The sequence below is a fragment of the Zalophus californianus genome, chromosome 11 (assembly GCF_009762305.2).
Source record: "Zalophus californianus isolate mZalCal1 chromosome 11, mZalCal1.pri.v2, whole genome shotgun sequence".
NCBI classification, from domain to species: domain Eukaryota; kingdom Metazoa; phylum Chordata; class Mammalia; order Carnivora; family Otariidae; genus Zalophus; species Zalophus californianus.
In genome coordinates, this window is record NC_045605.1 from 7,697,085 (window position 1) to 7,985,442 (window position 288,358).

The following is a 288,358-nucleotide window of genomic DNA, read 5'->3' on the forward strand; positions in this document are numbered from 1 at the left end:
ACCAGTTTGACATGTGCTCACCATGTATTTGTATGAGAATCCTTTATAATTCATAGAAAATTATACAAAGACCTCTTGAGGCCTATCTGCGCCTCCTCACAACCGTTCCATCCTGCGGCAGTCAAGCCTCTGGCTACATAGGTGGTAAGCAGAGATAATTACACCCAGTACCTCAGCCACACGACTCTCATCCGTGTAATAATACCCTTTGGACAACGGTTTTTAGTTACTTAAATTAAAAGATGAGGTGTGTAAACATCTTTAACTGTAAGCGCTGTGTGGAGTGTAGAGTGTTAGTGTAAAACACGGTAAAACTGATTGTTGATGATCACTTCTTGACAAAATCTCCACCTTAGGTAATAAAGCAGAGGTAGAATTCTTATTATGTAGGAATTGCAGACTGGGGCTAGATTCTTTGACTTTCCCACTTAGAAGACTTATTTTTAAAAAGCAGATGTATACAGGGGATTAATCTTAAGCCTAACTATGATGAATGCGCTAAAATGAATGTGCTTTATTATAATCTTTTATGTTGGAGAAACAGTCCATTGATAACCACCTGTATTAAATCCTTGAGAAGTAGTGATGGGTTGACAGTTTCTAGCCTGTAATAACTACAAAAGGAAGCAGATAACAATACAGAGATGAACGTGGGCTGGAAATAACTCATTTCCTTTTTATTGAAAGAAAAAAATGAGCAATTCTAATAAAAGCAAAAGAAGGAAAGTACCTGTCACTGAAAATGGAAATACAAATTGTTTACTTTTTTAGAGCAACATCAGTTCTTTCAAACCACAGAGTTGCTGGTAATACTCCAAAACACACTGCCACATGGAAACCTGTTCTGAAAGGGAGAATAGCACTCTACCATGATCAGCTTACCCTTTACCTCAGCTAAACTGAGATATACATAGGAATTTAAATATATTTTGTCAAGCTCAAAAAAGTTTTTTACGTATTTCTGGATAGCCCAATCTGGTTATTTTCAAGTATGATCATTGGCTATATCTTGCATGATAGATAAACCATTTCTTAAGCATGGGAGAAAACACTTAGGAGGAAGTTTTTTTTTTTTTTTTTTTTCAGCTTTCATTGTGTTTATTTCCCTTTCATATAAAAGTTACAGGTTTGAAATGTCTGCAGGAAGATTAGGAGGAAGTTTTAATAATCCCATCAGGGTTCCATTTAACAGAACTCTGCCGTGGGGAAGTAGCACACTCTGGCTGCTCAGTTTTGAGCTGTGTCCTGTACGACCAAGTGAAATTGCCAAAGGATTCCCATGTGTACAGTAATTTCAACTGATGTGGTCTACCTAATCAGATTTGAATTACAAAATCAACAGTGATAGCTCCTCCCTTTTATTAAAATCCAGTCTCTCCGAACCATGAGAACTATGGACTCTGAAAAACAAACTGAGGGTTCTAGAGGGGAGGGGGGTCGGGGGATGGGTTAGCCTGGTGATGGGTATTAAAGAGGGCACGTTCTGCATGGAGCACTGGGTGTTAACACGCAAACAATGAATCATGGAACACTACATCAAAAACTAATGATGTGATGTATGGTGATTAACATAACATAATAAAAAAAAAAATCCAGTCTCTGGGTGCCTGGGTGGCTCAGATGGTTAAGCGTCTGCCTTCGGCTCAGGTCATGATCCTAGGGTCCTGGGATCGAGCCCCGCATTGGGCTCCCAGCTCAGCGGGGAGCCTGCTTCTCCCCCTGCTCATACTCTCTCTCTCTCTGTACTCTGTGTCTTGAATGAATAAATAAAAAAAATCTTTAAAAAAAAAATCCAGTCTCTCTTATCCATGTTATATTCCAAATGCCTGGAGGAGTCTCCGGCACACAGTAGGTGGTCAGTCAGTAGTAGCTGATTTTTTTATATGAATCTCCTATGAAAAGACTTACTGGCTTGCCCACCACTGTTTCCCAAAACGTTTCTGGGGTAAAACAGCAGGGGCTTGTGAGAGGAGAAAACCCCGGGTTAGAGCCTTGGATTAATAAGCATAATTATGTTAAATGAGTCACTAAACTAAATAAAAGCAAATAGGTTCTATACCATCAACAGCTTCCAAGGTTAAAGGCTTAGGTTATAGCTCTTATCAGGATGATGAGGAGACAAAGTTTCAAGTGTTTTTAAGTCTTCGTTACTTTTGCCAGACAGTTGAACTCTTTAGAAGGGCAAGATGATTATTTCTTTTGAGAATGCTGCCAGATAGCACGAAACTGAAAATAAAGTGCTCATGTCCCCGGCAGGGGGGTGGGCATACTTTGACCTGGCGCCCACCTCTCCCAGCTTCTGCTTGTGTGTCCTGCATAGTGCAGTGCTCAATGATCAGACCTTTAGAGTATGGAGGTTTCTTTCATTGTAAAGGGCAGAGAGAGCATGGCCCTAGAAAGCTGACTTTTCTGGCTTTTTCTTACTCTGCCAGAGACTAAAATGTTCATCTAACTTGCACCATCTCTCGGCCAACCAGCTGGTTGCATTTGTGTAGGAATCATGCACAGCCTTGGAGCTCTTCCAGAGCCCCTGTGAAACCCCATCCTTGGGGGGTCAGAGCCTCATCTTGATGTGGTTAATGTGCACACCTCAAAATATCCAATATCAAGCCCAGAATACATGCCAAGCAGCAGGATAACAGAACTTACCACAAGGCATTAGATTATGAAACCACCTGTTGGCACTCATTTGTCTCCATTATTACACAACGTTTTTTATGCTGCAAGTCCAAACCAAAAGTTGTTTGGAGAGAGAGCAAAGGAAAAGCTAAACAGGAAATAAGTAAGCCAACAGTCATCACCTAATGCAACTGCACAGAAAAGTTGAAAAATATTTTAAGTGTTTTCAAAATGTTTGTAGATATCAAAGAGCCAAACCATCTGGGTGAAACATTCCATTACTCTTCACTTTTTTGTAGTTTTGAACTAGAAAAAGCTCATCCCTGCCCAAGGTAACATACTTTGCACTTAACACCTCATTCAAAACTTCCAAGCATGTTAAGTTCTAATTAGTAATAAAATCTAGAAGTGCATGGCTATTAATGTTTTTCTTTTAAACACTTGTCCGTGAGGCTTGAAAAGGAGAGGGAGTCTCCGTATCCAACTCACATGGCCTGCCAAGATGTAAATTCTCTTCTAGCTCCTCCCTCTGTCCTGCCCCTCCCCCTTTCACGTCTTTCCCTTTTTACATTCACCCAGCTCCTTCAAGCCTCGCAGCCTTGAAGGAGCTGGGTAATAGAGGAATTCTGATTCTCAGGGGTGCTCTGCCTCCGCCCTGCCACCTGACCCTACCCTTTCCTCTGTCCACTCCTTTGTGTAGTACCTGTTATGTCCCTCTTACCCAAGATGCCTTCCACATCCAATCAAAGACTAGCACTGAGTAATTAACAGGAGAGAGCTTATTGGTGGAACTTCTTAGTCTTGAAAGAATTGGCTAATTTGGTCATCTGATAAACCCAGACTGGAGATGAGGGGCTATGGTTTTGGACAAGGAATGCTTCGGGTCAGCTTCTGAAGACTCCGGGGTCACCTGGAAAGCCCCACGTAGGGACTGGCATATGAGACCATGTCCCATCTAGGGGGAGCAGGGGCCCAGGGTGGGGGGTAGCAGCTGCTATTTCTCTCCAGCCAGTTGCCAAAGAGGAAGACAGGCTGGTATTTTCAGATTTTTTTTTTTCCCCAAGAGAAGCTGGGACCCAAGTTTTTATGTGAAATCTCCTGATTGTTACATGTTTGCAAGGATTTTAAGTTTGGTTTGTTTTTCATGTTATATGGGCTGAATAAAACAGCCACGAGCAGGAAGAGTGGATTCTCATCTCGCAACCTCTGGTCTAGAGACCCCGAGAAGTGGGCTAGCTGTGTCCTAGATTATTAGCACTTTATACTTAGAAGGCTCTGACATGTCCACATGGGTCTCCTTCAGTGAATTTGATTTTCAAGTTTCTTCAAAATTCGTCACCTGCTAAGGGATTCTCTGGGCTTTGGAGGCTGGCCAGACCTGGGGTGAGCCTGTAAGCTGAGCATGGACTGGAGTAGATGGCGCCCCCACTCTCAGGTGTCTGCCCGATTCTAAGATGGCCTCCAGGCTGCAAGGCTTCCTGAAGTGTCTGCATCCTCTCCTGCACCACATGGAAAGGGCCCAGTGTGTCATCCAAGATCTCACCAAGTCTTGCTTTCATAGTCGTAAGAACCCTTTAACAAGCCTGGATTAGAACCATCGTCCATTAGGAATGATCAATCTGGAAACAAACTGAATCATTTCACATTCCACATCCCTTCCTACAGCACCTGAGAGATCCTGAGATCCTGGTCTAGTAACACAAAAACCTTGTGGTTCCCTGGATACATCCTGCAGTTTTGTAACTCTGCATTTGCTTAGCCTGATCCCTGGAGCACGCTCCTGCCTCTTCTTGCTCGGTTAACTCTTGATCCTCTTTTAGACCTGTCTGGAAGTGTTCTCTGAACTCCCAGCGGGGGCCCCCAGGAGATGGTTCCCTCTTAGCATTTTCCATAGTAGAGTGTACTGAGATTAGCTGTTGGCTTTGGTCTCTGCCATTGAGCTCACACACGTCCTGTGGACCATCCTGCCCAGACATGGTGCCTGACACACACTAGTCAGCAGACACTCCTACTGAAGTGTTGGAAAGCAGGTGTCTTTGTGCTTAGGGGACAAGCCATGTGAACACACACACACACACACACACACGCAGTGAACATATAAAGTCCTAGATATTCCAAACCCAGGAAGGAGTGAGATATGGATAAAGGGGCCCCAGTAACATTACTTGTCCCTGGCTTGGGCATGTGCTTTGTCTTGGAGTCCTTTAAATGTGTTTCATGGTTCCTAACAGTTAAATTTTTTCCTTGGGTTGTTTTATTTTTCTTCATACTTTGGAAGGGCAGAGATTTCTGATCTAATAAAGTGTGTGACCTTGGAAGAGGAAGGAAGGAAAGAAGGTAATATCCACCTACTTATTTAACAAATTTTCACTGAGCATCTACTAGGTACTGGGGATTCAGCAAAGACAAAACAATTAAATCGCTGTCCTTACAGTTTACTTTCCAGTGGGAGAAATGGAAAACACATGAAAGTATAGGGTATTTTCAATGGTAAGTGCTTTGGAGAGCCATAAAACGGAGAAGAGGGATGAAGGTGCTGAGTGGGGCAGAGCGAGGAGTAAGGACCCGTTTTTTTTTTTATTTGACACAGAGAGAGAGAGTGCACAAGCAGGGAGAGAGACGGAGAAGCAGGCTCCCCGCTGAGCAGGGAGCCTGACTCGGGGCTCGATCCCAGGACCCTGAGAACATGACCTGAGCCAAAGGCTGAGGCTTAACCGACTGAGCCAGCCAGGGGCCCCAAGGACCCGTTTTTAAATAGGGTGGTTTCTGAGGTGTAACGTGCTGGGGTAGACAGGGCCTAGGGAGTGGGCAGAGACCAGGGGAGGCCTAGAAGGGTGGTCAGAAAGGTCAGTGAGTGGAGAAGGGGAGTTTCCAGGTGGTGCAGGCCCCGTAGGCCATGGTAAGGACTTGGTTTTCCTCCATGGAATGGAAGCTGCTGGAGGGTTTTGAGATAAACAGCCTGACGTTCTGACTTACTTACCAAATGCCCAGCACTGTCCTAGGTGCTCACGTAAGCTACCTCACTTAATCTTGTACAGTACCCTGCAAGGTGTGGTATTCTCATCAGTTCTTGGGTGTGGACTTACATGACCTTCTCCAAGGTCAAATAAGCAGTAAGCTGGGGAGCCAGGAAGACTTACCCTCTGTAAGTCCTGGCTTTGTCCTCCCTAAGATAGGGTTACCTATAAGCCCTATACAATTATTGTGAGAATCAAATAATAATGTATATAATAAAACTCAATAAATGGTAATTTCCTTCTTTATCCCAAGGTCATGCACACAAGAGTAAAGGGAACACTAGGGGCGCCTGGATGGCTCAGTCGGTGAAGCCTCCCACTCTTGATTTTGGCTCAGGTCATGATCTCAGGGTTGTGAGATTGAGCCCCCACATGGGGCTCCACGCTCAGTGGGGAGTCAGCTTGAGATTCTTTCCCTCTGCCCCCTCCCTCCCTCTCTCTGTCTCAAATACATAAATAAATAAATCTAAAGAAAAGGCAACACTCGATAGGAGACCTCCACCTAGCAGCACACCCATGCACTTAATAGTATTTCCTTTTCTCCCTGCTATCTCTGGGTTTAGTTTATCTTTATATTGAGCCTGTCTGACTGCTCTCTAAGGCAATTTCTAGTTAGAAAGTTCCTTATTGATTCTACTTTGTCTTAGACATTTGTTACATCCTCTTAATGACCCATGGAAGGTAGTGCACATGTCGGGGGGGGGTTTCCTCAATGCCCAATGGATGATCTCGGAGGTTAAATGCCACTGTCACATTCAAGTTTGATCGGGTCAGTGGTCTTGCCAAAGGGGCACGGTACAGTGCATTAGGGAAGGTCTTGGGAGTTTCTGAAGATGAATGTAAAATAGAAAACGTCACAGCTTCCCAAGCAATGCTGGAGTGATCCTGCCTCAAGTATGTCAGCCTTATGACTTTATAATTACCTTCTGACCTTTACTGACTCTGACAGTTGTGAATCTTTTAAAAAAGAATTCAAGAATATTACCATTATGCAGTTGCCTAGAAACAGGGCCTAAAATACATCTGGCTTTAATAGAAGAGCTAAAATGAGTTTTCAGTTTTTGGCATTGTCTCTCTCTTTTCCCTCCCCACCCCTCCCCCCAACCCCCCTTTTTTTTGTATCAACCACGAATTGCAGTCGAATTCCCCTCTAATCCTTTCTGAACTGTCCGAGGCCAAAATACCTAACAGAGGGAGCATTTTTGCATCACGGGGAGCTTTAGCTACACTGACGTGGCATTATGAACCCTCATCCTCAGCCTTGGTCGCGCGGCATGTATAGAATAAGTGTTGTCAAATCCCTCACCACTCTCCCTGAGGAAGCTTTTGCCAGCACTCCTGGCAATGCTGGGAGGAGACCGTATTTGTCTCTGCATCAAGCCATGTTCGACTGCAGGTTGCCAAATGGCTGCAAACATGTTTCTGACCCATAAAAATCTGTTCACCTCTCCTCACCTCCAGGCTCATCCTCACTTCTTCTACTCCTCTCACCCCCGCAGTGGTCAGTGTAGAGCTGGTGGGCATTGCAAACACAAGCCCTCATAACCTCAGGAAAAGAGAAAAAAGGGAAAAAAAAAACATGAACAAGAAGGAGACACAGAACATAGTCCATTTCTTCCATTGTCTGACATCACCTCCAGGCTGTTTTGCCAAATGTGCCTGATCCTGAGAACCACCTGAGGGCTGTTGAAAATGACTCATTCCAAGCCTCTCCTCTGAAGACCAATGCAGTAGGCTTGGTGTAGAACTTGGAAAGCAGCTTCTAGCCGTCACCCTGTGTGATTTCTATCAGGAAGGTTTAGGAAACACACAGGCCAACAGGGTAGAGCCTGGGCACCTCAGAACTGCAGATGAAGCTCTCTGTGACCTCGCTCCAGACTCCACCATTTCTTGCTCACACTTTTGGCTCCAGACGTACCCCTGCTATGCACCACCCCACTGCACGACCCCAGGTTTTGCCTGTGCCTGCTGCATGTGACCCCACAGGCTGCACATCATCTTCACCAGGCTTCCTGTGCATGAAGACTCTCTTCAGGTATCCCTTCGTTGGTTTCTGAAGCACCTGCCCTGGCTTCTACTGCAGGAACAGCACCTACCAAAATGTATCAGAGTTACAGGCTCACCTGCTACTATCCCATGTCCTGCTTTCTCTAGCTCACCTTTACCTCGGACTCCTCATTTGAAATGTGAGGGACCTTGCATGTTCTACATTCGTGAGTGCCCCAGTCAAGACTCCTGCCAGAGAGCTGGGCACGTGGTGGGTGCTCCCTAACTCTTTGTCGATTAGCCTCTGTCTGTGACTGGGATCTCCTGGACGGCCATGTCTTTCACCCCTACAACCCTAGCACCTCATTCTGTGCCCACCGCTCGAATGTCAGTTGAATAAATTATTGAGAAACTTGACTTTATAACCAGGCGTGCGTCCACTCAGGGCTCTTAGAGGAGGGGGCATTAAGCAGATGCAACTTTGCAAGGGGAAAATGGGGCCAAGTAGGGGTAAACCACAGAAGCCTGTTAAAGGGTAGAGGGGAAAGAGACACATAGAGAAGAGAGAGGCTAAGAGCACAGGCTTTGGGAGGAGATAGGTGTGATTTGGAGACGTAGCTCTACTGCTTCCTAGACGTGTGACCTCCGGCGGGTTACTACGCTCTCTGAGCGTCACATCCTCAAGTGTAAAGTGGGGATAATGGCTACTGTTTCTTGAGCATTTATTATATGCTGAGCACTTTGCACCCATTAGCTTGTTTGAGCCAGACAGCCATCCTATAAGAATACTAGCCCCATATACCGATCACCCAGGTTCAATAAATGCCAGCTCCTAGTGATCACTGCTTTGTCTATAACCTCAACCCCTTCCTTCCCCCTACCCGCCCACCCCACACCCTGCTTCTTGTCAAGCAAACCTCAGATAGACTATCACTTCATCTGTCAGTATATTTAATAAGGTTTTGGCAGCTTCATCTGCAGTTATTCTAATAAGTAAACAAACTTGGTTCTGGAAAGGAACACGGTGGAACACCTTGCCTGTTGTTGCCATTCTTGTCTTTCAACTTCTGAACTGCCTTTCTCAGCCCACCGATGAGCTGATACCCTGACCAGCAGGCAGCCCTGGGGTGGGGCAGTGAGGCGAGGTACCCTGGGCCCCACCTGAGAAGGCTAGGCCAGTGGACAGCGTAATAGGAAGTTCTTTTGCCCTGGCCTTGTACAGATTAACTGGATCAGGATGCCTGTGATGATCACCACACGCCACAGCCAAGCCAGGCTCTCCCTGAACACACAGGCCGCCATGCCTATGACTGACCACATGCCAACCAGCCGCCATTGCTTAGCAGAAAGCAGCATGCTCTTCTGGGGACTGTTCTGAGACCACCAAGACCCCTTTAGAACTGGTCTCCATTAGCAGTAATGAACTTTGGCAGCGACACAGGCAGAACTGCAAAACCATCTTGACTAAATTGTTGCTTGATCCTGTGACATCAGGCTATCATTCTAACTTGTCAAAAGTTCTTTGCATCCTAAATCTGAAAGAATTCCAAAATACCTGAGTCTAAAGTGAGCAGACAACGGTCCTGAATATTTTTCCTTCTTTTCGACATGGATGCCTTTGCCATTCTGAGTCTAATGTGTTGTTTAAAAGTTCCTTTTCTTTTCTCCCAGAGCTCACGTTGCTACTTAAGCAATTGATTCTAAATAGATTGGGTCACCGCTGCTCCAAAAAGAGAGCAATCCTTGTATAAAAGGAAATACGGTCAAGCTGCAACTTCCAAATTCTCTCTGTAGACGAGTATCGGTTCCTCTTGAAGGGGACTCTGACCCTCATGGAGTCTCCTAACGTAATCTTCAGGATGGCTGTGAGGCAAATCTAGGTAAGCCTGGAGCCAGGGAGAGATTTACTTATTTACTTATTTCTGGTAGCATTGCTGATATTCCTATTACACTAAAATTTCTGAGGGAGACCGTATTATGTAACCACTGCTTCAGATAAACACCACCTCCAGTCTTTCTGCTGAGGGAGGGCTGCTCTCTCCTTGGAAATGAGCTGGAGATTGTCCCTGGTGAGCAGGCAAGTGCCACACTGCTTTCTCTTTGTGGCAGAAAGGTTTTGACATCACCCCTTGGTGTGAATGGGAAACCAGTAAGCCTCCTTATCTGGGCTCTGCCTCAGGACTAGCAGAGGTTTCTATACCACCATGTCTGCACCCCAAAGCGTGGTGAACAAGTAGGTGATAAAGTTCTCGTTTAGAGGGATTGCTGAAATCCTGTTTTTTTTTTTTTTTCTCAAAGATTTTATGTATTAGAGAGAATGAGAGAGAGAAGGCATGAGCAAGGGGTGGGGGGCAGAAGGAGAAGCAGACTCCCCGGGAGCAGGGAGCCCCACTCAGGGCTCCATCCCAGGACCCCACCATCTGAGCCAAAGGCAGACGCTTACTGACTGAGCCACCCAGGTGCCCCTGAAATGCCTGTTTCAAGACATCATTAATCTACTCACAGAAAGACTGCTTCCACTACCTTTGGGTACAGTTGTGTGGGTGGTGTCTGTGAGCTCAGTTTCACTTTTAGTTCAGAAAAATCTAAGGCAAAAAGGTGGCCCTGGGGGCTCCTTCCAGTTTAGTTAACACCTGAGGACCAACAGCCCGACTCGTCCTGATTCGGCTTTACATCAAGAGACTGCTTCTCACCCGCGCTAGGAAGTTTGATTACATTGACAAAATTAACAGTAGCTGCCCTAACAAACAAACCCTAAACCTCAGTGACTTAACACAAAAAGGTTTCTTTCTCATATCCATGAAGTACAGTGTGGGTCTGGCTGCCCCCACTGTCCTGCAGCAGGGCCACCTGAATCAAGGGGTTCCCAAGTGAAGAAGAAGATGGAGGAGGAACCCTGCTCATCGTCCATTGGCCACAATCAGTCACACCCCAACCTACCTTCAAGGGAGGCTGGGAAACAAATACAGGGTGAGCACTGGCTTTTTTTTCCTGTCACATTGACTATCTAATTCCATGATTTTTCTGTTTTCCAGCAAGTCACTGACACAACTGTTGAACAAGTTAAAGTCAGGACAACAGCCCTGAATACACCACGAAGTACCTTCCTTCCTGTTTTTTGGTTCAGAAAGCACCACCATCCGTACTCCGAATATCCAGCTCCACTGTGGGTGGCAGGTTAGGCTCTGGATCCCGGCAGGGGGACTGTCAGGGCACTTGCCCTAAAGGAATGCTATTCTGCACAAGACTCAGGGCAAGAAGAATGCTTTCTTTTGCAAGTAACCAAAACCATTGCTAGAAGGAAGGGACTGTGAAAATAGGCTGGGATAGTTCTCTTTTTGTGGCCGCCATGTATATATGCTCATTTTGCTCCTCTCTTGAGGTAGGATTCCAATTCCTCACTGGAGGATGCATTTTGTCATTCTGTGGCTCAGTTCCTAATGGACACAAGGAAGGTAGTAGCTATAAAAAGTTCCTCACAAGGCAAAGGAACTACCAAAAATAAAATAGAATTCTTGACCTATGAACAGTCTTTACCCTGGCTGAGATTGAGGCTAGCCACATAGAAAAGTACAGACAGGGAAAAATTTAGCAACTGTCATAAGTCAAACAGTCTTTTCTACAGCTTGAGACGCAAGTAGAGATAGGTGAACTTCTTATCTGGTGCAACTTTGTGTGAATGATAAAGTGAGAGGAGTGTACCCTCCAAGGGTATACCATTATCTTGGAGGGATGATGGTTAGGGGGATGCAAGATTTTTATATCGATCGATGTATCAGAAAGGAACCTAAATTTAAAAAGAAGGAGGGGTCCTTGGGTGGCTCTTGATTTTTGGCTTAGGTCATAATCTCAGGGTCATGAGAGCAGGCCCCACAGTTTCTCTCTCCCTCTCTCTCTGCCCCTTCCCCACTTCATGTTCTCCCTATCTCCAAAAAAAGAAAAAAAGAAAAAAAAAAAAGAAGGAAATAAAAATGGGAGGAGGAAAAAAGACAAAGACTTTTTTAACTTCATAGTTAGCAAGCTTTCAAACCTGAGTATGATTATAAGAAGTGCACATGTATCATTACTTGCTAGGAAAATGAGTTGCGATCCAATGCTATAAAGCCTCATATCATGTGGAGTAGGAGTGAACAGATTTTCTGAAGTGTGGTGGCTGGACTTTTATCACTTTTAAAGACATTCCAGATCTGAGGTGACATGGTGAGGGGGCTTTCTTTCTCCTGGAAGAGGTTTTCAGTCTATGACCCCGATGTCACTAGAAGCACTTCTGGCCCTTGAGATCTAGGTAATATCTTTCCGGAACATGTTAACATACTAACACAACACAATAACACTTGTTTTGCTGCCGATGGAGGGCCACTGAAAAATTTCTACCAATTCTTAGGGACTCACCTTCTCATAGTCCTATGCACTTATCTTTATGCATGCTGCTTTGGCCCTTACCATGTTGATCAAAACATGAAATTTAGCCCTTTCAACAGTTTCCAAACACACACACACACACACACACATACACGCACATCAAACATTTATGAGCATGTATTTATAATTTTAAGACTTTACTGAAAAACTGGGTACTGAAGTGAATGCACACCAAATAACACTTAAAAAAAATCTGTTTTGTGGAAAGATATACACCATATTGTTAAAATGGCAATTCTCCCTAAATTGATCTATGGATTCAACACACTGCTAGTCAAAATTCTAGAAGGCTTTGACATTTTTTTTTTGTAGACATTCACAAGCTGATTCTAACATCATATGGAAATGTAAGAGATCTAGAATAGCCAAAACAATTTGAAGTAGAACAAAGTTTGAGAACTTACAGTATCTTAGTTCAAGATATATTATAAATCTACAGTAATCAAGATGTTGTGATACTGGTATAAAGATAGTGATATGGATCAATGAAACAGAATACAGAGTTCAGAAACAGACTCACACGTATATGGTCAATTGATTTTGACAAAAGATACAAAGGCAGTTTGGTAGGAGAAGGATGATTTTTTAACCAATGGTGTTGGAACAATCGGTATCCATATGCAAAAATATGATCTGTGATCCATACTTGCTCCATGTGCAAAAATGAATTCAAAATGGATTATAGATTTAAATGTAAAACCTAGAATTATAAAACTTCTAGAAGAAAGAATAGGAGAATACTTTCGTGACCCTGAGTTCGGCAAAGATTTTTCAGCCATGATACCAAAAGAATGATCCATAGAAGAAAATAATAAATTGTACTACATCAAAATTAAGAACTTCCACTTCGAAAGATAATGGTGAATAGAATGAAAAGTAAAGCCACAAGTTGGAAGAAAGTATTTGCAAATCACATATCTGATAAAGAACTTATATCCAAATTTATAAATAACCCAAAACTCAATAAAACAACTCAATAAGAAAATGCTAATGGACACTTCATCAAGGGAGATATATGGATGGTAAATAAATACATGAAGAGATGCTCAACTTATTTTATTAGAAAAATGTCAATCAAAGTAAATGAAATACTACTACACATCTTTCAAACGTTAAAAATTTAAAAGACTGACAATACACGTGTTGGCAAGGATGTGGAAGAGTTGGAATTCTCATGGTTTCTGATATAACCACTTTGGAAAACAATTTCTTAAAAAGCTAAACATAAAATATGACCCAGCCATTCCACTAATAGTGGAAAGCATATTCCGTACAAAGACCTGAACAGGGATGTTCAGAGTAGCTTTATGTGTAATAATCCCAAACTGGAAACAACCTGAATGTCCATCAACAGGTGAATGATAAAAAAATTTGATACATCGATACAATGCAATACTTCTCAGAAATAAAAAGGAATAAATTATTGATAGGCATTAAAACATAAATGAATCTCAAAATAATTGCACCAAAAGACACCAGACAGAAAAAAAAAAGAGTGCATACTGTATGATTTCATTTACATGAAATTCTAGAAAATGCAAATTAATCCATAATGATAGAAAGAAGATCCATAGTTGCCTAGGGTGATGGGGGATTATAGAATGGCATGATGAAAGTTTGGGGGTGATGGATCTGTTCACCATCTTGATGGTGGTGATCGTTTCAACCTATAATGGTATACTTTAAGTACGTACAGTTTACGTCAATCATACCCCATTAAAGCTGTTGTTAAAAACCCATTGTAGACTTTCCTGTTCTCCAGAGTCCTATTTTAGGCTTCCCTACGACTGGGGAATTCTTCTCTTGGCCTTTCCCACATCATTCTTTGACTCTTTTCTCCTCCCCTCCGTTCCTTCTCCCCATCCACTTCCTTTTGCTTCGACTATGAATTTCTTTCCCTGTCTCAGGCTGAGCACCCTGCCCTCATCCCTGAACTCTGAACCTGGGACTCCAGCTCAGACCTGAGCCCTTGGCCTTGCCGTCCATCTCATGGAGGTTCAGACTTCAAGTTCTGGGGCCAGAGTGCATGGATTTACAAACTCTGCTCTCCCGCTTCCTACCTGGGAAGTCAGGCAGGTTACTCACCTTCTCTATATCCAAGTGTCCTTATCTGCAAAACGGCAGTGAAGTCAGCAGTACTCTTATAAGATTTGCTGTGAGGGTCAAATGAGTTAATAAATACAGGACACTTAGAAGAATACTTGGCATCCAGTCACTATTCAATACATGTTAGTTGTTATTATTACGTCTAGGACTTAAAATCACTTTTCTAAGTTCAGACAGTTCTTTCCTTAAGAGGAATTAGAACAACAAAGAAGGAGTTAAATAAACAGTGGTCTATCTACTCAGTGGAATATCACATGTACCCTTAAAAATTCTTTCCTATGAGTCTATAACAATTTGGGGGACATGCTTGTTAAATAAAAATAAAGTAGGCTTCATAATCCTTCAAGCAGTGTCATCTCAACTATACTCAAAAATCAAAATGAGAATCATGCAGAGAGTAAAGAATGTAAGAAATTATACTGAAATGTTAACAGTGTTGTCTTTCATAATGGAAATTTTTTTTTTTTTTAAAGAATCCTCCAGTTACTAGTGAATACCTCTGTGGGGGTGGGGGTGGGGGCTGTGCACACTATATACTTTGATTAGTTAACCTCTTATCTAGACACACCCTGAGTAGGAAGCAGTGCCAGGCAACCCAGGGCGGAGGAATATGTTAGGATGGGAAGGGAGAGGATACGAGAAGAGCTGTGTGAAAGACGACACTACAGGGAAGATGGGAAATGCCAAGGAAATGTTTGCTTTCCCCCTGTGCTTGGAGGCAGCCGCATCCACGGCCACACCTCACGCTGGCCTGGCCAGCCAGCCTACTGCTGGAAATCACCCCGGTGTCATCTTATGTGAAGACCCGGTTATGCCATGGTGCCGACGCTCATATTTTTCTTTAGCTTGAGGTCTCTGACTATGGGAAAGGGTATTGCTCATTCATGATGATAATTGCCGAGAACATGATTAAATTATTAATAAGCTGCTCAAATCATTTCCTGATCTTCCATCCCGAGCAGAAATTCAACTTTTGTCACACTGACAAAATTTTGATCCTAGTTCATGCTGTAGTTATATATATTTAATTGCAGGGAGAACACAACCTTCCTCTTTTCTCCTTTCCTGATCTTCTCTTATTTGGTCTGTGATTTTCTGGGGTGAGTAATTTGTTTGCGTGATCACATGCAACTCATGGGATGAGGCAATGCAAGGAGTTATCTAAGTTCTTGGGTGCCGGGTTCTTTGTCACCTGGAGCAGTTGGTAATTTTAGCTGGATGCCTCCCTTCATCATACTAATTAGACCCTCAGCACTGTGGGTGGGGCACATGGGCCATGAACTCATGTCCATGAGTTCTACCAGGGACTCTGGGTATCAAATTTCTGTCTGCTAACTGCACCTCCAAGGCTAGGAAACTGGAGACAGCCCTAATGCCCATGGGCACCCATTCACTTTTGCTCAAGAAATCAAGAAAATAGAGTTACCATTATATAGGCTGTAGGCTAGGAAATGTGGCCTCACTCTTTGAGGGAGCCAACTGATAAAAAATATTTGGAGCATTCCCTTGGGGGCAGCCTGGCTATAAACCCTCCAAAGAGCCCTGGCAGCCAGCCTGAGGTATGCCTACATTTTCTGCCCAGCTGGAGTGGGAAGGTCCAGGCTGGGGAGAGGGTGCTCCTGGTCCCACTCTGCCACCACACTGAAGAGAAGTCACCACTCAAGGCAATCTGAAACAGCACACTTTAAACAAAGTTATTTTAATTCTGCCCTCTTGTTAAAACATGAAGGTGCATGGCATTGGAAAACAGAAGAAGTCACAAAACAATATTTTGGAGTATTTTCTTTAATGTTATTTCATTGGCCTTTTTTATATAGTTGAGCACATATGATGTATCCGACTCTTATGTCCTGCTTTTATTACTTTACATGAGTATTTTTCTATAGTGTAGAGAATACTTGGCAACCATTGGTTTTGATGGTTGTTTAGATTCTCCTCTAGTTTCTTTAGCCGTTCTTCAATGGCTGGGCATTCAGGTTATTTCCTATTTTTCAGTATTATGAATAGTATAGCAATGAACACCTTTGATGATAAAACTTTTTCACATTTCAGACTATTTTGTTAGCATAGATTACCAAAAGAGAAAGCTAGGACCGGGGATAATAAACTGCGTTAAGTGTCAGGCACTTTATATTCATTAGATAATTTCATTCTCAGAATGCTGCAGGATCTGTATTATTATTTTCATTTTACAGATAAAAGAAGGCTCCAAGAATCACATACCTATTAAGTGGTAAAACTGGGATTCAAATGCTGGTTGGTTTGATTCTAAAATGTATTTGTGATGGCTAACTTTATGTGTCAGCTTGGCTGGGCCCCAGTGCCCAGATATTTGGTCAAACATTTTTCTGGGTGATTCTGTGGGGGTGTTTTTGCATAAGATTTATATATTTATTTATTTTTAGAAAGATTTTATTTATTTATTTGACAGAGAGAGATACAGCGAGAGAGGGAACACAAGCAGGGGGAGCGGGAGAGGGAGAAGCAGGCTTCCCGCAGAGCAGGGAGCCCGATGCGGGGCTTGATCCCAGGACCCCGGGATCACGACCTGAGCGGAAGGCAGACGCTTAATGACTGAGCCACCCAGGCGCCCCAATAAGATTTACATTTAAATTGGTGGACTCTGAGGAAAGCAGACTGTCCTCCATAATGTGGGTGGGTCTCATCCAATCAGCTGAAGGCCTGAATGGGGTGGGGGCGTTGGAGAATGACCTCACCAAGCAAGGGAATTTTGTAGCAGATGGCTTCTAACTTGAATTGCAACTCCTGGCTCTTTTCTGGGTCTCCACACTGATGACCTTTGGACATGAACTGTAGCATTGGCTCTTGTGGGTCTGAACCTGCTGGCCCTATAGACTTTTGACTTGTCAGCCTCCATAATTGTGTGAGTCAATCCTTCAAATAAATCTCTTTATATGTATATACATATGTATATACATATATTTATATGTATACACACACACACACACACACACACACACATTCTATCAATTGTCTGGAGAACCCTAATAGGACATTCTCTCACTAGAATATTTTTAAAGTTTTTGATAGTTATTTTCAAATTGCTTCTAAAAAGGCTTAACAGTGAATACTCCCCCCAGCCATGTATGAGAGGATATGAGCTGACAATTCACAAAGAGGAGGAATATAGTGCATGAGCACCTGTCTCAGCACATTGGGCATTCATCTTTAAAAAATTCTATTTATATACAATATGAAAAAGGACATTTCAGTGTTGCTTGAATTCATATTTTCTTTCCTGACTAATGTAGTCAAGCATTTCTTTATAATTTTTTGAACAGATGAATATTTACATATAATTTTTTTTCTGTTTTTCTTTTTTAAGGATTGAGTTTTTTTACACTGAAATTGCTGGAGTTTATTTTGATGTAGAGCGCATGATGAGGATCTGATTTGGTTTCTTCCAAAATGGCTCATCTATGGATCTAATACCTTGCATTGTCTAATCCACTGGGCTTCAGTTTTCCCATCTGCACAATGAGAGGGCGGGTCTAGACATGGTCTTCAGCTCTTACTGCACATTAGAATCACCTGGGGTACTTTTTTAAAAGCATAGTTGCTTGGGCAACTAGAGTTTTTGTTTCAGCTGGTCTGGGGTCTGAATTGGAGGTTTTTTCCCCCTCTTTTCTGGTCTTTTACATTATTTAATGTGTAGCCAGATTTGAGAATGACTGAGCCACAGGACCATGAGGTCATTCCACCTCTAAAATCCAGATTCAATGGGAAACCACTGTGACACCAAGGGCCCCTGCTCTCCAGGCTCGTGGAATTTGGAGAACGTGGCAGGAAATGGGGACATGACCTCTCCCTCTTCCTTGCTCCCTGTGACACCTTCCAGAGACTGCTGGTCCACGAGGACACTGGCCCAGCTCTGCTCCCTGTGAAGACTTCCAAGCATAGAACCCAATGATTCCTCAGACTTGGATTTCCATGGAAATCCAATGTTGGAAAAATCCAACATTGACAGGATTTCTACAAAAACTTTGCCACAAAGAAATCAGGAGCAGAGCAAAGCCGTGTTATGTTTCCTGTAGGGAAAAATCAGGTTCTGGTTGATTTTGCTGCTGATTTTTGGTCCATTGCCTGTCCTTGCCCACCTCTGTAATCCAGGGATTGTCCCTGGTCCAGTATTTCTGCCATCCCTCACCCTCACTCATCCCAACTGAGATACAGTCTCCTTGGGAAGTGGTTCACAAGCTTGGCTGCACATCAGACCCCGTGGGAAGCTGTAAAAGATACTGATGCTTGTGCCTGAATTCTGAATTAACTAGTCTGCAGAGGGCTAAGAGCATCAGTGTTTTTATAATATTTCTCAGGTGTAGTCAGATTTGAGATCTACTACCTGGCAGGTGGTGGTTGAACTCAAGCTGCGTTTAGAGAAATATTCTTGAGAAAGAAAATCCTAGTCAAATTAATTTTTGTTTTTGGCAACATGGGGAAAGGGGGGGTGAAGTAGATGGCCTGGTGTGGATAAACCAAAATGAAGGGCCATCCAGAGTCCCTCCTGATGGCAGGAGCATCCTCTCCGTGCCTCTCTGCTCAGGGATACAGGGGGCGGGGCAGGTCCAGGAGGACAGATCAGATCTGCGGTTCATACGCTACGGGAGCACGGTCTAGAAGTGGGGAATAGCGGCATGATTTCTGCCAGACTACTGCTTCCCCTAATCTCTGGGGTGGGCAGATGGCCGTATTCACTCCTCACTTCTCTCAGCCGCCCCCAGCTTCTGCCCATGAGAGTGGCCCCTGAAAAGAGTTCCTGAAAGGGAAGTGCCTGGTGTTACCTGTTTGGACATTCACAAAAAGAGGTCAGCAAACCTTTAAGGAGGCAGGATTTTCCTTCAAATACACCTGAAAAAGCGTTTCCAGTGCCTTGATAACAGTTTGCATCTTAGCTAAATATTTCAAAAGATTGCCTTTCCAACTTGGAAGAGGATTTCCTTAACTTTAGGAAAGCTGGAATGAGCTATTGCCAAGGCAACCAACAGGCAACCCTAATATTTGGCCTCAGCCACGTTAACCATGCCCAAGTCAATTGGAGGGGTCACACGGAGGAGGGAACCAGCCCTTCTAAGTATCTCATCTCTGCTTCCATCCTACCACTTCCCTTCTGCTCTTCAGGTAAAGGCAGTTTACTTCTGACAGCTGGTTCTGCAGCTGTGATGCAAACAGGCCCTTTCCTCTTTCATCTCCTGGTCTGAGACCGCTCCCTTATTAACTACATGCACTGAGTCAGGGAAAGGGAGCTTTATAACTGGCTTTCAGGCGAGTTCAGACAAATCAGTCTTTCCCATCAGCTCTTCCTGGATAATGGCAATAGCATTTTGACTGGCCTCTCTGCTTCCATGTTTACTCTCTTACAAGCCAGGCTCTTCATGGCTCAGCCAGTGAACTTTTAAAACAATAATCATGTCACGTCACCCCCCTGCTTAATTTCCACTAGCGGGTTTAAAAATCTCGATCAAGATAAAATCCAAGCTTCTTATGAGGCAGGCCCATGGGGCCCTGTGACCTCAGGCCTCACTGGCCCTCAGCCTTAGCTCCCCCCAGTCCCCCCAGCTAGCCCACTCATGCCGTGCTTTCTGTTCTTTGTGATCCTCGTTTGACTGTTTCATCCAGTCCTTCCTGGCTCCCTGATCTGAGTGCTGGTGAGGCGGCGACAACCTCACACTCTTCTCTAAACAGATTAACTCTCAGGTATTTCATGGAAAAATCCAACATTGACAGGTATGCCCAAGTCTGTAAGATGACACAAAACGTGGCCTTACCATTAGATCACCTGGTCCTGGGAAAGATGGGAAAAGAAAATGGAGGGAGAAAATGGGAGCCTTGGGGGAGAGGAAAGTACAGAAACTGGGTGCACAAAAGATACGAGGAGAGTTACTGATAATATTGTCGTAAGATTTAGTCACTGTGTATGAAACGGTAGATTAATTCTGGGTAGACTGTGATGAGAAGCCATACTGTATTCCCTACATCAATCACTTAAATATATACAACAAAAAAATATAGGTAAAAAACCAACAGAGGAAATAAAATGGAATAAAAATTATATTAAAAATTAAAAAGACAAGAAAAGGAAAAAGAAATAACAGACGGGAAATAAAGAAACAAAAACCAAGATGGCAGACCCAAACTCAACTGTATCAATAATTACAATAAATGTGATATTAGTTTCCTAGCACTACCATAAAAAATGACCACAAATTAGGGGGCCTAAAGCAGCAGAAATTTATTCTCTCACAGTTTAGGTGGCCAGAAGTACAAAATCAAGTTGCTGGGCACCACTGGCTCCTTCTGGGGACTCTGAGGGAAAAGCTGTCCCATGCCTCTCTCCCCGTTTCTGGTGATCGTTGGCAATTCTCAGTGTTCCTTGGCTTGTATCTGCGTCACTCTGATCTCCTCACATAGTCTTCCTCTCTCTGTGTCTCTGTGAGTGTCCTCTCCTTTTCTTACCAGTCATTGGTTTAGGGCGTGTTCTGATTTGGAATGATCTCTTCTTAACTATCCTCTGCAAAGTCACAATTTCCAAATAAGGTCACATTCTGAGGCTCCGGGTGGACATGAATTTTGTGGGGACATTATTCAACCCACGTAAATATTAATGGGTTAAGCACTGATTAAAAGGCAGAGACTATCAGGATTAAAAAAAAGCAAGACTCCACTATTTGGCACTTAAAAGAGATATACTTTAGGGGTGCCTGGGTGGCTCAGTCATTAAGTGTCTGCCTTTGGCTCAGGTCATGATCCCAGGGTCCTGGGATCGAGCCCTGCATTGGGCTCCCTGCTCCACGGGAAGCCTGCTTCTCCCTCTCCCACTCCCCCTGCTTGTGTTCCCTCTCTCACTGTGTCTCTCTCTGTCAAATAAGTAAAATCTTAAAAAAAAAAAATAAATAAAAGAGATACACTTTAAACATAAGGACAGATTAAAAGTAAAAAAAAAAATGGAAAAAATACCATGCAAATTGATATGTGACTGTACTAATATAAAAAAAGGAGTTTTCAAAGTAAGGAATATGACTAAAGAGGGATATTTCATAATGATAAAAGGGCCAATTCATCAAGAAGACATAAAAATACTAAAAGTGTGTGCACCTAATAACAAAGCTCCAAAATATGTAAAATAAAAATAGATGGAACTGGAGAAAATAGAACAATCCACAGTTGTAGTTGGATATTTCAGTATTTCTCTCTTAGCACATTATAGGAGATGAAACCAGTAATGATATGGAAGATTTGAACAACAGCAGCAACCAAGTTGTTTTAATTATTATTTATAGAACTTTATATTCAACAACTGAAAAATCTAAATCTTTTCAAGCACACATGGAACATTTACTAGTGGACCTGGGCCATAAAACAAATCTCTTTATTTTTAATATTATTTTTCAATGACTAATAAGACTCAACAGTTTTTCATATACCTTTGACTATATTCTCTGGAAAACTGTATTTTTGTGTCCTTTTGCAAGTTTTTTTTTTTTAATTGGGTTCAAACTGCATTAACCACATGATTTTGAGCTTGTCACTTTGTCTGAATCTCAATTCTTTTTTCTATAAATTGTATGCTCATTCATTCACTCTTCATTCCTGCATCTGGCAAATATTCATTGAGTACCAATATGTGCTTCTATTCTAGATGCTGCAAATACAACAGTGAGCAAGACATAAACATCCTTTTTCTCATCAAGCTGACATTCTGATGGGAAAAATCACTATCTATCTCACAGGGTGATGTCATGTACATGAAAGCACTTCTGCACTATAGAGAAAAAATATGAGTGGTTATGACTGTTACTATTTTATCTTTCAACAATGGTGTGATTAGGAGGACACTAAAATATCCTCTGTGTCTCTAAATAGCAACTCCAATGTTCTTGGACTTTATATTACTGACGTCTTTATACCAGATCATTTTATATAAGAAGAAGGAAAAACAAAATTTATTAAGATTACTAGCTTATTAAATGAACAAGTCATCCAACAGGACTCTTAAAGTACTTAGGTATTGGTTGAGTTTAATTTTTATGTCAAGAGAAGTGTCAAAATAGGCAAGAACATGGGGAAATTGCCAGTGGAGACCAAGCTGAGAACCGAGGCAACACCCATCCCCTCTGCTGAGAACTGGGACTGAAGAGAGAACAGAAGACAGAAGTCTTTAGTCTCAAAAACCAAAAACCTCCACTGGACCCTCCAGTTAGACTGCAAGCCTGATGAAGGAACAAGATGGAATTGGGTAGATCACTGTATTCCCAGCACCAGCCACAGTGCCTGGCATACAGCAGTTGCTTAACAAATATTTGAAGCATTATTTAAGTGCCTCCATTCCAGGTGTTAGAGTTCAGCTTTAGCAGAACTCCCCCCATGGTGCTTATGAGGGGAGAAGAGACAGGACTTCGTGTCAGACTCCAGAAAACTGCACATGTGAACCAGATAACCAGCCTTTCTGGAAAAGTACAGAAACTACAGACTATCTTTAAAAGGCCTTTCTATTTTAGGGTCAAGAGTCTGAGGAGGAAATAAATTTCCAGAGACCCAGTGACATCAGAGATAGAATGAAGTAGGTCCTTAGGACCCAGGAATTGAGTTTAAGAACAGATCTCAGAGGAATGTGGGTTTGTTGTTGTTGTTCAGTTCCATTAGGTTGCATTCACCACTGTAAACACATACATCAGGAATACTCAGTAAGAGGGAACTCATGTTTTGTTGTTCACATTTTAGTGAGAAAAATTGCCATTCGAAAGTTGTTAGCCACTTTTCTGCATTAGTAAAGATAAATCCCCTTGGGAAGAACCCCTTGAACACTGACTTTAAATGATTCAGTTATAAATTATATGGGTAAGGAAACAAACTTTCTTGGTAAGTCAACAAAGTCTGTCCCAAAAGACTCTAGGGACTGAGTGGGCAAATTTGCCTAAGAGCCAAGGAGCTCTCTGGGAGAAATAATTAGAAAACTTCACCCCCCTCTTTTTTTATATAACAGCTTTATTGAGCTAGACTTCACATATTGTAACATTCATGCTTTTAAAGTATAAAATTCAGTGGCCTTTTGTATATTCATAGAGTTGTGCCACCATCACCACAGCCTAATTTTAGAGTATTTTCAGTACCCCCACCAAGAAACCCCATACTATTAGCAACCCCTCCTCTCTCTCCCCTTTGCCCTAGCACCAGGTACCACAAATTTATTTTCTCTACCTATAGACTTGCCTATTCTGGACCTTTCGTATAAATGGAATCATGAAAAATATGGTCTTTTGTTTTCTTGCTTCTTTAACTCAGTATGCTTTCAAGGTTAATCCATGTTGAAGAATGTATCAGTATTTCCTTTTTTTATAATAATTTCTTTACTTTTATTCATAGTTTTATCAACCAAGTAAGAAAAGGACTACATTCCCTAGACAATATTGTTTTATTTTGCCTGTTTTTTTTATTGTGGTAAAATATAACATAACTTAGAAATGACCATTTTAAGTGTATGGTTCAGTGGCATTAAAGCACATTCATATTATGTAACCATCACCACTATTCATATCCTAGAACTTGTTCATCATCCCATACTGAAATTCTCTACCCATTTTTTTATTTGAGAGAGAAAGAGCTAGTGGGGGAGGGGCAGAGAGAGAGGGAGAGAAGGAATCCCAAACAGGTTCCACACTCAGTGCAGAGCTTGATGAGGGACCCTGAGCTCATGATCTGAGCAGAAATCAAGAGTTGGATGCTTATCTGGCTCAGCCACCCAAGTGCCCCAATTCTGTACCCATTTAATAATAACTTCCCATTCTCCCCTCTCTCTAGCCCCTGTAACCACTGTTCTACTTTTTGACTCAGTATATTTAAGTATTCTAGGTACCTTATATAAGTGGAATCATACAATATTTATCCATTTCTGTTTGGATTATTTCCTTTAGCATAATGTCTTCAAGGTTCATTCATGTTGTTACATGTATCAGAACTTCCTTCTTAAGGCTGAATAATATTCCATTATGTGAATATACTACATTTTTTTTTATCATTTATCCATTGATAGGCATTTGGATTAATTCCACATTTTGGCTATTATGAATAATGCTCTTATGAACGTTGGTGTACAAATATCTGAGTCCCTGCTTTCAATTCACTTGGGTATATATATATATATATATAGAGAGAGAGAGAGTATATATACATATATATACTCTATATATATATAGTAAGGGAATACAATTTATATATATGTATATATATATATAATTGCTGGATAATATGGCAATTCTATGCTTAATTTTTTGAGGAACTACCATGCTGTTTTCCATAGCTGCTATACTATTTTACATTTCCACCAGCAATGCACTCCACATCCTCACTAATACTTGATATTTTCTGTTTGGATAGTAACCATACTAATGGGTGTGAAGTAATATCTCATTGTGGCTTTGATTTGCATTCTCCTAATGATTACTGCTGTTGAGGATATTTTCATGTGATCATTGGCAATTTGTATATCTTCTTTGGAGAAATGTCTATTCAAGTCCTTTTACCATTTTTGAATAGGGTTCTGTTGCTGCTGTTGTTGAATTGTAGGAGTTCTCTATATATTCTGGATAGCAATCCCCAATCAGATATGTGATTTGCAAATATTTTCTCACATTTTGTGGGTTGCCTTTTTGCTAATTCCGCTAATGATAGTGTCCTTTGATGCACAAAAGTTTTTTATTTTGATGAAGTACAATTTTTCTACTTTTTCTCTTATTGCCTTTGATGTCATAGCCAAGAAATCATTGCCAGATCCAATGTCATGAAATTTTTCTTGAATGAATTTTGCAAAGTCTGTCTTCTTTGTCATATGCAGCCACTGAATACTCTGCTCAGTTGTCTTAGTGCTCAGCTAATGATTGGGCAAGTGATTTCCTTAAATGTCCCCTTTGTTGAGTGGTTTTGCATGTATGTTGGAGCACACATTCAATGATTAGGTGGGAAATTTACAACTCTGCCTTAGCTTTTACTTCCTCCTTCACAGAGCCTCAAGGTCAGCTAAATGTGAGAGATTAGGGTCATCTCAGATCTTTGCTGAGTATGCTTATAGCCCCGAATGTGTGTATGGCCTTCTAGATTCTCAGGAATATGCTAGGAGCTTTTCAGAGAATGCTATAGACATCTCACTCCCCAGTTTTTCCTTTTGAGATTTTTGCTTAGGGTCTGGTTAGTCCCAACTGGTATCATCTCCTCAGATAAGGACATTATTAAACAATTGCTGCTGATTTTTTGGGGGTGGGGTAGGGTGGGGACAAATGGCAAGGGATATGACTGTTTTCAGAGAGAAAATTCCGAGTTAGGTCAAATAAAGATGAGCTCTGAGAATGGAGTGTTTTAGGGAGCTGCCAGACAAATCAAGTAGTGAAAATTCTCTGGGGATGGAGCTTTTGGGAAGTCCCAAACCCTCTCTTCCCTCTCAAGTGACCCACAGGGTGGTTGCTTTTAACAACTGTGGTCATTATAAGGGCATTGGTTTTCAAGGTTGAGTAGCTGGGAGGCAGAGGGTGGGAACAGGGCTAGTTAGAATGCCACAAACCTTACTGTTCTTACCACAACCCAGCCTTTTTTTTTTTTTTTCCTGGAATAAATGTTCCTTGGAGTGTTGCAAAACCTCAATTAATTTCTAGAGTCCTGGAATTGTTGGTTTTGCACATTTTTTGCCAGTGTTGTTTTTGCTTTTAATGGAGGAGCAGAATTTCAGAGGCTCTTACTCTGCCATTCTACGCATGCTTCAGCCCCTCTAGTTTTTAGCTTTGATACAACGCTGAGTGAAGAAGGGCATTATGAAACCACCCAAGGATGCTTCCAGGGGAGAGGAAAGTTTGAGCCAGTGATAGAGACTTAACTCCAGGGTGTCACTGATGCTGGAATCCCTTCTGGCTCTGGGCACTGTTGAAGACAACTGGATGTGTAAACACTGGAGTCTGGTGCTATCAGGATTTTGAGTAATGGATCCCAGCCTGTGGTGAAGAAGTAAACCACCTAAAGGCCAATGTACATAGGCCATGTTTATCTCACTTCCATAACACCGAGGGACCCTGTATAATCCCTGGAGAGAATCAGGCCAACATAACAGGCCCATAGAAACCCATCCACAGCTGAATCAATCTTGTCAGGCAGGGGACCTGAAGATGGGAAATGAGTCTCTTAAGATGACCACTAAAAATGTAGAACTTAAATCAATAATTCTAAGCAGAAATCCAATAAATTTAAACAATTTTAGTCAGAACCCTGCCAGTGAAGAGTAAATAGATAAGTAATCATAGTGCTTAGAAGACTGTTGTTTCCTCTCTTGCTGTGTTTGTCTGATGACACTTTACAAAGTCCTAGAGCCTCTCCGGAGTTGACCAACACCGTGTACATGTGGCAGTGGGCTGGAGTTTGGCCATGGACAGGGGACTCGTATCATAGCGGTTACCACCTGCTCGTCCTTCCTCTGTACCAGACACTGTGCTTCTCACAGCAGAATCTGCGACTGGTGCTGATCCATGATCTGTTTGTTAATGGTTCCCAACAGTAAGTATAGAAATCAACAATAAATATTTAAATATTTTTGTAGCAATTTGACACTGCTGCCATTTCCAAGCATGTGATCATTGTTTAAGCATTTTATTTTTGTTGTAGTTTATAAAAGTTTCAGTCTAGGTTTGGAAAAAAAAAGAAAACTCCAAAACTGGTCCTTCATTTCAGATAGTTGAGAAACACTGTTCTATAGTGTTATTTGCATTTCATAGACGAGGAGACAGAGAAGCTCAGTGAGATGAATTACTTGCCCTGGGTGACACAGTTAGCAGGTGCTGGGATTTGAACCCAGTTGACTTGACTTCAAGGCTGCGGTCTCAGGGACCGTGCTGTGAGCCCTAGGACACTGCACTTCACCCCATCGACAATGGACAATTGTTTGGCCTCTGGTTGTGGCAGCATGCAGCCCTTAGAAACTCCCTCCCCATTTAATGCCTCCAAAGCCCTGTATAGAACTTGAGCTCACCTATCACTGGGCAGGAGGTAAGCAGGGGGCTGCCAGCAGGGCCTGGAGCTAGGGTAGAAGGCTGGGGCATAGGTATTTGTGTTATTAATCACTTGTGGCCAGGAAGCCAGGGTTTCCAGCCACAGAAATGTGGGTCTAAGCACTTCGCACTAATTACCATGGTTTCACAGCTGTGATCAATTCACATTTTCTCACTTTGTGCTTGAGCCTCGTCTGTAGGGACTGATGTGAAGAGGTGTAAAAATAAGTTCTGTTTCCAGCCAGATTAATTATGGGCCCGGCTAAGGCCCCAGAGCGACTGCCTGGGCTGCGAGATTGATTGACTCAGCCCCAGGTCCAGCTGCAGGAAGGCCATGCTGGCCTGAACTGGGCTGTCCGAGGAGGGGAAACGGGGGCTGAGCCATGACTAGCTCTGCCTAGCACCCAGTCTTGGCTCTCTCAGTGCTGCCTCCATGCAAGGGCCCTTCCTCTCTTTCCCCACCCACCCAGCTGAGTCACGGGCTGGGAAGATGAAAATGGGGCAAGGTCTGTAAAATGCCAAGGCCAGGATGTGGATGTAGGGGATGCTCAGCAAAGGCGGGTGTTATTGTTATTAGTGTTATTTACTTTTATTGTTACTAATTTTTGTAAACATCTGTCTTCTACTCAACTCTGAGTTCCTTGAGGACAAGAACTGTTTCTTATTTTCTTTTATTGCTGGGACCCAGCGTGGTGCTAGGCATGCTGTAGATGTCCTATAAATGCTTGTTGAATGAATAAATTACTTGATTAAATTGAATCCAATTAACATTATTTCCTCCTTATAACTAATTCATTTCACTTGTTATTGGCTTCCTTCCCCATAATATCCATGTCCTGTAAATAGCTAATTAATTCCCAGATGGGCTTGCCCCATGATTTGTAGAAAGCCAAGCTAAAGTCCGTTGGCTAAGCAAGACATCTTTCAGTTCAGTGGTGGCCCCTCTACCCTTTTAATTCATTCCCACACATTAATTCAATCCCTAATCATTGAGAGCCTGTTTGGATCGGGTGCTGCGTCAACAGCAGGAAGGACACAGTCCCAGACATCGAGTTGTGATCTGATTGGGGTGAGCACACAGGAGGGACCTGAACCGGGGCTTGAGGGGACGAGGAAGAGGTCCTGAGCAGAGAATGGCTCTGCTGAGTGTTGCTGGATGAACTGGAGGAGGTGAGTGGGGCTGCGGAGGTGAGCGGGAGCCAGGCAACGAAGGCCTTTGTAAGTCTTGATGGGGAAGTTGAACTTCATTTAGGGACAATGTGGAAAGCTGGAGTGGTGGGGAGAGGTGGGAGCTTTACACTCTTGGATTTGCAGTGTAGACAGCTCACTTTCACCACAAAATAAGGGATGGACTGGACTGGAAGGGAGAAAGCCTGGAGGGGAGACACAAGTTTTGTGAGGTCAGTTTTAATAGGCTGGGTTTGCTTCTATAGAAAGCCTGAAAATCCAGCACCCTCTTTGTTGCCACGGTCTGAATTCTGACGGGCTCCTCTTACTGAACAAACAGCTGCACAAACCCTGATCCAATCCACAAAAGGCTTAAATAAATTATGTCAGTACTCCAAAAACTAGCAATATGGCACTTCGTATTTCATGAGGCGGTGAGTGAAGGGGGGTTAGAGGTGTCACACTGTGTGTGTGTGTGTGTGTGTGTGTGTGTGTAAGCACGCACATGGATGCACTTGCGTCTACAGAGGTGGGGAGGTCTCCTTTTATGAAGGAAGTAGACAAATCTTGGAAACAGTGGAATTTATTGCATGAAATCTGGAGAAGGGGCAGGCAAGAGGGGTGAGAGCTTATCAAGCTAGCTAAGGACATGTTGAAGACTGGAGCTTTCTGTGACACGGAGGGCAATGGTGTGCTGTGAAGTCAGGGGGGTGAGCAGGCACGGGGTGTGTGCTGGGGGCAGAGCACAAGTCAGTGTGTACTCTGGATAAGTGATTTTCAAGCTGCTAACTGAATTATAAAGTTAAGAAATGACATCTCTGAGAAACAGCTGATCAGGCTTGCACACTTGACCTAGACTCAGCAGAAGTCACAGGCGGTGGGTAAGGGGTGAGGCTGAGCGATATCTACGGTCTCGTGTGCAAAGAAACAATTGTGGGTGAGAGATGTAAGTGTTTTCTATTCCTGCTGACAACTGGGGATCAATACACTGAAAATGCTATTGTTGGGATGAAATGTTTTTGCTGAAACAAAGTCTTCCTAGGAATTTGTGAAGGTTCCCCCAGGGTGTCCCAAGGGAGCAGCTTTCTGAGAGCAGGGGTCCCTGGCCCTGCTGGGAAGGAACCCAGCAGAACTGGTGGCCACAGACCCTGTCTGAGTGGTCAGGCTGGTCCAGACCACCTTGCAACAACGTGGTCCCACTGGAGCCTGCAGGGAACCAGCAACCATCATAGCCAGACACAGTGGCAGGGCACCTCTGAACAAAGGTTTGAGCTAGCCAAGAATGGGAGCTACTATGATGACGAAGATGTCCTGAGAACCAGCTGTGGGCCAAGCACTGAATTAAGCATCTGCCCTAGCTGATTTTACTAATTCCTCAGAACAACCCCTTGTGGTCAATACTAAGGAGATCCCTGTTTTGCATATGAGCAAGCTGAGGCTGAGATAAGGTAAGTAGCTGTTCAATGTCACTGAAGGAAATATATTCTGGGATATCTGTAGCCCTCAGCCTCAATTTCCTCCTCTTCACAGCATATGGAGAGATGCTTTCGTGGGGGAGGGTGGGACTGGATTTTCTGCAGCAACAGCTGCGTCCATGGCATAGATTTCAGGGGCCATCCTGGCTTTTGTCCTGATGTCCTGGCCACTATGCAAAACCCATCCAATACATTTCCTTCAGGCTGGAGTTAGCCAGAATTGGCTTCTGCCACTGGTGACGTAATCACGGGCTGGCAAAGCATGGGGACTTGGGTCCAGGCAGCCTGGCTCCAGAGCACATCCCCTCAGTTGTTCCCGACCGACTGCACCCGCGGGCAGTGGCAGGCACAGAGCTGCCTCTGGGGAACACGCAGTGTGGACAGCAGGGACTCTGGAAGGGGCGATGAGGCCCACTGAGAGGTATTGGGAACTGCTGCTTCTCTGCCCAAGAGTGTGCATCAAGGGCTAAGATTCCATGTTTCCAAGTTCGGTGCTCACCATTCCATCTGTGTTGACATCTTCTGAGAGAAGCACAGACGTGGTGACGTTGGCTCCATGTCCTGATGCTGTGGGAGTGCTCAGGCCAGGAGTTCAGCTCCCAGGGTGGTCCATGGAAGCCACAACCACAGCCCACCCTTTCACCCCTCTTGACTCTAACTAGCCTGCTCACAGACTCCTTTGGCTCCTTTGCTTTCTCCCTCCCACTCCTCGAAGGGCCTGCTACCAGCCACACAAGCTGGGGTGAGGTGCCATCCGTGGCCATGCTTTCCTCTCTGCAAACTGTCCTGGGAAGAAAGTTTCCACTGCCAGGTAAAGGAGGGTGAAGCTTCAGGAAGTAGGTGAGGGAGAGTGGGAGGGGTTGGGTGCTGCAATCACACCTGTCTGGGAGGCCTTGGCCCACGTCTCCCTCACAATGGCTGCCTCCAAGCAATTGTTCTCCACTGATCTTGGCTTCTCTGGTTCCCCTGAAGATTGTTCTGCCTCATTGGCCAGATCGGCCACATAGGCAAGCCAGTTTGGTCAGGAAAAGGCCAGCCTGATCATTTCCCAGTCTGGTGTGTTTTCTTGCCCAACCAGGGTTTCTTCCAACTGACTGCATTTTTTCCTATTTTTCCTGGCTTGTTACATGGCTCTCTGGCCCATCCTGTGGGCATCAGGCTTCCTGGAGTCCTGAGTTCAGCGCCCTGGGAAGTCAGTGAGGGGACCCCGGGGAGAAAATGGGGCTTTTAAAAATATTTCTGTACTTTGGGGCGCCTGGGTGGCTCAGTCGTGAAGCGTCTGCCTTCGGCTCAGGTCGTGGTCTCGGGGCCCTGGGATCGAGTCCCGCATCAGCTCCCTGCTCGGCGGGAAGCCTGCTTCTCCCTCTCCCGCGCCCCCTGCTTGTGTTCCCTCTCTCGCTGTGTCTCTGTCAATAAATAAATAAAATCTTAAAAAAAATCTTATAATGCCATTTCTTTTCACTTGATACAATATAATTGGTTACATTCCAGTTATTTTTATTTCATTTTTGAATAGGTGACGTATGCACATGGTTCACAAACCTGTAAGTATACAGACTTACACAGAGATATGTTTCCTTCCCAGCCCTGCTCCTCTGTGCCTTTCCCCATCAATAACCACTACTTAGAATGTTTTTAAATGACTGAAATCAATCTTGCAAACCAATATTCATCCTCCCCTAGGCTTAGCTTTAACTTAATTTTATCCCACAGATTTTCTTATATTATCTTTTGAGATGATTTCTTTAAGAAAAATTAAAAATACATGTTACATAACTAAGACTGTGTTGCCATCTTTAAAATTCTTGTCTCTCTCTCTTTTTTTTTATAAGCCATTCTCCACTGATTTCAGATGGTCTGATAAGAGCTTTCGTGTCTCAAAATCCCAGAAAGATTTGTTGAGTGTCAACTTGGATCTTAAGATACATGTAGTAAATGATCAATACCATGGGAAAACTTAGCCAGGGTGGCATTCAAATGTTAAAAACCCTAAAAAGAATTTCTGGCTAGGCATGCTCCTTGTCTGCACAGGGTCTCAAACTGTCAGTTGGAGTGTGTTCTATTAGACCAAACAGAAAGATATCCGGGGCCATGGTCTCCTTGGGAAATGCTTTCAACTCAGATCAGCACCGCCACATACCAGGTGTTGTGCCAGGTGCTGTGAAGGGGAAAAAATGATTTTGAGGTAGTTCAACAGCTGGATATTTTGACTTGGAGTGGCCATGCCTCTGGACTTCTCTCCCTGGTCTTCTCTTTAAAATAATTACTACTTTCTTCTCTTTCCATCTGAAAACAAATTTTCTATTCAGAGTTCCCAGCAGCACAGGCAGGACACCACTTCCTAAATTGGTCCCAAAGTCACATCACTTTACTCTATGCATGGCTCTGAGGAGATAAATAAAGTGTGTGACTTTGTTTAATCCAGTGTTTCCCAAGCTTATTTGACCACAGAACACTTTTTGTGTTCAAGAAAGTGAAGTGAGATGTTCCAGAGACCCAAGCTTGCATCTTGAGTGAAACTAGTAAGTTAGCAATCTCCAAGGTGGCCCTCAATGATTCTCACTTGTGATATTTGTGCCTTGAGCAGTCTCCTCCCGTGCTGTGTGACCAATGTGAAATTGAGCGGGTGGTGGTGTGTGACTTCCCAGGCTAGCTAATAAAGGGGGTTGTGGCTTCTCACTTGTTTTCTTGGGCACTCACTCTGAGGAGAGCCAGTTGTCATGTTGTGAGGATACTCAAGCAGCTCTGTGAAGAGTGGGAGGGAACTGAGGCCTCCCATCAACAACCAGCACCAACTTGTGGGTCAGCCACCTTAGAAGAGGATCCTCTAGTCACAGTCAAGCCTCCAGCAGATGGTAGCCCTGACCGACGTCTTGACTACAACCTCATGAGAGACTCTGAGCCAGAAGTACCAGCTAAGATGCCCCCAAATTCCTGACTCACAGAAACTGTGAGAGAGAATAGATGTTTATTGTTGTTTTAAGCCACAATGTTTTGAGGTAATTTGTTATTCAGGATTGATAACTAATAAAATTGGGATTTTATTAGTTATGTTTCCTCATCTGTAAAGCAGAAATAATAGTACCTTCTTCGTACAGTTATCAAGCCATTTTTTTTTATTGTGCCAATTTTTAAAGGAGAAAATTCTTGACCGATAGTATGTGATCAATAATTGGGAGCTATTTTTTGTTAACTCATTCAGAACATTCTTTTTAGTTTCTCTCCCCTTAAAATCTCATTCTATCATTTCATTTTGCTATTTATGCTTATATTAGCTGTTCCAAATAGATGGAAACCTCCTCATATTTCTTTTGTGTCACTTGACAACAGTTTGAAATGGTCTTTCACATTCACAATATCAGCAATAATAGGTGGCCTCCAAAGGCTTGTGTTGTTGTGTCCTGGAAGTGTCTCCTTTGGAGATCTTGCTGATAGCCACTACCCTGCTACAATCACCCTACAGCCAAGTGTGGAGACTAGTCACATGTTTATGACCATTAGACCACAGGACAACCTGGTTTGTAGCCTTGGGGACCCCATCTTGCCAGGTAGGACAGGTAGATGGGATTGGATAGGAGGATATCATAGTTGACAGTGCTGATGTAGAGCTTTAGGAGCCTTACTACTCAAATATATAGTTCCCACTTCTGCGAAAGCCCTCAAATCTCTTCACTTGTGTCTGTTCTCACAGCCGCCCCCCCCAGGCCGGGTTATTATCTTGCCTGAACTATCATGATGGCTTCATCCTACCTGGTCTTCCCGCTTCCAGGACTGCTCCTCAATCTTGCAGTTAGAATCATCGTTTTAAAGTTTACATTTGATTACGTCACTTTCCTGCTCCAAACTCTTTATCATGATTTATAAGACCTTGCAAGATCTGGTTCCTATCTACCCTTCCTATCCCACCTCCTCACACGTGTCTATTTGCAGTTCCTGAATGTGCTAACTTCCTTCTAGTGTGCTGAGCTTTGTACATAATTTTCTCTCTGCTCTAGGTCGTGTGACATATGAAGTTCCAGAAGGTACCACCACACCCCCACCACCAAAAATCCACAGCTCCCTCATTCCAGACATGCTGTAGCTACATAAAATCCTACCATTCACTGGTAGCGACACCCAAGAGTTTAAGAGACATTTACTCCTGTTAGATGGCAGGTAAGTGGCATGGGGCAAGCGGGTGGGGGTTGGAGAGGGTCACAAGAGTTTGGTTTCTAGGCATTAAAGGCTATACTGTCCACATGATTCCCAAAATCATTCCAATTGACTGGGAACTATGGCAGATTGGTATTGGTGGGTGAAAGTAGTTAGAAGTGAATGGAAAGTGGACCAGATTAGAATTTTGGGATGCCTGGGCCAATGCATGGACTGGACACTTTTTCTGAACTCTAGACCTAAAAAAAAAAACAATTGCCAACAGGACATGTCCACTTGCTTGTCCTACAGGCACCTCAAACTGCACATGTCCATGACCAAACTTATCATGGGCTTTCCCAAACCTCTGCTCTTCTGGCATTTCCTATCTTCATGAATTAATGGTGCCATTCATTACCCAGTCCGTGAGCCTGAAAAACCTGGGTGTAACCATGTCCTAACCTCTGACATAGTCACTCATGATGTCCTGCATATTCTGCATGTTAAATATCCCTTCTTAATTGGTCTTCCTTTTCCACTCACAATTGCTGTAGCCTTGGTGCTGAGGATCCTCATCTCTTTCTCAGATCATCGTTACAAGAGTTTCCCAAGAGATTTTCTGCTCCCAATTGTGTCTTCGTCCATACACTCCCAGAATGATCTCTGGAAAATGCAAATCTCTTCTGATTAAAAGTCCTAATGACTCTTTTATTCCATAAGATTGAGTCCCAGATCCTTGTCATTACACACAGGCATCTTGATGATGTGCCCTCGCTTCCTCTGTAGCCTCACCATCGGCCTGCACCCTGCTCCCATCCTACACTCTGGCCATGATGAGCTCCACGCTATTCTACTGTTCCTAGACCAGACTGTGAGGTCTCACCTCTGCCCAGGGCCTTTCTCACCCTCTCTGCCTGGAAAGTCTGTTCGCACTGTCTACCCGCCCCACAAACACCTCCCCCTGAGGCACCTTAAAGTCTTAAAAGAAAGTCTTGAAAGATCTCTTAAGACGCAGTACAAGCACCAGAGGCTTTCCCGACCACCACTCGGTCTTCTCTCCCTCAGATGAGTAGTTGACATGGTGGGTGTTCCCCATTTTAGCAGCAACTGACTGACTGGGGGAGGGCGTGTGGGGGATGGAGTTCAAGTCTGTTAGGCAATGGTATGAAAAATTTGCTCAGCGGAAATCATCAGTGGGAGGGAGGGTGATCCAGGATTAACTCTACTTTGGATTTGGCACCAACATTTTGGCCCTCGGCCTATGTGAAACTGGAGTGGGCCTGGAGGATATGAGGCTGCTGGCTGGAAGAAATCAGTCTGTGGGACAGTAAAGGATGGCAGACATCCTCTCTGGCCCCTCAAAACTTCCATGCTTCTCGTTTTGGTGTTTGTGGAAATCTCAATGTGAGTGTGTATGTGTGTGTAGTGGGGAGGGGAGGATGGGGGCAGGCAGCAGAGGGAAAGGGAGAAAGAAGAGAGATTCTTGAACATATCGCAGCCCAAGGCTTGGAGGGGGTGGCCCTCAGAGGGGAAGGGAAGGGCCAGGACTCTGGGTGGGTAAGGGGGAGGGAGAGTGTCTTCCCATTTAATAGCTCCTACCAGGTCACTTGACATTAAGGTTTGTACCTCCTGGCACTCCCAAACTAGAGTTCTATTTCCAAGTTGCCTTAGAAAATCCAAGGTGTGTGCATGGTGGTGGTGGTGGTGGGGCACATGTACCCTCCTGCCTCTTGCCACTAACCCAATACGCTACGACCACAGGGACCCATTGCTCTACAGCAGACACCCCGATCTTGCGAATGAGGGAAAAGTGAGCATACAAAATGAAGGCTGGTGTGTACAGTCCCACTGCTGGCTCAGAGGGAGTCCAGTGGGGACCCTTGGCAGGGGCTGCCCTTGCGTCAATCCACTGGGACTTGCTCACGAAATGACGGTGGTGTGTTCCTGAAGAACACCACATTTTTATTTAACCAATTCAAAAGGAAGTTAACTTTTCCCGAAGCTTCACGTAATTGGAAACATGCATTCTGGCAAAGGGGGATGGAGAAATTCTTGGTACAAGTCCAGCAGAAAGGCCAATCTCTCACCCGCTGGGCCTGACAGAGGCTGGCCCGCAGAGCCTGGCAAGTTTGGGCGGGAGACGGAGCCTAGCGCCTGGCGTGCCTGGCAGGTCGCTGCGTGAGTGGTGCAACATGGCTGCACAGAAAGGCCGAGAGAGCTTTGTCAAGAAAAGAAGGGGGACGACTGACTGTATGGAGCCATCTTCCCCAAAGCCCTAGCAAACCCTCCCACTGAGCAGTGTAACTCTGACTGGTGACATGTCAGCCACTCAGAGTGTGACTATGACAAGCAGGTGGGGGACGCCCACGTGGTGTAGGGGAAAGAAGGGCGTTCTGTCTGCTGCTTAGTAATGCATTTCTCAGCTCTTCTAAACCCGTTTCCTCGTAGAGAAATTGGGGGGACACTGAGGCCTAACCACAGAGCTGTCATTAAGGTTGAAAAATTACTTATAAAATATGCATAGTATAGTCACTGGCACTCCATACCAACGATAAGTAACGTGATGATGTGATTTCCTCCTACTATTGATCAGATCTTGTTGGCTAGCTAATGGAGGGAGAGGAGACACCACCAGAGCAAGCATGGAAGGTCCTTGTGTGTATTTTGGTGCCTGTATGTCTCCCAAGTTGTCACCTGCTCTCCCATGTGTAAGCGCCCCCCCCCCCCCCCCCCCCCCCGCAATGATGTCTCTACTTGGCTTGACTCTTTGCTCCTTCTGACCTCACTCTCGGAGCTCTGGCCCAGTCTGCCTGGGGCCCAGATCTCCACACCCGTGCTCTCTGTGCTTCTCACCTGATCCTGATCGGACTGCTCTCAGCTCCCAAGGCCATGGATGGCTTTTTTCTCCCTTCTGTGACTGCTCCCTTTCCTGCTCCAAGAAGCTTCCAGGAATCATTACAATGATGGATGGCAGCCTGCCTTCTCCAGCACGACCTCATTCCTAGATTTGAGAGAAAGAGTTTCTCAAGGGTGAAGAGCCAGTCTTTGTAACACCCAGGCCTGAATTCTAACTCCGGCTTAGTTATTTACCAGCTGTGTGACTTTGGGCAAGTCGCTTAGCATCCCTGAACTTGAGTTTCTTTAACTGTAAAGTAAGAATAATAATAGCAGCCTCATGGTGATATTATGAAGATTTAATTAGGATCTAGCACTTGGGAAGTGTCTGATAAATCGTAGTTATAAGAACAGTTATGCTTATAGGTGTATACAGGTGTAAACGTCTGCATCATCCATAACCTCTGCACCTCCTCCCATACTCATCTTTATCCCTGGGGCCACAGAAGAGGTGCACACACCCTACAGCCCGGTTACTCTGGTGGGACCTGACTTCTAATTCTGGTACTGCCTCTAACTAGCTGGGTGACCCTGCAGAAGTCACCTCCTAGAGCATTTTCTCTGGGCACTTTGCTGAGGTCTGAGCATAAAGCAGGCACTCCTTCCAAACTGAGTCAAAAGCAATGCGGTGTTGGTGGATGCAGGGGCTAAGTAGCCAGGGTCCTAAGGTTTCAGAGCTGTCAAGACTGGGCTGTGGGTGAGAATGGAGAGGGGCTGCTGTGCTCTGATTCTGTTTCTCCTCCTCCAGCTTCTTCTCCAGACCCTCCTTTGGCCACAGCAACCATGCAGGCTGCAGGAAAGAGGCTTCTCCAGCCTTGGGACAGCCTCTTCCCTCCCTGAGCCTGAGGCTGCTGCAAAACTGAGGCTGATTGTTTCCTCAGAGTTCCTGAGCTTCTGCCTTTGTGGCAGATAACACCAGGGTTCCTGGGAGCCTACCTTGTGCTATGAAGGGTATTTACCCCCTGGATCAGGCCCTTGGGGCTGTAGTAATCTGGGTATTGGATATGGGGACTCCTGTCCTGACACATGGGCAGAATGCTTGAAAATCCAGGCCCTGGAAAGCCAGGAATAAGATAAAGCTGAGATGGAGGGGTGGTGGGGCCAGACGCATAGCAACAACGCGAGAGAAAGGAGCTGGTAAAGAAACATCAAGATCCCCACCATGTGTGGCACCACTTTAACATTTTACATGTATTTGTGCCTCGTTTATATTTCTACAACAACCTATGAAATAGCCCTGTTACCAGTCCCATTTTAGAGATAAAGAAGTTAAGGCTGAGAGTTTGCGTGACTTGCCCAAGTTCACCCAACTTGTCAGTCCTAGTGTCAGCATTTGAATCTAGGTCTTTCTCACTTCACAGCATAAGCACTGAGCCACTGAGCCATACAGGATGTTAAGGGGACATTCAGGCTCGTGAGGGATAGACACCATTATCCTCATTTTAGAACTAAGATCCACACTTCCCCAAAGATTCACATCAGGGATCTGAACCCAGCTCCATCTCAAGTCATAGCCTGCGTGAGATCAGTACCTCTCCATCTCCCCAGCTGATGAGGTTCCCTCGGGACAGGGCATGCACAAGTGGAATTTTGTGGTCCCTGCTTTACTGAAGACTTTGAATCATTTTCAGTAACACTGACCACTTTTGCCAATTTAGTAAAAGAAGTTTAACAACAAAAGGAAGCATAAAATTTATGAGAGATTTGTTTAATCTGGTACTGTATTACAAGAGCCATTTCAACTCACTGAAAGTATGAAAAGCATTTTGCATTTAAGCAAACAAGTCTTATAAGTCCACTGATAATTATGCAATCCCAAATTTATGGTTTCTAGTTCTCATTGGATGAAATGTGAAGTAGAACAATAAACTTGTCAGATTATGACAAATTCAGAGAGGAATGTGAGGTATTTATTAAAGCAACAGGCATTAGTGAAACGGACAGTTTGGGGCCTGATACTTGAGGATGAGAATAAAAATTCTCAGAAAACACCAATATTTCTGCAAAAGCAATATTCATTAACATCTGCCACAAAAGGTCAAGGGACCTAGAAAATTTGCATAAAAACAATTAGCAACGAGGGGGGCAGTTGAGCAGGGAAACCAGGGGGCGGAGAAATGTGAAATGCCTTTAGAAGGTCTGGAAGTCTTCCATTTCATATGCGTAGGCCAGGGGTTTAGTGGTTTAGAGGTGACCTGGGGCCATTCCCCAAGTGGACTTCACAATATACCCCTGTGCGGACCCTGAAAAGATGGGTTTTTACCAGTGCCCCAGATCATGGTGCAGTCTCCTGAATTTTAAAGACAACGGTTGATTCAAGACTGAAAAACAGCATCAGTAATACAATTCTGCTGGTGAATAGTGTGCAGGCCAAATGCAGTTACTCAACCCATCTCATGAGACACTAATTTGAGACTTTACCTTAGAGAAATTATAAATGGTAGGCGGTTGGTGACAACAGAGAACCAGGAGTGGGGACAGAGATGGCTTCAGGGCAGAGTGTTTGGTGAGTGTGCCCAGCATTACAGTGGTTTCCAAACAGTTAATATTAAATAAATGAGAGCACTCACTGAGAGGCCAGAGACCCTTGATAAACCTGGAACACACTGGCTTCTCATGCACATATACTCAGGCTTCTCAAAATCTACACAAGCAAACCACTAATGGCTATTTTTAATGCAAAAATACCAAATATTTGCTTCCTGCAGGGAACCTCAGTCTGGAGGGTCTCACTTGTTTCTCCCTTGCCTGGGAGCAGCCAAGTGTTGTGTTTTCCCAGGTTGAGTTGGGGGAAAACACTGTGCTGCACAAGGCAGGAGCAAATGCCATAAGGATACTGGGCCATTGCAAACAATCTGTGTAAATAAGGTGGCTTAGACCCAGGGGGATACATGACAAACTCCTGCACACACCAGTCCCCATTCATCTCATCAGTAGCTTGTTCTCTGTCACCCTGGGGCTGTGAAATCCATTTATATGACATTCCTGGTCAGTTACAGTTAGCGGAGTGAGGGCCACTCATGGACACATTAAGTCCCAGAGCAAGATGAGAGCTTCTGATCTAGCCTTCGTACTTTATAGACTGGGAAATCGGTACCCAGAGAGGGAGAAGGACCTGCTCAAGGTCACACAACCAGTTAGTAAAAAAATTGGAACTGCAACTCAGCTTCCCTGACTTCCACTGGGTAACCAACTCATTTTCCTAGGCTTTCACAAGCTTTCTGTTTGACTTCATCTGAAGGTCTTCAGAGTATAGTTTGTATCTTTCTTCACGATTTCAATAAGTGAAGAGAATATAGTTTTCTTTGAAGCCTGAATTTTTCGAAGCCACAACATCACGCTCACTTTCATACTGTACCAACCATGTGGGAATGTCACAGAAATATTTTATGTTGCTTTCCCAGCTCTGATGGCCACTGCTGAAGTGGGTGGGTTTATGTGGCCATATTTGGGCCACAGGACCCCGTTTCCTACTCCTAATTCATAACTTAATTGACTTAAAGAGAGCTGGTCCATCAGCTGGACAGCAAACAAGGACTCTCTCTCTCTCTCTCTCAAAACTTGTTACCAAGAGACTCAGAAACCATAGATAGATGATAATGAGCATTTGAATGAAAAGGTTATATGGAGTAATAGGCATTATAGAGCAGTCTGCACTGTGAAGTGGGTGAAGAGAGCACAGCTGCCTGGGGCCCTGGGCTCCCTGAGGCCAATTTTGTGCCCACAGGGCCTGGCTGATCACCTCTGTACTTGCACCAGCTGGTCCTGAGAGTGAACTGTCCCATGTGACATAGCGCCTTGTCTCAGCAGGCTCACAACCTAACGGTGCAGATAAAATATATAACTGAATATCTGCAGATTCTATTTTGGTGAGTCTGGAAAGGAACTGGATGTTCTATTTTAGAAGATCCCCACAATCCTGAAGACTAGCCAAGATCAAGAACATAGATTGCCCTGAAGAATAAAGTCCTCGTCTCTTGCAGGCCCACATTCCCTTCTATGCCTTGGCCACTGCTCACCTCTTGACTCCTATCTCTTTCCCAGTCCTGCTTCAGAATTTTGGCTTAGAACCTAGACTTTGCTGCTAAACATTTCCCCCTTTGGAGGGAGATTTTCTCTAAAATATGGGGGTATGGAGAGAGATTTTTCTCTAAAATACAAGGTTACGCAGGGTGGTGTACCCTCAGGGGCATCCTCAGAGGGAGACTCAGTCGTGCTGCCTCTGCATGCCCCCCTCCACCCTGCTGCTCTCAGTGCTGTTTCTCCCCCCGGTGGGAAACCCTCCTTCCCACTTACAACCTAATCCTTTCCGTGCCCCAAGACTGCCTCTGTTAGCATAGATGAGTTTCCTCGAGGGGTTGGGACAAAAGAGAAGGAATTCTAGCATCTGGTTTCCACACCCTGGACGTCCCTCGGGCCCCATAGGGACAGCATGGGAGTATTTAGGTCTTTCTCAGGGGCCACCCCGGGTCTTCCCCTGCCTCTCTGCAGCCTTTTTCAGGCTGGTTCTCTGCGAAGCTCCACTCACCTCCTTCCGGAGTCCTCACCCTTTCCCGCAGGGAGGACCTCATGCTCCTCCTGTCTGTGTGTCTCCCCGGATCTGAGCTGTTTCGGGTGGAGGAGAGTCCTGGGCCTCTGAAGGACAGAGGACTCCGGTGACAGAGCTGTGTGAGGCAGTAAGGAGGTGAGGCCAGTGCTCCTGGATGCGTCCTTCCTATCCAGTTTTCTCTGGCGCTGCAGGCTCACTTATTTTTATTTTTATTTTATTTTATTTTTTTGAGTCTATTAGTTAATAGAAACATCTATCTCAAAGAATGGACACTTTTTAGTGAAGCTGGCAAGTACCATCTTAAGCTAAAATGAGAAAGTGTTTCCTTAATTAGCAAGACACCTTCTATTTCCTCAGAGCCGGGAGTTCCTGTCAGGGTAAGGAAACCACTCAGCATGTGGTTTCTTCCTACTCACTGGTGGCTTCCGTAACAATGAAGAAGCCACAGTATGCTTTTGGGTTACTCTCTGCGACACCAGGAAGGGCGTCCGGCTCACATTTCTGATTCTTGGATCATCCCACTCTTCCAGACTCCTTGCCCCTCTATGTTGCCTTTGTTCTAGCGGTTCCTACTACCCTCAGTGTTTCTGTCTTTTAACTCTTTACTATGCTGACTCCTGTCTAGTCCCCTGACCATGACTAAATATTTTTATTTCTCATAGAGAACTCTGGTAGTCACTACTTGGTAAAAGAAAATTTGAATGTGTGAGGTAGCACCTCCCCCTAGAAGCATTTCCTGCCAGCCTCCCTGCTCCAGGCATTTCCCCTCTGCTCTTACGGACCCCACAACTCCCTGCGTGATGCACTGATCAAGGTCAGTTCAAGGGCTTGATGATGGAGGAGTCACCGTGCCTTAGCAGAGGCCCAGAGCAAAAAGTATCAGGGCCAAAGAATGATACTGGGGAGACTCCAGCATGATTCGAGATGGCCATGAGGGAAGCAGGGGAGCAACTGAGAAGCAGAGGACAATGGACAGGGCGAGAGCAGACAGGAGGGGCCACACACGGCACCGTGGGCCGGTGCAGAAGGAGAAGGACCTCCCCGTAGGGACAGAGCTGGTACAGAAACTGTGAAGAGAGGAGGAAAAGAAGGAGGGGAGCCAAGTGTATGTCTTCAGTTCTATTGGCCTGGGACCTGCAAATTTTTTTGAACTGTGAGTTCTAATAAGACAAAGATTTTACTTTATAACCCAGTAGACATATATCATATCCTACCTGGGGACAAGTTTCACAAAACATGCATGAGAGGCCTTGATATTTTCTTTCCTATTCTCCTCCATTGCATTCCACTCCATCTTACCCCATCTCCATCTCATCTCATCCCATTCTCTTTCATCACAAAAATGCTGATAGACTCTAAACTGATCTTATAACCCATTAAAGGTCAAAGCCACAGTTTGTGTGTGTGCGCGTATGTGTGTGTTCTTTTCCAACATTCTATTTTGAAAAAGTTAAATCTGTAGAAAAATAAAAGAACAGAACAAGAACATACATATACTCTCATCTAGATTCACAAATTACCATTTTGCTACATCTGTGCATACTTTCTGCATGTGAAAATAACATATGCATGTATGTATATAAACATGTGTATTTATGCACACACACACAATCTACATCCCTTATTCACAGTAGTTATATTCTATAAAGTTGCAGCAAACACTGAATTAGCAAATACTGCTCCTAGAGGAAATATAGGGTTAGGTTCCTGCAAGCCTCTGATCACATTTTCATTAACCTTGTTTTATGCATATTTTTGTTTAAAGACACTTTATTAAATATATGTTGTTGATTCATTAACACTGAACTCACAGCTGATAGCACTATTATAACTCACGCCTGAACAAAGCTTATCTAGCACATGAATTTTCTCCTTACAGCTCATTACAGACTTCCTGCAATTAGGATTCCCTAGACAGCACTGGAGCACTATGCTGGGCACCATTTTAAGAAGCAAAATCTCAAACAAAACAAAACAAAACACAAAAATATGGAAAACATGGTGCTAAATAGACTGTGAAAGGGATGCTTGTTTTCGGCATGAAACAGGCGAAATGAAGGCAGAGTGTCGCCTTGTTCAATCTCCGCTGGGAATGGGCAGCTTGTGGGACTCAGTTTTCACATGTCTGCAGGTGGCCCCAAAAGCACCATAAGTATTGATTTGGGGGTTACAAATCAATCTTAGCAGGCAGGCAGGCTTGCAAATATGGGATCTGCAAATACTGTGGATTGATTGTATGTGTACTTGAAGGTTGCAGACACTGTATCTCTTCACCCCTGAAAGCAGCTCTGCAGAGTAAGGACGTTCTACTATGAAACTCCATGACCATTATGTGCCTCGGGAAAGCTAACTGTCATCCAATCACATCATCTGATATTCAGACTTCTCCAATTGCCCTCAAGGATTTTAAGGACAGTTTTTGGGGGACCAGAATCCAATCATGGTTTGCCCCCACCTTGCATTTAGTTATGTCTCTTTAGTCTCCTTTAAACAGTCTCACACCTTTTTTTTTTTTTTTTAATGGAACTGACACTTTTGCAGAATTCAAGCCAACTGTCTCTTCGAATGTCCCACATTCTAGAGCTGTCGGATCACTTCCTCATGATTCCATTCTGGTGATCACTGCCTAGGTGATTTTGTGTACTTCTTTTGGCATACCAGGAGAGGGCTCCTGACGTCAATTTGTCCCTCTGCTGGTGAGGCCAAGTTGGACTCCATGGTTAAGGTGATGACCCATGGTTTGGAAAGCACAGCTCTGTGAGATAGAGGCAGTACTGTCAGCTGCAGGAGAGGGGAGGTTGAAGGCCCGAAGAGAGGAGACAAGGCCAGGAATTACTGTGTGACGAACGGCACAGGAAGGCCAGGGCCGGCCCTGAAGAGCCACAGTCTCCCTCCGAGGGCAAAGGGCCTGCATTTGCTGAGGAGCCTTTTGCTTGCCAAGAGCATGAAGAAACACAGTGTCAGTGTCTGGGGACTGAGTTTTAATTTCCAGTGAAATTGGGACAAAGTTCCTTTAGGCTAGATATAATTTCTTTTTAAGCCTTGGGTTCAGAGACTTGGAGTATTCTAAATGTTTAGAAAATTGTTATGGGTAGTAACAAAAGCCAGAATAGCTAGGTGTGACATGGTGTTTCTTTATGCCAGCGCCACTAGATGATTTAACATTTCACATGACTGTGGTCAAACCAAGTCTGAATGGAGCAAGCTTGAAGCATTTCTAGCACTGCAGCTAAGCGGCCAGGAGCCCAAAGTGACAGAACTATGGTTTACTCACCAGCCTTAAGAGTAACCTTTGGGGCTGGTTGAACTCTCAGACACCACTTGGTATTTCCTAACAATGATCAGTAATGCGTTTGGGAAGCCCGTTCGGATCATCCAATTAGACCGTGTTTTCCGAGGGGCCCTGGCAGGGCCGAACGGACCTCCTCTTTCTTTACAAGGCAGATTCCACTCTCCATCCCTCACTTGATTTCTCACAACAGCCCTGTGTAGGACCCCAGGCCAATGTGACTGTCTCCGTGTGCAGACAAGGAAACTGAAGCTCACACAAGTTAAGGGACTTGGGCGTATCACAAAATCATTGAATGGCTGCCATGTATAGAGGCCTTGACTTTCCAGCTAGGCATCCTTCCTACTGGGGCTTTGGGAGTTAAGCAGGAGTGACAGGCCATTTATTGGTTGGGAAATGCCCCCATGAGCCACTGCCAGCTTGTGTTTCCGTATTGGACTCCAGCAGTCCTTGACTCATCAGAGAGAGGCTCCGTGTGGTCAGAACTGGTCAGAAGGCGCCCACTAAAACCCTATCGATTTTCCACAAAGTCAGGAGGGCTCACGCCACTTGTCCCACTTAAAGTGGTCCCATAACTCGGGTTAAGACCAGAGGCTTAGAGTAGGACCAGCACTGGAACCCTAGCTCTGCCTCTTACTAATGTGTGAACTTGAGCAGGTTATTTAACCTTGTTCAGCATTAGTCTTCTCCTCTGTAAAATGTGGATAATAGGACCTCTCTCTAGGTCTTATTATTGATGAAGACTTGAGTTATTACATGTAAAGCACTTAGATGAGCAGTGAGTGCTCTATAGTTATTAGCTGTTATTATGTAATGTGTTTAGTAAGCGCTCAAACAAAAGACATTGTGGTGGCACTGGGGTACTTTCATACGTAGTGGTTGCTATTTGCCGATGTTACTGAGCACTGATTGTATTTTGTGACATGGCTCAAAGAGGCTAAAGAAACTTCATCAAGCACAGAAGCCCACGATTTGCACTTACTTATGATGTGCTTCATGGGATGATTTTCCATCTTGTCATCAGCATGCACTGAGGTAAACGCTGGACAAACAGAGATAAGAGATATGTTGCTTGCCCTCAGGGTTCTTCCAATTTGGCCTGTGAGGGAAGAGTGCAAAAATTCATACATAAAAAATAAAAACCAGGTAAGGTAATGTTCGGCCACATGGAGAGGGTTGGGTCTCCTTGGGGTCCCCTTGGGAGAATGGGGGAGGCAAGAACCAGGGCAGCAGGGCAAGGTCAGGTAGAGGAAGTAGACAGCAGTAGTGCTTCTGGGTTTGTATTAAGCCATTCTCATACCCTCCTTACTGACCAGGGATGAGAGAGCCAGCTCTCAGTGACAGGTCCCGAACTGGTGTGACCTCAGAGGACCTCGCAGGTGTAGTTACCCTGTGGTCAGCTCAGAGGGTCTAGGCAGCTGGTGTGGGTGTCAGTCAGAGTCAGTCTACACATGGGTCAGGGCAGCTCTGCCCAACTATTTATCTATCTGTTTGTCTGTTCACCCAGTTATCCATCTGCTTGTCCATCAACCCACCTATCCACATGTTTGTTCATTTGTCTATCCATCTCTTCATCCATGTATCTGTGTATGTTCATTCATCCACCATCTACCAGTTCATCCATCTATCTACCATCTTTCTGGGCGTCTAAATGTCGTTCTTTCCATATTTCTATTTCCCATCTCATTCTATGAGATTTGCAGTGGATCACAAAAAACACATAACATAATAAAAAATAAGCAAACACATGCACAGAGGGATAGGAAGGTGTAGAATGAGAATAGGGAAGTAAAACTCAGACTATGTTGGAAGAACATAACTGGTTGCTGCAATAGTTACAAATTTGTCTGCTAGTTATTTTTATGGTTATCTTCACTGAAGTAGAGACAATCTACCATGTGTTCAGGGGAATAAAGCCTTTTTCTCTTGTTCTCAGTTCAAAAAATACTTTATCTCATGAGGTTTCCTTCAGTTTCTAGGGAGAGGCAGCAGTCTGGTGGGTCCAAACAGTGACTTCTAAATCGGACAGGCCTGAGTTCAAATCCTGCATCCATCACTGAACAACTGTGTGACCTCAGGCAAGTCACTGAGTCTCTCTGAGCCTTACTTTCCTCATCTGCAAAAATGGGATAACTGTGGTGCCTAGCCTCACAGAACTGCAGTCCAGATTGAATAAGATTGCGTGTGTGTGCGTGTGTGTGCGTTTGACATGGTACAGGACACATAGTTAGCCTTCAGTACAAGGCAGCCATTGTTACTACTGAACAATCAATCTGTTGAATGTGGTTGGGAATTGGCATTCACTCGGCTTCTGCGTGTAGAAACTCTGGGGAGAGTCAAGGCCCAAGCACCTGTGACCGGGACAGTGCCTGCTAGCCCCGGATGGGTGGGAAAGATTCTCATTCCCCACAGTTTTTCCTGTCTGGTAGCAATCTGCTTTTTCGCAGCCCCCAAGGTCCAGGCAAGGTAGAGGGCTTGGTCCAATTGCTCTGACCCCATGGCCCCAGCTGGAAAGCAGAGACTTAGCAAGCTGCTGAGACTCACCTAATCTCCCAGCAGCCATTCCCTTTGCACTTACAGATGATTAATTGCATAGGAGAGAAGGTTTGCATCCCTCTCCTTGGCTGGGATTCCCTCTATCCCTCAAGTCCCTCATAGCTGATAGTAATTCACTCTTAACCTTGCAGTCTGCCTGGGCCTAATTTGCATCTGCAAAGTTCATGTATCCCAAATATGAGTTGAACCACCTCCCCTTAGAGACAAGGGGTGGGAGGCAGGGGCAAGCAGGAGGTGGTATGGCTTGTTCTGTCTGATAGCAAAAGCCATGGCTTAGTTGTGAGTATATTTGTATGTGAGGGAGGACAGGGTGAGAGTAGAACCATTTCATTTTGTTTTTACTTCTAAGTATCATACAAATGGCCTCTGGAATCCTCTGGCAGCTGGTGGACTTTGATTCAGCAAGCAATGAATTATATCCTCCAGTCGTGAGTAAAATTACAAATATCTTCAAGATGTTCAGTGCTCTGGGAAAGGGCAGCCAAGGCTTGTTGGCTCTGTGGGTTGCCTCCTGTTGAAGGAGCGAAATGCAGTACCTCTCTCTCTGAAGAGGAGAAAAGGGAGAGTGGGGAGGGATGTGGGAGCAGGCACCCACAACAGAGAGACCAGAGAGAAGTTTGGTTTAGGGACACAGCCGGGGCCCAGTATGGGGTAGGATGGAAGGAAAAGCCCGAGTGAAGCACCATGGACTTCCTCCAGGCTCTGCAAGTGATACCCACACCAGTGCGTGTCTGGGAGCATCTGTGTTCATCAGCACTTAGTAGAATGCATGCTAACTGACAAAGCCTCCTTCATCTCAGCAGTAACTATCTGCCAAGTCCCCCCATGTGGGAACAGACGGCTTAGGATTTGTAGTCACCAGAGCAAGATAAAGACATATAGTGGCTCCAAAAAGATCAATTATTCACTCAGCAAAGATTTGCTAAAAAAAGAAACCTAATGATATGCTAATACTGAATAATGCATTCAATTTCTATTATTTGAAAAACTAATACAGCCAAGGCATATGCCACTGGGCCCCCAGAGACCTCTGTTGAACACCCATTGTGTTGAGACTGCATATAGTCTGAGAGTTGAGGCTTGGTCTTCCCCATTAGCCTGTGAACAATACAAGGGCAAAGATTGGGTTTTGTTTATCTGGCATTATAATGGCATCTCCTCTCTTCAACACTTTTCTTGGCTTGGTAACTAGTAGCATTTAGTAAAGTTTGCTAAATGAGTGAGATGAAGTTAACCTTCTCTTGTGTCTGTTGATGGGGTCAAGCAAAGGCAAAGATAAAGAGCACTCACCTTTTAAAAAATTACTTTCCTGGGGTGCCTGGGTGGCTCAGTCGTTAAGCATCTGCCTTGGGCTCAGGTCATGATCTCAGGGTCCTGGGATCGAGCCCCACATCGGGCTCCCTGCTCAGCGGGAAGCCTGCTTCTCCCTCTCCTTCTCCCGCTGCTTCTGTTCCCTCTCTCTCTGTATCTCTCTCTGTCCAATAAATAAATAAAATCTTTTAAAAAAATAAAAAAATAAAAAATTACTTTCCTGGAAGGGAGTTTTGGCTCTGTCCCAGCTCACCATTGTGGTCAATCTCAGCTGCAAGGCACCGAGCCCAGTGCCTGGGAATTGACCCCTGGGAGATATCATCTTAAAAATATAGCTACTAAATACCTGTAAAGAACAGATATTGAGATTTGTCTGGGGATTTCAAAAACAACTCATTGACCTAAGAGTATATGATTTCTAAAAGCAATGAAATTTCATCAAATACATATTTAATATATGGAAATTCAATAATTTGCTAGATGAAAGAGAAAGAGGGAAAGTTGCCCAGGTGTGCATGTACACATGCAAACACACACACAAACACACTTACATGATGAGGACCATTCTCCCTCCCAATCCACTCAGTGGTTATAGACCTATGAGCAGGTAGGAAATGAAAATATGTCCTTTCCTCAGATGGTCTCAGTTTTTATGAACCTTACAGAGAGGGAGTGCTTTGTCACTTCAGTGTTGAAAGGTTTTTTGTTTTTATTTTTGTGTATTTTTTTATTAAAGATTTTATTTATTTATTCGAGAGAGAGAGAATGAGAAATAGCACGAGAGGGAAGAGGGTCAGAGGGAGAGGCAGACTCCCCGCTGAGCAGGGAGCCCGACATGGGACTCGATCCCGGGACTCCAGGATCATGACCTGAGCCGAAGGCAGTCGCCCAACCAACTGAGCCACCCAGGCGCCCAGTGTATTTTTTTTTTTTAAACATGACTCATCTATTCCCATTTCATACTTAGCTGAAGAAACAGATCTGTTATAACCATGAAGGAAACCAGGGCTCTGTTGAACTTACTGAGAGATGTGGTCTCCAATATGGTACTGTCCTCAGGAATTCCCAAGAGTGTTTTTAATCATTTGTGATTGTATAAATTCACTTTTAGATGCATAAAATAGAAAACTCAAGTGACTTAAGCAAGATGATTTCGTTCCAATCAAAAGTGTGTCCACAGATAAAAGTGGGCTGGTGACTCCATCCATGGCTGTTAGGGCCCATTTGTTTTTGGCTCTTTTAGTATCGGCACACATTTCCAACTCAAGGTCACCTCAAGACCCAGAGTGACTACAGAAACATTTCAGAGCCCACACTCCATGCAAGGAGGAAGAAGGGAAGAAACACCAAAAAGGTGACCTTCCCAGCCAGGTAAACCCGTCTAAAGTGCTTTCCCAGCAGCAACGTGCAATGACTATAACTTATGTATCACTGGCCAAACCTAACTTCAAGGGACTGTAATCCTATAGTTATGCATACTGTTACCCAGAATAAAATTGGGGTTCTATTAATATGAAAGAAGAGGAGAATGATTATTAGGGAGGCAAACAGCCTCTGTGCCAAAGTGAGTTCCTGCTTATGAGTTGAGTTCAAAATCCAACTCTCATGGAAGGTAAAACTCCAGAGCTAAGTCAGAGCCCTTCAGGTCCTCCTAGGTGGTCTCTGACTTGCTGGTTCCTGGAGGGCAGGTGTGCTGACCAGCCTGACAAGGTGTGAGTTTGCTCTGCTCTTTGGATGGAGAGAAACTAGCCTTGAGGGCAAAGAGCAGGTTTCTTTATTCTCATTTCACAGAGGGAAAAACACCTGTGGCAGTGGTAGGTTCTTAGGGGAAAGGGTTAGAAACAGGGCGGGCAGGTCTGAGGGGAGGACAGGCAGGCAGGGCTTTGTTCATCGGAGATGGGGGTGGAAGGGGGACCTTTAGCGCTCAGATAACCAGTGGTGAGTTTGGGAAGTCTGCTGTTGAGGGTGTGTGAGAGAGCATTTTAGGAGTGTCCACGTAGGGGATGGGCATCACGCCATTGCTCTACCCATCCACAAAATATATCCCTGTTGTGTCTACCCTGGAGTTCGCCAGCTTTCTCTTACCAATTTACAACTCTAGTGTGACTTTGGTCTGATATTCCCTCAGAATTATTTGAAAAAAAAAATATAGGCTGAGAAGATAGCAGAAAGGTACGTAGGACAAGATGGACAATGATGTTCAATGCAGCACTGTTCATAAGAGGAAAAAGCTGGACACAACCTAAATGTTCTAAGTGTTCATTAATAGGATATCAGTTCAATTATGAAATAACCGTCTGAAGAATGTTATGTGGTCATTAAAAAAGATAGATATATAACGTATATATCTATATGCGTTATATATCGTTCATATATCTATGTGAACATTTATATGTTCATTGGGATACGATGAACCCTGTGACACAGAGTGATAAAAAGATCACAGACCCCAGGGCGCCTGGGTGGCTCAGTCGGTTAGGCGTCCGACTCCTGATCTCAGGGTCTTGATCTCAGGCTCAAGTTGGGCCCCACATTGGGCTCCATGCTGGGCATGGAGCCTACTAAAAAAAGAAATCACACCCACCCCCCGCACCCCCTGCTTGTAGTAGGATTCCACTGATACACAATGTTGCATGTATAATATACGTAGGGCAGTATCGCAAAGGATGTTTTCCAAGATGTCTGAAGTGGTGACATTTTAAATAATCCTTTACTTCTTTTTGATAGTTTGCTATAGCAATTGAACATACCGACTCTGTGTTGTTTTCACAATCTGAAGAAATTAACTGTTTTATGAAAAATGCACATAAGTAAAAAATTGGAAAAAAACTCACAAATGGTCACATTTTTTTTTGTTGGGATCATAGATGCTTTTTTTTTTTTCCTCTTTTCTTTTCCCCAGATTTTCTGTGGGGTGGTTATGATATTTAAGATAGGAAAAATGAATAAACAATGTTCTAAGAGTATAATACTAATGATTGTAAATGAATTTGCACTAACAATCTTGTATCCGCATAATTCAATGACTGTCTGATCAAGCCAACAAAGGTGTGGGAAGGGGATGGGGAAAGACTTTAAGGGATGTTCATTTCCAGCAAATAAATAGCTGCAAAAGCCTTGCTTGAAATCACCAATCAGGGAGTTGAGAGGGACCCTGTAGGTTATCTCATCTAGTTCCTATTAATGCAGGTTTCTTTCCTTTATATTCCACCAGAGGGGATTCAGCCTTGCCTTGAGCAACTGCAGTGGCCAGCGAGCTTGTCACCACGGAGGTGTGTTAAGTCCATTGTTGAATGGCTCTATTTATTATTTCAACTCCCTCTCCTTGAGCTCCTACACATTGTCTCTAGTCCTAGTCTGTGGGGCAACAAGAGGCAGGTCTTGGCAGTGGCTTTCAGACTGTCTTCTGTGAAAGCCAGGTTTCATAAGGTTGTCTCCTCTAACTGTGCAAGAAAAGCAAAGCAGGAACTGAGGACTTCAGCTCAGATCTGGGCTCATCAGCTGAGACCTACTAGGAACAATATTTTTATTGCCCTGGACCTGGACCTCTGTTTACAGATGGGGTTCACACGCCACCATTCCTGCTGCTAGATATCTCCTGGGGTTCCTACTGCCTAGGTCAGACAGGTTTTTGCCCATTTTCGAACCTGGTTCTGTAGACTTCCTGCCAACTTTCTGAGCAGAGATGATTTTCCAGTAAACCCTTTTCCTTTATAAGTTAGCTAAAATCGGTTTCTGTTGCTGTGGTCAAAGAGCCCTGGCTGATACAAAGAGATAGAATAAAGCCCTCTTTATTACAAAGAGATAGCCCATTGATGGCTCACACTGAGATTCTGGTTTTCCAAACTCATCCTTAACCCACTCTGCCAGACTCCTCTATACCAAAGCTGCCTAACCTAAGCTAGAACTCTCCATCTGTGCCTGTGAAGGTGACCTTTACCCTTTCATCAATTTCCATTAAACTTAACTTTGTTGATTTGGTCAATTTCTGTTGAGGTTATTTTTAATGTGGATGACTGACCCAATTGGGGTATTCTGGGACCCAAATTTCCAATGTGTGTGTGGGGGGGTTCCCCACCCCAACAAGCAATTCCTAGACACCCTGTTGGTGTCCGAGAATTCAACTCATTCTGACACTATCTTCACAGAGATAACATCAGATTCCACAGATTAAGGGCTCAGTCCTAGGAGACAAGTGCCTCCATGCCCCCAACTTTGGACGCCAATTGCAATGGTTATAAAAGGATAGAACAGCAGATGGAAGAGATGCATCGGGCCAGGTATATGGGAAGGGTGTGGAGCTTCCTTGCCCTCTCCAGGAATGTCACTCTCAGAACCTCCATGTGTTCACCAACCTGGAAACTCTCCAAACCCAATCCTTTTGGGTTTTCATGGAGGCTTCATTACATAGGCATAATTAATTAAATCATTGCTCATCGGCAATTGATTTACCCTCCAGTCTCTCTACCCTTCCCAGAAGTCAGGGTGTGGGACTGAAAGTTCCATCCCTCAATTGCACTGTTGGTTCTCCTGGCAACAAGTTCCCATCCTTAGGTCCAAAAGTCACTTTATTAACATAACGAAAGACACCTTCATCACTCTCATCACTTAGGAAATTCCAAGGGTTTTAGGAGATCTGTGCTGGGAATGGGGTGGAAGGCCAAATATATATTTCCTACTGTAAGTCACAATATCACATGGGCACTCATGTGTCTTGCTTCTCTAAGTTTTTTTGTGTTATTTGCAGACACCATCATTAAGAATCCTGAGTCTTGGGGCACCTGGGTGGCTCAGTCGGTTAAGCGGCTGCCTTCGGCTCAGGTCATGATCCTGGGGTCCTGGGATCGAGCCCTATGTCTGGCTCCCTGCTCGGCGGAGAGCCTGCTTCTCCCTCTGCCTGCCACTCTGCCTATCTGTGCTATCGCTCTGTCAAATAAATAAATAAAATCTTAAAAAAAAAAAAAGAATCCTGAGTCTTTGTCCAAGCACTGTTGAAAGAAGGCAGTCATAACAACAATTTAATTTTAATTATGGAATATTTTGCAAGTACAGAGGAGTATAGAAAATACCACAACACATCCACATACCTACCATCCAGATTTTGCCATATTTGCTTCTGAATTTGATAGCGGCAAGTGATGGTGAGAATGTGGGGAGTATAAACTGATACCACCACTTTGGGAAGAGACTGTAGGCAATTCAAATAGAGTTAAAGATGGAGGCACCCATACCCTAAACTGAGAAATCTCATTTCTAGGTAAGTACCCTAAATAAAGTCTCTCACACAGCACACAGAGCTAAGTACACAGGAATGTACACTGTAATAACAAAACACTGGAAATGACTTAAACGGCCATCAATCTAGTATATTCATAAAATGAAATATTGTTATTAAAATAAGTAGGTAAAATTTATCAACATGGATAAATCTCAGATATATAATGTTGAATGAAAAATAGCAAGTTGTAAAAGGATACACCTAGTATGAAATCATTCATGTGAGTTTTGAAAAAGAAAGAAAAAGCACAGTTATTAAAGTACTTGGTGCTGCAGATGACCTCTGGGGTCACACTGACCTGGGTCAAATCCTGGCTTCAAGCTTTATAACCACAGGCAAGTTGTATAAACTCCCTGAACATCAGTTTCCTCATCTAGTCAGTGGGAAGAATAATAATAGCTATTTTATAGACTTGCTGTGAGGAGTGGATTATATTATGTACCTAAATTGTTCAGCATAGTGCCTGGTATGTAATAAATGCTGAATAAATATTAAATTTTGGTTCCTCTCCTCTTGCTGAGGCCAGTGAAACATAAATAGACACGGGTGGGAGTAGAAAATGGTAGGCGGGGGAGGGCAGGGAGGAAGCTAAATCAGAGCTGTATTCACAACTGGCGCTGGGAATAGCATCACGGGAGGGAAGAACACCCCACGCTTGGGAAAGTGCACAAAAGCAGAAGGCAGGGAGAGAAAAAGCTGGAAGTGTTCAGGGGAAAACAACCCAACACAGCAGGTGATTCAATCCAGCAGAATGAGCTGGGAAGCATGGCAAACGGGTGACCAAGAGAAGAAAACACATTTGCATTCTTGGAAGGAAATGCAGTGGAAAAACAAACCCCTGGACTTGGAGTAAGCAGGCTTGCCCTGAATTCCTCCCCCCGCCCACCCCCCTCCCTGCGGGGCTTCCCAGCCCTGTGGTCCACCTGCTGTGGATTACATCCTCCTTAACGCTCTTCAGCTTTACTTAGGTTTCTGTCTGGAAACTGATGGAATAAAATGGTCCATGCTTCTCTGGAAACAGTCTTCACCTACCCTACCTGTACATGCTGTGATGACCTTACAAAGTCTTATACTGATTAAAACCCCTGAAATGATGGTGTGAGTACTTTCAGAGAGAACTCACTGCTTCAGGTGGAGAAGAACAAAGGCTGGTCAAGGAAACACTCATTCCTTTTTACCTTGAAAACTGCTTTCTATTCACCGAAAACACTTTTCTCATTTCCTATCCGTTCTCACCCAGTGGCTTTCAGGGTCATTTTTCTGAGACAGAGTTCAAAAATTTTACCATTCCTCTGTTTATAGCATTTAGTGGCTTCCCCTTTGTTCTCCAAATTTAAGACCAGTTCCTTGGTTCAACCTTCAGAGAACCACCATACTTTTACTTCAACCCCTTTTTCTAATTGTTCCAATTAGTTTTCTCTCGTTTTCATCCGCCAGCATCTCTCCCGGGCTGACTGCTCCATCGCCGTGTCCTGTCTCCCCTCCATTCACACTCTTTTCCCATTTTTGCCCACTTCATCCAGGGAAGGTTATTTCCTCCCGTTGCCACCTGTCCAAATTCTACTCATCCTTCACGGCCTACTTCATGTCATTTGTTTTTCTAGAGTCCTCCTGGACTCACTTTCCTTCCTCCTGGGCTGGACATAACTATTCAGCTCAATTTTATTTAAGAAACTACTGAGCTAGGTCGGCATGAGGGAGAAAAAAAAAATAGATGATCTGTCTCTTCCATCAGCAGCCATCTAGTCAGGAAGGCAGGCACAGAACAGACCCTAAACCACGTAACAAATGAGACATTAATGTGATCGAGGACCTGCAGGGCTGCCAAGGAGTCCCGTCCTCTCTTGCCTCCTAACTTGTCTAATTCTTCTCTTGGCTAAACTGCCCTTACCTTAGATTTCCTTCTCCACACAACTCTTAGAATCATCATTTCAAAAGTCCATCAGATATGCCCTTCCCCTACTTAAAACCGTCCAGAGCCTTGCCGTTGTACTTGGAATAAAATCCAAACTCCGCGCTCTGATTTATAATGCCCTTTAAAGTGGCCCCCTTCCCGCCCTCTGGGCCTTGCCTCTGCCACCTCCCTCTCCCCCTCTGCTGTACCACACTAACCGTTGGTTCCTTAAACAAGGCAGAGCGTTTTCCTTCTCAAGACTTTGCACCAGTTCTCCCTTCCTTTATCTGCACTACCCCCTCCTGCTCACTCTTAGCGTTTTAGGTACCCGTTTCAGTATCGTCTGGTTGGCGAGATGTTTCCCTGACCCATCCTAGCTTACGTCACCTCCCCACCTGCTCTTAGAGCTTATCGCTGCCATTTTTCCTGTTTGGCTGTTTATCATGTGTGTCTTCCACTAGTATCAGCTGTGTTGTCCACAGCGCAGCCCCAAGGCGTGGAAAAGGGCCTGATGTAGGGATGGCACTCAGTAAATATTTGCTGAATGAATGAATGAATGAGTGAATGAATGAGAAGATTTCATAGAAGCAGACAGTGGAGGTTCACTAGGACAGGGAAGGGCATTTTGGGCAAAGGGAACAGCATGCATGAAAAGGAATGATGAGGGGAGTGGCTGAGACAGCCTTCTGTACTTCCCAATTGCAGCACTTGCCCTCGTCAGTGGGACTGCTTGCCTAACTGGCTGTTTTTTTTTTTTTTTAAAGGTTTTTTTTATTTATTTGACAGAGAGAGACACAGTGAGAGCAGGAACACAAGCAGCGGGAGTGGGAGAGGGAGAAGCAGGCCCCCCACCAAGGAGGGAGCCCGATGTGGGACTCGATCCCAGGACCCTGGATCATGACCTGAGCCAAAGGCAGACGCTTAACGACTGAGCCACCCAGGCGCCCTTAACTGGCTGTTTTCCCCAAAGACTGTAAGTTTCTGAGGGCAGAGGCCTTATCTCTTTGTTGACCATTATATTTTCAGTGTCCCAGCCCATCATGGGCTTCCCATGGTTACTCAAGGAATGAATGAAGGTTCTAAAAGGGGGAGCAATGGGAAATGAGACTCATTGTTAAGAACCTTAAGTGTTGAACAAAGGAGTTTCTATTTTATGAAAAATGGGGAGCATTGAAGTCTTTTGTGTTCTTTAAAAAAATTATCTATTTACTTTTTAACTTTTTAGTTTTGAAACAATCATAGATTCCCATGAGGTTGCAAAGGAAGGCCCAGGGAGGTCCCATGCATGCTTTCCCTGGTTTCCCTCAGGGTTAATATCTTATCCATCCACAGCACAAAACCAAGGAACCGACATTCCCACAATCCCACAGAGCTTACTCAGGTTTCACCAGTTTATGCGCACTAATCTGTGTGTGTGCATGTGTGCAGCTCTATGCAATTTTATCACACGCATAGCCTTGAGTAACTACCATCATAATCGAGATACTCAACTATGCCATCACCACAAGACTCCCCTGCGTCACTGTGTTATAGCCATACTCGTGTCCCCCAGCCCTAATACTTGGCAACCACCAATCTATACAACTATGTTATTTCGTGATTGTTACATAAAGGGAATCAAACAGTACGTAGCCTTTGAGAATGGCTTTCTTTTTTCAGTCAGCATTAGTTCCCTCAAATTCATCCAAATTGTGTCATATACCAAGAGTCTGTTTCTTTTCATTGCTGGGTAGTATTCCATGATATGTTTGTTTAACCACACACCATTTAAAGGCCATTTGGATAATTTCCAGACATTTTTAACTAAGGGAATCGCATGCCAAGGTTTGTCTCTTAAGACAGTAATTCTAGTGGTGGAAGATAAGAATTGGACTGATATGGGGGTTAGAATAAAGAAAAGGAGACAAATAGGAGGTCATTTCAATAACAGGAGAGAATGAGTGCTGGAACCAAGGAAGCGGCAGTGAGGATGGAGAGGAGATAATGTCAAGAGACATTTCTGAGGTGAGACTGACAGAAAGGGGTTTGTGGTGGATTTGAAGTAGAAGGTCCAGGAGGGGAAGAGGTCAACTATTTGTGGCTTGAGTGTTTGCAAGATCAGCAAACTATAAACTATGAAGTGATATTCAAGAGGAAGAAGCATTTGGAGAGAGGATATTGAGTCCTATTTTGGACATCAAGAGTGTGTGATGCTCAGCAAGACCCAGGTGGAAATGTGCATTGGCTCCGGAGAGCATTCTGTGCAGGAGACTGAAGAAGAAGCTATTAGAGCACAAGTGGCAGGAAGGCGAGCAGAGGGCCAAGGACATAACCTTGGGGAACACCAGTGGTTAATGCTACCAAGATACCAACACAAGGGGGAGAGGTATTATTTTGGCACATAGGTGGTCACTGTGTGTTCTCTGCAGGAGCAGATCTGCAGACAGAAGCATGGTGGGGCAGGTGAGGTAACAAAGGAGAGGTGAAGCAGTGGAGGCAAGAAATTTAACGTGAGCTTTTAAGAAGTTTGTCAACAAAGTTTGAGAGAGAGAGTCAGGGTGAGACAGAATCTGCCGGTACTCATCAAGAAACCCAAGACACCAGGCGCTTTCTGTGACCATAGGTAGTAACATCATAACCCATCAGATCTGTCTTTCCTGTGAGTCCACACATGATCTTGGGAACTCCCCTTTGCCACTGTGCTCAGGAAGGTACTACCACCTATCAATCCAACTAGCTCTTGACTAAAACTTATTTGCCTTCTTGGGGGTAGCCAAGGAATGTTGCTTTAAGACTACAAGGAATGAACAAATCTGTCAATTTCAAATAGGCCAGTAAATGAGGAGAGAAAATGTAGGGAGCATGGGGACTGGCAGAGACGATGGAGCAAGGTCTCTGCAGCAGGGGAAGAACATAACTGGAGAGGTCAGTCTTGGAGGAAGAATTTTTCTTTTCTCTGAGTCAGAAAGCAACCGGGTAAGAATGCAAAGAGGTGATGGTAGTTGGGATGTGCAGGGGAGGGGGGCTGAGGCAATTTTCCTAGTGCGGTGGGAGATCACTATAGTCAACAGTAAGACAAGAGGGACTGATTGCTTGAAGGGAGAGATAAAGATCCAGAGCAACCCTATTTCTCTGCAGTACCAGTCACCAACTGACATGCCATATCAGTTTGCCTACACTCTACATTCCCAGCATTTGGAACAGTGCCTGAGACATAGTAGAGCTCAATGAATATTTATTAAATGGATGAAAGAATAAATGAGGAAGAGCAAAGTGACTGCTAAACCTCATGGAGGGCTCAGCTGAGCTTGGAAATAATCCCTCCCTCCATATATATATATATATATATATTTTTTTTTTTTTTAATAAAGATTTTATTTATTTGACAGAGATAGTGAGAGAGAGAACACAAGCAGGGGGAGTAGGGGAGGGAGAAGCAGGCTTCCTGCTGAGCAAGGAGCCTGATGAGGGGCTCGGGGGATCCCAGGACCTTGGATCATGACCTGAGCCGAAGGCAGACGCTGAATGGCTGAGCCCCGTAGGCGCCCCTAATCCCTCCCTCTCTTGATGGAGCTCTCTCATCTGTGCTTGTCTCTTGCTGCCCTGTATCTGCACTATCTAGAGTCTCACCTTGTCCTCTGTTCTGCAGTGAACATCCTTCAGAGCCAGTCTGGTATGTCACAACACAGTAGGTCCTCAAAAATTACAGGCTGAATGAATGGATATGTGAACGGAATGCTAAGCAGCTCTGGTTGTTACAAAGGTCCTTTTTATGTTGCATCAAAATCCAGCTTCTTGTGACTGCTATACATTGGTTGAAGTTTTGCCATTTGGATACATAAGGCCTGTTTCTTCCTTCTTTACATAGATCTTCAAGTATTTGAATGGCTGTGGCATCTTCCCATATTCTCTCCAGGGTAAAGGCACATGATTCTTGTTTTTATTTATGTATTTATTTAAATTCAGTTAATTAACATACCGTGCATTATTAGTTTTAGAGGTAGAGTTTAGTGGTTGATTCATCAGTAGGCACATGATCCTTGTGACTGTCCCTCATATGACCGGTTTCTAAGCCCCCGGGTCTCCCTGGCTGGGGAACTCCTGCCCCCCAGGGGCTGTTTAAATATCATTCAGCTAACCCTTTGTGCAGAAAGCATGCATCCTTGGTCTAGAAACATATGTGTTTGCGCGGAGGCCCCTTTCTTATCATCCCTTCCTAAGGTTTTAAAGTCTATCTCTGTGTGAGATCCAGTGAATATCCTAAAATCAGGAGTGAGTCTGTCATTGGAGCTTACTTCTATGCCAACATTGAAGAATCTGTCGGCCCAGTATGATGGGTGACCCTGGTCCTATTAAACCAGCTGCACTCTGCAGAGAGTTGTACTTTATTCCTTTTTGGACAACAGTGAGAAATGACCGGCAAGAACCTCTGGTATTCACCCTTTGAGTTTTAACAGATGAAGATAATAAGTAAGGGGTCAGTATATCCCTGGGGTGAAGGACAGAGAGAAGCAGCTTTTTCAGCACCGCTATACAGAGAGGCCTTTTGGTTAGAGTTGTTTCGCTGAAACTCTTCATTGCCTTCACCCCTGAGGCCCAGGCTGCTGGGGGAGTTCATTAGCTCAGATCTCAGGTTTCAGTCAGAGGGGAAGAAATTGGCCTCCAAGGAGTAAGGCCATAATCCTTGTGGCTAACCCAGCATGGGCCATTTAAAAAAAAAATTATTGAGATATGATTAACATACAACAAAATATATAGATCTTAAGAGTTCAGTTTGAAGAGTTTTGACAGTTCTAGACAACCTATGTAAGCACTACAAAAATAAGAGAACATTTCCATTACCCTCCAAATTTCCCTTACATCCTTCTCGAATCAATTCTACCACCCTCCTAACCACTCTCTGACTTCTATCACTGTAAATTTGTATTTTCTGTTCCACACAAGTGGCCTCATACAGTATGTACTCCTTTGGGTTTTCTTTAACTCAACACCAAGTGCTTGAGATTCTACCATGTTGCTGTATGAGTCTGTCATTTACTTCTCTTTAGTGATGAGTAGTATTCCACTTCATGAACATGCCATGACTTATTTATCCATTCTTCTATCACCGAACATTTGGGTTGTTTACTCGTTTGGGCTATTAGGAGTAAAAGCTGTAGTGAATATTTGTGTGTAACTCTTTGTATGGACAAATCTTTGTTGCGCTTATTATTATTAGGTAAGTATCTGGAGTGAATGTGTGTGTAACCTTGTAAGACGCTGGCAGTTTTCCAAAGTTGTTATACCATTTTGTACATGCCCCCAGCAATGTAGGAGAGTTCCAGGTGCTCCGCAGCCTTTAGTGATGTCACTTTTAAAAATTTTTAGCCATTCTAGTGGGTATGCATTGCTATTCGTTGTGGTTTTAATTTGCATTTTCTTGTGACTGACGATGCTGAGCAGTTTTTCACATGCTTATTGGCCATTTGTGTATCTCCTTTGGTGAAGTATGTTTTCAGGTCTTTTGCCCATTTAATAAACGCACTGCCTTTTTACTCTTGATTTGTACGGTTTCTTTATATATCCTGGATTTTTCAGATATTGGCTGTGTATATTTTTTTTCTCTCAGTCTATGGACTCTCCATTTATATTCTTAATGATGTCTTTTTAGGACAGATGTTTAATTTTGATGTTATCAATTTTTTTTGTCATTGGTGCTGGGCAGTCTAATTTTCCCGTGAGAGGTTGTTTTCAGCCAGTAGGTCTAAGAGCCCCAGAATCTGGGATAATTGCGAGTGGGGTGGGAGTGGCAGAACTTTATCTTTTAAGTGCACAACAGCCCTGCAGCTTGGTATTTTGAAAAGACTCAAGGTTAGTGAGTAGTCCGGAGGTCTAGATTCAAGCTCTGGCTCTGCCACTTACTAACCGAGTAACCAATTCATTCGTCTGTAAAATGGGCAATCACGCTTTTGCTTCGCTGACATCTTAAGGGCCTCTGGATAATGGGATTCAAATAAACTCTGAAATTCACAGCAATTCAGCAAGCAATCCAGAGTATGAGAGTAACTGCCACTCTTACTGTGTCCCGCCCTATTCCAGGCTGCGCTCCTACTTGGGTTACTCCCCTTCTCTCCCTTCAGTCCTCATTACTGAGCATCCTTACATCTTTCTTGAGGGGCAGGCAGAAAGGAAACATTGGAAAACTTAAATCCATCTCCTGTTATTTGTATTTCCAGAGAAAAGTGCCCGAAGTGCGCCAGTCCCCTGGGACTGCGTGCAGGTCCCGACGCTCTGTGTCATGGGACGGCTGCAAGCTGCCAAAGCATCTTGCCCTTTCTCTCTAAAGTTTCCTTTTATTATGGCTCCTTGCTTTTCCACCAAAATAACCTCTCACTTACATGATTTTAAGTAGTCTGTCAGGAGACAGATCTTGTTTTCCCACAAGTTAACGTACTAGGTTCATGAGTTACAAGTAAAAGTAAAGGACGCTGCTTCTCTTGCCGTTAGCCTGTGCAGTTTTATAATTGGCCTTTCTTAACGTTGAAAATGTTGTGGTGATCTCCATCCCCACCTTGGAGGGGCCCAAGCAGGTGGGGGCCCCTGACAGGGAGTTCCTGCTCACTGCAGGCAGAGCCTTTGAGAAAAGGTATGTGGAGGGCAATTTTCTCTTGCTTCAAAGCACAGTCCTCCTTCTTGGAAGGAGCAAAGGAAGCAGGCAGGAACTCTTTATAAAGTAAATTGTCAATTGGTGATGGAAATGATCCGTTTTCTAAGTTTGGGGTACTTGGAAAACACCTACAGCTTGTGGCTTCGGACTCCTTAGACCCGCAAATGTCAAGATGGGTCATTCATGTGACAACTCATCACATTTGCCTGTGATGTGATGTGATGTCACATCACTGGCCAAACCCGAGGGGCCCACCAGGCGGCGGTGACCGCAGAAGCTGGCCCACAAATGAGAATGCCACCTCTTCGGGCTTGGCCTGGAAGCTGTCCTTTGTTGTCCTCCTCCACAGGGGCTTACAAAGTGTAAAAGCTCCCTATGCAAGTCAACACTCTTGCTTTTCACACCTCTTGAGTTTACAGAGGAGCCAAAAAACGCCAGAGGAAATATTTAACTCTAGGTCCTGTCCCTACCTTGCGGTGGGGCCTCCAGGGTCTGTTAGGGCAGGTAGCCTGTCTGAGACAGACACCTTGTAAAGGTTGAAGGGCTGGTTTACAGTCCTCACGTGGCCACAGCATCACTAAACAACAAGTCCAGAAAACAGCGTGTTAAGGGAAGTGACAGGGTCCTTAAGGCTTCAAAGGAGGAGTGGTCTGTGTTCCTTGTGTGGATCTGAGAGAGGAGAGTTGGGAGGTGAGGGGAGGCAGCAAAGGTAAGAAGCAGCTGGGTGTCATATTACAAAGCTGAAAGGAAGAAGTGGAGAAACCAAGAACATGCAAAAGAAAGATCAGAGAGAGCTATTATTATGTAATATGCCCATTGCAGACAGACAGGCGGCACTGGCCTTTCATCTTTCTTAACCTCAGATTCCAGAAAGCCTTTGCTGTAGCCTGGTCAGTCACACACAGGCACAGGCTGGGGTGAATGTCAAAGTCCTGGCAAATTCCACTCTGGACAAGAAGGTAAACTTGAGAGACATCTGAGACTTTTTCAGGTGACTGACATACTCAGTTATTGTAGTTATCGGCTTCCCAAAATTAACTCCTTTCTGTTGCCCCCACCCTCTACACCAAGTGCTTCAGACCACTAAAAGGCAGTGGGAAAATGGGTCTGCTGCCAACAACACACAGCAACTCATGCAGGGCCCCAACCTGCCCACATACTTGGCAGACACCACCCTAGACTCATGCCAACTTGAGCTGAGTGAAAAGTGAAAACCCAATCCATCAAAGAGTTGTTTTGTCTACATGACACCATACCAACCAGTTGTTTACATTGGTGCCACATGGCACCAAGGGCTGTTCTGACTGGAATCAGCCACTCTGACACCATGCGTGGCGCACAGCCTGCATCTGACACCATGTGGAGGGAAGGTAGAGCCATAGGTGAGAGAATCCCTCAGACCCAGACCAAGTCAAACACAACCAACCTGAACGAGACCTGGGTGCTGTTTCTGTACTCTTGCTGTTAGAGGAACAAGTGCTGTTTTGTCCACTGCCACAACTCTGAGGGTAAGCACGGCATCCGTGGTTTTTCCTGAATGGAAAGTGTTGCAGAGGGCAAAAAGCTGAAGGACACTGTGCCGTGCTTGCAACTAAGAGAATTAGAAACCAGAGCTGAACAGAAACAGATCCTCAGCTAAGAAAGTGTTTGGCATTTGAGAAATGTCTTAGAGAAGCTAGTCTCCGGGTCACAACCTGGACTTGGCTTAACCCAGTTGTGGGTTCTCAGTGAGCCTCAAATGACCAGCTTCCCAGGTAGGCAAATGCAGGGATGAACGTGGACCACGGAGAGAGCACTGAGGAACGCCCTGCCACTTCCTAGCTCTGGAACCTGGGCCAGATGTGGCCTCTCTGGGGATCATTTGAGGTTGGCCTGATTTCTTAGGTCACTTCAAATGGCTCTGATTCTAGGTAATAATCTTTGGACAAAAGCTAGAGAAAACAGAAGGAAAAAAGACCACAAAATCCCTAAGACGTCAGATTATTTCTCTCTCACATGCACACACATACAATGCTTTGAACTTTTTGAGTTTTCTCACTCACCACATTGCCGGTCATGCTCTAGCCCTAGACATCCACAGAGCTCAGCGCCTGCCTCACCTCACTCTCCTCAACTTGTTACCTAAACGTGCCTTCTCAGGGGCCTTCACTGGACAGCTGATCAAAAATTTCACCTGCCACTTCCATCTCTCTTCCCTGCTTTATTTTTCTCCTTAGCACTTACCATCATATAATACAATAAATATTTCCTTATTTGTCTTGACAGCTTATTGTTTGCCTTCCACACTAGAATGTAAACTCCACGAGGGTCAGAGTTTTCTCCCTTGCGCACGGCTAGCTCACCATTGTACCCAGCTAAGACAGCACCTGGCACATAGTGAGTGATTAATATGTATTTGTTGGATGAGTTAGCAATTGTTTCCTGTCCTTTAAGTAGAGCAAATATCTTTCATGAACACATCAGGACACTGAGGCTGAGTGTTTCTATGTTCCTGACTCCTAGCTTTTTGAGAAAAAACAAAACATTTCCAATGACTAGGTTTTTGCTTTTTTCTCCCCTCTCCCTCAGGTAAGACAGGAAGGCTGGGGGGACTGGAGTTGGGTATCCCCCTTCCGCCCCCATCCCAGCATAGAAGGCTAGGGTGGGCTGGATTTGAGTACAACCATTCCCATTTGTTGGTTAGGTTCTGGTAAAATAGTTTTCCTTGAGGGCGGGCCTTGTTAAAAAGAACAGAATGCTCCAGGCATATTTTAAAATGGCTGTTTTTCTCTTCTCCTTGCTAGGAACATGAAATTCTTTTCTTTCCTTTTCCTCTTTTTTTTCTTTCTTTCTCTCTCTCTCTCTTTCTCTCTCTCTCTCCCTTTCTCCCTTCCCTTTCTAGAAAGAGCGAATTCCAGGAATTTTTTATTGTTTGACTGATAGAACACATAAAAACACGCAGAGAAGTCCCCAAGGAAATGATGGTTACATTTCATTGTTTTTGCCCTCTGGTCCTTTGTCTTCTAAGCATTTATTATATTTTCTTATAAAGATAATAGACATTTATTTTTACCACAAATGCAATCCAAGTGTGAATAAATAAAGGTATCATCTTTTAATATCTGTCCCTTCCTGCCATGTTCCTTTAAATGGAAAAAAGAGCTGAGTGCCTCTTCGGAGCCTGTTTGGCCATAGCTGTCGCACCCATGGTTTTAAAAACAGACTGTAACGTACGTTCTCAAATTCCTTCTTGAACTACAGCTCATTCTGTTAAAGAAATCCTGGGAAAGAAGTCCTATTGGTATTGTCGATACTTTCCCAAAAGGGAGGATGGTACCTGGGCTGAAGGGTCTCCCGCAAACTGAGGACACTAGGAAATTGTGCAGAGGCCAATCTTGTCAACAAGAAACCAGCTCCTTCAGTCGAAGCTAGGAGAATGCCACCCACCGTGGCTGACCCAACCATGCCCACTGGTCCATTTCTTGCTGCCAGTATGGCTCCTGTTACAGCACCGCTTGTGATGAAGTGCCAGGGATCTTCTTTCCCTTTGATTTGAACCAGACTGCAGTCAATAGTGGAAAATAAACCTCCCCAAACTGTAAAGCTATCTCCCAACTGCAGAGCCCTGGTTTTAACAGCTGCCAAACTCCCTCATAGTCTGTGGTTTACTCCCACTGGAGAATTGCAAAAACCTTTGATTGCTTGAGAGGTCCTGCCACCTGTGGAACCCATCCTAAAGGCTCCACCACAATCATCTACAATTCACCAAGGGCAAGGCTGCCAGGCATACTCCTCCATCTCAACTCCACCTGTGCGAGAGATCTTTTTCTGATCTTTACCATGAGAACCTGGTAGGGCTCCTGTTAATAAAATTCACAAAAATGTGGTGGTCTTCTAAGACTGGGCACCCCAGAGCTTTTAACTCTCAAACTTGTACACTGAGCCTCCAGCAGTATGTCAATTACAATGTAAATTTTCTGATTCAGGACTGGTTCCAGCAAGGGTTTCTGTTTCTGGGCTTCTGCTCTGGTAAGCTGCCCTTCTCTGTATCCACCTGCCCATCTCTCTAAATTTGGGGGCAGCAATTTTCCCTATGATCTCCATTCTTTGATGGATCTGAGAAGAACTGTTGATTTTGTTTGTTCAGCTTTTTTCTTGTGAAGAAAACTTTCAAACTCCTTACATGCCAGACTTTTAAAAAAAAATTTTACTGTTGAGTTTTGAGAATTTATATATTCTAGATACTAGTCCTTTGTCAAATATATGGCCTGCAAATAATTCCTCCCAGCCTATAGCTTCACATCCTCTTCACATGTTCTTTCAGAGCACAAGTTTTAAATTCTGGTGAAGTTCAATTTATTTTTATGAGGTCCAGTTTTTTCCTTTTATAGATCATGATTTTAATGTCAAATCTAAGAACTTTATACCTATCCCTGGATCCTAAAGATCTTCACCTGTTTTTTTTTTTTTTTAACTAAAGGTTTTATGTTTTAAAGTTTACATTTAAGTCCATGATCCATTTTGTATAAGATGTGAAGTTTAGGTTGAGGTGGAGGTTCTAGTTTTGCTTTTAGATGTCCAAATGTTCCAACACTGTTTGTAGAAAAGGTTACCCTATCTCTACTGAATTCCTTTTGCACCTTTGTTGAAAATCAGTTGACTATATTTGTGTAGGTCTACTCTGTTCCACTGGTCTATTTGTCCATCTTTCCACCAATACCACACTGTCTTGATTTCTGTAGTTACAGAGTAAGTCTTAATATTGGATAGAGTGATCCCTCTCACTTTATTCTTCTATCAAAAATATCTTAGCTATTCTGTGGCCTCTGCCTTTTCATATATTTTAGAAGAAGTCTATGTCTACAAAAGTCCTTTCTGGGATTTTGGTTGGGACTGCATTAAACCTATATATCAATTTGGGAAGAGATGACATTTTACCATGTTGAGTCTTCCAACCATGAACACTGCATCTCTCCATTTATTTAGGTCTTATCCGATTTCTTTCACCAGAATTTCATCAACATTTTATAATTTTCAGAATGCATATCCAATGCATGTTTCATTAGATTTTTATTTATTTAATTTGGAGCGATTATAAATAATATTGCTTTTATTTTCTGCATATTTATTTTTTTAAAGATTATATTTCTTTATCAGAGAGAGAGAAAGCACAAGCAAGGGAGAGGGAGAACGAGGGGCTCCATCCCAGGACCCTGGGATCATGACCTGAGCAGAAGGCAGACACTTAACTGACTGAGCCACCCAGGCAGCCCTATTTTCTGCATATTTATAGCATATACAAGTGAAAATATTTTTGTGTGTTGATCTTGTATCCTGTGACCCTGCTAAATTCAGTTATTAATTCTAGGAGGGTTTATTTATTTTTATTTTTTTGGTAGATTCCTTGGGATTTTCTATGTGGACAGTCACATCATTTGCAAATAGTTTTATTTCTTCGTTTTCAATCGGGGTATTTTTAAAAATTTTTCTTGCCCTATCCCAGCGGCTATGCCTTATAGTAGTATGAGGAATAAGAGGAGTAAGAACAGACATCTTTGCTTTGTTCCCAATCTTAGGAAAAAGCAAGCAATCTTTCATCATTTACTATGAGGTTAGCTGTAGACTTTTTGTAGCTGTTGAGATAATTTTCTTCTAATTTTGCTGAATTTTAAAATACACAAATGAGTGTTAAATTTTGTCAAATGTTTTGTGTCAATTGATACATTGTGATTTTCCATCTTTAGCTTGTTGATACAGATACAGATTGGTTTTCAAATGTTAAACTACGTCACATACCTGGAAAATAATTCTACTTGGTTATACTGTTTAATTCTTTTTATACACTGTTGCATTTGGTTAGCTAAGTTTTTTGTTTTTGGCATCTAAGTTCATGAGTGATATGGGTAGGTAATTTTCTGTTTTTGTACTGGCTTTGTTTGGTTTCCTTATCAGGGTAATACTGGCCTCATAAATGAACTGAAAGTGTTCCCTTCTTTCTATTTTCTTGAAGACATGATGTAAATTGGTGTTAATTTTTCTTTAAATGTTTGTTAGAATTCTCCAGTGAAACCATCTAGGCCTAGAGTTTTTTCTTTAGGAGACTGTATACGTATTTATTTATTATTATTTTCAGAAGCTTTTAAATTGTGAATTCAATTTATTTAATGATTTTAAGAATGTTCATATTATTTGATCTTGGCTGAAGTTTGGTAATTTGTGGTTTTTGAGGAACTTTTCCATTTCTTTTAAGTTGTCAAATTTATGAATGTAAAAATTACTTGGGGTAATCTTTTATTATCCTCTTATGACCACAGGATCAATGATGATACCCTGTTTTAGTTCTAATACTGGTGATTTATATTCTTTTTAAAAATTTTTTTGCCATCAGTCTCAATAGAGGTTTATCGATTTTACTAATTTTTCCAATCAACATTTTGTTCTACTGATTTTCTCTATTGTTTCCTATATTCAATTTTACAGATCTCTATTCTAATCCTTCTCACTTCCTTCTGCTTGTCTTGGGTTTATTTTACTCTCTTTTTTTTCTAGTTTCTTGAAGTAGGAAGTTAGCTTATTAAGATCTTTCCTTTCATGATGTAAGCATTCAGTATTAGAAATTTTTCTCAACACTGCTTTAGCAGTATCCCACATACATATATATATTTTTAAAGAATTTATTTGACAGAGAGAGACACAGCGAGAGAGGGAACACAAGCAGGGGGAGTGGGAGAGGGAGAAGCAGGCTTCCCGTGGAGCAGGGAGCCCGATGTGGGACTTGATCCCAGGACCCTGGGATCATGACCTGAGCCGAAGGCAGATGCTTAACGACTGAGCCACCCAGGCGCCCCAGTATCCCACATATTTTTGATAGGCATTATCATTTAGTTCTAGGATTTAGAAAAATTTCCCTTGAAATGTCCTTTTTACCAATAGATTAATTTTAGAAGTGTGTTTTTAGGTTTCCAAGTGTTTGAAGATTTTCCCGTTAGCTTTCTTTTATTGATATCTAGTTTGATTACACTGTGCTCAGAAAACATACTCTGTATAATTTTTTAATTCTTTTAAAATGTTGATGTTTGTTTTATGGTTTTATTTTGATTTATGTTCCATGGGCAATTGCGGCGAATGTGTATTTTGCTGCTGTTGGGTGAAGTGTTCTATAAATACCAATTATAACCTTTTGGTTCATGGCACTGATGAGTTCTTTATCATTGCTGAGAGAGGAGCACTGAAGTCTTCAACAGTTTTTATTTATTTCTGCTTTTAGTTAAGTCAGCTTTTGCTTTACATAGTTTGAAGCTTTGTTGTTTGTGCACACACATTTTAGGCTTGTGATGTCTTCTTGGTGGATTGAGCCTTTTATTGTTATATAATGTCCCTTTCTGTCTCTGGTAATTTTCTTTGCTCTGAAGTCTACCTTACCCAATTTTAATATAGACACCCTTGCTTTCTTTTGATCAATTTGCATGGTATATCTCTTTTATCCTTTACTTTCAACCTACCTACGACACTGAGTTTGAAGTAAGTTTCTTATACATGGGATACAGTTAGGTGGTTTTTTATTTTTTAATCCACTCTGTCAATTTTGTCTTTTGACTGGTATATGAAGATCATTTGTAATTAAGGTAATTTTTGATATGTTAGACCTAAAGTATGCCATTCTATTATTTGTTTTGAGTTTTTTTTTTTTTTTTCCACTCTGGTTCTTGTTCCTTTTTATTTGCCTTCCTGTGGGTTAAGTACTTTTTAGAATTCCATCATGATTTATTTACGGTGTTTTAGAGAGATATGCTTTCCAAATATATAGTTTTTGTAGTTGCTCTAAGTATTACAATATACACATACATAGAGTCCCGTCTCACTAGTATCAACATCCTACCACTTCAACTGAGTATGAGACCCTCATTTCCATGTAAGTCCTTTCATTTTTCCCACTTTTAAATATCATTGTCTTGAGCATCAAATGATGCTATAATTTTAGTTTCAGGCATTAAATATGACTTATAAAACTCATGAGAATAGTGTATCATTAAGTATTCTTATTTCTTTCTGCTGTCTTTTCTTCCTTCCTGATGCTCCAAATTTCCGTCTTTTAGCATTTACTTTTTGTTTAAAGAACTTCCGTTAGCTAACCTTTAAGGGTATACCTGTTAGTGACAAATTCTTAAAAGTTTCCCTTCATCTGAGAATGTCCTTATTTCCCCTTAATTCATGAAGGATAGTTTCACTGGATATGGAATTCTGGGTTGACAGTTCCTTCAGCACTTGTAGAATGTGTCACTTTCTTCTGGTCTCTGTGGTTTCAAACGATAAATCTGAAAATTGGTGTTCCCTTATAGGTAAGGTGTCATTTTTGTCTGCTTTCAAGATCTTTCTCTTTGTCTTTGGTTTCTAAACATTTAATTAAGATGTATTTTTCACTTTTATCTAGTTTGGGTTTTACTCAGCTTCTTGAATATACAGATTTGTGTCTTTCATCGAGTTTGGGCCATTTTTCAGCCACCATTTCTCTGAATACTATTTCAGCTTTACCCTCTTCTTTTTTGAACTCCAATGATACAAATGTTGGGTCTTTTGTTATTACCCCACAGGTCCTGACCTATATTCAGGGGTTGCGGGCCCATGGACCATTTAATTTTCAGAGACTCTGTGGTGCTATTTTGCTCTGTTCTCAGCCAGAGAACGCTCTTTGTCCCTCAGGCCTTACGTTCCCTTGGCTCAGTGCTTTTTGTGATAGAGGCTTCCTGTCCACACTGTCTGGCTGTCTCAGAGTCTGTGTGGGGAGGGGAATCTTATACCTGCTGGGGCAAAGATGTTTCCCAGGCTGAGCTGCTTGTTCTGACTGGGTCCCTCTTTCTGTTGTTGCCTGGCTGTTCTGGCATCTCCCAGCAGGGAAGGGAGGATTTCAGGCTGCAGGAAAGGATAACTCTCCCCTTGGCCACTTATTATTGGTGGGGCATTCATCTATCCCACTTGCTGGTGGCATCTAGCTTACCTAAAGGTGTCAGAGGGACTCTGATTGATCGGGGGGAAAAATCCATGTATCTGGGCTGTCTTCTGTTGCTAGGCTGAGAAAGGTCAGGTCTTGGTCTCCTTTCTTTTGGATGAGGGGAGATAAGATGCTCAGTTATTGTTGTTTCTCTAGTCGTACAGTTCTGAACCAATTTACCTTCCTCTTACCACCATTTAGAATTCCCCTTTGGTTGTCTTTTGTATTATTTCCAGGATTTGTAGTTGTACTTAGTGGGGAGGAGATGGGAGACACAAGTCTACACCACTTTCTCTGGAACAAATTTTTAGCTCAATTATTTTTTTTATTTGTCATAGCTTTCTGAATTATTTCCAATACTGGGTTATTACTTTTTTATATTAGAAATATCTAGCCGTTTCTATAACTTAGAGTTTGGATTGGTTCTCATGTATATAACTGTAGTCTGCTTTATTATGGAGGAAGTTTTATTATCATCCCTATTTTAAGGTGAAAGGCTGAGAAAAAAGAGCCTAGGGTCAGAATGAGGCACTAGCTGAATGTACTCACCATGTAGGGCTACTGTGAGCATTAATGAAATAATGCATTGATTAGCAGAGCATGCAAGTGCCCAGTGAATATTAATGTTAACTTTCTTCTACACAGCCCAATTTTTTCCTTAGTTGTTTAAAGTTCCTGGGGCAGAAACAATCTGTTTTTTTGTTACCTCTTATCCCTAGGGTCTAGAAGGGTACCTGGTAATAAAAATTAAACTGCCTGAATAGCATTTATATCACGTGTAACACCTTCATCTCCCCAAGACATGCTCCTTCCCCCTTTTCAATCTTCTTCGAACTCCTTGTGACTTCCGCTTCTTGTCCGAATTAGCTAGCTCATCCATAGCTTTCCTCCTCCTCTATTTGCTGTGCCTACAAGCAGTAAGCTTCTCTGAATTCATGTGTTTTGATAATTGTTCCTCAGTCATCTCATTCTTGAACAAAGATATAAAATGTTTCTTTTCTTTCTGAAAATCTTAGGCGGTAACAATCACGGCCCCTGTGACTTGGAAGAGTATTTCTTTATACCATCCATTTTACTTGCTTAGAAACAGGACTACCTCCTAACTATAGGTTTTAAGCCAACTTATTCACTCTTCATAGCAGATCAAGAAGCTGCAATAAGTCTAAATTTTATTCTAAGTTACCGTAATTTAAAATCAAACCTATATGTAAATAGTTAATATTTAAATATTAATGTCTCCGAAGCCTGCACTTTATATTGCCATGTAAAATAAAACCAAACTCCAGAAAACGTATTTACTTTGTCCTAACAAATCAAATAAGTTAGAAAAACACTTTGAACTATCTAAACATGTATGTATGCCCCGGACACACGATGCACAGTAACATGTCCTATACAAAGTTAGGAACAATATACATCTGATACCATCCTCTGTGTATGTTTCTTTGGGACTTCAAAATTTTCCCAATTATACACCTTCTGCCAAGTCTATCATACATCTGACATTATGCAGAACTGACACTCAAGGAGTTCACTGTGTTTAAAAAAACCCCACAAACAATAAAGATGAAGGATTTATACTCACAGGTGGCTCAGAAAATGAGTAGGACTCATACTTGGGGCAGACAGCACAGAACTCAAGAGAACTCTTCCTTTCAGCAGGAAACTTAGCTTATGAGATATCCTGATAACCAGAATAGATATTAAAGAAAGTTAACATTTTACCTAACTTTATTATTCAGTTTTTTTTTTTTTTTTTTTGTATTGAAATACGCAGTTTTCAAAGACTTCCTCTCAAGCCATTAAAACATGACCAGGTAGGAAAATATCAGTTAAACACTACCATAATTTTGATTAAGATACATAATATTCTTAGAGTTTCTTTTCAACAGACAAAATATGCCAGTGGTTCAAGGACACCTTAGATCCTTTCAATTCAATGTCATGCCATGAAAGGTAGAAAAACACAAAATGAGATAATTCCTTGAATCCAGTGTTTTTAGTTGATTGAGACTCTTTTTTAGCAGCAAATTATCTTTGTATTTCTGTAAAATATAGAGAGAAATTAACATCAGTGTTTCTGTACATTGCCCACATATAATCAGTGACATTTCTGACAGTGGAGTTGCTAGTCTTCAGTGTTCCATTAAAGCAAATCACTTTTTCTGGACTAAGGTAGTTTATGATTTTTGAATTTCTTTGAAATGGTGGTTAAACTTACACAGAGTGAACCTCAATGAATTTCGAGAAGGCAAATATGCAACATCCATGAAAAGCCAGTAACATTTAGTAAGTTTATATGACTTTGTAAGTATTGATGTGTTGGGGTGTCTGAATCCAGACACCTTGGGATATCTGGACGTGCCTGGGGTCAACTGGGTACTCTGGTCAGAATGGTTCAAATTTAGATAAGAAAATCTCATACAATCAATCAAACTGAGTTAATGGTTCTCTTGATATGAGAATATAGACTATATCTGATTCTAGGAGCAAAATGAAATCATAATGCCTAAGAAAATGAAGACTGTGTGTCTAAAGCATGACTTGTTTGGTAAATGATAAGATTAGGAAAATATAAAAGAAAAAAAAAACCCCTCTTTTTCTAGAAAGACTGACCCTGGTCTATGACTAGAAGTTCAAAGTTCCAATTCAATATTAAATACATTTCATAAAATTTCCAATGTGAAGCAGAAACTGGGTTCATTAACTAAAACAATTCTACAAAAGGGCAATATTGCTCTGATGGGATTGTTAACGCTACAGACTTTTTTTTTTTATTTAAGAGACAGCATGGACTTCATACATATCCATTATCAGTGCTTCGAAAACCAAACAACTTTAAAAGTTAGCAGCAGTTTCTGCAAGTACAAAAATACACATTTATTACATTACATATGGTAGTAAAATTTGTCAAGATATATTATACAAACTCAAAGCATTTTAGATAAAGCATCAGTCTAATATATTATAGATTGACAGAGTATAATAAAATGACACGTAGTCTGTCTTCCAATCATACAATATAATACTTTACAGCAATATTAACAAACTATTCACATTAAGTATTACAGGAGTATCTAAGGGAACACAAGAGAATAGGAATGGTTATGGAAAACCTCAGCATCTATTTTCTTCTATGATTCAAATTGGGTGGATAATTTTCTACCCAACCATATGAAAGAAAAAAAGGAGAGAACTATTATTTTGTTAAGTGGAGAAACAAGTTCTTCCAGAAAGACACTCCAAGCCGTAAGAACTTTTTTCACATCTTGCAGTTCCGACAGTAGTATGCCCTAAGGGTAAGGGGAACGAATCCCTGTTGCCTTTATATATTATACCACAAAAGATGCATATGGACACTCAGGAGTCTAAATATAGGAGTGGCTGTTTATAAGGTAAAATCTACTTCACATCTGTGACTGAGATGGCCAGTGTCATGAAGGAGCTCTTTGGATACAGAGTTCTGAGAGTTAATTACAATGCTTAGGGCCAACAGGGCCATGTCCCGTAGAGGTAGGTAGCACGTATAGCTAATACTGAAAGGACTTCTACTTTACAGAAAACATTATTATTATTATTTTTTCTATAACTGAAAAAATGCAACCTTTAGGACAACAGGGAAAGAACATTTGACATGAAAGTTTTCTAGTGGCTAAGAAAAATAATTTGGTATAAGTTAGTTTGTGGGAGAAAGGTCCATCTAATGGTGAACTAAAGAGGCCAAATGGGTTCTAAGCAACTTCTTATAAGGAAGTAGTTACAACGAAGGAAGATGCACACCCACTCCTGATTCTATCCCTCCTTACTGGCTGGTGGGGCCTCGCCAATCCACAGAGATGACCCAGGGGGTATACTGGTATAATCTTTAAGGCAAGAGAGGGGAGAAGTATTCATGGATATGAGATAAACTAATGCAATATAAACCATGAATCATCTGGGACAAAAATATGTAAAACTTCTGCACGTGAGGAAATCCAAAGCCAATGACTGTCTGAGAAGGCCTGACTGCTGCTTTGGTGGGCGTTCCATTCTGTGACTCTTTATAACCTGCCAACTTAAAATTACTCAACTGCCAATGACAATCAGAAAAGGGACAATTTATCAGTAATTTTTCTGGCTGGCTAATCTAAGAGGCAGGGCTATAGAAAAACATTTTTCAGCAAAGAGGAGCATGCTTTGGTCACATGCTGGCAACAACTTCATGTAACAGAGAAAGGACTGGTGTGGCGATCTTTTCCTCCACACTAAGACAGCGAATGCTGTCAGGAGGTCACCTTCTAATAGGAAAAGTTTCATTTCTGGAGAATGTCCCTAGCACAGGCACCTTTGAAAAGGATACCGAAATGAGCAACCTTTCCTTCTTTCTCCTCAGAGCTCTATGTCCTGGAGCCTTTGCAGAGCAGTGGAACACCAATGGAAAAATAAATCAATGAACACAACCAACAAATAAACTATGATACTCATGGCTGTTGAATCATTCTACTTTATTCCATTCTAGCTGCATCGATGGGCTGATTCCTGGAATCTTCCTGTGAGGGCGTGTGACTACAGAATGTCACAGAAATGCCTACTAGCTTGGATTCAGGGAAACGTTTTACATGATTTCCTTCAATACTAGACATGCTTTCTTTTTTTTTTTTTTTAATACTTTGATTAGTGGCATTTTTCTTGCGTAGTTATTAAAAACATTCCGTGGAATGTGGATGTTTCTCTGCACCCTTCCCCTCTCTCCACAGTCCTTATTCTTCACTCATGATATCCTGGCCTTTTCAGGATACTAATCTCATGTAAGGCATGTCTCCTCTACAGAAGATGTTTTCTCTGGCTCTCTGCTAATACCTCTAAAAACACATGATGGGACCGATCCCAGGCTCTAATAAGGAAAAGCCTCCCAAACAGGTGATGAAATTTTTTAGTCTAAACTTTTTGTCAAATGGTCTCAATAAAGAGAATTCTTTTGTTGTCCTAACTATTAGCAGTGATTACCCTTATGCTACCCATCCCATGTATTTATACAAAGGGGTCATAATAATCTTGTCTTTATATCACTATTAGCCCAGTTTCTGTTCTTGTAGACATCAGATTCTTAGACTTGTCTCTGTCCTTATACACATCACATTCTTACTGTGGTTAAATGTCTTTGGCTAAATGTTGGTCCCCAGTATCGCCAACCACTGTAGGCTCTGCGTCTGGGCCGGACAGATCATCCACAGACAAAGAGCTGGGTGAGGATCTCTTACAAGGCAGAGTACCAGGAGAGCACTGCTCACTATTCTCTCCATCCTTGTATGACTTCACACAAAGCTTGAGTCTGTCCTCCACTAGGCTGAATGGAGACCTACAGTGTCTCTCTGAGTCCTGGCTGGGGTAAGAACTGTACCACTGGGCTGTTTGCACAGTTCCAAGTTCTTCAGGTGCCCTTTGGGGCATGTCTTGCTGTCTCTCTTGTAGTGGGTTGGCTTCTGATATACCAGGAGCATGTGGAGGTGGCTCCATGGGTCCTTTTAGAGAACTTACTTTCTTTTCCTCTGGTCTGGATGCCCTTGTCTTCTTTTTGAGGGACCAGTTTTTCAAACTGGCCACACCATTTCTCAACCATGTGCTTGGGTGAAGAGTTACAGAATGTATTTGTGAATGCCATTCTACAGTATCCTTTTTCGTATAAGCCAGGCGGCTGCTGGCCTGCCCTGATGAGGGACCAGGAGTTGCAGAAATGAAGCTGGAATTGCTAAAATCAGAGGAAAGCTCTTCTTGTTTTCTTTGAGCTTGAAAAGTGCAATCTATTGGAGAGGAAGTTTCAGTGGGGGTAAACACAGAGTGTTCAGAAATCTGAGAAAAAGCACTGTCTTGGGAGCTCACTGACGAGCCAGATGGGGAAGTTCCTGGGGAGGACAGGCTGGAATAGCTAGTCCTTGGGCAGATGTTTAATCTTGGGGGTAAAGCCTTCTCAGTGTTTTGGTTTGTGCCACTACTCTTGCCCACCTCGATCCCCATGACCAAACTCTGATTAATGAGCTTTTGCCCCTCCATTTGCAATGACTTGTGCCGCTTGAGATAATCTTCTTCTCCATGCAAGAGACCAGCATCATAGCTAGTTTTATGTTGTTTCTTTGAATAAATTCCCCTGAGATAGGTCAGTTTGCAGTGCTGGTCATCCATGTTGGGCTCTGAGCAGCGCCGGTGCCTCCTTGAACCCTTGAGGGCATCTGCTGTGTTTGGTGGGGAGTATCCAGATGTATCTGCACCAAAGGGCTGGTTCCTGGGATGATCCTGTGAGGATATGTGACTATATGATGCCACAGAAATGGCCACTGGCTTGGATTTAGAAAAAAGTTTCACATGATTTCCTTCATTACCAGGTAAGCTTTTCTTCTTAACATTTTTATTAGTGGCATTTTTCTTGGTATCAGTGCCTACGACTAAACTCTGTTTAAAATAGGTCTTACCCTCTTCCTGGAGGGGTTGATTCTGCTTCAGATAATCCTCATCTTTTTGTGAGAGAATTGCATCACAGCTGGATTTGCGTAGCTTTTTCTGATAAAATTCCCTGAGATAGGAAAGCTTAGAATCTAGATAATCGATGCTGGGCTCTGAGCAGCGCCGGTGTCGCCTCAGGCTTTTCGGAACATCTGCTGCAGCTGTGGACAGGTAGCTGGGTGTGCTCATGCCAGATGGGGCCCTGGCATGATCGCGCAGTGGGACCTTTGCATACACTACTGCAATGTTCACTGGCTTGGATTCAAGAGGCTGTTCCATCTGAATGTCTTCATCTTTAGAACGGTCCAAGTCAAAGTCGCTCAGGGTTAAAAGGCCTTCCACCTCAGGCTGGTCGAGGTCATAGTCACTGAGGGTTAATACAGAGTCCATACTTCTGCTACCCTGACCAAGTTTCTTTACCAAGTCACTACAAGGAGCATCAACATCCTCATTTAGCTCATTTTCCAAGCTGTCATAGGAGGAGTCATTCAGTTGGAAGCAAGAGATATCTGTCAAAAAATCAAACCACAGTTAACATTTTTGCTTACCAAAAATACATGCTGCCTTAAAAAAAACAATCTATGGTACTTAGTTTAATTTTCTTTTTATGGAGATTGTTCATATTCCTACTCTTAGAAAGGATCTTTTTCAGTCTTCCCAGAATAAAAAAAATATGTTGATGTTATATACTGAATTTATCTCAGTTCCTGAAGAAATAGGCTTTCTTAATTAAGATCTCAAAGCAATAAGGACATGTTGTTAATACCAAGAAATGGTACAAAATATAAAGGAATGAATGCCAGGTATATGCAGGTTCATGACTGTGGGTGAGCACACATGGTTTGGTCTCGGAGGAATCATTTACTAACCCAAGCTCTTCAATGTTCACTACTTTATTTAATCTTTACAACAACCATAAAAGTTAGACATTATGGTTACCCATATTTATAGATGAAGATATTGATGTTCAGTGGCAAAAATGGTTATATGCAACTAATGAATCATTGAACACTATACCAAAACCTAATGATGTACTATATGTTGGCTAATTGAATTTAAGTAAAAAAAAAAAAAAAAAAAGAATAATTGGTCAAAGATAACTAGTAATTGGTGGTCTGGGAATTCATATTCTGGAAGGTTGGATGGTTTCAAAATCCCCCCTGGCCCCACAGTACTAGTTGTTTCTAAACTGTTTCGCAGTAGGCTGAAATGTCTCGGGGGCCACTCGAAGGAGAAGCAGGGAGAAGACCAAGCCTGCCTCTACCTCTTCAGGGACTTGTTACTCTAGTTTCAGCCACAGAAGTTTTCTACTATATATGTCAGGGATCCTTGTAAAGCTTTATTTAAAAAAAGGTTAAAAACATACCATATGATGCTTCTGGAAGTTTTGGACCTCATCTTACACATTTCTGAACCCCCACCACTGTGTTAACATGACCTGACCTATTAGCAGGTCATCCAAGGAGGAGCAGAAACCCTAGGCCCACGACTGAAGTCAGAGGTTTCCTTCACTGAGCTGCGGCAGGCCCCAGGACACTGTCCCAGCATTTTCACAGACACATGTCTGTTTCTCACAAAAACCAATCCAATTATCCACAATACCTGAGGCATTCTCTCTAGTATCACATCTCACTGAAACCTGTCCCAAGAGGGAAGTGATTTCTTCTCCAAATATCCTACAGCAATTTTCAATCAGAAATTGTATAAGCAGAGAAACCTGCACAAAAAAGGACAAAAACAAAGTGCTACTTTCCATATAGAATGTCTATAAAGCACATTTCATATATAAATCCTGATTTTACCATAAATGAAAAAGAATCCTGAGAAAAATTCATGTCTGCTTTAAAAATATACAAAACAGTTCCCCCTAAAAAACTATGATACTCGCAAGAGTAGTTTGGGTGTAGAAATTAATTTTAATTGGTGGACTAAAGTTTCTTATGGCCTTAGCTCAATGTTAACATTTTTTTATACGAATGCTACATCTTTAAAATTAGGGTAACTTGGGGCCCCTGGGTGATGCAGTCGGTTAAGCATCTGACTCTTGATTTCGGCTCAGGTCATGATCTCAGGGTCGTGAGACTGAGCCCCACATTGTGCTCCTCACTCAGCATGGAGTCTGCTTAAGATTATCTCTCTCCCTCTGTCCCTCCCCCTGCTCTCTCTCTAAATAAATAAAAATTTAAAAAAATGAAATAAAATTAGGCTAACAAAGTATTCTCTATAGGGCATTTGGGGTAAAGAAATAAACTTTCTTATTAAAATTCATGAAGTATCATTAGGTAAAGACTTATGAAATATATTTCATATATAAAAGGCAGTTGTCATAGTGTGGGAAGTGGGCATCCTCTGTGGGTTTCCTGTGAAGCAGGGAGACAGCTAGAGAGAAACTTGCATTTTGCCTCACTAGTCTCTACCTATGCGATTCCTTCCCTTAGGCTCCATGGAGAAGGTGGGGGAGGAGGAAAGATCTTACAAGGGAGCTCTGTGCCTCCACTGAGATGTAGTCGAACGTTTCCTTAGGTTCCTTGCCCCAGTAGCTGAGGCGAAGGAACAGGCAGAGTGTTGGGAGCCACAGGAACTAATATTCCTAAGCCCCTTATTAACTACCAGGCACTAGAGGGGTGGGATTTCAAGTAACTGCAGTATGAACTAGGTATCATCACCACCTCAATTTTTTAGATGAGGAAACTGGATCAAGAGAACTAATTGTATCCAAGATTGTATAACTGGCAAATGGTGGGGCTGAGGAATGGCTTGTCTAAGTCCAAAGTCCTTTTTTATTAAATCATATCATCTGCTTTCTTATATAACTCTAAGGTTTAAGTCAGTCATAGTGTTTTGCCTCCTTGAAGGTAAAAGAGAAGTAACCCAACTGCTATCTCTGTTTTGCTCAAGAAATCACCTTTCTATAATCTAACAGGATAGGATAAAATACTCAGTACACTCAAATTTATAAGGAGGTGTATTTAAGTTATTTAAGAAAATATCTTTCAGAATTAATATTAACCCTGAATTTGAGGTTCAAAATGGGAACTCAGTCACCCAGGGCATAAAAATGAAAAACTTCATTACCTTTTTTGTAAATTCATTTTCTAGTTCTGGGCTGGAGGAAGTAGGAGGCCAAAGAATGCTTGGAGCAATACACACCGCTAAATTAAATGCAGTCATCTGATTGGATAAGGAATGCTGCTCAATGTTGTGTAATATCCCAAAAAGATACCTTAGGAGAACAACATTGGCTCTCGGAAGCTGGTCTAATAGCCTAAAGACAGAAAAATGCACTCTTTAAGAAAGACATTTCATAAAAAACTTGTGTAGATAAGCAACCCTTGCTTTTCATGGGGAAACATGCCAAGCAAGAACACAGTTCAGATATGCAAGAGTTTCAGTTAATATGGTACATGCAAAGTAGGGACTGCCTATACAGAAAGAATGAATATATGTACTGGGGATTTATTCATTTATTTTGTACACTGTCTTCACAACCCAATGAAGATGCAAAAGAATGCAGAAAAATGGCTTGTAAAAAAAAAAATGCTGCCTGCCTGAAATACTGACCTGAAATTAGTGCAGTGTGTTTTAATTTAGGCAAATCCTATAACATTTCAGAATATTCTCAACCAAGACCCCCCCAAAAAGCTTTTTGATGAAATTAAACAACAATTAAATTTTAGTGGTTCCATATTTCTAAGTAGCAATACAGAAATTCTGTCTCTTGGTTGAGAACCCAAACCTTAACTATTAAGACTTTCAGGTCCATTCTGACAGCTTCTATTCTGCTCTACCAGCTTCCAATGTCAGTTTTGTCCCAAATTTCTTTTTCTCACTGGTATCACTTTCACATATAAGTCAAACTTATAATAGTACATTTCCTACTGTTCCTGTTTTGTAATTGATAAGGGATTTTAAAATTATTCATTGAAAATTATATTGACTACCATCCAGAAAAAAGACATAGATGTTGATATTCATGTTTTTTTTTTTTTTTTTCAACAGAAGTCTGCAACCTGGGAGGTAAAATAAGGTAATGTGACTCTTCCTGCATAAATAGCACAGAGGCCTTCCTTCAGTGTGATGGACTGACACTGAGTATAGTTTTGTAAGGACAAGTTATAAAAGATATTAAAATAAACCAAGAGATTCCTGAGTGTATTCAATGGAAAGTAAGGTGCTGTCTAGAATACCCTTCTGGGTTATCTGATTTCATAGGGGCCCTATGCCTTTGAGCTATTTTACAACTCTGTAAATTGTAGACTTAAGACAGCACTGCATCTAACACTTGTCTGTAGACTTGAAAATTCTGTCTGGTGGAGAGACATGATTTATTTGCTCCCTCTTCATGCTCCAGTAGAAAAAGCCAGTTTTGTATCTACGTGTAAATTCATTTCAGCATTTCTGATACAACTATGTAAGTTGCAGTAGTTTGACATCTTCGAACTGATGGTAACATCTAACTGGTTCTCTCATTAATTAAAGATTTAAATAAAAATTTTCACATGTGTTCATTTTATATTTGTAGAGTCTTAATTTTCCTTTTTTTTTTTTTTTTTTAAGTCAACCTTTAACAGTTTGTAGGATACACAGTTTTAGACAATGAGCAACAACGCAGAGAAGCTGATGGTCATTATCTCTGCTTGGCTTCCACCGAACCATAATGGAAGCATAGATAGTATGTGTGATGTGGCTTTGATTTCTGGTGTCTTTAACAGCTGTACTAAGTTCTACTGATATAAAAGGTATCTATCAGTAGCAGTGTATAGATAATAATTCATATTTGAAAGTTGCTCAAGAAAAAAACTGTACTAAACAAGCATATGCAGATAAATGATATTAGGATTCTTGGGTTTTTACAGAACTGGGAGTATTGCATTTTGTTAATGGACACTTCTTTCCAGTTCTCTTATAATGCAGGAAACATTCAGGAATATGGGTGGTGAGTTCTGCCAGCAAGCTCCCTTTGCCTGAGAACAGACAATGCATTCTTTGTGATAAGACGGAGGCTTTGCAACTCACTTTTCAATACTTAACTCTCTGCAGTACCTTCCTCCATATCTCTTTGGTAGCACTGATTATGCTACACTGTAATTCTTGGTTTATCTATCTACTCTACTAGGACTGCGAGTTCCTTGAGGAGAGGGAATTTTCTCTGTATGAATTCAGTTGCTGAATGAGGTATACAAGGAGCTGTCTGGTTAGTTTTTACCAAAATTAAGATCATAAATTATAGAATGAGTATATGATATTAGTTATTAGTTTAATGGGTTTCAGCTCCTATCAGATTCAGATATAGAGAAGGTGTACAATGGTCAAGTATTCTATGTTAATAAGATTAGGGAAAAACAATAATAACAATGATAGCAGCTAGCATAAACCTGGTCCTCATGGACCATCATTACTTGAATTGATAAACTTACAAAATATATTTTTTTAAAGTATTTTTGAGATGTGACTAAATTAGAATAATTACCTTTGAATTGTATTTATTTTCTCTTCATCATTTCCTTGATCCATGACACAGACCCAGTGATCATAGAGATCTGATGAAAAAATACTTCCTGGAATATTTCGTAGAAAATCCTTACACAGAAGGGAAATAAATATTTTAAGTCATTATTTTCATGCTAAATATGTACTGGGCAAATCAAAAAGCAAGCATTCCGTTGAAAAGTTAAGTCTTCCCTTCTTTGGAGTACATGGAGCTCTGTGCCAACTCTCCACGGTCGTGCGCACATAGAAACACAGGCTTTGATTTTTTTCTAACAAAAACCAGATGGAAATTGGAGTCTGGACGATAGTGGGAAAGATAAGGACAACCTGTTCGGGCTGCAGTCTCATCTGTGTACGTTTTAGCCAACTACTACTACATGACAGGGTCTGGCAAACCATCCTGAGTCCTTTTTCTTTTCCGCTCTCAAATCACCAGTTCAAAGAAATGCACTAAGATGTTTGTGAGGTTCCTAATGTGGTAGTCAGTCATGTGATCATTCTACACATATTTGCTCCAATGTGCCAGGTACTGTTTGAGGGGCTGAGGACAGAGAAGTGAGTAAAACAAAGTCCCTGTTATTTTGGAACTTTATATTCCAGTGGCATTGGTGAACAACTCCATCCAGAGGCACTCGGAGTTTCTCCTGGCATTCCCCTCATATGTTTGGAGATGGGGGAGGAAGCATTCCAGGCTCTGTGTGGCTGGGCTCTGGGGGCCTGGGACAGCATCCACATGCCTGACGCATACTCAACATGTCCCCGGTACATTATCCTCTGAGACCCTAGTCTGCTGAGACTGCCGGTGGGGCTGGGTGTGGTGAAACCAGACTAGATCACAAATAGGATATGACCAAGGGTATTTGTTGTTTGATTTTTGTTTATAAAAAGCTTAAAAATAAATTAAATTTGATCCTGGTCCTATATTCATTTGTGTTCTAGGCCAACTCTCTCCGTTGCTTTTGGCATGGTATTAACAAGGCTAGGCTTACAAAGTCTGATCTCTACCTCAGTAAACATTTGGCAGAAAAAACTCAACTTCAGGTCTAAGCACTGTACCCATGGTCTTGGAAGTTCCTGCTTACAACATGGAGACAGGTGGAAGTCTGCAATGAAGCAGTTTTAACTCTCGCTAGAAAACCAAGTCAGCAACTTTACCTACGTGCCCTACAAACAGCAACACACCACCTGTTACTCTTGTGTCGTGTTTCTATCACTACCAGGGAAGCCGTGGCACCTGATTGTTACACTCTGCTGATTAGGTGTGCATCTTCCCCAGTACAAGCTCCTCCAGGGCAGGCACAGACCTTACCTTCTTCGTACACCTCAATGCCACACACAGTCCCGGACACAGCAGAGGTCATTACTGAACTGCTGCTATTTTTCACATGGCCACATATTGATGAGGAACAAGGGAAGGCCAACTAACTGTAACTGAGATTTTAAGATAATTTAAAGCATCTCTTGTAGTCATGTCACCTGTTACCATACATTTTTTTTAGAGCGGTTAACAAGTAGGAAGAGACTACTTCAGAGTCTTTCTCTGTTCTACTATATCTTCTATAGAAATGTACCTGCATACTTGTAATTGAGATGTGTCATCACAAAAGTCATCTCCTTTTGGGTAAAGCTATTGAATTTCCATAATTCCAAACTAATTTTAGTTGCTGCACCTACTTTAAAAGTCAGATTTAGAAGAGGCAAAATTTGTTATTTCAAAGTGGGACAGTGACAAAAGTTCTCTTTTTAAATCTCAGTGGAAAACATACTTATGATCTGTCTTGAAGAAAAACATCATTAAATCTTAAACCTACACTTGAAAGATAATAACCCGTAACATCTCAATGAACTCTCCACAGCTGGAATAACAAGTTACGAAATGCAACCACCATCACAGCTGAGAAAGGATGTGAGCGCTGGTTCTGAATGACAATCACCAGCTCACAGCACTCAACTGCAAGTCTCTGCCCCTCCGAGAGCAGAGCCCAGGTCTTCAGCAGAACTCCCAAATTAATTTGAGATCAGATTCCTGCAGGATTAAAAATGAACTTTTCCTCAAAGGTCTAATGGATCAAAGTTACAGTGTCTCAAGCTATTTTCTTCCCATAACAGTTTAAAGAATTAAGCTTGTATTTAAGCAAAACCAGCATAAGTAAAAAATTAAAGGAAAACTTAAGTACCATTTCCAAATAGTCTTAAACACAAGAAACAAACCAAACCAAAAGCTCAAAAACTTTTGGCAGAAAATATCTTCTTTCCTGAAACCACTTGGAAGAAATGAGAGTAACACACAGTTACCTGATTACAAAACTTCAATTATTTGGAACCCATTTAACCAGATTTTTCAATCATTTGTCTTTTGCTTATTTTTGTACCAGTGATATTTCTACAATTTGAAATACAATTTGACTCCTCTAGAACCATATTTCTTGATAATAGCTTCAAAAATACAAAATTTTAAGTGTGGTGCTGTGAAGAATAGCATAGTAGGGAAAATTTTCTAAAATGTAGGCTTTAACTTTTTAAATTAAGAGATGGGAAAAAGCCTAGTTATATGAAGGGAAAAAAGGAAAAATTCATTGTGCACATATATCCACACATACATCTGGCTAAGCACACCATACATATCTTTATTGTATTTCAGAATTGAAGAGTAGTCACAAACCCTGGGCAAAATAGATTAGATGAGCCTAGCTCCAGATCTCCATTTTTTTGACTGATACTTTATTGCAAAAGTTTACAGCAGGGGTTAAGAGCAGACATGGCTCATTTGCCAGGAAACATCTGATTATTCATCAAGTCATGAAGTAAGATTCTGTAAGCAGCTGAGCAGGAGGAGAGATATGCAAGGGTCGTCTTCACCATGTTTTCCTCCACCCCTGGCCCTGGTGCATTCCAATGGGGCTGGGAGATGGGAGCCCGAGACAGGTCTGCAGAAGCTATGGCTGGGGTTGAAACCTCTGCTAAAAGCTGGTTCCGACTCTAGGTTTTCAAAACATGTGAGGCATTTTCAAGAATGTGAGGAGGAAAACATTTTAGAAGAGTTCTAACTCAACTATGGATGTGAGTTAAGTAACCATGGGGTAAAGGGTAAGAACCATAAAAAATGCCAAATGTGGTAAGGGTTTTAGAAAAGACCCAGATGTTGGAGTCATTCCTACTCTGCTTTTACTTTAAAAAGGCACTAGGGGACAGGGGAAGGCATGATGATTGTATAAGTGAATGGAATTTTCAGCGGTCTCAGTGAGCCATTTTTTGTTTTAGTTGTTAGGCAAATGTTTATTATGATAAACTCTATTTCAAAGTTTAATACAAGTTTATTCTTGAAAATTTGCCTTTATTAGGAAGGTAATGAGATTGTGACGAAGTCATCACAATCAGGATGTTTATTTTGGTAAATATGCTGTGCGTGCTTTATTTTTAATTTAGTTTAATTTTTTTTTTTTTTTTTTGTATGGGGTGGCAGAGTGAAGATGAGAGTGGCGTGGGATGAAAAAGTTTAAAAAGCGTATCTGACATGCCATATCATGGGCAGGGGCTTTTAAAGGCCAATGCTGGTTCTGTGAAATTTTTTTTTTTTTAACACTTTTTAGATTCTAAATCCATGATGGTTCTTTGCAGCTGGGAAAAATGTTGTAATGAGAGAAACCAGTTGTCTCTTTCCAGAGCTCCACTGTGGGGTAGATGAAGGGAGAACCTTTCCTACCTTTAAGACAGATGCTATCACAAAAACAGATTCACAGTCTAGGTGTACTTCAACTCCAGAATTCAGTTTCTCTTTTAGCTCTCTGCAGGATTTCACATTGGCCGATTGTCTGAAGATCCCTTTTGTGAGGGGTCCTTTTTGATTAAGAAAGAAAAGCATATCCTATAAGGAAAGCAAAGGAAAAAACCAGAGTGGCACTTCACAGACACAAGCAGGGGAAGACACACTTGCCCTCTCTGGCTGCAGAGGCTGGGGTGTCCCCGGGGAAAAGCACTGAAGGAGGGGCTGCTGCCGGGACGGAAGTCAGTTTGTGTTTGGTATCTCTAGGTCTCTTTCCCCTACTTATTCTTGCTATACTCAACATCTGAAACATTTTACTTTGATGGCACTGTCTTTTCTTCAATGAACCAACACTTTAAAACAAACTTTCTCTGACTGCTTCAAGGTCCCTGTAGCTGGCCTCCGTCCTTCCCTTGACGACTCTTCTACTATTCTCTAGTTCGGACCCTTCCCTTCAAATACGGAGATACTCTTGCCAGACTCATTCTCCACTTGTTTGTCTTTCTTTTTATGTGACTCCATACCTCATTCTACTTCCTGTATTTACTTCATTCTTTTAAAATCAGGCTAAAAACATCACCTCTCCCAGGAAGCTTTCTCCACTCCACTGCACTGTGACCAATCTTTCATTTTGCTGTCTTTCTAGCAAAGAAATGTCCTCTGCTTGTGGTGTCGGAAGGAGAATGTGTGTTGGGGACAAGTGACCCAAGGGATCAGAGACCTAGTTATGGCACATATTTACTCTGTGACCTTTGGTAAACTTGAGGCTTTTTAAATGTGTAAAGTAGGGATGATGGTAGTGATAACAAACGCTCAATCCGCTGTGCAGGGCGACCACGAAAGCGGCGAGGCCAGGGGGTGGCACGTGTCAGAGCGTGATGTGGGGTCAGGTCCCGTGTGTCCCGTACAGTGCTTGGATACGGAACGCTCAGTGAACGCTGCTGAGCAGCAACCATTTCATATATCAAGGACATGGTACAAACTCAGTGGTTTCATCTGACTTGTTCTATTATGAAAGGTAACTAAATGCCAGAGGATGTACAAGTGTAAACACCTGAAATACACATAAGACACACGTCGGATTTTTAAAAAGTACAAGAATGAGTAGTTTCTGCTTCTAGAGTGATTAAAGGAGGCTTCCAGAACAATGCAGAGTTCCTGAAAGGCTGTGAGAGAAATGTGGGGGGTAACAAGACTCCAGTGTGGACTCTGCCTACAGAACCAAACTCTGATTTATCTAGGCAGGCTTATGTGGCTCCTTCCTGACACCAGCAGCCTACATGATCTCTCCCCATTATGTCTCCCTTAGGATTCTGCAAAAGCTTAATCAGATTTTTTCCTTTGAAGTAATAATAATATTCTCAGCCAAAGCCAAAGCTGTGTCTATAATTTTTCCATTTAAGAATAGATTACCTCCCAGGGTTCTCCTTTCCCATTAGTGTCACAGGCCAAAACGAGACTCACCAAGACAGGTTTAGGCAGATTGTCATTCTCACAAATATCTGGCAGAGAGACTCCAAAGAGCTGCCCTGGCATAGGAGATGTTGGCGACACGGGCAAGTTATCCAGATGAGTGCTGGAACCACGCCAGAAGGCCCAGTTTATGATAGATCTTCTCCTTTTAAATGTCTTCTGACCTGAATCTAAGGAAGAAGTGAGATTATTAGGAAAACTATTTCAATTCACTTAGTCTTATTTTTATAGTGCCCAACTTACAGGATGTTCATTACTATGGTTCAAAGAGAAAAATGCTTATAGATGTCTTTTGCTACTGACAATTCAATCTAAGAAATTTCACGGTAATATTTTATAAATTAAGGAAAAGTCAAATATTTGGATTATTCTCCATCCCATTTTTGGAACATCACTGGTCTGTTTACTTGAGTTTTGGCACTGAACTTTCAAAGGCAAAGAAAAGCCTCTCTTTACTGTAATAACTTAAAGCAAAAGGTGTTTCATACCAACACATATATTATCCCATTTTAAAATGAGACGAGACATACTAAGAAGTTGAAGATTAAATCAGACCACAGTTAAATGGTGAGAAAAAGAAGGGAAGAGGGAGGGAGAGGAGGAGGGAGAAAGAGAGGAGAAAGGGAAGAAGGAAGAGGAAGGAAAACACCAAGATTTGTCTTTATTAAGATGTTCTCTAGAAACAAATAATGCTTTATTACTTGATGTCCCTCTCTACTGCTGAAAACAAAGACAGGAAGCTAACGTTCTACAATTCTACCACCTCCCCTTCTTTCCAACTGCAAAGACTTTTTTTTTTAAGTTATCTTTTTATTCTTGATGTTAAAAAGCACGTTTAAGGCAGCATGGATGGGTGCAAACATGAGTGAGACTTGTCCCTGCCATAATTAAGTTTATAATCTAATGGGAGAACAGGTCTGGTGATGGCGGGGAGAAAAGCAAGGGAAGGGTAAAGCATCCAAGGCATTTAGAAGAGTGGTAAAGCACATCTACCCATTAAGAGGGAGGGAGCGATTCTGGAGGCATTTGCATTTGATTTGGATTCTGAATGAACAAAATTTCAACAGAGCACCTGACATCGTGGCTTGCACCTTGTAAGTACTCAATAAATCATTCTCAGGCAGTAATTGAGTTGAGGAGAGATTTAGATGGAAAGGGACAGCATGAACAAAATAGGCAGAAGAAAGGTCGACGGTGAATCATGATTTTGTGAGATCACAGTGCTAAAACATTTTTGATGTCATCTGTATCTAATTTTAACATGAAAGTTGATGGATTTGCACAGGATTTGATACTTAAAAAGACAGCTCTCTAAAGTTCTTTTGGACCCCTCCGCTGCCCTCCCCTAGCCCACAGCACATGCACACTGATAACAAATTAAACTCTAGATGAAATTTGAAACTACAAAAGCCTACCTAAAGGCACCAAAGAGTGACCAGAAGAAGGTGGGTACCGGAGGTAAAAGTTCGATACCTGCAAGAGGGAACGGCATGGTGCAGGCTGTCTCCCAGTCTTAGAGCTTTTAGCCTGAGGACAGGCTCTTGGGTGGGAGGGTCACTACAATCTGGAGAAACCTGCACTCTCACTGGCTTGAAAAAGTACAGAATGGAGATGGAGGTAACCACGGCAGCTGGAAAGTGTGCGTGTGTGCGTGCGTGTGCGTGTGTTGTGTGTGCGTGTTGTGTGTGTGTGTTGTGCGTGTGTGCATGTGTGTGCGTGTGTGTGTGTGCGTGTTGTGCGTGTGTGTGCATGTGTGTGCGTGTGTTGTGTGTGTGTGTTGTGCGTGTGTGCATGTGTGTGCGTGTGTGGGCGTGTGTTGTGTGTGCGTGTTGTGTGTGTGTTGTGCGTGTGTGTGCATGTGTGTGCGTGTGTTGTGTGTGTGCATGTGTGTGCGTGCGTGTGCGTGTGTTGTGTGTGTGTTGTGTGTGTGCATGTGTGCGTGTGTGTGTTGTGTGTGTGTGCGTTATGTGCGTGCGTGTGTGCATGTGTGTGTTGTGTGCATGTGTGTGTTGTGTGCGCGTGTGTGTGCATGTGTGCGCACGTGTGTGTTGTGCGCGCGCGCGTGTGCGTGTGTGTGTGTGCAAAATCCCAGAAAGGAGGAAAAAATGCATAGTGGGGGCCCCAGATATTGTGTGTAAATTCTGCCCACATCTCTGGCTGGCCCCCCCCAAGCACACATGTGTGAGGCAGATTCAAAACGGCTTGTGATTAAGACTAATAGAAGTGAGATGTGAGGCGGTATAACTTTGAGGTGGTGCCAACATAAGATCAGATGCTATTTTCTCCAGTGACGGTGCGTGGGAATTAGTCATCAAACTCTGCTGTGTGGCACCGACATCCCACAAGCTACCACAGGTGATGTTCAGTGGGGCAACAGTCCCTAACAATGGGACACTAAAGGAGATTATCTTTTCAGGGTGGAAAGGGTCATGAGTGTCAGATGCTAATTTCAAATAAGAGTTTTATAGAAGTGTTTTATATTGTTTGACTCTAATGTCCCTTAGCATTTTACTTCCTCAGAGTAACCAACTTAAACCAAATACCACAAAAGCCAAGTTGTGGGGAGACAATCAAATAAGTAACATCTTACCAAAATGCCTTCAGGCCATCATCCACCTTTGGCTTCCTCAGAATACAGTAAGCACATCATCAGTGTACGTACATCCAGGTATAAAGCTCTGGAGTCAGGAGCCCAGTTAGACTCCTGGTTCAGATATTTATGTGGGCAAGTTACTTCACCTGTTTTGTCAACTTTAAAGTGAGAATATGACCTATATCTCAAAGCCTTATTAAAAGGATTAAGAAGGATAACATACGTTGAAGTACTACTTTGCAAGGGTATGGGTCACAGCAGTCTTCATTAAAACTGCGAAGACACCCATCTCCTCCCCACAAAGAGGACCCCCTCCTCAAATCCCTTCTCCATTTAGTGAAACACCCTTTGGGAAATGTGCAGACAGAAAGGAATACCAGACTGCTTAACTAAAGCACTTCCTACCCTGACATTCCCAATCTTTGCCATTTTAAAAAACAGAGAAGGAAACGAAACCCATTCTTAAACCCAGGAGGGAGGTTCCTGTGTTTACCAATGTCAATCTGCAAATGTTCCTTTAATATGTATGTTGAGCAATTGTACTCAGTCTAGTTTCCTTGCATTTAACCTGGTTTCATTATTTCTAATACTATCAGATTTGGTTTTTTAGCTTTCACAGACATCTTAGGAAAAATGCTTCATCATAAAGCTATATACCCAGCTATCCTAGGAGTGTTGACAGAGGATAAAGTAGAAATTGAGTCCTGTACTTCATTATAAATACTTTCAGCTGCAGCCATGCCCTTTGTTATGTACAACATTCAAGTTTAAAGTTCATGTTCACTCTGGGACCGAGAGAAAAAAAATTTCATTAAAGTTATTTTCTTGTAGAGCTTTCAGTGCATAGCTCTTACTTTCTAAATGTCAAAGGCTGATGAAAAAACATGCTACGACTATAAAAAATACAAGGGAGATGTAATTGTAGAGGAAACTAAATTTATATAAATCTAGCTTTACTAAACAATCCTGGCAAGATTCAAGTTAGTGTTTCTTCATGCTTAAATTAGGGATCTGAATGTTAAAAGTTACGATTCTTAAAAGTTTGTGCTTACAGATTATTATAGAAAAATAATTTTAAAAACCTTAATTAGAAATTCTATTAAGATGGAACTTGTCATCAGGGAAATACAAATCAAAACCACAATGAGATACAACCTCATATTGCTCAGAATGGCTAAAATTAACAAGACAGGAAACAACCAATGTTGGTGAGGATGCGGAGAAAGGGGAACCCTCTTACACTGTTGGTGGGAATGCAAGCTGGTGTAGCCACTCTGGGGAACAGTATGGAGGCTCCTCAAAAGTTGAAAATAGAGCTACCCTATGACCCAGCAATTGCATTACTAGGTATTTACCCCAAAGATACAAATGTAGTGAAAAGAATGGCCACATGCACCTCAAACTGTGGAAAGAGCCCAGATGTCCATTGACAGATGAATGGATAAAGAAGATGTGGGGTGTGTGTGTGTGTGTGTGTGTGTGTGTGTGTGTGTGTGTGTGTGATGGGATATTACCCAGCCATCAAAAGGATGAAATCTTACCACTTACATCAGTCAAGGTAGATGGAACTGGAGGGTATTATGCTGAGTGAAATAAGTCAGAGAAACAATTTTCATGTGGTTTCACTCATATGTGGAATATAAGAAACAGCACAGAGGATCATAAGGGAAGGGAGAGAAAACTGAATAGGAAGAAATCAGAGAGGGAGACAAACCACGAGAGACTGTTAACTCTAGGGAACACACTGAGGGTTGCTAGAGGGGAGGTGAATGGGGGGCTGGGGTAACTGGGTGATGGGCATGAAGGAGGGCACGTGATGTGATGAGCATTCGGTGTTATATGCAACTGAACTCTACATCTGAGACTAATGATGTACTATACGTTGGCTAATTGAATGTAAATAAAAAAAAATTCTAGCAGGGTGGAAATGTAGGAAGAATCTGAACTCACCTCCTCCCATGGTCTATAGCTATGTATGGAACCACTTTCTCTGAAAAACCCTAAAAACTGGTGGAGCAACACCTTCATACTGGGCAAGTGAGAAGGAAACTACACCAAAGTGGGTAGGAAGGGCTGAGATACAACTCACCATAAACTCCACCCCCCCACCCCGCCCGCCACCCTGTGACATGGTGATCCACGATTGGGAGGAAATTCAAAACCTGGAGCTTCTCCCTGAGGAATAAAGGGTTTGTGCCCCACATTAGACATCCCAACTTGTAAGACTGGCTGGAGCCTGAGGGATGAGTCCCCAAACATATGGTTTTGACGACCACCAGGGCTATCACCCATGAGACCCACAGGGTTGTGCCGAACTGAGGAATGGTTCTTGAAAGGCCCATATGCAGACTCACTGGACCCACAGCCTAGAATAGAAGCAACTCTTTGAAAAGCACCTAGACTTTATGTGAAAGAGACTCATTTCCTAATTTTAAAGCATTGGTCTGAGGGGTAAGGACCCATTGTGATACTCTCTGGGGATGGAAGCTTCCTGGTCTCTGTCTACCTTGCTAAAGCTAACAGGTATGTATGTTATATACATACATTTTATAATATATATATATATATATATATATATATATATATATACATACATATATTCCTTTCTAGCAGGCACCATCTTCTACGCTTTCCCTCTGCCTAACTAAAGCTGGCAAGTGCCATACTCTCCCCTCTTTTTTAATTTTTCTTTTTATTTCTCTTTACCTTTTTCTTCTTTCTTTCTTATCTTATTTTTCTTTTTCCTTTTTCCCCCCTTTTTGGGCAAGTGCCATCTTTGCACTCCCCCTCTGCCTTGTTCCAACCAGTGGACACCATCTGTTCCCCCCCTGCTTGCTCCAGTGCTAGTATCTCCCAGAGATACACACATCTGGTGACCAGTTTTGGTGGCTATCTCCCTGGGGATGCCCAGTGATTACCTGGTACTGGAGGCCAAGGGGACCTGCATTTCTGGGTCCCATGAAACTGTAATAGTCAGACACAGTTCTTGGCAGACTACCACACCCAGGGCACTGCAGGCAGCAGACTGAAACACACCCCCATTCTTTCTGTGAAAGAACCCTACTTGCCAGTCCTGGAGATTCAGCTTTAGGGGCTAGCTTCAGATTTGGCACACATCTAGAGGCTATGAAGGTGTTCTCAGGGAACAAAGGATAGGAGACACCATCTCTGCACTTCCCCTCTGCTTCCCTACAGGTCACCACTATCTCCCAGAAAGAAGCTTATACATGAATCTGGAGCCCTGACTTTTGCTATTGATGCCCAGGGGACACCTTCAGATGGCCTAGCTCTAGGGACCAGCAGGGTGTATGCTTGTGGTCCCACAGGACGGCATATATTTGCATTCTTTAAAAGCTGCTGCCTGGGGGTCTGGCTTCCAATCAGCTTAAATCTAGTTGCTGAATGAGATCCTCCCCTTTGGAACACTGACTGGTCTTGGCACACCCTCAATTACTGGGAGCCATTAATAATAAAATAGGCTTCTTGTACAATCACAAAGGTTTGAGAGATAACCAAGAGCCAGAGCAGGGTTGAATGTTAAGATTCATCTCCTACAAAGGCCAACCCTTCCAGAGTGGGAGAGGTAACTACTTCATTTAATGTATAGAAACGTGTATAGAGAGTTAAGCAAAATGAAGAAACACAGGAATATATTAAAAACAAAAGAAAAGATAAAACCTCAAAAAAAAAACCTTAATGAAGTGGAGATAAATAATGATAAAGAGTTCAAAGTAATGGCCATTAAGATGTTCACTGAACTCAGGAGAAGAATGGATAAACACAGAACTTCAAAAAGAGACAGAAAATACAGGAAAGTTCTAAGCAGAAATCACAGAGCTGAAGAGTACAGAAACGAAACTAAAAAAACACAGTAGAAGGGTTCAACAGCAGAATAGAGGAAGCAGAAGAAAGGATCAGTGAACCTGAAAACCAGGCAGAGGAACTTACCTGATCTGAGCAACAAAAAGAAACAGAAATGAAAAAAGAGTAAAGACAGTTAAAGGGACTTATGGGACAATATCAAGCTGACTAACATTTGCATTTTAGGAGAAGAAAGAGAGAAAGGGGCAGAAAACTTAAGTGAAGAAATAATGGCTGAAAACTTCCCTAAGCTGTGGAAAGAGACACCCAGATCCAGGAATCCCAGAGAGTTCCAAAGAAGATGAATCCAAAGAGACCCATACCAAGACACATTATAATTAAAATGCTGTAAGTTAAAGACAAGGGGAGATCTTAATAGCATCAAGAGAAAAACCACTTGCTACATACAAGGGAACTCCCTTAAGACTCTCTGATTTTTCAGCAGAAATTCTGCAGCCTAGAAAGACTAGCATGATATATTTGAAGTGCTGAAAGAAAAAAAATTTCCAAGAAAGAATACACTACATAGTGAAGTTATCATTCAGAATTAAAGAAGAGATAAAGAGTTTTCCAGAAAAGCAAGAGCTAAAGGAGTTGATCACTGCTAAACCAGCCTTACAAGAAATGTTAAAGGGACTTCTTCAAGTTGAAAAGAAAGGGCACTAATTAGTGATAACTAATTAGTAACATATAAAAATATAACTCTCAATGGTAATGGTAAACATATAATAAGACAGTCGATTAATCACTTCTAAAGCTAGTATGAAGGTTAAAAAACAAAAGTAGTAAAAATGACTACAATAATTAGTTAAGGGTTACACATGATAAAAAGATGTAAAATGTCACATCAAAAACATAAAACACAGCAGGGGTAGACTAAAAATGTAGAGCTTCAGAAAGTGTCCAAACTTAATATCAACTTAAACTAGAATGTTATAATTTTGTTATATGTAAGCCTCATGGTAACCACCAAACAAAAACCCAGAGTAGATACACAAAAGATAAATGAGAAAGGAATCACAAAGCATACCACTAAAGAATATCATCAAATCACATAGGAAGAGAGCCTGAAAAGAAGAAAGGAACAGAGAAACCACAAAACAGCCAGAAAAAAATTAAAAAAAAGGTATGAAGTACATATTTATCAATAATTACTTTAAGTGAAAATGGACTAAAAGCTCCAATTAGAGTAGAAAACATAGAGTGGCTGAATAGATAAAATAAGAAAAAAATCCACAAGAGTCATCCATATGTGACCTCTAAGAGACTCACTTCAGACTTAAGGACATACACAGACTGAAAATGAAGGCACAGAAAAAGATATTCCATGCAAATGGAAACCAAATGAAAGCTGGAGAAGCTATCCTTATATCACATTGGACAAAACAGACTATAAAACAAAGTCTGTAATAAGAGGCAAAGAAGGGCATTACATAATGATAAAGAGGTCAATCCACAAAAGGATATAACATTTGTAAATGTTTATACACCCAAAATAGGAGCACATAAATATATAAAGAAAATATTAACAGACTTAAAGGAATTAAGTAGATGACAATGTAATAATAGTAGGAGACTTTGATACCCCACTTACATCAATGGACAGATCCTTCAGACCAAAAATCAGTTAAGGGAACACTGGCCTTAAATGACATGGTAGACCAGAGGGACTTAACATACATACAGAGCACGCCATCCAAACAGAACAGAATACACATTATTTTCAAGTGCAAATGGAAAAATTCTCCGAGAGAGATCATGTATTAGGCCACAAAAGTGGTCTTAACAAATTTAAGAAGTCATATCAAGCATGTTTTCTGACCATGATGGTATGAAACGAGAAATCAATTAGAAAAAGAAAACTGGAAAATTCACAAATATGTGAAGATTAAACAACTGCTGAAAAACTAATGGGTCAAAAAAATTTAAAATAAAAATAAAAAATACCTCGAGACAAATAAAAATGGAAATACAACACACCAAAACTTATGCGATGCAGCAAAAGCAGTTCTAAGAGGCAAGTTCATAGAAATAAATGCCTATCCCAAGAAATGGGAAAAATCTAAAATAAACCACCTAACTTTACACTTCAAGGAACTAGAAAAAGAATAAACAAAGCCCAAAGTCAGTAGAAGGAAGAAAATAACAAAGACCGGAGCAGCAGTAAATGAAACCGAGACTAAAGTGACAAGAGAAAAATCAATGAAACGAAGAGCTGCTTCTTTGAAAAGATAAAGAAAATTGACAAATCTTTAGCTAGCTCACCAAGAAAAAGAGAAGGCTGAAATAAATAAAATCAGAAAAGAAAGAGGAGACGTTACAGCTGATACTACAAAAAATACAAAAGATAGTAAGAGACTACTATAAAAAATTATACACCAACAAATTGGACAACCTAGGATAAATGAATAAATTCCTAGAAACACACAACCTTACAAACCTGAAAAATGGAAGACATAGAAAATCTAAAAGACCAGTTACTAGTAAGGAGATTGAAACAGTAATTAAAATCCTCCCTACAAACAAAAGTCCAGGACCAAATGGCTTACCTGGGGAAATCTTCCAAATATGCAAAGAGGAACTAATACAAATCCTTCTCAAACTCTTCCAAAAGATAGAAGAGGAAGGAACACAGTCAAATTCATTTTAAAAGGCCAGCACTACCCTGATATCAAAACCAGACAAAGACACAAGAAAGAAAATTACAGGCCAATATCCCTAAAGAACATAGATGCAAAAATCTCAAGCCTATATTAGCAAACCAAATTGAACATCAGAAGGATCATACACCATGTTCAATTTATTCCAGGGATGCAAGGATGGTTCAACATTGGCAAATCAATCAATGTGATACACCACATTACCAAAATGAAGGATAAAAATCATACGATCATTTCAATAGACATAGAAAAAGCATATGACAAAATTCCACATCTGAGGGCAGCAAACTATGCTCCATGGGCCAAATTTGGCCTGCCACCTCTCTTTGGATAGCCTGCAAGGTTTTCACATTTTTGAAAGGTTGAAAAAAAATCAAAAGAAGAATATTCATTGACACATAAAAATTACACAAAATTCAAATTTTACTACTACCTATAACAATCTTGCTGGAACACAGCTACATTCATTCATTTATGTAGTATTGTCCATGGATGCTTTCACTTCATGCTCAATGGCAGAGCTGAGTAGTTATGACAAAGACCATCAGTGTTGCTCCCATTGCTTTGCACTGCTGCTCAGTACAGCAAACTACAGTGACACATTTATATCTGGATAGTGTTTTTTAGTCCCTTGTATATCCTGATACTGTAAAATTTTTAATTTTTTATTAACCTGTCATGTCTAGTGTTGAGCTTTTAAGGCACAGAGCCATGTGGATGAGTTTGTTGTTGTAATAAATGGCAAGTATTGTGCTAATCATGCAATAATATAACAGCGGTGGTAAATGTTGACATTATCATACCAAGAACTCATTACAATATTCCCAACTCAGAATTAAGTATTGATTATAAGAATTCAGGATATTTAAAATGAACTATTTTAGCACGGCAGAATTTCTTCCCAAAAATAAAAAAACAAAACAAAACAAAAATCAGGTTCCAACAAAAGTCAGTTTCTAAGTGGCTCATTGTTAGTAATGCAAGGAAAGCCATTTACCAATGGGGAGCTGCTTAAATTTTGTGTGCTTGCAATTGATGAAGAGATGTGTACAGAGAAACTAGACAAGACTATTAGCCTCCTGGGGCACCTCGGTGGCTCAGTCAGTTAAGCATCTGACTCTTGGTTTTGGCTCAGGTCTTGATCTCATGGACTGTGGGACTGAGCCCCAGATCTGGCTCTGCACTCAGCAGCGAGTCCGCTTGAAGATTCCATCCCTCTGCTCCTCCCCCCACTTGTGCATGTGCACGCTCTCTCTCTAATAAATAAATAGATCTTAAAAAAAAAAAAAGACTATTAACCTTATGGTGAGAACAGCTGCTTGAATAGTTGAGGACATTCCCAGTAATATTAATAGGAAACTAAAAAACAAGACAAATTATTTCAAGCCACTATCCTTGGTTCTTGATTAGTTGGCAGATGTTACCAGTACTACTCCTTTGTTTATTCAAGAAGTCAGTGCTTTGTTTGACGTGACTGAGGTATTAGCCTTGATTAGTCTGCATGGAACAACTATAGGTGAGAATATTTTCAAAGAATTTGAGAAATTAATAGTACAACCTAAAGTGGAATCTGCTATGGTGGTCAAAGTGTGTGGAGCAAAAAAAGATATAATTTGACAAATTTACAAAGCTTGTGAAAATGTAGTGTTTAATGCCTATGGTTATTCATTGTATTATTCATCAGCAGTACTGTGTGGGAAATATTTGCATCTGGTAGATCAGACCTGATAGGTGTTAGACCTGATAGGTGTTACTGGATCAGTACTGTCAACAGTAAACTTCATTCACTCTCCTGGACTTACCCACTGCCATTTCTGTGAATTTCTTTTCAGAAACAGAAGCTGAAGACCCTAACCTGTACTATTACAAAGCAGCTCAATGGCTCAGCAGGGGTAAAGTTTTATAGTGATCTTTGAACTTAGGGCTGAGATTGAAATTTTTATGAATGAGAAGAATTTTCCTAGTAGTGAAAGGCTTTGGAAATTAGTTTTTACTGCAAATTTGATGTTTCTTAGTGAATTCAACCTAAATTACAAGGCAAAAAAAATGCTTACATGTAAAACTTTTGAAAGGTTCATTTTGAAACAGCTGACATTTAGTCACAAGAGTAACGTCGAACTGTTTTTACAGTTCTCATGCTGTCAAAAGTTAGAAGCAGCAAGGTCTTCATTCTTATACAAATTTGTAGCAGATATATTTTCTGAGCTCAAACTATAGTTCCAGTGATAGTTTACTGACCTCAATGCAAGTGCAAAGGAAATTTCCATATTTCAAGTTCCTTTGTGCAATCAAGGAGCTTCTGCCTAATCTTCAATTGGAAGTGATTAATCTGCAATGACATGCTAAAAACCAAACACCAAAGAATACTCTAACAAAATTCCACAAATGCCTTCAAAAAGGGGAATATGCTCAAATAAAATTATATCACTATTTGGCACTACCTAACTATGTGAAAAGATATTTTCAAAGATGATAAAATATATAAAATCTTATTACAGATCAGAACATTTTGCATTCAATTATGAACTTGGTACTCCAATTATGCAAAATGTTATTCCCCCAGAAGAATTCAATTCTTCTCATTACTAGACCTGCATTACATGAACTTGCACTCAATTATTACTATATATTAAATATCATCAATAAAAAATGAGTGGAAATTTGTTTTCTCTTTCATCATATAAGTACCTACATAATTTCCTCAATTTTGTTTCTCGACCTGCAAAGTTTACTATATGGTCCTTTACAGAAAAAGTCTGCTGATTCCTGATGTAAATTAGTGGTTTCCAATGCAGCTGTTCATCAAAATCTTATGTATTAAAAAATACAGAGCTGGTTCACCTGTAACAGGTGATTGATGCCCAGCTATGTTGGCACTGTTGTTCTATAATTACTCCATCCCTGATCCTATTTCCCATGAATCATCTTAGAGCTGCAACCCTTATTATCCTTAACTTCCGACAGGGAGAAAGAAAGGATTAATAAACAGAGAGTACTTACAATTTAATTAAGCAAGTCATTGGCAAAATTGGGTAAAACCTTTAGGATTTTTGAATCCTGATTATTGGTCAAATTAATTAAAATAAAATTGACAAGGGACACAGAGAAACAGTTTTGAAAAACCCGAGTATAAAGGTAGAAGAAGAAAATATTCTCAACTTATACAGGGAACGTTCCTTTTGTATCTTTAAAGAACAGTAACAACTGACTTATTAATAAATTCATCTTACAAATATTTATTGCATACTTACTTGTATACGTCAAGCATGGTTCCAGGTGCCGGGAATACAGCGGTGAACAAGACAGACCAAAAGACCCGCCTTCACGGAGCTCACACATTAGTGGATGGACAACTATAATGTCTCTATAACACCCCTTCAAAATGGTCCAAAGATGTGAGGAAACAGCCTCAGAGTCCCCAGGACTTGGTTTGCCATCCTAGGAGAGAAGCTGACTGGTGCACGTGCAGCTTTTACAGCTCTGCTGGCAAGATGGTGCAGTCCCTGACGGAGGACTTCCGTCAACTATCTGGTTGAAGGCTAGGTTATCACCACCGAGTGACGGGGCCGGGCGTGGGGGAGTGTGCCTGTGCGGGGGAATGTCGATGAAGGAGTGGCCACATTCACTGGATCCCCCAGCTGGTTCAAGGTGACAAAAGCGGCCACGGACACGCAACATCAATTTTCTGCTAGCCCACTCACACTCCCCGTACAATACATTTCCTATTTCCTATACAGTCTCACTTTCAGACTGAGGGCTTAAAACTCAAACTTGGGTTAGGGTAAATAATGGTCCTCTTATGCTGAATATCATTTTTATCATTCCAGAGTCTTTATTATGGAGTGGGTAAAAGAGATGGCTATATTCACAGGGAATTCAGATTGGATTAGTAGACCAAGGAGAGATTTCTGTGGTAATTATCTCGGTTTTCCCAGACTTATTCATACCAAGATCCATGCAAGGTATCACAGTGTCCTGACTCCCATCACCCACAGGCTCCTGCTTACAATGTGACCATTTAGGGGGACACACAGTGCAACATATTATAGTACAAAGAAGGCACTGAAGCACCTGCAGCACAGCCCAGCGCCTTGCACATCGCAGTGAGCATAAGGTTAAAGGGGAAGGAAGAGTGAAGAAAGAAACAGACTGTACTGCTACCTGCTGCTGATTCCAAGTCAATCACGCCTACTGCTGATTTATAAAATTATCTTCTAAAACTCCCTCTTTTCCTTCAAAACACTTAGCAAATTAAAAAGAAAATAATATCTCATCTGGCTAGAAGTTGGGGTCTTTGCCTTTGTATTAACTTTGTTTTCAAGAATAAAAACTTTTGCTAAAAAAAGGCTCCATGAAGGAGGAGAAGTGACTCACCACTTAGTTGCGGGGCTGCAGCCAGGCGGCTGGGCTTCAGGATGAACTGGCACTGCATCTCTCGGGGCAGCTGTTCCATGAGGAAGGACTCCTGGAGGGTGGAAGGCATACTGGTGTCCTTCGATCCCTGTGCCAGGAGCAGAGTGTCTCGAAGATGGCTCATTTTAATTCCATAGGGATATTCATGCCCTACACAGAGAAAAATCTAAATGTAGACTTTGGGCTGACTGGCGCTGTGAGCATGTGTGCTACATACTAGAATACACTGCAATTTGCTCCTGGGACTTTGGGAATAAAGAATCCTTTTGTTGACTGATCACTGTGCATGCTCCTACACCTGGAGACCACTGCATGATGCAGGTGGCCCTATCAAAGTAGTTTTAAGCAGGTGGTGGGGGAGGGGGTGCAGAAAAAAGCAAAAAGAAAAAAAATCTTTAAAGAATATCTTCTTTGGAATGCACAGATTAGTTTGTGAGTTGCAGGATGTTGACTTTTCCTATGTTTGCATCCAGGACTATTTAAAGGTACTCTAGTTCTCCTTTGACACTAACTACATCTGTAAATCTTCAGCAAATCCTTGACATCTCTCAGCCTTAAATCTATGGTTTAAAATATTTACCCTACTTATCACACAGTGATAAGAATCAAGTAAGTGACCTTTAATGGTTAATATAATTTAAATAGTAAGGGCAAAAAGCTATCTATGTATTTCAAGCATCACTATTATTGAACACAAGATGTCCGTCTGAAAAAGACATTTCATTACTTATTAGTTAGATCATCAGAGTTACTCCAGAGCATCAGGACTAGTTGGTTTGATTTATGCTTCCCTCCCACTGCTGCCCTCTGAGGGTGGTGTTCACAGGCAATAATCAGAAGGAAGACTGCAGGGCACTGGAAACACAGAAATAGGATTCAAAATGTAATCTGCAAACTAGAAAAATTAAACCCTGGACATCTGACTGCAACATGACTTTTTGCTCTTTAGTATTTTCAGTGATTGCATTTTCTTAACTTAAACCTTCAAGTACCACTGTGTTGTAGATTTGCTTTTTTTCTTTTAAGTACAGAGTAAGTTCTCTTCTATTCCTAATCTATCACTGAATGTAACCCTGCCAACTCTTCCTTTTCCTTTCCACCTGACGTGGGTACACAGTATCAACGTTCCAACAATATCGAGCATTATAGCTGCTTCCAGGGATTAAGGCCCCCCCCCAAAAAAAAAGCCAGCAGCTAAACTACAACTGAAGTTTCCAAGGCACACTGAAATATGCAATAGAGAATTGCTGCTAAATCAGGTCCCATGGTTACTTTCTTTTTTTAGTGAGTTAGCAATGAAGCTTGAAGCTGTTTTAAGCCCGAAAGCTACCACCTAAATAGTTTTAATTAACGTTTTATGAAAACAATTATTTTAACTAAGTATTTTTCATCACAACTTGGTTGCTCACTGATTTTGACAAAAATGACAGCATTAAAAAAGAAACCAGAAATGCAGTGAATTTTGGCCTCAGCTATGTACATGACAGCTTGCTTTAAGTCTGAGAATATGTATTTTACAGAAAGGTTTGGTCTTAGATTATTCAGATCACTTGAAACACTCTGAATTACACAGCAGTGATCTCCCAGGTAAATGAAAGGGTTACATGAGATAATGCATATAATATGCTCTGCACAGTATGGGGCAGATAGTGAGCATTTAAAAATTATTAGTGGAAATCATCATCTTCATCATTATTACTGTCATCATCTCAAGATCTGCTACAGATACTGTCCCTTATTTTAATTGCTCTATTTCTGTTAACCACACGCAGTGACCTTACTGATCAAGATGTATTTTTTAGCTGAATAATTTAAACAAGGTGAAATGTAATCTTTTTACCAATAATTCCTCAGAATAAATGCTGGAAAATCTGTCTAGAGAAATAGCAAAGTCCCGAAATAGTAACTACCTGATAAGTCAGTGAATATTTTTAGGACTCTAAATGGGTTAATCTCATTTTCATTATGATGCCTAGGGCAGGTTTTGAATACGCATTGATCAATTAAGAGGCATGACTGGATTACAGATAGTCTTCCAAAGAGGCAGTGTAGTAGGGAGGAAAGGGAACAGGAAATTCAAGAATTGAATGTGAAAAATAAATGTATAGGGAAAAGGAATACCAATACATATTGGTTTCTTATACAAAAAAATTTAAAAAGGGGCAAAATGAAGGGAGGGAAATCAGAGGGAGAGATGAACCATGAGAGACTATGGACTCTGAGAAACAAACAGGGTTTTAGAGGGGAGGGGGGGTGGGGGGATGGGTTAGCCTGCTGATGGGTATTAAGGAGGGCATGTACTGCGTGGAGCACTGGGTGTTATATGAAAACAACGGATCGTGGATCACCACATCAAAACTAATGATGTATTGTACGGTGACATAACATAATAAAATTTAAAAAAAAAAGAAGATAGCAGGAAGGGAAAAATGAAGGGGGGTGGAATCGGACGGGGAGACGAACCATGAGAGACTATGGACTCTGAGAAACAAACTGAGGTTCTAGAGGGGAGGGGGGTGGGGGGATGGGTTAGCCTGGTGATGGGTATTAAAGAGGGCACGTTCTGTGTGGAGCACTGGGTGTTATACACAAACAATGAATCATGGAATACTACAACAAAAACTAATGATGTAATGTATGGTGATTAACATAACATAATAAAAAAAGGGGAAAAAAAAGAAAAAATTTAAAAAGGTTTGCAAAATAGCTCTGTTTGTAAAGTGAAAAAATAGAAACGGAAATTTATATTGCTCTTCTCAACTAACGGTACCATTAGCTGCTTGAGTCAAGAGACAGTATTTGTCTAACACTTAGGAAATGGTTGATAGCTAAGTATTGAATGAATAAATAGATATATGAGATTTAATATTTGATGGTGCTTACATTTAGGACCACATGATCAATTCTCTGAGACATTTAGAATCATAATTAAAATACAATCCCATCTTAGAGTTTTGAAGAAACTTACCAATAAGTGGGTATGGTGCTTCTTCTTTGCCAGAATTGACCCATAACTGGTAATCTCTCTCAGAGCCCTTGGGGATAAAAGAAGTAATAATAATTCTTTCATGTTTGGTAACTGAATAAGGACACATTTTTTTTTTTTGGCATTTTCACGTTTTGAAAAAAGTGGGGACTATATAAATGCTATTCACGTTCATGGGGGTGGATACAGTTTTTGAAGATGGCAATGCTAATTGCTACAACCTATATTCCCCTTTCTCATCCCTAGCAGAGGACTTAGGAGTCCTGCCCTTTTCCGCTAGTGATGACGAGGGATCCAAGACTGCAATGGAAGCAGGCCCTCACAATTATGGGTAGCCCACAGAACTCAAAATTATAGGTCTCTTTACAAAGCAAAAAGAAATGTCCTGGTTTTCTACAAGATTACTCTCTTCTTTAGAGTCCTGACTTCTGCTATGTCTCTGGATTTCTCAGAGATTACTGGACTTAAATCTCCAACAAGTCCCTGCAAAGACATCCTTGTTATCCAGGAAGCAAAACCAGTGCTGTGTCTGTGATGAAAAGGTAAAATCTCAGAGGCTGATTATTGCTCAGCTATTTCTGAGCAGGAGGAGAATGACCAAGAGAGTCTGAGGAGATAGGTAGCTGGCACAGTCCACATGGGTTTTATTTTGGGCAAGTCCAGTCCTGGGAACAGAAAGGACAAGAGTTCTGTCTAGAGAACAGGCCACAGAAAGTACTGAAACTGTTCACTAGCAGAATTACAGCCCGGCATACTAAGAATCTTACTTGAAAGAAATAATACTAAATTATGGAGACTTTGCTGCATCCTCTAGGAGAGGATAAAGTAAAAATGTTTTAGATGAGGCTAGAAGAGATTGGCAATAGTCAATATTCCTGCCTTTATTTATTTGTTTTTTTATTAAAAATCATTGTCCTGATCTTATAATGGAAGGTCCTGGCTGTGGAGAACAGCTGCTGGTGCCCTCCCCTACTCTGTTTGTCACTTCCCTCCCCGTCCTCTACCCAAAACACTTTATTGCAAATAGGGAGAGCAAGCAATCTAATGAAAATGCCCTTTTTTTTTGTAGTGTCTGAAAACATGTAATAATCCCTTAGAACAGAACAGTATAACCAAATAGTCTCAATTCTTAATTATAATGAATAGAAATATTTTTGGTCTCAGGAGATGGATCACTTTTTTCAAAGGAAAAGCATAAATGAGTCATGTCATTAATTAATCTTCCTTCCTTTTCCTTAAACTACACACTTTCTTTAAACACATAAGCTTAGCAATCAATGCAGAAGTGCCTGTTTTACCCAGTGTATATAAATCTAATTATAGCTTAAATATATTATTAAATTTAACTAAAAGAAATCAGATTTCTAAAAAAAAAAAAAATCAGATTTCTTACCCTAAAGTCTGATTTCTCTGAGTGCTTAAGGGCTTATGATAGCACAATGCATAAGTAAATCTAAATATAACTTATCAGACTATGGCATATCTAAAACATTTGACATGTTACATCTAATAGTAACACTGTGCTTTCATATTTATAGAGAATCTGACTCAAGAAATCGTGTTATTCAAGTGCTTCCTTTAGTTTCCAACCTTCTGAAAGTCACTCCTTTAATACAAGACCCACCATGTGGTGTTTATGTACTGGTAGGGAGGAGATGAGGGGAATTTTCCAACGTTCTCCCTACCTCATCCTCAAACATGCCAATCTTCTCCATTAATAAAATATCAAACACTTACCTTTGCCCCACGAAACAGAAAGAAGCAGAAGCTAAGTGCAAAACTGGGGAACATGTGGTATGCACACTAAAGCTCTTTAACTCCATGATCTAATTCAAAACTTGTTTTTTAATTTACCAATTCATTAGAGGTACCAGCCATCTCATCTTCTGGATCTACAGCCAGGGAATATGGATTCTAGCTATGTGTTCTTCATGTATAAATTCTACTATAGAGCAAATCCTTCAGAATTCATCATCCTAAGACTGATGGACTCTTGGGATAATAGGAGAATTAGGTAAAGGAGAAGAATCAGAAAAGGAGACAGGAAAGAACAGTCATTGAGTGACAAGTGGGAAGGAGGTCAGAACTTTCTCATCACAATCTTACACCAAGAAACCCCTCCATCTGTATATGTATATAGCATATACAATACAAATACATATTATCATTCTAAAATGATAGCCTTATCTTATTATGCTTTCCAGTTCACATAGGTCTTACAGTGTAAGTAGAATAGCATCTAATATAAAAGCTTTACTGTCCTTATTTTCTCCATTTTTGGGAATAAAACATGAATTTGGTATTATTTAGTAATAAGCTGTCTTATGATGAAAGGGATAATATTTATATGACTCTAAAGTATCAAAGTTTGTTTTTAATTAAGAGTATCTAGTAGAGTAACTTACAGTTATCCCTAGCATGGGTAGTGACATGTTGATAACTTCATTTGCTGTATCTGAATTCGTTACTGTTATAGTTTTAGACTGCAGAAAAAAAAAGAAATAAGAAATATAGTTATAAATAAAGGGCATTAATTCAGGTGAAAAACTAATTATTATGAAATGAGTACCCAAAGGCAAATTTTGATTTCAAGTGTTAACAGGCAAATGACTTAAGTAGAACAAACCCTTGATGATAATTTACTTTCATTCCATTATATCTTATGCCTTTTGATAAAACATCTATAAAACCTCTTAATATAAAGGACATGTAGCTCACAAAATATAAGACCTTCAGCAAGAATTCTAGAAAAAGAATAACTACATACGAGAGGGAGTACATGGACTACCCTCCCAAACCACCCCCTCCCCAAATCTAGTGAAGTTGGTGCTCTGTATCATCTCCGTAATTGTATTTCTGTAACGCAAAGTGTGATAAAACAGGGAGCGCACGCACTGGATCACTTTCTCCTTGTTCCTGAGCACTGTTTTCACAGTGTGGGTTTCACAGTCCTTTCTTTGCATGGTAAGAAGTTGAGTTAAAATCAGAATAGAAACTGGCTACAAAAAGACATTTAAAATTTAGAATTTTTAAAAACCACTATTTATTGAGCACTATGTCAAACACTGTGGCTTCTGAGATTTTCAGTGTTGAAATCTGCAGACACCTTAAAACCAGTGAGTCTGGCAAACAGGACTGAAAATTTTAGAAAGCTCAATTCTGTTGCCAACTCTGCTATTGAATAGCTCTCTGATAGTTCTGTGCTAAACTAGTTAGAAATCACTACTTAAGGGGCGCCTGGGTGGCTCAGTCATTAAGCATCTGCCTTCGGCTCGGGTCATGATCCCAGGGTCCTGGGGTCAAGCCCCACGTCGAGCCCTGCGTCGGGCTCCCTGTTCAGTGGGAAGCTTGCTTCTCCCTCTCCCACTCCCCCTGCTTGTGTTCCCTCTCTTGCTCTCTCTGTCAAATAAATAAACAAAAATCTTAAAAAAAAATTACTACTTAAAAATAGTTTGCAGCAGGGCGCCTGGGTGGCTCAGTTGTTAAGCGTCTGCCTTCGGCTCAGGTCATGATCCTAGGGTCCTGGGATCGAGTCCCACATCGGGCTCCCTGCTCGGCGGGAAGCCTGCTTCTCCCTTTCCCACTCTCCCTGCTTGTGTTCCTGTTCCCGCCATCTCTCTCTCTGTCAAATAAATAAAATCTTTAAAAAAAAAAAAGTTTGCAGCAAATAGAAAAGGGATTAACAAGATTTTGAGATATCTATATAGAGTTCACTGAATTCTAAGACCTTTAAATGTGAGACAATGCTACGCTATCAAAAAAGAAATATTTACTATGCACATAGGTTTTATAATTATCAGATGAATCAGCAATTAGGGCTGTGTCCCTGATAGGGCTTAAATGGTATAAATAAGTATAGGCAGACACAAAATGATATAAAAACAAAAATGATGTAAGAATAGCATTAAGTTAAATCCACTGACCATTCACCACTTATCTTTCCATTAGAGTACCTTTTTTTCTTCTATGAGACGATTATTTGACATGACAGATTGCCTCTTAAAGTTGTTTGCTAATTGATTTCAAATTGTGCTCTTGAGCTCCAAAGATTATGCACAAGTCTCTCAGAAGCCAACAGGCAGGGCTTAGAGCACCCATACCAGGGTCCGTCTTCCACCAGACTGGTACAGATGTTTTATACACTGGGCTTTAACCTGAGATATAATTTTGTGACAGGCATCTGCTTTTTTTTTTTTTTTAAGTCTGAAAACCTATCCTTAAACTAAATTTTAAAGAAATTCTCTCATGAAGTCTTTTGTAAAATGAAGAAACTTTCCTGTAATACTAATAGTATCTCCTAATGTACCAGGATTCTAAGATAACATACAGTCAAAACAGTAATCATAGGTGTGTGTTTTCCTTGCATGCCTCTCTGGTAGACAAAACAAATGAATTTCAGCAGATAGTCCTCTTTGGCTAGTAAACAAATAAAGCAAACAGGCAAAAATGAAAATGTGGCTTATTCCCCCCCCCCATGTTAGCAGAATTCACTGACAGGCTGTATATAACTAAAGGCCAAGGATAATGAATGCTTTCCATACATATATTCCTATTTTGGGGGGAAATCACTCTTTCTGGAAGAAGGGCTCCCTGAAAGGAGACTCTTCTCATGATGTAACTTCAGAGAGCTGAGGACAGTGTGTCATATCATTGTTGAATTAACCAGGGTACTAGTGATAACAGAGCACCCAACCTGACCACATCTCTTGTCTTCTCTTCCAAAGAGAATGGAACTCTGGGCCTTTCTCAAGCACACACTTTCCATACACTGAAAATCTCAAAAAAAAATTCAAGGGATTTTCCATGAAAATCCTAATTGTAACCAATTGCCACAACAACTGAATCAAAGCTGGCAGAAAAATAGCAGTGGGTTTTTGTTTGTTTGTTTTTTGCTACTTTGCTACAGTAGATCTTTGTAGTTTCACACCATAAAAATTTGAGTATTTCCCTCAAGCAGTGACATCTGGCACTCATGTCAGAACATTTGCATAACTTTTGCTTTTGGCCAAAACGTAACTGTTTTGTACTACATCTTTTTCCATGTGATCCAGGGCTGTTGTGAAGTGTGGTAATGCATAGTATCATAAAAATATCCGTAAGTTCCCATTTTGTTCATCATTGATAACATCTTGGCATTTGTTCTACATTTCCGGTCATCAAATTATACATAATAACTAGGGCTAAATAGGCTTAATTTTTACTTGACCAATATGATAAAAACTGTGAGGAAGAAATATGCTGATCCCTTAAAAACGTCATCTCTCCTAGCTCATCCATTATTAAACCAAGGGATTCAATCCCTAAAAACTCAGAGAATGAAGAACTATCTTAAACCATCTTCTACTTAAGAAGTGACAAGTTGGAAAAAATTGCTTACTACTAATAGGAAATACATCCTTGTGAAAATGGCTTTACTACAAGCCTCTGCAGCTGCTATTGAAAGGGTCCAGAGAAACATTAATGCCAGAGGGAGGAAAGAGACATCTGACAAGCGAATATTCTTTCTAAGTGTTAATATGAAATACTGTAGTTAATGTGAATTTCTCTTGCTTCATTTTCTCTAGGGTTTACTTTTCACATATACAAAGACATACATAGACACAGGAAAATGCATTTTCCCACGTATTTCTAAATGCCTGCCTTCCATAGCACATCCACAGTCTGTCTGTCTGCCTGCCTGTGTCTTTTCATCCATGGAGCTCTGCTTTATGCAGGGACTTGGAATTTAATTTTCTGGCTTAGAAACACTTACATAGGCACAATTCCCAATGTCCTTGGCGAAGATTTTGAGGGGAATGGTCTTCGGGTAGTCCTTCTCTTTCTCTAGATTGATGTATCTAATCAAATGCAACAACAACCCAAAACAACACTGAGTCAGATGGATTTCGCTAATGGCTTATTTTAAAATCAATCTATTTTGCTAATATCTTCAATATACTTATATGCTGTGTTTTAAAAGACAGATGGAAAGACTCAGCAAAATCTGATTACATTATGGGTTGGAAGAGAATTAAATTCTCAGGACATCAGGTATGGGCACGGAAACTATTTCAAGTGAGGTTTGAGCAGCACAGTCAGGTTCAGGCACCTCTGGGTGGCGTTTTGTCTTCCAAGCTTTCCTCCCTTCCCTGGACAGGCCTGGAATCCTACTGACAAGTGCAGGAGCATGTATCATACTTTACTACACCAAACCAAGACAGTGGACCTTTACTTCTCATTTAGCTCTCGGGCAGAGCGTAAATCTTCCCTTAGGATGGTAGCCAGGGGAGGAAGGAGGGAAGGGTTATGGAAATAAGAGAGAAACCTAAATTGACCATTTAGTCTGTAGGCTCAAAGGTGAGGGTAATCGATTTTTGAGGTGTCCAGCAGAAAACCTTCCATATATGGAAACTTAGTACAAGCTCTGAGAAAACTGTTCGCTCCGAATGGTAGGTTGGAGACGTGGAAATGGGAGAGATTATTGACTAATTTTTGTCTAGAGTGATCTAACCAGACCTCAATGTTCTCTTTCCTAGAAAGCAAGGAATACATGTACTGAAGAGAACACTGTTCACAGTAAGTAGTAGCTAGCGTACAGTTCAAACAATAGTTTATTTTGAGGATAAATGAGTAATTTCTACTAAGGAAAAGGGGAATAGTCTGGGGCACATCTCTGCATAGAAGAATTTAATTCTTTTAACTACAGGTTGAAGATTAAGAATATGTTATACTGAAAAAAAAAATACCTCTGAAGGAGAGAGAGCCATTTGTCCTTTTGTTCTGGAGAACTACAATCAAAGAAAACAGGAGATAAAAATTAAACACATAACACATTTATGCTAACATATCTGAGATTGTCAGTCCAGATAAAATACCAACAGCCTGTTACAGAAGGAGCGGCCCACCACGGCAACTCTGGCCTAACTGCGCTCTGGAGAATCCTCAAATGGAAAATCTCCATCAGGAAAAACTATACAGTCAAGTACGGTTCTATTAAAACCTCCTGAATGGATCCAAGACAGGGCCATTTTCTTACCTTATGGCTCTTTTACAAGTATAACTCTTACAGTGGAATGAGTATTTGATCTGGAATCTAAACACCTGGTTCCAAAAACATATGCAAGCTACCTGATCATGAGTGAATCACTTCATATCTCTAAGCTTGTTTCCACATCTGTAAAACCGGGCTAATTGTCTCAGAGTGTTTTTGTAGCTTTAAATGCCATACAAACAGAACGTATGCTCAATTTGAGATTAGAGATTAAAAAGAAATTTGGCATGTTGATGGAAATATCTTGGCCCAGAAACCAGTTTCCTATTGGAAAAAGAAATATTTATACATATAGCAGGGATTTTAATTTAGTGAATTAGTTCAGAGAAAACCTATTCTTAATTACTACAATCTTCTAAGATCAATTCATTTACAACTAAATCACTAATTCTTCTGAAAGTCACTGCTATGTTTAATTCTTAAACTTGAAAATAATTCAGTGTTTATTTCTATATGGTCCTGTTACTCACTAGCTTTTATACCATATTTCTATCTTAACAAAGCTGGAAACCCTTGTTATTTTCTTGTTCCAGAAAAATACACTTAACAAGTATTTGTAATTTGTTTCTAAGTCTGTTGCTTAGCAATTTTCTCCATACACAACTCCCAGCATTGGGCATCTGAAAGTACACATCTCTTTTATTTATCATCCAATTTTCATATTCCATAGTTCCTTACAAACTTTTAATGTATTCACCCTTCCGAAACAGAGATTTTCTAGGTTCATTTGGGTCAAATCTTGGATTTATTTAGCAAAAAACTGTGTAGAAAAATTGGTGAGTTTTCTTTGGACCTGTGAACTTTTTTCAAAGCAGCTAAAGAAAATTACCCCTTTAAAACACTTAGTATTTTTTTTAACTTTTTATTGACATGTTAGATACATAGAAAAAAATTGTATAATGCTTAAGTGGACAGCCTGAACATTTTTCACAAACTGAACACACCCACGTGACTAAAACTCAGATTACAAAATAGAAAATCACCTTGGGAGGACTGCTTACACTCCTTTTCAGGTACTAGTTCCCACTCTCCTGACTTCCAACAGCACAGGATAGTTATGTTTACTTTATTATAAATGTAACCAGGCAATATGTACTATTCTGTGTCTGGCTTCTTTCATTCAACACTATGTTTATGACACTTCTCCGTATTACGGCATGTTCATTCTCATTGCTGTATAGTCTTCTATTGTTTGAATACACAGCATGCATTACTTCAAAAATAATTTATGAAGTGTGTCAGGTTAACACACTGAGATTGATTTATGTAGTCTTCTTGTGTTTTCACCTTTCTACTACTCTGTGCAAGAAGAATCTAGAACTTCTCTTTCTTCAGTGATTCTTAAGGCATTTTTACCAAACTAAAAACAAAAGTACTCCAGAATCAAGGTGATCTCAGTTTCATTAACACCTAAGCTCATTTGTAAGAGCAAGAAGAGGAGAACGCAGTATATCTTAGAGAAAGAGAAAAGGCAAGGCAGATTGGAAAGAGGCCCTCAAATTTGGGAGGGGACAGAGTCTGTTATCCCTGGGAGTGAGCAGGGAACCATATGTTGCTCAGTTGAGATGCCTCAGGAAACAGAAAGACCCCACAAGGAATGACTGTAAGCAGCAACCTGGGAGGCCAGTTCCTGAGTTTTTAGGTCAGCAATGATACCTGCACCCCACGTGTGGCAAGGAGTCAGAGTAGCTCTGAACATAAAGGACACAGAAAGAGATAATGTCAGCGGTGACCACAACAGACTGAAGGTCACAATCTGCCACCTATTTGGAAGACATCGCAGAAATCTGCTGGCACAATGGAGGCTCAAGGTGGGTTTTCATTTGATCTATAAACAGGCTTTTCTTGCCTTCCTGAGTTTGTAGACTAAGATTCACACTAGGTACTTAAGTTAAAATATCGTTCTTCTGATTCCTCTTATAGACAGATCCTTGTCAGATTTCAGTACTTCCTGTGTATTTGAACAGTGTTCTCATTTTACTGTGTCATTTTCTGTAATATCAAGGTGCCGTGCCTGCTCTTCAGGCAGATACAGATCCTAGGTTTGAGAATCAGGGTACAAGATACATGAAACTCCTGGCCATTTTTGAGATGTGACGATCTACTCCATGTCCTAAGGGAAAGCATGAGATGTTCACATTTATTATTTGCTCTTCCTCTAACTTGACACAATTGGGAATTCCTCAGATTCTGACAGTTGTCAGTCTTAGATTTCAAAGCTATTAGTCTTTACATTTTGGGTTTCTTTATAGATACTGTAGTGACTGGCTAGGAGAACCTCCTTCCTGATCTGCTAGCCTGATGGCATTTTAAACTGATCATGACCTAGATTTTTCTTAATATTGACGGATACGTACCATTTCTGATGTTCTTCAACCCTTCCTAAAAATCCAAGCTTCCTGCTGATACAATTTTGCTTCTCGCTGAAAAACTTCTGTTTCCTTTTTTTTTTTTTTTGGTAGCAAAGTTCTGCTGGAATAAATTTTTAGAGTTTAAAAAAAATCTTTATTTCACTTTCATTTCTGAAGGATATTTTTGCTGGATATAGTACTCTATGTGGAAAGTTTTTTCTCTTAACACTTCAAAGATGCCATTCTACTGTCTTCTGAGATTGCCATAGTTTCTGATGAAACAGCCACAGTGAGGCACATTATTGCTCCCCCATACGTAATGTGTTGTTTTTCCCTGGCTGCCTTTATGATTTTCTCTTCTCTTTGGTTTATAGCAGTCTGTTAACATGACTGGCTGGGGTCTTCACACCACTGCTGGGGTTCACTGAGCTCACCACACCCGGACATTTGTATCTTCCGCTTGGGGGTTTCCAAACTGTTACTTCTTCAAATATTCCGTCCTATAGTCCTTCTTCCTTCTGGAGTTCCAGTCACATGTATGTTGTATCTTTTGGTATTTTCTAACAAGTCTCCAATGCATTTTGAATTAAAAAATGTCTGTTTTGGGGGTGCCTGGGTGGCTTAGTCAGTGAAGCACCTGACTCTTAATTCTGGCTCAGGTCCGGGGTTGTGAGATCAAGCGCCGCGCTGGGCTCTGCGCTGGGGAGGGACCTGCTTAAGATTCTCTCTCCCTCTCATGTATATACATAAGTACATACATGTAAGAAAAAAGTCCGTGTTCTCTATTCTTCAGATTGGACAATTTGTATTGATGTATCTTCAAATTCAAATTCTTTCCTTTTCATTTCTATTCTGCAACTAAGGCTACACAGGGGGAGATATATATATATATATATAAAGTTTCAGATGCTGCAGTTTTCAGTTCTAAAACTTTCATTTGGTTCTTTTTTATATTTTCTATTTCTCTGCTGAGAAATCTTTTCATTCATTTCAGTTGGCTTTTCCTTTTACCTAGTGAGCACAATTATAAAAGTTGGTTTAAAGTTCTTTTCTGGTAATTCCAACATGGATCATTTCAGGACTGGCCTCCGTGGATTATCTTTTCTGGTTCTTTGTATGTGAAGGAATTTTAGATTGTATTCTGGACATCATGAATATTCTGTTTTGGAGACTGAGTGCTGTTATATTTGCAGTGTTGATGTTTTTATCATCAACAGATAACTGGCTTGACTAGGCTCAACGGCACCTTGGTTCAGTTCTTTCAGCCTTCACTTCAAGTTGCTTTGAGTCTGCTCCATGCATGTCAGCAATCAGTCAGACACGTAGGTAGAATCCATATACAAAATCTGGGGTTTCCCTCCTCTGATACTCTACTTTTTGAGATTTCCCCCCCTCACTTTCCCATGGCTGTGGCTGACTCAGACTCTGTAGTCCGCTTGTTTGGCCAGAAAGATTGGGGGTTTCTGTTAGCTTAGTTGCCCTGCACCACGATATGACTGTAGCCTGCCCTTGGGCCAATGCCTTAAACATAGGAATCTCACCCCCTGCTGGTGCTTCCTTCCAAGTTTCAATTCCTCTCCAAAATCTGCCAACTAGTGTTCACCCTGCAGAGCCTTTAGGTGGTTGTTGTTTGTATTTTGCTCAGAGTTTACAGTTGTTATCTGTAGGGTGGTCAGTCTGTTAAGGCCTCACTCTGCCATACCAGGGCCAGAACTCCTCAAAGCAACTTTTTCTTAAAATAATCTTTTAATTTTGAAATAAGTTTAGGCTTTCAGGAAAGTTGCTAATAGTACAGAATCCTTGGACACCTTTCACCTTTTAGTTTCCTAAAGTTATCCTCTTACAATGGCACACTTGTCAAACTAAGAAATCAATATTGGTACATTACTATTAACCACATTCTTGACTCTTCAGATTTTGCCAGTTTTTCCATTAACGTCCTTTTTCTGTCAGAGGACCCAACCCAGGATAACACATTGTATTTAGTTATCATGTCTCCTTAAAGATTGGTCTAGGGCAGTTTCTATGTCTTTTCCTGTTTTGTTTTTCTTTTCTAACCATGATAATCTGAAGGAGTGCTGGTCAGTTTAACCTACAGAATATCCCTCAGTTTGTGCTTGTTTGAAGTTTCTCTCATGTTTATCTGGGGCTCTGGGTTTTGAGGAGGAATAACACAAAGGTGAACTACTCTTCTCATCACATTCTATTGAGGGGTACATGGCATCATTAGTGATGTTAATTAACCTTAATCATTTGGTTAAAGTACCATACTTTTTGAAGAATACATTGTGTATAAAACCTGTTTCCACATTTCACTTCTTAAAACACATTTCATGGAAACTCCTTAGTTAAAGACAACATGTATGGGGTGCCTCAGGTGGCTCAGTCGGTTAAGCATCTGACTCCTGATTTTAGCTCACGTCATTATCTCAGGGTTGTGAGATTGAGCCCTGCATCAGGCTCTACACTCAGTGGGGAGTCTACTTGAGGATTCTCTCTTTCCCTCACCACACTTCCCCTCCTGCCATTCTTCCTCTTAAAAAAAAAAAAAAAAAGACAGCATGTGGTTTTGCCCCTTACTAGGTATTATTACTTCCTTTCACCTGTAACTCCAAGGAGATCAAGCAACAGAAAATGATACTATCTAGAGAAATCTGTCATGGAAAACAACATATGCAGAGAGTGATACAAACATATGTTTCTTCCAAGTAAGTTCTTAAAATCTTGTGGTAGGCCAATAATGCATAAAAGAATTTAATGATATGCCTGTTTTTATTAAAAGATTAACAGCTTGGAAAATTCTAGGTGTCTGGCTTTAGAATGATGCCTGAGGTGTCTGGTGGAAGTGGGGAGAGAAGAAACCAAAAGAAAAATGTGTGCATGTGAACTCCAACTCTTTAAGTGTAAAACAAACTCTGGACTTGAGCGTGCAGCTATTCAAAATCACAAGTGTGAATTTTGATATGCTCACCCTGACCTGAGAGTGCCAATTTAGCATGTTTAGGACAAGAGTACAAGGATTATTTATATATTCTCCAACCCTATCCTAGTCAAGGGGTGAGTCTTAGGAAACTAACTTTCACTTCCTGAGTCATAAATTTGCTTTTGATGGTCACATCTTTATGCCAAATCAGAACCTGATGTTCAGTTCAGGCACTCCATTATTTCATGGTATTAACTTTATTTCTATAATTAAAAACTATTTCTTTAGAAAATTGGGAGTATAGGGGTGACGGGTAGCTCAGTTGGTTAAGCATCCGACTCGATTTTGGCTCAGATCATGATCTCAGAGTCCTGGGATGGAGCCCTACCCTGGGGTCTGCTTGGGAGTCTCTCTCTCCCTCTCTTTCTCTCTGCTCCTCCCGCTGCTTGCTCTCTCTCTCAAATAAGTGAATAAAAAATCTTAAAAAAAAAAGAAAATTTGGGAGTATAAAACAGTTATTCAAACTTAATTGGACTGTTTTATGAAATTTTTCAGTAAAAGTCTATTGCAGTGGGTTGAAAAGACCAATTTGAAAGCTCACTATGTAAAACAGTACATGAACACAAAGGAAGGGGAGGCTGGAGAGCAGCGGCCCCACAGCTCTGACCACTCCATTCCTTTGCCACAGGCCCTAGGTGCTTCAGTAGAGCCCCTTTAAAAATTACTGGTCATACCAAGATAAAAGACTCCAAGGTTCTCAATATTTACCATTACTCTCCACACACTTTAATAAGAAGCTGTTGGGGAGAAATAAGGCCTACAAGTGTCTTTATTCGGGGTATGGTCAAAAGATGAGTTACTGACTTCAGAATAACTCAATCAGAATAAAATATTTTCCTTAAAAAAAAAAAATCAGAACAAAATTTGATTAACATTTTTCTTTCCATCCTAGAATTTACCTAGTTGACTGTATTTTACATGTCAATACAGGAGAAGCTATGGTTCTTACCTGAAAGTGGCCACAAAGTTCACTGTGGGCCAGCCCAAGACAAAGGATTTCACAGCATTGGTGTGGCCTTCTCCCACTTCATCCACACAACTTGCTGTCCACATGTCACTTAATTTTATTTTATTTTTTATCTTAAAGTTGTTGTTATATCTAGAAAGATAAAAACCAGACAGGACTTCTTGTTATTTTGTTTCTTAAATTTTATGAGAGCTTCTGTACTTGTGATAAAAGGACAGTTTCCACTAATCATGGGCAAAGAATGTCTTATTCATTGTTTGTAAATTCAGTGCCTACCACAGGAAACTGTAAGCCAGTCGGTTACCTTTGGCCCGAAAATGTCTTTGAAACATTTGGTGTATTAGTCCTCATGCTTGTGTTTATGGGCAGCAAATAGCCATAAACTGCCTACTTTGTTTTTCTATGTTGAGCATTGCATTTGGATCAAAAATCAAATTTTAAATTTACTGCTATTCTAAAAAATTCATTTATTATTTATAACTTGCCTACTCCAAAAAAATTTGAGTGACTGAACAAAAGATTAAAGTACACATTACTTATGAAAATAGTTATAAAATTTTCACCTTAGGAGAGATAGATGCACTTAAAAATATCTGGAATTAATTAGGGGAATTTTCAATGTATTTCCAACTGAATCATTACAAGATTTTCTAGTCTTTACAGGCAAAGTTTAGTTTAAATTTCCTTTCTTAAGAATTTCTTCATATCATTTTCCCATATATTCTAAAATTAAAAAAACTATAGCCTAAAAACAGACCCTAACCTAAACTGGGGGGGAAAAAAAAAGAAGCAGGAAGTACTATATCTAAGTGGAGTTAACATACTTAATATTTATCTCCAAGGACCCAGAAGGTGATCTACTTTAAGTTGGCAATGAAATTGCTTTTTGACTTCTACCTAATCTCCCTTAGAACCTGACATTGAAACCACCATTATCTCTTGATCTAAATTCACAGATTTAATGCTCATCATGGACCCGAGAGTTAGTTAGAAGGCACTGGGAAAGACAAAAAGAATGCGCACAGAAACTTGCATACTTCCTACCATTCAGAACCATTTGTGGAAACAGAAAAAGCTAACATGAAATCAGATACTTCATATGGCAGTATTCCTAAAACTCCTTCATGGAATATTTAAAGGCAGAACTCTTCAGTTAGGATTTATAAAGTGAAAAAGGATCTTGCAGGAACTACACATAAAGGATAGTCTGGATTCAAAGCTTCATTTATACTTCCTGTAGGGCACACTTAATGTAAGTGTAATAGGAAAGAGCCTTGTAGCATAATGATGTCTTTCTATGTTTCATTTCAATATTTTTCATCCTGTTGCTATGAATCTTTAGATTTTTTAAAAAAATGAAACAGACTCAATTGAAGATAAAATCTTATTTCTTTTTATTTTCTTGCTAAAAAATCTTATTTTTTGATAGCACCTATCTAGGTAATATAAAACTGAAACTACAAATCTTTTGGAAAGAAAGGTATGTTCCCATTTCTCTTTTTACACAGTTTGTGTTTCCTAATGCAGGTCTCTCTCTATATCAGATACTTCAGATACCAGGTGGGAACTTTTTACATTACTGCCCTGGAAAAAAATCATTGCAATGATTCTTTCCCTAGATCAATAAAGTGTCAAGATGATCCACCTCCCGCTACAAGAAGTTAATCTAAAAGTGTAAACAATCACTTCCATTCTATTGGCTAATATTTACTGAGAACTTCCCATGTGCCAGTCAGTCATTGTGGTAAACACTTTACACACATTATTTAGTTTAAACCTCACTTTATAGATAAAGAAATGGAGCCATGGAGAGATTTAGCTAAGTAACTTGTGAGAAGTCAAATAGCTTACTAGAACAGCTAGAATCTGAACTTGAACAGTGTTGACTTCTGAACTTATTTAATGCTCTTAACTACTATGTATCTATAAAAAGCCCTGGGTATTGTTGGTCTTATAAAGCATCTGGATGGGGGCGGGCGGAGCAAGATGGTGGAGGAGTAGAAGACCTGGATTTTGTCTGGTCTCAGGAATTCAGCTGGATAGGGATCAAACCATTCTGAACACCTACGAACTCAACAGGAGATCGAAGAAAAGAATAGCAACACCTCTCTGAACAGAAAAGCGATCACTTTCCGGAAGGAAGGATGTGTGGAATAGTGAATCCGAGGGGATATTCAAGAGGATAGATGGCGGGGGAGGGGGCCTCCATTGGCCACTTCTGGCAAGTGATAGAGCCCCGGAGCACAAAATCGGAACTTTTAGAAGTCGGCTCCGCTGAGGGACATCGCTCCGGTGGCCAAGCGGGGGGTGGAACCCTCCCTCGTGGGACAGTGCGGTCTCAGGACCCTCGGGGTCACAGAAAGACCGGGGGAGCCTGAGCGCGGCAGAGCTCCCAGGTATCGGAGTGGGGAAGCCGACTGCAGAGACGGAGCCGAGGCGCGGGCTCTCAGCTCGGGGTGGCCATAAACTGTGATCCGCGGCCCAGTCGGGCCACTGCTCCTCCAGCAGGGACCCAACAAGCGGCAGAGCTGGGGAGACTCCCCTCCCTCCCCCGGGAGGAGCGGTGCGGGAGCGCACCGCAGGGATCTGCTGGGTTCGGAGACTCCACACTGAGTCGGGTGCCAGAGATAGAAACGCCAGGTCACAGGCTGGGTGAGCACAGAGTGCTGCCGGAGACCGGGGAGACGGGAGTGACTGACTGCTTTTCTCTGGGCATGCACTGAGGAGTGGGACCCCGAGTTCTCAGCTCCTCCGGGGCAGAGATTAGGGGGCCGCCATTTTCACTTTTGTCCTCCAAAGCTGTACCAAAAGCTTGCAGGGAACAAAAAGCTCCCGAGAGCAAACCCGAGCAGATCACTTAGCCCAGACCAGACAAGGGCAGGGCAATTCTGCCTCCAGCAAAGACATTTTGGGAACCACGACAACAGGCCCCTCCCCCAGAAGATGAGCAAGAACAGCCAGCCAAGACCAAGTTTACCGATCAAGGAGAATGGGAGAACTCCAGCACTAGGGGAATACTGCACATAGAATCCATGGCTTTTTTACCATGATTCTTTAGTCTTTCAAGGTTAATTTTTTTTAACTTTTAAAAAAAATTTTTTCCTTTTTCCCTTTTTCAATGAGCATCTTATCCCTTTTTAAAAAAACATTTTTATTTTTCATTTTCAGAGTCATATTCTATCCCTTTATAGTAGTTCCCCTTATTTTTGGCATATATATGTAAGTTGTTCTCTCTTTAAAATTTTGAGATACAGTTTCTTCTAACAGATCAAAATATACCCTAAATCTCTAGTGTATGCCTCTGTTCTAGTCTCCTGCTTGATCACATTTTCTCCCTTGTTTTTTTTAAAAAATCCTCTTCTTTGTCAAACAACTTATCAATTCCTTTTATAAAATTTTTTATAATTTTCATCTTTACAGTCATATTCCATCCCTTCATTGTATCAACAATTATTTTTGTACATATATAAGTTTTTCTTTCTTATAAAAATTTTGGGAGGCACTTTCTTCTAACAGAGCAAAATTCACACAAAATCTAGTGTGTGGCACTGATCTATGCACCAGCCTAATCATATTTGATCATATTCTGTTTTTTTGTTTTGTTCTGTTTTTGTTTGTTTTTATCTTTTTATCTTTTTTTTTCTTTTTCTTTTTTCTTTCTTTCCCTTTTTTTCCTCCCCGGGTTTCAGGTCTTTTCTGATTTGTTTAGAGTGTATTTTCTGGGGACGTTGTTACCCTGTCAGCATTTTGTTCTTTCATTCATCTACTCTCCTCTGGACAAAATGACAAGACGAAAAAAATCACCTCAACAAAAAGAACAAGAGGTAGTAACGACAGCCAGGGACCTACTCAATATGGACATTAGGACAATGTCGGACCTAGAGTTCAGAATCATGATTTTAAAGATATTAGCTGGGCTTGGAAAAAGCATGGAAGATACTAGAGAAACCCCTTCTGGAGAAATAAAAGAACTAAAATCTAACCAAGTCGAAATCAAAAAGGCTATTAATGAGGTGGAAAAATGGGGGCACTAACTGCTAGGATAAATGAGGCAGAAGAGAGAATCAGTGATATAGAAGACCAAATGATGGAAAATAAAGAAGCTGAGAAAAAGAGATAAACAACTACTGGATCACGAGGGCAGAATTCGTGAGATAAGTGATACCATAAGACAAAAAAACATTAGAATAATTGGGATCCCAGAAGAAAAAGAAAGAGAGAGAGGGGCAGAAGGTATATTGGAGCAAATTATAGCAGAGAACTTCCCTAATTTAGGGAAGGAAACAGGCATCAAAATCCAGGAGGCACAGAGAACCCCTCTCAAAATCAATAAAAATAGGTCAACACCCTGACATCTAATAGTAAAACTTACGAGTCTCAGAGACAAAGAAAATCCTGAAAGCAGCTCGGGACAAGAGATCTGTAACCTGCAATGGTAGAAACATTAGATTGGCAACAGACCTATCCACAGAGACCTGGTAGGCCAGAAAGGACTGGCATGATATATTCAGAGCACTAAACGAGAAAAATATGCAGCCAAGAATACTATATCCAGCTAGGCTGTCATTGAAAATAGAAGGAGAGGAAAAAAGCTTCCAGGACAAACAAAAACTAAAGGAATTGGCAAACACGAAACCAGCCCTACTAGAAATATTGAAAGGGGTCCTCTAAGCAAAGAGAGAGACTAAAAGCAACATAGACCAGAAAGGAACACAGACAATATACAGTAACAGTCGCCTCACAGGCAATACAATGGCACTAAATTCTTATCTTTCAATAGTTACCCTGAATGTAAATGGGCTAAATGCCCCAATCAAAAGACACACGCTATCAGATTGGATTAAAAAACAAGACCCATTGATATGCTGTCTGTAAGAGACTCATTTTAGACCCAAAGACACCTCCAGATTGAAAGTGAGAGGGTGGAAAACCATTTACTATGCTAATGGACACCAAAAGAAAGCTGGGTGGCAATCCTTATGTTGGACAAATTAGATTTTAAACCAAAGACTGTAATAAGAGATGAGGAAGGACACTATATCCTACTTAAAGGGTCTGCCCAACAAGAAGATCTAACAATTATAAATATCTATGCCCCTAACGTGGGAGCAGACAATTAGATAAGCCAATTAATAACAAAATCAAAGAAACACATTGAAAACAATACACTAATGGTGGGGGACTTTAACACCCCCCTGACTGAAATGGACAGATCATCTAAGCAAAAGATCAAGGAAATAAAGACTTTAAATGACACACTGAACCAAATGGACTTCACAGACATATTCAGAACATTCCATCCCAAAGCAACGGAATACACATTCTTCTCTAGTGCCCATGGAACATTCTCCAGAAGAGATCACATCCTAGGTCACAAATCAGGTCACAACCAGTACCAAAAGATTGGGATCATTCCCTGCGTATTTTCAGACCACAGTGCTTTGAAACTAGAACTCAAATACAAGAGGAAAGTCGGAAAGAACTCAAATACATGGAGGCTAAAGAACATCCTACTAATGAATGAATGGGTCAACCAGGATATTAAAGAGGAATTAAAAAAATTCATGGAAACCAATGAAAATGAAAACACAACTGTCCAAAATCTTTGGGATGCAGCAAAGGCAGTCCTGAGAGGAAAGTATATAGCAATACAAGCCTTTCTCAAGAAACAAGAAAGGTCTCAAATACACAACCTAACCCTACACCTAACAGAACTGGAGAAAGCACAGCAAATAAAGCCTAAACCCAGCAGGAGAGGAGAAATCATAAAGATCAGAGCAGAACTCAATGAAATAGAAACCAAAAGAACAGTAGAACAGATCAACGAAACTAGGAGCTGGTTCTTTGAAAGAATTAACAAGATTGATAAACTCCTGGCCAGACTTATCCAAAAGAAAAGAGAAATGACCCAAATCAACAAAATCATGAATGAAAGAGGAGTGATCACAACCAACACCAAAGAAAAACAATTATAAGAATACATTATGAGCAACTCTATGCCAGCAAATTAGATAACCTGGAAGAAATGGACGCATTCCTAGATGTGTATCAACTACCGAAACTGAACCAGGAAGAAATAGAAAACCCGAACAGACCTATCACCACTAAGGAAATTGAAGCAGTAATCAAAAATCTCCCAACAAACAAAAGCCCAGGGCCAGATGGCTTCCCAGCGGAATTCTACCTAACATTTAAAGAAGAATTAATACCTATTCTTCTGAAACTGTTCCAAAAAATAGAAACGGAAGGAAAACTTCCAAACTTGTTCTATGAGGCCACCATTAACTTAATCCCCAAACCAGACAAAGACCCCATCAAAAAGGAGAATTACAGACCAATAACCTTGATGAACATGGATGCAAAAATTCTCACCAAAATACTAGCCAATAGGATCCAACAGTACATTAAAAGGATTATTCATCACGACCAAGTGGGATTTATCCCTGGGCTGCAAGGTTGGTTCCACATCCGCAAATCAATCAACGTGATACAATACATTAACAAAGGAAAGAACAAGAACCAGATGATCCTCTCAGTAGATGCAGAAAAAGCATCTGACAAAGTACAGCATCCTTTCTTGATCAAAACTGTTCAGAGTATAGGGATAGAGGGTACATACCTCAATATCATAAAAGCCATCTATGAAAAACCTACAGCAAATATCATTCTCAATGGCGAAAAGCTGAGAGCTTTCCCCTTAAGGTCATGAACATGGCAGGGATGTCCACTATCACCACTGCTATTCAACATACTATTAGAAGTCCTAGCCACAGCAATCAGACAACAAAAAGATATCAAAGGCATCCAAATCGGCAAAGAAGAAGTCAAACTCTCACTCTTTGCAGATGATATGATACTTTATGTGGAAAACCCAAGAGACTCCACCCCAAAACTGCTAGAACTCATCCAGGAATTCAGTAAAGTGGCAGGATATAAAATCAATGCACAGAAATCAGTGGCATTCCTATGCACCAACAACAAGACAGAAGAAAGAGAAATTAAGGAGTCGATCCCATTTACAATTGCACCCAAAACCATAAGATACCTAGGAATAAATCTAACCAAAGAGGCAAAGGATCTGTACTCAGAAAACTATAAAATACTCAGGAAGAAATTGAGGAAGAGTCAGAAAATTATAAAATACTCATGAAGAAATTGAGGCAGATACAAAGAAATGGAAAAACGTTCCATGCTCATGGATTGGAAGAACAAATATTGTGACGATGTCAATGCTACCTAGAGCAATCTACACATTCAATGCAATCCCCATCAAAATACCATCTACTTTTTTCAAAGAAATGGAACAAATAATCCTAAAATTTGTATGGAACTAGAAAAGACTCTGAATAGCCAGAGGAATGTTGAAAAAGAAAAGCAAAGCTCGCGGCATCACAATTCCCGACTTCCAGCTCTATTACAAAGCTGTCATCATCAAGACAGTATGGTACTGGCACAAAAACAGACACATAGATCAATGGAACAGAATCGAGAGCCCAGAAATGGACCCTCAACTCTACGGTCAACTAATCTTCGACAAAGCAGGAAAGAATGTCCAATGGAATAAAGACAGTCTCTTCAACAAATGGTGTTGGGAAAATTGGACAGCCACATGCAGAAAAATGAAACTGGAGCGTTTCCTTACACCACACACAAAAATAGACTCAAAATGGATGAAAGACCTAAATGTGAGACAGGAGTCCATCAGAATCCTAGAGGAGAACACAGGCAGCAACCTCTTCTACCTCAGCCACACCAACTTCTTCCTAGAAAAATCGCCAAAGGCAAGGGAAGCAAAGGCAAAAATGAACTATTGGGACTTCATCAAGATAAAAAGCTTTTGCACAGCAAAGGAAACAGTCCACAAAACTAAAAGACAACTGACAGAATGGGAGAAGATGTTTGCAAATGACATATCAGATAAAGGGCTAGTATCCAAAATCTACAAAGAACTTATCAAACTCAACACCCAAAGGACAAACGATCCAATCAAGAAATGGCAGAAGACATGAACAGACATTTTTCCAAAGAAGACATCCAAATGGCCAACAGACACATGAAAAAGTGCTCAACATCCCTCTGCAGCAGGGAAATCCAAATTGAAACCTCAATGAGATACCACCTCACACCAGTCAGAATGGCTAAAATTAACAAGCCAGGAATCGACAGATGTTGGCGGGGATGCGGAGAAAGGGGAACCCTCCTACACTGTTGGTGGGAATGCAAGCTGGTGCCACCACTCTGGAAAATAGTATGGAGGTTCCTCCAAAAGTTCAAAATAGAGCTACCATACAATTGCACTACTGGGTATTTACTCCAAAGATAGATGTAGGTATCCGAAGGGGTATGCACACCCTGATCTTTATAGCAGCAATGTCCACAATAGCCAAACTGTGGAAAGGGCCAAGATGTCCATCTACAGATGAATGGATAAATAAGATGTGAGATAGATACACACACACACACACACACACACACACACACACACACACACACACTGGAATATTATGCAGCCATCAAAAGGAATGAGATCTTGCCATTTGCAACAACGTGGATGGAACTGGAGAGTGTTATGCTGAGTGAAATAAGTCAATCAGAGAAAGACATGTATCATATGACCTCACTGATATGAGGAATTCTTAATCTCAGGAAACAAACTGAGGGTTGCTGGAGTGGGGGCGGTGGGAGGGATGGGTTGGCTGGGTGATAGACTTTGGGCAGGGTATGTGCTATGGTGAGCACTGTGAATTGTGCAAGACTGTTGAATCACAGATCTGTACCTCTGAAACAAATAATGCAATATATGTTAAGAAAAAAAAAGAAGATAGCAGAAGGGGAAGAATGAAGGGGGTGGAAATCGGAGGGGGAGATGAACCATGAGAGATGATGGACTCTGAAAAACAAACTGAGGGTTCTAGAGAAGAGGGGGCGGGAGGATGGGTTAGCCTGGTGATGGGTATTAAGAGGGCACGTTCTGCATGGAGCACTGGGTGTTATGCACAAACAATGAATCATGGAACACTACATCAAAAACTAATGATGTAATGTATGGTGATTAACATCACAATAAAAAATTTAAAAAAATTGTCTGGATGGAAGTATCTTACCATGAAGTTCCCTTCAGCTTTTCTATTTTCAGCTTTTTTTTTTTTTTAAGTTTTATTTATTTGAGTAATCTCTACACCCAACGTGGGGTCGATCTCCTGACCCTGGAGATCAAGAGTTGGATGCTCTTCTGACTCAAGCAGCCAGGTGCCCCCAGTCTTACTTTTTTCTCTCTCTGTACCTACAAGGCTTTGTGATAAGACTGTTTACTATGGAGGTTTAGAGGAATCTCATAAACACTTATGTTCACAAAGATAAACGGAGTAGCTTCAAAATACTTAAAACCAGTATTAAATAAAATTTTACATTTAGTCCTGGTGTCATAGTGTCTCTTCATATTTTTCACACTCAATTTCCAATAGTATTAGACTATTCTAATTGAAATTTAAAAGTATGAATCTAATGTGAACTGGCTGAAAAAAACAAAATAACAACCCAAAAAGTAATTCTTTATTTCCACAATGTAGTCCCTTACTACAAATTTGTTAAGATGAGAGATCTCTTTCCCTATGTTCCAATCTTTATACTGGAAGGAATCCCAGTGAACTGCTGAAATACACAGGATTCTAGGAGATTTCCCTCCATTCGAAGTTGGAGATGTTTTACTAAGTATGTTTGGAGTAGAGGACATGGTGTCTGATGGTAATTCTACTGATAATGAATAAATAACCACAGCTTTTTTCTTCTCTTCATCTTACAGACATAAGTAGAACTCATCATTATTTCCCTACTTGCTCAGGAAATAACAATTTGAGAAAAGTGGAGGCTTGAGAAGGTGTCAGGTCACTACAGTCACTTCCTCTCAGTAAATTCCAAATGGTTGCTCTATAGTTACTGATGGAATAACTTCTTTCTAAATACTTTCAAGTTTTCAAACATTATCTTAAAAGATGAAAAGCCATAATTCTATTGGAAAAATATCTTTTTATTTAGCTTTCTAATGAATATCAAACGTGGTCACAAAGGTCCCTTTCAGTTTTAATACTTATTCTAATGACGTATGGAAAAGAAGGACAATAAACTCAACAGAATTTTAGGTAAACACTGTCAACATTCAGCACAAAGTGAATAAAATTCTTTAGCCAAGAAAAGGAAAAAAATTAAAAACCCTTTGTGCTAGTTCACTCACTAAAATCTACTTAGTTTCACTAGGTAAATATGGGGCAGCTGGTAATTAGTTATCTCACTTGAATTTATTTCTATACCATCAACCTACGGACTGAAAGCAGTTTCTAAATGGAGCCTGAAGATGAGCTGAAGTAATATGGAACTTAACGTAGTGAATTTGTTCACCGAGTACATGATTAAGCACTCATATCATTTCAGCAAATTAATGATCAAGGGTACAACCCAATCGTCCATCAAAGCGTGAGAAGTGACAGGGAAGACATAGGTTTAGTATTACAGGGGACTAGTTCTTCTTGGTTGCTGTTTATTTCAGGAAAAACATAAAATTCTTATTAAGAAGGATCTGTGAATGTATCAAATGTTATCTATTAGAATGACCATATAATGATAAATTCTCGGCAACATTTTTGCAAGGTGGCAGTGTTCAGTAATAATGATTACTTTCTCAAATCTGTATGTCCTCTTTATCTCAAGAGTCTTGGGCTTATGCCCACCTACTCCCCAAATTAACTTAGATCACTCACACTTTTTAATATCCACAATAAATGTAGAAAGTTCTTAAAATAATCTTTCATGAACTGACTCTCTTAAATACAGAATTAAATCAACTGTTAATAGATTTTGTCATACATTTAAGTAGACACAGAGTTCTTTCAAAAGCAGTATGTGAAAAAAATGGCATCCACCTTATGTGAGGAAGGGGCAGTCAAAATAAAGTCAGCTCTACAGGTAAATGATGGGCCTAGATTTGACATATATTTAAAACAGCAGTTTTTTAGTGGTAAAGAAACTATCTTTATATAAGAGGTTTTCCAGCAAAACACTAAATGGGTTACATAAAACCACTTAAGACATTAGCAAAAACCAGAACAATAAATGACAGGTAAGAAAACAAAAGTTTTCTACTCTAAATATTATCATAATTGTTAAGGAAAAAGCATCTAAAAAAGGTGAAGGAAAATACTTTCTTACATAAGAACTGAATACATGTTACAAGTAAATAGTCTCTAAGTTCCTAAAGTCCAGGAAATGGATTATTAAAATAAGTTTTTGTTGTTTGCTTATCTACCTGCAGGCTGAGCACAAAACTAGGCACATAATGGGTACAATGGGGGAACAGTACCAAGGGCCAGCCACTGGAAATAAGGCCTAGATTAAAATCCCAGCTCAGCCATTTCCTAATATATGCCCTTGGACAAATCCCCCTGAGTCTCAGTATTCATTAACTAAAACAACTCTTGTCTTGGAGGATTGTTAGGAAAATGTAATAAGATCTTTGTGATTCTCTTATCATAATACGAAGCATACAGAACCCACCCAGTACATTTTAAGTAAAGAAATGGCAACTAATCTACATTAAAAAATGATTTGTTCCTCTATCCAATAGCATACAGCTTTAAATGGACTTAGTACAAAGGCTTGGAGGGAAAGAATTTTCTTTCTCTATATTCTTTGTAACATTAAATTTACTTCCAAAACTTCACTGTAGGCATTACTTATATTCAAAACATGTTTTAAGCTTTGCCTGATTTTGAGTTGCGTTCCATTGTGGTTGGAAAAGATACGCGGTAAGATTTCAATTTTAGTAATTTTGTTGAGACTTGAGATATCACGTCACACTGTCAGAATGGCTATTAAAAAAAAAAAAAAAGAACCCCCAAAACAAAGCAAACGAAAAAAAAGCCAAAAAGACAACAAGTATTGGTAAGGACATGGAGAAATTGGAGCCCTTGTACACTGTTGGGGAATGTAAAATGGGGCAGCCACTATGGAAAACAATATGGAGGTTTCTCAAAAAATTAAAAACAGAAATATTATATGATCCAGAAATCCCACTTCTGGGTATTTATCAAAGAACTGAAATCAGGATCTTGAAGAGGTACTAACACTCATTTTCAGTGTGGCACTATTTACAATAGCCAAGGTGTGGAAACAACCGAAATGTCCACTGATGAATGAATGGATAAGAAAAATGGGGTCTATACATACAACAGAATATTACTCAGCCTTAACAAAAATGGAAATCCTTCAATATGCAATAACCCAGATTAACCTGGAGGACGTTATGCTAATGAAATACACCAGTCACAGAAGGACAAACACTGCGTGATTCCACTTATATGAGGTATCTAAAATAGTCAAACTTAAAAAATCAGAGTGGAGTGTTGGTTGCCAAGGGCTAGGGGAGGGAGAAAATGAGGAATTGCTCATTAATGAACATTAAGTTTCAGTTATGCCAGATGAATACACTCTAGAGATGTTAACTAATAGGCACGGTGTTGTATGTGTGTTAGTTAACAATACTGGATTGTACACTTAACGATTTGTTAAGAGAGTAAACCTCATGTTAAGTGTTCTCACCATAATGGAAAAAAAAAAGACATTTTTTTTCCTAAGGAAAAAACCTAACACATTCTGAAACCATTTTCTTATTTTTATCTTTGCCTTTAACTTCAAAAAAAATGTATCAATGGTTCACTAAGAATTCTATACAGTTTCTTACTAGTTATTTAGTTAGATCCTTTTACTCATCGCATAAGAAAGACTATAATGCTATAAAAGCAAACAACAAGTTTCTATGGGAGAATTTTCTATGAAATCCATAAGAAAAGGAGTAACAGAGACAGCAGACTCTGAAGTAAGATGGACCTATGTTCAAATGTGGGCTCAACTAATTACTACCTTTGGGATCTCGGTAAAGTAATTTAACTTCTCTGAGTATCAATTTCTTCTGTAAAAAGAGACAATATCTGCCTGATAGAACAGTTATGCAGGTTAAAGTCTCTAGAAAAATACCGAACATACAATAAGATCTAGATAAATGTGAGGTCTCTACTGTTACTAAAATGTGTATACTGTTACTAAATATTAATACTGTTATTAAATTATATTACAATCCCTTTGAATAAAATCCCAACTCCTTATCACAGCCTTTGTTGCACCTGGCCTCCGAGATGGCCCCCAACGATCCTTGCTTCCTGATACTCGCACCCTCGCACAGTTGTCTTCCACGCTGCACTTAAGGCTGGTCTGTGTGGCCAACAGCATATGTCAGAAATGACGGTATGCCACCTTCAAAATTAGGTTATGAAGGACTCTGGCTTCTATTTGGGGTGTTCTCTCGCTTGCCTACATCTATCTCATACTCTTGGATCTTCCACTTCGGAGGAAGCAATACCATGTCATGAGCAGCCCTGTGGAGACACCTCCATGGAGAGGAACTACAGGGTCTGGCCAACAGCCAGGGAGGAACTGAGGCCTGCCAGCGTCCACACAAGTGAGCGGGGAGGTGGATTCGCCAGCTTCAATCAAGCTGTAAGACGGTTACAAGCCCGGTCAACAGCTTGACTGCAACCTCATGAGGACCTGTGAGCCAGAACCACCAGCAAAACCACTCCTCAATCTGAGATGAGTGTTCCTGAGTATGAGATGTCTGTAGTTATAAACTGTGGTTTTGGGGTAATTTGTTACATGGGAATAGATAATACAGCTGACAAGATCCTGATAACCTGACCCTTGTCTATTTCTCCAACCTCAATTCGTATTGTCTTCCTGCTCCTCATGCTCCAATTATAGAGGCTTTCCTTTGGCTCCTTCAAAGGGCCAAGCTTTTCCCACCACCTTTGGGTTGGCTCTTCCCTCTGCCTAGAATGCTCATCCTCCTAATATCTGAATGGCTGGTTGCTTTTCAGCCTTCAATGATTTTTTTTTTTTCCTGACTATACCTACTTAACATATATCCCATATTTTACTTCACTCTGTACTCAGTTTTTATCACAATGTGCAACTTCTCCCACACGTTAGGATAAAAGTACCAAAAAAGCAGGAACCATACCCATCACATTCTGTACTGTATCCCCCTATATGTATTCAGAAGAGGGCACAGAATGGGACCTAAATGAACACTCACTGAATGAATACACAATTGAAACTTTCTTTTTGCAAAGATAAAATAAAACAAAACTATAAAACTCACTTCAGATATTAGTTATGGTAACAGAGGCCTGGCATTCTTTACAGTAAGCACTGAATAGAAAGGTTATCTTTGTTAGTGGGAATGCAGTTTTATCATGATAACTGGGACAGGTTTACAGTATACTTACTTGATTTTGGCCACAACAAACAGATCGTTGAACAGGAAAAGATGCCGCTCCTGCCTCTGCAGGCCTCGTTTGAGCTCTACCCGGCCATCAATTAGCAGAGTCCTACTGGAACACACAAATGAGGAGAGAAATGTACATGTATCCACGCTGGCAGCAGGACTTTCCCTGGAACAGATAAAATACCACAGATCTTTAGTCAAATGATCAAATACAGGACCGAGTTCTATAAAATTATAGCTTCTGGTCAAGAGATATGCAGCTCTCTGTGCTTTTTCATGCGATGGCACAGTTTCCAAATTTGGCCCTCAGTCGTTCTCTACCGGTGGTCTTGCACATCTCATTATGAAGTTTTTCAAACACGAAGCAAAGTTGTAAGTTTTATAATAAACCCATGTATACCCCAACCTGGATTTTACCATGAAAATTTTACTGTACTCGCTTTATCACATATCTATCCAACTATCTTTCTATCTGTTCAATAATCCATTCCATTTTTAGCATTTCAGTGTAAACTGTATACAGCAGTACATTTCTCCTTAAATGCTTCGGCATGAACATCATTAACTAAAGTTCAATATTTACTTATAATTTATTTTTTAATTTTTTTTAAAGATTTTTATTTATTTATTGAGAGAGAGAGAGAGAATGGTAGAGAGAGAGCATGAGAGGGAAGAGGGCCAGAGGGAGAGGCAGACTCCCTGCTGAGCAGGGAGCCCGATGCGGGACTCGATCCCGGGACTCCAAGATCATGACCTGAGCCGAAGGCAGTTGTTTAACCAACTGAGCCACCCAGGCACCCAATATTTACTTATAATTTAAAGAAATGAGTGTACAATGAAATGCAGAGATCTTAGGTATATATTCACTGAGTTTTCACAAATGTATTCACCTGCATGGTCTAAAACTTTATCAAGTTAGGAAGATCATCATCACAGCAAAGTACTCCCTCTCATCCCTTCTCAGTTGGATATTTTAGCTGAAGACGGCTTCTATGTACTGGCCTCTGGGTTGTTTATTTCTTCACTGCAGGCTGAGACCATCAGCTCAAAAGTATACTGGCACCAAACTTACATTTTTACCCACCCAATTATTTTAAAAATCGCCCCCATTTGTAGCTTGACTGCTTTGCATGTGTCACATAAGCACACCTGATCTCTGCCAGCCTTTATAAGACAGAGCAGTGATGATAAGACTCCAGGTCACTGCTGCCCGTCAGAGTTCTCTTCGGTGTAAGCTCCAGGGACACCCTCTCCAATCTTCCTCCCCTCAGGAGTTCCCTTGCCCTTCTCCCCTTCTGGATGGGGGCCCTTTGACCACAAGCCTCAAGACAGTCTCATGCCATAAGGGACTTCCTTTCTCCTGCAACCCTGCGCAATGATATCTTTTTCTTTGTTCAGTCCCTAAATCCCTCAAGTTCCTTACAATAGTCAATCCCCACCCTGTCACCCTCAAGGCAACCACTCTTCTTTTTCTTCACTGAAGACTAGTTTTGCCTGTTCTACGATTTCACATAAAGGGAGGCGCCATATGCACTTCTTTGTGGAAGCTATTTTATCAGTAATCCATTCCTTTATGCTGCTGAATACTATTCCACTGCATAAATCTATCAAAGTTTGTTCATTCTCCTGTTGATGGGCCTGGGTTCTTTCCAGTTTTTAGCTATTACGAATAAAACTGCTATTAAACATTGTACTGGTCTTTTTGTGACCCATGTTTTAATTTCTCTTGAATAAATATCTAAGAATGAAACTGTTGGGTCACAGAGTAGGTAGATGTTTAATTTTAGAAAAAACTGCCAGTTAGTTTTCCGAAGTGGTTGTTATCAAATTTTATTCCCAACAATATGCGGGGAAGTGCCAGATGCTTGACAGCCTTACCAACACTTGATGTTGTCAGTCCTTTAAATTTTGGCCATTCCAGTGGGTACACAGTAACATCTCATTACAATTTTAGTTTGCAATTCTCTGATGACTAATGACGTTGAACACTCATGTTCTTTTTGGTTGTTTGTATATTTTCATTTCTGAATCATCTTAAAATCTTGCCAATGTAGAAAAATTGGGTTATATATCTTTTTATTACTGAGTTATAGGAATTTTTTTATGTATCTTGGATACTCGTCCTTTGTCAGATGTGTTTTACAAATAGTTTTTCTTTGCTGCCTGTATACTTTAATTGCATTTTTGATGAAGTTTTAAAATTTTGATGGAGTCTAGTTTATCGTTTCTGTTGACCAAAGAAATCTTCACCCACCTCCAAGTCAAAGAAGATATTCTCTAATGTTTTTCACTAAAATCTGTATAATTTTAGTTTTTACATCTAGGTATATGATCTCTCTCAAATTAACTGCAGCTTATGGCATAAAGCAGGGGCTAGGGTTCATTTTGCCTTTCTATATGGATACCATATTACTCAGCACCATGTACACGGAAAACTTTCTCTTCCTCAACGGATTGCTTTGGCACCTTTGTTAAAATTACATGAGTATTAAGCATGGGTCTATTTCTGGGCTTTCTCTTTTGTTCCACTGATCTATTTGTTAAATACACATTGTCTTCTAATTTTACCTTTATAGTAAATCATGAAATCAGGTAGTATATACCTACCAACTTTTTCTTTTTTGAGACTGCTTTGGATAGTCTAAGTCCTCTGTATTTCCATATACATTTTAGCGATTAATAAAGATGAACACAAGAGAAAAAGGCTATTGTGGCAGGGGAAGAAGAGATGACCTGTTTCAAATATACTTTGAAATTATCAGTGGACTAGGTGGTATGGAGAAACCAGCCAGGCAGCTAGCACTTAGAAGAGATGTCAGGATGAGATGTAGATTTGGTGATCATACAAAGACAGGTGCATATATGCTACGGGAATGGCTAAAACTGCATAGGGAAGGAGCACAGAATATGAAAAAAAGGCAGAAAACACCTCCCTGAGAAAGGATGTGATTTGAAGTGGTGAGGAAAGAAGAATCTGTGAGCAAGGTGGAGGCTGCTGAAATTGGTAGAGGGGTAACAAGCTGAAGCCTGAGAAGATGTCTGGGAAAAAATCAGTTGGTCATTAAGACCTTCAAGAAAACAGTTCCAGAAGACTGGTGAGGTTCTGCAGAACGTGAATGGCCTGGGGCTTGAGGAATTAAGGAATGAGAAAGGAAGAACTGAAGTCTGGTTCTGGTTATTTTTAGCAGCTTAGCACTACAAGGTCACTTTAAGAGGAAAGGCAGGAAGAGGAGAGAAACAATTAGCCCTGAAGGTGAGTATTATTACCCCTCATTTTGCAGATTTGGAAGCTGATGTTCAGAGCAGTTAAAATACACAGCTACTAAGTGAAAGAGATTTACAAGTATGGTTTCAAAACATGTACTTAAAAAAATTCCATGTAGCCTTTCAAAAGGACAAGCATTTCATTCATATTGACTCATCCCTCATCCACCCATGGTAACTGAGCTTACTAGTTTAGGACTTAATGAGAGTGGGGGAAGAAGGGGGTTCATCCAAGCTTTTTTGCTAAGCAGTGTGACACGGTGACTTATTTGGCTGCCTCAGTTTCTGCATCTGTAAAGGCAGCTGGACTGGAAGATCTTGAATCAGTTTTTATAATTTGTATACCAGACTAAGTATAAAAACATGTACTCAAAAGGTGGAATTAATATTACTGATGAGAAGGAAATAGATAATGAATATGGTTAGCAAGCAACCCTAACCTACAGTTTATAAATACAGAGATAAGCATACTTGAGAGTCACCTCAGGGAAACAAGTCAGAGTTGAAATAAAATAAAAACCAAGAGACATAATAACAAAAATAGCAATAAGAACTGAAAAATGTTTATTAGTCTAATGGAGCTCAAAGAACAAAAATTTGTCAGAGTCTCCATCAAAGTATAGGGTACAAGAGGCCATGTCCTGTCATTCCAAGTATCTGGTTCAGGTGATAGCCACAATAAGTGGAGATGCCTGGTTATCCATGTTTCTTGGGTTGGAACAGTATGGGTCACAGGGTCTGTTCTCCTTGCGTATACTACACAACCGAGGGCTCTCTGAGATAATATCTGAGTGGTCAGCCATCTGTTCTCTGTTACCGTTGTCCTTAAAATGTGGTCCCCAACAAGCAGCATCAGCATCAACTGGTAACTTCTCACAAATGCAAATTCTCAGGACCACCACAGACATAAGGAATCAGAAACTCGGGAGGGCTGGCTCAGCATTCTGTATTTTAATAAGCTCTTCGGATGATTCTAATGCACGCTGAAGTTTGAGAACCACTGTTGTCCAAAACTCTGTAACACCTTCTGGCTCTAACATTCTAAGAGTCTACAACTCTGTATTCGAAGTAATAGTAGCATGTATTTCTACTTCAGGTAAGGTGAACTTCTGAGAGCTGTTTCATCATTTCCTGTAGTTTTGGGGCTACAGTTAACTCTCTGAGGAAGTGAAAGCCATTATGCTCACTAAGTACTAATTAAGCACACACTATGTGTAATGTAAAGAGATGTATAAGTGAGGAACAAAGACAGTAAACCAATCAGAGTCCTTTGAAAGAAAAGGGAGAGGGAGTTTCTCTGTTTAATACTGCAAATTAGAATTAGGCAATGAGAAAAGGCCCATCATAGAGAAAAATCATTTCTATTTCAAATTCTTTTGGGATGGGGAGTGGGAGGAGGTATAATGGCATCTTTTATTATGTAGTAATTTTCAAATTTATAGAAAAAAAGAACAAAATTTCACTTGCTGTATGAAAACTGAGTAAGGACAAGGCTAGCAAGCAACGAATAGATGAACGATAGCATTTTACACAGCTGAAGTTTCTCCATCTCCAGACAGAAAAGCTTTGCAAGGAGAAAAGTCATCTTTTGCATTTTGGTTTTAGGTTCAATAAGTAACTGCTTTTTAATTATAATTAGAAACCATCAGATAGGGGCACCTGGGTGGCTCAGTCACTTAAGTGTTTGCCTTTGGCTCAGGTAATGATCTCAGGGTCCTGGGATCGAGCCCCACGTTGGGCTCCCTGCTCGGCGGGAGTCTGCTTCTCCCTCTCCCTCTCCCTCTGCCTGCCCCTCCCCCAGCTTATGCTCTCTCTCTCTCTCTCTCTCTCTCAAATAAATAAATTAAAAAAAAAAACTATCAGATAGCAGTATGGTTTAAATTAGGGATCCTCAAACTATTACTCAAAGTTGGCAACCATAAATAGTTTAGGCTTTGTGGGCCATATGGCCTCTGCTGTCAACTACTCAGCTACCTAAATGAACACGTGTGGCTGTGAGCCAATCAAACTTTATTTGCAAAAACAGGCTGCTTGTCTGGGCCATAGTTTGATGATTCTTGGTTTAAACGATAGTTCTAAATCATTTAAATGCTCATAAATAAAGGCTAATCTGAAACAATTAGGGAATTAGAATTTTTTGTTTGTTTGGGGTTAGCGTAGGCCAAAATTTAATTAGGTTGTTGTTTAAAAAAAAATGTTTTGCATTTTAAAGCAACTCCAAAGGATTTTCATACATAATAACTCACTTTCCACCTCACAACAATACTTTCAAATAAGTAGATTTGATGGTGGTATGGGGGAGGATCCACAATGAAGTTAAAATATATTTTTCTTTCTCATTGTGGATTTATCAATATACATGTCGGCAGTCTGTCATTTTGAAGATCCACATATAAGTATGGCAAGAGATACCTCACGACTTTAGCAAGCTAAGCATTGGTTAAAAAAAAAATACAACCAACATTCATGCAGTAGTCTGGAGTAAAGATAAACATCTCAGTACTCACATAATTTAAAATGAAAAAAAATCTGTCCTAGAAGGAAACAAAAGCACAAATAACCTTTGTGTTTTTAAAATTACAATCTTAATCAGTGTTTCCTACTTAAAAATGTATCTCTCAATTATGTGACTCTGAAGTGTTTATTTTTGTTCTGAGTGCAATGCAGATGTGTTTATTTTAGTCTTTTAGAGTACGGGAGCGGGGAGGGGGGCAAGACTGTAACCTTCTAGTTAGCCTCGTCACACGGCCTGAGGGGGATTTACAAGTTCTAATTAACAGAGCTCCAAAACGACCTCACAAATACAAGCGGAGTCTAAGAATTAACCTGCTGCCGGCTTCTTATATATTAACATTCTATTTTCAAATAGGTTTGTGAAGTCATTTCTAAAAGGCAAAAAGGAATTTTAGAAACTTAGTAAAGTTTTACTAAAATTAGATAATAGCTTTCACGAAACTTGGCCACAGTAACCTCTTAATATTTATTACTAAGGCTCATTTTTTTTAAAAGATTTTATTTATTTATTTGACAGAGACAGAGACAGCGAGAGCAGGAACACAAGCAGGGGGAGTGGGAGAGGGAGAAGCAGGCTTCCCGCCGGGCAGGGAGCCCGATGCGGGGCTCGATCCCAGGACCCTGGGATCATGACCTGAGCCTAAGGCAGCCACTCAACGACTGAGTCACCCAGGCGCCCACTAAGGCTCATTGTAAAACCGAGTTTACTTCTAGGTACAGTTTTAGAGATGGTGTTGTTTCATCTTAAATCACTGAAGTAGAGAAACTGAAATTCAGAAGACTTTTTGAAAATGTCTATGTTTATAAGTGATAATTAATTAGTAATTATGATGGCAAGTACTAGGTTAGGATCTTGATAACCTCAAAGCCTAGCACATGGTCACCCACCGCTCATTCCAAATGTCATCTCTTCCATAAAAATTTTCTTTCAATTGAACTCTTGATTGGTAGCTCTTAGGTGATATCTAGCACTTAGATCCTGCCTTGTACCTCTGAAATATTCTCATTCAACGTGTATTGAGTCTATGACTACTGTATAATAAATTAATTCTTTGCTATAGTGACAAGGGTTGCCTTTGGTGCGTGCCTGCCATGTACCAGGTGCTGGAGATAGTCATGGTCCCTAGTGGCAGGGAGTTAGTCACGTGACAGCTATATCAGACAAGTAACACAACGACAAACTAATGAAGTATATGCAATAAGAGAACTTCAGAGGACAGGGGGCACAGAGATGGGCAACAATAGGAGTCCCTATCTGAGACTGGATTAGTTAGAAAAGTTTCTTGGAGGAACCAAAGTCTTAAAGGATAGGCTGACCACTGAAGGCTGAAGGGCAGTCTAAGTAGGAAGAAGAGCACAACAAACATGCCTGGTTTGCTGCAGTAACTGTGGGAAGGTCAGAAAGACTGGAGTGACAAAGGCCTGAGAGGAGGAGTGGCACATGAGGAAGGGGCCATATTATGGATCACATTTAGACTTTATGTGAAAGCACAAAAGATTTTAAGCAAGACAGGGTGTTTTGTAATTTGTTGAAGAAAACAGATGAGGACAAGCTTAGAGGAAGAGAGACCTTTAGGAATTTACTGCAATAATCTCAGGCAAGAAATGTCATGAACCTGAGTTGGCAGTGAGAAAAGGACAGAAGATATAGGGAAAAAAAACATATCAAAGAGATATTAAAAATACAAACTGTGCAAATTTGCAAATTGATTAGTTATGGGGGTGAGATAAGAGATAGAACTAAGAAAAGAATATAAACTCAGCACCCAGCCTTTATTTACTTATTTTTATTTTTCATCTAACACATATCTGCTAAGCATCTATATGTGTCAGCGAGGTATCGGGCTAAATGGTGAAGATATGGGGTAAGCCACTTAGATTTATCCTCCACTCTTGTGAAACTCTGAGTCTAGCTCTACCGTCAGCCATGGTCTTGACATCACCCATCATTTTTGCTCAGTTCCATTTGTAGCGGAGGTTGAAAACCACAGTCCACAATCATTTTATCTGGCCCACCCAGAGGTTTCAAAAACATTAGGTTTTGAATATCCAGTTCACCACATTTCCCTCTCTTGTCACTTTTTTCTGTTTACTGCACCTCCCAGGGACCTGAAAGCATTTAAGTCTGTGATTCAAGCCTTAGTGTTACTGTCTTTTCAACTAGCTTAATTTTTAGTTTTTTTTTAAATCATGATAAAATATACACAAGATAAAATCTGTCACTTGAAGCATTCTAAAATGTTTTATTCAGTGGCATTTAGTATATTCACAGTGTTGTGCAACCATCACCACTATCTAGTTCCCCATATTCTCATCATCCCCAAAGGAATACCTGTACCTTTAAGCAGGTACTACCTGTTCCCCACTCTACCCAGTCCCTGGCAGTGACAAACTTCTTCCTGTCTCTATGGATTTGCCTATTCCAGATATTTCAGATCCCATCATATGTGGCCTTTTGTGTCTGGTTTCTTTCACCTGGTATCATGTTTTCCAGGTTCATCCATATTGTAGTATTTATCAGTACTTCATTCCTTTTCATTGCCGAATAATATTCCATTGTATGGATGGACCACATTTGTTGATTCATTCATTAGTTGATGGTCATTTGGGTTTTTCTACCTTACGACTATTGTGAATGGTGCTGCTTTAAAAGTTCATGTACATTTTTTATTTGAACATCTGTTTTTGGGTTTTTTTTTTTTTAAGTATATACTCAGGAGTGGAATTTCTGGATCATACAGTAATTCTACATTTAAGTTAATGAGAAACTGCCAAACTCTTTTCCACAGTGTCTATACGATTATACATTCCCATCAGCAGTGTGAGGGCCCATACTTTTGACTCTTCTCTCTTTGGTCTGCACATATAATCACATTTTATCTTTTAAGGCTAATTCAAAATAAAAAATAAAATCTCCTGAGTCTAGACATTCACAACCTCTCCTATAGTTTGTAATGAACTCCTAACTGGACTCTCTACTTCCTTGCTCTCCCTTCTTTAATCTATACTACTCGCTTCTTACTTCTATCTCATCAATCCTCTGACACACATTGTCAATGATCAGGGCATGTACACTGTCTAAAGAGTTAGCCCAATTTACTAACCTAGCTTTCAAGTTCTAACATCTGTTTTAACCTAACCGGTTGATGATATCTCACATTGGACCTCTCCATATTGCCTGTGTAAAAGGTAACCCTTGTGAGTCTTAAGAGAATTAGTCCAGAAGCAATTTAGAACAAAAAGACAGGACTACTGAAATGAAGCCACAAAACCTACTATCAACATCAAAATTTTATCTTATTCAGCAATAAAAATTTGTCCATTACATATTCATCTCAAACAGGTAACATTAAAAGCACATTTTTAGAAGATCTAGTCTAAAGCAATTAGTGGTCTTATTGGCAGGATAAAACATGGGAAAGCCTGTTTACATTTCAACAGTCATCATCCAGAAAAAATTACATTCAAATTACTGAAGAAAACTGTATATAGATGATAACGTGATGTGGCTGTATGCAATTTGTGCGTCATGTCCACCTCAAATTCACTCCCCTGTTGCATCCTGTAGCTCATATTACACAGTCTGAACTCTGACTTGGTATTGTAGAACAGAGCCAGTGATGATGTTGATAATCAAGATCAAAATGACATGAACGAAGTTAGGATAAGTGTTTGTAGAGTACACAGAAAAATGGCTGGATAAACAGTGTGAGCAAGGCCTTAAAAGCAAGAAATACAAAAAGGAGAACTTTTAAATTATCAAAATTCTGATCAGAACAGGCAGCATAAGTGATATAATGAGACCAACAATCTTATGCCAACAATGCTAATATTTAAAGAGTCAGGAAAACATAAACATTACAAAAGCAAAGACAGAACAAGAATAAGAAAGGAGAGAGTGAAGGACCGGGAAGGACAGTGATAAACAGTTACACTACCAGCGCATGATCACACACAAAGAGATATTACTTCCAAAAAAGGGACTAAACTACATAACTGCTTTAAAGCCACAGAAAGTTGACACAGAAGTTGCTCAACAACAGGAATTCACTTAGTACAAAGCACGTGACAAGACATTATAAGAAGAAAGGAGAGAACAAGATCACAGGAGCATCGCCTTTGAGAGCTTAAAAAAACAACAACAAAACAACCCAGTTTACATACAAATGATATACAATGATGTAAGCCGAAGTAGACAAAAGCCTGAGCTTCAGAACGCTGAACACTGCAGTGAAAATGGCAACTCTTTGAGAACAATCCTATATGATTATGAAATAATCAGCAGAAACAAAGAGATTCCAACTAAAGACTGGAGAAACCTTTAAATTTAGTCACTTATATGGCCTGTTGACTAAAAATACTGTATATCTTATTTATCAACTAAAATCAGTTTGGGTCAAATTCTTGAATCAGTTAAGAATGCTGACCATATTTAAGCTACTCAAGGAAATTTCTGTGTAGTGATTACAATGTGATATGGTTCTATGTTAGTTTGTTTACTGACTCAACAATGAACCAAGTTACCAATATGCTGGCTGGGCACTGCAGTACTTCGACTAGTTTGGTTCAGGTAATAATAATGGTACACTGAAAGGAACAAAAGAATCATACCTGATTAAAGGTAGTTCTAACTACAGTTTCTGGATCTGCTGAAGTTAAAAAATATCACTGGGTAACTTCTAGTTAGAAAATTAAGAAATATCATATTATATACCTGTGAACTAGAAAGTCCTCAAGGTAGTATCCTAAAGGCAGGGACTTAAGTTATCTGCTACCTCCAGCTTACTTAGGCCAAAATGTTAATATTCAGGTTGATACATAAGTGAGGTGAATCAATTAGTTGGTTTGGAACTAACAGAGAAGAGTTGCCTTTGATAGGAAACTTTACTATTTTACCAAAATACCTACATAATATATTACAGAAAGAAAAAACCACACAATAGATACTTACTTTAAGCCTTTTTTTTTTTAAAGAAAATCGCAGCAATGAGTTGAAGTCTCTTAAAGAAAAAACTCTCGAGAGGTTTTGAAATAAATTTTTGAGCACCTTCTTGGTCTTGATAATTTTATTTCAAATTAAGTCAATTTGGGTAGTAAAAGAGAAAATAATTTTTTTAGTGGATGCTAAATAGAAAGTTCAATATTAAAGGAATATTTTAATCCAATGTGTTGTTTTTCTACATTGAAATAATTAAACTGTTTGGTGAAGTTTAACCTTTATTTTTTAAATCCCAAATCCTATTCCATATTTACAAACAATTTGCTTAGTCACATATTAATGACTGCCTATACTGCATGAAGCACTGTTCAAGACACTAGGCATATAAGCCAGTGAAGCAGCCAGAGGCCATGAAAGAATTTCACCTTTCATTGGAGTGAGTCAGGAAGAGGGGATGGTTTGAACAGAGAAGTGACAGGACCTATATGGTGAACAGGATGGAGGAAGACAAAAATGGAAGCATGTAGTACTTGCTTAAAGAAAATTTAAAAGAATTAATAGTTATAAGTTGGCTAAATTTCCTTAAGTAAAAACTCATTAGAGGCTTTCTGAAAAGTAGTAACTTAGAAATCATGGAGGTTGGCAGCTGTGGAAGTGGTTGGATATATTTCAAAGGTAGACCTTAATAGGATTAGATGATAGACTGATTTCTGGTGTAAGCAACTGGAGGAGGGGTGGGGATAAGGAATTTGGTTTTGGGTATGTTAAGTTTGGAAATACCTATTAGAGGTCAAAATGGAGATTTTAAAGCTATGAAAGAGATCAGGCCATCTAGGGAGTTAATATAGAGAATTGTCTCAATTACTGAGCCCTGAGGCCCACTAACATGTAGAAGTTTGTAAAGAAGGAGAAACTAGCAAAGTAGAATGAACTGGCTGTCAGTAAACAGAACCAAGAAGCCCAAGGAAGAAGGGAGAGACTGGAGCATCCAATGCCAGTGTCAAGGAAGATGATTTAACCATTGGACCTAGCATTATGGCATTCACCAGTGACCCTGTCAAGAGCAATTCTGGTGGGCATTCATGAAGAAAGGATTCCAATCTGGTTAACATCAATTTTTTTGTAATTGATGATTCTGCAGAGTCACCCTCTAACTTGTCCAAAAGCACATTCAACTTTTGCAAAAAAAAAAAAAAAAGTTAAAAAGATACCAGAAAAAATTGGAAACATACTAAAGTGTATCTAAACCCAAGGAAGTGCTAATAAAATGGCCTTGGTCATTAGTTGGGAGGGCTATTACAAAGCTCCAAGAGTATTCTCTCATTATAAGAGATAAAGCAACTAAGCTTAATAGAACATAAAAGCTATCTCATAATTTCATATGTTCCAGAAATTTCTCCCTCACAGTGCTAAGAAGTACTTTCCCTTGGAGAATGCAAAACATACTTTCTTGTGCTTAGCAGCAGTAACTTCTATCAAACACTAGCAGTTTTTCACGAAATCGGTGTTTAAGTCAAGAATTAGTTAATATGTTATAAAAAGATGTCAGAACTTTCTTTGACAGACATTTCAGTTTTTGAGAAGAATATGCTTTAAAACTACTATGTACATGAAAAGGACTTGAATAACTACCAAAAAACCTAGGATGCTGTCTTATTCAACCTTTGGGACTGAACACATTTTCTGTCTACCAGACTCAGTCATTAATAGGTGACTGAATTCTAGAAAATAGGATTTAGAAATTGTTAAGGACACCAGTAGTTATAATTCCAGAAAAAGAAATGGTCTCATAAGTCCCATGCCATAACATGAAATGCTTTCTATTTTTTAAATTTTTATTTATTTATTTTTGAGAGAGAGGGTGCATGGTGGGGGGGCAGAGAGAGAGGGAGAGAATCTTCAGTAGGCACCGTACTCAGCATGGAGCTTGATGTGGGGCTCAATCCCATAACCCTGAGATCATGACCTGAGCTGAAATCAAGAGTCAGATGCTTAACCGACTGAGCCACCCAGGCACCTCTGAAATGCTTTTTAAATAAGTAAATCTCTGCTGTTGGCTTGCAATTAAATATTCTCATTTGTCCCTTTTGATAAAAGTACCCAAAGTTCAAGTAACTGAGCTTTCCAGATAACCTGGTTGTTTATTTTATTGTAGTAAAATTCACTTATTGTAGAATAAAAACAGTAACATATTAAAAAGATGTTTTAATTTGTTTGAGTTGGGGCTGACTTAGTATCTCTCAAGTGTTTCATTCAAGCCTATACTGGGAAATCTAATGTTGACACTATTAACCTGTTAAAGCATTCAAATTCTAACATACCCTCCAGTTTCAAACAAAAGTAAACCCAAGCCATAAAATAAAAGCTTTATGTAGAACATATACAATATATACTGTCAACAAATATTGTGCTAACATTTTTTTAAATGGTAAAGAAAAACAAGTTTTATATTTACTACTGCATAAGAAACCATTTACTAGTTACTAATCCTTTTCACCTGGGACTGTCACCATTGGTGCAAGTATCTGAATGAAATTATCATGTAACATAGCACTTGAAAAGCCTGGTATTTTAAATAACTCCTTTTACCTAGTACAATTTTAACATCTGTCACCAAAACAAGAAATAAAACACAAAAAATCCTCTAAATTGACCAGGCATGTGTTGACTGGCATCTTGATGTGTTGAACACAGTGTAATTAGATATAAAAAAGATATAATGTCACAGAAAAGAGGTATAACCCCAAATATTGAGGGAGTTTAGGAGTCAGAAAGTATCCTTCAAGACAACTAGGGAGTGAAGCGGGAAGACAGATGGGCTAGGAGGAAGACGAGAGATCAGAAAAAGTTTCACAGAGGAGTCAGCATTTGATTTGGGTCCTTTGGAGAGTTAGGTTTTGGACAATAGAGAAAAACTTCAGCACAAAAAGATGAGGCGATTTGCTAAAGGTCACAAAACTACTCATTGCACAGTCAAGTCTGCAACAATGGCTTCTCAGTGCCCAAAGCAAGTAGGCTTTGGATTAGGCATTACATTTGGAGCAGAAGCAGCCATTTGGGCAGTACTTTTTGTATTGTTTTTCTCATAAAAAATGAGAAAACTTTTCCATTTTTCTGGCTAAAATAGGTCACAATAAAAAAGGTATTAATGAATATTTAGCAAAAAGAACATGGAGAACAGGAAAAATTTGTTTATGTTTAAGTAACTTACAGAATATTCCTTCTCTCTAAACACAGAAACTATATGAAATCTTTTTAAAAAAATGTCAGTATCCTGGTATACCAGTAGTATCTGACTCATGATAGGTATTCCAACTATTTGCTGACAGAACGTACTACAAATATGCTACGAGGCACTTAATTATATATTACTTATGTCCTCTACTTATTTTGTATCTGTATGCCATGTTTCCCAGTGAGCACTTTATACTGTGCATCAAGGTAGGATCCAAGTCTTCTTTCTTTTTTTTTTTTTTGATTTTATTCATTTATTTGAGAGAGAGTGGAGCGAGAGAGCAGCAGAGGGAGAGGGAGAAGCAGACTCCCCACTGAGCAGGGAGCCTGACATGGGGCTGGATCCCAGGACCCTGAGATCATGACCTAAGCTGAGGGCAGATGGTTAACCAACTGAGCCACCCAGGCGCCCCTCCATGTCCTATTTCTAATCCCGTTTCTAGAACTGTGGCTAGTACAGAGGCCTCAAATGTTTGCTGAATAAATTGCTAAACAAAACAACCTTAGTTTCTTCACCTACAAAGAAAGTAAAGTGGAGAAATCTCTCAATTTATCTGGATCATTCAGAAACCAAAACCAAACCCCAAAGCCACTTTGCTCTGAGTCTGCGTTGGTACTAATACTTTTTAGCTGGAGTAGGGCAGGGGTGGCTTCTGGCTGGTGATTATCATGGTTCCAACAGCCAGGGGAGCAGTGCGTAAAGAACAGAACTAACTCCCTTGAGCGGAGGCAGACCTATTTGATTATTTGCTCCTATTCTCTACACCTTATTCTGTGATTGTAGTCGAACCTTGACATCCATGCCACTCTATTTCTGGAATTCTTTTCCATCACTGCTCCTAAATAAAAATAAAAGAGGAGGGGAGGGAGTAGAATTCCAGAAAGATGAATATTTGACTTCACACAATTTAGTTCATAGTGGCAGGGCTTTTTTCAAGCGATCAAAGCATTCCAAAAAGTGAGAAAAAGCTAAAAGCTATTAGAAATAACCTAAGCCAACTGTCTCTCTTGCCCAAGTTAACAGACTCTAACTCAAACTCACCCCCTCAAAGATTTGGGCTATGTGCACATGTACAAAAGCATGTACTGGGATGCCCAGCATGGTTTTGAAATTCTAACCCCTGACACAAGGGCAAATCTTTCAATTTTGCTCCTTACAAAATACAAAGCTTGGCATATACTCAACAAATGTTTGCTGAACTGAAACCCAAACTAAAGAAACACAAGAAACATTACTCTCCAAACAGATTACAGTCATGGGGAACCATCTTTTTATTTATTTATTTTTATTGATTTTTTTTTTCATGGGGAACCATCTTATTAAAATCATATTAAAAATCATTTTATCTTTCTCAAAAAAGTTTTTTCCCTCATGTTCAAGTTATCAAGAGAGTAATCACAATGATCATAAATTAATGCTAAATAACAAATGCTTAATTTCTATTCTAAGTCTTTAAAAATTTTAGTAATAAATGGGATACTTAGAAATAACTGCTGGTGCGTGTTAAAGTGTGAAATTCACATATTTAAAGCTAGACAAAATAAAAATTGACAGCTCAACTAAAACCAAACCACATTTTAAGTCATTTTTCACATAGCTAAAATGACATCATTGCCTTAACAAAGCAAAAAGCACGCATTGCATCTGTGTTGGTAGAGCTGAGCAGACACACATGTGGCCCGATTTATTTCCAGACTGTGAAAATTTTAATGCACTGCTCTAAGGTGCTTTCTCTGACCATTCAACACAAGTGCTAAAGCAATATGCCCTGTCACAGAGGCCTTGCTGGGAAGAGAGACTAGTGAGAAAGTGCTCTACCATTTCTATCATTCCCAATAAAATTACGTTGGAAATAAACTCCAGAGGTTTCTGAATCTTGGGAGTTTGGAGAAGATCTGAGAATAAATTTTCAAGCAGAACATGATTAAATTCCAATGGAAGTGTCATTCTCTTGATTCTTCAGAAAAAGCTTCTCCACTAACCTCAACTCTGGATAGCTATGTGAAGTATTAGTATTCCACAAAATCAGAGTCGAATTTACTACATTTGAGTTGCCTAGACTCTATTCTCCCTTTTATAATCAGGAAGCTAAGTAGATTTAACCTTTGGAAAGAAAAGAAAACAAAAGGGTGGTGATGGTAGTGGGGGAGGAGAGGGGGACAAGACATCTCTTCTAGAACCAGACCTTGACGTGTCCCAAATATTCAGAACAAAATCAGGGTCCCTGCCTTCCTTGAGGACAAGGGTTTCTGTCTTGCTCACTGCTGTGTTATCAGCAGTGCCTGGCCACAGGAAATAGTCAATAAAATATTTGCCAAATGAATTACGATGATGAATGCTTATCTTATTATGACTGTTATAGTCGTGGGTCTTTTTGAAGGCGGTAGATCCTGTCGGGTTTAGTGACTTGGGAAGAGGCAAGTCTCTGAAGTGGGTGAGAGTGCCCAGCTCTGCCTTCTCACTCTTTCTTGGATCTGGTGCCTTATAAAAGAGCTCCTTGAGGTTGGCACTGAGATGACCAGAGGAAAGGGAGGAAAGAACAAGTCCTAATTTACAAATGGTATTTTCTAATGGTATGTTATTGTCGTTATTTCCCGTAGGGCCCAGCATTTCTCTGAGTACCTTCCCTGGAATGTTAATAGGTGTCCAGCTCAGGGAAGACTGCCTTGACTATCCTCCCTGGTCACTCCCTCTCTAACTGGCCCCTTTTATCTTCTCATACTAGGTACTTTTTTTTCTTTTTTCCTTTTTTATTTATTTTTTTAAAAAGGATTTTATGTATTTATTAGAGAGAGAGAGAGAGAGCACGTGTGCAATGGTGCACAAGAGTGGTAGGAGCAGAGGGAGAGGGAGAAGCAGGCTCCCCACTGAGCAGGAAGCCTGATGGGGGGGCTCGATCTGACCTGGGCAGAAGGCAGCCACTTAACTGACTGAGTCACCCAGGGGCCCATATTATTTATTTTTTTAAGTAACCTTTACACCCAACATGGGGCTTGGACTAACGATCCCAAGAAAAGTCACATGCTCTACTGACTGAGCCAGCCAGGTGGCCCCTAGGTACTACTTTCTAATACTATCATTTGTTGGTGTGTTTTGCTATTCACATCTTTCCACTAGAATGTGAACTCCATGAAAGCAGGGACCTTACAGCTATCTACCCAAATGCTTAGAAAAGTGTCTGATACATAGTTGTCACTTAAGTATTTGTGGAATAAATTGACATTTGCTAGGCAACGTTCTGAGCGATGAGACCAACAAAACGCCTGTCTTGTTTATGTTCCATGATGACATGATATACATTATCAGGAAAAAGAAACCCGAGGGAAACACCAGATTGAAGGGGTTTCTTTACTTCCCTGTTTTTCAGAGCTTTTACTGGGCTATAAACACAGTGAAATTGATGAAAAACTTTTCTTCCCCCCAACTGAACATCTGAGAGGAGTAATGTTTCTCATTTACACTGACACACTGAGAAATGCAGTCTCATGTCGTATTTAGGTAATCCCACTTAGTCTCCCTTGGCTGTGACGCTGGCACTAAGGGAAGATCCTTATATTTACACTTGGGCCAGAGTCTTAAATTGACAGTGTAGTGATATCAGTGGTACCTGGGAGAGATCTTCCATGGTGTTCAGAAGATAACGGATAAGACTGAGTTGAGAGTTGTGGCCTTCCCTCCCTGCTTGGATATTCTCCCTCCACTACCACTGCAGGATGATCTGGGTTTTATTTATTCAGCTTGAGAGTTTCTGAGCACCTTCATAAATTTTGTAAAATTCTTGACAATAATCTTCAAATATTTTTTCTGTCTCATTTTTCTCTCTCTTCTTCTTGGACCGAATTACATGTATGTATGTATATTGTTCCACAGTTCCTAGATGCCTCACATTTTTCTCTGTTGTGTTTTACTTTGGAAAATTCCTATTAATTGATCTTTATGTTTACTGATTCTTTCCTTAGCTGCGTCAAGTCTGCACATAAACCTATTGAAAAGATTCTTCATCTTTGGTATCAATGTTTATCTCTAAGATTTCCATTTGACTCTCTTATAGTTTCCATTTCTCTGCTAAAATTTCCCATCTCTTCATGAATGTTGTTCATCTTTTCTACTAAATCCTTTATATATATATATATATATATATGTATATATATATATATATATTTTAAAGTAATGTCTATGCCTAAATTGGGGCTTGAACTCACAACCCCAAGATCAAGAGTCCCATACTCTGCCGAATGAGCCACCCAGGTGCTCCTAGATCCTTTATATATTAATCACAGTTTTTTAAATGTTCCTGCCTGAAAGTTCCAACATATAGTTCATTTCAGTCTGGTAGACTGCTTCACCTTTTTTTTTTTTTTTTTGATGTTTAAAGGTAACATTTTAAAAAAAAGTTTTTATTTTTAGTTAACATACAGGTTTCTATTAGTTTCAGGTGTACAATATAGTGATTTAACAATTACATACATCACCCAGTGCCCATCACAAGTGCACTCCTTAATCCCCATCACCTATTTAAACCATCCCCCTGCCCGCCTCCCCTCTAGTAACCATTTGTTTGTTCTCTATAGTTAAGAGTCTGTTTCTTGATTTGTCTCTCTTTTTTTCCTTTGCTCTTTTGTTTTGTTTCTTAAATTCCACATATGAGTGAAATCATATGGTATTTGTCTTTCTCTGACTTATTTCACTTAGCATTATACCCTTTAGCTCCATCCATGTTGTTACTGATTTTTTTGGCAAGATTTTATTCTTTATTATGGCTGAATAATATTCCATTGTGTGTGTGTGTGTGTGTGTGTATACCTTTTTATTCATCAATCAATGGACACTTGGGCTGCTTCCATATCTTGGCTATTGTAAATAATGCTGCTATAAACATAGGGGTGCATGTATCCATTTGAATTACTGTTTTTCTATTCTTTGGGTAAATACCCAGCAGTGTGATTGCTGGATTGTAGGGTAGTTCTATTTTAAACTTTTGAGTAACCTCCATACTATTTTCCACAGTAGCTTACCAGTTTGCATTCCCACCAACAGTGCACGAGGGTTCCTTTTTCTCCACATCCTCCTCAACATGTTGTTTGAGTCATTGATTTTAGCCATCTGACAGGTATGAGGTGATATCTCATTGCAGTTTTGATCTGCATTTCCCTGATGGTAAGGGATGATGAATATCTTTTCATGTATCTCTTGGCCATCTTTGGAGAAACATGTTCATGTCTTCTGCCCATTTTTTAAACTGGATTATTTTTTGGGTGTTGAGTTGTACAAGTTCTTTATATATTCTGGATACTAACCTTTTATTGGATATGTCATTTGCAAATATCTTCTCCCATTAAACAGGTTGCCTTTTAGTTTTGTTGATTGTTTCTTATGTTGTGCAGAAGCCTTTTGTTGTGATATAGTCCCAATAGTTTATTTTTGCTTTTGTTTCCTTTGCCTCAGGAGATATAGCTAGAGAAAAGTTCTACAGCTGATGTCAAAGAAGTTACTGCCTGTGTTCTCTTCTAGGATTTTTATGGCTTCAGGTTTCACATTTAGGTCTTCAAACCATTTTGAGTTTATTTTTTGTGTATGGTGTAAGAAAGTGGTCCAGTTTCATTCTTTTGCATGTTGCTGTCCAGTTTTCCCAATACCGTTTGTTGAAGAGACTCTTTTTCCCATTGAAGATTCTTTCGGCTCTGTTGAAGATTCACTGACCATATAACTGTGGGTTTATTTCTGGGTGTTCTATTCTGTCCAACTGATCTATGTGTCTGTTTTTGTCCCAGTACCTTATTGTTTTGATCACTACGTTCTGTAATATAACTTGAAGTCTGGAATTGTGATACCTCCAGCTTTGCTTTTCAAGATTGCTCTGGCTCTTCGAGGTCTTTTGTGTTCCATACAAATTGTAGAATTATTTGTTCCAGTCTGTGAAAAATGCTGTTGGCATTAAATGTGTAGATTGCTTTGGGTACTATATAGACATTTTAACAACATTTGTTCTTTCTTTTTTTGAAATATTTTATTTATTTGACAGAAAGAGTGAGTGAGAGAGACAGCACAAGCACGGGCAGAGGGAGAGGGAGAAGCAGACTCCCAGCTGAGCAGGGAGCCCGACACAGGGCTTGATCCCAGGACCCTGGGGGTCATGACCTGAGCTGAAGGCAGTTGCTTAACTGACTGAGCCACCCAGGTGCCCCACAATATTTTTCTTTCAATCCATGAGCATGGAATGTCTTTCCAATTCTTTGTATCATCTTCAGTTTCTTTCATCAGTGTTTTACAGTTTTCAGAGTACAGGTCTTTCACCTCTTTGGTTAAACTTATTCCTTAGGTATCTTATTATTTTGGGTATAACTATAAATGTTTTCTTAACTTCTCTTTCCACTGCTTCATTATTGGTATATATAAATCCAACAGATTTCTGTACATTGACTTTATATCCTGTGACTTTACTGAATTTATCACTTCCAGCAGTTTTTTGGTGGAGTTTTCTATAGAGTATTATGTCATCTACAAGTAGTGAAAGTTAGAACTTCTTCCTTACTGATTTGGATGCCTTTTATTTCTTTTTGTTGTCTGATTGCTATGGCTAGGACTTCCAGTACTATGTTGAATAAAAGTGGTGAGAGTCGACATCCTTTTTTTTTTTTTTTTTTTAAAGATTTTATTTATTTATTTGACAGAGAGAGAGAGACAGCGAGAGCAGGAACACAAGCAGGGGGAGTGGGAGAGGGAGAAGCAGGCTTCCCACAGCAGGGAGCCTGATGTGGGGCTTGATCCCAGGACCCTGGGATCACCACCTGAGCCAAAGGCAGACGCTTAATGACTGAGCCACCCAGGTGCCCCGAGAGTCGACATCCTTGTCTTGTTCCTGACCTCAGGGGGAAAGTTCTCAGTTTTTTCCCATTAAGGATGAGGTATGTTCCCTCTAAACCTACTTTGATGAGGGTTTTTACCACGAATGGATGTTGTACTTTGTCAAATGCTTTTTTAGCATTTACTGAAATGATATTGTTCTTACCCTTTCCTTATTGCTGTGATATATCATGTTGATTGATTTGCAAATACTGAACCACACTTGCAACTCAGGAATAATCCCACTTGATTGTGATGGATGATTTTTTCAAATGTATTGTTGGATTCGGTTTGCTAGTATTTTACTGAAAACTTCTGCATCTGTGTTCATCAGAGATGAACATTAGAGATACTGGCCTGTAGTTCTCTGTTTTAGTGGTGTCTTTATCTGGTTTTGGTATCAGGGTACTGTTGGCCTCAAAGAATGAATTTGGAAGTTTTCCTTCTTTTTCTTTCTTTTTGGAATAGTTTGAGAAAAATAAGTATTAATTCTTCTTTAAGTGTTTGGTAGAATTGACCTCTGAAGTCATTTGGTTGTGGACTTTTGTTTGTTGGGAGGTTTTTGATTACTGATTCAGTTACTTTGTTGGTAATCAGTCCGTTCAAGTTTTCTATTTCTTCCTGTTTCAGTTTTGGTAGTTTATATTCCAGGAATTTATCCATTTCTTCTAGGTTGTACAATTTATAGGCATAGAGTTTTTCATTATATTCTCTTATAATTGTGTTTCTGTGGTGTTGGTTATTATTTCTCCTTTCATTTGTGATTTTATTTATTTGAGTCCTTTCTCTTTTGTACTTGATAAGTTTGGATAGAGGTTTATTGGTTTTTTTATTTTTTTCAAAGAACCAGCTCTTGGTTTCACTGATTTGTTCTATTGTGGTTTTTGCTGTTGTTGTTTTTAGTTTTTTTCTTTTTTAGATTTTATTTATTTATTTGAGACAGAGAAACAGAGAGTGCATGAGAGCGAGCAAGCATGAGCTGGGGGGGAGGGCAGAGGGAGAGGGAGAAGCAGGTTCCCCACTCAGCAGGAAGCCCGACATGGGGCTCGATCCCAGGACCTGGGGATCATGACCTGAGCTGAAGGCAGTTGCTGAGCCACCCGGTGCCCCCCCACTTTTTAGTTTGTATATCATTTATTTCTGCTCTAATCTTTATCATTTGCTTCCTTTTGTTAGTTTTAGGTTTTGTTTGTTGTTCTTTTGCTAGCTCCTTTAGGTGTAATGTTAGGTTGTTTATTTGGGATTGTTCTTGCTTCTCCAGGTAGGTCTGTATTGCTATAAACTTCCATCTTAGAACCACTTTTGTTGTATCCCAAAGGTTTTGGACCATTGTGTTTTCATTTTCATTTGTTTCCATGTACTTTATTTCTCTTTTATTTCCTGGTTGACCCATTCATTCACTGTTTAGTAGCATGTTATTTAACCTCCATGTATTTGTGGTCTTTCCAGACTTTTTCTGGTGGTTGAATTCTAGTTTTATATTGTTGTGGTCAGAAAAGATGTGCGGTATGACTTCAATCCTCTTGAATCTGTTGAGGCTTGTTTTGTGGCCTACTATATGATCTATTCTGGAGAATGTTCCATATGCACTTGAAAAAAATATGCCTTCTATTGTTTCAGGATGGAATGTTCTGAATATGTCTGTTATATCCATCTGTTCCAGTGTATCATTCAAAGCCATTGTTTCCTTGTTGATTTTCTGTTTAGATGATCTGTCCACTGATGTAAGTGGGGTGTTCAAGTCCCCTACAATTATTGTATTATTATCAGTTCCTTTATGTTTGTTAACTTTTATGTATTTGGTACTCCTATGTTGGGTACATAAATATTATAACTGTTATATCTTCTTGCTGGATTGTTCCCTTTATTATTATATAGCGTCCTTCTTTGTATCTTGTTACAGTCTTTGTTTTAAAGTTCATTCTGTTTGATATAAGTATATAAGTATCTCTACTCCAGTTTTTTTTGGACATCCACTTCCAAGACAAATGTTTCTTCATCCCCTCACTTTCAATCTGCAGGTGTCTTTGGTCTAAAATGAGTCTTCTGTAAGCAGCATTTGGATGGGTCTTTTTTTTTTTTTAAACCCATTTTGACATCCTATACCTTTTGATTGAAGCATTTAGTCCATTTACATTCAAAATAATAATTGACAGATATGTATTTATTATTTTATTATATGTTCTGTGGTTGTGTCTGAAGATTTTCTCTGATCCTTTCTTGTCCTTCTCTATTTTATGCTTTGATTTTTTTTAATGATATTTGGAATTCTTTCTCTTTATTCTTTGCAATATTAGCAGTTTTTGATATATGGTTACCATTCCGTTGGTATATAGTATCTTCTGCATATAGCAGTCTATATTAAGTTGATAGTTGTTTAAGTTTGAACCCATTCTTTATTCTACTACTCCCCATGTTTTATGTATATGTTGTCATTTCTTTAAAAAAGATTTATTTGAAAGAGAGACAAAGAGTGAGAGAGTGCACACAAGTGTGGGTGGGGAGGAGCAGAGGGAGAGGAAGAGTCTTAAGCAGACTCCGTGCTGAGCACAGGGTCTGGTGAAGATCTTGACCTCAGGACCCTGAGATTACAACCAGAAACCAAGAATTGGATGCTTAACTGACTGCCACTCAGGCACCTCTATGTTGTCATTTTTTATGTCATTTTATCTTGTGAATTCCTTGACTGTTTTTTTACAGAATTATTCATTTTTACTGCTTTTTAAAAAAATTTTTATTGTTATGTTAATCACCATATATTACATAATTTGTTTTGGTGTACTGTTCCATGATTCATTGTTTGTTCATAACACCCAGTGCTCCATGCAGAATGTGCCCTCCTCAATACCCATCACCAGGCTAACCCATCCCCCCAGCCCCTCCCCTCTAGAACCCTCAGTTTGTTTTTCAGAGTCCATCATCTCTCCTGGTTCGTCTCCCCCTCTGACTTACTCCCCTTCATTCTTCCTCTCCTGCTATCTTCTTCTTTTTCTTTTTTCTTAAAATATGTTGCGTTATTTGTTTCAGAGGTACAGATCTGTGATTCAACAGTCTTACACAATTCACAGCGCTCACCGTAGCACATATCTTCCCCAATGTCCATCACCCAGCCACCCCATCCCTCCCACCCCCGACCACTCCAGCAACCCTCAGTTTGTTCCTGAGATTAAGAATTCCTCATATCAGTGAGGTCATATGATACATGTCTTTCTCTGATTGACTTATTTCACTCAGCATAACACCCTCCAGTTCCATCCACGTCGCTGCAAATGGCAAGATCTCATTCCTTTTGATGGCTGCATAATATTCCATTGTTTTACTGCTTTTTTGTTTCCTACCTCTATACTGTCACTTTGAGTCTCTCCATTCCACTCAGAGTCCCCTTTAATATATGTTGCAGGGTTGGTTTAATGGCCATGAACACCTTTAATTTTTGTTTGTCTGGAAAACTCTTTATCTTCCCTCCTATTCTGAATGATAGCCTTGCTGGATAGAGTCTTGGCTGCAGGTTCTTTCCATTCAGCATTTTGAATATATCATGCCATTCTCTTCTGGCTTAGAAAATTTCTGCTGAAGAATCCCCTGCTAGCCTTATGGGTTTTCCCTTGTATGTTACTGTCTTCTTTTGTCTTTCTGCTTGAAAATTTTCTTCTTTATTATGGTGTTTTGCTAATTTAATTGCAATATGTCCTAGTGTGTATCTGCTTTTGTTGACTTTGATGGGAGTTCTCTGTGCCTCCTGGATCTAGATACTGGTTTCCTTCCCTAGATTAGGAAAATTTTCAGCTGTTATTTCTTCAAATAAATTTTCTCTTTCTCTGTCTTCTCTGGCACTCCTGTAATATGAATATTATGTGTGATGGAGTCACTGAGTTCCCTAAGTTGATTCTTGTTTTGCATAATTCTTTTTTCTCTCTTTTGTTCAGCTCAATTACTTTCTATTACCTTGTCTTTTAGATCATTAATTCATTCCTCTGCTTCTTCTAGCCTGCTCTTCATTCTGTCAAGCATGTTTCTCACTACATTTATTGTGCCCTCTATCTCTGCTATGTTCCTTATCTCTCTGTTGAGGGAGATGTTTTCCACTCTTTTATCAAATCCAGTGAGTATCCTTAATATTATTGCTTCAAATTCTCTATCAGGCATATTACTTCTATCTGTTCTGCTTAGATCTCTGGCCACGGCCTTGTCCCTTTTTTTAAATTTGGGTTCAGTTGCTCTGTCTTCTCATTTTGTCTGCCTGTCTGTGTCTGTTTCTCTGTGTTAGGAGGGTCAGCTATGTTTCTCTTGAAAGTAGTGACTTTAGGAAGAGGTCCTGGAGTACCCTGCAGTGCAGTGTCCCCTTTTCACCAGGACCTGGCCCTTATGTGTATTGCTTACACCCTGCTGTTTTGTCTGAGTCACTTTCCTTTCAGTGCAGTCATCTGTACTGACTCTCTGTCTATTGTGGGTTGTGTTTGCTCTCTGTGGTGTTAGTGGGATCCAGGCAGGCCAGCTCTGTAGGAGCAGTGTGCTTGCCGGGGAACTTGGGGGTGGGCAGTGGTGTCAGCAAAATTTGCGCTGTGCCACTAGTCCTATGCCAGATCCCCTGAAGTGCTGCAGCAGGTAGGGGCTAGGTACTAGAGCAGCTGGGGGTGTGAGGCTGGGTGTGGTGGCTGGGCATTGCAGGTGCACGGCTTTAACAAAATCTGCCTTGAGCCTAGGGTGGAGGCTAGAAAGCTCAGGAGAACTCATGGGTATGGCACATTGCTACCAGGTTAGGTACCAAGGTGTCTGTGCAGTCCTGCCTACCCCAGATGGCCTTGCATTTATACTGGGAGGTGGGAGGGGGGAAATGGCACCTGCCAGTTCCCTTGTTTTCACAGAAGTCCCCCAACACACTCCAAAATCAGTAGGAAGAGATCTGTCTCCCATTTGCCCCTGGTGTTGTACAAATGGCCATTTCATGTTGCCTCTCCATGCAGGCTGCTGCCTCTTTAAGGGCAGCAGCCTAGCTATCACTGGCCTTCCCAGCTTGCCCAGTCATTTGACTTTTGAAGCTCCAGGCTCCAAGTCCCACTGGTATACAACCTCACTGAATTCAGCCCTTCTGGTTTTCAAAGCCAAATGTTATGGGAATTAGTCTTCCCTCTGTGAGTTCCCCCATATGAAGGTCCACTTTTCTGCCCTCTCTGTGTGCACAGCTCCCTCCCTCCTGTGGGCAGCCTCCTTCCACCTTTCTGACCTTCCTAACTTTTCAGATGTTGCTGCTTCTCTATATTTAGTTGTGGGGTTTGTTCTGCCGGTCCTTGTAAAGTTCTCTGGTTTTTATTTACTTGGATGTGGATGATACCTAGTTGTAAATGTGGGACAGGGTGAGGTCAGGGTCCTCCTACCCTGCCATCTTCCCAAACTCTTCCTGACTGCTTTAACAGTGGGTTTCCTTCTTACTACATGATGTGTTGTGAAATTTTTGAATGAACACTGGACATTGTGATAGAACAATGGGGACTGAGGTAAACAGTATTTACTCATGGAAATGGGCATGCCTCTTCTGTTAGGACATTAGCAAGAGAGGTGGAGTCAATTCAGTCAGTCATTGAGTTGGGCTTGCTTTCTCTTGTTGCTATTTTTAATCTCAGTGTACTAGAAGCCTCAGATTCTTCCAGTGATGCACTACTGTTGCCTTGTGCTCAGTGTGAGGCCTAGAGTTTTTCTCACTGTCCCTGCTCCACTTTCAGCTTTTAGCAGTCCCTGAATGCCTGCTCTGTGTGGGGACTGGGTGTTTCCTGCCAGCTCTAGCAGCCGAATCCTAGTGCTTGTTGCTTAGCATTAGGCTCTTGGGGGAGGGGGGGCATGTGGGATTCTCAGTCCCCCTGGTCGGTCTCAATTTTAGGCAGAGTCTATGTACCCAGGCCTCTGAAGTGGGGTTTTATATTTCTGCCCTTCCTCAATCTCCATGACAGCCAAATTCTGCTTTGAATCTGTGACAGCTCTTAGGCAGAAGAGAGTTTCCAGCTTCTCCCCAGTGGTAGCATACCTCTAGCTTTTATTGGTGCAAAATCCTGGGACCAAGAGGTTTTTCTGTCCCTTCTATAAGGGCAGAGGGTCCAGAAGCAGTGGGTATTTGTGAGTTGTGTAGGTGAGGAAGAAGTTCCTCTCCAAGAAGCAGACGGGTTTTGCCTCTTCCCCTCATTGGGAAGCACTGGAACTTCACTTGGGTCCTGGGAGTGAGAGGATTTGCTGAGCCTCCCTTGGTGGCTTAAGGCTTTTGCTTAATAAGAAAGAAGATTCTGACAAAGAAGGTGGGGTTTGAGGCCTGTCTCCTGGAGGCACCCAATCAACTTTTACATGCCTGTGCCACTCAGGTGGGCTCTTTTCTCCCTCTTGACCTACCTCTAATCTTTCTTGTGAGAAAACCATTGGAGGCCCATGAAAAATAGCCTGCAAGTGAATGTAAACTCACTTTGTGTTCTGAAGGTCAAACAATCTGTGTGTCCCATCTTTTCTTAGAGGGGCTTGTCACTCTCTGGAATTTCGTTCAACTGGTTCTCTTACAAACTGAGTTTTCACAGTGGGTTCAAAAACAGTTATAATCTTGAAGATTACATGGCCTTTACTCATTGTTATGATGGGAAAGACGGTGTCCTGAGTATTTGTTTTCTAAGGAAAGCAGCAGTTATCAGACACAGTATTTTTTCAAGAAACCCTCAGTCCTTGAAGATATGAATTAAATCTTCTTTTCTTTTTGTTAAGTCCATTCCAGTTCTAATTTTGTAAGATTCTAAGAATATCATAGAAGGGAAACATAAATGTAGGCTGGAGCTATGGGGAAAGAGAATAAGAAACTAAATTTGGCTATGAGGTAGTCACTGGCCATTGAGAGAGACAGATACCTAGGAAATGATTATGTTACAATGTGGGAAAGATACAACATAGCTTAAATGAAGAATCATGATGGGAATTTAGTGTGAGGAGCTGGGGGAGGCTGGAGAAGAAAAACAGGAAAATCTGGCCAGGAAAGCAATCATAAGGTATAAATTGAACTGAGTCTTGAAGTAGTTCTCTAGGTAGAAGAGCAGAAAAGAAGTATATTCAAGGCAAAGAGAGGTAAATAAACCAGCAGGGTTTAGGGCTGAGTGGAGTGCCAGGAGGTGAGGGTAAGAACAGAAATGGACTCAGATAGACCTGAGTTTGAAACCTGGTCTGCTGCTTCAAGACTGCGTGACTCTGGGGCGCCTGGGTGGCTCAGTTGGTTAAGCGACTGCCTTCGGCTCAGATCATGATCCTGGAGTCCCAGGATCGAGTCCCACATCAGGCTCCCTGCTCGGCAGGGAGTCTGCTTCTCCCTCTGACCCTCTTCCCTCTTGTGCTCTCTATCTCTCATTCTCTCTCTCTCAAATAAATAAATAAAATCTTTAAAAAAAAAAAAAAAGACTGCGTGACTCTGGACAGGTGGTTAATCCCTAAAACTGCATTTGACCAGCCTGTCAAATTAAAGTATTAATGCTTACCTCTCAGGGTTGTTATGAGGATTAAATGAAATAATGCACCTAAGGTCCAGCTAAGCACATCTGGAACACATCTGCGCTTAGTACATAGGGCTGTTACTACTGGTAGCAGTGGTTCTCATTCACAGAGCAGAGGCACCACACATCCTCTGCAGCACTAGTCACCTGGGACTTTCTGAGAAACCTTAAGAAGCCCAGAAGGTTACCTGCTTTAGGAAAACAACTGCCTCTGTGTGGCCTGAGTATAATCCTCTTCTTCCTTAATATATTACAGTTCCCATCTCTTCCTTGGCACAAAAACCAGAATACATATTTTAAAGTAGCTCAGAGATCCTCCTACTAGAAGCAGCAAGTAACAATTTATGCCTGGCAAGTAGGAAGAACTACTAATTTAATCTGTTTCACTACGTCTGTGTAGGAGGGAAAACAGATTTAAAAAAGTATGTGCTCAAAAACCATTCTTACTTACAGGGCAGAGTTAAACCCAGGTTCACATAATGCAAATATAGTGAAACACAGATACACCACTCAGCAATGACTCCATTTCTATACTGAGAACTAAGGGTTAGAGCCCATGTATTTGACATCCAAGGCTCAGGCTATTGTTATTTCTTGTTTGCTTGCTTTTGTCTTGGACTACCAGAGCCGGCGGCAGCTCTCTCCAGACATTTAGTAATCCTGAAGAGGCCTGGAAATTGCCTCCCTAGTGTTGCTAAGAATTAACTATATTGAATAAATTTCATTCCTTGGGCTATGCTACCTGGCTATGGCTCAATCACTTCTGAGAATCAGACTTAACCTAGAGAATGCCCTACGACTGCAATTTTCAAATTTTAGACTGTGCCCAAATTATATGCAGGACTTGTTAAAACACAGAATGCTGGGCCCTAGTCCTGGAATTTTTGATTTGCTATGGGGTACAGCCTCTAATCGGTATTTCTAACATATTCCTAGTTGATACTGATGCTCTGGGTCTCAAGACCACCCTTGGAGGACCACTGCCTCAGAGGTTTTTGTTTTCATAGAGTGGCATACCGTCGACTTACCTAAGGTGTGTGTTAGAAGAACCCACTGTCACTGGCTTATAGAAGGAACTGTGAGAATGGGAGAGACATTGAATAAATGACAACAGGGTAAGGCAAGGGCAGAAAGGAAGAGAGATAAACAGTTCTTCCATCAGCTTTTAAAAGAGGCTGAGGGCTGAGGCTTAACTTGAGGGTCTGTGGAGTGTTGGCAGGTCAGCCTTTTTTTCTTCTTCCATATAATTTTCATTAGACCTGGGAGCACAGAGCTAATATATCCAAACCCATCAACAATAGCTCCATCCTACTTATTACACCAAGGTTCAGTGGACAGTCTCAGGAACACAATCGCTAAGGACAATTATCCTGATCTTTCCCCAAAGGTCATTCCTCTCAGAACTAAGAGAGTTCACTCACATTTCTGGGTACCTATTTTCAATGCCTTAGAAAACAAGCAGGCACTTTTGTTTTTCTCTTTATGACTGTCCTGCACTTGAATACATGGGTCTCTTTTTTATCCACTTTCCTATTCATAAGGCCAGATAGGAAAGAAAAATTGAGGCTAGAGTGGGGACAGTGAAAGCCTGGGTCCTAGCCCTAGCCCCACGCCCTAGTGCTAACACTCCCTTGCTGGGTAACCTTAGGCATGCAATCTTTCTCACTCTCAGGTTCCTTATTCATATAATAAAAAGACTAGTGGAAAGAGCTACAGGATTATTTCAGAAAAGTCTTTCCAATTCTAAAACTCCATTATCCCTAAGATTCCACATTTCCTTCCTAGTATGAAAAGAGGAATATTTGTATCTGAAATGAAGAGGCACAGTAAAGGAACACTGAATTCTACTTGACTTTGTAATGACCCTTTAAAGTTGCCTGGTTCAATGCAGTAGCTTCTAGCCACAGATAGAACACTTTCACTGTCATAAAAAGTACTATTTGTCAGCACTGCTTTGGAAGTCTAATCATAAAAGAGTAAATGGTTTTCTTTCCTTTTCCACTGAGGCATGTTTCTTTCCTCCCCTCTCCATTCCCTCACCCCCACCAATATAAACTCTGTCTGGAAGCACTTAAGTATTTGCCTTAATCTTTTTTTTTTTTTTAAGATTTTATTTATTTATTTGACAGAGACAGAGACAGCGAGAGCAGGAACACAAGCAGGGGGAGTGGGGGAGGGAGAAGCAGGCTTCCCGCGGAGCAGGGAGCCCGCTGGGATCGTGACCTGAGCAGAAGGCAGACACTTAACGACTGAGCCACCCAGGCGCCCAGTATTTGCCTTAATCTTAACTTTATGTTGAAGTTGAAACCACAACTAGGCATCAGGTATATGCAACTTTCTAAAAAATCCAAAATTCTATTTCTATAATAGAAAATGATTAGAAATGAGTTCTTTAGTAGTACAATAGCCTCTAGAAATCCTTAACATAGCACAGCTTCTCATCTGCCTAGAATAGTTTAGGTATGATTCTGCTTTTAAGCTAGGGATTCTGCCTGTAATGTCATGTAGCTGAAGCACAGATAACAACCTTCTTAGCTTACTCCTCATACTTTTGGGTTCCCACCCATATATTCAAGAGACTTCTGTTTTTCATCATGTATAAAATTCTGTGTAAGTTCTCCCTTTCTTTCTATAAGCAGTACTGTCAATAACGGGTTCCTGAGTCATACATAGCTGAGTTTTAATATTGGAATTGTCATTTACTAGTTATGTGCCTTAACATTTATATTCTATGAGCTTAGAATTTTCTATAAATGGCGATAGTTAAGAGTAACATAGCACTGTGGAAGTTAAAATGATGAAATGTATTTAAAAGCACTTAGCAGATAACAAACGCACAAAAAAGTTAACTACTGCTATTAAAGATCACACTAAATTCAAATTCTTGCCCAAAGAACAAGACTTCTGGTAAACTGTCAAACTATCAACTCACAGATTACTTTCTAATTGCATCTTTACAAATGATACCTTGGCCACATATGACAACCTGACATTATGCACCTCCTGAAGTAATGCAATATGAAATAGATATGAAGCAGTCTTCTTGCACAGAGTGATGACTTGAGTACAATCAAGCAGTTAGACACAACTTCCAGTTTATAAGAAATAAAGGAGTAACAAAAGAACAAATCAAATGACAACACAAAAAAATGAGACAAATCCAGAACATAGGCTACAGTGGCCAGCCTCTGAGTTGGCATGCCATGATAGCAGCCTACTGGGATTCATACTCCTTTATTCCTTCCACACTGTTACAGTATTGGTCCTTATGACCAAGGTAACATGGCAGAAGTGACGTATTTCACTTCCAAGATTGCGTTATAAAAAATAATCTAGGTTTCATCTTGGTCAGTGTGTATGTGCACATGCGCATGTGTATGTGTGTGCATCTTTCTCTTGGATTGCTCGCTGTGCATGCAGTTGGCTGCCATGTCGTTAGCAACTCTATGGACAGATCCACATGGCAAAAAATGAGGCCTCTTGGCAATAGTCTATTGAGTGAATGTTACTGGTAGTGGATAGTACAGTATCAGTCAAGCCATCAGATGGCCACGGGGCCAGCTGACATCTTGATTACAACCTCATGAGGGATTCTGAGCCACCCAGCTAAACTGCTTCTAGATTTCTCATGCTCAAAATGTGTGTGAAATAATGTTTTTTGTTTGAAGATTCTAAGTTTGGAATAACTTGTTACATAGAAACAGATAGTAAGTCAGCTATTCCACAGATAAAACCAAGATTTAGGACTAGTCTCTTAAAAAAGTTAATAAATAAGAATTAGGGATACCTGGGTGGATCAGTCAGTTACACGACTGACTCTTGATTTTGGCTCAGGTCATGATCTCATGGTGCTGAGACTGAGCCCCATATTAGGCTCCACGCTCAGTGAGGAGTCTGCTTGAAATTCTCTCTCTCCTTCTCTCTCTGCCCCTAACCCCTACTCTCTCCCTCTGTCAAAAAAATACATCTTTTTTTTAAAAGATATTTTATTTATTTATTTGACAGAGAGAGAGAGCATAAGCAGGGAGAGCAGCAGAAGGTGAGGGAGAGGGAGCAGGGAGCCCAATGTGGGGCTCGATCCCAGGACTCTGGGATCATAACATGAGCCAAAGGCAGACACTTAACCAACTGAACCACCCAGGCACCCCAATAAATACATCTTTTAAAAAAATAAGAATTAAAAATAAAGTTTCAGGAACTGTCTATATTACAAGAGAGTAGAGAGACATAACAACCAAATTGTGAACTCTGATTTAAATCCTGTTTTAAAAAATGGTAGCTATTAAAAAATGTAAGGATTGTTAGGACAATTCGAATATAAACATGTATTAGATGACATCATGGAAATTTTAATTTTCTCAGGTATAGTAATGATTTTGTTCTTGTACAGAAGAATGCTCTATTTTTAAGAGTTTTATGCTAAAGTATTTTGCTGAAATCACTATGTCTGCAATTTAATTTCAAATACTTCACAAAAAATACAGAAACAGACATAACTTGATGAATACAGATGAAACAACAGGACAAATGTCAATAATTACAGACAAAATACAGGTAGTGGGTATGTAAGTGTTCATTGCACTATTCTATAAACTTTTCTTTATGTTTAAAATTTTTCCCTATTAAAAATGTTAAACAATGGAATATACCCCTCCAAATTAGAGTTATTTATAATTGTCATTAGGTTAAAAAAAGACTTCAGCCCAATGAGATCTGAGTGCAGATTTTATACCACAGATTGTTGATATTCAGTTCAGAAGTTTGTATGATTTCAAAACATATCAGAGGACTATTGTTTAACCAAGTTATCCTATCTGTCCAATGTTTGCTAGTGGTTAAAAAATACAAAGTTAGTACTGATTCCTCTGTCTTCTTTTCCTGTTTTCATCTTATTTTCTTTTTCATAAAAAGCAGACAATTACTAAATCCAACAGGAATTAGTCCATTTCAGTATCCAGGTGCACAAACATAACCATAAGCTCATTTTTATATAATAAATAAAGAACTTATGTGCTTATCCAAAATACAGGAGGAAAAACACAGTGGGGGAAAAACAGCAGGCAGACAAGGAATCCACATAACAGAAGTTAACTGAAAAAGGTACTTTAAAACCAATCAGTTAATTTGCAAGTTAAATAAAATTTTACTTCTTACTGTAATACCAATATGAAAATAATATCCGGGTGTTAAGTTCTCAGTTTAAGAAAAATTCAGTGACACTCTCATCATTAACACATCAAAATTATGCTTTAAAAAAATGGACATAGCCAATTTATAGTCAAAACAATACCTTAGCATTTATTTTTACATAAAAAACATTTTATATTTCTACATTGTACTGATGAGTTTTGTTTTTATATCATGCATTTCCAATTATGCTTGCATGGCAAATATTTTAAAATTTGTATTTATTTAGTATAACATATAATTTAAAATATGTTTTACTTCACACCAATAGAAAATTAAATTAAAGCTACCCTGATACATTATATCAGTATACTCTGTCAGTGAGGTTGTGGTGAGAACAGGAACTCTTCTGCATCAGTAGGGTGAAAAGAAATGGCACAACTTTTACAAAGGGAAAATGTGGCAGTATCTAGCAAAATTATATATGGCTATCCCACTTCTGATAAGTACAAGATTCTCACTGCAGGCTCCTTTACAGTAAAAGAATGGAAACAAAGTAATCAGTCATTCATCAGTAAGGGACTGCCTTATGGTACATATAAGCAATAGATTACCAGGAAGCTAAAAAAAAGGGAAGAAAAATATCTCTATATACAGGTACAAAGTGATCATACAGATATATTGCTATCTGAAGGAAGTGGGGTAGAAAGTATATAGTGTATTATTTTTTCAGAAAGAGGATAAATACATATTCATACTTGCTTATATAAGAAATTGAGTTTTTTCAAAGTTACTAATGGCAAAGGGAAAAAAATCAAAGTTGAGGAGACAGAAATAGAAACGAAACTTATTTCAATATATCTTGTTTTAATAGACTCAACTGTACTATGAAAATATTTACATAATTGTAAAAATTTATAAAGCTATATAAATTTAGTTTTTAAACAAAACTGTAAAATCACAATTTATAAAATGATAAATGTTTTGTAAAACTTTATAGTTATATTCACACAGAATTTTATGAAATCAGAAAAAATAAAATTAAAACAAATTAGCCAAAATAACCACCTAGAGAAAAACTATTCCAAGTGACTTTATTAAAAACAGTAATATAACAATTACCGCTGGGATATGCCATAAAGATAAGGATAATTGCTTAAAAAAATCAAACTATTTTCAGTAATCATTTGTGGCAGCAATGTTGATAATGTTAAAGTGTTATTATGTATATATTTCAAGATAATGTGAGTAATTATTTGAAATTCTACTTCCTACATTCCCAGAGTCATTGGGAGTGGTATTCTCAGCATGAGAGAAAGGAAACATAAATATTAACATAAACTATGTTAAGTAAAACACCTGTAGTCTCGAATCTGAGTTGGAAATCAATCTATATTCAGTTATGACATATTTTGTCTCTAAAGAAGTTACAGTCTCCTTATGATAGCCACTGAAAAGACCTAAAAATGATGACCAACCTAGACGCAATGAATGCCCCAACTGCCCAGATTATAGTCTTGAAGAAATACCTGATTCCAGATCTGAGGCAGGAAATACACAAGATGTACCAAGAACATCTTGTCATACTGAAAACTACGTTTTTAAACAACCCATTTATCAAAGAGGAAATAAATCAAAAGGAAAATTAGAAAGTGTTTTCAATTGAAAAGGAAAACACTGCATATCAGAATTTGTGGATGCCACCGAAGTAGCACTTGGGGAGGAATTTCTGCTGTTCAATGCCGATGTTAGAAAGAAGAAAGATCTTAGAACAACGATCTCAACTTCTAAGAAACTTAAAAACAGGGGCTCCTGGGTGGCTCAGGCGTTAAGCGTCTGCCTTCGGCTCAGGTCATGATCCCAGGGTCCTGGGATCGAGCCCCACATCCGGCCCACCCAGGGTCCTGGGATCGAGCCCCACATCCGGCTCCACGCTCCGCGGGAAGCCTGCTTCTCCCTCTCCCACTCCCTCTGCTTGTGTTCCCTCTCTCGCTGTGTCTCTCTCTGTCAAATAAATAAATAAAACCTTTAAAAAATTAAAAAAAATAAACTTAAAAACAATAGCAAATTAAACCCAAAACAAGAAGAAGGGAATACTCAAGATCAAAGTGGAAATCACTGAAATGGGAAACAAAACAGACAAAATTAATGAAATCAAAAGCTGGTTCTTTGAGAATATTGATAAAAATTGTTAAACCTGGGGTGCCTGGGTGGCTCAGTGGGTTGAGCATCTGCCTTTGGCTCAGGTCATGATCTCTGGGTCCTGGGATCGAGCCTCATGTTGGGCTCCCTGCTCCGTAGGGAGTCTGCTTCTCCCTCTCCCTTTGCCCCTCCCCCCTGTTCATTCTCTCTCTCTTTCTCTCTCAAATAAATAAAATCTTTACAAAAATTGTTAAACTTTTGGTAGATTGATCAAGCATAAAAAAGATACTAACATTACTATTATATATTAATATTAGAAAAAAGCAGGTAGAACTAATAGAGGGGTGGAAATAGTTCAAGTTCCCAGTGGCCAAAGTGGAGAAACCTCATTAATATAAGCGGCACTAAGTGAAAGATGATGTGATTGTGAATACAGAAATTCCTGATGACTCTACCAAAAAATGCTATTGGAACTAACAGTACATTTAATAAAGTTACCAGACACAATTACTATGTGATTTCTCTATATGTTAGCAGTGAACAATTGAAAATTAAAAATTTTAAACTGTACCACTTATATTAGCATCAAACAATTTAGAATACCCAGGGATAAATTTGACAAAATATATACAAGATGGTGAAAACTGTAAAATATTGTTGAGAGAAATAAAAGCAGACTGAAATAAATGAAATATTGTGTTCATGGATGGCAAGTCTCAATATTGCTAAAATGTCAATTTTACTCACATTGATGTCAGTAAAATGCAATTATCAATAAAATCTCAGCAACATTCTTACAGAAACTGTCAAACTGATTAAAAAATTCCTATGGAAACTTATAGGACCTGATGCCAAAATGATTTTGAAAGGTAAGAACAAAGTTGAACTCTCACAACCTGACTTAAAAACATACTTTAAAGCCACAGTTATCAAGAAAGTGTGATACTAGCATGAAGAGAATAGTGTCCAGAAGTGGACACACACTTACACAGTCAAATGATTATCTGACAATAGTGCAGAGATAATTAAGTGGGGACAGAAACATCTTTTCAAAAACAGTGCTGATGAGTGAAATAAATCAATCAGAGAAAGACGTACCATATGACCTCACTGATATGAAGAATTCTTAATCTCAGGAAACAAACTGAGGGTTGCTGGAGTGGTGGGGGGTGGGAGGGACGGGGTGGCTGGGTGATAGACACTGGGGAGGGTATGTGCTATGGTGAGCTCTGTGAATTGTGCAAGACTGTTGAATCACAGATCTGTACCTCTGAAACATATAATACAATATATGTTAAAAAAAAAAAAAGAAAGCAGGAGGGGAAGAATGAAGGGGGGAAATCGGAGGGGGAGACGAACCATGAGAGACGATGGACTCTGAAAAACAAACTGAGGGTTCTAGAGGGGAGGGGGGTGGGGGGATGGGTTAGCCTGGTGATGGGTATTAAAGAGGGCATGTTCTGCATGGAGCACTGGGTGTTATACACAAACAATGAATCATGGAACACTACATCAAAAACTAATGATGTAATGTATGGTGATTAACATAACAATAAAAAATTAAACAACAACAACAACAAAAAAAACCCAGTGCTGAAACAACTGGATGGCCATATGCAGTGTAAGTATTGACGCTGATCTCATATGAGATACAAAAATTAACTCAAAATGGATCGTAGCCCTAAATGTAAAATCTGAAACTATAAAAATTCTACCATAATGCACAGGAAGAGATGTTGACCTTGGGTCTAGAAAAAAAATTTAATAGTACATAGAATGCACAAAAGTGTAAAAGAAAAAAATAACAGACTTCATCAAAATTTAAAACTTGGCTCTTGGAAAGACATCACTATTGTAATGAAAAGGCAAGCTACGTACTGGAAAAAAATAGTCACAAAACACATGACTCAATAAGGGACTTCTATTTAGAACTATACTGGCAACTGAATTTTCTGAAATTATGGAAATATTTTCTATCCACACTAGTAGGTAGCCGCTATTCATATGTAATTAAATGAGTACTTGAAATGTAGCTAGTGTGATTAGGGAACTGCATTTATAGTATTCAATTTAAAGTGAACTTTTGGGACTTCATCAAGATAAAAAGCTTCTGCACAGCAAAGGAAACAGTCAACAAAACTCAGAGGCAACCTGTGGAATGGGAGAAGATATTTGCAAATGACATTATGGGTAAAGGACTAGTATCCAAGATCTATGAAGAACTTCTCAAACTCAACACCCAAAAAACAAATAATCCAGTCAATAAATGGGCAGAAGACATGAACAGACACTTCTCCAAAGAAGGCATACAAATGACTAACAGACACATGAAAAAATGTTCATCATCATTAGCCATCAGGGAAATACAAATCAAAACCACAATGAGATACCACCTTACGCCAGTTAGAATGGCAGGAAACAAGTGTTGGCAAGGATGCAGAGAAAGGGGAACCCTCCTACACTGTTGGTGGGAATGCAGCTGGTATAGTCACTCTGGAAAACAGTATGGAGGTTCCTCAAGATGTTAAAAATAGAGCTATCCTACAACCCAGTAATTGTACTACTATGTATTTACCCCAAAGATACAGACGTAGAGAAGAGAAGGGGCACCTCTACCCCAATGTTCATAGCAGCAATGTCCACAACAGCCAGACTGTGGAAAGAGCTGAGACATCCTTCAGCAGATGAATGGATAAAGAAGATGTGTTTCATATATACAATGGAATATTACTCAGTCATCAGAAAGGATAAATACCCACCATTTGCATCTACATGGATGGAACTAGAGGAGATTATGCTAAGTGAAATAAGTCAAGCGGAGAAAGACAATTATCATATGGTTTCACTCATATGTGGGACATAAGGAACAGTGAGAAGACCACAGGGGAAGGGAGGGAAAACTGAATGGGAATAAGTCAGAGAGGAAGACAAACCATGAGAGACTCTGGACTCCAGGAAACAAACTGAGGGTTACAGAAGGGAGGCGGGTGGGGGAATGGGGTAACAGGGTAATAGGTATTAAGGAGGGCACGTGTGGTGATGAGCACTGGGTGTTATATACAACTAATGAATCGTTGAACACTACATCAAAAACTAATGAGGTATTATATACTGGCTAACTGAATATAATAAAACAATTAATTAATTAATTAAAATTTAAATTGCCAGTGGTTCGTGGCTACCATAATGGGCAGCATAGATCTGGAATTTATAAAGAATACTTAAAATTCAACAGTAAGACAAAAAAAAAAAAAAAACCCTCAACATGAATAAGTGATGTGAACTGACACTTTACCAAAGATGATATATGGATGCCAAATAAACCCATGAAAAGATGCTCAACTTCATTAGTAATCAGGAAAATACAAATTAAAACCACAAAGAGGTATAACACACATACAAGAATGACTAAAATTTTTAAAAGACGACCATACTCAGTGTGGGTGAAGATGTGGATGTGGAACTGTAACTTCCATATACTGCTACTGGGAATATAAAATGGTATAACCACTTTGGAAAATACTTTGGCAGTTTCTTAATACATCTACCATACAACCCAGAGATTCTAATTCTTGGTACTTACCAAAAAGTAAAAACATATGAAGTGAAAGTACACACAAATGCTGTACATGAATGTACAAAGCAGCTTTATTTTTAATCTCAAAATTGTCAAAAATCCTACCAGTAGTTAAAAGGGATAAACAATTTATGGTATACCCACACAGTACAATACTGCTCAGCAATAAAAAGTAACATGGTATATTTATATGAAATTCTGAGAAATGCAAACTAACCTATAGTGACATCAAACAGATCACTGATCGCCTGAGGACAGGTTGGTAGGGTAGCAACCACAAATGAAAAACAAGGGCACATGAGGAAACTTTTGGAGGTTATGAAAATGTTCATTATCTTGATTGTAGTGGCAGTTTTATGGACATAATATGTAAAAATTCATCAAACTGCCTACTTATATATGAGTTCTTTACTGATAATTACAATAAATCTTTAAAAAACAACAACAAAAAAATCAATGAAATAACAAATGAACACACAATGAGGAAAAGCAACAAAACCAAAAGCTGGTTCTTTGAAAAGATAAATAAAACTGATGCATCTCTAACTAGACTGATCTAGGAAAAAAAATAATTCAGAAATTACTAATATCAAGAATGAAAGAAATAGGGGTGCTTGGGTGGCTCAGTTGTTAAGCATCTGCCTTTGGCTCAGGTCATGATCCCAGGGTCCTGGGATCAAGCCCTGTGTTGGGCTCCCTGCTTGGCGGGAAGCCTGCTTCTCCCTTTCCTACTCCCCCTGCCTTGTATTCCCTCTCTGTCAAATAAATAAATAAAATCTTTAAAAAAAAAAAGAAACTGCAATGACAGTTCTTACAGATATTAAAAACAAAAAATATTATGAATAACTTTGTGGTGATTAAGTTGACAACTGGGATGAAGTGTACACATTCCTTGAAATAAACAAATTACCAAAACTAACTCAAGAAGGAATGTTTTATCTCTGTTAAGTGTATTAAAATCATAATTTAAAACTTTCCCAGAAAAAAAAACCCTCAAACCCTAGATAACTTTACTAGTGAATTCTACCAAGCATTTTAGGAGGAAATACTGGCCATTTCCTTATACACCCTTCCAGAAGGAGGAGGGAGCACTGCCCAGATCATTTTATGAGGCCACCATTATCCTAGTGCCCAAACCAGACAAAGAGAGTACAGGAAAACTGCAGCCCTATCCCTAATGTATATGGACTGCAAATACTTTATAAATCCACACATAACCCTGCTCTAACTGTAAGAAACATCAGACAAACCCAAAATGAAGGACATTCTACTAAATGCCTCAAAAATATCAAGGTCATCAAAAACAAGAAAGGTCTGAGAAACTGTCATAGTCTAGAGGAGCTTAAGGAAGATATAATGACTAAATCTAATACTGTACTTGGGATGAGATCCTGGCATAGAAAAAAAGGACATTAGGTAAAAATCTGAGAAGTATAACCTTCAGTTAATAACAATGTATTAATACTGGTTCATTAGTTGTGACAAAGGTACTACAGTATTTTGAGATGTTAACAAGGTACACTGGTTGATGGTACCCAGAAACTCTGTAATATTCTTGCAACTTTTCTGTAAATCTAAACCTATTCTAAAATAAAAGTTTATTTAAAAAAAACTGTAATTCACTATAGTTAGACTAAAAAAAGAAAGCAACAACATACGATCATTTCAAAGTTGCAAGAGAAGTGTTTGACAAAATTCAATACCCATACATGACAAAACACTAAAAAACTGAAATTAAAAGGTAATTCCTCAATTTAATACTGGAAAGCTACAAAAAGACTCTATAGCTAGCTAATATCATATGTCATGGTGAAAGGCTAAATACTGTCCTGCCTAAAATGAGGAACAAAAAAGTTAAGTCTGTTCATACCACTTCTATTAAACAGTATACCAGAGGTTCTAGCTAGTACATTAAAGTAAGAAAAGAGAAGAAAAATTGAACAGGTCAGAATGGAAGAAGTAAAACTGTCTTTATTCTCAAAGGAAATAAATGTGTATATAGAATATTCTGAGAAATTTACATTAAAGGTAATAGAGTTTTTTTTTAAAAGGCTAACAACTAATAAGTGAATTTAGTAAGATCAAAGGATTAAAGGTCAAGAAACAAAGACAGCTATATTTCTATATATTAGCAATTATCAAATGGAACATGAGATAAAAAGTTACAATATCAACAAAAACCATGAACGTCTTATTAGAAAGTTCAGTAATAAAGATATTATGATATTGGCAAGGACAGGCATATAGACTGATGGAAAAGAATGGAGTTTAGAAGTAGACCTACACAAATATGGTGAGTTGGTTTTTGACAAAGTTTCCAGAAGGAAAACATAGGCCCTATTTTCCCAACTGGCAAAAGAAACACTTTACAGTCATTGGTATTTCAACAACTGGATATCTGTAGGAAAAACGATAAACCTTAAACCTACCTTACTTTATACCATATACAAAAATTAAACCAACTTGATCATAGGCCTAGCATAGAAGAAAACATAGGATACTATCTTTGAGACTTGCAAATATTCAAATATTTCTTAGATAAGGCACATACATATAAGCTATCATAGAGAAAACTTGTTAAATTAGACTTCATTGTAACTACAAATTTTTGTTCTTCAAAAAGCACTATTAAAGAAAATGAAAAGACAAGACAGATTTAGAGGAAATATTTTCACTGTACATATTTGACAAAGGACCTATATATCCAGAATACATAAAGAACTCTTATAATTCCCTAGGTTTACAAATAAATGCACAAAAGTTCACTTCACAAAGGAAAATGGGCAATAATTACATGGAATATGCCCAATATCTTAGTCTTCGGGAAAAGGCAAATGAAAACCATAATGAGATACCACTATATACTCAGTAGAAAGGCTAAATTTTTTTTTTTTTTAAGATTTTATTTATTTGACAGACACAGTGAGAGAGGGAACACAAGCAGGGGGAGTGGGAGAGGGAGAAGCAGGCTTCCCGCGGAGCAGGGAGCCCGATGTGGGGCTCGATCCCAGGACCCTGGGATCATGACCTGGGCCGAAGGCAGACACTTAACGACTGAGCCACCCAGGCGCCCTAAGGCTAAAAATTTTTACACTGTCATTCATTTACTAAGTTTGGGCCAGGATGTGAAACAACGGGAGATCTTATGCATTGTTGGTGGGTATGTAAAATAGCAAAAACACTTTAGAAAAAGTCTGACAGTTTATTTTAAAGGTAAAGAAACATTATATGATCCAGTAATTTAACTCTGTGGCATTTACTCAATAGAGTGAAAACAGAAAAGACTTGCATACAAATGTTCACAGCAGTTTTCTTCATAATAGCCCCAAACTGCAAACAACTCAAATGTCTATCGACAGGCAAATGAAGAAGCTTAACTGTGGGATCTCCACAAATGGAGTATTGCTTGGCAATAAAAAGGAACAAACTTCTGATGTATGTAACATGGATGAATCTCAAACACATTCTGCTGAGCCAAAGGGGACAGAGACAAAAGAAATAAATAGGACAAAAGAAAGATATTTCCAGTTGATAAAAGATAAAACTATCCTGAGCTTTATCAGTCTCACAATATAGGTTTAAAACTAACAGAATAACAAGAAGAAATTGACCTGTCCACAACTGAAGTGGAAAACACCACACAGCTCCCAAGAGCTCCCGCAGTGACAGAGCAAAAGGACCGAGTATCAGGAAGGGACTGATGATTTACATAACGGGTAACGTACTTTTCAACATACATGTCTATGTAACAAATCATAAAGAAAACTTAGAAATCACACACCATACAATCCTATTCTCTGGCACAGGCCAGAAACTTAGATATTAAAAAATTATAGGAAAAAGTGAAAACAAACCCAAGTAATATAAAATGCAATATATAACATTTCAACTTCCCTGCTTTATACTAGAAAATACCCAGAGTTAAGTAAATAATTACATTAAACAATGTAATTTATAGGAATTTTTAGCTTCTTTGAGTTGGAGATAAAAGTAGAGAATCATTTCAGAGCAATTCTATCACTTTCATTTAAAGTGATGATCTCTCATTTGTCCACACGAAATTACAACAGACAGACTCTAATGGCCACAAAGAGATTATAATAGTAATAATGAAGTTTCATAAACCTAGCTTCTAGGAATGTTCTTTCTTTATCTTATGAGATAGCAAATTCTAAAAATTGAAATGATTTTATTGAGGCAGTATATAGTATGTTGGGTAAGGTCACAAATTGTAACATCATAGAGAAATAAATTTAAATTTCAACTCCTTTACTTGACAGCTGAGAGGCTTAAGCTAAATTATTTTAAATTTCTAAGATTAAATATCTTTACTATAAAATGAAAAAGTCACTTAAAAATATATACACAAAATACTTAATTAGGAACCTGGTAAATGGTAAGCATTCAATTTAAATTATAGCTTTTTTAGTATTGCCAACATTAACACACTGTCCTACACCATTAAAATTCACCATGTTGAAAATTTGCTCAATTAGCCAATCTGTTAATGTCACCATATTTATCCAGTCTTCAAAACCTAGAAACTTCATTCTTAATATCCAAATTTGATTCTCACTCTCTGGATTTTCCCCTTCACCATATAAGCTCTTCATTATCATTTGCCTGAATTATTTTCACCTGTCTCCTAAATAGTCTACCTGCCTCAACCATCTCTCTTCCAATCAATTCTTTGATAGAGCTGTCTTTCAAAAACAAAAATTAAATCACACCACTAATTCTGATTTTCTTAGATTATTGCTCTACTACCTAGAAATCCAAAGTACTCAGCCTGACAAAGGCAATTCCCATTCTGGTCTTTGTTTTGCTACCCTCATCACCTGTCACTCCTTCCTAAAAACTCTGAGCTCTAATTTATATTCTCATTAGTAGAACATTATGTCACCTGTTCCCTCTGCTAAGAAACTCCTATTCATCCATCAAACCCCAGCATAGACAGTATCACCTCTGTGACACTTTCCCTCAAGGCCTAAGGCAGTTGCTTTGTTGTTTTATTTCTACCTTCATTATAGCACTTATAGTCTATTAAATTTATTTCTGACATTTTTTTTCCTTTTCTACTTGATGGTGAGCTCCCTGAAGGCTAGTACAGAAAAACTCTTATCTAGTAAGAGTGCCTCCCTCATGGTGGGCAGTCTGAATAAAAGACAACATTTTTGTAGGAAAAAGCTGAGATGTCAGAAATAAAACATATATGTTGTTACAACTTCCAAAAGCTTAGCATATTTATTCCTTAGCTCCATACTTCATGTTATAAGTTAAAGCAAATCCATAGAATTTTATTTTCAATATATTTACATACATGACACATAAATAAAGTAGGTAGAGAATATTTCTACCATACACAGCATCAGATATGATGTTGATGATTCAATCATAGAATTATGTACATAAACTTTGAAGCCAAATGACAGAAAAAGGTATCAAGAGGGATATCCATGAATACAGATCAAAATTTCATTTTTACCTCCCTGCATTTTTCAAATTTTCTAAAACATACATGTATAACTTTCTAACAGCTATGTTTTTAAAGAACAAACAAAAACTAGATACTCCAGAAACCCATAGTTATCAAAAAGTTAGGATTATTAAATCTCTTAAAAGTTAATTTATAGAGTATGCATCACAGAAATCTCCTAAAGGACCATGCTTGTAGAAATTATTTTTTTCTCAAAACAGAAGGGTTAGTTTCAATGAAGGAGAAAAAAAAGCAACCAAAACCAAGGTATAAATAAAAAATAAAGTGAACAACTGAAGCTTGGTTGGCCTTCAATTATCCAGATGTTTCAGGTTCAAGGGCTTTGGGGACCTCACAAGCCTCAAATCAATGCCACAATCCTGTGTTTTGCTTTGTACATATATGCACATCATATTAAGAATACTGTTTGGCAATACATAAAGAACTCTTACAACTCATTAATAAAAAGTAACCCAATTAAAAATGTCTAAGTTTTAAATAGAACATTTCCCTCAAAAGATACAAATGGCAAGCAAACACATGAAAAGATGCTCAACATCATAATGAAATGAGAACCAGGAAGAGGCGCCTCTTTGTTCTGGCTGAGAGAGCTACAGTCAAAAAGCCAGAAAATAACAAGAGTTGTTAAGGGTGTGGAAAAAGCAGAGCCCTTATGTGTTGCTGGCGGGAGTACGATGGTGCAGCTGCGTTGGAAAACGAGTTTGGCAGTTCCTTAAAAAGCTAAACACAGAGTTATCACATGACCCAGCAATTCTACCCTAGATATATATCCAAGAGAAATGAAACATACATCCACACAGAAACTTGTATGTGAATTTTCACAGCAGCATTATTCATAATAGCTAAAAAATAGAAAATACCCAAATGTCCATCAACGAGCAAATAAACAAAATGTGGTGTATCTATCCACCTAATGAAATATTATTTCACAATTAAAAGTAATGAAGTACTAATTCAAGGTACAACATGGAAGAACCTTGAAAACATTACACTAACTGGAAGAAGCCAGTCAAAAAAGACCACATAGTGCATGCCGGCATTTATATTGAAATGTCTAGAAGAGATAAAACTATAGGAGCAGAAAAGAGAAGAGTGGCTGCTTAGTACTGGAGACAGGGGAAGAAGGGACATGAGAAATAAAAAGGAAGGGCAGCTCATGGCTATGGGGTTTCTTCTAGGAGGGATGAGAATGCTTTAAGTCTGTGGTAATAGGGCGGTGCCTGGGTGGCTTCAGTTAGTTAAGGATCTGACTCTTGGTTTCGGGTCAGGTCATGATCTTGCAGTAGCGGGACGGTGCCCTGTGTCCACCTCACCGCTCAGCAGGGATTCTGCTTCAGATTCTCCTTCTCCCTCTGCTCCTCCCATCACTTGTGCCCACGCGCTCTCTCTCTCAAATAAATAAATAAAATCTTAAAAAAAGACAACTGTGGTAATAGCTGCACAATTCTGTGAATATTTTTAAAACAACTGAATTGTATACTTTAAATGGATGACTTATATGGTATAAACTATATCTGTTTAAAGAAAGAAAGACTGTCATCTGGCCCCTTTCCCAACAAATTATGTGATTTGGAAAGTGAGCATTTTCATTTACAAATGGACACAGTATCTGTTTCCATCTTTCCACTTCTAGCTATGAGAATACATAAAAGGTACATGGGAGAAACACTCTAGAAAGCTAGTTTAATAAACTGAAGATGACTATTGGTTATCTATTGCTGCCTAACAGATTACCCCAAACATAGCAGCTTAAAACAAACATTTATTATCTCACACAGTTTCTAATGGTGAGGAAACAAGGAGTGGCTGAGCTGGCTGGGTCTGGCTCAGATCACTTACGAGGCCACAGTGAAGCTGGGGCTGCAATCTCTGAAAACTTGACTGGGGTTGGAAAATCCGATTCCAAGCTCACTCATTTGGCTGTTGGTTGGAGGCTTCAGATCCTCCCCTATAGGCATCTCCATAGGACTGCTCAGGACATGGTTTCCCACAGAACAAGTCATCAGAGAGACAGAGAGAGTATGACAATCAAGACAAGCTCGGCCTTAATCTTAAAAGTGATACACCATCATTTTTGCAATATTCTACTGGTTACACAGATCAATTCTGATCAGTGTGGGAGGGGATTCGACAAGGGCGTGAATACCAGGAGGTGGGAATCACTGGGGCCCTTATGGAGGTTGGCTACCAAGATGACATTAGAATGATAAACAGCAAATGCTTGACCTTGGCAACGAAAGAGGACAGAAAGGATACATAGCCCTTAGTAGCGTGACAGACACACTCCTGGGGATGTAAGAGTTGTGATAAAAAGGTCTGCAAGGAGCATTCATACCATTTTCCATTCTCCATGTGGTGAAGTTGCAATTAGCATAAAGAAACAAAACTGTGGCGTTGGGGGCTGGAGGAAGAAGTACATAAACGATTTAGGCAACCTCACTCTCCCCGCCTCCCCACCACTGACAGATGAGCAGACAGTCCCTGCTGCAGAAATGTTAGGTGACTCTACCAAGGTCATACAGTGACTGAGCAGGAAGGAGCCCCCATTCTCTGTGTCTTCTCAATACAACAGGAGCTATCCATCAGAGAACCACTGGCAGTGACTCACAGTACAGATGATACGGTAAACATGCGGGCATTACCTCACACCCATTAAACAGTCAGTCACTCCAGAACTGATATTTCTTGTGATTTTCTGACGCTGGCTGTGTTACTTTCTCATGCGGTAGTGGACTCTTAGCCTCCTTCCCACTCCAACTGAGAGCTGTCCTACTTAGCTGGGGGAGGAAGGAATCACTCATTTAACTCAGCTAATATTACAGAGTTTCTGTTCCATAGCCAGCACCGAACATGCAGATGTGAAGAACAGAAAACACTTGGTCCCTTCACTCACAAGGCAGATACTCAAGTTGAGAAAACAAGACCTAATGTGGAACACTAAGATATTATACATCATGTGACAGGGCAGAGCAAGGATTTATATATTTTCAATAGTTTTATTTACCAAAAAAACTTACATAATATTACAGTGTGCCAGATACATTATAGTATCAACTCTCTGAATCCCTTATGAGTTATCCTCATTTTATAGATGAGGAAAGTGAGGCCTTAACAGGTTAAGGAGCTTGTCAAAGTGTTCTCTCTGGAAAACTTTTTAACAAAAGCTTAACAAAGCAATGGGTTCCATTTTGGTAAAAATTTGCCAACTTTGCCACCTTATAAAGCAATAGCTGTTTCTTTCCTTTACAACCAAATTTTACAACTTTGGAAAATGTTCCTCACAAGGAAAGAGGAATCTTGCAGGCAGCTGGCAATCTTCATGTATCAAATTTCTAACTTTGTGTTCTTCTGATCACACACCTTGAATTATCTATGGGTCTCTCAATGAAAACCTATGGACACATGGTCCCAAACTGTAGGAAGAGGCCCCCTGCAGAGCTGGCTGGCATAGAGTGCAGCACGATGAGGGGTATCTGGCACAGGTTTTCTTCTAAGATAATGTGTCTATATAGTTTATTGTGATTTTGAAAAGGTATTAAGGATTTTTAAAAATTCCCTCTAAAACTCAAAATTTTATTTGAAAGCCTTGTACCAAGAAACTGTATCTAGATATGAAAGGTTTACAGAATTCCAAAAGAAAGTCTAGTAACTGACCTTTCCTATAAATTATATCAAACTGTTACCACAACTATCTTAGAGTCTTCAGTATGAGAATGGCCTTTATGAGGTCATTCAATTCATTCCAGTTACCATATCTGGAAAGTTCACACTAAACAATCACAGGTAGAGGTGGTTTTTCATTGTTGTGAAAGTAGATTTGACCACAATCCTTAGTAAACCACTCTAGAGCATAAATGTACTCCTTGCATATGAAAGAATGATGTGTTATCATCTACTTTAGATGAGTATTAAAATGATGTTAACATAACAGAGAAAAAAAGGAAATGAGGTAATGAGAAATTTGTAGAACACAATGGGGGATAGCCTAGGTAAGGCAATGTTAGTGCGCACGCATGCGCGCACGTGTGTGTGTGTGTGTGTGTGTGTGTGTGTGTGTAGTCATGCACAACAGGAGTGAACTGACCAAAAGGAAGCAGAAGCCAGCTAGCAAACAGCTGCTGCCCTAGTTCTCTAACACCTCCTGATGTGGATCTCTCATCCTAGCATCCTTATCTCAAACCGGCCAATTCTTTGTGTGTCTCATCTTGATTCATAGCTTTGGCACATATGGCTCTCCTCGAGACCCTTCATCCGGAGGGGCCAAGCAAACCAGGGCAATCCTCCATGTCTCAGAATCATTCCAAGCATACTTTGAACTTCTGCCTAGGGAGACCTCAAGAGTGGTCAGGGTCTGCCAAGAATAAATCCAAAATGTTCTGAGTTAATTTTGCATCAGGCCAGACCTAGAAATATAATTGTTTTGTAAAATGAATGTAATATTAGAGTCCAGCTAGCTTCTAGACTGCATCTTTCATCCTTTTTATTTCTAATCTGCTGTGGTTCTAAGAGAGTCTTTCTATGAGGATTCTGTGTACTTCTACTTCTGTTGTTACTACTGTTTCTATTACTAATAGTAATAATAATAACCTTCATACATAAAGCACTGATTATGTGCTGGTGATTACATTAAGGAATTTACATATATAAGACCCATTTAGTCTTCCTTATAATCTTACGAGATAGGTTATTATCCCTTGTTTAAAAATTTACCCAACATGGGGGGGGGGGCGGAGCAAGATGGTGGAGGAGTAGGAGACCTGGATTTCCTCTGGTCTCAGGAATTCAGCTGGATAGGGATCAAACCATTCTGAACACCTACGAACTCAACAGGAGATTGAAGAAAAGAATAGCAACACCTCTCTGAACAGAAGAGACCATTTTCTGGAAGGTAGGATGAGCGGAAGAAGTGAATCAGAGGCCATATTCGGGAGGATAGACGGCGGGGGAGGGGGCCTCCATCGGCCGCTTCTGGCAAGTGACAGAGCCCCAGAATCAAAAAATCGGAACTTGTAGAAGTTGGATCCGCTGCGGGATGTCGCTCCAGTGGCTAAGTGGGGGGTGGAACCCTGGCGGGACACTGTGGTCTCAGGACCCTCGGGGTCACAGAAAGACCGGGGGAGCCTGAGTGTGGCAGAGCTCCCAGGTATCGGAGCAGGGAAGCCAGCTGCAGAGATGGAGCCGAGGCGCGGGCTCTAGCCCGGGGTTGCCATAAACTGTGATCCGCAGCCCAGCCGGGCCACTGCTCCTCCAGCAGGGACCCAACAAGCGGCAGATTCGGGGAGACTCCCCTTCCTCCCCCGGGAGGAGCGGCGTGGGAGCGTACCGCAGGGATCTGCTAGGTTTGGAGACTCCACACGGGGTTGGGTGCCAGAGATAGAAACGCTCGGTCACAGGCCGGGTGAGCACGGAGTGCGGCCGGAGACCGGGGACACGGGAGTGACTAACTGCTTTTCTCTGGGGGCGCACTGAGGAGCAGGGCCCCGAGTTTTCGACTCCAACGGGGCGGAGATTGGGAGGTCGCCATTTTCACTCTCGTCCTCCAAAGCTGGACCGAAAGCTTGCAGGGAACAGAAGCTCCCAAGAGCAAACCCAAGCAGATTGCTTAGCCCGGACCAACAAGGGCGGGGCAATTCCGCCTCCGGCAAAGACATTTGGAAACCACAGCAACAGGCCCCTCCCCCAGAAGATCAGCACGAACAGTCAGCCAAGACCCAAGTTTACCGATCAACGAGAACGGGAGAACTCCAGCACTAGGGGAATACTGCACATAGAATTCATGGCTTTTTTACCATGATTCATTAGTCTTTCAAAGTTAATTTTTTTAACTGTTTTTTTTTTTTTTGAAATTTTCTTTTTCGCTTTTTCAACCAACATCTTATCAATCCCTTTTTTAAAAAAAACACTTATTTTTCATTTTGAGTCATATTCTATCCCTTCATAGTAGTTACCCTTATTTTTGACATATATATATAACTTGTTCTCTCTTTAAAATTTTGAGATACAGTTTCTTCTAACATATCAAAATATACCCTAAATTTCTAGTGTATGGCTTTGTTCTAGTCTCCTGCCTGATCACATTCTCTCCCCACTTTTTCTTTCTTTTTTTTAATCCTCTTCTTTCTTTTTTCAAGCACCTTATCAATTCCTTTTATAAAATCTTTTATAATTTGCATCTTTACAGTCATATTCCATCCCTTCATCGTATCAACCCTTATTTTGTACATATATAAGTCTTTCTTTAAAATTTTAGGAGGCACTTTCTTCTAACAGACCAAAATACACCCAATATCTAGTGTGTGGCACTGATCTATGCACTAGCCTTATCATATTTGATCATATTCTGTTTCTTGGTTTGTTCTGTTTTTGTCTTTTTCTTTCTTTCTTTTTTTTTTTTTTTTTTTTTTTTGCTTTCTTTCTTCTTTCTTTCCCTTTCTTTTCCCCTGGTTTCAGGTCTTTTCTGATTTGTTTAGAGTATATTTTCTGGGGACGTTGTTAACCTGTTAGCATTTTCTTCTCTCATTCATCTACTCTCCTCTGGATAAAATGACAAGACGAAAAAAAACACCTCAACAAAAAGAACAAAAGGTAGTACCGTCTGCCAGGGACCTACTCAATATGGACATTAGTACAATGTCAGACCTAGAGTTCAGAATTATGATTTTAAAGATATTAGCTGGGCTTGGAAAAAGCATGGAAGTTATTAGAGAAACCCTTCTGGGAGAAATAAAAGAACTAAAATCTAACCAAGTCGAAATCAAAAAGGCTATTAATGAGGTGCAATCAAAAATGGGGCACTAGCTGCTAGGATAAATGAGACAGAAGAGAGAATTAGTGATAGAGAAGACCAAATGATGGAAAATAAAGAAGCTGAGAAAAAGAGAGATAAACAGCTACTGGATCACAAGGGCAGAATTCGAGAGATAAGTGATACGATAAGATGAAACATTAGAATAATTGGGATCCCAGAAGAAGAAGAGAGAGAAGGGCAGAAGGTATATTGGAGCAAATTATAGCAGAGAACTTCCCTAATGTGGGGAAAGAAACAGGCATCAAAATCCAGGAGGCAGGCACAGAGAACCCCTCTCAAAATCAATAAAAATAGGTCAACACCCCGATATCTAATAGTAAAACTTAACGAGTCTCAGAGACAAAGAGAAAATCTTGAAAGCAGCTCGGGAGAAGAGATCTGTAACCTACAATGGTAGAAATATTAGACTGGCAACAGACCTATCCACAGAGGACCTGGCAGGCCAGAAGGGACTGGCATGATATCTTCAGAGCACTAAACGAGAAAAATATGCAGCCAAGAATACTATATCCAGCTAGGCTGTCATTGAAAATAGGAGAGATAAAAAGCTTCCAGGACAAACAAAAACTAAAGGAATTTGCAAACACGAAACCAGCCCTCCAAAAATATTGAAAGGGGTCCTCTAAGCAAAGAGAGAGCCTAAAAGCAGCATAGACCAGAAAGGAACACAGACAATATACAGTAACAGTCACCTTACAGGCAATACAATGGCACTAAATTCATATCTTTCAATAGTTACCCTGAATGTAAATGGGCTAAATGCCCCAATCAAAAGACACACACTATCAGACTGGATTAAAAAACAAGACCCATCAATATGCTGTAAGAGACTCATTTTAGACCCAAAGACACCCCCACATTGAAAGTGAGGGGGTGGAAAACCATTTACCATGCTAATGGACACCAAAAGAAAGTTGAGGTGGCAATCCTTATATCAGACAAATGAGATTTTAAACCAAAGACTGTAATAAGAGATGAGGAAGGACACTATATCCTACTTAAAGGGTCTATCCAACAAGAAGATCTAACAATTATAAATATCTATGCCCCTAACGTGGGAGCAGCCAATTAGATAAGGCAATTAATAACAAAAGCAAAGAAACACATTGAAAACAGTACACTAATAGTGGGGGACTTTAACACCCCCTGACTGAAATGGAAAGATCATCTAAGCAAAAGATCAACAAGGAAATAAAGACTTTAAATGACACACTGAACCAAATGGACTTCACAGACATATTCAGAACATTCCATCCCAAAGCAACAGAATACACATTCTTCTCTAGTGCCCATGGAACATTCCCCAGAATAGATCACATCCTAGGTCACAAATCAGGTCTCAACCGGTACCAAAAGATTGGGATCATTCCCTGCATATTTTCAGACCACAGTGCTTTGAAACTAGAACTCAAATACAAGAGGAAAGTTGGAAAGAACTCAAATACATGGAGGCTAAAGAGCATCCTACTAATGAATGAATGGGTCAACCAGGAAATTAAAGAAGAATTAAATAAATTCATGGAAACCAATGAAAATGAAAACATAACTGTTCAAAATCTTTGGGATGCAGCAAAGGCAGTCCTAAGAGGAAAGTATATAGCAATACAAGCCTTTCTAAAGAAACAAGAAAGGTCGCAAATATACAACCTAACCCTAAACCTAAAGGAGCTGGAGTAAAAACAGCAAATAAAGCCTAAACCCAGCAGGAGAGAGAAATAAAGATCAGAGCAGAAATCAATGAAATAGAAACCAAAAGAACAGTAGAACAGATCAACGAAACTGGTTGATCCTACAGCGAATATCATTCTCAATGGGGAAAAGCTGAGAGCTTTCCCCCTAAAGTCAGGAACATGGCAGGGATGTCCACTATCACCACTGCTCTTCAACATAGTATTAGAAGTCCTAGCCACAGCAATCAGACAACAAAAAGAAATCAAAGGCATCCGAATCAGTAAAGAGGAGTCAAACTCTCACTCTTTGCAGCTGATATGATACTGTATGTGGAAAACCCAAAAGACTCCACCCCAAAACTGCTAGAACTCATCCAGGAATTCAGGAGGTGGTTCTTTGAAAGAATTAATAAGATGGATAAACCCCTGGCCAGACTTATCAAAAAGAGAAATGACCCAAATCAACAAAATCATGAATGAAAGAGGAGAGATCACAACCAACACTAAAGAAATACAAACAATTATAAGAACGTATTATGAGCAACTCTATGCCAGCAAATTAGATAACCTGGAAGAAATGGATGCATTCCTAGAGATGTATCAACTACCAAAATTAAACCAGGAAGAAATAGAAAACCTGAACAGATCTATAACCACTAAGGAAATTGAAGCAGTTATCAAAAATCTCCCAACAAACAAAAGCCCAGGGCCAGATGGCTTCCCAGGGGAATTCTACCAAACATTTCAAGAAGAATTACTACCTACTCTCCTGAAACTGTGCCAAAAAATAGAAATGGAAGGAAAACTCCCAAACTCATTTTATGAGGCCACCATTACCTTGATCCCCAAACCAGACAAAGACCCCATCAAAATGGAGAATTACAGACCAATATCCTTGATGAACGTGGATGCAAAAATTCTCACCAAAATACTAGCCAATAGGATCCAACAGTACATTAAAAGGATTATTCACCACGACCAAGTGGGATGTATCCCTGGGCTGCAAGGTTGGTTCCACATCTGTAAATCAATCAACATGATACAATACATTCACAAAAGAAAGAACAAGAACCATATGATCCTCTCAAAAGACGCAGAAAAAGCATTTGACAAAGTACAGCATCCTTTCTTGATCAAAACTGTTCAGAGTATAGGGATAGAGGGTACATACCTCAATATCATAAAAGCCATCTATGAAAAACCTACAACAAATATCATTCTCAATGGGGAAAAGCTGAGAGCTTTCCCCCTAAAGTCAGGAATGTGGCAGGGATGTCCACTATCACCACTGCTATTCAACATAGTATTAGAAGTCCTAGCCACAGCAATCAGACAACAAAAAGAAATCAAAGGCATCCAAATCGGTAAAGAGGAGTCAAACTCTCACTCTTTGCAGATGATATGATACTTTATGTGGAAAACCCAAAAGACTCCACCCCAAAACTGCTAGAACTCATACAGGATTCAGTAAAGTGGCAGGATATAAAATCAATGCACAGAAATCAGTGGCATTCCTATACACCAATAACAACAGAGAAGAGAGATAAATTAAGGAATCGATCCCATTTACAATTGCACCCAAAACCATAAGATACCTAGGAATAAATCTAACCAAAGAGGCAAAGGATCTGTACTCAGAAAACTATAAAATACTCATGAAAGAAATTGAGGAAGACACAAAGAAATGGAAAAACGTTCCATGCTCATGGATTGGAAGAACAAATATTGTGAAGATGTCATTGCTACCTAGAGCAATCTACACATTCAATGCAATCCCCATCAAAATACCATCTACTTTTTTCAAAGAAATGGAACAAATAATCCTAAAATTTGTATGGAACTAGAAAAAACCCCGAATAGCCAGAGGAATGTTGAAAAAGAAAAGCAAAGCTGGTGGCATCACAATTCCCGACTTCCAGCTCTATTACAAAGCTGTCATCCTCAAGACAGTATGGTACTGGCACAAAAACAGACACATAGATCAATGGAACAGAATAGAGAGCCCAGAAATGGATCCTCCACTCTATGGTCAACTCATCTTTGACAAAGCAGGAAAGAATGTCCAATGGAATAAAGACAGTCTCTTCAACAAATCGTGTTGGGAAAATTGGACAGCCACATGGAGAAAAATGAAACTGGACCGTTTCCTTACACCACACACAAAAATAGACTCCAAATGGTTGAAAGACCTAAATGTGGGACAGGAGTCCATCAAAACCCTAAAGGAGAACACAGGCAGCAACCTCTTCGACCTCAGCCGCAGCAACTTCTTCCTAGAAACATCACCAAAGGCAAGGGAAGCAAGGGCAAAAATGAACTATTGGGATTCCATCAAGATAAAAAGCTTTTGCACAGCAAAAGAAGCAGTCCACAAAACCAAAAGACAACCGACAGAATGGGAGAAAAGATTTTCAAATGACATATGAGATAAAGGGCTAGTATCCAAAATTTATAAAGTACTTCTCAAACTCAACACCCAAAGACCAAATAATCCAATCATGAAATGGGCAGAAGACATGAACAGCCATTTTTCCAAAGAAGACATCCAAATGGCCAACAGACCCATGAAAAAGTGCTCAACATCACTCGGTATCAGGGAAATCCAAATCAAAACCTCAATGAGATACCACCTCACACCAGTCAGAATGGCTAAAATTAACAAGTCAGGAAATGAGAGATGTTGGTGGGGATGCAGAGAAAGGGGAACCCTCCTACACTCTTGGTGGGAATGGAAGCTGGTGCAACCACTCTGGAAAACAGTATGGAGGTTCCTCAAAAAGTTGAAAATAGAGCTACCATACGATCCAGCAATTGCACTACTGGGTATTTACCCCAAAGATACAAATGCAGGGATTTGAAGGGGTACGTGTACCCCAGTGTTTATAGCAGCAATGTCCACAATAGCCAAACTGTGGAAAGAGCCAAGATGTCCGTCGACAGATGAATGGATAAAGAAGAGGTGGTATATATATACAATGGAATATTATGCAGCCATCAAAAGGAATGAGATCTTGCCATTTGCCACAACGTGGATGGAACTGGAGGGTGTTATGCTGAGTGAAATAAGTCAATCAGAGAAAGACATGTATCATATCACCTCACTGATATGAGGAATTCTTAATCTCAGGAAACAAACTGAGGGTTGCTGGAGTGGTGGGGGGGTGGGAGGGATGGGGTGGCTGGGTGATAGACATTGGGGAGGGTATGTGCTATGGTGAGTGCTGTGAACTGTGCAAGACTGATGAATCACAGATCTGTACCTCTGAAACAAATAATGCAATATAGGTTAAGAAAAAAAAAGAAGAAGATAGCAAGAGGGAAGAATGAAGGGGAGTAAATCGGAGGGGGAGACGAACCATGAGAGATGATGGACTCTAAAAAACAAACTGAGGGTTCTAGAGGGGAGGGGGGTTGGGGGGATGGGTTAGCCTGGTGATGGGTATTAGGGAGGGCACGTTCTGCGTGGAGCACTGCGGGTTATGCACAATGAATCTTGGAACACTACGTCAAAAACTAATGATGTAATGTATGGTGATTAAGATAACAATAAAAAATTTAAAGAAAAAGAAAAACTTACCCAACATCATAAAGCTAGTAAGGACCAGTATCAGGATTCAAACCTGGCAACCTGGCTCCAGAATCCATGCTGTTAGACACTATATCAAGCCCCTTTTGTTTGAATAATGCAAAGAATATACCATCAAAACCAGAGGCCTGCATTTCCAATCCCATCTCTAAGTCTATAATCAACTGTGTGACCTAGGGCAAGTCTTTGACTCAATTTCCACTTTATAATGGGCCAGGCTCAATGATTTGCTTCTGGTTATACAATGCTATAATGATGAAGTAGGTGTTTTCACTAACAAACTTGACTTTGCTGGATGAGTCAGAAGGTTTAAAGCTTGGAAATGAAATATGTCTAAGGGAAGGAAAGAGGCAACTAATAATAACTAAGTCAATCTTCTAAGAATTTTCACACTTCATATTTTGTAATACAAGCATTAGATTCATACTTTACAGAGGAAAACACTGAGACTCAGAGATCAGGTGATTTTTCCAAGGTCACACAGACTGTCAGGATGGACCAATGCATGGGAACACAGCTAAAGCTCCAGCCCTTCCTGCAGCACCACGATGCTTCCCTGCCTGTCCTCTCAGCAGCAGTGAGCAGAGATTGAAAAGGGAATCTATATAAAGTCCCTAGCATGAAGTCTTGCGAACAGCACATACTCAGTAAATTAATTTGGATGTGGGGATGGAAACAGGTGAATATCAACTTAAAAGTGCTAACACATTGTAACTTAAAACAAAAGTGGGTTCATTTTTGTGTAACTTCTACAGGGTGGGCTGAGTAACTATCAAAACAAGTGAATTTCTGGAGGGAAAGTCTATATGACTTGAATCTATCCCTGAGTAAACAATGAAGAAATAACATGAGAATGCCAATAAATGTGGTATTTCCAGATCATATACATGTGTTCGTGGGGTATTTGGCTGCATGAAATAACTTCCTAACAATAACTCAGAGTCACTTTGTCAAGAGGAATCTGCCTTTCTCCCTAGCCAGAATTTCACCAGTAATACTGACGAACAAGGAAAGTCTCTCATGTGTTGACTACCTAAAGGAGGGCAGGAAAGGCAGAATCTTATGAAACTACTAAACTGTGCAAACTTACTAATTTCCTGTTCTGGTTTGGAAATGGAGTCACTTATTCACTTACCAATTCATCCCACAAATAATAATTGAACACCGGTATGTACAAAATGGAACACGACCTAGATGGTGATGCCAATGCAGTGGGAGGAGTGCTTACGATGAAAAGTTGCAGAGGCATGAATGTTATCTATGATGGGTTAGAGGACTGCCTGAAGGAAGTGACATCTGAGCCAACGCCAGAGTATATAGTGTGCTTAGGAAAGTGCAAGGAGTTAAGAATGGTTAGAATTCAGTGTATGCATAAGGAAGTCTCTTGAGCGACTGAATTTCATAATTATGTAGCCATAGAACTAGACGTAGAGGGTTTTCAGATCAGACAATAAGTTTGACACTCTCATTTTACGTTTAAGGAAACTAAGTCCTCTAATTAGGTACCCAGACTGTTACCATGAGGACGACTACTACATCAGGTGCGGCTGTCCTCAAATACAGAACTGAATGCTGTTGTGTCTAAGAGTAAACACAGCTGAATGCAGACACGTTGGAAAACCACTAACCTTCTTAGTGTGAAGGCCTGTTATCTGCTATGACACATACTAAAATACTTAGAGAAATCACATCTAGCTGATCTGAATGGTATCCACATACAAAAACGAAAAGTTAAAATCTATAAACCACCCCTCCTTATGTATTGTAAGGGTTGATCCAAGAACACTGGAGATAAAACTTCAACACATACAGTACACTCATCAATTAACTTAAGTCTTCCCTCTCTTTTAAAACTAGCTATTGTTCATTAAATTTAATAAAAATTGAGGTGCAACAGCTATTAAATGAAGCCATTCTTTTAAATCCCTGTGGATGTTTGCTAAACTTTGGACAAAAATTTTATCATCATTAATTACTAAGCAACACCTTACTGGGAAATCACAGTAGAAACAGTGACATTCTGTCACAAAGCCAAAATCAAGTAAGGGTCCAATACAAGAAATATGCAATGCTATGGTGACTGTGTATTTAATTCAAGAAATATGAGGTGCTAAAGTACTCTATTTCTTTTACAGGTTAGTTCTCATGATATTACATGTAAAGAAATAGTAAAGATTCTTTTTAGGTACTAGAATTTTATCGTACAAAGTTCTACTTGAAATAAGTGTGCTGTCAGCTTGGACTCAGAAGATTTTCATGTTTCCTGGGTGCAACTGATAGTAAAGCAAAATTCTTTTTTTTAAAAGATTATTTATTTATTTATTTATTAGAGAGAGAGAGAGAGAGTGCAAGCACATGTGTGAGGGGGTGGGAAGGTGCAGAGGGAGAGGAAGAGACAGAATCTCATGCAGAGTCGGTGCTGAGCATGGAGCCTGATGCGGGGCTCGATCTCACAACCCTGAGATCAGGGACCTGAGCTGAAATCAAGAGTTGGACACTTAACTGACCAAGCCACCCAGGTTTCCCTAAAAGCACTCTTTTAAAAAAAAGGATTCTTTTGTAGCTTGTCATAGTGGTTCTCCACCAAGGGGGTACTGGAATCAACCATGAAGAGCTTCTGACAATTATGCAGCTGTCTGGATCCCACTGCAGAACACTAACTAGAAAACTCTGGAAACCACCAGACTAGAAGAACTTTATGGTTCTTTCCAATCCAGTGATCACATTACATACAAAAACCTTGTACACATTCAACACCCAACAGCTTTCTTTTTGTACGCATTAACCGCCCAACACTACACAGAGTAAAAGCACTATTTCTGTACCAGAGATGAAGGCCCTGTTGCCCTGCGCTATGCATTCACTTTACTGACCTGGAGAAACTCCTAAGAAATAAATTGAAGATTAAAACATATACAACTTCAACTTAAATATACTTTTTTCCTCTGATTATTTTGATACAAGTCCATCATATTTCATTATTTCTGAGGCAGAAATTTGGGGAACTGTCTCTAATGTAAGCCCTAATTATTGCAGAGGTAATGGGAAGGCAGGAATGGGGAAGGACATGGCTGTGCATTAGTACATTCGTTCTCTAACTCACAACAATCCCGGGAAGGTGGGTGAGTGTTGTCAGTGTTACAGACCTGGTACTTCATCTGCCTTCTCAACCTTATTAGACCCAATTCCCCAATGTGATACTAACATCTACACATATGTATTCATTTCCATTCCTCCTTTTCTACCCTGAAACGAAATTCACAGATATTTAACAGAATTTCAAAAGTATCAAAATGCCCTAACAGTAATACAAAAGAAAATAAAAGTAATTAATAAATTATGTATTTCAATAGGTGTATGCTCCTGACTGACTATACTAAAAGACAATGAAGTAGTCAGATGCTTACACTACTTACAATTCATATATTTAAATTTAAGAGACATTGGATAGTAAGAAACCATAACACACAAGTACTGGAAAATGAAATAAAGTCAAACGATTTTCTGAAATGATCCCAAATAATATAAAGTACTATTATCTTTTGATATTCAAGCTAGTGGCATTTTTGGAAAATTTAATGTTTATTAAGACAAAAGTATATAAAAATACTTTGTCTTTATATATAAAACAGAGTTAGGTTATAGGCAGAGACAGTCATATAAAGTTTTTCAGCTTCCTTCACAAACATGCCATGCACGAGACCCTCAAAGCCATGTAGGTACCCCCACAATTCTTTGACGTGCAGGATACCCTGTGCATTACATGATGTCTACCATCGCTGGCCACTGCCCACTCAATCGCTGAGATAAACTCAAATGCTCCACAAAATTCCAAACTTCCAAACATGAGCTTTAAGTATCTATATGCATACTATTACAGATTCTCACAGGCTTGAGAGTAAGTGGGCCACTACTGACGCCTGATCTTGGGCTAAAGATTCTCTTATATAAGGGCTACTTATAATTGAAAAGCCTAGGACACATCTATCCTAGAAGCTTCCAATAAGAATTATACCCAAAACTGTTTTTTAAAGTAGATAATAAAGTTATTTTTATATGTATATCTATATATACAGTTGTACTAACAATTCTGCCTCTTCTACCTCCCCCCAAAAATACTTACTCATGAGCTTTCTAGATAATCAAGGTCAAACTGTGAAAATATTACCATTCTCTTTTTTCCACACTAATGCAAAGATACATTAATGCAAATAATCCAAAAGTCATTTATATAGGCAGTCAAATGTATTATTTATTTGGAAGAAGAGTATCTTCCTAATTACGTTTTGATTAGGCATCTATTAAAAGTAATTTACATCTCCTGATCTGATCAACCCAATGCCTAAAGTATGTGTCTTCTAGGGGCAGGTGCGGGAGCTGCCTGAGTCTGAGAACATGCTGAATACTAAGAGAGGAACCAAAGTATTTTGGAAGTTTCACTAATTGGGATTTGGTTCTATAATTTATTTTTGGCACTGGAAAAAAAAAACACCATGCCTTCATACAGATTTTATATTAAATTAGCACATTATTCATAAAAATATCAGATATACCCTCATTTTAAGTAAAGGTGATAAGGACTTCACTTTATATGAAAGGATTCACAGATTAGAGGAAAATCATCACAGGATTCCTTTGAACATAAAAACTCCTCCTGGTTAAAATGCCATTTAAAAATTAATGAATAAGTTAATGACTGAATATTCATTAAATTTCTACATATTATGAAAGACTTGCTTAAAATGTCTATTGAAATGGTATTTAGTCTTAATAGGTGAAATGGTCATTTCCATAGTGAGTTAACTTGTTTTCCACTTCAAATTCTACAGATTAATTCACTAATTAATTTAATAATGCATACAAGAAATCAGTATTCCATTTTTTATAACCTCAATTTGGTTATCTTTCTTCATATCTAAAATTGGTAAAAAATTTCCTCATACCCAGGCACAGGTATCAACTTATGATAAAAAATAAGGTAAGGTTTGTGCATAACCAAGATATGTGGTGGTTAAAGTAACTCATCTTTTAGTATTCTGATTGCTACTTGTTTCTATAAATAAACTTCAGCAATATGTGTAGCCTGCACATTTGTGTACTAGGTGATATGAGATTTCTGAATTCGTTTTAAAGCAACTGATCACACAGAACAGCTCTAAAAGGCTTTATGAGTCACATAAAATACAGACCTTATTATTTTTTTTTTCAGCACAGAAGCCATATTTTCTATTATTAAACAGAGAATTTTGATGCTGATAAAAAACAAACAAACAAAAAAACCTCACACATAAAAAAAATAAAAAAACATAGCACAATACCAAATGTGTAATATGAGGCTATTCACTTACTTGGTACTGGGCCTTTTTTGTAGGGCTTTATCCAGGATAAGAGATGGGGCACTCCTCCTCCTTTCTGCTAGTGTTTTCATTTTCTGTTGAGAAAAAAAATTCAAATGAAGACCATGTGACTTGTAAAGCCAGTAAATGCCAACTTTCAAACCAATTTAGCAAATTTTGTATTGCCTATCCTTGCCTCTCAAAGAGTCTGCAATCTCATTGTAGAGATAAAATAACATCTTAACTAAGAGAGTAAGTGTCAAAAAGTGGTAAAGGCTTTAAATATTTTTTATAGCTAGAGAATAAGGAGGTTAAGTGTTGATCAGGTATTTGGGAAAAACATTATCATAACCTTTATCTTCAACTGTAGCTAACAGATAATGTTGTTTATTATGTTCCAGCCCCTCTGCTAAAGGCAAGACAGGAGTATCTCATTTATACTTCAAAATGTCATCTGAGTAACTCTACTGTCTCTCTTTCATGGGCAGGGTAGGCCCCAAACTGGGCCTCAAGGAAAGTCAGGATTTGAAGAGATCAAGTAAAGGGAGAAAAAAAAGAAAAACAAACAAACAAACAAAACACAGTTAAAGCAAAAGAGACTAGATTCTTATACATTTAATAGACCTTTAAACTTAAATATTTATACATTTGGGGATCCCTTCTTCCAAACAGATTTTTTTTTTTTTTGCTGTAACTTAAAAAAAGAACAAAAAGACTTTTTTTTTTCCTTTTCTAAGTGGTATATAAACATAGGATTAACTGGATAATTTCAGTACTCTGTCTCAGAGGACCTACAATTTTTAGTAAATGGGGATTTATTCAACCTGGATTATCCAGATAATCACTCTCTAAATTCAGTCTTACATATTTCACAATTCTAGATAGAGTTAGCGGGCCTGCCACTGGAAATGGATGAGTAAAATCACCAATATGCTCATCAACAGCCAGGAGTGAAGTTCAGGCTGTGGCCATTCTTCCTGCTCTACTGTCCCACCCTCTCCTGGCCAGAGGTCTTACCTACCGCTGGAGGACCTAGGCCAGCCATCCTGGGAACCAGGTGCTGCTCTAGTAAGAACCAGGAAAACTAACTGGTTCAGGATCAGTACCTCCTTACATTATTCATAAAGGAATTGCTTCTAGTAAAATCAAACCTAGATCCTGGCACAGGAACAGAGGAATAATCATCGAATGAGAAGGGGATACTGGCTTTCTTTGGCAAAATTCTTATCGCCCAAATTCACCATGTCCCCAGGACCTTTCCACAGTTATTGTCACCAGCATCCTGCCTCAGTGTTGCTTTCTCCCCATTAATCTTTTGGCTCACATGTAGAAACTATATGCCCAAACCTCCTTAGCATAGCTCAGACAGCAACTGACATAATTACATAAACCATGAATAAAAGACAGGAAGGAAATGGGTAAGAAATAGAGAATACCATTCTCAATCAGGAATTATTTATTAACCAGGAAGGAGTTTCAGGGAAGGTTAAATTGTATACTTCTCTTGTTTACATGATATGTATTTATGCCTTCCTTCCGGAGAGAAAGCCCACGGTTTTCATCAGATTCCCAGAAAAGTCTGTGATGTTGATAACCTACGTTGTATCTTACAGCTTGTCAGCCCCATCCCGCTGTTTCCATTACTCACATCTCTTGGGAGTCAGGGGGCTTGGTCTAGCCCAGACCTGAAGGTGAAATCCTCAGAAAATGTGCATGTGAACAAACTGCCACATTTCTTAGTAAAATCAACCAGTCTTTTACCACTGAGACTCTTCATGTGGGGACAGGCCACTGGACCTACAAATATTTGTCTCCCAGATTCTCCTTCTCCCGGCCACCTCTGCAGTCACACTAGCCTTAGAATGGTGGATTCAGAAGAGTTATGTTCTTGCCCCTAAGCCCCCTGACTCCCTTTATTCAGCAACTATTTACTATGCTTTGAACTTTGAAATGTACCCAATCCTAAACTTTATCTGGGCTCCTTACACCTTCAGTTTTGAACTAGACGAGGGTCTGCCTAGTCTACCCTAGTGGAACCACCTTCCTGGATCTATCTCAGCAGCCTTGCTTCTGCAGCCCCTAACCCTCTGACACCACGGTCAGCCGATCTAAGCTCCTAACTGAATCTTCATGCATACAGAACTTGTAATTCTGAGCTCCTTGCCTTTCAGGTTTAGAAAGAATTTAGAAATGTTCAAAAGACAGCCATAAATATGATTTAAGATGTTGGGGGAAGAAGAGTCTGTGAGAAAAGCTAAAATGATCTGAAGTTCTTCATTTGGAAGGAGAAATAATCTCTAAATTTAACGCAGAATCATAATATGGAGGATAGAAAATGTCTTCCAAGGAAGAGAACACAAACAGAAATGCTGCTAAACTGTAGACTGAGAAACCATGTTGATTTTGGGTAGTGGTTCTCCGAAAAATTTTAAAAAGCTGTGAATTACATTGTGCACATAATTTCAAGGGGTTCAGAGACCTGCATAACATGGATTCCTTAGGGATTCATGGACCCCCAAATTTGAAACCTTCTGACATAAAGAAATCTTCCTGAGAGTGATGGCTGTTAAACACGAGAATGAATAATCAAATAAGGGTGACCAATTTTCTTCTGTAAGAGTGCTTTTAAAATAGGAGTTTCTCATGGAGACCTAATGCAGAGGTCCATATCCACACTAATTAGACCATGTTTCCTTAGTTATAAAATTGTCAGATGTATGAAGAGTCAAATGCAGAGTGTATCTACCTCATCTAGTGGATTCATATGCAACAGAATGTAATCAAACTACAGGAAGAATATTACTTTTATTTGAGATCCTACTGTTTGTAGTAAGTTTCACCACTAATGAGATATGCAACCCAAGGAAATTCAGTCACTTCTATGGACTTTCATTTCCTAATCTAGAAAATCAGAAAATTTGGACTACACAGTCTCTTAAATCCCTTCTATTTTTGATATTCTCATGTTAAATGTCCACCAAAGATTTACCATGGATATGCAAGGAAATAAACATTATATGTACCAATTTAAGATTCACAGGATTCATTCCTCTTGTAAATAATTAAAAGTCTTAGGGGCTCCTGGGCGGCTTAGTCGGTTAAGCATTGGACTCTTGATTTCAGCTCAGGTCGTGATCTCAAGGTCGTGAGATGCAGCCCTGTGTTGGGCTCCATGCTGGGTGTGGAGCCTGCTTAAGATTCTCTCTCTCTGCCTCTCCCCCTGCCTCTACTACTCCTCCCAGCTCTCTCTAAAAAAAAAAAAAAAAAAAAAAAAATTAAGAATGGCCAATATAACAAGAGTTTAATAAATAGATTTAGGTGTTAATTCATTAAAAATACACAGATCTCTTTCTTTTGTTCAAAAGTATAGCAAAACAAAGGGGCAATGGTGACTTCGAAACAAATTCACTTATCTATCAAAGAATCTGTTCTCAGGCAATAAAGAATTAGATTTTCTTTTTTGTTTATAACAACTGTGTGAAATATAATACATGGAAATAGAAAGAGACTATGATTCCTCTACAAGTAGATTACTGTGTAAGCTTGTCAGGACAGGTTGAGGCCATGCCTGTACCAGCACCAACAAATTTCAGTTGTTCAATGACAATAAAAACTATGATTCTTTGTCTCACAGAAAATAGAGAGTAGGTTTAAAACAGTGCTTTTTGTTGTTACTGTTAGCTTAAAAATCACAATGTACAGTATGATTTTTCAGAATGCCTACATGCTTGATGTTCATATCTAGATGACCTCACAAATACTAGATGCCGTTCTGAAACTGAGTATTTTTAAAGAGGTAATCTGTTTTTTTCTTTTTTTTTTAAGAGAGGGAGGGAGGGGGGAGAAAAAGGGGAGGAGCCGAGGGAGAGGGAGAGAGAGAACCTCAAGCAAGCTCCATGCTCAGTGGAGAGCCCAGTGCGGGGCTCAATCTCATGACCCTGGGATCATGACCTGAGCCAAAAGCAAGAGCGTGATGCTTAACTGACTGCGCCACCCAGGCGCCCCAGTAATCTCTTTTTTCTAAATTGACAAACTATATATTAGGTTAAAAATTAATTCCATTAAACTTTTGGAAATGATTTTCTTGATACTTGATACCACTTACCTAGTCTTTAAGGGCCCAAAAAATGAAACAAGAATTTTATATGAGCTAAAAAACAAACATGATATCGCATTTATTTACCCCTCCACTTCCAATTGGGAAAGATAAAGAGGACCTTGGAAGAAGTTGTAAAAGGGAATAAATGTGATTACATTTTTAAAATGGCTGTGTTTTCACTAACAGCAATTTATCAAGGAAGTATAACATGAACAGAAGAAAGTCATTAGATCTTTGATTTTCTGAGCTGTCTCTTCTGCAGTTATATTTGGTAATAAAGGCAAAGACCTATTCTGCCAAAAAGTAAAATAGAGGTCACAACTGAAAATGAGAACCAAATGACTGTAATTCATTTTTAAAAACATTTCAATAATAGCAAAATTGCAGCTACATTACCAGCTAATCTGCAAGTTGCTTTCCATTTCAACTCTTTTTTAATCAGTTGTATTAATTGTATGTTCAATTCCCTGTGTTCCTATCTTGCTTCACATATTATGCCTCGGTTATGGCATTTCATATTATTTATATTTCTGTCCATTTCTAGAGAGCAGGGACTGTAACTTCTTTCCAACTTTCTCCAGTCCTTCAACAATTATTTACTGGAATTCTGCTCTATCGTAGGCTTCTCTTTGTATTCCCAAAGCCTAGTACAATGCCTGGTACAAACTATGTACTCAATAAATGAAGGTTTATGTGAATTTTAAAATCCACTATCCTCCATATCTATATCACTATCCCATACACACACACAGGAAAACAAACAAACCTTTAAGGGGCTCTGCTAAAATGCTGTCATTAAGGAAATGTAAGCATTGCTATGGAACTGGATGGTGAAGAGTCATCCTTGTATACTGCAAACTACATCTTCTAACATAGTGCTGACATTTACCACTTTGAACTACAGGGTAAACATCTGATGATTGAAGTTAATTACCTGTGAACAAATGGTGCAGGGACACCTGAATATATACATGGAAAAGAATTAAGTTGGACTCCTATCTCATACCATATATAAAAATTAACTCAAGATGAATCAAAGATCTGAAAGTAAGATCAGAAATTATAAGAAAATTTAGAGAAAAACACAGGCAGAATATTTGTGACTTGGAGTAGGCAATGGTTTCTTAGATATGATACCAAAAGCACAAACAACAAAGGAAAAGGAATAGATAAATTGGACACTGTCAATATTAAAAACTTCTAGGGGCACCTGGGTGGCTCAGTCATTAAGCGCTCGCCTTCAGCTCAGGTCATGATCTCAGGGTCCTGGGATCGAGCCCCGAATCGGGCTCCCTACTCAGCAGGAAGCCTGCCTCTCCCTCCCCCACTCCTGTTTATGTTCCCTCTCTCGCTGTCTCTCTCTCTGTCAAATAAATAAATAAAATCTTAAAAAAAAGATTAAAAACTTCTATGCTTCAAAGGACACTATTAAGAAAGTAAAAGAAGACCCACAGAAGAAAATTTTTGCAAATCATGTTTGAGAAATGATTTGTATACAAAGAATTGTTATTGAATTGTCACAATTAAATGAAGATAAATAAGCCAATTTCAAAATGGGCAAAGGACCTGAATGGACAGTTCTCTAAAGAAGATATACAAATGGCCAATGAGCACAAGCGAAGATGCTCAACATCATTAGCCATCAGAGAAATGCAAATCAAAACCATGAAATATCACTTTATACTCATCAGGATGGCTATAATAAAAAAGACATAAAAAGTGCCAGCGAAGACATGGAACTCTCATAAACTACTAGTGAGAATGTAAAATAGCGCTGTCACTTTGGAACCTAGTTCAGAAGTTCTGCAAATGGCTAAACACAGTTACATAGGATCCTGCATTTCCTCCCAGGTACATAAACAAGAAAAATGAAAACATGTCCACACAAAAACATACATGTGAATGTTCACAGCAGCATTATTTATAATAGATAAAAAGTGGAAAACAACCCCAATGTCCATCAACTGATGAATGTATAAACACATTGTGGTATATCCACATAATGGAATATTACTTGGCAATAAAAGACACACTGACATGTGTAACAATAGGGATGAATCTTGAAAACATTACGCTAATTAAAAGAAGTCAGTCCCAAGGGACATGTTATATGCTCTCATTTGCATGAAAAATCCAGAATAAACAAATCTATAGAAACTTAAAGTAGATTAGTGTTTGCCCAGAGTTTGGGGAGATGAGGCGATTGGGACATGATGACGAAGGGGTGTGGTGTTTCTTTTGGGGTAATGAAAATGTTCTGAAATTGACTGCAACAACAGATGCACGATTCTCTAAATATACTATGGCATGTGAATTATATCTCAATAAAGCTGTGAAAAAGAAAAACAAAGAGCTAAATACCAAACTACTAAGCCACTGGGTTCCATCCCAGCAAACTGGCTCATAGCCAAGAGCCATTATTTTCTTTATTTGTATAATAATCATCCGTAGTACAATACAAGAAAATGAAAATTATTTGCTTTTTGTCCAACATATTTTTATATAAAATGTTTAAGTGGCTTTCCATTGGAATTCCTCAGAGATCTGAGGAATACGTCCACTGATCATCCCCTACTGCTCCAATGCCCGAGCCTTACCATTTTCACACAGTAAATTTTCAGTAGCAGTGTATTAAGTCAGTGAATTAACACTGCCCATATCTGAGAGTTTAAGGTGGTGATACAAGTGTGCCTATGTAGGAAAATGAAACTGTAAACAGGTAGCCGAAGAACAAAATTTTTGGTCTTTTATTTTCAACAACTCAGAAAACACTGTTTACATAAAAACCTGCATGTAGTCTCTCATTAGAAGTTTAACTTCATATCAACCAAGAGATACAGTACTATTTTCAGAACCTCTAAATCATTCTGGATCTGGTCGTTCTTAATTCTCAGAGATTATAGGAAAAAATGCCTATCAAAAGAAAGGAACAGGATGAAAGGTTTAAGTCAGGTGAACTGCAATTTTTCATCCTTTCTTCTGTTACAGTCACTTTATGAAGAAAAACATCTAAGCATTTTAGTTGAATTTAAGTCAACTGTGCTGAAGTCACTTCCAAACATTTAAAATTAGCCTAACATTAAAATGAGGACTTTGAGTGCTTGCTTCAGCAGCACATAGGAAAGCTTTTAAAGAATTCAAGTTTCAAAGCTAGAAAAAAATTTAATCAAATTTACAAATTAGCGTATTCAAATTTGACCATTAATTCTATTGTGGCTAGTCTATACAATTTTGTAAGCAATGAACTGTTTCTTTCTTGTCTTCCCGACACACCTGCAGTATTTAATTTGTGGAGGCATACCTAAGAGACACTAGCTCTGCAAGGAAACAAGAAAATTATTTTTAACCCTGCATCTTGCTTCTAGGTCCTATTATCACAACCAGGTTTTGACCACTGGGTGAGCTGAAGCTTCTCACTATTGCCACTTTGGTCTGTGATGTGTGTGATCCTCTATTTATTTCCAGTCATACCATCCAGAATCAATCTGAGCATTTAATTAAAACAAATGTCATCACAGCAGATCGTTATAGAAGGATATAAGTTCTTTTCTGAGATTAAGAAAGATACACTTTTACTTTTGGCTTCTTTCCTCCTTCTATGGGATAGCGACTTTGAAATAAAACAATAAACATGAGAATCTATGTAATGTAGGAGAATGGGCCCTGGGCTAGGAGACACTGGACCTAAGTTCTGCACCTGGTTCAAGCACTTAACTTCTGAGTCCTCTCCATAAGATGACATAACCATCTGACCTACCACAAAGAATAGAATAAGATTATATGCAAAAAGTCCTCTGACATGGAAAACACCACGATAGTGTAACATACAGAGTGATGCTTTAGAGCGCATCAGTACCGTATATAAATAAATAGGAGGATAGCAGAATTCCCTTTATACCTTATGCTTCGTTCCTCTGCCTCTGCCTGACCCATGCAGGCTTCTGGAGTGTCACTGTGGGCCTTGAAGTTGGCTGGACTTTCTTCTTTAGGAAAGCCACCAATTTCAACCTCTGGTCACGATTCCTTTTCAGCAGCGCCCTAGAGTAGACAGGGTCAATCACCAATGCCCTGTCCCTAATAATCCCTTGCAAGGCAGGGCCCATTCAAGGTGAGAGGATTTACACACCCATGACACACTCTAATAAACAAAGAGGCTCTCTGGCTGCCCTGGTAGCCATCTACCTGCCTAGTGGCTGAAGGGCTGACGGTAGCAGACACATCTCTAATGGGAAGCTTGGGAAGCTCTGCCTTACAGCAACCTCTCACTCTCCTCATGCAGAGGGGGAGGGTATGGCCTTCCAATCCAGAAACCATAATGGTAAAAAACAGAATGCATAAAATGAGAATGGAAAACAGGCCCAGGTCTATCCAGATTCAGACGTAGTATCACCTAGCAAAGACTACAGCCAAAGCTGAGGTTCAAGAGGGTAAATGCAGGGGTAGAAGAGGAAATAGATTCTCTCCTAGGTGTAAATTAGGACCCAGGTAAACAAGGAAAGCAAAAGGCCACAGAGCAGCTGGGTTTTCCACATCTTTGAAATGTGAGCTGATGTGGGCACACATACATTCCATTTTCAGAGTCCACACGCAAGTGACCAAACATCCAGAAATAGGTTTTACCTTTCAGTCAGTTGTGCCATGTGACAGCTGTCTGTCAAAATGAGGTCAAGGCTGCTCAGCACAGCACCGACACACAGTGCTGACAGGACTATGTCTGCTGTTGGTCGGATGTTTCTAATCTAAACTTGTCCTAGATAAAGAAAATCAGACTGAAACAAAATTATAAAAGAAACTGGGCTGTGCTGCCTGCAAGCCCCACTCTAGGTGGCTGACAGAAGGCAGTTTCCTCTGCTCCCTTTTCCAGCCTCCCACACTGTAGCTAAGTCCTCCGTAAGTAAACAATGGCTAACTCTCACCCCCATCCAAGGCTGCTTCAGAAAACCGGGGCAGTTGCCAATACCAAAATCAGCATCCAGCCTGCAGGCTCTCTGCACACACCACGACCTGCAGAGTCCCTGCGACCTACAACACTTGCGATACCAACATAAAGAATGGGAGAGCAAACTTTCCCCTCAATGAAACTGTCTTTCAGGGGTAGTATGCTCAGGCTACCATAACAGAATAACAGACTGGGTGGTCTAAACAACAGACATCTATTTTTCAGTTTTGGAGGCTGGGAAGTCCAAAGTCAAGGTGCCAGCAGATTCAGTTCTTAGTGAGACCCTCTTTCTCATTTGCGGACAGCTGCCTTCCAGCTCTATCCTCCTCACATGGGGGACAAAGACAGAGAGAGAGTAAGCTCCCTGGTCTCTTACAAGGGTACTAATCCCATCATGGGGATTCTGACCTCATGACCTCATCTAACCCAGGGGGATTAGGACTTCAACATGAGTTTTCCGAGAGGGCACATTCAGTCTGTAGTAGAGGTTTTTGCCAAATGCTCTGAGGATGAGAGAAGTGTGAGTCATGAAACTCCAATAAATCACAACAAAACGTACATACATTTCTTCAAAGCACTATGTATACAAGTTTATGTACGTGTAAGTGTGTATACATACGCATATATAACCTTGGTGTTAGTTATATACCCACTTATTTCTGTGATATTTTATAGTTTATAAGCTGTATTGGTGGCAATTTAAATTGAAATCTAATATATTTTCAGCTACTGATAACTTCTAGGAAAGCAAGCTTTATAATCACATATTTGTGTTAAGTTGTTATGTGGTTCTAAAGATGTCTTCACTTTGAAAAGAACAGCCACCAAGTCCTGGATGGCAGGATAAGAAATTTGAAAGGATTCAGACACCTCAATTACTGAAGTCTCCTTTTCTGTGGGTGCCATTAAGCTGTGTCACCTCTCCCAGTCTACGGAACACTGGGGCTTAGGGAGCGGGAACTGCCTTCCGAACACCACCCACCTTTTGTCCTGCAGACCCTTCCCCGAGTCATAACCTGGGACACTGGTGAAATCACAGAGTGTGACAGATTTTCACAGCCATCTCCACTTCGGAACCAAGAGCAACAACTGCACTAGTTAGTATCTCTGACTTGTGAATTTTCAGTCTCTAAGTTGCAATTCTCTATTTTAACTATTTTACTTAAAATTAATAATTACTTTTTACACAAATGTGTAAAAATAAGATTGTCTTTAAGTTTTGTTTTATGAAAAATACAATTTATTCTGTTCTAACATACGAATGTTAGAGTCACAAAAATTTTTTCTTTTGCCATGTTAAAATGCACTATTTTCACATTGCAAGTAAAAATAACTATGGAAGCAAGAGTTTTTTCCTACACTCAAGATTCATGACATAAAATATTTTCTGAATTGAGAGTGTTTCAACTGGGTGTGCCAAACACGTGACTGTCCATAGAGGCATAGAATTCAGTGCACCCACACCTAACTCTGAAATACAGTTCTGTAAGTTTGGGGAATATGCCAAGCTTTCCAACAGCAAGCAAGACTCAAATATCAGCCTGGAAAGCAGACCTGGCTAAGGAACTCCAGAAGTACGATGAGTGCCTTATATAAAACTGAAAATGACAGATTCCAAGGCATAAAACCCACACATTTCCAAGGTAATCAGACTAATGATTATGTCATTGATTGTCACTATTAGTTATATTTACTGTGGTGATTAATTTTATTGGTCAACTTGACTGTCCACAGGGTGCCCAGATTAAACATTTCTAGGTGTATCTGTGAGGTATTTCTGGATGAGATTACCATTTATATCACTGGACTTAATAATACAGATGGCCCTCCCCACAGTGGGTGGGCATCAGTCAATCTCTTGAGGGCCTTCATAGAACAAAGAATGGAGGAAAGAGAAATTCGCCCCCTTTTTCTTTCCTCACTGTTGAGCTGGGACATCTCATCTCATTTTGACTCAGGAAAAGATGGTGGTGAATTGAACTACCGACCTTCCTGGGTCTTCAGCTTGCAGATGGCAGATCATGGGACTGACACTGGTCTGTTTCTCTGGAGAACCCTGACTGATGCATTTACCTAACATTTACCTAATGGCAGCAGTGAACATAACATTCACTGGTAGATGGAGAAAGTAGAGATTCTGCTCCGCAAAGAAGGCAATTACCTCTCAGGAAAAAAACCTCTCAAATGTGCTTTTCTCAGCTGGTTATATAGAATTCAGATCTACTCCCTCCTATATCTTATGTTACAAATAGTAACAAAAGCATCTATAATCTAGTTAGAAAAAGAAATAGAGTTGGAAGATCTGGTTCAAATTCCAGCTTTGCTGCTTACTACATGTGGCCTTGGCAGGGCTCAGTTCCTTCTTCTGTGGAAATAAGTTAATAATACTTACCTCATATAATTGACATGTATTATATATAGTTAGGCATTCAAAGAGGTTTTAAAATTTCCTTTCATAAAAAATAAAATAAAATAAAATAAAATTTCCTTTCATTATCCCATAAATTATAAACATTAAATTCTTATCTTTCTGCTCAAGTTTCTACCTTATTTGATATTTATGACCTTCAAGAATAACTACTTTGAAGGACAGTGTTATGGACTGAATGCTTATGTCCCCCCCAAATTCATATGTTGAAGCTCTAATTTCCAATGCGACAGTATTAGGAGGTGGGGGTCTTTAGGAGGTGATTAGGTTTAGATGAGGTCGTGAAAGTGAGGCCCCCATGATGAGATTAGTGCCCTTATAGGAAGAGACCAGAGATACCGAGTTCCATCTCCACCTCTCTCCCTCCCTCCTCCTTTCCCCACTTCCCCTCCGTCTCCCATGAAGACCCAGGAAGAAGATGGCCAACCACAAGCCAAGAAGTGAACCCTCAAGCAGGAACTGAGTTGGCTGGCACCCAGATCATAGGAATTCACAGTCTCCACAACTTTAAGAAATCAACGTCTGATATTTAAACCACCCAATTTATGGTATTTTGTTATGGTAGTCTGAGCTGAATAAGACAGATAGCATCCACTCATTTGCATGTATATGTTCTTCTATCAAATTCAAAGAAATAAAACTCTTTTCATTGCTTTACATCCTTTCACCTGGTAAAAGATACTAATTGGCTTCTGCACTTAAAAGTGCAGAATATACTTTCTTTTGATCCATATGAAACAACTTGTGAAATATACAAGATATGGATTATTACCATCACTTTACAGGCAAAGAAACAAAGTACAGTCATAAGTTTGGAGATCACATCAGTGATAACAGAGGCCATTTCTGATCAATCCTAACACAGACTTTGATAATTTCAGACTCTTCTGAGCCAAAACAACTTCATGTACCCGATTTTATCAATTCACTTTGTGAATAACACAAGACAAGGATTCAGGAAGATATTGGTTTAACCACAGGCATAATATTTGCTCAGTATTATAGAGTAAAACTAAAGCTTACTCACCAAGATGTTTCATTCAAACCCCAGCATAAGACACACACATGGCCAAAGTTGGCTCTCGGGGGTGTTCTACCTGAGCAGCTATAAACAGATTTGGACCCACAGCATGCAGAGAGACAAGACAGACGGCTGTCACATTTTAATATGTTGGAGGTATTTTAAAATCCTATTGCTCCAACTGACTTTCTGTGCCTATAAGTCTTTCTTCCAAGGAGTTTTCAATTGGTATGTGAAAGCAAAGGGTCAGAGTGCTTGAGTATGACACAAATGATCCCTAATCGAAATTACTCTAATACGTGCTTCCATTTCATTTCATAAAAACTGTTCTATCCAAATGTGGATATCCTCAAAGATACATTATCCAGAAGATTAATCCAGAATTCTATCCAGAATGCATTATTCAGAAGTATTATCTCTATGATATTATCTTTTAGAACCACATTTTTAGAAATTACTATAGAAATCTATTGTGTATTATTCTGAAGAGTCTAAGTGACAGAAAATCATTGATTTCTAGAAATAGTCAAATTGTCTGACTAGTGAATAAAGGTGGATAAACCAGATAGGTAATTCTGTTTCAGGTTAAAATACTAAATGTGGCTGTAAAATAAAGAGAATACCTTCTCACACAGCCTCTAAACACCGGCCCCTCAAAAGCATCCTGTTCTTTCCCACCTCAGCATCTTCGAATAATTGCTCCTACTTCTCAAAATCTTTTTACAGCATCTTGTCTTCACTCATAAAAGAGTAAAGCCTCACTTAAAAGAGGCCTTCCCTTGAAACCTTAATGCCAGAGTGGTCTAGCTCCATATCCATGTTTGTTTGTTTGTTTTAGAATAGTTATCACCATTAATTTTTGTTACTATTGCTTGTGTCTCTTTCTCTCAACCTGTGCTGTCCAGTATAGTATCCAATAGACAATTGTGGCACCTTAAATTTAAATTCAAATAAATTACAATTACATAAAATTACAGAAAAAATGAATTGGATTTCATCAAAATTAAGAACTCTGTTCCTTGAAAAACACTGTTAAAAGAATAAAATGACCAGCCACATAATGGGAGAAAATATTTGTAAGTCATATATATGATAAAGAACTTGAATCAGAATATATAAGTAACTTTCAAAACAATAATGTAAGAACTAAAAATCCAACTGAATTTGGGCAAAATAATGAATAGGAACTTCACTAAACATAACACATGGATGATAAGTAAGCACATAAAAAGATGCGCAACATCATTAGTCCTTAGGAAAATGCAAATCAAAACCACAGTGAAATACAATATTATTTCCTCTAAGACGGCTATAATCAAAAAGATAGTAAGTATGGGTGAAGATGTGGAGAAATTAGACTCATATACTGTTGGTGGGAATGTAAAACCACTTCAGAAAATATGACAGTTTCTTAAAAAGTTAAACTTACATCTAAAATATGACCCAGCCATTCAACCCCAAAGTGTTTACGTTGGATGGACCAGCATAGGTCCATACAAAGACTTACATATGAATGTACACAGCAGCTTTATTTGTAGTAGCCAAAACCTGGAAAAAACCCGAATACTCAATTGTGGCCTCTCTACATGATGGAATACTACTCAGCAATGAAATGAACTACTGATCTATGCAAAAACATGATGAATCTTAAAATAATTATATTGAATTAAAGAAGCAAAAAAAATACATAGTATGATTCCATTTATATATAATTCTTGAAAATGCAAATTAATCTACAGTGACAGAAAACAGACCAATGGTTGCCTAGGAAGGGGGAGCAAACCAAGGGATTAGCAAGGGACATAAACTTTGGGGGATGATAAATATATTCATTCTCTTGACTGTGGTGATGGTTTCAGAAGTATATACATGTGCCAAAACTTACAGATTTATATACTTCAAATATGTACAGTTTCCTGTATGTCAATTATACCTCAGTGAAGCTGTTAAATTTTTTTTGTTCCTCAGTTGTACAGCCACAGGTCAAGTGTTCAATAGACACATGTAGCTAGCTAGTGGTTATCGAACAGGACATTGTAGATAAACAGCAGTAGTACTGGCACAGAAAGCTCTCATCAACAGCAATGCTCCAAACCAGGGGGTGAGCAAACTATACACCAGCGACCCACTGCCTGTTTTTCTAAACTCAGTTTTATTGGAACACAGTTATGCCCAGTCATTTACATACTGTCAATGGCTGCTTTATTGCCACGGTGGCAAAGTGGGTAGCAGCAACAGAGACCTTATGGTCTACAAACCTAAATTATCTACTATCTGGTCTTTTGAGAAAAGATTTGCTGATTCTGGTCTAAATCAAACACTCTGAACACGGGTTATACCTGTCCTGTTCACTGCTGTATAAGCTAGCTAGTGTTTATTGAGTCCCTAATATGTGCACTGTCCTAAGCACTGGAAAGACAGCCTTGAACAGTACAGATGAGGTCCCTATTCTCACGGTTTTCACCATCTGGTGAAGGGTTCAGGTAATGGAAGTAGAAGTAAATAAGAAACTAGGCAAGGATGAATGCTAAGATGAAAATAAAACAGAGGTATAGAGCATGACTGAGGGCAGCAACTTCCACTTACATAGTCAGGACAGGCCTCTGAGAGGGCCGGACATTTGAACAACATGAGAGTCAACACTACAAAGACCTGTGGCAGAAGCAGAGGGAAGAGCAAAGCCCAAGGCCTCAGACAAGGAATGATCTGGAGACCTGATGTGTGAAAAAGAAGGCCCATGTGGCTGAAGAATACACAACAATGTGGAAAAGGTAGATAAGACGGGAGAAATAGAGAAGGCTAAGCAAAGGAGTCAGAATTTTATGCTAAACATGATAGAAAGTTACTATAGGATTTTAAGCAAGTGAGCAATATGATCAACTTACATTTTTAAAGATCACTCTGGTGCTGCTAAGTGGAAACTGGGCCAGGGAAGAGCAAGAAAGGTGTTAGACAAGTTAGGGAGTTTCTGTAAAGGTACAAATGAGAGATGGTGGTAGTCTGGCCTGGGCTACAGTGGCAGCAGTAGATGAAGTGGAGAAATTCAAGATATGTTTTAAAGTAATAGTTGACTGGCCTTTCTGATGGTTGTGGTAGAGTAAGGAAATGAAGGAGTTGAAAATGAATCCCAGATTTTAGCTTGAACAAGTGGGACAACAGTATGAACCACAAATACGGGAGAAAGTACAAACAACAGAAGCTAATACTTATTGAGTGCTTATTATATGACAGTATTCACTCAATTTCACATTTAATATTCCCAACAATCTTAAATAGATAAGTATTACTGTTATGTTCATTTTAGAAATAGGAAACTGAAGGTTAAGGTCAGAAAGAGAGGACCAGCACAGTGGAGACCTGAACCTGGGTCATCACACTCCAAATTTCACCACATTCTATGAAACTGCCTTCTTAACAGTAATTTCTGGGAACATGAACTACATTCTGGATTAATAGTCCTCAGGATGACTAGCTTTAAAGATGTTTTGCTTTTTCTATTAAAGATCATCTTGTTTTCAAAGAATAAAAGAAGTAATTGTCATCTATATACTTTTCAAAGCACTTTCTGCAGCATTATCCCTTTGATTCCCATTTTACAAATGAGGAAACTGAAACAAGTCAAGTGATTTCCTCAAGATCATCAAGATAGTAATAGAATGAGAACTAAAAGCCAGATGAACTGACTCCATATATTGATCCGTCTTTAAAAATTTGGACCATTCAGAAAAATACATGTTTTACATCACTATCCAAAATACACATACATATATGAAATAGAGAAAAAGAAGTAATACAAAACTCTATTCACCATTACTAATTTGCTAGGATTTCTTTTTCTATTTAATTTTTTTATAATTTTGATTGTAACTGGCAATTTAAACAACACTGATCCACACCTTGGTAATTAACACTGCAACCACATAGCAGACTTTTTAAGAAATAAATCTCATGACTCACTAAAACTACCAAACACCAAGAAGGCAAGATGGAACATAAAGATCAGTCTGTTGAGTATTTGGGTTACATGAAGACTGGTGTCCATAAGAGTGTAAATGGCAATGATTCCATGAACTATACGTTGGAAGTATTTTTATTATGATTATTTTCTATTCCTAATATGGAGGTCTAAAATCAAGGCATGTGTGCTAATATTTAAAATAAGAGAGGTGCACTTTTATGGAAAAAAATATTAAAAGCAAAAGAGAAAAGTTCTTCAACATCATCTTTGACCCAAAGGTAGTAAAAAGCTGTAGAGTGTCCAGATTAGCAAACTCTATTTCCTTTGAAAAGAAGGAAAGAAAAAAAGAGAAAGACTGCTGGTAATGTGACAACCCATTAGGATGTATAATGAAGGACAGCATCTTAAGGACAATAGCTTAAGATGTGAGGCAACCGTTCATTTACTGGGCAAGTACTACTTGATAAATGATCCAATGCCCTCTGCCAGTATGCTTCATTTCCCTTAGTAAAGGAAGACAACTAACTTCCCAGGGATATAAATCTTTGATTTTTCCCAATTCCTTAAGTATACAAGAATTTAAAAAATGCTTTAAAGTCTGTGTCAATTACTTGGAACATGCATTTACCTTCCCAAATGTGGCGCTAGCCCGGTGAATTTTCACACGCGCGCGCACGCGCACACGCGCTATCCCTGCATCTCAGAAGGGAAAAAGCGCCACGGGCACAGCACAGCCTCAGTACATCGAAGGCTGGCCACCACTTCAGCCCATGCATCACCAGGTTCCCGGGCACTCCTAGGTGGCCCCGCGACATGGTCGACGTCCTGGGGAGCGCCCATGCCCTTCTATACTCTGGAGCACCACCTCACCTCCCAACTGACCTCTAGCCAACCCAGGATCCTGGTGTGCAGAGCCACGAAAGGCTGTGAGGTCCGGACCCCCCGAAGGCCCGCGCAGCCCCTCCAGGCTCTAATGATAAAAACGCGGTGCCTCCAGACATTCCTTAGGGAAACGTTCGGTGATCCCTCTAACCCCAGTTTATTTCCAGTGAAGTTGGAAGGGCACCACCAGGACACAGGGCAAAAAAGGGCCAAATAACCGAGGGTCTTGGGGGAAGGAGTGTAAGAGGAACGGACACGGCCAGAAACACCCAAATCCTGCCCGCAGACAGGGGGGCAGCAGAGGCCGGCGGCTGGCGGCCACGTGCACTTGCTTCGGGGACCCTTCCCAAGACGCCGGGCCCGGTGGGCACCAGCATGCCGCACGGCGGCCGTGTGCACCGGAAAGGAACGCTGCAAGTTGTCGCCCGCGTCGCCGCTCCCGGCTCTGACAGGGCACACGAGCGCCGCCCCACGCCCACGCCCACGCCCCGGCCCCTCTCCAGCCTCAACGCGACCCGGGGGCCAGGGGACCCCGCAGGGCGAAGGCCCCTGTGCCAGGCGCCCACGACCCTCCGCCGCAGCCCACGGGCCCCACCCGGCCCGAGTCCAGGCCGAACCAAACCTCCGTGCCCCTGCCGTGTGGACCGTTAGCATCCCAAGCACACCTGCGCGTCCGACCACCACCTCGGAGACCCGGGAGTCGTGGCGGAAGCGCCGCGCTGGGCGCAGGAACCTCCTCCCCGCCACCAAAAAACACCGCCGTGGAGCGGCCGCGCCTCAGCGTCCAGGTGAGAGGCTGAGCGCCGCCGCCCGCCCGCCAGCCTACCTTCCTCAGCGCGGGTTGCCGCGCCCTGGCCGACGCCGCGGCCCCTGACGACTCGGAGCTGACCCCGTCCGCAGGCGGTGAGCGCCCGGGAGACCTCGGGGGGGACCCAGGGGCCGAGCCCTCGGGGGAGGGGGGCCGGGTAAAGGCGAGGCCCCAGTGCCCGCCCGCGCGCCCCGACTGAAGGAGGGGCCCGGCCGCCGGTCCCGCGGCGGATGGAGACCGGGAGGCAGCCTGGGGGCCGCTCCGAGAGCGATCACGACTCTAGGCGCGAACCCCGGGGGTTTCAGGGTGACTTGGGAGACCGCGGCGCCGTGAGGGCGGGGAAGGCAGGAACGTCCCGAGACTCACGCAGCGGGCCGCGGCCTCGAGCGTTCAGTTCCCGAGGCGGCCGGCTGGTGCGCGGCGGTGGCAGCGCGGGGGGCGCGCGCTGGGAGTGGGGTGGCGGCGGGCGCAGGGCGCCGCTCAACGTCCTCACCTTCTTGGTGCCGGGGCCTCCCGCGATCCGAGACACGCCTGTCAGGGAAGAGGAGCGCCCCGGCTGCCCCCCTAGAGTCTCCTGCTGGGGGGACATCGCTTCCATGAAGAAGACTTTACCGCAAATCCCAGCCCAGGAGGAGGCTACGCGGTCATGTCCGCGGGACGGCGGCCGGAGGAGCGAGGACGCGCGGGCCCGAGGCGGCTGCCGCGCTCAGGCAGGGAGCCGGGCTCCGGGTGCGGGCAGCGCGCCTCCCGTCGGGGCCATGCACGGCTGCTGTGCTCGGCACCGCGGGCTGCAGGCGATTGCGGCTGCGACCGCTCGTCCGCGCCGCGGCCCGCCCCGCCTCGGGCCCGCCCCCTCCGCGCCGGGCGCCCCGCGCCGGGACCCGCCCCCGGCCGCCGTCCTCGGGCCGCGGCGCTCCCAGCGGCTGCCTCGGACTGCGGCGCCGGGAGTCAGGCGTCCTTCTCGGCTTGCAGAATTCTGTTAGGGTACAGGCGACCGACTGACCTTGCCAGCCCGCAACTCCGGGCAGGCCCAGCCCGCAGGAGCTCACCGGCCCGTGTCACTAAGGGGGTCTCTAGGGCACGGACGCGCGCCTCTCCCTCCGCCCAGCCCACGCGCACCCGACCCCATCCCTGCCTGCGCTGCGCCCGCGGGGGACGGCGCCGCGGCAGCGCGTGCGGCGGCGCAGTCGCGGCCACCTCAGCCCGAACCGAGGAGTTGCGGTGATTCCTGCCTCGCTTTCAGTGGACTGCAGAGGGGCCCCCCAACCCGGACTCCAACCCCACCGCCCCAGGCCCTAAGCTCCCCCTCCCGAGGCCTCGGGTTGGAGCGGCGCGTCGCAGGGTGCTGGGCTGTGCACATTGGGAAGCCCCCAGCATCGCCTGACCTCTTGAGCAACCCCGAACGTTAGGGTGTTCGGGTAGCCCTCATTGGCTTCTGCAGCCGCGGGTCAGCAGTCCCTGCACAATTTGCACCAGCGGTTTCCGCTGCCTGCGGCTGCAAAGACATGGGCATTCCAAACGTCAAAGCGCAATTAAGGAAAATGCAGGCGAGAGAGGACTCTGAAATTTGGCTTAGCCATTGAGAAGGCTACAATATGTGGAAGTGTTTATCAGATATCTGTGCCGAGAGCATAACTTCCTGACAGCCCAAATAGTGGCAAATTTTTTTTAAGGCCAGAGAATAATCGGAGGGAGGGGATTTGGAGCCAACCCCGGTCGAGCTGAGTGTTGCTGCACTTTGCAGGACCGACTGACTGGTGCGGATGATTCGGTAGGTGGCATTCTTCCCTTGAAGTCAGGACTACATAAAGGATGGATTAACGATTAAGGACACCACTCCATGATACCATGTTGTTGAAGGAGGTTTGTTTGTTTTGTGATTTTTTTTTTTTTAATTGGGGTTCCTGTAGGGTTGGGCTGTTATCAGGACAGGTTGTAGAAGAATAGGGCTCTGGCCGGCTTTGTTCCAAGCAGGAGATGCTATCCAAAGCAAACACACATTTACATACACCCCCCCCCCAACACTGGCATTGTTTATTGTGGAAGTAATGGGGAGAAAATGTTCCAGCCCATTTTAAGCCTTGTCCACATCACATTGTTCAAAGACGACTTACATAGGCTGTAAAGAATCTTGATTTATATAATACATATATATGTCATTCTAATATATGTGTACGTATATGTGCACAGACGCAATTTTTAAGGAGTGGCTCTCTTTCTGCAGCTTAGACCCCTGTGTAGTGACAGGACTTCGCACCTACGGTAGTTTATCATGGATTTTACACTGCAGACAGCTTTGCAGTTCCTTTCATTCCATTCTGAACTCATGCTATTATGCTTCCTATAATGAAGGGACAATCCCAGTTTTCCTTACTCTGCTTCATTTTTTAAATTTCAATGATACTTATCTCCTTTTAATATTTCATGTAATTAACTTATCTTTAATTTTTATTATCTGTCTTCCAGCGGTCAGAAATCTTTTTGTTATTGTTTACTGTTGTATCTCAGGTGTCTAGAGCAGTGTCTGGCACAATAAATGTTTGTTGATTAAATGAATGAGACACAAAAAGGGTATGAGATCGATCCAGAAGGGCCAGGCCTGAGTTGTTATTTTAGGTATTATCAGGGGTTTTATCAGAAACACCTGTGTTATCAGGTGTTTCTTTTTGAGATAATATCTCATGCTCCATTCACATGTGGAAAACTCACTTTCACTTTAGAATTTGTAAGTGCTTTTATTTCAAGTTCCATTAGTTTTGATTTGCATAAAAAACCATCCCACTACTCTCCTATAAGGAGTTTTGTGGGAGGTCTCCCTTCCTAAAGAACATTGCTGTTTGCTCAGATTAATGTTATCAGGAGAGTAATGTAAAGAACACAAATAAGATGGTCACTCCCCAACTTAAACTCTTCCTTGGCTCCTATGTCTATGGAATAAATATCAAATGCTACAGTGTGATATACAAGGCTGTCTACAATTTGACACCTCACTCCTACTTCTTTGTGTTATCTCCTGCTCTACTTAACTCTAGCCCTGTTCTCCCTCACAGGGAACTATGTGCACTTCCAAGAACGCCTTGACCTCTCACATCTTCATGGCTTTGAACCTGCTACTCTTGTTGCCTAGGAAGTATTCCTTCTATATGTTCCAAGCCCTGTTGTTTTACATGTATTCATCTAGGGCCTGGCGCATAGCAAACACCTGATAAATATTTGTTGAGGAAAGAGATCTTCAAGGCTTATATCTATAATTACTTCAGGAAAATCTTTCTGACTTTCTCTTTACCTAGCTACCTCCACACACCAACCACACATACAAGGTTAAGTGCACCTTCTGTAATAGTAACGTAACATTTATTGAGTTACTTTATGCTAGGTACTAGTCTAAGCATTTTACCCATTTTAATTCACTTAAATCTTAATCTGTGAGCTATATTCCCTTACACCCCATTTTACAGATGGGAAAACCCAAGTCACAAGGATGTTAAATAACTTGTTCAAACAGCTGGTAAGTAGTGAAGCCAAACTTGGAACCTGGGAGTGTGCTCCAGAATCAGTGCTCTTCACCTCTCCTGTCCATACTGCCTCTCCTGTGTGCTTTCTTCTATAGCACACGGTACACTAAGCTGTTACCTACTGTTTTACTTGACTGTAAGCTCCTTGAAATCAAAGGTCGTGTTTTGTCTTCTCTTTTTTTTGTGCCAAGCACAGAGTTACACGCTCAAGGATTCTTTTTTTCAGTGACCTAGCTTTGAGTGAATGAGTGAAGTAGTAAAAATAACCGTTTTCTGGATGCCTGGGTGGCTCAGTCGGTTAAGCATCTGCCTTCAGCTCAGGTCATGATCTCAGGGTCCTGGGATCGAGTCCCACATCTGGCTCCCTGCTCAGGGGGGAGCCTGCTTCTCCCTCTGCCTGCTACTTCCCCTGCTTGTGCTCTCTCTCTGACAAATAAATAAAATCTTAAAAAAAATAACCATTTTCATTCTCTGTACAGTTTAAGGAAGATGCTCTGATGTGGGAGAAATAATCATGGACTAGTCCTGTCATTCCTTAGACAGTGAAAGCATTTTCTCTGTACTGGCAATATTACGATGTAGAAAGTGTGATGCCAGAGAACGATAGCGATGACAAGGCAATTGAGGGAGTGTGATGACCATGTCTGACACAAGCAGGATGCATCCAGGATATTTTGAAACAAACTGTAAAGCAAAGTACTAAGAATAACATAGTTTAGCAGCTGGGAAACACCAATAGCAGAACTTTAACAGGAACTAGTCTAAGAATGAAACCAAAATGTTTGGCCAACCATTAGATTGAGTGACAGTGAATAAATTTAACCATGAAAGGGGATGTCTGCACAACTCTTTCATCCAATGTATATTTATTGTGTGTGTGCTATGTACCAGACACTGTGCCAGGCACTTGGAATATAGTCAAGTTGAGTCCACAAGCATCATCCTTGTAAGCCCCAAAATGCACACAAAAATCACTGGCAGTGCTATCTGAATATTCTAGAGTAGAGATTCTGAACTAATGGGCCACAGAGTGCATTCAGGCGTGTTTTTCAACCTACATGCTTTTTTCTTTTCCAAACTTGTTGCCACCTTAAAAATCAAGATATTTCATGTAGAAATCTGGGCTACATTTCTCTAAGGCAACAACAGAGAAAACTGAGTTGTAGCTGTGTTATTACGTTTAATGCTCAACTGTGTGTTACTACGTTTAATGCTCATGGTTGTCACAATCACCACTGTCTCTAGTGCTGGGCAACTACTAACACCTGAGGTAGCGGAAGATGAAATACTGGCAAGAGAGCTAATGAGGCCAGAGAAGAATGACAAATACCAAGTGTGTGTGTGTGTGTGTGTGTGTTTGATATTAATAGAATTTTTCAGGAAGAGAAAAAGTTGCCAGTGTCTTATTGTTGTAAGAGATTAAGCCCTCCCCAAGGTGACTATAAGCCTTGATATAAGAAAGGTTTTGACTTAATTACCAAGATCAGACATGGGGGCTTTCTTTCTCATCCTTTGGTTCGAATCCCAAAGGGGCTATTTCCTTAAAGAACAGAATCCCAGTTCTAAGAGTAGAAGTTTATGAAGTGGAAGACAGAGGAGTTAGGAAAAGCGGAGGAGGAAGAAGGGGAGTGTAGAAGGAGGGTGTTAAGAGCTGAGGCTGGAAAAAGAGTTTGGCCAGACTATGAAGGACCTTGGATTCTATGCTAAAAATTTAGATGATATTCTCTAGGGAAAGTGGTAAAAATGACTGGCGTCTGTTGAACGCCTGCCATGTGTTGGATATACATTATATGCATTATCTCATTTAACCTCTACCGTCACCAAAGACATTTGTATTATTATACTCATTTTAAATATGAAGATGAGGGGCACCTGGGTGGTTCACTCATTTAAGTATCCAACTCTTGATTTTGACTCAGGTCTTGATCTCAGGGTCATGAGATCGAGCCCTGCATCAGACTCTGCACTGGATGTGGAGCCTGCTTAAGATTCTCTCTTTCTGCCCCTCCTCTCTCTCTCTCTCAAAAAAAAAAAGTTAAAAAGAAAGTTTAAAAATAAATAAGTGAATAAGAAGATGAGGCTCAGAGAAGTTAAGCAACTTTCTGAGGTCATTAATCAAAAAGTGGTGGAGTCAGGATTTGAACCCAGATCTGATCAAGTTCAAAGGCCATATGCTTATGATATCACAGTATTATAATATACCTATCACTTATTGAGAGTTAACTTTGAAGGATATGGAGAAAAGGATTTGGTAGTCAAAACACTAACTTAAGCACTTTACACACTATCATAATCTTTGAAACAACCCTACTGTTGTGTATTTTTATGCCCACTACATAAGTGAAGAGCTCAGAGATATTACTTATCAGAGTTCATATGGCTATGAGTCGAAGAGCCAGAATCAAACCCAAGACACCCAAAACTCACACTCTTAACCACTACAACTGATGGTATGGTCTTATTTTTGTTCCTTGTAACTGAAGAACATCCTAAATTGTGTCCCATTCATTTCATATGAGACAAAACTAGATATGCCCCTAAGCCCTTCCACTTAGTCCATGGTAACCTTGCTTGCTGGTCAGAGGCTTAGCTTAGTTATTTTTAAAGTATATTTTACAAAGCAACTTGATATTTTAATAAGAAACAGCAAAAAGGAGAAATGTTTATTTTTCATCAAAGTTTAAGTTGCTCTGTGAGCCAGATTAAATTAATAACTGATTATCATTTGTTGTCTATCACATGCCTTATGTTCTTGCCCATTCTTCAAGGTTAGGCACAATCTGTGACACCTCTCCCCACAAAGCACTTTAGGTTTCTTTTTTCTCTTTGTTTTTCCTAGGCATTTCAACCGACTGCATGTTTTTAGCTCTGTCTACATGTTTATGTTATAACCCTCCCTAGGCATTTGTGGAAATCAGCCCATTATCTGTGCTTATATAGTAGAGATTAGGGAGCTTGGTACATGACTAGGTTCAGTAAGTTGTGCAAGATTCCTCAGCTAATAAGTAGTGCAACAGCATTACAGTCCAGTTCTGGTTCTCAAAACTATGAAACTTAAATCCTTTCCCTTAAATCCTATTTAAATTATAAATGAAAATCAATTGTTGCATATTTGTAATGGGAAATAACAGAAGATGGTATGGTAATAAAACAAAAATATGTTTATTGCAGCATTTAGAATAGCCAAATTATGGAAACAACTTAAGTGCCCACCAATAGATGAATGAATAAAGAAGATGAAGAATATATATGCAATGGAATATTACTCAGCCATAAAAAATAATGAAGTCTTGACTTTGGCAGCAACAAGGATAGATCTAGAGAGTATAATGCTAAGCAAAATAAGTCAGATAAAGACAAATGGCATATGATTTCACTCATATGTGGAATTTAAGAAACAAAACAAAGAAAAAAACACAAGAATCCCCAGACTCTCAAATATAGAGAAAAAACTGATGGCTGCCAGAGGGGAGGTGGGTGGGGGAATGGGTGAAATAAGTGAAGGGGATTGAGAGTACACTTATCACGATGAGCACTGAGTAATGTATAGAATTACTGAATCATTATATTGTACACCTGAAACTAATATAACACTATACTTGAATTAAAAAAATAAAACAACAAAACCAAAAGTTTACTTTTTAATAGTGCTTATGCCAACTGAAAAGAAATTAGATATAGAAATTCTGAAAGAATTTTTACTTTAAAGCATATTTTCCAAAGTATGTTATATGAAACACTAGTCCATTAGGATACTTTTTTAAAATTAACATATAATGTATTATTTGTTTCAGGGGTACAGGTCTGTGATTCATCAGTCTTACACAATTCACAGCACTCACCATAGTACATACCCTCCTCAGTGTCCATCACCCAGCCACCCCATCCCTCCCACCCCCACCACTCCAGCAACCCTCAGTTTGTTCCTGAGATTAAGAGTCTCTTATGGTTTGTCTCCCTCTCTGATTTCATCTTGTTTCATTTTTCCCTCCCTTCCCCTATGATCCTCTGTCTTGTTTCTCAAATTCCTCATATCAGTGAGATCATATGATAATTGTCTTTCTCTGATTGACTTATTTAGCTTGGCATAATACCCTCTAGTTCTATCCACGTCATTGCAAATGGCAAGATTTCATTTTTTTGGTGGCTGCATAATATTCCAGTGTGTGTGTGTGTGTGTGTGTGTGTGTGTGTGTGTGTGTGTATACACCACATCTTCTTTATCCATTCATTTGTTGATGGACATCTAGGCTCTTTCCATAGTTTGGCTATTGTGAACATTGCTGCTATAAACAGATCACTACATTTGTATCTTTGGGGTAAACAACCAGTAGTGCAATTGCTAGGTTGTAGGGTAGCTCTATTTTCAACTTTTTGAGGAACTTCCATACTGTTTTCCAGAGTGGCTGCACCAGCTTGCATTCCCACCAGCAGTGTAGGAGGGTTCCCCTTTCTCTGCATAGGATATTTTTTTTTTAAAAGGAGGGGTTCCATATTCATGGTTCCATGGGAAATGATACTAATGTGATAATGTACATTTATAAAATGTGGTATAGAAAATCTTTGATAAATTCTGTAGTAAAAAAACCCAGCCAAACCCTGCTTAATCTCTGCTTGATCTTTTTCTGCCTCTATATGTTTAACATGCTAATACAGTCCTATAAGAACATTGCTGGGTATGCAATGAATTTTAATGCAGTGGAGACGGGAGAATGGGGTATGTTCCCCTTTAAGTCACTTCCTCTCTATTGTTTCTTTCTCTGGGCATACAATGCATTCACATCCTTACGATATTAAAATAAAACCTTCTCCGTCATCCTTCCTTCTTGAATTATCACTACTGCTCCCCACACATGCTTTCTTTTTTTCCTTATTGCCAGCTTTTGGAAAAAGGAATCCATATAAACTGCCTCTGCTTTTTCATTGCCTTCCCTTTCTGCAAATATGGGATCCCTTTCATGATTTCCCAGTGAGCAAATGCAATAGCTTCTATAATCAAAGATGACACTGTAGCATATGTCCTGCCACTCTTCTCTTGGCAGCCATGACACTTGTATTGCATTCATTCATTAATTTTACAAATATATAAAGATACAAAATGAACAATTTAGACATGCTTTCTATTTCTAATCTTCAAAACCTTATATTCTAATTTCTCTGTTTCTATGAATTCTCTAAGTCACCTTCACTGGATCCTCTTTTCCTACACATGTTTAATGTATGCACCTCTTAAGGCCCTTTCACTTCTCTTTTCCCAACATACACTTGTATGTGCAGACACACACACACACATTCAAGGTGTTGAAGAGAAGAGTCATGACTTTTGATTCCACAAATGTTGAATATGTGAATTTATGATTTTCCTAATATAACAATAGCACCTGTACTATTATTTTTATTCAAAATGAGGATTGTTACATGAATGAAATGGGAAGTTGTTGATTTTTCCTATGATAGATAGGTGTGTATTGAGTGAAAGTCACAAGTGGATTTCAGAGGACTGTATCGTACATATGAAAAAGACATTTAAGCAACTAGCAGATAGTTATTGAGAACTTCTCAATTTTCTGTTAAGAAGTGATTAGGAAGATGTCAGATGAAAATTTTACCATACCATAAAATTTTACCATAAAATTTCTCTGGAAGTGCATAGCCATAAAATAAGCAAAAAGAGTTTTTAAAAATCACTTACAGCTGCAAAGAAGGAAAGGAACATACCTAAGCCTGCAGTTCTCAAGGTTAGGTCTTAGGCATTGAAACCACCTTGGGAACTTTCAAAAATACTATTTGGACTTCTCCAGAAATTCTAATTAAATTGGTCTGGGGTGCAGCGTGAATGTACAGTTTTTTTTTTTTTTAAAGCTCCATACCTGTGTCTAAGGTTAAAAACATTGACTTGGGGTGCCTGGGTGGCTCAGTTGTTAAGTGTCTGCCTTCAGCTCAGGTCATGATCCCAGAGTCCTGGGATTGAGCCCCATATTGGGCTCCCTGCTCCGTGGGAAGCCTGCTTTTCCCTCTACCAGTCCCCTTGCTTGTGTTCCCTCTCTCACTATGTCTCTCCTTGTCAAATAAATAAATAAAATCTTAAAAAACAAACAAACAAAAAAACATTGACCTAAGAAAAACATTACAAAACATGGTTATTGAGGGGGTGAAAAAGATTCCAGAGAGTAGTAAAGAAGAGTAGTGATGTTATGTTCCTTCCTCACTCCAAATCCTAGAGGACAAACTTCTGAATTGGCCAAATACAATTCTTGCTAATGTCACTAATTCTAGAAAGAAACATAATGAGTAAGTATTATTATTTTTCTCTTTTCCTTCTGATCAATGATTAGTAGGAACTGCTGCTAGAAAGAAACTGGTGATAATGAAAAATGAACAATGAACCTGCCTCTCTCTTATGGAAGGGAGGACTTCAGAGCTAAATTCAAGAAATAATCTAAAACTTGAAGGTCTTCCTCCGTTGAATGGTATACCACCCTCCACCCCAACTATAAGCAGAGAGAAGCAGAGTGTCCTAGTATAGAATATATAATAAAACCTCAAAAGAGATAGCAGAGAATGAGCAAGATGAAACAAAATGATGTGGCAGTGATGCAGAAATACTATAGCACAACATGAAATCATGCATTACATGCAAAAGATAGAGTCCAACCTAAATGAAAATATAAACTAGAGGAATAGAAAATAATTTATAAATGCTGCATTCTATAGAACTTAATGAGAACCAGTATTCAATGAATAAGAGCTCAAAGATGAAATGACAGATGAAAAGAGAGGTTGCCAGCTTAAATGAGGACCCAAATCAATGTCATTACAGAACAAATAAGTAAAAAAGATGCAAAAACTTAACTTTAAGATCAAAAGAACATCCTGTGTTTTTGGTAAATTAAAAACAGAATACTTAGCAGGAGGATATATCCTTATTAAACTATTAAACTTCAAGGTTCTACTATAATGCAAGTTCCATGAAGGCAGGAGTTTGTTTTGTTCACTGCGGTATTGTTAGTGCCTAGAACACTATTGAGCAAATTAGAGGTATCCAGTAGGTATTTGTTGAATGAATGAAAGGATGAAGAAAGATTTCTTCACTTATTCAGGCATGAAAACCAACATATCTAATCTCTAGTTCCACTTATAGGGAGGTTGGAAGTCACCACTAGAGCTTAAAAACAAGTAAAAAGCTGAACGGACTGAAAAATTAACCAGTGTTCTTGGATCCATAGGAGGGGAACACACAGGGCAAAGTGTTGCACGCAAGATTGGAGAGACAGGAAAATGCAGGGAGCCAGGGACTATTGATGCAGACACTCACAAGCAGAAGCTGCTGCCGTGTCAGGTAGGAAAACTTGACTGTAATTGTTGAATAGCTAGAGGCTCAATGTGAACAACTCAGAAAGTTAAAATCTCCAGGGGAACGAAGACATGGTGGGGTGGGGTGGGGTGGAGGTTCCCACAAGAGTGTAAGATTTCCAGGATACTAAGTATCAGAGAAAAATCCCTGGGGGCTTCCAGGTGAGAGAGGGAGAAAAGGAACCATTTTGAAATACACCAGAGCATTCTGTTTTTCTTAGTAACACGTGCCTTTCAGGGAAAACTAGTTAACCAGAGCCTAACCTGGTGTATTTTTTTTTTTAAAGATTTTTTATTTATTTATTTGACAGAGAGAGAGAGACACAGTGAGAGAAGGAACACAAGCAGGGAGAGTGGGAGAGGGAGAAGCAGGCTTCCTGCCAAGCAAGGAGCCCGATGTGGGGCCCGATCCCAGGACCCTGGGATCATGACCTGAGCCGAAGGCAGACGCTTACCGACTGAGCCACCCAGGCACCCCTCTAACCTGGTGTATTATCAGAACCTAAGTGACCTGGAAAGGAAATACCTCATTCCAGTCCTCCTTAGCCATCTTGTCCCACCTAAGAGGGGAGGAAAAAAACCTGAGAAACACTTGTGAAGTTCACAGTCCAGAAGCATAATCTCACTAAAACACAGACCTAATCATAGGACTATAGAATGTTTTCCCTCTCCAGCACCTCACCAGCACATTATTTTTTTAAATTTTTTATTGTTATGTTAATCACCATACTTTACATCATTAATTTTTGATGTAGTGTTCCATGATTCATTGTTTGTATATAACACCCAGTTCTCCATGCAGAACATGCCCTCTTTAATACCCATCACCAGGCTAACCCATCCTCCCATTCCCCTCCCCTCTAGAACCCTCAGTTTGTTTTTCAGAGTCCATCATCTCTCATGGTTCGTCTCCCGCTCCAATTTCCCCCCCCTTCGACAGCACATTATTAAAGGCCTACTTACTGCAGTTCCTTTTGCCCATTACAGCATGTCTAGCTATCAAGATAGTTATAAGGCATAGCAAAAAGGAAACAAAACAAAACCCCTCCACAATTTGAAGAGACAGAGTATGTATCAAATCCAGACATGGCAAGGACATTGGAATTTTCAGACTGGGGATTTAAAAGAGCTATGTGTAATTTACTAAGGGCTGTACTGGATAAACTAGACAGCATGCAAGAATAGATGGGCAATGTAAGCCAAAAGATGGAAATCCTAAGAAAGAACAAAAAAGAAATGCTGTATATAAACAGTAACAGAAATGAAGGATGTCTTTGATGGGCTTGTTAGTAGATTAGACATGGCCAAAGAAAGAATCTCTGAGCTAGAGGTTATATCAACAGAATACCTGAAAACCAAAAAGGAAAGAGAACAAAGGCTGAAACAGAATATAGTTTCTAAGGACTATGGGACAACTATAAAAAGTGTAACATACACGTAATGAGAATACCCACTGGAATACTCGGTGGGAAGAAGAAGAAAAAGGGAAAGGAACAGAAGATATATTTTGAAACAATAATGACTAAGAATTTCTCCATATTAATGTCCGACATGAAACCACAGATCCAGGAAGCTTAAGAATACCAAGTAGGATAAATACCAGCAAACTACACCTAAGTGTATTAGTGTATCATTTTCAAATTACGGAAAATCAAAGATGAAGATAAAATTGTGAAAGAAGCCAGAGGTAAAACACACCTTACCTAAAAAGGAGCAAAGATAATTACATGTAACTTCTCAGAAACCATGCTAACAAGAAGATAGTGGAGTCAAATATTTAAGGTATTGTGAGAAAAAAAAACACTTCAACCTAGAATTTTGCACCCTGCCAAATTATTATTAAAAAGTGAAGGAGAAATAAAAACTTAGACAAACAAAAATTGAGGGAATTTCTTGCCAATAGATCTGCCTTGCAAGAAATTTTAAGAGAAATGCTTTAGAAAGAAAGAATATAATGCAGATCAGAAACTTGGAGCTACATAAAAAAGGAAAAGCATTGAAGAGAACAAGTGAAGATAAAATGAAAACTTTTTTCTTATTCTTAACTGATCTAACAGGTAACAGTTTGTTAAAAACAATAATAGTGATATATTCAGTTATGTGTATGTCAGATACACACACACACACACACACACACACACACACACACACACACACACACACATACAGCTAACATCATACTTAATGATGAGAAACTCAAAGTTCCCGCTATGATCAGGTAAAAGACCAGGATGGTCCCTCTCACCACTCCTTTTCAATATCATACTGGAAGTCTTTGCTAATGCAGTAAAGCAAAAAAATAAAAGGTATACAAATTAGAAGGAAGAAATAAAACTGTCTTTTTTCTTTTCTTTTCTTTTTTTTTTAATGGCACAATCATCTATGTAGAACATGGAAAAAAATCAGTCAAATAACTCCTGGACCCAATAAGTGATTATAAAGGGTGCAGAATACAAAGTTAATATACAAAAGTCAATTGCTTTCCTATGTGCCGACAGTGAACATGTGGAATTTGAAACTAGAAACACAATAATATTTCAGTTACCATCCAAAAAATGAAATACTTAGGTATAAGTATATCAAAATATATACAAGATCGATATGAGGAAAACTGTAAAATTTTGATAAATGATAAAGGGGAACTAAATAAATGAAGCGATATTCCATGTTAATTGATAGGAAGACTTAATATTGTCAAGGCGTCAATTATCCCCAACTTGATCTTTGGATTCATTCCAATCAAAATCCCAGCAAGTTATTTTATGAATTTTGATAAACTTATTCTATAGTTTATACAGAGAGGCAAAAGATCCAGAATACCCAACACAATATTGAAGGTGAAGAATAAAGTTGGAGAACTGATGCTACCTGATTTCAAGACTTACTGTAAAGATTGAGTAATCAAGACAGGGTGATATTGGTGAAAAAATATACAAATAGATTAATGGAACAGAATACAGAGCCTGGAAATAGAACCTCATGAATATATTCAACTGATCTTTGATCAAAGTGCAAAGGCAATATACTGGAGCAAAGATAGTTTCTTCAGCAAATGGTATTGGAACAATTGGACATCCATATCCCCCCACCTACTGGTCCTCACCAAAAAAAAAAAAAAAAATCTAGATACAGACTTCACATCCTTCACAGAAATTAACTCAAAATGGATTATAGACCTAAATGTGGAATTCAAAACTATGAAACTCCTATGAGATGATGTAGGAGAAAATCTGGATGACTTTGGCTATGATGATGCCTTTTTAGATACAACACCAAGGACATGATCCATTTAAAAAAAATTGATAAATTTAAAACTTGGGCTCTGCAAAAAACACTATCAAGAGAATGAGACGAGAATACACAGATTGGGAGAAAATTTTTGCAAAAGACACATCTAATAGAAAGCTATTATCCAAAATATACGAAGAACTCTTAAAATTCAACAATAAGAAAACAAACTGGTTAAAAAATGGGCCAGTGACCTTAAAGACACCTACCAAAGAAGATACACAGATGGAAAATAAGCATAAGAAAGGGTGCTTCACATCATATGTCATTAGGAAAATATAAATTAAAAAAATGAGATGCTACAACACACCTATTAGAATGGCCAAAATTCAGAATATTGACAACACCAATTGTTGACAAGAATATGGAAAAACAGGAACTCTCATTCATTGCTGAGTGGGAATGCAAAATTGCATAGCCACTTTGGAAGACAGTCTGGTGTTTTCTTACAAAATTAAATATACTTACCAGTGGATTCAGTAATTGTGCTCCTCATTATTTACTTTAAAGAGTTGAAACCATATGTCCACATAAAAACTTGCATGCTGACATTTACAGCAGCTTTATCCATAATTGCCAAACCTTGAAAGCAACCAAGATGTCCTACATCTTGAATGGATAAATAAACTGTGGCACAACCAGATAATGGAATATTATTCAGCACTAAAAAGTAATGAGCTATCAGGCCATGAAAAGACATGGAGGAACTTAAGTGCATATTTCTAAGTGAAAAGCCAATCTGAGATAGCTACATACTGTATGATCCAACTATATGATATTCTGGAAAATACAGAACTATGGACACCATGGACACAATAAAAAGATCAGTGATTGCTAGTGGGGGTGGGGGAGAGGAGATGAATAGGCAGATGACAGAGGATTTTTATGGCAGTGAAAACACCCTGTATGATATTATAAAGATGGATATATCTCATTATTCATTTGTCCAAACCCATTGAATCTACAACATCAAGAGTGAACCCTTAGGCAAACTTGGGACTTTGTGTGATTATAATGTGTCAATATAGGTTCATCGTTGGTAAAAAAAAAAAAAAATACTATTTTGGTGAGTGATGTTGATAATGGAGCCTGTGTATATTGTGGGGCAGAGAGTATATGAAAAATCTCCGTACCTTCCTCTCAATTTTACTGTAAACCTAAAATTGCTCTAAAGAAATAAAATCTTAAAAAAAAAAATAAATTACCTACAAGGGGAAAAGGCTTGAGGCTGCCTCTAGGCTTTTCCACAGCTAGAAGAAAACACACAATATCTACAAAGTTTTGAGAGGAAAGTGGCTCAAGAATTATACCCAGCCAAACTGACACTCTGCTGTAAAGGAACTGGACTAAGTCCTTACACATTATCTCATTTAGTCTTAACAATAAACCTATGAGAGAGGCATTATTATGATTCCTGTTTTAAAAAAGAGAAGTCTGAGGTTCTACAACATTAAATCACTTGCCAGAATTGTGTTAGCCAGCAATCTAATCCCAGTAGTATGACTTCAAATGCCTTTATATTAATTCTCTCATTTAATTCTCATAATAATTCTTTGGAATTTTTCCCCCTCAGATTAAAAAAAGACAAGTATTAAAAGATGAAATAATTTTCCCAAAGACATTACAGTGCTGGGATTCAATCCAGGCCTATATAATTCCACCAATCATGGACTTTCCAGTGTGCCAAGCTTTAGTATTGTGTGTGTGTGTGCAGGTTTAATTACGATTTCATCTGATTCTGTCATTATCCCCTCTTCACCTTTTCTTGGAAGACATACTGTACAGAGAAGTCTTAATTCCTAAAACTTTCACTTACCCTGATTTTATGATCTAGTAAACATGCCCTTGGCAATTTTTATTCAAGATCAGAACTGAACTTGGTGAGTACAGAGCTTATGGTTCTAAATGTGCTTCAGAAGCCCAAGAAATTGGAAAAGGGCAGAAAGCAGTGAGATTCTCACAATATAACTCAATACTATTGTTCTACTTAATTCCTTAGCCTGGAAACAAATTTTTCCTGAGGAAAACAAAACTAAACAAAAAACCAAAACAAGTCTATAAGCTCTGATTTCTCTGCCTGTTCAGATAGTTCCTTACTTGTCCTTTCTTCTGTCTCTCTGTTGTTTTTTTTTCTTTTCTTCTTCTTCTTTTTTTTTTTTAGGAGTGTCAAATTGCTTCAGGGATGAGCAAATCAATGAATATAGGTTTTATTTTCGTGTTATAGACCAACATATCTGTTCGTAATTTATGTCCTGATTTTATTCTACTGTGTCATGAACTCACACTCTGAGGTAGTAGGCTGTGGACAGAAACTTCTACCGTGCTTTGAATTGAGTTTTTAGTTTCTTGGATGGAATGGTATGTATGCCCTGTAAGAATCACAAAATCGTGGTTGAAAAAAAAATTCACAGATGCTCCTCTAAAAATTTAAAAACATGAAACTTTTTTAAAAAACAAGTTCTTTAAGCAGAATAGTAAATTTTACATTCTCAAGTAATAGATCCAAAATGTAGATAATCCCAAACCACAAATGAGCCACAAAGTAATTTATAATTAGTTTAAGAATGTGTTAATTTTGTTTGGTAATACTAGTAGAGTTTGTGTGTGTGTGTGCACACTAATTGTACCATTTTTAGGTTAATGGTAAAATTGATCTGATTTCTTAGAATAGTAAATGTTGACTGGTTGATTCAGGGAGGCAACTGGTCTAGGATTATAGCTTTGCAAATATATCTGTCTCTGGATAAGGAACACTTAAATAGCAATTAACCTTGAATCTGTTCACTTCATTCCTTACATACCTAGGGTGGGCTAACAATCATTTTATGAAGTGGCCATTTGAAGGGACCTTTTATAGTTGATTTAAAGTATGAATCCTAAAAGCTGTTTTATTCCAAAAAAATCAAGAAGACCTGCAATATTTATTCTAGGGAGGAACAGTAGCTGGTGCATAAAAATATTTTTTAATCTTCCCAAGCATATTTACATTATTTTTTGCACTCACTAGATGTTCCTGACATTTTCCTTTACAATGTGGACAGCGAATAATTGACTACTAGCATTTTATTTAAACTAGGAACTAATTTATTCTTAAAAACAGAAATTAAAGAAACACCTCAGAGGGGTGAAAGTGGTCAAAAGGTACAAATTTCCAGTTGTAAAATATTAAATCCTGGGGATGTAATATACAGCATGGTGATTATAGTTAATACTGTAATGTATATTTGAAAGTTGCTAAGACAGTCCTGACGGTTCTCATCACAAGAAAAAAAAAATTATGTCTATGTATGGTGATGGATATTAACTGTGCTTATTGTGGTGACCATTTTGCAATATACCCATATATTGTATTCTTATACAATATGAAACTATTATGTTATATGTCAATTATATCTCAATTTAAAAAAATAACAAAAAATCTTACCTAAATTTATGAAGTTGCTGCTGGTACTTTCTTTAAGAATCATTAAGCATGGAATTAAGCAGAGAGATTCTATTTGGAGTCAGAGATCTAAGTTTGTTTCCTGGCTGCACTTCCTAACTGTGTAAACATGAGCAAACTCTGAACTTCATTTCAGATAAATTTAACACTTACCTCAAGTGTTTGTTGGCTTGGCATTCATGAGATGTACGTAAAAGCATGTTGAAAAATGTAAAGCACTACAGAAGTAATAGTTGTTCTCTTCAGTTTAATTCAGGCATGAATTTCCCTGAACCTTTGCTCTAAAGTAGAGCCTTAGGTTAATTTTGGAGTTTCCTGACACTCTGAGCCTTATGACAGGCCCTGGCTATGATCCTGAGAGGACAGAGAAGTGGGGAGAGGAGAAATGTTCCTTCCATTCATCTTTCCCAAGCCATACAGAAAGGCCTTGTAAACCAGAGACTATGCAAATGAGAGTGAAACAATAAGAATTCACTTCCCTGTAAATTAAACTTGAGAAGTTTTCTTTTCTGTGTGAGCTGATCATGAGGGCCCTGAAAGCTGTCTCCAGAGTTCCCGTGATAAAATCCTTCAATGTTAAATTACTGAAGGGTGCCATAACTCCGAGAACGGAGCAGAAGAGGAGAGTGATGAGAAAAGAGAAGGCTTATGTTTACACACAGAAATGCTTCAGTAATCAGCAAGGAATGGAAGGGAATAAAGTGCACATGAATGTTTAATTGAGTTTTTAGGCAATTAAATTTTGCAGAAATATGCTGTAAGCATGTGGCATTGCTTAAGGGCTGGCCCCATCAGGTCAGGTGATCACAGTCTTGTTTGCACACTGTGTGGCAGGGAAGGGAGAGAAACACATACTTGTTTTTTGAGGAATATGGGATGGCTGCCTTAAAGCAGTGATCCATCGTTTACGTCTTTCAGTTAGCAGGAATCATTAGGCACCACCTACATTGGATCCAAGGACAAGGGGAGGAAATAATGCTTTCTAGAAAGAAAAGAACAAGCAAAGATACCTCCACTGTATCACAGACTGTGTTGCTAAAGGCATACTGTTGCTCTGTAGGGGGACTATCAAGAGGGGACAAGATACAATTACAGCTGATTCTGCATTTGTATGTTATCTTGGCAAGAACAGCAGCAGGGCTTAGCTTAACAAAATATTAACACACTTCCCAAATGCTAATGAAATATAAGTAGAGAAATTGGGGGGAATTCTGAATGTAAGTATTTTATTGGCTGATTCTTTTACACATTTGCCTTTTGCCTCATTTACACAGGCATAGACATGGAATTGGAGGTGAGTGTCTCCATGGCCCACACAATCACATTAACTGTCATCCTCAACTCACTGACCTTCAAACATCCAGATCTATGGTTTGGGAAAGAAAGGGAGAGAGAGGGGGAGGGAGAGAGAGAGAGAGAGAGAGAAAGAGAGAGAGAGAGAAAGAGGAAGGAGGAAGGAGGGAGGAAGAAAAAAAGGAAGGGAAGGAAAAGAAAAAAATGATAAATTGTGTGCAAACAAACACGATTTATCAAATCTCCAAGAAGTATGTGAAGGACTTAACCTATGACTGAGAGGTAGAAAAAGTTTAGGCCTTTAACTGCATCAGTTAGAAATAGCCTGTGGTGAAGAAACACACCCAAGCTCTTACACCTCCTCTCCAGTACGTTGTGCAAATTGATTAGAATACCTTTTGTAACTACTGTGGCCACATTTCCTAAGGAAGGAAATCTATCGCAGATAAATAGCTTAATATCCTAAAAGAGCATATAAGAGAGGGTCTCAGCATAATAAAATTTCAAAAACAGGCTTTTCCCAAATTGTGGATGGACTGAGGAGAGCAATTCATACCAGAATAGGCTGACTCACTCCAACTGTCTTATTAGAGTGTTTTTCACATAGACTGATCTGTTTGAATGCCTCCAATAGTTCTGTGCTCTTGAAAAGTCTATTTTTTTCCTCTGCCAAAAAAAGATACTCTACTTTGACTTCAGAGAAATGTTTTCTTATGAATCCATTGAAGCTGTGGTCTTACTCATTTTATAAGTCTCTTTACCTGGTAGGTTGTACAAATAGTACCAGACCACTTTATTTATTTTTATTTTTTTAAGAATTTATGTATTTATTTGAGAGAAAGAACACGTATGAAGAGAGTATGAGTGGGGGAAGGGGCAGAGGGAGAGAATCTCAAGCAGACCCCCCTTTTCTCTCAGTGGTGCTACCTGTCTGTCAGTCACCAAAGGTCAAAACTTGACTTGTATCCAGAACATGCAAATCTCCATCTACATTTGGGATTTCCGTATGGATTGAAGGAGGTCCACCCACATTAGGAAGGGCAGTTTGCTTTAGTCAGTCTACAGCTTTCAATGTTATTCTCATTCATAAATACCTTTACAGAAATATCCAGAATAATGTCTGACCAAATATTTGGGCACCCCCATGGCCCAGTCAAGTAGACATATGAAATAAATGATCACACCAAATCTTCTGCATGCTTTAAATTTGTGTTGTTTATCTTTTTATTATTAATTTGTACCAGTTTTACATGTTCTGGATAAAAGTCCTACACACACACACACACACACACACACACACACACACACACACACCTCAACTGAAGTATATGGCTTATTTTCAGATTTCTAATGATGTTTATTTAGAGTAAAAGTTTCCTATTTTCATGAGCTTTCTTAAAAAATGTTTTGTTACAGTTAGTGCTTTTGCATTCTGCCTAAGAACTCTGGTTACATCAAGTTTCAAAAATAATGTCCTGTGTTTTCTTCTGGAAGCTTTGTAGTTTTAGCTTTTAGATTTAGGTGTATGATATATCTCTAGTTGTTTCTTTTCTAAAGATTTACTTATTTAGTGAGAGAGAGAGAGTGAGAGCACGTGCGTGCACAAGTGTGGGAGGGACAGAGAGAAAGAGAATCTTTGTGCAGACTCCCCGCTGAGTGTGGAGCCTATCACAGGCCTTAATCTCACGATCCATGAGCTCACAACCTGAGCTGAAACCAAGAGTCAGATGCTTAACTGACTGAGACACCTAGACACCCCTCAACTTAATTCTGTATATGGTGTAAGATAGAGGAATTGAGGTTTTTTTTTTTTAATATATGGTTATTCAATTGTGTGAAAGATTTCCCCATTTTAAACTGTATTAATATTTTTGCTAAAGATCAATTATTATATATATGTGGCCCTATTTCTGGATTCTTTAATTTGTTACATTGATTTATTTTTCTATCTTTATTCCAATAGAACACTATCTTGACTACTGTGTCTTTATAGTAAGTTTTAAAGTCTTCTATAAGACTTTAAGTCTTATGGACTGTAAGACTGTAAGTCTTTCAGTGTTGATTATTTTCAAGATGGATTTTTTTTTTGAAGACTTATTTATTTGAGAGAGAGAGAGAATGTAAGTGGGGGGAGGGGTAGCAGGAGAGAACTTTCAAGCAGACTCCCCACTGAGTAGGGAGCCCAACACAGGGCTCAGTCCCATGACCCATGAGATCATGACCCAAGCTGAAACCAAGATTTGGAGGCCTAAGCAACTGAGCCACCCAGGTGCCCCATTTTTGAGATTGTTTTGACTATTCAAAAGTCTTTTGAATTTCCACAAAATTTAATAATTAGCTTTTAATTTTCTAACAAACAAATAAACCGTGCTTTCATTTTAATTCAGATTGCATTGGACCTATAGATCAATTAAGGAGACTAGAACTGGTCTTTTAACCTCAATTCTTTTCATCCATGAACACGGTGTATCTTTACCTTTATTTAGTTCTTATTTAATTTTTCCTAGAACATGTAGGTTTTTTTTTTTAATGTAAGTATAGCTAACATACAGTGTTATATTAGTTTCAGGTGTACAATATAGTGATTTAACATTTTTTTTTAAAGATTTTATTTATTTATTTGAGAGAGAGAGAGAATGAGAGATAGAAAGCACGAGAGGGAAGAGGGTCAGAGGGAGAAGCAGACTCCCTGCTGAGCAGGAAGCCCGATGCGGGACTCGATCCTGGGACTCCAGGATCATGACCTGAGCCGAAGGCAGTCGCTTAACCAACTGAGCCACCCAGGCGCCCATGATTTAACATTTTTTAAAGACTTATTTATGTATTACAGAGAGAGCATAAGCAGGAGGGAGAATCTGAAGCAGACTCCACAGTGACAGGTGTGAGGTGGTATCTCATTGTGGTTTTGATTTGCATTTCCCTGATGATGAGTGATTTTGAGCACTTTTCATGTGTCTGTTGGCCATCTGGATGTCTTTGAAGGAATGTCTTTTCTTGTCTTGTACCCATTTTTAGTTGGATCATTTGTTTTTTTGGTGTTGAATTGTATAATTTCTTTATGCATTTTGGGGCTACCTTTATCAGATATGTCATTTGCAAATAGTTTTCTACCATTCTGTAGGTTGTCTTTTTTTTAATTGTTTCCTTTTTTATGCAAAAGCTTTTCATTTTGATGTAGTCCCAATAGTTTATTTTTGCTTTTGTTTCCCTTGCCTCAGGAGACATATCTAGAAAAATGTTGATACAGCTGATGTCAGAGAAATTATTGCCTGTATTCTCTTCTAGTATTTTTATGGTTTCATGTCTCACATTTGGGTCCTTAATCCATTTTGAATTTATTTTTGTGTATGGTGCCAGAAAGTGGTCCAGTTTCATTTTTATGCATGTTGCTGTCCATTTTTCAACACCATTTGTTGAAGAGACTATGTTTTTCCCATTGCATATTCTTTCCTCCCTTGTTGAAGATTAATTCACCGTATAATTGTGGTGTTATTTCTTGGCTTTCTATTCTGTTGCGTTGACCTATGTGTCTATTTCTGTGCCAGTACCATACTGTTTTGATTACTACAGGTTTGTAATATAACTTGAAATCTGAGATTGTGATACCTCCAATTTTGATCTTCTTTTTCAAGATTGCTTTGGCTACTCAGGATCTTTATGGTCCCGTACAAATTTTAAGTTTGTTTCTTCTAGTTCTTTGAAAAGTATTGCTGGCATTTTGATAGGGATTGCATTAAATGTATAGATTGCTTTGGGTAGTATATACATTTTAACAATATTTCTTCTTTCAATCCATGAGCATGGAATATTTTTCCATTTCTTTGTGTTGTCTTCAGTTTCTTTCATCAGTGTATTATAGTTTTCAGAGTACAGGTTTTCACCTCCTTGGTTAGGTTTATTCCTAGGTATCTTCCTGTTTTTGATGCAATTGTAAATGTTTTCTTAATTTCCTTCTGCTGCTTTATTGGTGTATATACAAATGGAACAGATTTCTGTACATTAATTTTGTATCCTGCATCTTTACTGAATTCATTTATTGGATCTACAGTTTTTGGTGGAGTCTTTCAGGTTTTCTATATAGAGTATAATGTCATCTGCAAATAGTGAAATTTTGACTTCTTTTGGATGCCTTTTATTTATTTTTGTTGTGTGATTGCTGTGGCTAGGACTTCCAGTACTATGTTGAATAAAAGTAGTGAGTCCTTGTCTTGTTCCTGACCTTAGGGGAAAAGCTCTGTTTTTCCCCATTAAGGATGATGTTAGCTATGGATTTTTCATAAATGGTCTTTATTATGTTGAGGCATATTCCTTCTAAACCTACTTTGTTGAGGATTTTTATCATGAATAGATGTGCTTTGTCAAATGCTTTTTTAGCCTCTATTGAACTGCTGATATTGTTCTTATCTTTTCTCTTAACTAATGTGATGTATAACAGCAATTGATTTGTGAATATTGAACCTCTCTTGCAACTCAGAAACAAATCCCATTTGATTGTGGGAAATGATTTTTTATAATGTATTGTTGGATTCAGTTTGCTAGTATTTTGTTGAGGATTTTTCCATATATGCTCATCAGGGATATTGACATATAGTTCTCTTTTTTAGTAGTGTCTTTATCTGGTTTTGGTATCAGGGTAATGCTGGCTTCATAGAATGATTTTGGAAATTTTTCCCCCTTTGCTATTTTTTGGAATAGTTTGAGAAAAATAAGTATTAACTCTTCTTTAAATGTTTGGAAGAATTCACCTATGAATCCATCTGGTCCTAGACTTTCATTTGTTGGGGGTTTTTGATCTGATTTAATTTCTTTTCTGGTTATCAGTCTATTCAAGTTTTCTACTTCTTCCTGCTTCAGTTTTGGTAGGTTATATGTACCTAAGAATTTATCCATTTCTTCTGGGTAATCCAGTTTGTTAGCTTATAGGTTTTCATAATATTCTCTTGTGTTTCTGTGGTGTTGGCTATTATTTTTCCTAGTAATTTTTTTTGAGTCCTCTGTCTCTCTGTCTCTGTCACTCTCCCCCCACCTTTTTTTAAATGAGTGTGGCTAGTGGTGTATCATTTTTGTTAACCTTTTCAAAGAACCAGCTCCTGGATTCTTGAAGATGGCGGAGGAGTAGGAGACCTAAATTTCATCCGGTCTCAGGAATTCAGCTAGATAGGGATCAAACCATTCTGAGCACGTATGAACTCAACAGGAGATCGAAGAAAAGAATAGCAGCAACTCTCTGAACAGAAAAGTGACCACTTTCTGGAAGGTAGGATGTGTGGAGAAGTGAATCCAAGGTGATATTCAGGAAGATAGACGGCGGGGGATGGGGCCTCCGTTGGCCGCTACTGGCAAGTGATAGAGCCACAGAGCACAAAATCGGAACTTTTAGAAGTCTGCTCCGCTGAGGGACGTTGCTCCAGTGGCTACGCGGGGGGTGGAACCCTCGCTGGGACAGTGTGTCTCAGGACCCTTGGGGTCACAGAAAGACTGGGGGAGCCTGAGTGTGGCAGAGCTGCCAGGTATCCGAGCGGGGAAGCCGGCTGCAGAGACAGAGCCGAGGAGTGGGCTCTCAGCTCCGGGTTGCCATAAACCGTGATCCGCTGCACAGTCGGGCCACTGCTCTTCCAGCAGGGACCCAACAAGCCATAGATCCGGGGAGACTCCCCTTCCTGCCCAGGGAGGAGGGGCGCGGGAGCACATGGCAGCAATCTGATGGGTTTGGAGACTCCACACCGAGTTGGGTGCCAGAGATAGAAACGCTCGGTCACAGGCCGGGTGAGCACAGAGTGCAGCCAGAGACCGGGGAGATGGGAGTGACTGACTGCTTTTCTCTGGGGGCTTACTGAGGAGCGGGGCCCCGAGTTTTTGGCTCCTCTGGGGCGGAGATTGGGAGGCTGCCATTTTCACTCTCATCCTCCAAAGCTGTACGGAAAGTTTGCACGGAACAAAAGCTCCCGAGAGCAAACCCGAGCAGATTACTTAGGCCGGACCAACAAGGGCGGGGCAATTCCGCCTCTGCAAAGACATTTGGGAACCACGACAACAGGCCCCTCCCCCAGAAGATCAGCAAGACCAGCCAGCCAAGACCAACTTTACTGATCAATGAGAACGGGAGAACTCCAGCGCTAGGGGAATACTGTACATAGAATTCATGGCTTTTTCCCCATGATTCTTTAGTCTTTCGAAGTTAATTGTTTTAATTTTCGTTTTTTTCTTTTTCTTTTCTTTTTTTTTGAATTTTTCTTTTTCCCTTTTCCAACCAACATCTTATCAATTCCTTTTTTAAAAATCTTTTTTATTTTTCATTTTTAGAGTAATATTCTATCCCTTCCTAGTAGTTAACCTTATTTTTGGTTGTGTGTGTGTGTGTGTGTGTGTGTGTGTGCGTGTGTGTGTGTATAAGTTCTCTCTTTAAAATTTTGGAATACAGTTTCTTCTAACAGATCAAAATATACCCTAAATCTCTAGTGTATGGCTTTGTTCTAGTCTCCTGCCTGATCACATTCTTTCCCTTTGTTTTTATTTTCTCTTCATTTTTTTTTCAACCAACTTAACAATTCCTTTTATAAAATCTTTTATAATTTTCATCTTTACAGTCATATTCCATCCCTTCATCGTATTTACTCTTATTTTTGTACATATATAAGCTTTTCTTTCTTTAAAATTTTGGGAGGCAGTTTCTTCTAACAGACCAAAATATGGCCCAAATCTAGTGTGTGGCACTGATCTATTCACCAGCCTGATCATATTCTTTTTTTTTCTTTTTCGTTTTCTTTTTTCTTTCTCTCTCTTTCTTTTCCCCCGGTATCAGGTCTCTTCTGATTTGTTTAGTGTATATTTTTCTGGGGTAGTTGTTACCCTGTTAGCATTTTGTTCTCTCATTCATCTATTCTCCTCTGGACAAAATGACAAGACAGAAAAAAATCACCTCAAAAAAAAAAAAAAAAAAAAGAACTAGAGGCAGTACTGACTGCCAGGGACCTAATCAATACAGATATTAGTAAGATGTTGGAAGTAGAGTTCAGAATGATGACTATAAAGATACTAGCTGGGCTTGAAAAAAGCATGGAAGATATTAGAGAAACCCTTTCTGGGGAAATAAAAGAACTAAAATCTACCCAAGTCAAAATCAAAAAGACTATTAATGAGATACAATAAAAAATGGAAGCTCTAACTGCTTGGATAAATGAGGCAGAAGAGAGAATTAGTGATATAGAAGACCAAATGATGGAAAACAAAAGCTGAGAAAAAGAGAGATAAACAACTGCTGGATCACAAGGGCAGAATTAGAGAGATAAGTGATACCATAAGATGAAACAATATTAGAATAATTGGGATCCCAGAAGAAGAAGAAAGAGAGAGGGGAGCAGAGGTATATTGGAGCAAATTATAGCAGAGAACTTCCCTAATTTGGGGAAGGAAACAGGCATCAAAATCCAGGAGTCACAGAGAACCCTCCCCTCAAAATCAGTAAAAATAGGTCAACACCCTGACATTTAATAGTAAAATTTACGAGTCTCAGAGACAAAGAGAAAATCCTGAAAGCAGCTCGGGAGAAGAGATCTGTAACCTACAATGATAGAAACATTAGATTGGCAACAGACCTATCCACAGAGACCTGGCAGGCCAGAAAGGACTGGCATGGTATCTTCAGAGCACTAGATGAGAAAAATATGCAGCCAAGAATACTATATCCAACTAGGCTGTCATTGAAAATAGAAGGAGAGGAAAAAAGCTTCCAGGACGAACAAAAATTAAAGGAATTTGCAAACACGAAACCAGCCCTCCAAGAAATATTGAAAGGGGTCCTCTAAGCAAAGAGAGAGCCTAAAAGTAACATAGACCAGAAAGGAACAGAGACAGTATACAGTAACAGTCACCTTACGGGCAATACAACAGCACTAAATTCATCTCTTTCAATAGTTACCCTGAATGTAAATGGGCTAAATGCCCCAATCAAAAGACACAGTCTGTCAGATTGGATAAAAAACCAAGTCCCATCGATATGCTGTCTGTAAGAGACTCATTTTAGACCCAAAGACACCTCCAGATTGAAAATGAGGGGGATGGAAAACGATTTACCATGCTAACGGACACCAAAAGAAAGCTGAGGTGGCAATCCTTATATCAGACAAATTAGATTTTAAAACAAAGACTGTAATAAGAGATGAGATGAGAAAGGACACTATATCCTACTTAAAGGGTCTATCCAACAAGAAGATCTAACAGTTGTAAATATCTATGCCCCTAACATGGGAGCAGCCAGTTATATAAGCCAATTGATAACGAAAACAAAGAAAAACATTGACAACAATACACTAATAGTGGGGGACTTTAACACCCCCCTCACTGAAATGGACAGATCATCTAAGCAAAAGATCAACAAGGAAATGAAGACTTTAAATGAAACATTGGACCAAATGGACTTCACAGATATATTCAGAACATTCCATCCAAACAGAATACACATTCGTCTCTAGTGCCCATGGAACATTCTCCAGAAGAGATCACATCCTAGGTCACAAATCAGGTCTCAACTGGTGCCAAAAGATTGGGGTCACTCCCTGCGTATTTTCAGACCACAATGCTTTGAAAGTAGAACTCAATCACAAGAGGAAAGTCAGATCTCAAATACATGGAGGCTAAAGAGCATCCTACTAAAGAATGAATGGGTCAACCAGGAAATTAAAGAGGAATTAAAAAAATTCATGGAAACCGATGAAAATGAAAATACAACTTCAAAATTTTTGGGATGCAGCAAAGGCAATCCTAAGAGGAAAGTATATAGTAATAGAAGCCTTTCTCAAGAAACAAGAAAGGTCTCAAATACACAACCTAACCCTGCACCTAATGGAGCTGGAGAAGAGCAGCAAATAAAGCCTAAACCCAGTAGGAGCAGAGAAATCATAAAGATCAGAGCAGAAATCAATGAACTAGAAACCAAAAGAACAGGAGAACAGATCAACGAAACTAGGAGCTGGTTCTTTGAAAGAATTAACAAGATTGATAAACCCCTGGCCAGACTGATCAAGAAGAAAAGAGAAATGACCCAAATCAACAAAATCATGAATGAAAGAGGAGTGATCGCAACCAACACCAAAGAAATACTAACAATTAGAAGAATATATTATGAGCAACTCTATGCTAGCAAATTAGATAACCTGGAAGAGATGGATGCATACCTAGAGATGTATCAACTACCAAAACTGAATCAGGAAGAAATAGAAAACCTGGACAGAGCTATCACCACTAAGGAAATTGAAGCAGTCATCAAAAATCTCCCAACAAACAAAAGCCCAGGGCCAGATGGCTTCCCAGGGGAATTCTACCAAACATTTAAAGAAGAATTAATACCTATTCTCCTGAAACTGTGCCAAAAAATAGAAATGGAAGGAAAACTTCCAAACTCGTTTTATGAGGCCACCATTACCTTGATCCCCAAACCAGACAAAGACCCCATCAAAAAGGAGAATTACAGACCAATATCCTTGATGAACATGGATGCAAAAATTCTCACCAAAGTACTAGCCAATAGGATCCAACAGTACATTAAAAGGATTATTCACCACGACCTATGTGATTTGTCCCTGGGCTGCAAGGTTGGTTCAACATCTGCAAATCAATCAACGTGATACAATACATTAATAAAAGAAAGAACAAGAACCATATGATCCTCTCAAGAGATGCAGAAAAAGCATTTGACAAAGTACAACATCCTTTCTTGATCAAAACTCTTCAGAGTATAGGGATAGAGGGCCCATACCTCAATATCATAAAAGCCATCTATGAAAAACCTACAGCAAATATCATTCTCAATGGGGAAAAACTGAGAGCTTTCCCTCTAAGGTCAGGAACACGGCAGGGATGTCTACTATCACCACTGTTATTCAATATAGTACCAGAAGTCCCAGCCACAGCAATCAGACAACAAAAAGAAATAAAAGGCATCCGAATTGGCAAAGAAGTTAAACTCTCAGTGTTTGCAGATGATATGATACTTTATGTGGAAAACCCAAAAGACTCCACCCCAAAACTGGTAGAACTCATACAGGAATTCAGTTAAGTGGCAGGATATAAAATCAATGCACAGAAATCAGTGGCATTCCTATGCACCACCAACAACAGAGAAGAAAGAGAAATTAAGGAGTCGATCCCACTTACAATCCCATTTACCCAAAACCATAAGATACCTAGGAATAAATCTAACCAAAGACGCAAAAATCTGTTCTCAGAAAACTATAAAATACTCATGAAAGAAATTGAGGAAGACACAAAGAAATGGAAAAATGTTCCATGCTCATGGATTGTAAGAACAAATATTGTGAAGATGTCAATGCTACCTAGAGTAATCTACACATTTAATGCAATCCCTATCAAAATACCTTCCACTTTTTTCAAAGAAATGGAACAAATGATCCTAAAATTTGTATGGAACCAGAAAAAACCCCGAGTAGCCAGAGGAATGTTGAAAAAGAAAAGCAAAGCTGGCGGCATCACAGTTCCGGGCTTCAAGCTCTATTACAAAGCTATAATTGTCAAGACAGGATGGTACTGGCACATCAACAGACACATAGATCAATGGAATAGAATCGAGATCCCAGAAATGGACCCTCAACTCTATGGTCAACTAATCTTCGACAAAGCAGGAAAGAATGTCCAATGGCAAAAAGACAGTCTCTTCAACAAATGGTGTTGGGAAAATTGGACAGCCACATGCAGAAGAATGAAACTGGACCATTTCCTTACACCACACACAAAAATAGACTCCAAATGGTTGAAAGACCTAAATGTGAGACAGGAGTCCATCAAAATTCTAAAGGAGAACACAGGCAGCAACCTCTTCAACCTCAGCCGCAGCAACTTCTTCCTAGAAACATCACCAAAGGCAAGGGAAGCAAGGGCAAGAATGAACTATTGGGATTTCATCAAGATAAAAAGCTTTTGCACAGCAAAAGAAACAGTCAACATAACAAAAAGACAGAATGAGAGAAAATATTTGCAAATGACAAATCAGATAAAGGGCTAGTATCCAAAATCTACAAAGAACTTATCAAACTCAACACCCAAAGAACAAATGCTCCAATCAAGAAATGAGCAGAAGACATGAACAGACATTTTTCCAAAGAAGACATCCAAATGGCCAACAGACCCATGAAAAAGTGCTCAACATTGCTCAGCATCAGGGAAATCCAAATCAAAACCTCAATTTGAGACCACCTCACATCAGTCAGAATGGCTAAAATTAGAAGTCAAGAAATGACAGATGTTGGCGGGAATGCGGAGAAAGGGAACCCTCCTACACTGTTGGTGGGAATGCAAGCGGTGTAGCCACTCTGGAAAACAGTATGGAGGTTCCTCCAAAAGTTGAAAATAGAGCTACCATACGATTGCACTACTTGGCATTTACCCCAAAGATAGAAATGTAGGGACAAAGGGGTATGTGCACCCCGATATTTATAGCAGCAATGTCCACAATAGCCAAACTATGGAAAGAGCCAAGATGTCCATTACAGATGAATGGATAAAGAAGATGTGTTATATGTATGTATACAATGGAATATTATATAGCCATGAAAAGAAATGAAATCTTGTCATTTGCAATGACGTAGATGGAAGTGAAGGGTATTTTCCTGAGCGAAATAAGTCAATCAGAGAAAGACATGTATCATATGACCTCATTGATACGAAGAATTCTTAATCTCAGGAAACAAACTGAGGGTTGCTGGAATGGTGGGGGATGGGAGGGATGGGGTGGCTGGGTGATGGACATGGGGGAGGGTATATGCTATGGTGAGCGCTGTGAATTGTGTAAGACTGTTGAATCATAGACCTATACCTCTGAAACAAATAATACATTATATGTTAAAAAAAAGAAGAGTATAGTAGGAAGGGAAAATGAAGGTGGGGAAATTGGAGGGGTAGATGAACCATGAGAAACTATGGACTCTGAGAAACAAACTGAGGGTTCTAGAGGGAGGGGGTGGGGGGATGGGTTAGCCTGGTGATGGGTATTAAAGAGTGCAAGTGTTGAATGGAGCACTGGGTGTTATATGCAAACAATGAATCATGGAACACTACATCAAAAACTAATGATGTAATGTATGGTGATTAACGTAACATAAAAAAATTAAAAAAAAAGAACCAGCTTCTGGTTTCATTGATCTATTATTTTTTTATTTTCTGTATCATTTATTTCTGCTCTAATGTTTATTATTTCCTTCCTTTTGCTGGATTTGTATTTTGTTTGTTTGTTGTTGTTATTGTTTTTCTTGCTCCTTTAATTGTAAGGTTAGGTTTTTTATTGAGATTTTTCTTACTTCCTGAGCTAGGACTCTCTTGTTATAAACTTCCTTCTTAGAATCACTTTTGCTGCATCCCAAAGATTTCAGACTGCTGTGTTTTCATTTTCATTTGTTTCCATGTAATTTTTAACTTCTTTTTTGAATTATTTGTTGACCTATTCATTGTTGAGTAATATGTTATTTAACTTCCTTGTATTTATGCTTTTTCGGACTTTTCCTGGTGGTTGATTTTTAGTTTCATGGCATCATGCTCAGAAAAGATGCATGGTACAACTTCAGTCTTTTTGAATATGTTGACACTTGTTTTGTGGCCTAGTATGTGATCTATTCTGGAGAATGTTCCATGTACAATTGAAAAGAATGTATGTTTCACTGCTTTCGGATGGAATGTTCTGAATATATTAAATCCATCTGGTCCAATGTGTCATTCAAGGCTACTCTTTCCTTATTGATTTATTGTCTAGATTAAGTGGGGTGTTAAAGTCCCCTGTTATTTCTATTAGTTCCTTCATGTTTGTCATAAACTGTTTTATGTATTTAGTACTCCTATGTTGAGTGCATAAATATTTACAATTCTTATATATTCCTTTTGGATTCTCCCCTTTGTTATCATATAGTGGCCTTCTTTGTCTCTTATTACTGTCTTTGTTTTAAAGTCTACTTTGTCCAATATATGTATTGGTATCCCTGCTTTCTTTTGACATCCATTTGCATGACAAATGTTTCTCCATCCCCAATCTCCTGGTGTCTTTTGGTCTGAGATGAGTCTCTTGTAAGTAGCATATAGATGATATAGATGGATCTTTTTTTTTTTTTAAATCTACTTTGTCACCCTATGTCTTTTGATTGGAGCAGTTAGTCCATTTACATTCAAAGTAATTATTGATAGGTATGTATTTATCACCATCTTGTTCCTTTTTTGTGGTTGTTTTTGTAGTTTTTCTCTGATCCTTTATTGTCTTTCTCTATTTCATGGTTTGCTGGCTTTCTTTAGTGATATACGTGAATTCCTTTCTCTTTATTCTTTGCATGCTTATTATTGGCTTTTGATTTGTGGTTACTATTTGGTTGGTATATCACATCTTCTGTATATAGCAGTGTATATGAAGTTGATGGTCACTTAAGTTTGAACTCCGTATTTACTCCTCTCCTCCCCACTTTTTAGGTACATGGTATTATATTTTACATCTTTTTATTTTGTGAATCTCTTGACTGGTTTTTACACATATACTTATTTTTACTGCTTTTGTGTTTCCTACTTTTTATATGATTACTTATCATCTTTCCCTTCTACTCAAGGAATTCCCTTTAACATTTCTTAGAGCTGGTTTAGTCATCATGAACTCCTTTAGTTTTTGTTTGAGAAACTCTTTATCTCTCCTTCTATTCTGAGTGATAGCCTTGCAGGATAGAGTATTCTTGGCTATGGATTTGTCCTTTCAGCACTTTGAATATATCCTGCCGCTCCCTTCTGGCCCTCAAACTTTCTAATGAAAAATCCTCTCATAGCCTTATGGGGTTTCCCTTGTATGTAACTGTCTTCTTTCCTCTTTGTACTTGAAAATTTTTTCTTTATCACTACTTTTTGCTGTTTTAATTGCTCTGTGTCTTGGTGTGGACCTTCTTGGGTTGATTCTGTTGGAGGATCTCTGTCCTTCCTGGATGTAGATATCTGTTTCCTTTCCCAGATTAGGGAAGCTTTCAGCTATTATTTCTTCAAATAAATTTTCTGCCCCCTTTCTCTCTCTTCTTCTGGGGTCCCTGTAATGTGAATGTTATTACACTTGATGGAGTCACTGAATTCCCTAAGTTATTCTCATTTTGCTAATTCTTTTTCCTTCTTTTGTTCAGCTCGATTACTTTCTATTACTCTGTCTTCCAGGTCATTAATTTGTTCCTCTACTTCCTCTAACCTGTTATTTTTTCTATTGAGTGTATTTTTTTTATGTTTCATTTTTTTATTATTATTATGTTATGTTAATCACCATACATCACATCATTAGTTTTTGATGTAGTGTTCCATGATTCATTGTTTGTGTATAACACCCAGTGCTCCATGCAGAACATGCCCTCTTTAACATCCATCACCAGGCTAACCCATCCTCCCACCCCCCTCCCCTCTAGAACCCTCAGTTTGTTTTTCAGAGTCCATCGTCTCTCATGGTTCGTCTCCACTCCGATTTACCCCCCTTCATTCTTCCCCTCCTGCTATCTTCTTCTTCTTTTTTTTTTTAACATATAATGTATTATTTGTTTCAGAGGTACAGCTCTGGGATTCAACAGTCTTACACAATTCACAGTGCTCACCATAGCACATACCCTTCCCAATGTCTATCACCCAGCCACCCCATCCCTCCCACCCCCACCACTCCAGCAACCCTCAGTTTATTTCCTGAGATAAAGAATTCCTCATATCAGTGAGGTCATATGATACATGTCTTTCTCTGATTGACTTATTTCGCTCAACATAACACCCTCCAGCTCCAACCATGTTGTTGCAAATGGCAAGATTTTATTCCTTTTGATGGCTGCATAATATTCCATTGTATATATATAACACATCTTCTTTATCCATTCATTTGTCGATGGATATCTTGGCTCTTTCCCCATTTTGGCTATTGTGGACATTGCTGCTATAAACATTGGGGTGCACGTACCCTTTCGGATCCCTACATTTGTGTTTTTGGGGTAAATACGCAGTAGTGCAATTGCTGGATCGTATGGTAGCTCTGTTTGTATTGAGTGTATTTTTAATTTCATTTACGGTGTTTTTCATCTCAGATTGGTTCTTTTTTCTTTAAGGGTCTCACTGATGTTCTCCACTCTTTTCTCAAGTCCGGTGAGTATCTTTATGATCATTACTTTAAATTCTCTATTGGTCATATTGCTTATATCTGTTTTGTTTAGGTCTCTTGCCGTGGTTTTGTCCTATTCTTTCACCTCAGGTATATTCCTCTGTCCTCATTTTGTCTAAGTGTCTGTGTCTCTTTCTGTTTTGCAGGAAAGTCAGCTATGTCTCCTGCTCTTGATGGTAATGGCCTTATGAAGAAGAGGTGCTATGTACCCTACAGTGCTGTGTCCCCTGTTCCCCAGGACCTGGCACTTTAGGGGGTATCTTCTATGTGTGTTATGTTTCTCCTGCTATTGTGCCCTGGCTCGTTTTTCCTTCAGTCCAGTCATCTGCAGAGGCTGTCTTTGCCTGTTGTGGGCAGTGTTTGGTCCCTGGCTGGGGTGGTGTGCGTGGTTTGAGCAAGGGGTTTGCTGGACTGCTTGTGAAATGAGAGCTGCTGCTGTAGCCAGGACTGGAACTGTGTGGGCTGGGCACGAGTTTTAACATGGTGCACCTCAGGCTTCTATGGGACCTGCTCCCACCCTGCCACCGCTGGACCAAGGTCCCAAAAAATGGAGGGGTGGGGAGACACAGTTTTGGCCAGGTTTATGCGGTCTTTTGGGGGAGGGGACCTGCAGCTCTGGGACTGAGGCAAGGGTGACTGGAAAGGGTGGATCTGCCGAAGAGGGGATGGAGCTTCGTATAAGCCAGTTAGGTAGTAAGTATCTGCAGTGGGCTGGTTCATTCCCATAGGTGTTTATGCTGAGGGCCGGGGGAGGCAAGTAGCACCCTATAGCTCCTGTGTTCCTGCAGGGGTCTCCTGGAGATCCCTGCCCTGGGGACATGCTCTGAGATGAGTACAAATCTCTATCTCCCATATGCGTCAGGCATTTTTCAAACTGCTGCTTTTATTGTGGGTCACCACAGGCTGTTTATCATGCTGTCTCTTTAAGGGCAGGGACTCACCTTCCTAATGCCCTCTGGGCTCTCCCAGAGCCCAGCCCTCTGATTTTTAAAATTCCAGGCTTTAGGATCTACTGGTTGTAAGAAATGATGAAATTTGGCCCCTCTTCCTTCCAAAGCCAAATGTTATGATGATTTGTCTTCCCAGTGCAGGCTCCCAGTGTAATGGTCTTTTTATCTCTCCTCTCTGTGCCCCTGGCTCTCTCCTGGCTGCAGACAGGTGGGGCCCTTTTAGCTCCCCATTGTGTCTCCACCCTTCCTACCCTCTTCCATGTGGCCTCTTCTCTACCTTTAGTTGTGGAGTTTGTTCTGCCAGTCTTTGGGTTGTATTCTGGGTTATTTACGCTGATGTGTTATCTAGTTGTATGTATGGGACGAGGTGACTTTCAAGCCTTCCTATTCTGCCATCTTCCCAGCCTCCCTCTAGAACATGTAGTTTTTATATTATAGTTTTTATTCTTCAGGTCTTATGATATTTTGTTAAATTTATCTCTAAGCATTTCACATTTTTTTGTTCTATTGTAAATGGTAAATTTTTTTTATTACTTTTAAATTGATTGTTGCTAGCACATAGAAATGTAATTGGTTTTTGTGTTTTGACCTTGTATACTGCAACGTTGCTGCACAAGTCATCGGTTCTGGGGGCTATTTTTAAGATTCCTTTGGATTGTCTATATACTTAATCATCTGTGAATTAAGTTATATGCCTTCATTTTTAACATTTATGCCTTTATTTTATTGCCTGTTTCACTGGCTAGGATCTCTAAAACAATGTTGACTGAAAGTGGTGAGAGCAAACATCCTTTATTTCACCCTGACTGTAGGAGGAAAGGGTTTGATATTTCATCATTTATTGTGGCGTTATCTCTAGATTGTTTCATAGATGCTCCTCATCAGATTGAGAACATTTCTTTCTATTTCTAGTTTGAAGAAAGTTTTATTTTTAAATCATGAGTGGTTATTGAATTTTATCAAATGCTTCTGGTGTTTTTCATCTTTTGAGATGATTACATGATTTCCTCCTTTATCTTTAATGTGGTAAATTATAGTTATTGTTTCTACCAACAGTCATCTAGTCTTATTTTCCCAGAATAAATCCCACTTCATCATGATTTATTATCTTATGTCTTATTGGATATTTTTTAAATTAAAATTTAGCATTTCCCTCAATTATGATTGTAGGCAATAAACCATAATAATATTAGCAATACTTGTGGTATATTCACCAGTAAAAATGAGATATTTTCATATCTTGTTACAGTTGCAAATATCTTGGATATTTATACTCACTATTGCTTTGATATTATAGATGGTGGTTATTAGGCCCTCTGCTATGTCACATTACTTAATTAGTTAAAAAAGAAGTACCTTTTATTGCAATATAATAAATATTTTTTATATTTGATAATTCAGTTTCAATACAATTTATTTGTTTTGTAATACTCTGTATTTTACTTTATACATTTAAAAATGTTATCCTGTGAATGACTTTAACAGACTGCCAAAGAGGTTCAAGGAACCAAAGTTTAAGAATTCCTGAAATAGAACTAAAAATGTCAAAGTCTTTATCTTAAAACATTTGGGACTAGGTGGGATCATCTGGAGATGTACACAGGATTAGAGAGTAGGGGACAGAATCCTATGCCATGGAAATGAAATTTCAAAATTACGTATTTGCCTTGTCTTCAACATTTGTTATAGTTTTCTTCCTTTTAAATTTTTTATTGTGGTAAAATACATACACCATAAAATTTACCATTTTAACCATTTTAAATGTATAGTTTAATGATATTAAGTGCATTTATATCACTGTGCAAACATCACCATGATTCATCTCCAGAACTCTTTTCAACTTGCGTAACTGAGACTCTATACCCATTCCTTCCTTCTTCAGCCCCCAGCGTAGGTTTCAAGTAATTATTCCTAAAATTAAACAAGATAAACTGGTACAAAGGTTGCATAATCAAATAAACAAAAATTGTCCATTTTTACCCTTGCCCTCTGGACATCTGACTACGTTATTTGGATTTGGAGATTGGATCCTAACTCTATTTTTTAGATCCTAACTCTTTTCAGTTTATATATTTGCTTTCTCTTCTAGAGTCACGTTGCCTACGAATTGTTATTGTTGGTGACAGTGGTGGTGGTGGGTGCGTATATTTTGGTCTTCTATACATTGGTAAATAGGGCTGAAGAAATGCCCCAGGGAGTGCTCCTTCACTGTGCTGAGATCCTTTGTAATGAGAATCACACAAGCTTGAGGTACTTAGAAAGCCAACACTCATAAGTTGGCTTTGGGAGGAATGCCTCAAGGATTGCTGGCCTCCTAGCAGGTATCATAAACTCTAACGAAGGAAGAAACATCAGCTTGCTTGAAGGCAGTGTCATCATTTTATTCTCTTCATGTCCCTGGAGGCACTTTGCTCATGCCTGGCCTATGCTCAATGTTCAGAAGCATGTTCTTTGAGTCAAAATGAATTAAATACACACTAGGGACTGTAACTATTAGCTCTTTGGAAAAGCATGATAACTTTCTCAGATTTATTTTGTATTTCCTTATAGCAATAGTACTCAAAACTCTTAAAACAAGAGGATTTGTATACTAGTCCCTAGAAATAGCAAGAGAACAGTGAAACTGCATTTCACTCTTAGACAGTCTTGAATGAAGAAGAATATCAAGGAAAAAGTGAATGGTGGTAGAGTTTAAATTGGTAAGTCAAGAACATGAAAAAATATAGGAAACTAGTAGGAGTAGAGAGGTTCCTAAGAACATATCCTCTAACTGTTCTTATTCATACCATGATAAATATGTTGAAGGTGCAGGGCCTTAGCCCTAGAGCCAGCTGCTAGAAATCTCCCTCAAAGTAAGAGGCTGATCCATTAATCAATCCTCTTCGAATGGGCCTCCTTAATCTTATTCCTAAAGTTATGAGACCTTGTGAAATAACCTGCTATTGTCCAGATTTGACATGTTTTTGACATGTGTCCGCATATTCCATTTTAAAATTTTAATTGATATATTTAGAAATCTTTACCCAACAACTAATGAGTATATATGGTCGATTCTTGTTATTGGTGGTTGTTATGGTCTATAACATTGCAGCAGCACTTTTTTTCTTTTACTGTTTTTAAAAAAAGTTATTGAAATATAATTTACATACAGTGTTATATTAGTTTCAGGTATGCAACATATTGATTTGACAATTCTGTACGTTTTTCAGTGATTACCACGATAAGTGTTGTCATCATCTGTCACCATAAAATGTTATTACAGTATTATTGATTATATTCCCTATGATGTATTTGCATCTCTATGATTTATTTATGTTATAACTGGAAGTTTGTATCTATTAATCCCCTTTATCTATTTTGTCCACCCCTACCCACCTCCCCTCAATAACACATAGTGAATACTGAATCATTGGTCCAGGGAGAAATACAAGGATAAGTTCCTGTAAGCTTCTGATCATGACCTTTTTATCAACTGATCAACAATATGTAAGCTCATTTTATGTGTATTCTGTTTAAAGACACCTTATTTAATATAAACTGTTGATTTATTAACACTGAGCTTAATGCCAAAAGCACTGTAGCTCATACTTGAGTTACACTCTGGGACACCAGAGAGCACTTGGGCACTATGGTTGGAGGCCATTTCAGATAGAAAAATCAGCATAAGAAAGCACAAAAATGCAAAAATGTGACACTAAATAGATTGTAAAAAGGATACCTATTTAGTATATGAGAGCTGAAACAAAAAGGCTGGCTATCACCTTGTTTGACCTCAATTGAGAATGTGCACATTGGGCAATTCAAAGTTTTCACTGCTATGTGAGTATTCACAAATGACTGCAAAAGCTCCATGAGTATTGATTTTGGCATTTCACATAAATTTTAGTGAGTAGGTGAATTCACAAATATGAAATCTACAAATAATGAGGATCAACTAGGTTTTTCTTAAGCACACAAGAAGAATTTACAAATATTGAGCACATTCTAGGCAGAAGAAACCAACCCTCAACTATCAAGGGATAGGTATCCTACAGATTATATCATATGTCTACACCGTAATTGAAGTATAAACTAAATTTTCCCTCCAAAAAACTTAGAAAATGCTTAGAACTAAGTAGTGATAAAAAATAATATGATTTAAAATGTGTGGGATATAGCTAAAACAATGGGTATAGAGAATTTTGTAGCTTTAAATGTTTTTATCAAAAAAGAAGAAAGTGAAATTTAATGAGCTAATGGTAAAATTTAAGTTAGAAAAGGAACAATAGAACCAATCTAAAGAAAATAAAAGTAATGAGATCATAAAAGCAGAAAGGAGAAAACAGAAAATAAATATACCATCATTTAGATCAATGTAGCCAAAAATTAACAGACACACCTCGGTGAAACTGGTCATGAAAAAAGTTAAAAGAAACTCTTAGGAATGAAAAGTGGTCATAATACAGTACCGCATAGTTAGTTATAGAATAATATGTTTACATTTTGTCCATAAAATTTAAACATATACAAAATGAACATACTCCTCAAAGAGAAATAGAAAACCTAAAAAGTCCTATAATTAAAAAAACCCAAAAAACTCCATTAGTAATCAACAGTCTTCTAGAATAAAAGCAGTTTGAAATGATTTTACAGGTGAGTTCCACCAAACTGTAAGGAAGAGATCATTTCAGTCTTACACAAAATCTTCAAAGCAGTGGAAAAAAAATAGAAAAAAATTTCCCAACTCATTTTATAATATTAAATACCCTTTAGAATAGTAATAACCAGATCTGGACAAAGAGAATAAATTAAATAAAATACCAATAAATAAATTGAATAAGTAAAATAAAATACCAATCCACTTTTCTTTCCCCTTTAGAAAATTAGAATTCTATTTACCTTTACTTCTTATATCTGCTAAGACTCCTTCTCTACTTTAGAGTTCACTAGTATGGATACATTGATTTTGCCTGTAAGATTTCTGAGTTCCCTGGTTTTAATCCACTGGAGAACTTGAACTCACCGGGAGTGGCAGATGATTGCTTACAATCTCTGTATCTACCTCACCCATTTTATTCTATCCTTTTCAACATAGAGATAATTTTCCCTGAAAGGGCAGAAGTAAAACAGAAATTGCACTCTATTTTTTCTTTGTTATCCATTAACATTACACCATCATTCTTAAGTTAATGCCTGAAATTATTAATAACCCATAACTTAATAAATTCCAAAGTGTGATCCCATACTTGGCATGGAATAGTTATTGTAATTTAGCAAAGAAAAATCATGGATAAAACTTGAACCAAAACCAAATAGGACAGATGGTTTCATTCATTTATTCAACAACTATTTATTGATTATCTGTTATATGTCAGGAATTATGCTAGGCACTCTGGACAAAAAGTTATATGGTCCTGACCTAGAAGAGCTCACAATTTAGGAGGTGGGAAGGGGGTGGGATGGGGAGTTGGAGAGATGGGATAATCATTAGGCATTTTAATACTAGAAAAGAAAGTGGTTATTGTCAGGAGGCAGAGTGAACCATAAAAAAGGATTTATTTTCCTTCATTTTAGACCAGGGAGTACTATACAGAGAATATATCTTGATTTTAACAAAACACCATAGTTTCTTATTACCTAACATGGCTCCTCAGTTAAATATTCTGGTGAGCAAAACTGAAAGACATGGAGTGACTGATAGCACAGTGAGGTAAAATTTAGAGTTGTTTGCATTTCAAAAGGGTGATTAATAACTAGATTAATAACTAAAAGGATGTCTTTCATGTGCTATGGGGTTCTGTTCATGACTGTCCTCTTTAGTGAACCTAGTGAAGATGTGGAAGGCATGCTCATTGAATCTACAGAAGATGCAAACCTTGCCAGGGGGAGCTAGGGTGGACAAGGACACTTAGATTTAAAGCCATCCTAAAAAGTTGGAAGGATGTACTTAAAGCAGATGAAATGTTACACAGAAAAAAAAAACACATAGAAATTTGATTGCATGTTATAGGAAGGAGAAGACTTGAAAAGGGGGTAGTTTCTAGGACAAAATCTGGAAGTTTTAGTTGACCACAAGCTCAATTTTAGCCAGTAGTTTGATATGGCTAGTAAAAAGTGAATGCATTCATGTGCTATGCTAGGGAAGTATACCATGAAGATATGCTTGTGCATACTGCTAATTTAGCAAATACCAAGCTATATTAAAATGATTTGTTTAGTGTTTTTCCCATTAGATTGTGAAATATTTGAACACAGGGATTGTAAATTGTTTATATATTTCCAGGATTTAGATCCATTCTTGGAATATAGTGAATGTTCAGGAAATAGCTGTTGAATGACTAATGAATAGTAATTATGTGTAGAGGCTTCCCTGAGCATTTTAATGTAATTAAATTAACTCATTTTATCCTCCCAAAACACCTATTGAAGAAAGTTTTCTTATTATTTCCATTTTATAGACGAGGAACCTGAGGCCTCAGTACGTGATTTATGAAATAGGGGACATAGAAAAGCAAAATACACAAAAACTTTCAAAATCTCAGTATAGAAAATAGTTTCAAACTTTTCTTTTCAAGGTTTTTTCAAGAAACAACTTGTCCAAGGTCACATGTCTATCAATGGTAGAGCTGAGTGTTATGTAGTGTCTACATAATGATATGCTATTGGACTGCGTAGCTTAGAGCATAATAAGGCCCAAGGGTTAATGGAGATACTCGCCCTTCTTCCCTCCCTCTTTTCTTCCCTCCCTTTCATTACCTTTTTATTTTAAAAAAAGATTTAAATTGACTTATAAAAATAAATGTAACAAAATGAAAAAAAAGGAGAAATTCCAGCTAAGAGAAAAGAAAGGTAGGTAAATAGGTTAGCCATGGTGAGGCTAGGACACAAAATACATATAATGTGTTCCTATCTTCATGAAATTCTTTGTGGCTGACTTTATAGCTCCCTTCTTTTGCCTTCTATTGCATTCCTTGTCTGCGTGATGCATTTGGCACTTTATCATGGACTTCTAATAATTTTATGGGTATAACTTTTACCCCCCAGTAAGGTTGTATACGTCTTGAAGTAAAGACCTAGTCATATTGTCTTTAATATTCTTTTGACCCCTAATATAATGCTAGATTCATGGTAGATTCTGTATAAGTAACTACTGAATTGAAAGAATTTTCAATTATTGGGGTTAATATCTACTTCTGGACTTTTCCCAAATCCTTTTTTTTTCTTTCTTTCTCTTTCTATCTTTCTGGAACCCCAGGCAGAATTAACTGTTCTTCCCCAGTGTTCCTGCAAAAGGCAATTTTCTTTATATTTCTACTCTAAAACTTGGACCTACTACTTACATGTTGCCAGCTGTAGGTTGTAATCTATTTTTAGACATTATTTATGCTCATTTTCCACTCTGAAGTCAATTCCTAGTAAATATTAGGATTCAGTAAATAAAATTGGGAAGGAAGGAAAGAAGAGGGAAAGAGGAAGGATTTTTTTTCCTTTTGTCTATTTGATTGCTGGTCATTACCAGAAAGACAGTAGGAGAAAAGACTTAGGTGACAAAACTGCATCTTGAAAGAGTCTTGATGAAGGAGAAAATTGTTGAAATTACTTGCTATAATGAGATTTTGGAATTTGTCTTTTGTTTTTCCATGCTCCCTTTCTATGAATAAAGAGCCTAGTAATTAAGAGTCTGAGACCTTACTATTTGGATTAAATGCTAACACTATTACTGTCTAGCTCTATGACCTTGGGCAAGGACTTTATTTCTCTGTGCCCCAGCCTCATCATATATCAAATGGATTTAATAAAAAAATACCTACCTCATAGTGTTGTAGTATGAATTAACTAAATTCGTATAGCTGGAAATAATTTAGAGTGGTACCTGGCACATATATATAGTCTTAAAGAAGTATTTACTATTATTATGATCCTTGTTTTGAAAAATTGTATTTCTTGTCTGGTATTGCAGTTTGGAAAGCATCAATTGCCCTTTTAGTACTGAAAACACTCCAGGACTCACTTTTAGCCAGGGCACTCTGTATTTCCCAGAGCAATGCTGGCTACAAAAACAATGCTCATAGAAGATAATGAAGTACCATATGATTGCAAAGTCAAAATGTGTAACCCCCAGAAACACCTGAAGGAACTTGGCTTAGATTTGTCCTATGCTCGAGAGCATAATTGGTATGAGGCAGGCAAAGGTCCAACTGATGGGTGGCCCCGGCTATGGAGAGGAGGTCCTGGGGATGGGAGGATGGTCCCACCAAACACCCTGACTCAGCTGTGACATTCATGACAGCTGGACTTAAGAGCTGGATCCAGGATATGAATCCAAGTTTACAGATTCCTTAAATTAAAAGACATGGAACAGAGGCAACTGAAGCCGGCTACATTTTTATTCTTATAAAAATAGCTTAACTGGCATAGTCTTTTGAAGTTTGCAAATACTCTTTTCAATATATTATCTCATGAATTCACCTGTGAGAAATAAAGAGTGGATATCTTCATTAAAAATGTGTAATATAAAAATAAGTGTTAAGGAGAAGATACAAATTCACTTATCACTTCCAAAGTTATTTCTAATCTTTCTTCTCCTATCCATTGGAGTACAGTTTTCTTAAAAAGAGACAAACAAATTTGTTTGTAGAGAAACAAATTTGGGCAAATGGAATTATTGACAGGATCTTCTTGGGGGTCATCCAGGTAAGAAGAGCAGTAGTGACATCAGGAATATGGCTCAAATGTTTGGAATTTGACTATATACCCTCAGCCTGTCTAGAAGGTCATGACAGACACAACTCCTCCAATCCTATGGTTTACTGCTTCAACTCTATCCCAAACTCTGATTAGAATCCACTCCAGATTCCCGCTTGCCCAAGCTGTCTAGCTTTGCTCAATCCAGATACTCCCAGTAGGAAGTGGTAGCTGATGGGCAAATAGGGCAGTTAAATTCAGTTCAACGTTTACTTATTGAGGCCCTTATAATACAAATTACATGTATATGCTAATCCATGTGAATGAACTACGTTTAGGATTGGAGATACAAAGACATTAATCTAAGGTATTCTTGCCTTCAAAGAGCTCACAATTTAATGAGATAGACTTACATAAAGCTATGAATAAGGGCTAGCTGTGGGGTGTCTGATAAGAGACATTAAAATAGTGGACTATGAGGGCACAGAAGAAAGTGGTTATTTTTGATGGGGCAAGACAAATGCCCCAACACACAATATCTCATTTAATCCTGTGAAGTCATCAACGTGGAAACTGATTATCCTCATTTGAGAGATGGAGTAAGTAACAGCCTGAGACAAGATGCCTAAAGTTACACGGGAAGTAAGTGAGCAAACTTAGACTGGAACCCATGTCTTCAGGAGCTGACACTTGTATTCTGTTCAGCACATTTCGCTGATGATCCTAATCTGATTAGGGGCCTGTAAATTCCTGTTGTAGGTCCTGAAACCCGATGTGTTTCATGGGAAGCCAATGCCCTGTCCTTAGAGGGGTCAGGCTTACCCTGATGTTACTTACGGTGGGAACGTAACATCTCAGTGGACTTGTACAGCTGGATCAGTAAGGCCATATGAGGGAACTATACATCCATAATTGGAACACACTTCAGGAGAAAGAGGCACAGAATCCCAGACATCAGTCCAGGAGTGGGCTCTGCTTCTGTATCTGCAAGCGCTGTTGAGACCCCCAGCACTGCGGCAGCCGGAGAAGCGCTTTTCTCAGCGAGAACAAAGGAGTGCCGCAGAAATGTGAGCCTGTTCCAGAACCATCATTCTGCAGGCTCTTTATTTGCAACACTCACCTTGGGAAGCTAATGCTTCTAAGTGATGCCTAGGCAGGCTGCCAGTTGTTTTTGCTTATCATTAATGTGTGCTTCTGATTTGGTTACCATGGTTACAGGAAACTCCAGCGTTGGCTTTCGCTCAAATCAGGGGTCCCATCTTTTACCCATGGTGAATGCTGCACTCCGATCCAGCATTCCACTCTGGTCCCACCCACACAGGGGCCCACTTCCCTGTGCATTGTAGTGTCCAAGAGCAGGGGGTTGAGTAAGGGAGCCTTACTTTTTTTTTAAATGTTTTATGGTGTGTTTTTGTAATTAAATAAAATGCTACTCCCTGAAAGGAAAATAGGATATTTACTTCTAATAGGAGTTGGGGACCTGCCTCAGGTAAGGGCCATTTGCCTCAAATGAGCACTTTATGTCCAAGGGAAAAATTAGTTTTCTTTGCATTTCTCCTCCAGAGTAATCAGAATTTAACAGAATTACTCTCCTTTATCACTACATAGTGGGGGATCCCAAATCTCACGATTGGTCTCAACTTTGTCTATTATTACCCAAGGCAGAATCACCACCAGCCTGTGAAATTACTTCCCGTGTTAGCAGGATGACCTTTGGAACTGCGGGTCTTCAGAAAAGTGCCTGAGGAAGCCTTAGCCCATTCTACTGCTCCGTTGCCTAACTGCCTCTGCCTATGATGAATTAGACATTCAGAGGGCACCAGCTAAGATGCTGTGAGCTTTAAAACAGGCATATGCTTTACGCATCTACGATCAGCCACCCCCTTTGCCCTCTCTGTTCAAGCTACTCAGATAGGAAGTTGGAGGTTGTTGGTAGAACCACTAATGTACTCCCTGCCCCCTTTCAGATCTGCCCTTGGCATTAATTTTTCACTAATTTCATCTGCACACAAGTGTTGGGCGGGGCAGGTGAAGGAGCCACTTAGAATGGTTGGTCCTAGGTCTCACCACCAACTTTTTGGCTACAATAAAAAAATGCTCTTTCTCATCATACACATATTATTTTGATTCATCACTGTTTGCAGTGGCTTCATTTTGTTCTTTCTGGAAAGGATTACAGAGAATTCTTTTACTCTGGGTCTTTAAAATAGGAACCCTTTATTTGGCTCCCCTAAAACCCAGGCAGCAGGCAGCTCTGGCAGTCCCCCAGAGCAAATAAGGACTCGGTATTTCAATATTCATTCTGAGCACTGTCTAGTCCCCTGGGCAGCCAGGCTCATGGCCCTCTGGAAATCAAACAGCAATAAAATCCAGTTTGAGCTGGTCAAAGTTAAGACATTTCAGGGAATTTGGGTTTGTTTTTTCTACAAGCATAAATCGGACCACACCACTGTCTGAGTTTCTCCTCAAGGACAAGTAAAGTTGCCTATTCAGGAAGGGATCTGACTTAAGCAAAAGAGGTCAAATTAACTATATGCTGGCTTGACAACCAAAACGTTCCCCATAGCCAGAGTCACAGTAAGGATACCTAATCAATTCTTATTTGCCTGCAGCTTGACTTCAGTTGGGGAAAGTTTAATTTAGTGCTTGTGTGGGTGGGCATGTGCAAATTTGCAGAATAACTTGCATTAACTGTTTATTTACTTGTCCTTTGGAATTTGGCATGCAGCCTGGCAGCCAGTCACTACCCAACACTTAGCAAAAGTGGGGAGTAAGGAAAGTTTATTTCAGACAGCCCCACTGCCTTTTCCTCCTCCTCCTTTCCCCATCCGTGCATCCCCGCCCCCAGATGCCCTGAGCTATTATGTTCTCTCCACACCCCGCCCCCCCAAATTTGCTCTGGAAAGAATCTGAATAACTCATTTGTTCTAAGTTATGAGAAATCATCTCGGTGGGACAATAATGACTTTTTAAGTCAGAAATATTAGGAAATGAGGCATAAATAGAATATGTACATAACTAAAATTTCCGGATAAATGAAAATTATATGTTTTAAGTGCCAATTTAAAAAATGAATTGCCTCGGGTAGAGGCATTTAAAAATGCATTATGTGTATCCCTGTCTTCATATGCTGAGGGCATTACAAATAATTGACTAATTGTGCATTTTACACCTTACATAGGGCTTTCAAATACATTTTCTCATCAATTTTGACAATTTTTAAAGGAAGACATTGAGCTCATGTTTGTAGTGTGGGAATCACTGTTTCAAGTACAAGTTGCTGTAGTAATTCATACCACACTGTGATACAATGATGTCTTTCATGCTCATTCATGAGTGTACATCATTTGCCCCTTCTTAAGGTCCTCATTTGTTTGCAGTGCTTTCTGGGCCTTTGTGCCTCCCCCCTCTGCAGACATAGCTCCTATTTCTCATTGCTGGAGAAGCTGTATCCAGCAGTTTGAGCCATCCAACTTGGTTTACTATTCCTCCTTTACCTAACTGCTTCTAACCTCTTGTGGGCTGGGAAACCAGATGATTAGCCTATTAGTATAGTGTCTTCAAGTAAGACCAAACAATCCATCTTTTTATGTTAGCCTCACTTTCAGAATGACTTTATTTCTCAGATAGAAAGCTTTAAAATTCTCTTCTCTCACCACATTTTCTGAGACCACAACCCTACTCTGGTTTTTATATCCTTCCTTACTCAGACTGGATCTCACTGTGGGCCAAGCCTATGATGCTTTCCTTAGGATCCCCACATCTCTTCACTTCTGAGGAAGTCCAGTGATCAGGTTCTTCCCATCCTGCCTTTAGGCTGCTAAATATTCCCAGAGAAGTTCAGGAAAACACGTTGCATAACACATTATAATTTTTAAAAATATTTATTTATTTTAGAGAGAGAGAGAGAGTGAGAGTGAGAGCGAGAGCGAGAGGTGGTGGGGGAGGGACAGAGGGGGAGGGAGAGAACCTTCATGCAGATTCCCCACTGAGCACAGAGTCCGACTTGGGGCTTGATCCCAAGACCCTGAGATCATGACCTGAGCCGAAACCAGGAGTCGGACACTCAACTGACTGAGCCACCCAGGTGCCCTGCACATTATAATTTTAAAACTTTGTAAAAGTAATACATTATTTATAGAAAGGTAGAAGATGAATTTTGAAACAGTCCTTTCCTCAATAAAGGAAATAAATTGCTAACCACCTACGATCCTCTTCTCTGATACAAGCTCTGTTTGGCAGTTCGGTTTATTTCTCTCCAGTCCTTTTTCTGGGTGTGTATGCACAACTGCACGTGGATTTGTGTGCATTTAGATCATACTTTTAATTTTGCATTCTTCTTTGTACACGTATGTTTATATCATTGGTATATTCTCTTGTCATTGTATACTTTTTATAGCCATCATATTTAATGATGTGGAATATTTTGTCAAGTCATTATATCATAAATATTTTCAATTTTTTAAGATTTATTTAATTTTTTGAGAGAGAGAGAGTGTGTGGGGGGGTGGGGCAGAGGGAGAGAGAAAATCTTAAGCAGACTCTGTGCTGAGTGCAGACCCCGATGCAGAACTCGATCTCACAACCCTGAGATCACTACTTGAGCTGAAACCAAAAGTCAGCTGTTTAACTGTCACCCCAGCACCCCAAATATTTTCAATGTTAGTCATGATTCTGCTAGTAGATATTTAACTTCTTTTCTCTATTATGGTTTGTGATATTGGAGGTAACACTGCAAAAAAACTTTTATATTTACACATTTTCTCTCATTAAGATTATTTAGTAATTCCTAGAGTTAGAATTACTGATCAAATGGAGAGAGCATTTAAAAAAAGGTGAAGTCTCTAGAATCTTAAATCTTTCCTTCTTCACTTACATTGTTATCTTTTCCTATTAACTATGCTCACTAATCAAGCATTTATCTTGTGTATACTTTGTGTCAGGCATTGGGAGACCCAGAGGAATAACACATGGTTCCTAGCCTGTTCAGAGTTATCCTGTGATTAGTGCCATAGTGAGGTATTTACTTGGTGTACTGGTGACACAGAGGAGAGAATGACTAACTCTTGGCAGAGGAGACCAGATGTTTGCATTAAATTTTGAATAGAGAGCAGGAATTCACCAGGCAAAGGCATAGATCCCAGACAAGCATGTTGTGCTCAGAAAACTGCAAGCAGTTCATTTTCATTTGAACATAGTGGGGGACCGATAAAATCAAAACACCTGCTACAATTTATTGCAAACTAGGTATCAAGTACTTGCTAAATGTTTTCTAGACATCCTCTCCATCAATCTTCACAACCTGTGAGGTAGGTATTATTAGCCCCATTTTGCAGTGGAAAGATTACTTACTCACTGATTACTGATAAGCAGTAGAATGTGTATTTGAATGCAGATCCTCCTGACTGCATAGCCAGTACCCCTAATCATCGTGTTTTACTCTCAGCTAGATGCAAAGGAGAGCATTATGGGAGCTGAGATAAGGAGAGACCAGCTCATAGAGGTCTTTATAATTTATGCTAAAGAGTATGGCTTTTTATTTTTAATGGAGCTGGACTGATTATTCCCTCTTTTATGCTCATGTCAGACCTATACATACTTTTATCATAGCACTTCTTACACTTATTTGTAGTATTTGTTTGCAAGTATGTATCCCACATTAACCTGAGGTTCTCCAGTGGAAAGGCCGTCTCTTATTTATATTTTTCTTCTCAATAACCAGCTCAGTGCCCAGCAAAGTGCAGAGATGGAATCAATGTGAATGAATGAAGGAATGGATTTGGGAATTGTTAAGTTCCATCACTGATATGCTATAGCAGGCCCTTTCTGGCTTGCAATTGCCAATCATTTGTTTTCAGCTTGTTAAAATATATATATAATTATAAAAAACTAAAGCATATAAATTTACAACTAAGTGCATTATATTAAAGCAAAGTTCATAAACTGTCAAAACTCATAACTTCTTAATTATTTTGCAGTGCTTTGCTATTATATATGGTCTTGAGGTTATTTATTTCATCTCTTGCCTCTGAATGGAAATATTCTATGATGGTGAGCTTTTCTTCCAACTCTGCATTCACACTGGTGACTGAAAATTGATCATAGCGCCAACCTCCTCTTCTCTTGTGAAACTCATCCTTAGCTTTTGTGATATTCATTGTGCTAATTTCCCTGGTTCTCTGCCTATTTTCTTTCCTTTGCTTGTTCCTCTCTATCTTCCTGTCTTTTAGAAGTTCTTTTTTTGGCCCTTAAATCATACTTTTAGTGATTTCACCTACTTCTCTATAGAAATGACTTTCTCATTTCTATCTCCAGCTTGAACTTCTCTTTTGGACTCTGAGTGCATATCTCATTTCCAATTATCTGCTGGTATCCTGACCTAGATATTGTAGAGTAAATCTCACACTGCACTCCTTACATTCCTGAGGCACCCCCGCCCAACCGCCTCATGGCCATTCTGACTTCCATGATTATGTTGATGGCAACTCCTTCGTTTTACTTAGTTACCTGGGCTTGGATAGTTAAAGTTGTGCTTGTTTCCTTCCTCTCATTTCCCCTGACATTTTTCTTAACATTTTCATCTGATAGCGGTCTTCCTTGTGTCTCCTTCCTGCTGAAAGTTGTATGGTTGAGATAGCTTGATCACATTTTGCTTCGTACTACACTTATTTATGTACTTGTCTTATACTTCTTAGATAGTGAGTCTTTTAAAAGGCAGGAACTAATTTTTGGCGTTCTTGATATTCCTTAGAGCACTAGTAATATTATATATAGTAAATGCTTTATCTTTATTCATCAAACTTAATTGAGAAAAGCCTGAGGGAATTCTCTTATGAATAAATTGTGTGGACTTTATTTTGGTGCCTTAAAGGATTTTTTTTTTGACTAATTTAAAGTTCTCTGCTAAAGCTTGCATAATTGAGATTGACTGAGAAATAACTTCAAAGTCCAAGTTTGTAAGTAGAGTAGGCTGAATTGTGCGCTAGCCCCCACCCCCCAGCAAAGATGTTTACATCCTAATCCCCAGAACATATTATCTTACATGGGCAAAAGAGACTTTACAGATATGGTGTTAAGAATCTTGAGATGGGGATATTACCCTGGGTTATCCGTGTGTCCAATATAATCACAAGGGTCCTCATAAGAGGGAAGGAGGGGGTCCAGAATCAGAGAAGGAAATATGATGACAGAAGCAAAAGTTGGGGTAATGTGGAGCCAGGAGCCAAGGATTGCAGGGATCTTCCAGAAGCTGCAAAAGACAAGAAGACAGATTCTCCCCTAGAGCCTCCGGAAGGAACACAGTTTGGCTGACACATTGATTTTAACACACTGAGACTAATTTTGGACTTTGGAACTCAAGAACTGTAAGATAATAGAGTTGTGTGGTTTTAAGCCTTTAAGTTTGTGGTAATTTCTTATGGTAGCAATAGAAAATTAATACAGGGGATTTTGCTGGAATGTACATTTTAATATTAGACAAAGCAAGGAATCAATTCTTAATTGTGGAATTTCAAGTTTCTGTAAGCTGGTTGGAGAAGGTAGGCTTTGGCCAATACATCAAGAGATTATGAGACTGTTTGGCCCCAGGACAAGTAAGCACTAGTGAGGCCTCCAAGGCAGAAAGGTTCAAATGTACACATGATGTTCGGATCAGGAAACAGCTCATCGTAACCCCAGGAGTCAAATTAGCCTTCAGAGAATGAGAAATCAGAGAGCTAGAGCCTTCCCAGAAAATATTCTTTACTTTAGGGATGAAGACAGCAGAGACTAAAGTGTGTGAAGTTAGGGCTCTGATGCAGCCCCCCATGAATGATCGGGGGCCATAGTTCCCATTGCTTCTGTCCTCATTTAGCTTTCTTTCCTCTTTCCTTCACCTGAGCCACCTGTACATTCAAACCATCAGTGAAGAATTTTACCTTCCATTCTTTAACAGGATTTTGTGCTAATGTGATCATGTGCATTAGTTATCTATTGCTGTGTATCACATTACCCCAAAACCTAGTGACTCAAAATACATTTATTATTTCTCACAATTCCATCAATCAGAGCTCAGAGGTGATTGTGTCTGGCTGATTCTGTCTGGCTCATAGTCTCCCACGTTGCAGTCAAAGTGTTGGCTGGGTTCACAGTCATCTGAACACCAACTGGGGCTGGAGTACCCACTTCCAAGGTTGAAGTTGGTACTGGCCGTTGGTGTGAGGCCTTTGTTCTCTCCTTAGGGCTGCTTGAGTATCCTCGTAACAAGGTGGCAGGTTTCTCCTGGATCATGAAATCCAAGAGAGAGGCAACAGGCAAAACCCTTCCTTTTTGTAGTCTAGACTCAGAATTTGCATAGCATGACTTCCATTGTATTTGATTTATTAGAAGTGACTCACCAAGTCTGGCTTGCATTCAAGGGGTGGAGGATTAGATTCCACCTTTTAAAGGAAGGGTATTAAATAATTTTTGGACATATTTTAAGACCACCGCATCATGCCTTAAAAGCATAATAGCTAGAGCAATTATCAACAAAGATATATATGACATTTTGCATTTCATGATGTATTTTTATATACACTATCTCATTTAACCTCATAAATGCTTTGCAAAGCAGGTATTATTATTATTAGCCCAATTTCATAGAGAACAAAAGTGAGATTTTGAGACCTTAAGAAGCTCGCCAGATCTAATCTCTGTGGCTTCAAAACTAATGCTCTTGTTTTATCTTCCACTTTGACTTTTTGTTTCCCAATACCAGTGGGTCCTTAGGGAGCAAACACATGAAGGATACAGAATATGTCCCTTTTTATCTACATACTTCTGTAGCTCATTAAGAAGAAGCATATATTAAAATCTAATATTTTCTATGAACAGGTCAACATACGTTTTGACCTTCAATCTACTTCCCACTTTTACCTCCTCTTGTTCTGCCCTTCAGTGAACAGATACTCCAAAAGGACAGTCATGTAGAGTCTGCAGCTATCAACTACTGGGTGCTCAGCGTTGTCAGAAGACAAGGAGTATGGGGTGCCTGCGTGGCTCAGTCGTTAGGGGTCTGCCTTTGGCTCAGGTCATGATCCCTGGGTCCTGAGTCCCCGTGTTGGGCTCCTTGCTTGGCGGGAAGCCTGCCTCTCCCTCTCCCACTCCCCCTACTTGTGTTCCCTCTCTCTCTTTGTCTCTTTCTGTCAAATAAATAAATGAAATCTTAAAAAAAAAAAAAGACCAGGAGTGTGGTAATTAACAAGGTAGAGAGGCTTCCTTCCCCCAATGCACAGATACGCCTGGTGAGACATAGATGTTGCTGCCATTTTAATTCACATGGTCACCTGCGTCTCCTTAAAGTCCAGTGACTCTACCAAGGGTGAAGAAAGAAAAAGCAATGCTCATTGATCATCTGGTACATCCCAGATATGGTGCTAGTTACTTTACATACTGGTGAGCTCCTTGAGGGTGAGACTTATTTACCTTTGTCTCTTCCTTCTCGTCTCCTAAATTCTAAACAGTGGAGTTCTATAGAGCTTGTTTTTTGCACTTCTTCTCTTCATGTGTATTGACTCATGGATGATCTCATTCTGTTATGGCTTTAAATGTCACCTGTATCCTGAAGGTTCCCACATTTATATCACCAGCTTTGATCTCTTCCCACAAGTCCATGTGCTCCTACCCAGATGCCTACTGTACATCTCTGTCTGGTGTCTTAAGCCTAACCTGTACAAAACAGACCTGTTAGTTTCCTTGCCCTTACCAGTCACAGTGAACTGTGCAAATATTTATCCGGTTGCTCAGACCAAAAACCTTGGAGTCCTTCCTGACTTCTGAAGTCCTCTCATACTCACATCCAACGCATCAGTAAATTCTACTGACTTTATCTTCAAAATCTGTCTCAGACCCAATCACTTCTCAGCACGTCTGTCAGTACCTCCCAGTCCTACTCATTATCCCCTCTCCTAATCTGTCCAGCTTTTCCTGCTTCTGTTCTCATCTGTCCTTTTCCAGCCTGTTCTCCCTGCAACTTCACAGTGATCCCTTGGCAATTTAAATCCCTATCTAGTCACTGCCCTGGTCAAAATCCTCAGGCAGCTTCTTACAACACTCAACTTCTTCCCAGCATTTCCAAGACCCAGTCTGGCCCTGCCACACTCACCCTTGCCCACTTTGCTTCAACCACAGGGGCAGCCAAGCTTTTACTTGAACATGCCAAGCATGTTCTCACCATCAGGCTCACATCTCCTCTTCTCTGTGCTGGAATGCTCTTTCACAAGATAGCTCCTTGGTTTGCTCCTTCACCTCATTCAGCTTCTACTTACACGCCCTCTCCTCCGAGAGGTCTTCCCGAGCCACTCCATGTAGAGCAGACCTACCCTTCCCCCCTCCGTCTCTGCCCCCTTATCCTGCTCTGTCTTTGTTTATAGCACGGATTAATTGTGCTATAAACACATAGTGCATATTTATGGACTTAAGGGTGGTTTTTTTGCCTATATCCTTCAAAAGAACATAAGCAGGAGTTTTGTTTTATTCATTAGGCTAATAGTAGGTACTTAGTAAACATTTTCTGAATGAATGAATGAATGAATGAATGAATTCATCCTTGTATCCTCAGTATCTAATTAAATATCTGGAACATAAGAGATGCTTAATAATGTCTACCTGAATTATCTCAATTCTCCTAACTAACTTGAGATGTAAATAATTTTCTCATTTTATAGAGACATTATGTAATTGGCCTTAGGGCACCCAGCTGAGCAGAAATTTGATTTCCGGTCTCTGCAACTTTAGAGCTTCTGTCATTTCCACTTTCCTCTAGAGTTTCCGTTTCCTTATGCTCTCTCTGAGGTCTTGGAATGGCTCAGATGGTAATGGAAAGGCTCCTTTGCGTTGTGTTCATATGAGAAAGGTTAGGGGAACTCAAAGTGTATGGGCTCTGGGTCTCCACAGAGAGGTCAAGTACCATGTCTTCTCATAGGTGAGGGCAACGGTATTCTTGCCACTTCCCTCCTCAGAGAGCTGTTCCAGAGTGCGTCTTGTGAGTTTTTCCTGGGCAAACAACAAAACATCCCCAAATAGTGGTCTGAGGCCAAGTCTAGAAAGCTTCAGAACCCACATCCTGTTGCTGTTCTTCTCAGGTCTCAGGAGAGGAGATGGTAGAGTATAACACTCTGCATACCATATGTGCCTGTCTCAGAATCCTTAGGAAACTGTGGGTGGGAGCGACTGTGGCTCTTCCTATTTATAGGAAGCATTAGTGAGCCAAATCAGTTACTCCTCCAAAGGTCTACATGTCAATAAGCCTTGCAAATAAGGAAATTTAATGTAGCTGTCATTTACTGTGTAGCTACTGCTCTGAGGCTACTCAGTCTCATGGGCTATTTTCTCCTCAAAACTACCTTTTGTTACTGTGGCCCAAACTAATGAATCCATCACTGGCCATTGGGTTTTATAGTTTGTCCTTCACTTATAAAGTTCTTTGATAGTGCTCATGACTCTTTCATGGTGCATGGCTTGGTCCCCTAACAGGATTGTTAGCTCCTTGAGGGCAGGGGCCAAGCACACATCCCTCTCTTGTCCTCACAGAGCCCTTTGCTTCCCCTCTCTTAGTCCCTGTAATCAGTGAAGAAGCTCATTGCTGTGGAGGTTCCTGAAAGAGTTGAGGCCCAGGTAAAGAGTATATTAGGAGGCTTCCTACCCCACTTTCCTATATCCCATCTCAACCAGGTCTCAGAGTCTAGAATTTATGGTGCTATACTGACCCACAAATGACATGCCTTGAGGGAGCTCTGGGCACTTGCCCATTTAGCTGTAGTCTTCCCTGAAGTCCTCCTACACAGGTCCCATCAGAACACTCAGGCATATGCTTTGGTTTCCTACTCAACAGTCCATTTTCCCACTGAGGCTACATCCCCTTCCTGAAGGCTGGTGGAATTTGACAAAATTTGGAACTCATGGCCAGGCTGGACTCTGTTTTCCATGTCACCCAACTTCTGAATGGAATTGTGAATTGATAGAGCTGTTTTGCTCCTACCTGGTTGAGTATAATATGACCTCTTCCTGTACTCCCCTGACACTGGGTCCATCCACTGCTTTGGTTCTGGAGGACCTTGTAGTTTTGAACACTGACATTTAGACAGCAAAGTCCAAGGCTTAGGGACTGGTTGCCTCAGTCCTTGTGTCAGTTTCCCACTTTTCTCATTGACCCATGTGACTGAGGTCCTTGTATGCCTTTCAGCCAAGCTCACGGCAATTATGATTGCAATGAAGTAGGTACTTAATAGTCTAAGAATGAAGAACACGCATTTGTCTCTCAAATCTTTTCATATAACAAGAAATATCCACAGTAGAGGTTGATAATATGAGCTTCACTCCATGGAAGAGAAACTAAAGCTTTCCTTAGCAAGACAGGAGAGTCCCAGAGCAATCAGGAGCCGTGCTGTGCTTCCTGATATCCTATTGCCATCAAGTTCATCCACCTTCCACATCCTTCAATGCCTCTGACTTAAGGCCCTTCAAGTTCACCTATCAAGGTACTTTAGATCTTCATAGCCTACAGTGTTATGGAACAATTAAGATCAGATTAGTATACTTACTCTGTTCACTTAGCGTCTTTGCTCAGAACACACTGCCATTTAAAGTCCTTTGCAGAGGTATTAAGTGATGACCATTCTCTCATATAAAAAGGACACATTTGAAAAGTTCATGTTTATACTTGAAAAGTTCATATTTATATACAAAGATGGTACTCCTGACCTTAACAGGAGAACACATACTTAGAGTTCCTTCTCCAGGAATGGAGAGAGGTCTGCTCTCAACTACGTTGTCTCACCCTGCAGTCTGGGGTTAGCAAGAAAAGGATCTTTTTTACAAGACTTTGGCTTAAGGTCCAGTTCTCTTACTCACTGACCCTATAACTTTTGGCAAGTCATTGCACCTCTCTTCTAGTCTCAGTTTTCTCTATCTTTTGGGGCTGTTTGTGCAGACTAAATGATGCTGTGTATCTTAAAGAACTTAAATATAAATTTTCTTACTATATTTCTAGATATTTATAAGGGATTAACAATAACCAAGGTTAATAAGATAGCAAGATGTGGTCAAGAAGTGGAATTTGAATTTTGTGCAAAGCCACTGGCTTGTCTGGGCATTCAACCATTACTTTGTACAGAGGACAACTCTCTGTGTGGGTTTTTTTTTCCAGAACTAATTCCTAAGGCAAGGATTCAAGTGCAAATGCTGTATTATGGAGACGATCCCATGAAACACCAACAGGGGAAAGAGGAAGTGGTATAGGAAAGGGAAGGCAGTGAAGAACGGTGTATTAAGCCAGCTACCAAAGGGGGTGACTGAAGCTTATTCTCATGGGAAAACTCTAGGAAAAGTATAAAACACATGCCTCAGAATGATCCCACCTGAGGGTTGAGGGAGCTGGAGGTATTTATGCATTCATTCCCATTATTCATTGCTTGAAGGCTGCTAGGAGTGGGGGGTGTACTTCCAGCCTGCTGTGCGCAGGGTGGGGAGGTATTGTGTGTGGCGATAAGTGCAGCCTTCTGGAAAAACCTACAGATCCCTAAGTGGCAGTGATATTGTAATTTATAATAAGAAATATGTATTTGGTCTTTTTTCTTGTTTCCATTGGAAATTGGAATTCCTAATTCCATAGGAATTTCCTAAGTACTGAGAGTGATAAAAGTGTCTTTTGTTATGTCAATGAGGTGACTTTTGGGCTGCACCTAGGTAACCAAAGTATGGGGACTAGTCACCAGTGGATTCAACCTCATGATTAGAGTTAGAATTTTTAGTCCCACCCTCTAAACTTCTCTGGGAAGGAGGGAGAGGCTGGAGGTTGAATCAATCACCAATGGTCACAGTCATCATGACTATGTAATGAAACCTCCATAAAAACCCAAAAGGATGAGGTTTGGAGGGCTGTTCCTGAGTTATATCCTTTCATAATGAGCCAATGGTGTAGAAAGTAAAATGTTGCTCTGAATTCTGTGAGTGGCTCTAGCAAATTAATTGAACCCAAGGAAGGGATTGTTGTAATCTTCAATCTATAGTTGGCCAATCAAAAGCACAGTTGACAACCTGAAATTGTGACTGGCATTCGAAGTGCAGGGGGTTGAAGGGTGGGAACAATCTTGCAGGACAGAGCCTTCAGCCTATGGGATCTGATGCTATCTCTGGGTAGATAGTGTCAGAGTTGAGTTGGACTATAGGACACCCAGCTGGAATCTGAGAATTGCTTGGTGGTGTGGAGAACATTCTCCCCCACCACACACACATTGTAACTGGAAACAGTGTTCTTATTGGAGATTGTGTGGAGTGTACAGGCAGGATACTGACAGAATCTGCTATAAAATGTATTTGTGGTACTTGAATTATCTGTCAAGCCCAGAATTCTGTATTTTCACATACAGCACTCTAAATTACTGATGAAGAACCCATGGCTCAGAGGATCATATCTAGTTTTGTCCTGAAATGTAATCCTCTTGAGGTGAAGGATTATGACCGCTCTCTCATAAGTCCCCCTGCCAGGCTTTGGACTCCACACCTAACTCATGCTCCTTAAATGTCTGAGCTCAATAATCGTGAGGATAATTTACACAAAGTCAAGTGGTTAATGAATGAATTAGGAATCATATTTTTTATATCCATTATTTAATTATATTTGAATTTCATAATAACTTTATGAGTTATTTATGAGCAAGGGTTGTTATCATTAGCCAAATTCTATAGATGAGAAGCCTGGCACTAAGTTATGAGGTAGAAAATTTATTTAAAAGGCAGAAAATAAAGAATTAATTCTTTTGGTTTGGAATGCATAATTCACAGAAAACTCACAGTAATGATAAAAGTTAATAGGTGGTTATTTAAAGGATAATATAGTCAACAATGCCAGGAAATTAGAAGCAAAACTCCTTTTTATTTAGTAAAGGGCATTTAATATAAACTTCAAAACATGGTTATACGGGTGCTAATTGTTCTTAAATTGTTTTTGTAAAACTTTTGCCACATTTCCAGCATTTTTATGGAAGTTTGAAGGGAAAAAATTACTCTGTGAACTTTTTTTTAAAACTAAGGCAAATAAATAAATAACGATGAAACTTTGTGCATGCCTCTGAAACCCAGATAAGGGTTCCTTTGTGACTCTCACTAATATAGAAAATTCTATTTAAATTTTCTCACTTCCCCTTTCCTTTCAAACCTGATCCAGTTAGCCTTGGCTCCCACCCCCTCTTTCCCCAGTTATAAAACCAAACGGAATGTTTGTACTGAAGGGACAAGTCTGTGCAGTGACTCAGAGGAAACAAGCATTTATAAACCATGTTTCCCTAAAGCTTCAGCACAAACATGGCTGTGGCCCAATCCCAGACTGGCCAGGGCAAAACTCAGTAGAGTGGCCCAGCAAAGCCGAGTGTCGGAGGGGCCCAGCCAGAAACAAGGCCTGAGCTGCACATGGCCTTGAGGCAGCACCACAGTTTGGAGATTTCTCATCTTCAAGAGTCAACACAAAAGTGGCTGAAATGAAGTCAGACAAAGAGATGTTTGGGCTTTGCTGGAATGGGGTCTTTTCTTTGACTGTTTGGTATAGTTTGGTCTGGCCCGAGCTAGCTTGCTTGCTGGTGCACCCCTTCTCAGTTATGTCTACAAACTGTCTCCTTTATGTAGTATCTTTGCCCTAGGGCCTAGGCTGACCATATCTGCCTGGAATACATACAAGGATGGTTTGGTTTGAGTTCTGAAGTCAGTCAGATCTAGTTTTGAATCCCAACTCAGTATTTCATACTTCCACTTGACAAATATTTATTAAGGACTTATTTTGTACCAAACATGGTTCTAAGTGCTGAGAATGTAGAAACCAGCAGGATAGACAAGGGCTCTGTTCCCCTTTCCATTCTAATTAGAGGAAATAGGGAAAAACAAAAACAAAAATAGATGATTTCAGAGTGATGGCAATAATGCTGTGAAAATAAATTAGGGAGGTAGATGGGGTGACCAGGGAAGACCTCCACAGGATGGTGAGGAGGGTGCTTCTATGAAGCAGTGACATTTAAGTGGGGATCTGAGTGACAAAGAAGGGCCCAGGAGGATAAGATCAGTCCTGGCATAGGCACCACAAAGTCCTGAAAGAGGAACAACTTGGCCTATTTGAGGAACAGAAAGAAAGCCTGTGTGGCTGGAGCACTGTGAGTGAGGGAAGAGTAGGCCAGGTGAGGCTGGAGAGTGTGGCAGGTCAGACAGATGGCCGCCCATTCCTTGAGATGCGAAAGTACCAGACAAGTGACCTGGGACCAGCATTGCTGTCAGCTGAATACCGCGGAGTGACTCCCGTAAATGCCTCATGAAACAAAAGAACCATCCAGCAAAGCCTTTCCTGAAGTCCTGACATACAAAATCAAGAGATATAATTTTATCTCTTCAATTTTTTAGAAGATGTATTTATTTATTTGAGAGAGAGAGGGAGAGCTGAGTGTGAGCATGTGCCTGCGGTGGGGGCAGCAGGAGAAGGAGAGAGAGACTCTCAGACCCCCCACTGAGCATGGAGCCAGACATGGGGCTCGATCTCATGACCCTGAGATCATGACCTGAGCCAAAATCAAGAGTCAAAGGCTTAACCACCCAGGCGCCCCTCTCATGAGTTTTAAGCCACTAAATTTTGGGGTAGTTTGTGTCTCAGCAAATAATATCCAGAATAAAAAGATAGGCTGGAGTCAGGTTACTTTGACCTTGAGCCAGGAAAAAGAGCTCAGCTTGAGATGGATGAAGTATCATGGGAGGACGTACAGAAGAGGTGTAGAGGCTTGCAGGAGCTACATTTTAAAACTTACATCGACTGCTAAGAAGAAGATAGCAGGAGGGGAAGAATGAAGGGGGGGAAATCGGAGGGGGAGACCAACCATGAGAGACGATGGACTCTGAGAAACAAACTGAGGGTTCTAGAGGGGAGGGGGGTGGGGGATGGGTTAGCCTGGTGATGGGTATTAAAGAGGGCACGTTCTGCGTGGAGCACTGGGTGTTACGCCCAAACAATGAATCATGGAACACTACATCAAAAACTAATGATGTAATGTATGGTGATTAACATAACAATAAAAAATAAAAAAAAAGCTTACATCAACTGCTATTTGTCTCGGTTCCTAGTTCTTTGCCTTATACAAGTAAACTGAACCATCCTTGGTTTCTTTAACTGTAAAATGAGAAGAAGAGTATTTACATCATAGGGTCGTTTGGGGATCGAATAGTATTAAGTGATTAACGTAGTGCCCAGCACCAGGCTAAGGGCTCAGCGAATGGTAGCTGCAATTGTGACTATTTTTCTGGCTCAGCTTCCACCTGGATAATTGAGGAGTCTTCAGCTAGTTCCTCTCATGTAGTTCAGGAAGCCCTAAGGATAACTGTGTATGTATTCACTTATAGAGCCCTTTGACATTCGAGTTGGTGCCTCATAGCCATCAGAAATGGCCACCAAAGCTGCCATTTGTATCCTCCGTGGTCTCCTCTCCTCCTCTGATATTGGTCCCATGGAACCTCCAGAATGGCGAGCTGTTAGCTGACAATGGCGGCCTAGCCTCTGTGGCCCCTTTGTCCCCTCCAGCATGGGCTGTGCAGGCTGCTACCTCTCTGGCTGTCTGTTGGTGGACTCCAGCCATCATCATGGTCAAGGGAGCAAGGGAGCCTCACTCCCTTCTCCTGGAAGAAGAAACTGACAAAAGAGTGATGCCTTGACTTGCTGGATTCCTGTAGAACTTTCAGTGATAAAAGTATCTTATATTTTGTAATGTTATCTATTTCACTAATACCTATTATGAGGCCGACTTAGTTTACCCACAAACTGACTGCGAGCAGGCTTGCTCATTGACCCTCCAGATAAGCTATCTGCTTGGCCTCCACTGCCTTTCTCCTCAGCTGGCCTCTGCTCTCCTTGCCCAGACTCTGCTTCTCTAGTTTGTTCATTAGATCCGTTTTTCTCAAACCTGTGTTGGAAAACTTCAGTTCATCTCTTCAAACATGCTCCATAAAAAGACAAGTGTTCTCACTTACATAACTGCTCCTTTCCACCTCTCCATTTCAGAGACTTGGGGTGCACAGCTGCGTGTTAAGACTCGGAGATACACTCCAGCGAGAAACTCTGTTTCACTGGGCTTAATCCAGTATTTCATAAACCTATTTAATCATGGAACTGTTTTGAGTTTCTCTTATGAAGAATCTCCTATAAAGGAATGTTGGAAAGATGCTACATTAGTTTCTTTTCCCCTGTTCCAGGGACTGTAAGTCTTTTTTTTCTTTAGGTTTTACCTTGCCTCTCTCCATTATAATAAATACCAAATACCAGACTTTTTCTTCTTTTGGGTGTTAGTTCTATTGCATGGTGAAAGTAGACTGCCTGGGTTTGAGTCCTGAGTCCATTACTTACTAGCAGCATAACTTTGGGCAAATTAATCTATCTGTGCCTCAGTTTCCTTATATGTAAAAAGAAGTTAATGATAGGACTTTCCTCAGTAGGGCTGCTGTCAGGATTAAATGATCTCATGTGGTAAAGAGTGAGTTCCACATTTTCTGCTCACAAACGTTAGCTAATATAATTAATATAATATCATTAATGTATTATATTATTACTACTAACTTTATTATTTAAAACAGAAGTCAACAGCAAAGATCTGTAAATCTTTCTTTTATATAGATTTTTCTGGCTTGAACTGATGTCATCCTGTTTTTTTTTGAATCAGCTCTGCTGTACAACAGCATCTGACCTTAGGACAGGTGTATACAGATAATATATCACTGACATCAGTAGGAGACATGTGTTAGCTAAATTTTTTTCTCCTGCTCCTAAATCTGTGTAATACTTTGTAATAATTATATTTGCTGTCTTATTAGTACTAATGCCATATAGGAAAACCCAGTGTTGATAGTATCATTTAAAATGTAGTGATATGTCTTTATATATTTCAGCCATTACACATCAAATATCCCTGAAGGGAAAGTTATTGGGGAGGCGTAAGCCTCATGTTAGAAAATCATTTATTCTAAGCACTTACGAGTTTTCTTAGTTCATCAGTTGTCACTATATTTAGGAGAGCTTTGCACAGTGCAATAGGAATCAGCATTAATCCCATTTTCTAAATGAGGCCTCCAAGTCATATGGAAATTTTATTTTTATATTTTTGCTGGTAGAAGCAGAAAGACACAGGCTAGTTATCAGGGTGCAGGACAGCATGATTAGGACCTTTCCAGGATCAGCAGACACTATCATGTGGCTTTCGTTTGGGCAGTCAGAGCCAGCCTTGAGGAATAGGACGAGCAGCCCCTTTGATTGTAGTCTCTGGGGAGGGGGCTGTAAAACGGGATCTACTGACTTTACAAGGAAAAGTTAAGGCCAGTGTTTTCTCTTTTAAGTGAAGTAGGGAAGATCAGGGTTGAATTGAATCAAGGTAACTACAGTTTATCATAAACTAAAGTTTAGTGATTAAAAGAAACCTGATGTTGTATAGGTTCCTTCAATCTTGCTCTCTATGACAGTCTTTCTTAAATTATATGTGTATTATCGTTAGGGAAAAGTGGGTTAGATGCTCTGTTCAATTTCCTACTCTTTGCCCTGCAAACAGCTGCCCCAATAAGAAGGATTCTGTATATGGGAAAATATTCTATAAGGCTACCCTTGAAAACTTGAACTTATGCTAATAGCGACTGTACATAGTACAATCATTCAATAATCAGCTTGAAGCCTCCTGACTTAGAAGCAGTAAGCTTTCAGGCACATCTTTTGACTAATGTAATGACAGAAATGGTTTTATAATGTAAAGCACAAGCACTCCTTACAGAATTATTATTATTATTATTAACATTTTTTCCAGAGGCTTTCTTGCTTGCATTCTCTCTATCCTTGAATAGAATATGATTTTCTTGTTCTCACTCTGGGCAGCGTGAGAGTCCTGAGAGGATCGTTTACTATCCAGGGGGCAGGGCTTTGCCCCTCTCGTTACCTACTGTATCTCCAGGGCTGAACAGGAGGCTGGCACTGGAGTTCAAGGAACATTTGTTGGGTGAATGGGTGGAGTAATTATCCGAGTAAACTATTTAGAGTTCAAATTACTGGATACATTTTTTAGTTCTCCACTCTGTCCTGGTGTGCTTTTTAAATAGTAAAAAATCAAATTGGAGCCCTCTTTAAGAGCAATGCTTTCTAGAATCCAAAATATTGATGCAAATATGAAAAGATGTCTCCTTTCCTATCCATTGCTGTCTTCAAGACAATTTCATATGTTGCCAAAAGCAAGAAGACAAGTATCTCTCAGATGCAATGCAGACAAATTGCCTACTGCTATTTAATGAAAAGGAAACAAAATTGATCTTACTTTGTACTTTTATACAAATAAAAATATTTTTTAAACCCTTAGGCCAGAAAACTTCCCTAGAGTAATATTGTATGATTGCTTGGCATTTATTTCTTTATAAAAATACCAATACCACCAACTCTCTAGTAAATGGGTTCTTATCTTATTTTGTGCAAAATCAAACCATAGAATAATTGTTAGCATATATAATATACATAGCCTCTTTTTGCTGGAGGTCATTTCAAAAACTTGTACTCTAAGATCTATCCCAAAGTGAATAAAAATAAAGTTATACAAATATTTCTGTTGGCAATATATTTTATTCCTGCTGTTTCACAGGACAAAAAGAGTGAGAAAAAAGATTCACTGAAAATGCATATGCTAGTAATTTACACATAGAATGTCTTGGAATATTTTTCTTACAAATGACTTTATATTGAGGATGAATCTTCCTACAACTTCTAATTCAAACCAAGTGTTCTGGATTTGATATTAGGATTCACTCTCAACTATCTTGCTTGAAGGACAGGGAACAGATCAAGCATCTCTCTAATAATAATGTAATATAATTATGAAAAGAAGAACCCAAACCAAGAGAAAGATGTTGCCATAGACTTCAACGTCCATCAAATTGGTATTAGGCTTGTTGCCTGGAGTGTCTATGAATTCAGTTTAAAAATTTCTCTCTGAGAAAGAAAGAATCCTTAAAACCCCAAGAAAAACCTTATTCCCAGCTTTTTTTTTTTTTTGCTTTGTCATTACTGGCATCCAGAACACAAATCACCCCGTCAGCTTTCAAGATCAAGTCTTGCTCTTCCCGTCTTGGGGTGTGTGTGTGTGTGTGTGTGTGTGTGTGTGTGTGTGTGTGTGTGTGCTTTCCAAAGCAAAGTAATGACTCTACTGTTTTGCAAAACAGAAAACAGGATTTATGGAAGGAATGGCAAAGTTTGTGGGAAAACATCCTAGTTTCCACTTATCAATGGTCTTGTTAATTTAAAGCAATTTTCTGTACAGGTATTTTTCTATTCCCCATCCTCTCATCTGGAAAGCATACACAAGCCTTCCTTAAAAATATGCCAGCAACTCATTTACTGAACCCCCATTGTGGACCCAGCACTGTTAGTTCTGCGAGATCTCTGTGAGATCCTGGCACTCAAAGACCTCATGGTCTATAAAATAATGATGTCTATTTACTTAAGAGGTAGTCTGGCAAATTGAAAAACAGCCTGACTTGGAGTCAGAAGATATGAGTCAACTATCCTTTCTTTCATTTAAATTAGCTGTGTGATTCTGGGCAAATCCTTAATATGTGGGTCTTAGTTTTTCCATCTGTGAAATAGGGAGATGAAAAAGTCTGATTTCAAGCTTCCTCCAGCTCCAACATTCTGGGATTCATTTGGTCTCTTGTTCAACAGGAAAGCCCTATGCTTCCCAATGGTTATAGGAGGATTAATTTTATATAATTAGATACCCCTGCCATTGACTAAGTATGTGAAATTAAATAGATCACTTTAGCTCTCCCTTGGTTTACTCACTTGTATGGTAGGAATAATAATAATAACTACTGTGCAAGATTTTAAAAAGTCAATTTATGAGAAAGACCTTTGTGAACTCCAAAATACTGTACAAATATCCTTGGACCCCTGCTACTCAAACATAAAATGCTACTTTCTGATATAAACAATTGGAAGCTATCAAGGATGACAATTCTCATTATTCTTCCTGTACTAGTTTTTAAAATTATTTATTATCATATGAATTTTGATAAATATGCAATCATATATATGTAACATATGTTTAAATTTTGAAGCATAATAATAAATGAACATCTACAAGCCCCTACAAGCCCACACTCATTCTAGGTACTAGAACATTCTCGACATCATCGAAACAGCCCTGTATGATTTTCTCCGATTCAACTCTGTTTTCTCTTAGAGTTTATGTTTTTGATTTTTTAAAAATATTAATCAATTTATTTATTTTAGAAAGAGAGAGCACAAGCCAGAGGGGCAGAGGGAGAGAGAATCCCAAGCAGACTGCATGCTCAATGTGGAGTTTGACCCGGGGCTCCATCTCATGACCCTGAGATCACAACCTGAGCGGAAACCAACCAAGAGTTGGATGCTTAACTGACCATGGCACCCAGGTGCTCCATGTGTTTTTAATTTTTAAAAATAGTTTTACCATATCTATATATCTATATATAACCCTAAACTGTATATTGTTCAGTTTTGCTTGTTTTTGATTTTATAAAAATGACATCATACTGTACATAGTCTTTTGAGACTCCCTGGTTTTCCCCACTTAACGTTATGTTTTTATTATTAAAATTATAATGTTAACGTGTCAGCATTATACTATTAATATTAGATTACAAGATTAAATATTAATTCCATAGCTTATGTATTACTATATAAATCCCCTGCTATTTTTGTAATAGCTTATAGATTTATATAATTTGTTATATTTACATATAATTATATTAATAGAATATATATTAATAAAATTTATTATAAATATGTAAATAATACATATAACACATAATGTTAATTATAACTAATGATGTATTATAATTAATATATACATTACATATAAACTACAATGTTATATATTAATTATAGTATTAATGTATTAGCTTATAAATATAGATAACTTGATTTTGCTATTATATAATTGTACCTTCTATGACTATGCCATGCATTATTTATCCATTTTCATGAAAATGAACATTTTGGTTGTTTGCAGCGGTTTTGCGGTTAAAACCACAAAATCAAATCAACCATGATCAGTCTTATATTCTCCTCGTGTACATGAATAAGAAGCTGTCCCTCTTTCATCCATGTTTAATTTTTCTTCTTAGTATTTATTTATCACTGTCTTATATTATGTGAGTGCATGTACACACACACACACACACACACACACACACTCCTGTCTTAATAATTACCTGGATCCTTGACTGGAATAGAAGATTCTATTTTTTCCATGCCATAGCCTCAGTACCTAGAAAAGTGCATATAGCAAGGGCTCAGAAAATATTTGTTGAATGAATGAATGAGTGAATGAATAAATTAATAGGGTTTTGTTGTTTGTTAAGTAAATTGCCCTGTCTGGATTTCCTGTTGGTGCAGAAATCAGCATGGAATATCGAGAAGACACTGAACACCACACTATTCTGGATTCTGATTCCAGATCTGCCACTAACTAGCTGTGAAACTTTTGGACAAGTTACTCAACCTTTCTGATTCTGAGTATCAACATTTATGCAAAGGGAATAATAATGATCTCCAGGTGTTATTAGTATGTGAGGCTTATACAAACATCTTATAAACCATGAATTCATGAATATATGCTAGCTGTCATTCCTTTTGGTAAAAATTCCATGTACTTTTATGGAGATTCAAACAAAAATGAGTAAAAGATAAAATTACTTGTTTTGTATTGAGAATTTGTAAGGTTGGATAGGGAGCCCATAAGCAAGTAACAGACTAGAAAGAGCGAGGAAGACCAGTTCTGGGGCACAGCCAGGTACTCTTCCTATGGTGGATGTGTGCTATCAAGTTTTCACTGCAAAATCAAGCTATTTTTAACCTCAAGGAAGCATAAAGAATCTCTTTTTAAGTAGGGCAACCAAGATAGTGTGTTACCCTTTTCAATCAGCCTGCCTAAATGAAATATTCATTTTTGTGTCAGAATAACAAGTGCTATATATAGCTGGGCACTAAGAAGGGATGGAGTCATCTGAAGGTAAATCCCTAAAAAGTCCTGGATATAAAATAGCTGTAGCAGAAACATCCAGTTATATTGAATCAAGATTCCATATTCTGGAGAAATGATATTTCCTTTTTTTCTTCTATCTTGGTCTCACATGGACAGGCAAAGACAAAAGTGATGCCTGGGGGAGGCTTTTCATCCACCTGGGTCCAGAGTATCGTATTGGAAGAGATCCCCGGATTTGGAGTTAGTTTGTCCCTGTGTTGTCCAAAATTAATAACAGTGGTCTCTGTTTTATCTGTAAAATGGAGTTAATAGCAATATTGTCCCACTTTGGTTGTTCTAAGAATTAAGCATAGTGAGTGAAAGCCTTTGTAACATGTAAATGTGATGTTGATGTTATGAGATTTGAGTTATGAGGTTTAGTGTCGTAGGACTGGAACCCAAGGCAAAAAAATGTTTGTGTAATGAGAACTAGAACCTAGGCAAAAATGTGAAGTGAGTAGTCTAATTTTGCCCTCTTCCTTCATCCCCCAATGTTTATGAGGTGTTCATTCTTCCTTCCTAACCTTGTCTTTCTCATGGGTTCCCAGCACTCGTGCTCAGACACTGCTGAGAATCTCCTGCACACAGAACTGGAACCAGACGTCCTTCCACCCTACACATCCATCCCGTGTCCCCCTCCTTCCATTTGGGCTTTGTCCTCTCCATCCTAAAATAGTTCCAAGACTTAGCAGAATGGCAGAAAAAAAGCATTATTTGGCTTTACATTCACCTAGAGCCTCAAGTCCTGAGTTTTGATCTGATCTCTGGATGAGGTTTATTTGGTCACAGAGATCCACTGACAAGAGCGAGGGATTAAAAGGTCCACTGGGAAGCTTTAACTTTTCTACAACTTGCCTAAAGGTGTTTTGACAGTTTTACATGTACCAGGAACACACTGGAAAAAGCACAGACCTCTTTCAACCTTTGACAAGGTCTGGGTGACACAGTTAATATGAGATCATTGTTAATAAATGCTCATGGATTAGTATCTATGGTTTTAATTCTGTGTTTCATATCCACACAAGAGTTTAAACGGGCTGGTTAGGAGAAGAAACTTAGTGAGTTAGGAGAGGTACTTAGTGAGTACCTTAAGGAAAAAAGGAATCATTTACAGTTTAAAAAAAATTAAATATATAACTATGCATGGATTAGAAAACCATACAGAAGAGGCTTTTTCACCTCCTTGTCTCTCTCTCTCATGGCCCATTACATAGTTGCTCTCTTGTCTCTGCTTCTATCCACATTCTTCTTCATTCCCTTCTCATCCTGTCTGGGTCAAACCCCAGAGGAGCTTAGCTTGGCTAGATTGGGTCACCGTTACTACCCTTGTTGGGTGAGGCTCTGAGTTAATTCACCTAGTGGGTCTCTGGTCCACCTCGCCTACCCTTGATTGAACTGGCAGCTGGTGCTTTGCAGAGAATAGCCTGGCTCTGCCTCCCGAGGCAGAGGCAGGTCTACAGGTTTCCAGTAGAAGAGAAACATGACTGACAGATCCAGGACTCCTAAGTGCCAGGTGTGTGAGCATGAGGGAGGGAAATTGCTTTGAGCAGATCACTGTGTTAGCTTGAGAGGCCCCCTCAAATCTCATAGTTGCACAAAGTGCTCATCCTTTCACCTCTACTATCAACGAGATTGTCTCTCTCTCTCATATATATACATATATACATATGTATATATATATACACACAATTTCTCAAAGACTCCAGAAAGGAGCAGGCGAAGAATTCTGCTCTTGGGGAGAGGTGGAAAGGCTCATAAGGGCAAAGCATCTCAAAAGATTTCTCTTATGATTGTTGGAATTTGAGGCCAGTGTTGAATTTCATTTCCCATCTCAAATCCCAGATCCCATTCTGCCAGTTACCAGCTGTGAGACCTTGAGAAAGTGATTTCATCTGTATAATGGGCATATTGCTGCATTACGTCTGCCTCCACATTTGGCGAGGATGAAATGAGATAACACATGTGAAGGGCTTAACCCCATTCCAGGCACATGGCAGAGGCTCAGTATGTTTTAGCTATTTTTTGTTGTGATTGCTTGATTACTTCATTTATTAACTGCCCAAACATGCCACTTAATCAACATTTATTCAGAGCTTATCCTGTGTGAGATAGTTCACCAAAGCACTTAAGGGCACCCAAAATAATTTAAAATGTTAAACATTAAAGTGATTTAAAAGTTTTAACAACCATCTGACTAACACTGCTAATTTTTTGAGCACAGCCCCCACAAATGCACAATCTTATAGTATCAGTGAGTTTGGGTATTGTCCTAAGCTACAGACTAAAGAAATTCTTTTTAAAAAGTTCATGATACTGAATCTATGTAATTGAGGTGGAATTTTTCTTGAAAGTAAATTTTTAAATAATGACTAACGTTCATAGTATTTAAATAGACTGGGAAATTATGCCAAAAGAGACAACGGTTAAGCTTCAGAAAGCACACATTGCTTAAAAGTTCTGAATCTGTATAATTTTTTACATGACATTTCTTCTCAAAACAAACATTTTTTTCCTTGAATGAAAAATTCTGTGCTAACTCATATCCTCCCAAAACACTCCTTGCCCTGCAATAACTTATCAGTGTATGCACAGGATGGGAAAAAAAAAAAAGCTAAGGAAGTAGTTTTCAGTTTCAAGTTTCCAAAGAGTTATTATAAATAACAACCACTATGTTTGAACAATGGTGTTTTCTAGTTAATTGAATTTTTTGCTTACTTGGGAATTAACTCTAATACTTTTATTTGATCCATGTTGAAATTTACTGTAAGATGGTGAACATAAATCGATTTTTCTTACATAATTCAGGGTGCTGGTCAGGGGCAGGAATGTTAATTCTCATACAAGGTATTCAAGAAACATTTGTTGAGTGTACTAAACTATAGAGATACACAGTAGACAGGATAAGAGCAGAAGATGTGTTAACTCTAAGATATGCTCTAGGGGCTTTTAAACCATTTTACAGCAACCCACAATAAAGAATACATTTTATATTGCAAACCATTACCAATACACACACACACACACACACACACACATCCATATAAATACTTGAAAGAAAAATTTTGCAAAACTATACTTACCAGCTGCAATGCACTCTGATTATTTTTACCCTAATCTATTCTCTTTCCTTTTTAAAAAGAATGCTATCTGTGGCCAACCAAATTGATTTCACGACCTGTCAATGAAGTATGATGTATAATTTGAAAAATTCTGTTTTGAAACACAAATCTCCTTTATTGGCCTGTTTTGTTGTCATTTGCATAATTCACCTAAGCGTAGAACTCAGGTGGAAAAAGTTTTTGGAGTTATTTCTTTTAACTTAGAAAAAATTGAACCCTATTTCTTGTTAAATACTACCCTTTAAATTTGGATTAATTTAGCTTTTGGTTACTGTTACTTAAGTGACAGCATATTCCTGAAGATTTGACCTTAAAGAAATTGCTAAATCTGATTTGTCAAAGTATCCAAATAGGAGAGAATTAAATGATTAATGAAAACGCTTGAAAATAAGAAATTCTAAAAGATTATAGTAAAATAATATCCTTAAAATGCCTGACATGAAATCCAGATTGAAAAATATCCTAAGAGAGCACCTGGGTGGCTCAGATGGTTAAGCGTCTGCCTTCAGCTCAGGTCATGATCCCAGGGTCCTGGGATCGAGTCCCACATCGGGCTCCCTGCTCCTTGGGAGCCTGCTTCTCCCTCTGCCTCTCTCTCTCTCTCTGTCTCTCATGAATAAATAAATAAAATCTTAAAAAAAAAAAAAGAAAAAGAACCTAAGAAAGGACACACCATCAAGCCGGTGAATTAGCTGAACACGCTCTAGAGTCCTTTCTTCTGTGGCCTACCCATTCGTGCTTTTTATTGGCATCGGGAATCATTACTGTAGTATCCTGGTATGTTTCCCTGTTAAGGGGTACATAGTGTATATGTTCTTCAAAATAGATTTTTTAACAGGGGCGCCTGGGTGGCTTAGTCACTTAAACGTTCAACTCTTGATTTCGGCTCAGGTCATGATCTCAGGGTCGTGGGATCGAGCCCCGTGTTGGGCTCCGTGCTCAGCATGGAGTCTGCTTGAGATTCCCTCTCCCTCTCCATCACCTCGCTCATTCACTCTCTCTCTAAATAAATAAAATAGTTTTTTGTTTTTTTTTTTAACCACAAAGAAACTTAGTATGTCAGATCCTTAAGATTTGGATAACTTAAAACCTCATATTAGGATAAAAACAGCTTCTACTTTCTTTGGTTCTTTGATTAAAGGCTTCATTTGTCACGGTGGGGATAAAAATGATGGAGAGGATGAGCAGAGGTGGTTTTTACAAGCAACGATGTGGCTAGTTGTCAAGGTCAGGAGTGTTCTATCAAGTAGGCAAGCTCCCAGGTATTTATTGAGTGCCAACAAGATTCATAGCCAGCCCCATGCTGCTAAAACCATTAAATGTTAAACTGTCATGGTACGCATTGCAAAACCTCAAATTTCTTTTCCTGCGGCTGCCTTGTGGCTCTTTATATAGCTCAAGTGGCGTGTTGTGCAACCAAATCTGGGCACTCCAGGCACAGCATGTTTCTAGTGCCAGAGGAAGTGGTGGGGCAGATCTGAAGGACTGTGGGAAGCAAACATTCAATCCACATTTATTCCCAGGCCTGACTCAAAAGGGTGGATGATTTGAGGAATTACCCCAGCTGCGCTTCCTATTCCCAGAGAGTAAAACCACAGGGCAGTTTGGGCTGATGTGTTTGCCCTGCCTGGTGTCTGCACCATTGGTACTGTCACCCTGAGTCACGGGGCCTTAGTGATGGTCTCGTGGGCCACAGCAGGATAGGGAGGGGTCAGTCCGTGTAGGCTGGCGTGGGTGGATTTCTTCGTACTTGCAGTTCGTACTTCAGTTGTGTCACGCTAGCTCTGTGATGCTAGACCCTTCGCTTGAATGCTGCAAGCACTAGTTTCCCTCTCTGTAAAATGGGGACAAGAGTACCCACCAAGGAAGGTTGTTGAGAATATTAAAGAAAATAAAAATAAGTGTTAACTTGTATCAGATGCTAATTATGGGCCAGGCGCGGTTCTGAGCACTTTCTCCATTACACGTAAGGACTCATGTAATTCTGAGCACAGCCCTGTGGGGTGTGTGTCATTTCTCTTTTCCAGAGGAGACTTGAGGTTGATTTGTGCAAGGTGGCGCAGGTAGGAAGTGGCAGAGCGGGCGTTTGAATCTAGGCAGCCTGATTCCAGACCCTACACTCTTCACACCTACTGTTCATGTAGGGCATCAAGAACGTAAACTGTTTCAAAATGGTTCTGCAGCATCCCAGATTCACTCATTTTGTTAGTCAACAAACTTGCCTCAGTGTCAGTCGGGGGTGAAGCCCTGTGCTAGGTGTTGTGGGAAAGCAAAAATAGTACATTGTTGTCACATGTAATAGGGAAGAAAAATCCACTGGCTTTGCTCTAATGGGGAGAGGTATATGGAGATTGCTATAGGAACCTGGGGGGTGAGCAGGAACTGCTGGGAGTTTGTGGTGTCAGCTGCCGATTGGCTAAGGGTGAGGGGGAAGGAGGGGAGAGCTCAAAGAAACTGCTGAGGTGTCTGGTCGGAGGTTAAGAGAATGGTCATCCTCTAACAGCATGAGGGGTGCAGAGGAGCGGGTGGGAGGTGGAAGGTGGTGCCGCTCATGGTGAGCTCCCCTCCAGGGACCTCAAAATCTGTCATCCAGGCAGTGTCGGCTCCGAACTGAACATGCAGGGAACAGGCTTACTCCTCATTAATTCATTCCACAAATGTTTAGTGAGCATTCATTTTTGGTCATGGCAGGCTCTGAGGTCCTTCCCATCCTAGAGCACATGTTTATTGTGAATTTGGAGCAAAAGGCTTTAAATCTGTTGGTCCTTTAGGTGTTACCTTCTCCTCTCTCAATTTTATTTGCTGTCTCTGTCTTTACTGATTACTCACATTAGTACCTGGGGTGAGAGTATAAATAGAGGTCTAGTTACTACATGTGTCTTAATTTTTTACGTTAGAATCAGGATAGCAAACTTAAATAAAAGATGTTCAACCTTCCTACTTAGATAAAAATACCCTATAAGCACTTGGGAGGCCCAGGTTTGAGTTCACCGCTGTTACTCAGCTTTGAGCTCTGCACTGGAACAGGGCAGTTTGCAGAGAGAGTACAATCTATGGCCCATCTTGTCCCTGCCTCAGGCGCCCAGTAAGGGACCTTGGGAGCACGCTTGGGGACATCCTGCCTGCGTGTTTCAGCTTTGTTCACCTCCTGCACACCACCAGTAGCCACTTCTTGGCCATCCTTTGGGCCTAGCCCGGTCTGCTCTCCGGAGAACTGACCCAAGAAAGAGCTGCAGTCCTAGGGGTGGGATTGAGGTCATTTGTGTAGGAAATTCTCGAGTTCCGAGAACCTGGAAGTAGGGACACAGGCTCTGTGGACTTTTTGCCTAGTGGGGAGGAGCAGATAGAGGTCCGAATGTAGCCTTCAAAGAGTGGAGCTGAAGACAGGACCCCGCTTGCCTTATGTGTGGGAGTATTATTTCTCTATTGGAATCTTGTTGTTCGTGCTTTTATAATTCTCCAGTAAACAGCACATATGTGTTCCTATGAGATTGGTGTGAACCCTGATCTAACTTTTGGTACCTGTCATAAATTAGTTTTCAAATATTTATTTTGGTAGACCTTGTCAAAAAAAAAAAAAGAAAAAGAAAAGCAAAAAGGCACTCGTGACTCTGGTCTTACTGAGGACAGCTGCTAAAAAAGTTCTCAGGTATTTAACAATCAAACCAAACTGAGGCAGATGGTACTCACTTTGCTGTAAATTCTGCAGACATTATCTTTCCATGTAAATTTGGGGGAGCCCCTGATTTGTATTGTTGCAATTTTTACTGCAATTTATTTCTCTCATGATTCCTCCTAATAATTAATTTCCTACATTTGTAATTTGTTGTTAGTTCTCAGAGTTGCTTCACAGAACCTCATCATTTGCAGGGGCTCTCAGTCTGAAAATCAGAAAATACCACCTTTTAAATATTATGAATAAAGACTTTGTTAGTTCAGTTCAGTTCAAAACCATACACTCCACCCATCATATCAAGTATTGAGTTTGCCCCTAGAAAGATCTGAATGTCTACGACTTGGTTACTCCCCTTTAAGAGCTCACAGGCTGGTGGTTGAGACAGCTGTATAAGCACATCGATTACAATAACACACAACAAATGTCACTGTGGGGGCTCTGTGAGGAGAGAGGACTGCAACATTGACACCCAGACCTGGGGAGGGGGCTTCTGAGAATATCTCACTGAGGAGTGGGCATTTCTGCTGGGTCTTTTTTTTTTAATTTTATTTTATTATGTTAGTCACCATACAATACATCATTAGTTTTTGATGTAGTGATCCACGATTCATTGTTTTTGTATAACACCCAGTGCTCCATGCAGTATGTGCCCTTCTTAACACCCATCACCAGGCCAACCCATCCCCCACCCCCCTCCCCTCTAGAACCCTCAGATTGTTTCTCAGAGTCCATAGTCTCCCATGCTTCGTCTCTCCCTCCGATTCCCCCCCCATTTTTCCCTTCCTTCTCCTAATGTCCTCCATGCTGTTCCTTATGTTCCACAAATAAGTGAAACCATATGATAATTGACTTTCTCTGCTTGACTTATTTCACTTAGCATCATCTCCTCCAGTCCCATCCATGTTGATGTGAAAGTTGGGTATTCATCCTTTCTGATGGCTGCGTAATATTCCATTG

General features: G+C 39.9%; 1 protein-coding gene, 1 long non-coding RNA gene and 1 pseudogene across 7 annotated transcripts; 1 reads left to right on the forward strand and 2 right to left on the reverse strand.

Annotated features, from left to right (window-relative positions):
• Positions 1 to 51,783: 51,783 nt before the first annotated feature.
• LOC113914925 lies at positions 51,784 to 53,356 on the forward strand. The gene is made up of 3 exons (XR_003517551.1): positions 51,784 to 51,835; positions 52,712 to 52,843; positions 53,311 to 53,356. It is a non-coding gene; the product is annotated as an uncharacterized LOC113914925 (long non-coding RNA).
• A 12,278-nt stretch (positions 53,357 to 65,634) lies between these two features.
• Positions 65,635 to 66,137, reverse strand: LOC113915323 (annotated as a pseudogene).
• A 7,126-nt stretch (positions 66,138 to 73,263) lies between these two features.
• On the reverse strand, positions 73,264 to 213,974 carry ARHGAP20 (Rho GTPase activating protein 20). Of its 6 annotated transcripts, none has more exons than XM_027580998.2 (15): positions 213,892 to 213,974; positions 194,766 to 194,848; positions 132,709 to 132,873; positions 118,358 to 118,507; positions 111,770 to 111,811; positions 110,797 to 110,881; positions 107,450 to 107,527; positions 105,027 to 105,093; positions 102,020 to 102,208; positions 88,523 to 88,701; positions 86,999 to 87,160; positions 83,276 to 83,385; positions 80,881 to 81,070; positions 79,408 to 79,522; positions 73,264 to 78,314 (listed from the first exon to the last, which is right to left on the reverse strand). In XM_027580998.2, exons 2-15 carry the CDS (start codon positions 194,843 to 194,845, stop codon positions 76,459 to 76,461), a joined length of 3,468 nt encoding a protein of 1,155 aa, XP_027436799.1. In that variant the 5' UTR covers positions 194,846 to 194,848; positions 213,892 to 213,974; the 3' UTR covers positions 73,264 to 76,458. The 6 variants fall into 6 exon arrangements, with proteins under 6 accessions (XP_027436799.1, XP_027436797.1, XP_027436796.1 ...); XM_027580996.1 differs by lacking the exon at positions 213,892 to 213,974 and adding an exon at positions 213,382 to 213,663 and having other exon boundaries at positions 132,709 to 132,810; XM_027580995.1 differs by lacking the exon at positions 213,892 to 213,974 and adding an exon at positions 213,382 to 213,663.
• Between the last annotated feature and the right edge of the window lie 74,384 nt (positions 213,975 to 288,358).

Coding starts and splice junctions, on each gene's coding strand:
- ARHGAP20 (XM_027580995.1), bottom strand. CDS start 213,486: ATGGAAGCGATGTCCCCCCAGCAGGAGACTCTAGGGGGGCAGCCGGGG. Junction 194,849..213,381: donor GAGGCCCCGGCACCAAGAAG/GTGAGGACGTTG, acceptor TTTTCTCAACAG/AAAATGAAAACACTAGCAGA. Junction 87,161..88,522: donor ATCTGCCTAAACCTGTCTTG/GTGAGTCTCGTT, acceptor CTTTCCTTATAG/GATATGCTTTTCTTTCTTAA.